The sequence below is a fragment of the Pongo pygmaeus genome, chromosome 1 (assembly GCF_028885625.2).
Source record: "Pongo pygmaeus isolate AG05252 chromosome 1, NHGRI_mPonPyg2-v2.0_pri, whole genome shotgun sequence".
NCBI classification, from domain to species: domain Eukaryota; kingdom Metazoa; phylum Chordata; class Mammalia; order Primates; family Hominidae; genus Pongo; species Pongo pygmaeus.
Genome location: NC_072373.2, coordinates 127,952,645 through 128,241,002, shown reverse-complemented (window position 1 = coordinate 128,241,002; position 288,358 = coordinate 127,952,645). Strand labels below are relative to the sequence as shown.

General features: G+C 34.9%; 1 protein-coding gene, 1 non-coding gene and 1 pseudogene across 4 annotated transcripts; 2 read left to right on the top strand and 1 right to left on the bottom strand.

The window, feature by feature from the left end:
* Positions 1 to 70,069: 70,069 nt before the first annotated feature.
* On the bottom strand, positions 70,070 to 266,700 carry OLFM3 (olfactomedin 3). Of its 3 annotated transcripts, none has more exons than XM_054449818.2 (6): positions 266,334 to 266,700; positions 104,294 to 104,440; positions 98,083 to 98,238; positions 92,457 to 92,676; positions 73,586 to 73,692; positions 70,070 to 72,416 (listed from the first exon to the last, which is right to left on the bottom strand). In XM_054449818.2, exons 1-6 carry the CDS (start codon positions 266,400 to 266,402, stop codon positions 71,739 to 71,741), a joined length of 1,377 nt encoding a protein of 458 aa, XP_054305793.1. In that variant the 5' UTR covers positions 266,403 to 266,700; the 3' UTR covers positions 70,070 to 71,738. The 3 variants fall into 3 exon arrangements, with proteins under 3 accessions (XP_054305793.1, XP_054305804.1, XP_054305787.1); XM_054449829.2 differs by lacking the exon at positions 266,334 to 266,700 and adding an exon at positions 114,992 to 115,099; XM_054449812.2 differs by lacking the exon at positions 266,334 to 266,700 and adding an exon at positions 114,219 to 114,483.
* LOC129023443 (U6 spliceosomal RNA) lies at positions 127,530 to 127,636 on the top strand. Its single transcript, XR_008496807.1, has one exon. It is a non-coding gene; the product is annotated as a U6 spliceosomal RNA (small nuclear RNA).
* Positions 161,370 to 162,304, top strand: LOC129013314 (dnaJ homolog subfamily A member 1-like; annotated as a pseudogene).
* Positions 266,701 to 288,358: the final 21,658 nt, after the last annotated feature.

Here is a 288,358-nt window from a genome sequence, read left to right as displayed (position 1 = left end):
TTCTCAGACTTCAAAGCAAAGGCTCCTTCTCCTTGATTTTAGGTATCTTTTCAGAAACCGCATGACCTTTTTCTGTTCCCTCCACTCACTCCTTAATAACAATTTTTCATTATCCAACAGGTGGATTGGTCATGACTGCAGTGTTCCTAGCCTTTTTTAATGTCCACTTGCATGCTGGCATCTAGCCCTGAAAGACACTTTTGTGTTCTTGGCCCTTAGCTCTATTTGTCAAGTACCATGGCCATTCGTATATAGAGGCCTGCTAGCGTGCTTCTCTCTGCTTCAGTTGTGGGTATCTTTGCCTTGTTAAGTGGATCATATGCATTAGCTGTTCTGCTTTCTAAGTGAGGAAAATGAAAGACTAAACACAGTAGTGATATCAGTGCTTCTATTGCTCCTTTTAATATTCTTTTGTATATAACTCAACAGTCCTGCATGTGGTGTGCACAGCCATACAGTTCCACTTCCTGTCACATTGTATACTGGGAGTTTCAGTCTCTGTCTGACTTTGTAAATAAAGGCTCTGACAGGGGAGCAGCTGAGAGGAGGACAAGATTCAGAGTTAAGTTGCTCATAATTCCAGTGCAGTTGAGGTAGGTCTTTTTTAAATGGTTGGTGTATCACTTGCATTCTGGGATTAGTAGTACATGGCTGGAGTTAGTCAAAATGTTATATCTAACAGTCTTAGGGTCTTCTGTATTCTGATGAGGTTTGTGGAATGTATCCAGACCTTTCACCCATGTCCACTAAATATGACCATTAGTAAAATTGTAGTTTAAGTAAGAGAATATGGCATTCCCAAAGCTTTGATTTATAATGCCATTAAAAGTTTTCATCTTTTGGCCAGGCACGGTGGCTCATGCATGTAATCCCAGCACTTTGGGAGGCCAAGGCAGGAGGATCACGAGGTCAGGAGATCGAGACCATCCTGGCTAACACAGTGAAACCCCGTCTCTATTAAAAACACAAAAAAATTAGCCAGGTGTGGTGGTGGGCACCTGTAGTCCCAGCTACTTGGGAGGCTGGGGCAGGAGAATGGCATGAACCCGGGAGGCGGAGCTTGCAGTGAGCCGAGATTGCGCCACTGCACTCCAGCCTGGGTGACAAAGCGAGACTCCGTCTCAAAAAAAAAAAAAAAAAAAAAAAAAAAAGTTTTCATCTTTTTATGTCTCTTTGTGGATTGTTAGTGTAGTGCTTTATTGCTATTCTAATAACCTGTTAACATGAGGACTTGTCATCTCATCTTTATTCTCAGTCTGATTCTCTATATATTTACACCACCTCCTCCTTGAAGGATATAGTACCCAAAGCATGAAAGAATGTATTTGGAGAACAATTGGATATATGGAGTTAACAAATCCTTGTTTGGTAAATTTATCTATCAGTTCATTTCTATATCAATTTATCTACCATCAGATATCAGAAGATTTAATGGTCTTTTAAGTTGAGAGAAAGAGCATGTGCAAAATTGGGAGACCAACCATCACATCACATTCCATCATGTAATAAGAATACCTAGATGTTTGGTGCTGCTTTAAATGTGAACAGAGTAATGGGAATTGAATTTACTAAGGCAGGATGAAACCAGACTTGCTAAGCTGGTGTTTGGACTTTACCCTGTTGGCAGTGTGGAAACAATGAAGGTAATTAAACACCAGAGTGACTTGGTTCAGATTTGTATCGCAGGGATTTGCAACTGAGGCATCCACTGATCAACTGGAAAGTGCAGGGACCACAGACAGGACTACCAGCTTGGAAACTTTTATAATAACTTAGGTGAGAGTTTCCAAGGGCCCACATTAAGACAGTGGTCGCATGAAGGTTGGAGAACAGGGGAGGTGAGAGATTTAAGAAATACTTAGCTGATAGACCAATTAGATTATGGATTTGATGTGATGGGGGAGAGAGAAAGAACAGTTAAGGATTATAGTTGAGTACATGTTATTTGGATTAATGGATGCACATTAATTTCTCACACATTAAGGAATATGGAAGGGGCAGCAAATATCTGGGGTTTGACCTTGTGTTATTTTAAATTCGAGGTATCTGAAAGACAACCAGGTGGAAAGAAATTAATGTTTATTAACCACCTACTAAGCACTTGTACAGTGTTGGAAATTACACATGTTGTTTCATTTTATTCTCCCAATAACAACATTAAATTTAATAATTTTATTTTACAGATAAGGTTCCTGCCTTCTGTACAACTTAAGTTGCAAATTCTTGTTGATAGTAACAAAACTTCATGATTAATGTAGTGTTGCCCAGAGTTGAACCCAGTTCTAGCTGTGTCTTATTCACACACTTCCAGTGATGAAAGGCTAAAGGGTATGGGGTGGGGTTGGAGAGCAGTCAGTACAAAGACCCTGGAAACAGAGTGCCTGGTTCATATCCCACCTCTGCAAGTTTTAAGTTTTGTGGCCTAAAGTAAGATCTTTAAGCACCCTGTGTCTTATCTTCATCTTTGATTAAATAAAGGACAAAACAATAGTGGTATCTGTTGCATAAGGTTGGTTTTTGAAGTTTAGATGATATGAGTGCATATATGTGTATGTGTATTATGTATATATCGTGTATATATATATACATGAATAAGTGCATATTATATACATACATAGATATCACTCAGAGACAGTTTCTGTTATGTGTTTGCCCTAGGTAAGTGTCTGATAATTATTATTACTATTATTAGTGTTATGACATTTGCATTTCATGTGAAATCATCTCTTAGAGAGTTGGAGATATAGGTACAGAGGCCAAGAAGAAAGGTTAAGGATCAAATACTTTGATGTAGGTCATAATTAGAGTCAGTGAACTGAAATGATTTTTCTTTTAGTTTTAAAAGTTGTTTTGAATATTTAAGAATCTGACTTTCTGGGAGAGAGCTTTCTTTTGTAAAAGGAGACTTATATTTATAATATAATAATAATAATTCAACCAAAGCACATACTTCAAAAATCTTCACCTGTGCTTTTCTTTTAATATGTTAAAATCCCTTTGGTGTCTTTGATAAATTAAATTTATCTAGGTTTTCTAGAAATGCTTTTGGGATTTTAGTACGGAGGAAAAAAAGCAGTTTTCATATGTAAGTGCAAATTACAAAGCAATTTTTTCAGAGTAATGTAATAAGAAATCCACAAAAGTCCTGATGGATTCAAACTCCAATTCTTGCACAGTATTTCAAAAGAAAATTATGATAAAGGGAAAGTGTTCCATAGATACATGAAGCTGAGATTTGCTTTCAAAGTAATCTTATTTTGGGTTTGAAACTGGTAACTTTCTTAATTGTTCTAAAAATTCTGAACCTCTGCCCAATCTGTTATTACAGCAGTTTGTAAATGCTTCATTTTGCTAATTTATTCATTGATATGTCAGATATCTTTTGATCTCATATAGGTTCTAAGGACTGTGTTAAGGGTTCAGATATATAGGGCTGACTAAGGAACAGTTCTCTATGACAAGGAATTCACAGTCACATGGGAGAGACAGGGAATGGGTTATTAAACACAGGTTATTATGGAACACGAAATAGACAACTAACATTGTTTGGGGGAAGAAAGTTTTTCTGGAGGAAATGACACTGAGCAGAACCTTTAAGGATATGTAGGGTGAACCAGGTAGAAAGGAGGAGAAGAAGGAAAAACGTTCTAGGTAGGGGGAAACAGCAAGAGTAAAGTCATCCAGGTGAGATATAGCCTGGTGAAGAAAGAAAACTCCTACTTAGCCCTGCAGTGTTGCTGGAGCATAAAGGGCAAGGCCTGGCTGCATTCTAGGTAAGTGAGTGACGACCTTAATTAGATCAATGGTGAAAAAGATGGAGGCAACAAACAAGGTCACATTTTACGACTATTTACTCTTTCAATGAAGAAAACTTTCTCAGCTAGATAGGAAATCCAGAAGACAATAAAAAAAACTTGGGAAACTTGACCACATGCAAGTGACAGATAAAGATGTAAACTTCTTGATAGGTGAATTATTAAGAAATCAATAAGACATATCCATATAGAAGACTGTATTCTTCCTGCAACTGGTAGGATGGAGTCTAGTCCTTTTGAAGATTCAGACTCTGAGAGAGGCTTCTCTGCTTGAGCTGACTCTAACATGTCAACAGCTACCGTATGTCAGCTGGTTAAGATCATAACTTTCACAACGATCCCCCAAGCCCATTAGAGACAGCAGCAAAGAAATAATGGGAGGTATCTATCTCTTAGCCTATCTGTTCCTCTAAGCTGGATGATATATGTAAGATGATGTGCAGAGTGACTACACATTTAAATATATCAACCATATAATGTATTAAGTAAAAGACTTGTAAGGTTTTTGAAAAGACTAACTATGCATTTAGTCATAGGAACTATTAACTATATCTGTAACCTACAAAGATCCCTTACACACCAATAACAACACTCCTCTCATGGGAGCAGAGTTTTTCTTCTTTAGAAAATATATTTATATTAAAATGACAGAGTGATGTCCTTTTGGGGGAAACTTCTCTTATAAACTGATATCAAATGACTTTTGAAATTTTCAAAATGAAATTTTAGTTTAGGAATTGCAGAGGTGTTTTCACTCTACCTCATCTGACACCTGCGCAAATTGACCCATTCATATGTATAACTCAGAAGAGAGTAAGTAGGCCCTGTTCTTAAATCTCATACATGGTTTAGCTTGCCCTTTTCTCCTCTAGAAGGAATGGGCAGCTCCCTCATTCTTCTTCATTCTCTAAATCCTGAGATTAATCTGTTAATCTGAGCTGTCTGTGAAGACAGATCCACAGATAAGGCTACTGCCTTACTGGATTTTCATGGCAGGGAGAATTTGTTGGAACTTTGTTTACATATATTTACTTGTTTTCCTTTTTATAAGCTATTAGGTGCACTTTAATAAAGGAGATAAATTAGAAAAGGGTATAGAAGAAAACAAAACACCACGTTCTGTTGCACATATTGTATAAATTCTCAATATCTTCTTGTTCCCACAAGGGTATTGAGTCCCTAAATCCTATTGGAGCATACAGATTGAGTTTGTAAACTGAAAGATCTCTGGAAGTAAGTTTGGTCATAGTTTATGAGTTTAACTCAGTTATATATTTCCTAAACTAAAATCAATTCCTTAACCACAGAAACAAACATACATATTTGAAGTCTTATGTTAAACATACTTGATTGAAGTGGTCAAATTCTTAAATTAAAAAAAAAAAGGCTTGTATTTGAAAAAGGAAAATAAAACAACAACCACAACAGCAAAAAGACAAGACAGAAATACTAAGCAACTTTATTTCATCCAGGTGTTGCTTGAAAATACAACAAACTGTCTTCAGAATACTTTCATGTGTTGTTGAAAGAAAGCACTGCAGCTAATATAGCTACAAAGGAGAAACAGTTATTCTTGAATGTCATCTATTTGCTGGACCTGAACAGGGTAAGGATTCAGACTTGATTCATTCAATTACTATTCCCAGCAGTGTTCTCACCAGCATATTGCTTTTTTGGCTGCTCAAGAAAGTTGAAATAAGATTGGGTTGTATGCAAGAAAAACCTTAAAGAAAGAAAGAGCAGGTTATTGGCTTTAAAAACTAAAGACAGTACATTTTATATTTTATGTTATTTAAGTGAATTGAAATATAATGCATTTTATTTTTTTAACCTCAAAAAACAAAGCTTTTGGAGTGATAAAATAAATATGAAATCCAAAACATGAGTCAAAATGTTGTCTTTTGTGAATTTCAAAACTTGGCACTCTAGTTTTATGATAAATGTATTCTATTCATTGCAGTGTACAAAAATGCGTAAGTTAAAAACTAGTGGAATTAGATAAACATATTTTTCGTCACTATTATGTCCATTTTCTCTTTACAAATCAAATGTTTGAAAAAGATGCCTTATGCCTCAAAGCTATTTCACTGTATTCAAAATATTTGCTGTTACTAGAAAATGATTTTCTAAAGGAATCCTGTTTATTGATTTTTGTCATAAGCCTAACCCAGTATAGTTCTTTTTTAAGTAAATTTTTAAAACTTAAAAATAAAAATTGTATATACTTATAGTTTACAACACAATATTTTGAAATATTCACACATTGTTCAATGGCTAAATCAAGCTAACATATCCATTTCTTCACATACTTATTTTCTTTTGTGGTAAGAACACTAAACATCTTTTAGCAATTTTTATGTATGTAATAAATTGTTATTAACTGTAGTCACCATGCTGTACCACAGATTTTTAAATTTCTTCTATCTAAAATCTTGTATCCTTTGACCATGTCTCCCCACTGACTGGTATAGTTCTACATATGTAATATGTTCTCATTTTGCACAAATCTGGACAAAATGAAATCTTTATGGCCTTAGACATCTAATCATATATTAAATTTAAAATTAGCACCATAGTAAAAATTTTTTGAACATTATTTGCAAATTTTAAAAAATTACCTATTAGGAAATTATTGCCTATGGAGTCACTGATACTTTAATGAATAATATGAATAATATTTTTTCATTCATTTAATGAATAATTATTTGGCATTTTTCCCTAATGAACTGAAATATTTATTTAAAACAGCTATTTACTTGTAATTTTAATAATAATTAGAATAAGTCTTTAAGTAGAGTTCACTGGTAGTGCAGTGTTACAGTTGATGGATTTAATAATGTTGAAGTTATTGTACTAGCATCTTATTTTCAAGACTATACCAACAGAAAAGCACATTTTGAAGGAATCTGAGCCATTTTGTAATAGGAAAATACCTCATATGAGTCATTTCTTATTATATTTTGCTGTAGTGAGTTTTAGAATTTCATAATTTTAATGAAGCAGTTTATAGAAGCATGTTTCCTCAGAGGGTTTTTAGTAATACATGAGAATTCTACAGCCTTTGACAAATGAGTTTAAAACATAAATATGAGTAAAATGTGGTATTATTTATAAAGGATTCTTTTCTACCTGGTGATTTTTTTTTGGAATGCCTCTTTTCTAACTCAGCAATACAGAATTTCTTAGTACCTAAAGCATATAGAGTTGAACCTGGTTTTTTTATTCATCTTCTGATGGATTGCAGATAGAATTACATCTATTAAAACAAAATGAGATTTAGTAAAAGCTGTTACAAGTCACAGTTAGACCATGAAATGAAATTAATCTTTCCTCCTCAACAGCCATCTTATCAAAGTATTCCTTAGGTGGGTGGCTAAGGTAGAGAAAGACTGATGTATGGCCTGTGATATTTGCCCCATCGTGCTCTCAGGAAGGACACCTGTTGAGCTTCAGGTAGTGCTCATTACCAGCCCTAGTGCATCCCGTTGCTGTCTGATACGCTGCTGCCTTTCCCTATGGCCCCAAATTAACCAGCCTATCGTAGATTACTTTGATGGGTAATTTCCCAACATTGCATTAACTCAGTTCAACAGAGTAGAAGAAGACGGGCTCTATTTATCTGAAACAGTTAATGAGGCTTCATAGTTAGCCACCATAGCCCTCAAAGTAAGCCAGCGTTAGCAGACTGGACAATTGCTCCAATTCCTTATGAGAACTGACCCAGCATTTGATGTAGTATGATGTCTTGATTCATTCTACAGCTTTCCAGGAACACCAACCAAGCTTACAGAAGGACGAAAGTTTATCAATAACCACAGCAAATCTATGTTTTAGATTTTATTTATCAATAACCACAGTGACTTTATGTCTATGATTTTATGTCACAAATGATTGCAATTAATTGATCCTTATTAATATTTTCTAAATGTATTCCATAGAAATAACATTAAAGCATGTTTCTGTAATCAAATAATTTTGTTTTTGGTGGTGGTTTTTTGAATATTTCATCAGGGATTTGAGAATTTTTATTATGCTCCTATACATTGTGATTCTCCAAGCTTTATTTGGCCATAAACATTTTTATTTTATTTTAATATTTTAAATTAAGATCATCCTTTTAGTTAAGAATCTTTTCTATAAACAATACTCTTTTCTACTCTTGATGTGGGTAATGGTGTAGTTGTACACATAGCACAATTGCAGATTTCTGAGGCATTGAAAATAAAGAATTCATGATCCCACATATTGACTGAAGTAAAGTTTGTGCATCTGTGGTTTAAGCATTACAAACCACAATGTTAACAATAGATTTTGCATATTAAAGAGCATTCTCGTAATGAACTGTGTGTTACAAAATATTGCCACAAAGCTGTCTTTGTAATTCTCTCTTAGAGATTTGGCTTCATTCTTTCTTTAAGGCCAAACTTCATCTTGAGACTTGGAAAGTGTCCTCATTATGCTAGGATGTAACTGTTCTTATAGTTATACAAAAAGGCAATAAACATCGCCAAGGATCAAGGTAACAATTTTATAGTATTATGCCATCCCAACAGAGGTCATCTGAAGTTGATAAAATAGCTCCTGTATGATCAGAGACCTTTGACTTAATGAAAACGGTTATAACAGCTCCAGAAAATTGACTCAGTCAGTAAAGCTGTCTTTTACATAAAACGACATATTTTTTCTGTTTGGAATGATCTTTTCTGCCGAATGCTACCTTGAAGTTTTAAATGAGCTTAGGCCAAAAACCTTATGAAACAAATGAATTTGTAATACTTTTGACTCACTGGCCTATAGTTCACCTTTGCAGAAACTGCTAGTGAAGCACATTTGCTGCATCTTCAACAAGGACAGGGCTGACTCTGCCAAATTGCAAATGAACGTTCTTCTATGCCACTTCCTGGAGTCCTTGCCTTCTCTTGTCCTGTCTTACTTGGAGCATCCTCTTTAAACCTCTACTAATGACAGCATTTCAGGCAGTGTAATAAAGTGGAGATGGAGATACTTGCAAGATGAAGGCCTGCCCAGAGCTTCAAATAGCACACTGCAGAAGCCAACACTGATTCAATCTGTCATGAGGGTTACCTGAACCGGGATGCTGGCTAGCTCACTTTATTTTATTATTTTTTAAATTATAAATAAACTTTATTGGTATAGTAGTTTGGAACATGATCTGTGTAGATTATTGACCTCCATCGTGGTAAAATAGGGATAGTAATAGTACCTCATAAGTTTGCAAGAGTAAAATGAGTTTAAAAATAGATAATGCTGGCCGGGCATGGTGGCTCACGCCTGTAATCCCAACACTTTGGGAGGCCGAGGCAGGTGGATCATGAGGTCAGGAGTTCGAGACCAGCCTGACCCACATGCTGAAACCCCATCTCTACTAAAAATACAAAAATTAGCCGGGTGTGGTGGCACATGCCTGTAATCCCAGCTACTCAGGAGGCTGAGGCAGGAGAATCACTTGAACCTAGGAGGTGGAGGTTGCAGTGAGCCAAGATCGCGCAACTACACTCCAGCCTGGGTGACAGAGCGAGACTCCATCTCAAAAAAAAAAAAAAAAAAAAAAAAGATAATGCTTAGAATAATATCTAGCACATAGAAAGTGCTCAATAAATATTCATTATTGATGTTATCATTGTTTCTACTTCTCACATCCCAGAGCTCTTTACACTTACCTCCCAAGTCATCACCATTTGGTTCTGTACAATACTGAAGCTCTTCCATTTACAAACTTTCAATTAACATAATTTCAGAGACAGACAAAGCAATCCTCCAGGAAAAAAGAATGCAGAAGCTGCATACGCTATAGATGGTGACAGTGGCCAATGACAGACTGTCATTTTGAACTAGTGACAGATTAACTCAGCAGCAGTCTTTCTGAGACTAACCTGTCCCAAGAAAGATTAGCTTTCTCTGTTTTCTTTTGTTTTTGTTTTTTCACTTGCCAGCACTAGATTTATTTTTAGGAGGCTAGCTCACTTTAAATAGAAGGGCAGTCTATTCTCTGCAAGCACCTTTTTAGCAGCAGCCTTAATATTCAAATTACTCTTGTGTTAATGATAGCTAATTCACCTTAGTAGAGTAAAGCACTAATGAAACTGTCTAAGGTGATGCAAATGTATTCTGTGAGTCATGTTAGTTGGTCGGCCAGCTGAAACAAAGGTGAACTGTGAAAGATGATAAGGAGAACCACAAAATGCAAAGATAATTTTTTGTCAGAAAATGGACCAACAGAAAAAGTGTTGTACTTCCCAGTAATACCCCTCTCATTCCTGTGGTACTCATTTATTCCACTTGTACTTACAGAGGCTCTGGGCCTCCCGTCCTGCGTATCTCTGCTCCGTATGAGTTTCAGTGGTGTGACTTTAGCACTTCAGAGTGTTAAGGTGACCTACAGTACCAGTTTGCTCCAAGTTGAGGGGTTTCCTGGGACACAGAAATTTTAGTGCTAAAACCAGGGCAGTCTGAGGCAAGCCAGGATGGCTTGTCACCTTAGTTAACAAGCAGATAATTGCTTTTCAGGCCCCCTTCTCTCTCCCTTCAATTTAGAGCTGCGGTAGTGCACAGGAATGAAAAAAGCGTGGTTTTAAAATGAAAAAGTCATCGCTTAACTTATTTGTGGCTAGGCAAGATAGTGAACATTTTTCACCCCATGTTTTCACATTTGTAAAACAGGATTGAAGGAATATGGTAAAACTTCTTACAAAGAGCAATAAATCAATGTCAGCCTCCTCTAATTTTCACGGGTGTTTTGGTCCTTGAAGACTGTAAGCCTATACTTTTTACAAAACACAGGTATTCTAAATTTTTGCTGTAAAACTGACCTCCTCGACACTTACGTGGAGCCTTGTATTTAAGAAATTTATTTTACAGTCCTTGAATATATCGGAGTATTCCAGGTGACTCACATGAATATTCAAGGCCTTTGAAGTGTTGTGTTACATTAGGTGAATATCTTCTCTAATAAAGTTGTCTACACAACATCAGGTAACTTTGATTTGGTCAGCTCAGTAGGAAAAATTCAACTACTACTTAAACTTATGTGTGGCTTTCCTGATTTAACTTGTAATTTTGGTCAAAGTGGTAGATCTGGTAACTTTAGGCTGACTCCTCTTGAACTATAAAGGAGCTCCGGGTTGGATATGGCACATTTCAGCAGAGGCATGTCATTTTACCTCACTTCATCCTTCCCTACTTTCTGGGACTGGTCTAGACTCACTAAGTCTAAAAATATAGCACTTTCTGGTACTGAAAAAAACAGAAATATATCTGCTTTGTGCTTTTAAATATTTGGTCATATATTTGCAGCTCAGAAACAGGCATTTTTCTCCCATACTTTGTTGATCATGGCCTTCAAGGCAACTTTGCACATAATTGAAAATCTTAAGCTAAGGAGAGAAGGTAGAGTGGAGCTTATTTCACTAAAAAGTAGTGGATTTGTCATTTTTTAAATATGTCTCTTTTTCTATTCAATATTTACTATTATTAACTCAACATAAATGTTACTATTCTATAAGGTCAGAGATAGGAAAATCTGTGTATTAAGTTGACACCATTACTCTTAATGGCATAAACCACAATTACTTTTGCACTAACCTAATAATATGGAGGGCCATTTGAGGACCCCTCATAAACTCTATTGACTCGATAGACGTATGTTCTGATCATAAAACTTTAAAAAACGCTATGCTTATCACTGCTTCTATACCTTTGCACATGGTGTTCTCCCTTACTAAAATGTCCACATTATACCCTCTTAAGTATAGTGTGGGATATAATGGCACACTTATACTCATTAGTTAATATCTAGTTCAAATGAACTTCAATGTATAGCTTTTTGGAAAAATTTATGCTGTAGCTTCCTGTTCACATACCTATCTCCTTAATAAACTGATCTCTATAGCTCACTTAATTCTTCTATCCCCAGCTCCTAGTGTAAGTTCTAGCAATGCATATTAAAATGAAATAAAATTTTGTTGAAAGAATGAACAAATCGATGAAAGATGAGTTTTTAGGTTAAGTTTGGCCATTAACTTACTGTGTACACTGGAGTAAGTCATTAGCCTGTCTTTGGGACTCAGAAAATGATACCCCCAAATGAAGGCCTTCAAAGCAGCCTCAGAAGCAACAGTTTTTCTGTGACCTTCTCCTGCCCTCCTGTCTCCCCATCCCATTCTCCCTTGATGTAAGCCATAGAAATGAGAATCTCTCTTCCCTGAGGTGGGTCGTAGAAAGCAGAACCCCTTTTCCCCAAAGTCAGCCACAAAAACCTAAAAATATTACTCTAACTTTCCTTCTGCCCTATCTGTGTAAAAGCAGGCCACAAAGAAATTATCTGACTTAACTTTCTTGATTATAGATCATAAGACCCTCATTCTGGAGAGGGTCCTGCCTCATACCCAGAAGGAAGGAATATACATGCTCTGAAAAGCCAAGAAGAATCTAGACAGACAGGCCTTACTTGGTTTCCTTACTCAGCCTATTAGCATTAGAACATGCTCTTTTTGTCCAATCATCTTTCTACATGGCAGACCGTACTTTGCTGAACCTAAATATAAAAATGGACAATTTCCCCTGTATCTTTGGGTCTTCATTTGGTAGGTTCCCGTGTATACACGTTAAATATATTTGTATGCCTTTTCTCTACTTAATCTGCCTTTTTTTGAGTCGATTTGTCAACTAACCTTGAGAGAGCAAATCCATTGGCCCCTTCACCATCGAAGTTTCTTTACCTATAAAATAAAAGTACTAGAATAGATTATTTTTATTGTATATCACATCATTGTACCCAGTCAATAATGCCCCTTCCCTGTCCCTCAAAGTGGACTATACAGCTCAGCTCAGTGCCAGGCAACTCCCAGTTCTTCCTGCAGGTAAAGTATAATTCCCACCCATGATCAGAATGCCAAGGGAAGTAACAGTGTTTCAGTTTTGAGCAGAAAGTGTTTCAGTTAAGAGCCTGAATTAGAGTTATGGCTGATGTGTAGCCTACATATATTATGAATGAGACTTAAACAATTGTTGTTGCAAACTATTTGAATAATTCACTCCTTAAGTTTTCTTTCCTGGTCTATTTTTCCATAATATTACTAGCATTTAATAAAAATCTCTCTCTACTACTAATTATTATCACTTGGGTTTTTGTTTTGTTTTGTTTTGGTTTTGTTTTTGTTTTTTTTTTTTTTTGGAGACGGAGTCTCACTCTGTCGCCCAGGCTGGAGTGCAGTGGCACAATCTCGGCTCGCTGCAAGCTCCACTTCCTGGGTTTACGCCATTCTCCTGCCTCAGCCTCCCGAGTAGCTGGGACTACAGGCGCCTGCCACCATGCTCGGCTAATTTTTTGTATTTTTTAGTAGAGACCGTGTTTTACCATGTTAGCCAGGATGGTCTCGATCTCCTGACCTCGTGATTCGCCCACCTCGGCCTCCCAAAGTTCTGGGATTACAGGCGTGAGCCACTGCACCTGGCCTCACTTGAGTATTTTAAATATATTTAGAAAAGATGAGCTTAAGAAGTGTGTGAGGCAAGCTTAAATTCATGAAATACATCTTCCAACTAGTTTGTCACCAATCTTTTAGGCTAGCTTGAGCCATCTTCTAATAAGCACTTGGAAACCAATAGAAGCTCATCATAGTTGTTCCAGCACAAGTTCTGGCACCCAACTGTTATAGGAGGCGAAGTCTAAGTTGGTCCCGCAATAATCCCTACATACTAGTAATCAAGGCCTCTCACTGAGTAACTTGCTTATAAGTAATATAATACCTCAGAGTTGAGGGGATATTGCTTCTGTCATTAGATCGCAAAAGATTCTGACTTTTGTGTTGGTAGCAGACTCTCTCCTTTGCTGGCTTTGATGAAGCAAGCTGAAATGTTGAGAGTTACATATGGCAAAGAACTGAGGTTGGTCTCTGTCCAGTAACCAAAAAAAGACTGAGGCTTTCAGTCCAAAAACCTGTGAAAAATGGAATCTTGCCAACAATCACACAGTCTTAGAAACAGATCTTTACCATTCTGGCTTACAAATGAGATGACAGCCCTGGGTGACACCTTGATAAGAGGCATGTGAGAGAGAGACTCTGAAGAAGAGGACCCAATGAAGCTGTGCAGGGACTCTTGACCATAGAAGCTATGAGATAATAAACGTGTGTCACTCTGATCCTCTGAGTTTATGGTAATGTTTTACACAGGAATAGATAACTAGAATAGATGGTGATTTATCAATTCAACCATCTGTTCATTCTACAAATGTTGATGAAGTATTTATTATGTACTAGAACAATGTTGGCACTGGGGATATAACAATGAACAAGCAGACATGGCTGTTGTCTTTTTGGAGCTTATTGTTTAGATGGGAAGACATGCCGTCAAATTTGCAATTTTAGTAAAGTGTGGTACGAGTACAGAATAGGGATCATGAGACACTGGGAGTCTAAATGGCAGAAAAACCTGACTAGTAACGTTGGTGTTGGGAGGGTTTATTTTAAAAAGTGTTATTTCTGAGTTCTGAAGAATAAGACATTTATTACACGAAAAATGAAGAGAATGCTCCAGGGAGAGAGAACTTATGTATGATGACCTAGAGATGAGAGAGAGTTTGAGAAAAGGGTAGAATTTCTCTATTTTTGAATCTGAGACAGAGAAGCCTATTTAGATGTGTTGAGATAACATGAAGGCCTGGTAAATCATTTTCAGATTTAAGACTTCATGCTGAAGAAAATAAGCTACAATTACTGGTACAGAAACAGACACATAGACCAATGGAACAGAATAGAGGATCCAGAAATAAAGCAGCACACCTTCAATCATCTTATCTTTGTCAAAACCATTAGAAAAAAACAAAAAATAAACAAACAAACAAACAAAAAACAAATGATGGGGAAAGGACTCCCTACTCAATAAATGATGCTGAGATAACTGGCTAGTCATATAGTCATATGCAGAAGAATGAATTTGGACCCCTACTTTTCACCATATATAAAAATTAACTCAAGATGGATTAAAGGTTTAAATGAAAGACTTCAAACAATAAAAATCTCAGAAGAGAACCTAGAAAATGGCCTCAACATCAGCTTTGGCAAACAATTTATGGCTAAATCCTCAAAAGCAATTACGACAGAAACAAAAATTGAGAAGTGCGACCTAATTAAATGAAAGAACTTCAGCACAGCAAAAGAAAGTATCAACAGAGTGAACAGACAATCTACAGAATGGGAGAGAATATTCAAAAACTATGCATCCAAAAAGTGTCTAACATCCACAATGTATAAGGAACGTAAACAACTCAAAAAGCCAAAAAAGAAAATACAAAAAAAACCCTATTAAAAAGTGAGCAGAGGACATGAAGAGATACTTCTCAAAAGAAGACATCCAAGTGGCCAATAAACATATGAGAAAAAAAGATCCACATTACTAATCACATGCAAATCAAATGCAAATGAAAACCACAATAAGATAACGTCTGATACCAGTCAGAGTGGCTGTTATTAAAAAGTCAAAAAATAACAGATGCTGATGAGGCTGCAGAGAAAAAAGAATATTTATAAACTGTTGGTGGGGATGTAAATTAGTTCAGCCACTGTGGAAAGAGGTTTGGAGGTTTCTCAAACAACTTAAAACAGAGTCATCATTCAACCCAGCAATTCTATTATTGTATATATACCCAAAGAAAAATAAATTATTCTTCAAAAAAGACACATGCACTTGTATGTTCATTGCAGCACTATTCACAACAGCAAAGACAGGGAATCACCCTAGATGTCCATCAACAGTGGACTGGATAAAGAAAATGCTGTACATGGATACCACAGAATACTATGCAGCCATAAAAAAAAAGAAATCGTGTCCTTTACAGCAGTGTGAATGCAGCTGGAAGCCATTATCCTAAGTGAATTAATGCAGGAACAGAAAACCAAATACTGCATGTTGTCACTAATAAGTGAGAGCTGAACATTGGGTATCCATGGACTTTAAGATGACAACAATGACACAGGGGTCTACTAGAGGTGGGAGGGAAGGAGGGGACAAGCACTGAAGAACTACCTATTGAATACTATGCTCACTACCTGAGTGATGAGATCATTCATACCTCAAACCCCAGCATCACACAATTAACCCATGTAGCAAACCTGCACATGTACCCACTGATTCTAAAATAGAAGTTGACATTAGAAAAAAAAATTTTTTAAGTAAACTACCACTGATGACTTTTAACAGATGAAGAACATGGTCACATTTTTGTCTTTGGAAAGAACATTCTGCTTGCATTGTGGAGAATGGTTTGTCTATTGGTTACATTCAGTTGAAGCAGAGCTATGGTGACTTTAATATTAGGGATTTACTATAGGAAATGAGCCTTATAAAATGTAGGAGAATGAGGGATGCAAATGTCTGGAAAAACAGCATGAAGATCTAAAAGGCCAAGCACATCCACCCTCTGGAGAAAACCTGAAGGAGTTGTTTGTGGAGAGGTCTATGACAAGTGGTTGCCTCTGTGTGGCTACTTCCTCTGGAGTCCTTAGATATGAATCTGATGGTGAGCCAGGGGTTGCTGTTGGCAGACCAGAAGCTGGGAAGATAAGCTGCACATGCTTCTACTATGCTCTACATTTCCTTTTTTCTGTAGTCTCATCACCTTCCAACTGACTATAAAATTCTTTCCTTTGTTATATTTACTGTCTGTCTCCTAATTAGAAATATAAACTCCATAAGTGTGGGAATATCTGAACATTATTTTTATTCCTATCCATTAATATTTATTTCTATTGCTAAGCAGCTTAGATCTAGCCCAAAACAATGCCTGGTTCATCAGACACAAATAAAAAATAGAAAATTTATGTAATTTCAGTTATAAAGGTATATATTGGCAGGTGTTTTGTGATAATTCTTCAAATTTATTAATTGGCTCTATTTTGCTTATATTAAAATAATAAACAGTTTATCTCAAATATAATTACAAATGTTTTAATGTTTCTACACCAGGATTGAGGTGTTTTATTTAATTCTTACTTTACTTCTTACTACAGAGATGGAAATCAACTTAAATGAATTCTAATGATGATGATTGAATACATTAAGATTGGAGGAAATTGTGTTCATAAATTAATAGTCACATGGGGACATAGATCAGTTGTCTTTTTCTGTAATATTTATCTTCAGTTCATATCTGATCAATTTATTTTGATGATTCACTTTCCAAATTATGGAGCTTTCCCTGTGGTTCTGCATTTTTATGTTATTGGACTGTTCTAAAAGTGGCAATTTTTCTAATTTCCAATCCTTGTAAAGTTCTTATGCTTGTTCTGCACATTGGGACTTAGATTAAGAAGCAGAAGATTTCTGTTTCCATTAGAGATGATGTCTTGTTAGATAGAATTGATTTCAGCAACTTGTTCTCCTGAGATAAAGTCACTTTCAAGTTTCTTGAATAACTTGCCATCAAATTTCTCATGATTAGTACTCAACAATTTCTCAGCTTGAAAGTCTTCTTGTATATTAATGTTGCAAAGCTCTGCCTGGTTTTGATTCACAGATTCAGGTGTGACAGTTCATCCCTTACCCCCTGGGAAACCCAGTGAAAAGGTCTTTTTGAATATAAGCTTGTTTTCATACATATACAGTGACTTCCTGGCGCTGTTTATGAAAGTTTGCTGGAAATGAATGCAGGCATCTTGGGGTGAGGGTGGGGTATTGTATAGATTGTGGATTCTACTTCTACTTTGTATCTTTCTTTTTGTTTGCTGTATCTTCTTTACTTCTACCGCTATCCGATTTCATTTAGTCCTGGACCGCAAATTAGAACGCTAGATGGACATTATAGGAAGTGGCTTTAAAATGTGACAGGGTTTGGATTAAATTATACTTGTGCTAGCCACGCCATTTACAAACTACATGGCCTTAGGCATTTAACTTAGTTTTGTCAACCCCTAATTTTCTCATCTGTAATATAGATAATTTCTTTATCTCAAAGTTGTATGAGAATTTAAATTGTGTGTGTGTGTGTGTGTGTGTGTGTGTGTGTGTGTGTGTCTGCAGTTTCTGGCACCCTATAGGTGCTCAAAAATGTTATTTACTGGTACTAAAATTGAATTAAAAACTTATATGTACATTCAACTAGGTTTTTTAGTAAATGTGGAAAACCAACCCACAAAGCATGGAAATTTAAAATGTAGGTTACATGATCTTAAATAATCAAGAATCACTTTTCTAAATTAATTTGCTTTAGTTTTTTCTTTTTCTTTTCTTCCTTTATGCCATTTTTTCCAGCTTTATTGAAGTATAACTGACAAATAAAAGCAGTTTATATTCAAGTTGTACATGTGATGATTTGATATACCTACACATTGTGAAATTATTTCCTCAAATTAATGAACACATCCATCACCACACCAAGTTACCATTGTGTGTGTGTGTGTGTGCATGTGCGTGTGTGTGTGTGTGTGTGTGTGTGGGGTGAAGACACTATAGCTCTTTCTAGGCACATTTCAAGTAAACATTACAGCATTACTAACTAGAGTCACCATGCTGTTCATTTGTCCCGTGACTGATTCATCGTATGTGTGCTTTTTGACCAGCAACTCCACATTCCTCGCCACTCCCCTCCCAAGCCCCCATCAAACACCATTCTACTTTCTGCTTCTATTAGTCCCACTTTTTTAGATTCCGTGTATAAGTGAGATCATACAGTATCTGTCTTCCTGTGCCTGGCTTATTTCACTTAGCATGTGTCCTCTAGGTTTACCTATGTTGTCGCAAACAGCAGAATTTTCTTTTTTAAGAAAGAAAAAAAAAATTTCTTTTTTAAGGCTGAATAGGTTTCAATTTTGTATCTATTTTCTTTATCTATTCATTGATGATGGAAATTTAGGTTGATTCCATAGCTTGACTATTGTGAACACTGCTGCAATGAAAATGAGAGTGCAGATAACTTTTGGACATAATGATTTCATGTCCTTTGGATATATACCCTGAAGTAGAATTGCTGATTCAGAAGGCAGCTCTATTTTTAATTTCTGAGGAACCTCCATACTGTTTTCCATAATGACTGTATCAGTTTACATTCCCATCAACAGTATAAAAAGTTTCCCTTTTCTCTACTCACTGACCTTTATCCTTACCAACATCAAAACCATAATATTTCATTATAGTTTTGATTTGCCTTTCTCTAATTAGTGATATTGGGCATTATTTCATATACTTTTTGGCCTTTTGTATGTTTTATTTGAAAAATGTCTATTTAGGTTCTTTGCCCATTTCTTAAATTGGGTTATTCATTTTTCTGCTATTGAGTTGCGTGAGTTTCTTATATATTCAGGATATTAATTTCTTATCAGATATATGTTTAACAAATACATTATTTAATTCTGTGGGTTGCATTTTCTTTTTCTTTTTTATTTTTTTAATGGAGTCTTGCTCTGTTGCCCAGGCTGGAGTGCAGTGGTGCGATCTCAGCTCACTGCAACCTCCACATTTCAGGTTCAAGTGATTCTCCTGTCTCAGCCTTCTAAGTAGCTGGGATTATAGGTGCATGCCACCATGCCAGGCTAATTTTTTTGTATTTTAGTTGAGACAGGGTTTCACCGTGTTGCCCATGCTGGTTTTGAACTCCTGAGCTCAGGCAATCCACCTGCCTTGGCCTCCCAAAGTGCTAGGATTACACGCGTGAGCCACTGCACCTGGCCTTCCTTTTCATTTTGATTGTTTCCATTGCTGTGTAGAAGCTTTTGTTTGATGTAGTTTCATTCGTTTATTTTTGCTTTTTTTGTCTATGTTTTTGGTATAAAAACCATTGCCAAAGCCAGTGTTAGGGAGTATTTTCCCTGTTTTCTTCTAGGAATTCTATGGTTTTAGGTCTTAAATGTGAGTCTAATCCATTTTCAGCTAATTTTTGAATATTTTGGACTAGCTCAAGTTTATTCTTTTGCATGTGGATATCCACTTTCTCAACCCCATTTATTGAAGAGATAATTTCTCCATGTGTACTGTGTGCTTTTGTCAAAGGTTAGTTGACCATATATATGTGGTTTTATTTCTGGGCTCTCTATTCTGTTCCATTGGTCTATGTGTCTCTTTATATGCCGGTACTATACTGTTTTGATAACCATCAATTTGCAATACACTTTGAAATCAGGAAGTATGAGACCTTCAGCTTTTTCCTTTTTATTCAAGATTGCTTTGGCTACTCAGGGTGTTTTGTGCCGTACCAATTTTGGGATGTGTCGTCTATGTCCATGCAAAATTTCATTGGAATTTTGATAGAGATTACATTGAATCTGTACATCACTTTGGCAGCATGGACGTTTTAACAATATTAATTCTTCCAATCCATGAACACGGGATAGATTTCCATTTATTGGTGTCTTCCTCAATTTCTTTCATCAATGCCTCATAGTTTTTGATGTATAAATATTCCACTTGCTTGGTTAAATTTATTCCTATGTATTTGTTTATTTATTTATTTATTTTGAGATGGAGTCTCCCTCTGTCACCCAGGCTGGAGTGCAGTGGTGCAATCTTGGCTTACTTCATCCTCCACCTCCCAGGTTCAAGCGATTCTCCTGCTTCAGCCTCCTGAGTAGCTGGGACTACAGGCATGTGTCACCCTGCCCAGCTAATTTTTGTATTTTTAGTAGAGATGGAGTTTCACTATATTGCTCAGGATGGTCTTGAACTCCTGACCTCATGCTCTGCCCGCCTCGGCCTCCCAAAGTGCTGGGATTACAGGTGTGAGCCACTGTGCCCAGGTGTATTTTATACCCTCTAATAATATTGGAAATGGGTTTGTTTTCTTAATTTATTTTTCAGATTTTTTTATTAGTGTATAGAATTTTTTGCATGCTGAATTCAATTTCTGCAACTTTGCTGAATTCACATATTACTTTTTATTTTTTAATAAATTTTTAGTGTTTTCTATATATAAGATTATGCCACTTGCAGACAAAAACAATCTAATTTATTTCCTTTTGACTTAGATGCTTTTTAGTTTTTTTTTTTTCTTGCCTAATTGCCCTGGCTAGAACTTCCAGTTATATGTTGAATAAAAATGATAAGAGTAGGCGTTTTTGTCTTGTTCCTAATCTTAGAGGAAAAGTTTTAAGCTTTTCATTTTTAAGTATGATGTTAGATGTGAGCTTGTCATATAGGGCCTTTATTATGTTAAGATATATTATTTCTATTTTAAGTTTGTTGAGAGTTTTTATTGTAAAAGGATGTTGAGTTTTGTCAAACACCTTTTCTGCATCTATTGAGATCATTATGTACGTTTTATTCTTCATTCTGTTATTGTGGCGATAATATCTATCAATTTACATATGTGGAGCCATCCTTATATATCAGAAATAAATCCCATTTGATCACAGTGCTTATTCCTTTTACTGTATTAACATTTTAAAGGAAGTATCTCTTGTTGGAGTCTATGTATACTTAAGTTAGTCAAACCTCAACTTGTTTTATTTTTAAAAATCTATTGTGGGGTGGTCTTAATTATTCTCATTTTTTCTGTTAAAAAATATAGTTTCCCTCTTCTCACCTGGCAATCACTTAGTTACTAAGGATTTAATCATTATCTGAAATGTGCTTAGAATTAATTAGCCAGAAAATGCTGCCACTGACTTCAAATCAGATAAACAACTTTATATGTTGGTTAGCACTGAACTAAGGAAGGACTAGGAGGACAGATGAACTCAAAGGTCTAATGGTGCCTACAATACACATTTGTTGTTAATGCACATTCATTTTTAAAAACATGCCTAGTATAATTCTCATATTCTCTAAATACTTGCTTGGTGGTTGCCTTCATAGCCAAATTTTCCAAAAGTGCTTCCTCTATAGTTCAGTTGAATTTTAAGTAAATTCAAAATTTGTAAATTTAAAATGGTATGGTGTAAGACACATTACGAACATACTTAAGTGCACAAAATTTGAAGTCATTCAAATCACTATAAATAAAATGTTAATCCAGACTCATACTAATACAAAGTTAGTGAGTAGAGTGAGATGTAAATTCTTATGCTATCATCATGTGGCAGTACTACTTTTTCTATGTACATAAATATCCACCTTATTTTGTCAGAATCTAGAAAGTTTTATTCTCATAATGATCAACCACTCTTTCCTCATTGTCTTCGTGTGTTCACCATCTCTCATCACCTTCTTTCCATATCATATCACTGAAACAGCTCTTTCTATGACTTCTGTATCATTAAAGCTAATGAACATTTTGCATTGTTAAATTTCCTCTCCTTGAAACAGCGTCTTTCCTGGTCATTGTGTACTTTCTTTCTTTCTTTTTCTTTTTAACTTTCCTTATTTTAAGTTCAGGGGTATTATGTGCAGGTTTGTTACATAGGTAAATGTGTGCCATGGGGGTTTGTTGTGCAGATTATTTTATCACCCATGTACGAAGCCTAGGACCCATTAGTTATTTTCCATTTCCCTAGCTATATTAGTCTCCTTTACAAGCTCATTCTTCTATAGCCACTTCTCTTTTCACATTAAATCTTGCCTTGGGCAATCTCATTCATGTGTAGACTTTAGTTATTATAGGTAGGAAGAATTACAAATATGTTCCTCTATTTCTCAGCTGATACGAAGTTTTGTCATCTTCACTCATGATTTTCTCACTTCTTTTCTATTCAACCTCAGGATACGTGTCCAAGTTACCATGAACTCTTAACGTGGATCATGTAGTAGTTTTCAGATTGGTTTTCCTATATTTATTCTTGCCTTTTTTCCAATTCAAAACACAGGAGCCACAGCGATGTTTTTGAAATGTAAATCTCATTCTCCCCATCTATGCCCCATTAAGTAACTTTTTTGGCTTTTCATGATTGTCAGAATGAACAAAAATACTTATTTTCTCTACAACCTTGTATGGCATGTCATGTAAACACCTCTCCAGGCCACTTCGGTATCACACTTTCACCCATTACTTTGGAAAACCTACACTAGCCTTTTAAAATATATATTTTTGTAGGTTTTCTTCTTCCATAGGCTATTCTTTCCGTCTGCTATACTTGTCCTGCCTTAATACAATGTAGCCTAGCTAACTTATTTTCTTCAATTCCCAACCCAATGTTCACTTATTCAAGAAGTAGTCCCTGATATCTTAAACCAGATCAGTTGTCCTTACTGAAAATTCTTATAGAACCGCTTACATCTCTGTTATAATGTTAATGGCCATTGTAAATTAACATGTATGCAATTTTTAAGTCCTCAACAAACGCTTTTGCTCTGTGAGTTGGCAAGGTTAACCTTGTTTGCTGTTCTTGCTGTTGTTCACCACTTAACTTTAGCACCTAGCACACTATCTCAAACAAAATAGCAAAAAATACTTTTTGCGTGAGTGCCCGAATGCATTAAGCAAACACATTTAGATTCTACTTCTCAATTTCTAGAATAGTAAGTATATACTCCAAATCTCCCTTTATGTTCAAAGCAAATGAAAAAATAGAAGTGTTGGAAGAAAGTGTTAAAAAGAAAATGATGACTGGGCTAGATGTCAAGTGATAGAAGTTTAGATGTTGAATCTTCAATTTCATACTTGTGCCCCTTTAAGCAAGACTCTGCCTCAATGTCATTTTTAAGATAGAAATAATAATAATAGGAATAACTAGGCTAAACTTTATGATGAATTTGCTATATGCATTAGATAGCTGGCTAAAAGATGTAAAGGCATGTCAGTTCATCCTTAGAATTTCTGTGAAATACATACTAATATAAAAATTAAAACAATAACATCTAACAATTATATAGTACCATGTTCCCGCACACTTTCAAGCCTTTTACATTCATTATTTCATTTACTCTTATGTAACAATGTTGTCAGGAGGATTAGACAAAATATCCATGAGAAACATTGTGTATAGTGCACATCAGAATATACAGGTGTTAATTATTATACCTATACAATCTAATGAAAAGTATACTTCTGTGTAACATGGGGATTAGTTATGCTATTTTATGGCCAGTACTATGCTTCTTTACTTTCTGCCAGGACTATTTTTCTTTCATGACTCCTTTTGCAGTAATCCATTGTTAGTAATCCATTGTTAGTCACCTGTGAGAATTTTGTCATATTTGACATTGCATATTTGGTATTCACAATTCTCCAACACTGCATGGCCAGAGGAAAATACTGTTTTGCATTCTTATAGTGTGAGATAACTGCAGAGAGTTGATAAATTATTTTTATATTCTTGAGGCCTATACAATCATATTTTAAATATGTTTACAGGCTTAAAAATCAGAACTATTACATATGATAAACAGGTTTTTCCATGTATTTTTGAGATATTTTATTAAATTAAAATAATTATTTATTTCACAAAACTGTTTGAGATAAATGAGACAAAATACCTAAGGGCATTTCTAACAATTGTAAAAAATAATATAAATACTGGCATCTAATCTTTGAGTATATAGCATATTACCTTTAAGTTGAATATGCTTTCCTATTATGAACTAAATAAAATTCTGTATAAAATCTTATGTGGAATAAGAATAATGGATAAAAAGTATTCAAATAATGGATATATTTACTTGCATTTACTTCATGCAAGTAAAATTATTTATTGCACGAAGCCTGCTTTTCTATTTTTTTTAACATTAGAGGTGTATAGATCTTTCTTCAAAACACAGGTTCTTTATTTACTGTAAGTGTGTTGGTCAGTCATAGCCCTTGAGGTGTTAACTTCAAGCATTTCTCAATCTTTTCTTGTTAAAATAGATTTTTCTAGCTCATTTTTCATACTCCCAAGTAGCCAATAGCAGTAATAACAGCATGTAAAGTTATACAAAGTTGACTTCCCAAATAAAGACAATCCGGAAGTGAGAAACCAGATCCTAGTTCAACTTACAATGGGGCTTCTGTTTCATTGCGTGTAATGCAAGAAATTAGGACTAGAATTCCATTCATTCATCATTCAAACACATATTTAATGTACCAGGCACTGCTCTAGATGCTAGAGACAGACAAAATTTATTATGAAGCTTATATTCTACTGGAAAGACAGCAAAAAAATGACTTCATGATTAAATAGCATTTTGTTATTAACATTCTTTTGCAGAAATATTTTTAACCTTCTCTATATAAATAGTACTTTGTTTATAGTTGTAATTTAACTTAATAAATTTTGTCATATTTACTGGCTTATGTAGAGAGTTCCATTGTGGGAATTCCTCAAAAATTGAAATAGTGTTTTAACTTTTTTTAATAGGTTGCAATACTTTCTACAACTCCTGGAACATAATGCCTGCTTAACGATGGTTTGCTAAGCAGATGAAGGATACATAAATAAATTAATTAAAGGAAGAAGAAGGGAATGAGTAAAATTCTTGGAGCCTAGATTGAAGCTAAGGCGTTCAATAATCTCATTTGGGCCAGAATCTGTGTGTGTGGAAGCCAAAGTTACATTCCCTCACTATACTCTCTTAGGAAAGTGGAATGGTACACTTCAAAGAACTTCTCATCCAAATATGTAACTATCATTCACAGAGAGGTTACAGTATTTAATTATTAAATTAAATTTAAATTTATAGTATTATAATTACAGTATAAGGTTACAGTATTATAATTATATATAATAAATACAAGTAAGGGACATTTGAAAGCATGTAAATTAGAAGTGGGTTTGAAGAATTTTCTTTGTGAACAATTAAAATCAATATTACAATAACCATTCTCTTTATTTGGAGCAATAGAAATTGAAATCTGGTGGTATGCATCAACCAGGCAACGGGGCAAAGTCATGCTGATGTTCCCAGGCCAGAAGAAAGAGCTGTAATAAGGAAACAACAGATGACATGCTAGAGGGCCTGGAAATCCTCTTTAATGAACAGTGAAATATTTCAAAAGAACATTATTAGACATTTCCATTCCCTTACATAGAGAGAAACTGTACCTCTCACTCTTCACATAGTAGTCAATGCTGTCTCAGATAAAACGGATTAATGTCTCAGTAGTGTTAAAAGTTGTAAGAAAAGAAAAAAACTTAGGCAGTAATTGCCACTAATTATATTGATCTTACGAATATATAATCCATCTATTTTATAAAAAATAACATTACTTATTTCTCATCTATTAAACTCAATTGGATTAGTAATTTTATGACTTTTATTTTGATATAAAAAATTTTACTCTATCTTTTCTATATGTGGATGAGTGTGTGTGACTTTTCATATGTATATAAAACATATTTATAATGCATATATTTACTTCAAAAATATTTAAAAAGATGTACAATAGATGATATGCAGAAATCTTTTTTTATCTGCGGTACAGCCTTCTCTGATTCAGTTACTTGAGATCAATCATGGTCCAAAAATATTAGATGAAAAATTCTAGAATATACAATTCATAAGTTTTAAATTGTGCACTCGTCTGAGTAGCCTAATGAAATCTCACATCGTCAGGCTCTGTCCTTCCTGAGTCGTGAATCATCCCTTTCTCCAGGGTATTCTCCTGTAGCAGGCTTGGTTATAGGATTGACTGTTGAGGTATTGTAGTGCTTGTGCTCAAGTAACCTTTGTTTTACTTAATAATTACCCCAGAGTATAAAAATAGTGATGCTGGCAATTTGTATATGACAAAGAGAAGCTGTAAAGTGCTTCCTTTAAGTGAAATGTGAAAGTTCTCAACTTAATAAGAAAAGAAAAGAAATCATATCCTGAGATTGCTAAAATCTGTGATAAGAATAAATCTTTTATCTCTAAAATTCTGACGAAAGAAAAAGAAATCTGCATATACTATACATAAGGTTCGGTACTACCCGCAGTTTCAGACATCCACTTGGGGTCTTGGAATGTATCCCCTGAGGATAAGGGAGGACCACTATATTCCTAAATATTCTGAGTTAAAGATTTTCTTAAGCAGAGAAATTTAAAATATATATTATATTAGCCTTTTCAGACTCTTATCATAAACATGTGATTAAAAGCAACTAGTAACATATTAAATTATTATTGAAAAATACAACTGTACACTTAAATATAAATTCCTCTTAGTAATATTTTAGCTTTTCCGTATTTACAAATCATCTTTTAAAAACAAATTTTCCTGTCTAGTATTTAAATTTTGGCCTGAATATATTTCCTGAAATCTAGACTTTGGTTATAATCTCAAAATGAAATCAGCAAATGATCTGGAATTGGCAGGATCATTTTTCCTAGAACTACGTTAAAATGTCAAATTTGAATGGTATTATTCATGAAGCACAATGGTACATTTGAGCTTTGCTGGTGCCCATGGAATGAGATTTTATCTGAGGGATATTGTCATTTAACAATTCCAAATGCCAATCAGCAAAATCCAAAGTCCTTTTGTAGTGACCTTGAGCTGGCTTCAGAATATGATGAACAACTTGAGAGATTAATCTAGTGAAGCAGAAGATTCCAGGCAAAGAGAATACTCACCTTATCCAATTTGTGGTTCTCATACTGTATAGATTAGGACTTTTGTGGGCAGTTAGGGTGGTAGATAATAACTAATTATTTCAGAAATGAGAGCTGTCAACACATGATATCCAGGGCTTCAATCAAGTAAACTCTCTTTTTTAAAAGTATTAATTTGTATTATCAATATTAACTTATATTTATTCACATACCCATTCTGTTACTCTTTATTTCTTACAATGTGTCTGGGTTTCCATCTTGGATTATGTTGTTACTGATAGTAAATTCTTAAATATATTCTGTGCTGGTTTACTGGTTCATTATTTGATTTCTTCTTGATTGATTTGTTTGTGAAAATGTATTTATTTCACCTACGTTTTTGAAGGCTATTTTGTATGAGCATAGGAATGTAAGTTGGCAGTTACTTCTCTTAGTACGTTAAAGATTTTCTTCCATTTTTGGTTGGATTCTGTTATTCTCTTGAGAAATCAGTTGTAAAATTAATTTTTGTTACTTTGAATAAAGTGCCCTTTAAAATTTTATTCCCTATTTCCAGATTCTCTTCTTTTGTTTGAGGTTTTCTTCTATAATGCAATTAGGTGTGTTTTTTTTTGTTGTTGTTATTGTTTTTATTGCATTTAAATTTTCCAGTGCCTCTTGAATATGTGGATTGTTGTCTTTCCTGAGTTCTGGGTTCTACCCTGTCTTCTCTTCAAATTTTGCTTCTGCTTCATTTCCTTTCTGATTTGTGTTTGGGGCTATATCTACATTTATGTCAGATATTTGACTGTGTTACACACAGCTCCTTTTTTTCAGGTTTCCACTTTTTTAGATGTGCTTTTGTTTACATATTTTGACTATCTGCTATTAAGTTGTTTAAATTCTCAACACTGCTTTTTTCATGATATTTTTCTTTTGGGATAATTTTTTCCCTGACAATAAAAATAAAAAGTTTCCTGAAACATTAAAAAATACATTTAGTGAGGGATTTTTTAAATGATTAAACACTTACAGTTTTTATTTCTACATACTTAAAATTTATCATCATCCTCAAATGATTATTGTGAAAGTTTGTAATTACAGGTTGGTGATTATATTCTCTCAGCACTTTAAAAATATTATTTTACTGTTTTCTGGCTTCTATTCTTGCCATTGCTGAATATAGTTTTAAGTTAATTGTTATTCTTTTAAGTACAATCTGTCTTTGTTTTCACCTTCAAGGCATTTTTTAAGATCTTCCTTTTTTTTTTTCTTCTTTGGTTTTCAAATGATGCTTTTAGTTAAATTTTTTTCTTTATCCTGTTTAAGATTTGTTGTATTTCCTGGACATGAGGATTTGTGTCTTCAATAATTCTAGAAAATCATAAAAATTTTAAGAACATTTTGTTGAAGTATAATATGCACTCAGAAAAGTGTTCACAAGTGTACAGTTCAATGAATTTTTACAAACCACACATATAGATCTAACCAGCCCACAAATCCAGAAAGACAATATTTGTAGAACTCCAGATGCCTCCTTCATGTTCCCTTTCAGTCATCTTCTACTGCCAAGTGTTACAACTGTCTGGAATTCTGTAACCAAAGATGAGTTTTGCCAGTTTTTGAACTTTCCATAAATGGAATTCCATAGTACATATGATTTTGTGTTGACTTATTTTGCCCAATGTTTATTTTAATCACTGAGTAGCATTTTATTTTTCAAATCCAGACATTATTTTTTAAATATCCCTTAAAAAATTGTCTTCTCAAAAACCAGTTACACATATGTTAGACTTTCTTATTTTCTTTCATATCTTGTATCTTCCAGCTCATTGTTTTACTGGCTTGTATTATCAGTAATTTCTTTCTTCTTTTTTGAGAAGTCTTGCTCTGTCTCCCAGGCTGGAGTGCAGTGGTGCGATCTCGGTTCACTGCAAGCTCTGCCTCCTGGGTTCCCACCATTCTCCTGCCCCAGCCTCCCAAGTAGCTGGGACTACAGGCACCCGCCACCACACCCGGCTAATTTCTTTTGTATTTTTAGTTGAGACGGGGTTTCACCATGTTAGCCAGGATGGTCTCGATCTCCTGACCTCATGATCCACCTGCCTCGGCCTCCCAAAGTGCTGGGATTACAGGTGTGAGCCACTGTGCCCAGCCCGTAATTTCTTAATACACATCTTTCAATTCATAAATTTTCTTTTGAGCTATTTTTAACCTGCTGTTTAATCCGAACGTTGATTTCAATCTATGTTTTTAATTTTAGTAGTAACTTTTATTTCTAGAAATACTATTCCCTTACTTAAAAATATGCCTTATCTTTTAAAAAATATCTTATTGATCTTTTATATTTTTATTCCATTTTAAATGTATTTAAATATTTAAAGATACTTCTGTCATATTCTAAATCTTATGGTTATATTATCTGATGTTATCAGATGCCTAATTATACTATTGGCTGTTTCTGCTCACTCTCCCTAATGGTATCTTATGTTCCTAAAGTGTTTTGTGATCTTAAGTAATTAGATCATTTGTAACATGAATATTTTTTAGAATCCCAGCAGTTATTGATTTTTTGTGCTACTTTTTTGAGAATACAGTATTTGCCTTTGATTCTTCAGGAGGCTACTATTAAGTTAATTTTCTCTTGGACCTTGCAGATAGTATAGATTAGAATTCTCAGTTTTGTGTGACTTGAAATTTCCAGGAGATTTTTTTCATCTATATTTCACATAAAAGCTAAAATTTCCTTGTTTTCCCCTTATGCCAACATTATTTTTTTTCTCATCTGTAATTTTACAAAGGTTATAGACCTCTGAGGCATACACTTTTATGTAGAGAGCTCCTTTCTAACACTCTACCTTATGTGACACTCAAGGTCTTGCCACTTATTCCATAACTGGCATGAAAGACAAAGTCTATTTTACTGAGATTAATTCATCACCTTAGATTAGCCATGCCTTTTGAGTAAGCTCACTATTTATGTTTTCAGTTCCTCCTTTATTTTGCCTTTGAGATTTTGTTTTTAGTTCTTATAAATTCAGCTATGTCTTTAAAATGATGTTTGCTATACATTATAGATCATTTTCAAACGCTTTGTTTTGGAAGTTTTAAAGGCATCTATTCTGCCATATATCTGAGTTGGAGGATTTCCTCTTTTCTTTAAAAAACACTCACTCTATTTTATTGGGTAGCTCCCTCAGTAGTTAACAATGACTTTGGGGAAGTTACTTTAGTTTTTGTGCCTTGGTTTTGTTTGTAAAATAAAGATGATAAAATTTTCTATTTCTTGTGATCTTTTTGGATCAAATAGTATAATACATGTAAAGTGCTTTCGATAGTGCCAAACACGTGCTAAGTTGTCAGTAATTGTTAGTTATTACTACTAGCACTATTGTAACTGTTGATGACCCCTTTGAAGATATCGATTTCCAAGCTTTCAATTATTATATTGACAATAATAATTGATAACTTAATATTTATAGATTTCCCATGTCACATCTTTTATGCAAGTTTCAATTTATGCTGCCAACTTTTCCTTGAATAATAGTTTCTTCAGAGTTTAAAGTAATCCAAGATGTTATCTATTCCAAATTTCAATCTATTTGAATAATGTCAAACAGATTACCATCCAGTCTGTCTTGACTCATATAAGGATGCGGAACTCAAGGAATGTATTTGATTTGTAATTTCCTCTTTCTTATAACTCATCATCAGCTTTCCTTCTTCCTTCTCTGGCTTATATAAATGATATGTACACCGATGTAGGCCATACATAGAGAAAAAGAACATGATTTCTAATGCTAACCATTTGACCCTGACACATCATTTCCTGGGAGAAGGGAGAAGAGAGTTCAGTAAAGAAAAAATAGTGACCTAGTTCAAGATTCTAAGTTATTTCTTTCATTTATGTTTGGACTTTTTCAGGCAGCAGTTCAGAATGGTTTCTAGATCCAGAGAGACTATATGCCTGAGGCTCTTGTACTTATAAAAGGTCAAAAAGAAAAAAAAAGAATGCTCATGAGTGTTTCTGTTGATTCATTTAAGATTCTTTTTGATTTAATACTGTGGAGACCAGGATTAAATATCCTTTGGGACTATGTTCATATAGATATGGCATGTATTATTGAATTATGCTTCCCAGGCTAACCTAGTGAAACACATGTAGTTTTAAGCCTGATAAGTTTAGGACAGTTTATAAAATCTAATATTTTTATTTCTTGTTATGTTATCCTTACAATGGCAGTTTCACTGCTTTGCTTTAAAATATGAGAATGAAAATGATAGATTCTATTTTATTTCTATCCTTCTGGCATAATTTAAAAACCATCATAAAATAATCAGGGAAATTGTCTCTATGAACAATTATGAAAAAACCTATTCAAGCTGAATGCCTCTAAGTGAAGCTTCAAGAATGATGTTAATTTGTTGTAAGATACATTTCTGATGAGAATTATTATAAAAGGAGGAAAAAAGGCATACCAGAATTCTAGAAGCCCTAAAAACTAGAGGCACACTCATACAACAACTTCTTTTTCCTCCTATCCCTCCTTTACAATTTTGAATGAAAAATACATAAAGTGCCTCATTTTCACTTATTATGTTTGCAATGGCATTCTCAGATGAAGGCTGGCTCTTTTAACATCAAATTCTCCCTTTAAATTACAGCAGAGATGAAGCATGTCACCTTTCTTTCAATTCTAGCACATAAAGAAAACCTAATTTTTTTATCTTAGTGCTTCAAAATGTCTATTTCCTGGCACAATATTATAAGATTTTTCAAGAACTAGCAACGTTATTGATGGTATCAAAAAAGAGGGAAAGTAATTTTTTTCTTACATAGAGCATATCTTTAGTAGTAGTTATTTTCTTCTTCTTAGGAAATCACATTGATTATCCCTTATTCACAAATGATTTAAAAATCTTTGATTTTGGAACTGCAGATCTATATGCACAATGAACTAATCAATCATCTGAAAATTGCACAACCTTTCTAAATTTGAACTCCTTATTTTTCCCCAAACCCTATGCCTCTTATGCTAAATGAATATTCTAAATCAGACACACTTCCCCAAGCCTCACCTACTAAGTGGTTCTCTCAGCTTCCTATCTCCAACATAGACTTAACCTTTTCTCCATAGTGACCTACTCAAAGTTTACTATATAGAACATGCGGCTCCAAATGTCACAACTTTCTCACACTCTGCTCCCTTTGCCTGGAGCACAAGTCTCCTGGGCTTCCTTTATGTCTCCGCCTCATCCTAACTCTCCTAGGAAGTAATGATAACTTAAGAAGCTCTCAGTTTAGAAGGAGAGATGGGAAGCCAAAAGAATACTTTAATATAAAGAAATGTGATAATAGAAACTTCATTACAATAATTTGTTTATATGTCTTTATGTTGTTAAATTATAATCTTTTTGAGGTCATGGGTTATATCTAATTTATCTTTGTATTGTTAGTGTTTAGCATAATAACCAATAAATATTATTGTATGTTTATTAATGAATAGATGCTTAATAAATTTTTACTAACTATATGTAGTTCTCATGACCTACAATTACAAACCATTATTATACAAGTATCAGTAACTTTTTTCATTCTCAAATAAGCTCTAGTCAACAGCTCACTGACAAGATTCAGATTTACATGAAATCATAAATTCTGAGACAAAATCCTAGGTGTCTTCCAAACTTGGCATAATATAGTTTACACATCATATTGCAGATTGTGCTTTTGAAATGCAAAGGTGCAGCATTAAACCGAGGGAAATATAAGGCCATTAGAAGAAATTTGTATGAGCAAATTATTTTCTCACCGCGCAAGGTGACTTCTTTCTTCAGCAGGATCTATATAGAATTCTAGTTTGCTATTGGTCTAAGGATCAGAAGACCTGGTTTATGAGGCCAGTTCTGGTTCCTCTGTGAGCTAGCTATATAATTTATACATTTTTTGAGGCTTAGTTTTCTTATTTACAAATGTGGGTGATAATACTTGCCATGATTACCTCACATAGATAAAACAAGGCCCAAATGAGCCAATGCACATGAAAGTACTTTGAAACATACAGGTTGCTGTGAAGGTGTAAAATATTATGATTAGATAAAATGTATTAGTTTGTTATGATTATATAAATAGAGATGAATGTTAGAGTGTAAAAAATAAATTTCTGGTCATGAAGTCTTTGCCCATGCCTATGTCCTGAATGGTTTTCTTCTAGGGTTTTATGGTTTTAGGGCTTACATTTAAGTCTTTAATCCATCTTGAATTAATTTTTGTATAAGGTGTAAGGAAGGGATCCAGTTTCGGTTTTCTGCATATGTCTAGCCAGTTTTCCTAACACCATTTATTAAACAGGGAATCCTTTCCCCATTGCTTGTTTTTGTCAGGTTTGTCAAAGATCAGATGGTTGTAGATGTGTGGTGTTACTTCTGAGGCCTCTGTTCTGTTCCATTGGTCTATATATCTGTTTTTGTACCAGTACCATGCTGTTTTGGTTACTGTAGCCTTGTAGTATAGTTTGAAGTCAGGTAGCATGATGCCTCCAGCTTTGTTATTTTTACTTAAGGTTGTCTCGGCTATATGGGCTCTTTTTGGTTCCATATGAAATTTAAAGTAGTTTTTTCTACTTCTGTGAAGAAAATCAGTAGTAGCTTGATGGGGATAGCATTGAATCTATAAATTACTTTGGGTAGTATGGCCATTTTCACAATATTGATTCTTTGTATCCACGGGCATGGAGTGTTTTTCCATTTGTTTGTGTCCTCTCTTATTTCCTTGAGCAGTGATTGGTAGCTCTCCTTGAAAAGGTCCTTCACATCCCTTGTAAGTTGTATTCCTGGGTATATTATTCTCTTTGTAGTAATTGTGAATGGGAGTTCACTCATGATTTGGCTCTCTGTTTATCTGTTATTGGTGTTTAGGGACGCATGTGATTTTTGCACATTGATTTTTTATCCTGAGACTTTGCTGAAGTTACTCATCAACTTAAGGAGATTTTGGGCTGAGACGATGGGGTTCTCTAAATATACAATCATGTCATCTTCAAATAGAGACAATTTGACTTCCTCTCTTCCTATTTAAATATCCTTTATTTTTTTTCTCTTGCCTGATTGCCCTGGCCAGAACTTCCAATACTATGTTTAATAGGAGTGGCGAGGGAGGGCATCCTTGTCTTGTGCTTGTTTTCAAAGGGAATGCTTCCAGTTTTTGCCCATTCAGTGTGATATTGGACAGCAAAAGCAATGTCAATAAAAGCCAAAATTGACAAATGAGATCTAATTAAACTAAAGAGCTTCTGCACAGGAAAAAAAAAAAAAAAAAAAACTATCATCAGAGTGAACAGGCAACCTACAGAATGGGAGAAAATTTTTGCAATCGATCACAAAGGGCTAATATCCAGAGTCTACAAAGAACTTAAACAAATTTACAAGAAATAAATCAAACAACCCCATCAAAGAGTGGGCAAAGGATATGAACAGACACTTCTCAAAAGAAGACAGTTATGCGGCCAACAAATATATGAATAAAAGCTCATCATTACTGGTCATTAGAGAAATGCATATCAAAACCACAATGAGATACTATCTTATGCCAGTTAGAATGGCAATCATTAAAAAATCAGGAAACAACAGATGCTGGAGAGGATGTGGAGAAATAGTAATGCTTTTACACTGTTGGTGGGAGTGTAAATTGGTTCAACCATTGTGGAAGACAGTGTGGTGATTCCTCAAGGATCTAGAACCAGAAATACTATTTGACTCAGCAATCCCATTACTGGGCATATACCCAAAGGATTATAAATCAATCTACCATACATAGATACATACATATGCATACATATGTTTATTGCAGCACTGTTCACAATAGAAAAGACTTGGAACCAACCCAAATGTCAATCAGTGATAGAGTGGATAAAGAAAATGTGGCACATATGCACCATGGAATACTGTGCAGCCATAAAAAGGATGAGTTCATGTCCTTTGCAGGGACATGGATGAAGCTGGAAACCATCATTCTCATCAAACTAACACAAGAACAGAAAACCAAACACCACATGTTCTCACTCGTAAGTGGGAGTTGAACAATGAGAACACATGGATACAGGGTGGGGAACATCACACGCCGGGGCCTGTCAGGGAGTGGGGGGCTAGAAGAAGGATAGCATTAGGAGAAATACCTAATGTAGATGATGGGTTGTTGGGTGCAGCAAACTACCATAGCACGTGTATACCTATGCAACAAACCTGCACATTCTGCACATGTATCCCAGAACATATAGTTAAAAAATAAATAAATAAAGTCCTGAATTTGATAAAAAATAAAATTTATCTTATCTGAATTTATTTGTTAAAATTTTTTCTTATCAATAATTATATTACTGTAATAACTGCTAACTTATTGAGTGTTTGCAATGCACTAGAACCCATGCAGATCATCTCATTTACTTCTAACTACAAATCCATAAAGTAGGATTGATTATGATCATTCTTACAGATAAGGAAGATGAGACTTACAGATACTAAGTGATAAGGCTTTTCTATACTATTGCAGAATTTCAGCATCCAAATTAATTTTACTCCAATTCCTAAAGTGGTCCTTGTAAAGAAAGGGAAAAAAAAGTTCTAAAACATGAATATACTCTTGCTAGTCAGTGAGTTATTTACTTTTCCCATAGTTTCCCAAGAATTATTCTAAGGTGACCAGCACATGAAATTACTCTTAGCATGTTTACCTAGGTCTGTTTTTTTTTAAAGTTTTTATAATGACATAAGAATAGCACATGGTATTATACCAGGAGGGTAAAAAGGAATCTGTATGAGATGCTAAACTTTTTCAGTAAACATGCGTTTTCCCCTGAGACATTTCCTTATCTAAGTTCCCTAAATCAGGAGATATCAGTTAATTATCTACCGTTTGCTCAAGCTAGAATCATTGGTATTACATATTTTTTAATTTTAACCTTTCTCCTTCATCCTTACTTCCCTATCCTTATTTCATTTAATCAATTATCATGTCCTGTCTCTTCTACCTTGTCTGTATTTCTTGATTCAGTTTTCTTCTCTTCATCTCCTTTCTACCACACTAGTCCAAGCCAAAATGCTTCTTTGCTTAGAATGCAGCAAACATCTTTCAACTGGTCCCAATGCATCTATTTTACATTCCTTTTAATTCATTCTCCAATGGCTAGATTGATCTTTTATAATGCCAATTCAATAATGCTATACCTTTGTCTGAAATAGTTTGTGAATTCCAGTTGTTCCTCAAGTAAAGTTGAAAAGCCCTGACATGGATTTTGAGTCTCTGTATGATCTGTTTTACCTAATCTCATATCATACTATTTTCCCCTCCTTTTATACCTAGTAGCCATATGGACCTTATTTCACTTCAGTCAATACCCATGCTTCTTCCAGCCTTGGAAGTCTGTACATATTAGTTCCTCTGCCTGCAAATCTCGGTCACCCTCACCTGCCACCTGGATACAAATAAGCCATTCTTCAGGCAGCACTTTACATGTCACTTTCTAAAGGAGGCATTACTCCATCGCCCATAGATTGGATCAGATTCCCTGTTAATTGCTCTTATGCATGCTGTTTTTCTTTTTTTAATAACCTGTATCACAGTAATTCTTAATTATGAGAGAAATTATCTTTGTAACTCAAACAAACACAGAGTTTTTGTTTTCCTTATACTTTTTTCCTTATAGCTGAGTAGTGTAAAAAATATTTGAGATCCTCAGAAAGTGAGATGGCAAAAGATCATAAATAGCAATGCTCTAAAATTTCCCCTGTCATACCTGTTTACTGCTTGAGGGCAGGATTTCTATTTTGTTTATTGCTGTACTGTGTGACTGTGGCACGGAGTGGGTGTGCAATGACTATTTGGTAAATGAGTCAACATATGAAGTTTCTCTATGGATCATCTAGAATAAAATAAAATATAATTCAGTTCTTACTACTCAGATAAATGGAAACTGCCCCCTTATGAATCTCTTCATGGAATCAAGAAACTTTAGCCTAGCTAAATTTTTATATATTTTTTTACTTTGTTATCCTTGATGCCTAATATATTTCTTGATTTTTATTACTTAATCTTAGAGACACCAATCTGAGCTGAATGCCATTATTCTTATTTTTATAAATAAAGAAACTAACTGTGGTAGTCTTCTAGCCACCCTACAAATCCTTTACCTCCTTCCATAGTAACAGGACTCTGGCTGGCACATAGTTTGACATTTCTCTGACTTTCTTGCATTAAGATATGTCCTTTTGGTGAATTCTCTCCCATCTTGTGAGAGAAACTATATGTGCCTCTAAGCCTGAGCTTTTCAGAGGATGGATGTGCCTTCTCTTCTTCAAATACTTTCTCTTTTCCTCTGATTAACCCTGGGCATGGCAACTCAGCTGCATCTCTGAATCTCTGTGAGGAGGAGAACATCCTTTGTGCTTGGAACATACATGTAAGCAGCAAACAAATGTCTATTATGTCTGACCTGTTGCAATTTGGGGTCCAGTTTTTAAGCAGTTTGCCTATATAATCAAGGTACACTCAGAAACGTATTATAATATTCTCTATGGCCACCAGGTGGCTTCCAATCTCAGGACTGCTTGACTCAAAGACCATCCATCTCCTTCAAGGACATCTCTGGGGAACAAATACAGAAATGTCTCTTTAATTTGTGTACTTATATAACCCTGCTTCATCTGTCCTAGTTCTTATGTGATTATTTCCTCCAATTTCTTTTTTAGGTATTAGTGTGTTTCAATCATTCATCCAGTAATTCTTTCAATTAACTTTTAATGAATGCCTACATTTTTGGAGTAGATTCAAAGAACAGTTTCAAAGTAAAGTTGAAAAGCCCTGACATGGATTTTGAGTCTCTGTATGATCTGTTTTACCTAATCTCGTATCATACTATTTTCCCCTCCTTTTATACCTAGTAGCCATATGGACCTTATTTCACTTCAGTCAATACCCATGCTTCTTCCAGCCTTGGAAGCCTGTACATATTAATTCCTCTGCCTGCAAATCTCGGTCACCCTCACCTGCCACCTGGTGGCAATATCCTGCTTAATTTATTTTCTTCCTTACAACCCAGTAAGGTCAGAGCACTTCTGACATCTCTATTTGAACTAGAGTAGACGAGAATGAAAGAGGAGGACTCTGATGAGATTCTAGCCCTTTATCTCCTTGTAACAGCCCTTATACATTGAGTTGCACAGTTTACTAATGAGCTCTAAATTATGTCATTCGGCAGGTAGTTTGGTTTCATTATCACCAATTCTTTCAAAGTGGCACAGCTAATCTTTCCAATTAGCCAAGGAAAATCACTGCCAACCAATCAGGTAACTGGACTGGTGAAAATAGGTTACCTGGAAATGGTTGGCTTCAAACATAATAAATAGTGTGTTCAGAAAATATTTTGGCAGAAATAGTAATTCCAAGGGGGCAGGGAACATACATGGACACAGACTGCTTGAAAATAGTTCTGAGTGTTGGGTTAATTTGTCTTTGAAAATTCACAAAATAGTCCCCGGTGTGTGATGTTCCCCTTCCTGTGTCCATGTGTTCTCACTGTTCAATTCCCACCTATGAGTGAGAACATGCGGTGTTGGTTTTTTGTCCTTGCGATAGTTTGCTGAGAATGATGGTTTCCAGCTTCCTCCATGCCCCTACTAGGGGGAGTGGGGAGGGATAGCATTGGGAGATATACCTAATGCTAAATGATGGGTTGATAGGTGCAGCACACCAACATGGCACATGTATACATATGTAACAAACCTGCACTTTGTGCACATGTACCCTAAAACTTAAAGTATAATAATAATAAAAAAATAAAATAAAGAAAATTCACAAAATAAAAAAAATTTTCAGAAGTTTAATAAGTTATCTTATTCTTCAAACATTTTAATCTTTTCTGATTACATAGGTATTCTGTACCATAGATTGTTACCCCCCACATGTTCACTTCACATGCTTACACATACACTTTCGTTTTATAATGTCATCTGTATTTCCAAGAGAGCATTGGTTCAGCAAGCCACATTTCAAACACATGTGTTTTCTTTTATCTACATATTTAAAATTAAAGTAAATTTTATTTTAATAAAAAAGTAGAGGCAAGAGTTTCATACCAATTGCCTATGGTGCAACTCACAATTTATCCTTTGCTTTTCGAAAGAGAACATATCAATTTTGAATCAATCAAAATCTTTATAGTGAATTCCAGTTAAAAATACGTGTATGGCCCTTGATGTGTCTGGTTTTAATCAGGCTGTAGAACCTTCTAAGTATAATAGTTCTAGGGACAGCTCTTATTTAATGGTCCTAATATCAATAAGACCAGTGGCTAATTGTTGCAAATAATAGAAGTACAGTTCTTATAATAGACTATGTTAGAGAATAAATTTCTCTTGCTATGAAAATAAATATGTTGAATTTCTTCAGCATTTATATATGGCAGGAGACCATTTGAATAGGTAAAATATTTTATAGCTTTGACATTAGTTTTTGATTTTACTGGATATTTTCCAAATACAAAATAGAATTTTAGATCTTGAGTTTATTGTACATGGAATTTGAAAGAAACAAGCTTTGTTGTGTGAAAATTAATCTTTTTTTTTGTTTGTTTGTTTTTTGAGACAGAGTCTTACTCTGTTGCCTAGGCTGGAGTGCAGTGGCATGACCTCGGCTCACTGTAACCTTCGCCTCCTCAGTTCAAGCGATCTTGTGCCTCAGCCTCCCAAGTAGCTGGGATTATAGGCGCACACCTCCATGACTGGTTCCTTCGTACTTTGTTTGTTATAAATTATGAAAAGTTAAAATGATGACAGATGCTATCACTCACCCCTTGTCATCCCTTTTCCACTTGATTTGGGTTACTTCCCTTAAATCTTATTATTCTGTTACTATTTTTTAAGTTGTCCCTTACCTAATCCTTGCTTTGTACTACGTGCCCTTCTATTGCAATAGAGGCTATTAGAGTTCATTCTAGTAATAGTAATAAGCTAAATTTCATATGCCTTAATATTGTTAAAATTATTTTATTTAGAAAGGGAAGCTTTAGAGTATGGTCTTCAACATCACCTTAGATTCATCTTGGATTAACTTTTTGAGAACCAACAAGTTACTTATTCTTTTGGAGCAGAACAAACTAGGGAGCACAGGTTACTTACATCTGTAAATATAATCTTTTCTGGTCTTAACTATCTGTTTATGCAAATATCCTATCTGTTCTATATGTTTATGCAGAGAGTTAGAGATGATTAAGAGATAATAGGATTTGATGATATTAAGTGACAACTTTAATGAGAATCCTGAATTCAGACCAAGAGATCCGATGGGAATTTCTTCCAAGAGATATATTTAGTTGGGGCTTGAACATGTTTTAGAAGCCTGGATGAATAATTCTATTAAGAAAAATGCATCTAACAAATAGAACTACTAATTGAACTGTAATGCTGACCTTTAAAAATAACAGACATGATTAAATGCATATCATCAGAGTGGCCTTTCTGTCTAGATATAAGGCTTTTAAGTGTTTCTTTCCTCTCTGCTTATTGACTTCGGTTAATATATTCTGTGAATTTACACTTGATGTATTCAAGAAAGTAGAAAATAATTAACCACCACTTAGGTTACTGTCAAGAATGATGAAGTAACAGAGATCCACTAGGCTTTCATGGACTGCTGGACTCACAATATTTTAAATCTTTGGGATCTCATTAGTAGTACTTCCAATACAGTATCTTTGAAAATGAGTTTTATTTCTAGTTTATGAAAGAGACACCTGATTATCTGGTAAATTTAACTCAATAGGAACAATCCTATTTTTTTGTCAAAAATAGGATTTGATCAAGAGGTTTCAGCTAAGCCCTTGAGAGACACAAATGACTGAATTCCATGAAATGAATGATTGGTGTCTTAGTCCTTTTTCATACTGCTATTAAGAAGTGCTAGAGACTGGGCAATTTATAAGGAAAAGAGATTTAATTGAATCATAGTTTAGGTGGCTTGGTAGGCCTCAGGAAACTTACAATCGTGGCAGAAATCAAAGAGGAAGCAAGGCACCTTCTTCACAAAGTGGAAGGAAAGAGAAATGCCGAGTGAAGGGGGAAGAAACCCTTAAAAAAACATCAGATCTCATGAGAACTCACTCACTATCATGAGAACAGCATGAGGAATATTGCCCCCATGATTCAGTTACCTCCACCTGTTCTCTCCCTGGACAGAGGCGGGTGTTATGGGGATTATGGAGATTATAATTCAAGATGAGATTTGAGTGGGGACAGAAAGCCTAACCACATCAATTGGTGAGATACTACAATTTTGGAAAACCAATGGATATGGGAGGGGAGAAAGAAAGTCTCATGACTCTTCTTTGGAAGATGAGTTGACTAATGACGTTTGTAAGAATAAGATAAACACTAGGGATAAGCATTTAGCAAATAGACTTCTCAAAACACACTATGAAGTAGTAGCTATTATTATCTAAATTTGACGTGAAAACCTTGGCTTGAATAACTTTCTTAAAGTCACAATGCTGGAAATCAGGTACAGTCTGTGTGGCTCCAAATGGACTTTAAATTTCATGATTGTTTGGAAAAACAAGGTGATAAATTTTAAGGAGTGAAAAAGAACAGGGTTGTCATTTGGTGAGCAAAAAGTTAGAAACTTAAAAAGAACATCCACAAGAATAACATAAAGCAGGAGACACTTTGCTACTTGAGATTTTTTGAGGCTCAAATGAAGTGAGAGTATTTTCTAAATAACCGAAAAACATACATTTCAGTTTTTCCAGCTATGCTCCATTTATAAAATGCAAAAATTCTGAATAGCTGCTTTTATTTTCAACTTAATGTTCTAAGAAGAGACACACTTATAGTCAAGTGTCAAGTCAGACATGAATCAGCCTATAATTATTTTATATATATTGCATAGCTAATGTTCCTGAAGTCCCTTCTCATTCATTGTATGATTTAACATTGCTGTTTTTTATATAATTAAATAGAATTCACTATGGAGCTCATACAACTACCACCTTCAGCTATTAATCAAGGAGTAATTCAACTGAGAAAGGGGAGATCGAGATGCTGAATCATTTCTCATTTTGTGAAGTCTACCAGAATAACCCATAAAGCAAATATCAACCTATTACAAGTGAGTTGTGCAAGAAAATTATTTAGAATAAAATGACAGTTTGTTTTTTCAATTCACACATGTCTTGAAAACTGGCTTGGTGTGACAGCAGCATTTCACATGACACTTTGTAAAGGTTAGAACATCAAAACAATTTGCCATAAATTTGTCATTTGTTGCTGTAATACTTATTGTTGAAGAGCAGAAGAAATAATTGTGCACACTGCCTCGGCCCAGACCTTACTCATGGCTTTTCAATTTACTCATATGTAAATTAGCGTAAGAAATAAATGAGAAAATGAAAATTTCTGTTGACTTTTGCTTAGATCAGGAAACAGTAAAGTTTTTCTCTTACAGGGCCATGTAGAAAATATTCTAGGCAATGATTGGTCTCTGTTACAGTCACTTGGCTCTGCCGTGGAAGGGAGGCAGTAACAGATAAAATGTAACAAACGGGTGTGCCTGTTTCAGTGAAACATTATGCATAAAAACAGGTGGTGGGAGGATCTGGCCTCTAGGCTGTAATTTGTTAATCCTTTACTTAATTCAACAACCTACCTCTGGGAAAAGTGTGGAAAATAAGAATCAGAGTTTTAGAAACATATGGAATTTTAGAGGTTCTGTGGCATTCCCCCATTCATTTTAAATGAGAAAACTGAGGCCAAAAATAAATAAGTGAATTGCCTGGAGCATCACAGGTACGCAGTCACAGAAAAAGAATCCTGGTCTCCCAGGTCATTGTTCTGGCAGGATTGTTGCCTTGGTTGCCCAGAGAATTGCAGAGGAAAAATGACCTACCTGGGAGTGTGGAAGGACACTTTTTTGGTAGTCTGGTGGTGCATCTTTCTGTATGTCAATATATGCAAATATATGCTAATTCAAATGGAATATTTGGCAAGCCTTAGGGATCCCCATTTAGCTGCTACTAAGGAAGTTATCCCCAAAGAATACAAACTAGAATAAAATTGTTCCAAAGCCTGATTAATTTTTTGTGGTCTGTGTAGAGCTGCCTGCTCATTTCTCCAATTCCCTGAGCTGGGTCTCCTCTGTGGTCATCTCTTCATTTTTTGCAAAGATCACCAGGCAAATATGCTCAGACTCCTCCTTTCCATATAAGCAGGAGCCCTGGCTCATTCTGGCTTTGTCGACCATGGTGCCAGACAGATGCTGGAGATCCTTTTAAACTGAAATTTTTCATGTTTGGTGATAGACTGGAGTTGAGTGATTTTAACTTGGAGTGAGTTCTGGAGATTAAAGCAGGTGGTTGACTTTGGAACCAGACTTCTTCCAGAGTAGGAGACTAAAACTGGGAGCAACTTTCCTGCAATTTGTTTTTGCAAAGAAAGTGCTTTGAAAATAGCAAAAGCAAACTCACAGTTTTGGGCATTAGAATATGAACATTAGGTAGAAATTCTTATAAGAGGATTAATAAACATTGCTCTGATAAAGATGATGATAATAATAAGCAATTATAGAGGGCTTACTACATGACATAAACAATTCTAAGTCTTTTCACACGTATTAAATAATTTATATTATATTATGTTCTGCATAAAACCCCTCCAGAGCTCTCCAGTATATAAAGAATAATTCCAGAATCCTTAGCATCTAGATCAATACTCTCCCACATACTTTTTAGTACTTTCAGTATTCTCCTGCATGTATCATATGCCGTAGACATTTGGTGCTACTTGCTATTTTTTAAAAGTTTTTGTTATCTTCTCTGGACTAGACACTGCTTAGGTGCTGGGAATACAAAAAACAGAATTCCCTTTTTACTTTTGAGAAGCTTACTCCCTAACTGGGGAAACGGTGTTCAGCTAGTTCTAGATTCTATAAACCTAACTGGAAAGAGGGGAAGTTAATAAGGCCTTTGTTGAACCCCCAACTAGTTAACTAGTTAATCACATAACTATGTTTATTGCATATTTTTATCCTCTCATTCAAATATTAGATTCCACTTATTACTTGAGTGCTTTCCAAGGTACTGTTGAATAGAAAAATATACAGTAGAAAAATATCAGTTTCTTTAAGCTTATCTACATTTAGAAAAAGGAGAAATAAGCTTCTCTAGAGAAGCTATTCTAAATGTAGGAAAAAAAAAGCCCAGAGTTGATTATTTGCATAAAGGAAAAGAGAACAATCAGAATAAAAATACAGTAAAAAAAGAAAAAGGTCAATATCTTGAAGGTCAAGATGTTGAAAAGGGTCAAAGAGAATGAGGACTGAGAAAAGGCCCGTTAATTTGTCAAGAAGGAGATAACCAAGAATGCATATTTAGTAAAGTGGTAGTAATAGAAGCCAAATTTCTAGTGGCTAAAAAGAAAACAAGTAACCAGGGTCTAAGAAGTAATCATGTAAACGCTTTGCATTGAATGGAATTACCTCAGTCGTAGCTTTAGAAGCAACAGAAGCTTAAGAAGTCTAGATTTTTAGAATATTTAGTTACCTGTGTTATCCATTGGAAGAGATCTATAGGCTTTATTTATATTAGTGTTTCTATATGAAGGATTTTTATGTTTAAAATTTCTTACATTGATAATGTGAAGATATGAGGGTCAACAGAAAGTGTATATTTAAGAAAATGAATCCTGCTAGACTCTTTCAAATCACCTTGAAACTTTGGCTGGTGATCTAAAACCAGCTGTCTTTAGGGATATGCAAGAACTGGAAGCAGTTTACAGAAAACATAGAAAAAACGATGGGATTATTTTGAAGGACCACTCTGCCTTCTTTTTTTTTAGCGTTAATATACCAATAATTCTTTGGATGAAATTTTGGTTACAAATATAATTTTGTTTTTAAAAAATTATGTTCTTGCTCTATTTTTAGAGTATCATAACCCTAACCCTTTTTTAGTTACCAAACACAGAGAATAGCAAATTTCAAACAGTACCAACTCTCGAATTAGAGCATTTTTGTCCTATGTAATCATAGTCTGACTTAGAAGGCAGTGCTGGAATGATGGTTGAATATTTCTTTCTCTTCTATTCTCCCAATTTTGGTAGAAGTAAATTAAAATATAGCTCACAAGCAACAATCTATTTGCTAGCAGGGCTACCCTTGTATTTCAAAACATTGGGAAGGGGAGTTTACTTGACAGGTTTGACTAATACTGAAAAATAGTTGGCCTTCAGATGTCTGAATAGTTGAGGAAAAAAGCAGCTATTTGGTATATTGTCTTTTTAGCTGCTTAGATGTCCAAAGAATCTTGTGTGACTAATTAATAGGTACCCTGAAAGTTTACTCATTGTTAGACCATGTAGTCTACCGCAGTGGTTTCTAGCCTTTCGGATCTGAAGAATTTATAACTTTTTTAAAAAAGTCAGCACAATTATATTGCATGGTCAATATACTATATTAGCAAGACTTGGGCACAGCTGATGTTTTTGCTTAACTCAAAATTATTCACTTTTTCTCTGGTAACAGCACTCTGATTTTTTTAGAGGATCCAGCTCTTCCTCCTTTTTACTCCGTGTTGTTCGTAAGGGTCTGACTCTATCTCTGGGCTTAGGTATGGACATTTAGACCATTAAACCCTCTGGCTACAATGGTTTGTTCAGGGTTGGTCATATTATCTACCCATATCCAGTAAGAGTTTTGTTGAACTATTAGGAAAAGTTTTCTTTCTACTACTAGGATTAGAAGTAAGGATGGTGTAAGCCTGATTCCTATGAGATCACTATGTCAAATTTGAGGATAAAGCCCTTTAAAAAGCAAAATAGAGCCAATAAATGGAGAGAGACCAAGTCCTGAAACGTCAATTGAATCATAGATGTAGACACATTTGCAGCTATGACAATGAGTTTTTTTCATTACATGAGTCAATAAATTCTTTTAGTTTAAGCCAGTTTGGGTTAGGTTTTAAACATGTGCAACTGAGACTAATATACCAAGAAAGACCATTTAGAAATGCAAATAACGGCCATCGTTTATCATAAGCATTTGTTTATTTTTATTTTTAAAAATTGTTAAAATTTTTGTGGGTACATAGTAGTTGTATATATTTATGGGGTACATAAGATGTTTCAATACAAACATGCAATGTGAAATAAATGCATCATGGGGAATGGGGTATCCCTTCACTCTAGCATTTATCCTTTGAGTCACAAACAATCCAATTACACACTTTAAGTTCTTTTTAAATGTACAATCAAGTTATTGTTGACTATAGTCACCCTGTTGTGCTATCAAATAGTAGGTCTTATCCATTATTTCTAACCATTTTTGTTTGTACCCATTAACCATCTCCAGCTGCCTCCCAGGCCCCTACTACGCTTCCTGGCCTCTGGTTATGGTCCTTCTACTCTCTGTGTCCCTGAGTTAAATTGTTTTGAATTTTAGATCCCACAAATAAGTGAGAACATGTGATGTTTGTCTCTCTATTCCTGGCTTATTTCACTTAGCATAATGGTCTCCAGTTCTATATTGTTACAAATAACTGGATCTCATTTTTTTATGGATGAATGATATTCCATTGTGTATATGTAACACATTTTCTTTATCCATTCACCTGTTGATGGACACTTAGGTTGCTTCCAAATCTTAGCTCTTGTAAATAGTGTACAAAAAGTATAGGAGTGCAGATATTTCTTTGATATACTGATTTCCTTTCTTTAGAGTATATACCCAGCAGTGGGATTACTGAATCATATGGTAGCTCTATTTTCAGGTTTTTGAGGAACCTCCAAAGAGATCCCCATAGTGGTTGTACCAATTTGTGTTCCCACCAACAGCACACAAGGATTCCCTTTTCTCCACATTCTCTCCAGCATTTGTTATTGCTGTCTTTTGGATATAAGCCATTTTAACTGGGGTGAGATGATATTTCATTGCAGTTTTGATTTGCATTTCTCTGATGATTAATGATATTGAGCACTTTTTCATATGCCTGTTTGCCATTTATATGTCTTCTTTTGAGAAATGTCTATTTAAACCATTTGCCCATTATTTGATCAGAGTCTAATCAGATTTTTCCTGTAAACTTGTTTGAGCTCCTTATATATTCTGGTTAACAATCCCTTGTCAGATGGGTAGTTTGCAAATATTTTCTCTTATTCCGTGGATTGTCTCTTCATTTTGTTGATTGTATTCTTTGCTTCACAGAAGCTTTTTAAGTTGCTATAATCTCATTTGTCCTTTTTTGATTTGGTTGCCTGCGCTTGTGGAGCATTACTCAAGAAATCTTTGCCCAGACCAATGTCCTGGAGATTTTCCTCAATGTTTTCTTGGAGTTGTTTCATATCTTGAGGTCTTAGATTTAAGTCTTTAATCCATTTTGATTTGATTTTTGTATATGGTGAGAGATAGGGCTCTAATATTATTCTTCTGTATATGGATATCCAATTTTCCCAGCACCATTTATTGAATATACTGTCATTTCTTCAGTGCATGTTCTTGGAACCTTTGTCAAAAATGAGTTCACTGTAGGTTTGTGGATTTGTTTATGGGATCTCTATTCCGTTTTATTGGTCCATGTGTCTGTTTTTATGCCAGTACCATGTTGTTTTGGTTTTTATAGCTCTGTAGCATAATTTGAAGTCAGGGAATGTGATACCTCCAGTTTTGTTCTTTTTGCTTAGGATAGCTTTGGATAAGGGTCTTTTGTGATCACATATAAATTTTAGGATTTTTTTTTTTATTTCTGTGAAGAATGTCATTGGTATTTTGTTAGGTAATACATTGAATCTGTAGATTGCTTTGGGTAATATGGACATTTTAACAATATTGATTCTTTTAATCCATGAACATGAAATACTTTCCCATTTTTTGGTGTTCTCTTCAATGTCTTTCATCAGGGTTTTATAGTTTTCATTACAGAAGTCTTTCATTTCTTTGGTTAATTTCTAGGTATTATCTAATTTTATGTGTGGCTACTATAAATGGGATTACTTTTTAATTTCTTTTTCACATTGTTCACTGTTGGCATATAGAAATGCTACTGATTTTTGTATGTTGATTTTGTATCCTGCAAATTTACTAAATTTCTTTATCAGGTCTAATGGTTTTCCTGTGGAGTCTAGGTTTTACCAAATATAAGATCATATCATCTGCAAATAAGGATAATTTGACCTTTTTGTTTCTAATTTGGGTGCTCTTTACAACTTTCTCTTGTCTGACATCATCATTTAATTTTAAAAAAGAACATCTTCATGAAAAAGAAAGAATAAAAGGCAATCCTATGAAAAAGAAAGAATAAAAGGCAATCCTTTGAAAAAGAAATAATTTAATTTTATAAAGTCATTGTATTTAACATTCTTATTTCTTTTTATTATTATTATTATTATTATTATTATTATACTTTAGGCTCTATGGTACATGTGCGCAACGTGCAGGTAAGTTACATATGTATACATGTGCCATGCTGGTGCGCTGCACCCACCAACTCGTCATCTAGCATTAGGTATATCTCCCAATGCTATCCCTCCCCCCTCCCCCCACCCCACAACAGTCCCCGAAGTGTGATGTTCCCCTTCCTGTGTCCATGTGTTCTCATTGTTCAATTCCCGCCTATGAGTGAGAATATGCGGTGTTTGGTTTTTTGTTCTTGCGATAGTTTACTGAGAATGATGATTTCCAATTTCATCCATGTCCCTACAAAGGACGTGAACTCATCATTTTTTATGGCTGCATAGTATTCCATGGTGTATATGTGCCACATTTTCTTAATCCAGTCTATCATTGTTGGACATTTGGGTTGGTTCCAAGTCTTTGCTATTGTGAATAATGCCGCAATAAACATACGTGTGCATGTGTCTTTATAGCAGCATGATTTATACTCCTTTGGGTATATACCCAGTAATGGGATGGCTGGGTCAAATGGAATTTCTAGTTCTAGATCCCTGAGGAATCGCCACACTGACTTCCACAATGGTTGAACTAGTTTACAGTCCCACCAACAGTGTACAGACAAGTGAAAACCTTATCAAAAGACACCAAGGAATGGCTGGTCCAATAGGACAGTGACTAAACTGAGGCTCAAAAGACAACAGTTTGAGTTTCACTTCTACCAGTTAGTATTATAGATTATTAGGCAGTTACTTGGATTCCTTGCATGAGTGACCCTTCAGTTTTTAACTGGAACAAATGATTCTTGCATAGCTATCCCATATGCTAGTTATGAGAAGAAAAGTACAAGCTAGTTTATATAAAAATGTTCAAAGGTTTAATTTCAATATAGTGCACAATTTATTAATTTCCTACCTGTGATTATGACTTGAGGGCTGGAGAAATTTTAGTTTAATCTCTGAATGACTTTGGTAAATTAAGCTGTATCTCTACATGTATGAGGAATCTTTCAAAGCTTAAAATATTTGTAACAGTCATTACAATATATGGTTTCAATTTTTTGCTAACATTTTGGGTACAATTTAACTTAAATATTATAAAATGCACACTCATTGAATATGTTAGAGTTAAATTAAATAAAGTGATATTTTTCAAAAATGCTCACATTATATGAAGAAATGAACATCTGTTTTATGGGCTAATTATGTGATGTGTAGCAAGCACTTTTTGTTCATAGTTCTGTTTTGAAGGATTGGTCAACGAGCCATATCATAAACACTGTTAAAATGGGACTCTTGTGCATGAATAAATCTGTGTTCTTTTCTGTACTCTCAGCAGATTTTCTTTTTTAAAAGACAGACTTGATTTTTAAATGAATTTTATGGCCAGAATGAAACAACTGACTTTAAATCATTTTAACAGGCAAAAAGTGTGATTTAGTGAAGTCCAGGACTTCTTTACCAGGAGACTGTTCTCCTTGGCTTTGTTATTTCTAAAGTTCTGGACATTAAGCTGAGCTTCTGTGAATTAGCAGCCAAAGGAGAGAAGTATGGTTGTTTTTCTATAAAAAGAACCTGCTTCATAGTCAAGGATTTGCATCATGTCTAATCACATTTGGCAGGAGAAAGAAGAAAAATGAGAACTCAGATAAAGCAATTGCTGACTGCTCTTGAGGCTACAAAACCCTGTCCTTCCCTAATCCTGCATGGGTTTGTGTCGATTTAGATGGTCTGTTCATTGGCAGCTTGCCATTCAGATAAGTGGTTCTTCTTCTCCTTTCAGTCTGCCTTTGAAGTTTGCTGTTGCAGGGACCAGAGGTAATAGGCCATTTTGCACAATTTATAGGAGCAAAGTGAAAGCAGCAATTTCTCCTTCAGAAAGCTACTGAAATGTCACCTGCAGTGAGCATATGTTTGGCAACAAGGTCATGTACTTGGCCATTTAAACAGTTTGACCAAAACCAAAAGGCTGCAGTGTTTTGAAGTGCTAAAATTTCACTGGGGGCATTATGACTTAGCCCAAATATGTCAGCACCTTTTCAGGTTGGCAACTCTCAGTGAGGTTTGCACTATTTCATTTCAATATTGTCCTAAACTGACCTGATTTATTAATTTTACCAGTGCTGTATGTCTTCCATAGCTGTGGCTTTGCTAGATAAAATGGGTTTTTCTGCTTCCAGGCTTCAATGATAGTGTGATAGATAAAGCACATGGACTCTGGAGCTAGACTATCTTGAGGTTCAAATCCCAATTCTGTTACTAATTAGCATATGACTTTGGGAAATTTACCTACACTCTTTGTGCCTCAGTTTCCTTCTATGTAAAGTTGGGGTAGCTACCTCAATTGTTTTTTGTGAGGATTAAGTAAACTAAGTAAAAAATGCCTAGCATATTTTAAGTACTTCATCAACATAAGTTATTATTATTATCATCATGGTTAAATTTTGATACTTTATTGAATCCTCTTATGTTTTGCTGATCCAGAAAAACTAATGATATCGCACAATTGAGTCTGGAATATTTACTGACTATATGTACTTTGTTCATATCACTATCATAAGTGCTGTCGATGAAAGAAAACCAGATGATTAGCTCTTAGATGACTATGTCAATATCTGACATAGAGATAATTATGACAGAGAATAAAAACTAGTAGTTTTAAAGGGAACTTTGCAATTTATTTTAATTGAATTAGTTAAGTAAGCAAGCAAATAATCCATAGCCCTTGGTGCTACAGTGAAGATACTGGGCAAAGCATTAGAGGGTCAAAGAAATAGATTGGGAGTTCTTTTCCACAAAAGGACTTGAAGCTTGTAGAGATTTTGTGTCTCATCCCTGAGTATTTAGGTTTAAAATGAATACAACACCTGGCTCCAAAGACAGTGCTTGACACACGTGAATATTTTTTCGAATAACTGTCCTTTCACTTTATGAAGCAATTTCACATACACCTTCTCATCCAGGGTTTCTCAGGCTCAGCACTATTGGCTATTTTGGGCTAGATGGTTCTTTGTTTTAGAAGACTGTTCTCTGCATGTAGAATGTGTAGCAGTATTCCTTGTCTCTACTAACTGGATCCACATTCTTCACTCCCCCCACCCCCAGTTATGGTAACCAAAAATGTCTCCAGACATTGTTAAATGTTATGAGGGTCAAAATTACCTCTATCTGAGATCTATGAATTCTCACTTGATCTTCAAACTTTTTTGTGTGGGGAATGATAGTATTAGGTTTCAAGTATACAGCTGAGAAAACAAAATTTCAAAGCATTTAAGTGACTTACGCAGTGTTCTCTGGCTAGTGACTGGCAGAGTCAGCACTTGAACTTGGCAGGTTTTCTTGAATCCTAAGCCCTTCTTCTGACTTACATGACTGTACATGGCATAAAAGCCAAGAATGAAGCAGGTGGAATTACAGGGTGAAATAGCGTGCAAAGGCAGCTGGCTGATTCAGTTGGGCTGGTTAGGGTAGTGAGCACTCAGCAACTCTTCAGTTATGTTTCTGTTCTCCCGGCCATCTTTGAAATAACAAAAAATGGCCACAGTGAGAGTTTCTGGGGTTGAGTAAAATTCTCAAAAGGAACATGCTGTTTACTTTATATTATAGAGCAACAAAGTGTCTATCTTATCTAAAGAAATGGAAAGAATAGCTTGGTCAAATTTTCCTAGCCATGGACACAGCTTATTGATATAGGATATAATGATTTTGTTTATATTTGTGAGGGTCTAATTTAATTTCCTTTTCTTTCTTTTAGAGAATAATATATTCAAATCTTTCTTGAGGGGAAATGTAAGGAAAAGAGCACCTGATGTCTAGAGTGTGCTTTAAATCATTCATGCAGACTGGCCTGTGAAATATAATTGCTGTTGCTTCCAGGCGGTTTTACAGACACAAGAGATCTAAATTTTACCTAACTGTGAAAATAAATTAGGGCCTTTTCCAGATGATGCTCCCTGAACTATAAATCTCCTTTGCAGTTTCAAATTCTATGTAAACAACTTGGCATTAAAATTCATTCAATAAGATAAGCTGGGCTAGCACAGGTGTAAGCAATGATCACTATTAATATGAAGAGGCCAGAGAGAAAGAGATAAAATAGAAGCAACAGAAAACGGAATGAGGGAGCTGGAAAGAGTTTAGAAGACAACATGAAAATCAACACATGATAATGATTTATATGAAGAATTTAGTGAAAAAAAGAGAGATGAGAACTTTCCATCATAAATCAGATCTCTTTATATGCATTGCAGTGAGCATAAGGACACCCAAGACAGATTTTAGTTAAGAAAGTAGATATTGACAGAAAAGAGTTTGATAGTTTATCATTTGTTTCTAAAGCTATTATTAATGTGATCAATAAAACATTTATTCCATGCAGGCCAAAATAAATGGATGTGAAGCAGATTGGACTCAAAGCATTGAAATCAAGACTTTGGCATTAACTAACTCTGTGTGTTTAGACAAAATTGAATCATCTTGAAGAACACAGATTATCAGGCCTTACCCTAGAGTTTCTTACCCAGTACCTCTGGTGTGAGGGCACAAAAACTGGCCTTTATAACAAGTTCTCATGTCATGCTGATGCTGTTAGAGTGGAAGCCACTCTTGTGAACCATGGGTTTAGACATCACTGGGACCCTCACGGAGCCCATTTTCTCAGGCATAGAATGTGAGTGAAGACTAATTACAACCAAAGTATTTATCTGTGAGAAGTCCTTTTTAAAAGCATATACATATTTTTTTTAATATATACACATTCTTAAAAGAATTATTTTCAGTTATAATCTAGGACCACTCCACTGATCTGACTACTTTTGAGAAACATAATCAGATTATTATAACATATGAAGACTATCAGTGGTACATTCTAGTGTCACCCTGGATATTATATTATTGAAAATAAATGCAATTATGGGATTTTTGGGGAGTGGGGAGTGACAGAATATTTGTTTTCATTACTTTTAGGATGCCCCATCTGTAGCTACTCTTTCCTCTTGCTTTCTGGTATTCTTTTGACAGTTAGAAAAATGAAAATTACTGATATAGCAGACAAATTCTGGAACTAACACTTCCACAAATCATTGATAATCCATTTTCCAACTTCTTCGAATTCCAGACCATCAACAAATAAGTACTATCTGTCTATATAGTGTCATGTTTTATATTCATATTCTAGTTTATAAATCCAAATCCTTTTCAAATGTCTAATGATGTCCTCTAATTTAAAGAATGGCTAAACTGAGTTATATGGAGTTCTAAAGAACAAAATATTATTTAAAAAGTAGTTGTCATTTGAATACTTTATTACCCACTCCATATTTCTGTATGTAGTTCTGTAAAAATGATGGGACACTTTAGACATTTAGGGAAATAAAATTATTATTTGTAATTTTGAAGGAATCTTTACATGTTTAAGCACTTTGAGTCATACCATGTCCTAGGCATTATACTAACTGTTGGAGAAACATTTAAATGAATAATCGATCTTAGTTTTTAAGAAGTTTACAATATATGAGGAAGACAACTTAAAAATAACTAAAATATAATACAATTGAAATCTGCTGCAATAGGGGTATATACAAAATAGTATGAGATCATATAAAAGAGAGTAGAAAATGCAGTACATTTCGAAAACTATTTTTAGAAAGAAACATCTCATGAATGACCCAAATTCTTAAAAATTATTTAGGCTATTCAAAACAATAAATGTTATTAGCTTTGGTGGAGTTAAGCAGCAGAAGTTAAAAGCATTGTGGAAGACAGTATAGTGATTCCTCAAGGATCTAGAAGCGGAAATACCATTTGACCCAGCAATCCCATTATTGGGTATGTACCCAAAGGATTATAAATCATTCTACTATAAAGACACATGCACACATATGCTTATTGCAGCACTATTTACAATAGCAAAGACTTGGAACTAACCCAAATGCCCATCAATAATAGACTTGATAAAGAAAATGTGGTACATATACACCATGCAATACCATGCAGCCATAAAAAGGAATGAGGTCATTCCCTTTGCAGCGACATGGATGAAGCTGAAAGACATCATCCTCAGCAAACTAACACCAGTACAGAAAACCAAACACCACATGTTCTCACTTATAAGTGGGAGTTGAACATTGAGAACACATGGACAAATGGAGGGGAACAATATATATCAAGGCCTGTTGGGAGGTGGGGGGTGAGGTGGGGGAACTTAGAGGACGGGTCAATAGTTGCCGCAAACCACCATGGCACATGTATACCTATGGAACAAACCTGCACTTTCTGCACATGTATTTCTGCACATGTATCCCATGTTCTTTTTTTTTTTTTTTAAATACAGAAAAAAAATTGCCAGTAACTTTTAAAGGCTTGTTTTGCATATTATTCAGGCCTAAATCAGGGTTCTCATAAACTGATTACCATGTCCCTTTTCATCTGTCCATTTATGCTTCTAAATGGTTCTTAATGGTTCACTATATTTGAAGGCCATAACCATTTGCTGATGAGTTACTAGTTTAATTTGTCACTATTTCTCCAATACATATATTTAAGTGCTTATCGTCTTTTAATCCTAGATATTCTTCTGGAAGTAATAATAAAAGTTGAAGCTGGAAGGAAAATAAGTTTAAATGGTGTTCTTGAGATTATACAGTGTCATTGAATGTCAGAGCTAGGACTAAATTTCAGATATTTTGATTTATAATATGATTTATAATATGAATAAAATTTTTGCCACATGACATTTCTTGCTTTTGAAAGTTGAAATGGAGCTACGTTTTGAACATACTCAAAGAGGAATAGGCTTCAAATGAAGAGTTTCTCAGGCCTGGAGTGGCAGTCGTGTTGATGAATGGGGGTGAGTGGCAGAGCAGATTGAAAAGTGGAACTTGAATTAGCAATTAGCAGAGAACCATGGAATTTGCCTTCTTTTAAAGTAATAAAGACTTTTAAAAATTTTTGAATACATGCCGCTTTTAGAGTGTTAAATTATGTCTTTTCTGATCAGCGTCATCCTTGCGTGTGAGAGTTCCTAAACATAGCAATGGGCCGTTTTCTTCTGCTTAATTGACTAAGACAAAAATTAGTTATTATAGACCAAATTTTTACTTCCCAAAATGTAAATATTGAAGTCTTACTCCCTATTGTGACTGTATTTGAAGATACAGATTGTAGGGAGGTAATTAAGGTTAAATAAAGTGAGATTCTAACCCAATGGGATTGGTGTCCTCTTAAGATAAGGAAGAGACAACAAACATCCCTCTCTCTCCGCAACGTAGAGGGAAGGTAGCGTGAGAACGCAGCAAGTCGGCAGCCATTTGCACGATAGGAAGAGAGGCCTCTCCAGAAAGCAACCTTGCTGGCACCTTGACCTTGGATTTCTAGCCTCCTGAACTGTGAGAAAATAAATTTCCATTCTTTAAGCCACAAAGTCTCTGGTATTCTGTTGCAGCCCAAGTTGACTAATACATTACTTAACGTTAAGAAATAGTATATCTTTATTTTATTCATTTGATCTCACTGGTCTCAACATTGCTAGAATATTATGTGATTAGTTGAGACTAGATGGACTTTTCTAAAATATTATGCTTTGAGAGGGATGCTAGGCTCCTTGGTTGAAAGGTAAGAAAGCAATGGTAAGAAACTGACTTATGACAAAAATAAGGCAATTCTATATGGTGATTTAATATAATGATAAACTTTTGCCCTTGACAATGTCTGCATATTCACCCCCTGGATAATGAATACTTCCTGCTATATTTTAACTTTATTTGCTCAATATATTCCTTAAATTCGCGTACAGCATGTACTGTGACTAATACAAACAGAGCAGCCATGAGATCCATTTCATTAAGAAAAGATTAGGTAGAGATTTTGAAAATTTCCCATGAAACTTTGAAGCACAATTCACTCCTTAATTAAAAGCAAACAGCTTTGCTTTTTGGGATTAGGTTACCTAATTATACAAAAAAGAGAGACTATGTTGATAGAAAATGTTTGATTGAAAAGGAAAGAAAATATTACCAGAATTTGCTGCAAATGAATACCATTCCAGAAAGTAGGATACAAAAATGAAAATCTAAAACATTTTTGTAAATTCTATGCTTCAGTTTTCCCCAACTAATGAAGAATTAAAATCCGCACTGCTCCAACCGCAGGCAGAAGTTAAGCCAATGGTGCTGAGAGATTGTCAGTCTATACTATAGAGAACAATATTTCTGAGATTGGAGCATTTATTTTGACCTCCCTACTAATTCACAGTGTAACCACAGGCAAGTTAGTTAATCTTTCTGTGACTTCACTTACACCTTTGTCAAATGGAAATAATAACACTTACTTCATGGGAGTATTTGGAGGTTTAATTAAATTAGTTCTTTGAGCTTCTTAGATGAAAGTGGCTATAGAAATGCAAAGTTCAATTATTAAAGTCATTTTTTCCTTTCCTATATGGAACAGGATGATTGAAACACATTTATTTCAATTAGAAAACTGACTAATTACCTAATAGAAACTCTTTCTTGTGGCATATGGTATAATAGGTCAAATCTCTTTATAATTAATTATATCATAATCTAATTCTTTAATAACAACAAAAATATAACTGCAGCAAAAGATTTTATGTTGAGAATCATGCAATATATAAAAATTCTAATACCTTAAGGTAATAGCAATGGAATTTGACTTATAGTCTTTTCGTGAAATGTGGTTTCTTCTACACCACCACCTATAGGGTTGATGCAATTCCCCAGCTTTTTTGTGTGATGAATTGATTACTTTTGCTTTTTGGTAAAAAACAAAACAAAACAAAACAAAAAAACAGTGTTATCTAAGTAAGGAGGATGCTAATTCTCTAAAAAGAAAAAGCTTCCACAAGAAAAGCAATCTGTGTATACATACTCTTATCTGGGGGTATGACCATGTGATCAGGTAGTTTAGGATTAGGCCACCAGTCGGTAGGTTAAGGAATTGAGAAGTGCCAGTGTTGGAAGATCATCTGCAGTAGTAGTGTTGGAGACAGCAATGATAAGCCAGGATGCAAAATATTAGAAAAAAGCGAGTGAGATCTGAAGGTCTGCAGATGATTCTACAAAGAAATTTAATGAATGCTGAAGCCTGACAACAAGAGACTCAAAACTGAGCAATGGTGCTGTTGGAATGAGTGGACAGTGAGTGGCAATGAAGAGCAGAGAGAACCCAAACTCACCTCTAGACCCAGGTGTATGAAGGCCAGTCAGAGAGGAAATAGCCTTCTTTGAAAGAGAAAGTTATGTCCCTTGGGGAGAGCTAGTTTTCCATTAGACTCCGTAGAGGTTCTCAGCATTGATAGCTTACTAGAAACGTTAACATCTCTTCAGAAACGCTAAAAGCAATACTGCTGCTGGGCCCCATCCAAGACCAAGTCAATCAGAATCCATGGGGGGTAGATTCCAGAGAACAGTATAAAAAGGCCAGTGAAACACGCAAAGAGAGTCAGCTGATCTTCGACAAGGAAGCAAGGTAATGCAATAGTGAAAATATAATCTTTTCAATGAATGATGCTGGAATAGTTGGGCATCCTTCACAAAAATTAACTCAAAATGGATCAGAGATCTAAATGTAAAACATAAAACTGTAAAATTCCTAGAAGATAACATAGGAGAAAATCTAGATGACCTTTGGTTTGGCGATGACTTCAGTTTCAATACCAAAGGCAGAATTTATGAAAAAAATTGGTAATAAAAATTTATTAAAATTAAAAATCACTGCTTTGTGAAACACACTGTCAAAAGAATGAAAAGACAATCCACAGGCTGGGAGAAAATATTTGTAAAAGACATATCAGATAAAGGACTATCATCCAAAATATACAAATAATTCTTAAAACTCAACAATAAGACCACAAACAATCCAATTAAAAATGCGCCAAATACCTTCACAGACACCTCACTAAAGAAGATATACAGATGGCAAACAATCATATGAAACAATGCTCCACATCATATGTCATCAGATAAATGTAAATTAAAGCAGCAATGAAGTACTACTACACTATTAGAATGGATAAAATCCAGAACACTAATAACATCAAATGCTGGTGAAGATGTGAAGCAACAGGAACATTTGTTTATTGCTGATAGGAATACAAAATGGTATAGTCACTTTATAATACAGTTTGGCAGTTCCTTATAAAACTAAACACACTCTTACTAAAGGACCTAGCAATTTTCCTCCTTGGATTGACCCAAAGAAATGGAAAAGTTTTGTACACCCAAAACTCTATACGCAGATGTTTGTATCAGCTTCATTTGTAATTGTTAAAACTTGGAAGCAACCACAATGCAATTCAGTAGATGAATGGATAAATAAACTGTGGTGCATCCAGAAAATGGTATAGTAGTCAGTGCTAAGAAGGAATGAACTACCAAGCTATGAAAAGACATGTAGAAAACGTAAATGCATATTAATAAGTGAAAGAAGCCAATGTAAAAAGGCAACATATGATATGATTCCAATTACACATTACAACATTCTGAAGAAGACTACACTGTGGAGATAGTAAAAAGATCAGTGGTTGCTAGGAGTTAGGAGGGAGGGAGGGATGAATAGGTGGAGAACCGGAGATTAATAAGGCGGTAAAATTACTCTGTATAATGCTACAATGGTGGATACATGCCATTATACATTTGTCCAATCCCATAGAATGTACAACACCAAGAGTGAACCCTGAAGTAAACTATGAACTCTAGGTGATAATGATGTGTCAGTGTAGGTTCCTCAGCTGTAACATATGAAGCACTCTGATGCAGGCTATTGACACTGAGGAAAATTTTGCCTGCATAGGGACAGGAGGCATGTGGGAAGTCTCTGTACCTTCTGTGCAGTTTTGCTTGGAACCTGAAACTGCTCTAAAAAAGTCTGTTTTTAAAAAACAAGCAAAAAGCCAACAGACATTTCTCCAGAAAATTGAGGTAAGCTTAAGAACTGTTACTGTAGGGAGGTTTCCATTAGATCAAGATGAAGGGAGCTTTCGGAGCAGAGGTTAGAAAGGTGGGGGATATTGTTTATGACAAATTTTGAGTTCCAGAGGACACATCGGTTGGGAGCCAAAAATCTGAAAGTGGATGTACATGTCATAGGAAAGTAGACTGAACTCTAGTTTTAGGTTTCTTGAACCAAGGGTGTTAGACTAGATGATCTCCGGCTGTGAACCTTGAGTAGCGGGATGGGGAAACAGAAGCTCTTGTCAAGAACCATCAGAGTTCTCTTGCTTCCCTTTTACTCTTTACTATGAGACACAGGGAAAAGGAGAAGGAAAATTCAATTCTTAACAAGTAAGGTCTTCCTTTGACCCTTGCCTTTAGGAGTAGTGATGAATATAAACCACTATCCAGATTACCTTTTTTTCCCTTCATTTTCCTTTTTTAGTAGCTACCCAAAATATCAGCCTTATTGGATGTCTTTGTTTTTAAAAATAGTTTTGATTAACATACCTTATAACGAATCATGCATTACTGTTTCATGGTCATTTCTCATGCTTAGAAAACTTGTATCTCATGCAGATAAGCACTTTAGGCTTTGACAAATGAAAGACTTAGTACTAGCCAGTTAATAGATGGCATTCAATAAAAATGAAATCATCTTAACGCAACCTGCCTGTTAATAACAAGAAAGGTAGAAGCAGCTTTCTCTGCTGGTGACTAAAACTCAGCATGATTCTTCTGAGGATTAAAGTCTGCAGTCTGGCCCCTTGACTATCCGAAAGTTGCTGGTAAATGAGACTTTACAACTCCTGTGGTTCTGGGGGTCTAAGTTATAGAAAATACAGTGTACAATATCAACATGATCTGAAGACTATATGGTTTGATTTAAGAATTTTGGAAGTCAGTAAAGTGAAAACGCAGTTTTTAGATGTAGGAGATGACCTGGTGGACTTAACTTTTCTTATTATCTTTTTATACTATGACACTTCTGTGGCATTTGGGGGAAATAGAAATGGGAACATGGGCAAATGGCCCAATACATCTAATTTAATAGGATTCCATTCCTATGTTATATGCAGCACTGCAGACTTTATGCTTTCTTTACTCAACTGTATTCTGTTTCCTTAGACCATTACATCAGTCTTGCAAAGCATTTATTTTATTTTTCTGGCTGAAGCAGTAAGTGTGGGCAAAGTTCTGTCTGCAGGATGTTCTGGGGAGCCTCGAAAGGCAAGATACTTATGACTGCAACAGATGTTGACGATTTTTAAGAAAGTGCTGACTTTATACTGTGGATCTCTACCTCTCTTAGGGAAAAATAAGGAGTTTCCAATTGCCTGCAAGCTATAAGAACAGAAGGGCTAAATGGCCTAGCTATAAAAGTGGAACACTAAAATTCTGATGAGGAAAAAAAAACAGAAAATTTATCTCAGTTATTATTAGAGGGGAAGAAAATTTCTCTTTCAATGGTTCATTCTTTGGTTATGGTTCCACAGATACGATTAAGAGGTAAAAAAAGTTAACCCTACATTCCGAAATACTCATCTCTGTTTCAATATGATTTAAAAAAAATTAAGCTGACCGTAGAAGTGCAAATATTCCCTACTGTTAGTTTAGTATTATTATTAGTACGAGTAGTGGTGGAGTAGTAGTAACAGTAGTTGTACAAAGTCTTAATCATATTGTTCCACTGTTACCACATTACGGGTAAAAATAACTGAGGCATTTGGTTGGTGTTATTGCAGACTCCAGATTTGAGGTTTCTTTTAACCTGCTACCTAATAACTGTGTTTAGGCAAACATGTATTTGATCCTATTATGTATATGAACACAAAAAATTCAAAGCAATTAAAAAATGAATAGAGAAATAAACAACTAAACAATATCAGATGTTGAGATATACACGTTGGAATTCTGACTTTGAGATAATGTTTTTTTTAAAACAATTGATTGCTTCATTCTTTCATTTGTTCATTCATTTTTTCAACATTCATTGGGAAACCTCTATATTCCAGGCACTAATCTAGGCACTGCAACTAAAAAACATGAGTAACACAGCGATAGTCTCTGTCATAATGGAATTTACTTGCTGTTTGGCAGTGTATGAAAATTAGAGAAAATAAGCAGGTTCAAAATTATGAAACTGAGTCTTGCAGCATTTAACAAAGTGATCAATAGAGAAAATAAGCCTACAGCGCGCACGGTGAGAAACAGAGATGTTCTCCTCGGTCATCAATGGCTCTTATGAAATTCCTCAAGCACTGTGGACTGCAAAGTTCATAAAAGAAGCCCATAAGTTTGCCTTTAATTAGTTTCTGTGTCCACAGTAACCAACATCTAGTTTATGTAGTAGTTACACTTGGTATTTTTTGAACACACCATAGATATTTACTGAATGAAGAAATGAATTGTTTCAACTCAATCAACTTGTATATAACTTAAACTTCTTTTTTTAATTCTTACTAAAAGCTTGACTTTATCTCCTTACATGGCCTTTATCTTTTCTTTATTATTCATTTATGATCTAAACTGATTTTGGGGATCTCCCTGGTTTTGGTGAAAGTCAAACATTAAGGTGTCAAGAAGTTTTCACTGGACCTAAGAAGCCTCAAAATCAGCATAAAGAAAGTCCCAGAGAGGATAAAGACTCAAGGAGGAATTTCAGTGTAGTACAAACATATTTATATAATAATAAATACTCCAATTCCCTTTGGAGATTCATTAGAGGAGGCTTTGCTTCTATTTCTTAGAACCACTAGAAATTGAATCATTCCTCCAGAGTAATGCACCTAATATGAGTTGCTGTGGTGAAATCCTGGTTCAAAAACAAGGTTTATTTGAGCAGATTTTATAGCACCATTAGTCAGCTTCTGACAGAAATTGGTCTGACAAACAGCTCACATATATTTGGGAAAGTAATTAATTGTGCTATAATGTCAAGGGCAAGGTTTTGTTTATTTGTATAATAGATATGGGAACTTGCTCTTTCCTGAAAATCATTTCACCAATATCACTGTATACTCCTGCAGAAACCAAAAACGCATACTTTCTTGTGAATTTGTGTGACTCTAGTTTTACCTTTCTTTTTAATGTTGATGCTATATACAGAATTACTCGGCCTGAGTAGGCGTTACATTGGTCTGGGAAGCATAAGTGACGATTTCAACAAGAGAGGAAAGTGACATTCAGAATGTGGTTACTAGATAAGCTTAGAGGAAAGAAGTCTGTATTGTGCATCTGTGGACAAGGATGGAGACTGAATGACTGGTTGAGTATTTTGGAGAATAATGAAAATTAAGTTCTAAATGTCCGGCGGATTCTGCCAATACAGCTTGAAATTGATGTAATGGGAAACAGAAAGCGGTTTGTTGATGAGCAAAGGTGTGTTATAAATGTTTTATGAATATGAACCTGATGGAATAATGCAGGTTACATTTTGTGTGGAGAGAGAGTAGAAGAAATATCTGCCAGCAGCATGTTGTAGTATATTTTCCAGATAGAAGATGGTGAGAGCTTGTGTCACTTGTAATGCTGGTGTGAGTCAGTAAGATTGAGGAGAAAGTCTTTTAGAAGAAGAAATAACAGATTTGTGTATGTTAGTAAGAATTTGGACATAGGGAATGAAGGTGATGGAAGAGTTAGATATGTCCAGAAGAATAGTGATATTATTGATCAAATATAATGGTTTAGCTGGTCAAGCTAGCAACATATAGAACCTACTTAGCAGAGATCACTATGTTAATATAAATGTTGTTTTTGACTCCAGGATATTCATAGTCTAGGATGGGAAGTGGACAAGTAAATAGATATTTATTTGTAGTACAATTGCTGTGATAGAGATAAGTACAAGGTAATATGACAGCACACAAAAAGGAGCAAATCACACACCTAAGAGAATAGTTAGGAAAGTTTCCTAAAAGAACAAAAATTTAAGATCATCTCTGAAACAGGGGCAAGAAGTAACCAATTAAGAAAGATAAGACAGACAGTGTTATAGTAGAAGTGGCAGCAGGGAGAAAATGATGAGCAGTGAAACCTAAATTCTTACTTGTTGAGGATGATGAAGGGTTGTGTATACTGTTTTAAGGAGATTAGACTTTGTATCACCTAAGAAGATGGTGTGGGAGAGATTAGTTCATTTATGGAGATATTACCTTGAAATTCATTGAATATTTTCATGCAGATATCATTTAGATAGCTAGAAATGCTAAAATTGCAGATGTGAGATGAATTTGGAAGTCATTAAGTAATAGTTGAAGAAAGTGAGGGGAGGAGTTCTTAAAAGTAGTGTAATGAGGAAAGAGCCATAGACTTTTGAACTGAGGTGTAGGAGAGAATATTCCTAGTTAGGTAGCAAGTTTAGTCAAATAATAGCAATATGAAATGTTTGTCTTAGTTTTAACATAATGTAGGTAACTCTCCAGAAACTACTTAAAAACTTTTGGAAACTGAATTAGTAAACTTTTATTTATCCTTTCCCTCTGGTATTTTCCCTTTCAATCTGAGCTACAGAACCACGAGTTCCAGTTCATGCACAGTCTTTATTGATCTTTTAGAATCACAGATTAGTAGAAAGTTAGAGCAGAAAGAAAGCTCAGAGACCATCTGGTTAAGTGGTTTTCATACTATTTTTTTTAAACCACAAAATGTTTTCTGACCAAAAAAAAAAAAAAAAAAAAAACCCAACCCAACATAGCAACATTTTTAAAAGTAGATAAAAGTAAGGTTGTCTTTATTGGAGCTGATGAAAGAGTTTGTGATTTATTATATCGTTTCAATTAAGTTCTTCTATCCTTTTATGGTAGACTCTGAAGAAAACCTCAAGCTCGAAAGAGCAGCTTTTGAAAACTATGCCCAATATTTTCATTTACAGAAAAAAATCCTTGCTCAGAGACATATCATTATATTTAACTTTAGAACAAATATTCTGCCTTCTGGAAGAGTTGCTTACATTATATAAAGAATTGTTCTTCACTGATGTTACTTAAAAGGCATTACCAGGTGCCTTTACTTAGAAACTGGACTGATTAATGAACATCAGGCTTCTTGTTGGTGTACCCTGTGAAAACATGGGCTAAGGAAGGAGGGGGTAACTCTTTCATCTTTCCCTGGCCTTGGTAGTACATGTCCCTTTGATAAAACTCTGTCTGTTCTGCCAAAGACAAATCATATTTCTATGAAAAGTTTTTACTTACAGGATAAAAGGGAAAGTTGGGAATCAAATGTTGAGTGGGTGAAAGTTAAAATGATTTTTTTTATTTTAAAAACAAATATTAATGAGAAAAATTACAAAAATAACTATGGGAGCCCTTTTAAGCTTCTTTTCCCTGGAATAAAATGTACTGTATCAGGAAGGGGCCCACTCACCCAAGAGAGCAAATTAAGCCTAGTTTTACCTTCTTGACACTTCTTATGTTTAGAATTTTACCTTAGTAAGATATAGAAATTTATTTCCAATAAAATAAATTTGGAAAAGTTAATTTATCATGATGTTCCCAGAATGAAACAAATATTTTAGTGTTTTTATGTATGGTAGAGAGGTTACTTGACCACTTATACTTCTTTGGTTACTAACACTTATTTTGGTATTACTCTGTGAGACATTATGCCAGGGGCAGGTATGTAAGGCAAAGATTCCATTGACCCCACTCTTGAGAAGTCCACACTAACATGAAGGAAACAAATCATTGCAATGTGGTGTGATAATTTGATAATACAAAATCAATACAAAGGGAACACAAAATGATGTTTCTATATGAAATAAGATGATGTCTTAAGTAAATTCTAAAAGATGAATCAAAATTTAATGAGAGTTCGAGGTTAACCTTGAAGTGAATTATGAGGGAGAGTATATACCTCACTCTTTCATCTGAGTTGGAAAATAATGGCTTACTTCGTCAGGGAACATTTCATAAAGCCATGGCGGATGGCAGTACTCCTTGGCCAAAGGAAAAAGTAAAACTGGTTATACAGGAAAAGTAACAGAGGTCAGTAAACAAAAGAATCATTTCGAAACAGGGCACCAAATTCTGGGCATAGAGACAGAGATGGGGAAATTGACTGAATGAGAGCTGAAATCACCGGGTGAACAGAAAAAATTGGAAGATACTTGTTGAGAACAAATACTTGGAACAGGCATTTCTTTACATGATTAGATTTTATCTTTTCATAAAAATCTGATAATGTAAGAAATTGTTCCACTTCTCTTTCGATGCATACTTCATATTCCAAGAATAGTTTCTAATGAAGTTTAATAAAGATACTAGAGAGAGAATGAAAATACTTATTTTTATTATTTTTGATTTACATTGAAATGGAAGCTAATGAGTAAGTCTTCTCAAGTCCTTTATAAGAAAAAGTCAAAGTAAACATCACTGATGGAAACAGCCTCAATTCTGTACTCAGCATGACTTTATCTGTGTGACTGCAGTTTTTTTAATAAAAACATTTTAAAAATCCTGAAGCTGTAGATTATGTGCCCATCAACTACCATAGTTTCTAAACCATGGCAAGTGTTAAAAGCTTTCTCTTTGCTGTTTATATGTTGCTGCAGTAGCTAATTTCAGAAGAGGAATTTGCAGTTAAATTTGATGGAGCACACTGCATCTGCTCAATTCCGGTCAGAGTCTAATGGTGCTGCCAAAAGGCTGCATTAGCATTATAAGACAGTGTTCTCCAGACTCAAATAGATGTAGGACAGGATTCATAATAGAGACTCTTGGGTCACTGAATCTAACAAGAACGTGCCTGTAAGGCTCTGTCACAGAAAAATAACTGGATTCAGTCATGTATCAATATAATCTCCTTAGAGGTTTTACAGGGAACAACTTCGTCTTGAGTTCTTATGAAAACAAAACACAAAAAATTACTGATAGTAGGATGTTGATTTCTTCTCTTTCTGAATCAAGCTGAAATTCTTGAGGATTGCAAGAAAGATGACAGCCATTCAGTGCTTATTATAAGGATATTTAATAAATCTGGGATTAAATTAGATTAAACTGACATAGTAGTGGTATTCTGGGATATGGATTTCTTTGGAAATCTGATGAAAACTGGAAATCCTCTACCAGAAGGAGTACACAACCACATCTATATAATAAATTTAGCATACATTTTCAGGGGGTTCAGCCATTCCCAGAAGAGTATTTTTGGATTTCAAGTTAAAACAAAAACAAAACAAAACAAAACAAAAAAAACTACTGTATCTGAGAAATGCTGGAAATATTTGGTCCATGGATTTCTAAGAACAGAAATAAAGAGGACAAATTATTTTACATGGAACAAGTGATGACGTTTCATTCTTTGAATGAATTTACCATGGCAGGCTTCTTCTAAGGGAGACCTCCCTTGACTATCTCCTCCAAACATTGTCTCTTATCCCACCTTACCCCTAGCAAAGGCAGTCACTCTTTATCATATATATTTTTTATTTTTTCACAGCAATTAATACAACCAGAACTTACTTTTTATTAATTTTTTGTTGCAGCCTGTTCCCATTAGAATGTAAGCACATGAACACCTTATTTGTCTGTTGACGGCTATAACCCTAGCATCTAGAATGTCATCTGGGAATACATAATGCAGTAGTATCTGGTTGTAAAGTTGGCTAACTACCCACTGGTAATATATATGGATTCATGTTAAGTCAAGAATGATATGGACAAACAGCCAGCTGGAAATATATTACTGTAGCATGATAAGCTTCCGTAACATACTTAAATGGTCAGTGTTTCTTTTATTCAGCTCATTTCATGCTCCATTTAAACATTTTTTGTCACAAAATATTAATTTTCTTAAAATGCCTATTTATATGCAATGTTTTCAAGTCTAAATTGTGGTAGGGAATATATATTATGGTACTAATAATATAAATGACACTGAACTGCATAGATGTGTATGGTTTACTAGCAGACTTCTCAGGGCACTAAAATATTCCCAAGAACTTTTCCATGTTCACCATATCGCTTCGTATCTTTAACTAGGAATAATTATATTTATATTATTTTTTAAGATTGTCCTAGATATAAGATCCTCTTAGCAACGTACAACTTTATTCCTTTCTTTTATGTCACTTTTAAGTCATGTTTAATAATAATTTATATCTGTAAAACCTATTTGACACTTGATAAACCGAACTTCAAAGGGAGTAAGTTTTATGCCAACCAGTTTGACATTTTGGAGACAAGGCAGGCTCTAAACAGGATTAAAATTCCACTATGCCTGATGGAATAGATCAACCCAAAGAGAAAAACTGCATAACATAATTTTAAGATGTAAGTCAGATAAATCAGCTTGGTAAAATCAGTTGGGGGAAACATTTTTTTTTTCTGATTGGCTAACTGCTAGAGCAAATAGTTTTCTATTCTTTATTCAAGAGATTTTCAAGATTTGCATTCATCGTTTCTTAGAAAAATAATGAAAAAATTTTCATGAAGTTGTTTTTTCTTCCATAAGTTAACGCTGTCATTATTTTATTTTCTAGTATAAGGCCAACAATGCAAAAGAACAGATTTTATTAAGTCCCAGACTTTCTCTGAAGCCACTAGTGATGACAAATTGTTAGCTAATAGTTTGGGGCTGAGTTTAGTTAACTTTTAGAATGAGAAATGGTTCTATAATCTTGATTTCAGTATGGATACTGCTTGCTGAGTTGAATATTTATGACTCTGGGCTTTTCTATAAATAACTGTTTAAAGCTATAAACATTAAGTAATGAAGGCTTTGTTTCATCCTATAGAGTCCGCATATAATTCATGCTCCTTTCCTAGAACACTAGGTAGCCTATTTCATAGTAGCTCATCCCATGTTCTACTTATCATCTGATGATGGAGAAAGTGAAGTACACTTTGTTTCTAGATGTCCATGTTTTAAAGCTTATAAACAACAGAAATGTATTTCACACAGTTCTGGAGGTTGGGAAGTCCCAGCTCAAGGTGCCAGTAAATTCTGTGTCTGGCGAGGGCCCTTTTTCTACTTCATAGATGATTCCTTCTTGCTGCATCTTTACATGAGCATCCATCCTCTGATCATGTCATGGGAACTTTATCACACAGAGTACAACAAAGAATATAATCATAACTACTCTATCAAGTCAACAAGATGACATTTTGGATTCTGTTTTCCAAAGTATTATATTTCTATAAAGCTTGACTTTTAAATACTCTGCAGTGGCTAAAGTGATCAGATAAGTTTTTAAATTTTTTTGTAAATTATTCTTTAAGGAGAATAACACTAAAGAACTATTACATGTAAAACTTACCTTAATAGGGAAATAATTGGTTTTATTTTGAAATGAACATAAGCATAATTTTATATAGTTACATTTTTAAAATAATTTTGCTGGTTGAAAAATTCATACACCTAAATTTGGTAATTATTTTAAGATATAAAAGCTTGTTGTTTCTTATTAAAAAGAAGAAACAATAAGAAATTAACATTATTTTCTGAAGATAAGATCTCATCAGAGAGAATAATACTGACTACAAAGGTGAAATGACTCCATGAGTATGGAGACACGAATCAGAGATTCTGAGTTTGTAATGAATCTTAACTAATCATAATTCTATTTATATAACACATCTGCTGTTCTTTTTTCTTTTATCTCTACATATTGGAAACATACTGAAATACTGTCATTATCTGAACTCATAGATATAAGTTTAGGTGCAAATTATAAGCATTGTGATTCAAGCGCCACAAATAACACACAAACACAATCAGACCATGAACATATTATTATTTGAGTGATATGAAAGCTTGTTAATGATCTGGCTAATTCATAAAATATCAGTTACATAGTTCAGTTAGGATTAAGACTTTCTGAGCTTGGATTTCTCCAATGCTTTGATTATGTGCGTGATTTAAAAATACTCATTATTTCCCTCGTAAGATTTATTTTATTTGTTGGAGATTAAAAAAACAGTGAATAGAGTAGTTTTTATTTATTTCAGGCATAAAACTGATAATAATTTATTAAGAAAAATGCTTTTAAACTGTAAATGTTTAATGATTATCACATTTTAAAATTTATGTTTCCCCACTTCTAGTGACAATAATAATATCTGTGCTTGCTCTAGCAGCACATACAGTATAAATTGGAAATGGTGATAAAATCTTACTTAGAAAACAATAAAGTGGTTTGCAAATTTCATACCTCATGAATAAGCTGTGATCAGCCAAATTTTGAATGTATGTGGTTCCATATAACATCATTTTAAACAAACAAGTAATGATGATCCAGATATCTATTTAGAGGCTATCTACTTAAAAATTCATTCATTTTTAAAATTAAAGTGACTTTCTTTCCTATAGAAACTCAATGTATGGAACACAGACTGGTTATCTTTGTGGTGTGTGTACAATGACAAGTGAATCTCTTAAATTTTCCAACTCCCAGTAGCAAACCAGAGCTTATGTAAACTCGTCAAATAAAGAATAAAATATTGCAAAAGGACCCAGAGTAGTCATTAAATCGTGTTAACTTTTTGTAGGCAAAAAAAGAAATCATTGTTAAACTTTGACAGTTTCAAGATTGGGTTATTTAATTCCACAATTTTGACAGTGAGATATTTGAGGATGATGCTTTACTTGTGACATTTGAAATGAATTACACTTAAATATTAGGATTTCTTTACATGATGCTTTATCTAAATCGTTACATCCTTATCTTTCAAAGAAAATCGTGGTACTATATATGTGTGAAACTAAACATTTAAAACAATTTGTTTTATTATTTATTATAGAATATACTTTTTAAATTGTAAAACCAACCCATATTAGTTTCCATAAAGCTGCCTTAGGGAACTATTTTTTTAATATGTGGAAAATACATTCAAACTCAATGAAATGTTTGATATATAGTTAGATTATAGCTTTGTAGAGTTATTAACATAAGTATTATTAAAGCTCTTCCCTTTTGGTTACATTATTTTTCCACATACAGTGAATCAAGGTAACAAGGGGTTGTTTTTCCATTTTGTTTTCTGAATTGGTTATTTACACTTTTGAAACCAAAAAGACAACTCCCAAGTCTCTCCATATTTTATTTTACACAAATCTTGCCAATAACTCCTCAGGGCTCATAATCTAAATCTAGAGGACATTACAGAAATTTTTCTTTCTAAGAGTTTTCAAATGTGCTTATTTTCAGGGTCCTGACATAAGGAATTTCATTATTGCAAGTTGTATGTGAAATATAAATTAAATGCTAGTACATTTAACTATGAAGAACAAAATTTCTTTAGTGTATAATAAATGAGTAGAGTCAACTCAAATCCAATATTTGGAATCATGATGCACCTTGTGCAAGAAACTATATGGGTTGCATCAGTGGAGTGAACAGAGTAACTCAATTGTACGAAATCAGTTGTTGCATTCAATGTCAGTGGCCCAATAAACTTGGGGTAAAATAAAGACTCTATGTAAGGTGTCTGGTTTGGTTTTCATTTTAGTTTATAATGCTTATGTAAAGGGGTAAGCCAAGAAGATTATTCTTGACCACACTTGAAAATGGACTCGATTACTGAGATTAAATTTCAGTGTATTTTATAAAAAATATTACTTTCACGGAAGTGAAGAGATACAATAGCACAATGGTGGTTACAATGGTAGAAATACATACTGCCAATAAAATGTTAGCAAGAGATTTAAAAATGACTGTACAGCACCGCATCAGAGAGTTGTGTTAACAGCAAAATGATTAATATTATTTTTCAATAAAATGAAATCCTTACATTTTTTAAAGAAATAAATGGGATAAAAGTGCTTTTTGTTCTTCTAATTCCTACCAAAATATTTCCTGATATGGAGCAAAAGACAGTAAAAAATGACAGTTTTAAAAAAAAAAAGACATTCATGCATTTAAGCCACCATTAGTCTCTGACTCTAACATAAGGCAGATCATTAATCTCTTGCAAAACTATGACTTTAGCCACTTAAACTCTTTTTTTTTTAGTGCTTTTCACAACAAGGACATGATAGGCCTTGTAAATTTAGAAGTTAAGATGTGTTTCCAACATGGTAAGTTAGACAAGCTCAGCTATTTTTTTGAAACACCAACTTTACAATAAAAATGCTTTGCTTTGGAGAAATGATGAAAACAATAGTGAAGAAAAAAACAGAAGGGGTCCTATAGAGTTTATCACAAATTACACTGTTTAGATCAATGAAAACATATCACATTTGCCTATGTGTCATCCTCTGTCTTGATGATATGGAAAAGGGTGACATTGAACAGGACCTGGTGGCCATTGTTCCAGGCATAGAGAGCTCGATCTCTTGCATTGTAGTCAAGCATGGATATGTGAAAGTATTGGTTATGGAAGGGAATGTCTGTGTACTCATATGTGGAGGTTTTGGTGGAATAGGAATAATACACCTTGGCTCCAGTTAAGTGGGAGTTGGTGACATACAGTGTCCCACAGATCATGAAAGATTCCCCTGCACTTCTCTTGGGGTAGCCAGTGCTCCAGCTCTTCATCACCTCCAAGGTATCTTGGTTAAGTTGGCTGATGACAATATTGCCTGCATTCTGGTTAGTTGCATACACAGCCCACAGCCCGATTTCATCAGCCATTAGGTCGATGTCAGAGAATCCACCCCATGTGTAGGGGTAAACATTATGAAAACCAGCATACTCCAGACTTCGTTGGGCAAGCACTCTCCCCATATCAAAGCTGTATTTGATGATGATATTACTCTGATACTTGTTAAAATAGAGTGAGCCATTGTAGACAACATGGTTAGTTCCTGCCCACTTGAAAGGAAGGTTGTATGTCCTTGATTCAGCCCCACTGACAAAGTCTGCAATTGATTTGTATTCACGAACAATTTTATTGTTAGTATAACTGTCCATGTACCAGACCTGAGAAGAAGGAAAAAAATAAATGGAGTGACTAAATTCTGTACTTTTCTGATAATTCCAAAAGAAAGACAGTGAAAGTCAGCACTTATTATTATTATAACTCTCAGGCTCTGGAAGCCACACTGTCTTACTGCTGACCTGCTGCAATGTATTTCAGGCTTTTGTAAAAATATTGCTATGGTCTGTTTGTGTGGAAAAGAAATAACTGAATTTACTACCTTGACATTAATTTGCTTTTTTGCTTTTTCTTTCTTTGTTTTTTAAATTCCTGACCATTTGGTGCATATCACTGAGTGAACCAAACATATGTAAATGCAAATTACAACACCTGATAAATAATGCCATCAGTGAAAACTACAACAAATATAACCTTCGGCAAATTACATTTATTCTATCTCTTGCCCTGAAAAAAATGTATAGTCTAGTTTTTCATATTTGATTGAAATAAGTACCATAGAATCTTCTAGAAACACTTGTTTATTGGGCTAGCCTGTAAGTACAACTACATTTTAAAGAAACCATTTTACTAACTGAATAACTAACCTCATTTAGAAGTAACCCTAGAGAATCTTAATTTTTACTGAGTTCTGTAATAGGACATAAATAGAGCTATGGCAAATTTCTAGTATATTGATTTATATAGCACAGGCATTGTCAACTTATGAAAATATCCCCCAGAAGTTTCAGCACTATTTCTTTTAAAATTACTTCTAGACTCCAGGGATATTTAGGCTTATTTAGTAAATTGGTTTTGCCCTTGAGTTTTTCACTTATTTAGTCCTATTTTTTCATACTAAAGAACATATTTTAGAAAGAGTACGCAGGGAAGTTTGCCCTTGAGTTTTTCACTTATTTAGTGCTATGTTTTCATACTAAACATATTTTAGAAAGAGTATACAGGAAGTTAGAGCTTTTCAAGCATAAAACATGACTAAAATAAATAAAAATTAGATTTGTGAAACTGATGAATTAGAAGACGGAACATTTTACCAAAACAGATTTGTCATTCTTTCTTAGATATGTTAATATTATCAAACAGAAAATATTTGCAAATTATGTAACAGTTTTCAAGTACAAACAAATATCCCTGAAGAAAATGAATAGTCCAGAAAAGAAAAAGTGTAAGCAGAACTTAATTCTAAGCAAAGGTGTTTGTGGGAGAAACATACTCTGTTGTTTTTTTCAGATGCTAAAGGGTCTGTCATCCAAGCACCAAATCGGGTTCCAGATGTCTTGACTGTAACTGGGCCTGTGATTTTCATCAATTTGCCACATGCTGAAATTAGAGAAACACAAACAGGTTAGGTGAACACAGCCAATGATTCCAATACACATACTCACACTAAGAGCAAAGAAGGGGATCAAAAACTAAGCCAATCCATGGGATTAATATCACATTTCTGAATAAATGATTATTCACAGTGGGTGCTGGGCCTTTAACCAAACATTGAACCATGAGGAGTTGCTTTTTCAATGCTCCAAATTTTAAACATAAAATTTTAAATTGGGAAATGATTTGTACAATCTGGAAAGAAATAAATAAGGAACATCATTATCATTATACCAATTCAGTGGCTGCTTCTTTTAAGTAAAAAGTTAGACAAATGAAGCAAATTGCCCATAGACCTGTTTAGTTGATGGCCAGAAACTCCTTCCTTTCCCCTGTCCCCACGCTTTGTGACTATGGATAACTTATACCAGCCAGAAAAACACTACCAATTGATTTTCATTCTGTTTGGCAAAGAAGCAGCCCCCAAGAAAGATAACTTTACAGTCTATAAGAATAAAACATTCAATCACAGTCTATAAGAAAGAGGTAGAGATTTTAAAGGTAAATGCCTTATACAGACAACAGGTCTGATAGGGCAGATATGAACACACAAAGAACAAAACCCCCAAAACTCAAACCCTCAGACCCTGAAGTCACATGTAGATGAAAAATGAAGAGATGTAATACGTGACAAAAAGACTTTAATGAAAAAAGTTGTAATATCTTTATCAGCCCAGCCCACCTGTGAATAAGATGTTAGAAATAGCTTGGACTTCATAAATTCCAAAGCCAAAACCAAACAGAAAGCTAGACATTTTTGTGAGATTTAGAAAATAGATTACTATAAAGTTTTAACCGTATTTTAAAATAATGTTTTTGTCCCTTTACCTGGATTATATTAGTTTGGGCCACTTATTATGCTTATCTTTCTTTTTATTTATTTTAAGTTCAACTTTTAGGGGTAATGTGCAGGTTTCTTACATGGGTATATTGCACCCAGGTAGTAAGCATAGCACCCAATATATAGTTTAATGAGATTTTTGAACAGCAAAATTTAGAAGTGATTTATTAATTATACACATTGTGAAAGGCAATATGACTGCCTATAAAATGCTGGGTTTTGGTCTAAACAAAAGTCTTCTTTCTTGTCCATTTATATCATGTTATTTTCTTCTATTTCTTTCTTTTTCTTAAAACTCTGTTGGGTCCTACTTGTTCTACATATCTTCTTTCCTCCTCTGACTATTTAGAATTGATCAATTTCTATTAGTTCCTGTTGGTTGTTGTTTGTTTGGAAAGAAAAGAACACATACCCAAAGCAAATCAAAGACAAACTAATTATAACTTGAAGCTTATTTTGGCTCAGTTTTTTCTATATTTGCTTCTTATAAGAATAATTTATAATTGGCAGAATACTAAGCTTTGCAGCTAGGAAGATGATGAATGGTAACATTATATTTTGCACTATTAGTTCAGTGATAACTACAAATTTAATAATCTCTAGCATTTCATAAAACCTGAATTGAATATATTTTTCCCTTTTTGTAAAAGAAATCAAATGTGATGGCATCGTTATATCCATAGTGTGGGTTACTTTATGATTTCCTCAAATCAGTAAAACTGGACCAATAATTCAGAAGACTTTATGACATTATCTATAGAATTGAAAGACCTTGCATTAAGCCTATTTAGAATATATAAGCTCTACTTGGTACAAACACATAAACAATATATGAGTAAAGTAGTATCAGTTTGAACTAGAAAATGTTAACCATATTCTGAATGGATCTAGTTGAGTATATTTTCTGAATGCAGAATAAGTGGAAGTAATATTATTTTTAATAATTTCCTATATACATTTTTTAATCAACAGATGATATGAGCATAACAATTTCAAGTGTAAGTAGAGTGTAACAAATAGAAGGGTCTCTCTTTCCCCTAAAAACATCATAAAACATGTGATTTTTTTTTCTAAGCATGGAAAAGTAATTCTGACTTAAGATGATGGAGTGATACATGATTTTATCTGCTTTCATTTTCTGTGATCTCATTAAAATGATAGTAAAGGAGTAAACCATGAGGGGAAAAAAAAGAGAAAAAAAGCAAAGCAAAGGTACAAGAGCCATTAGTGAAGAAGTTTTAACCAATTTCCAGAAGGCAGGGTTGATGAAAAGTGATCATTAAAGATGAAGATGGAATAAGATGCATTTGTGTCTATGCAGAGCAAGTGAGATCCAAGGAGGAAGATGATCTGCCTTGAAGAGAAAAAAGAAAGGACTCAGAAACATAAGTAGAAAGAATTGTAGGAGTGAGATGGGACTCTGAAAACAGGCACACCGCTTAAACCATGCCTTAAGAGCAATTGATTCCATCTTCATCTGTAGATGCAGGACTCCAGAAGGCAAAGGAAAAAAAAAAATGAAACTGGGTTGGTGATCTGAGTATACCTAGGGTGATTAATACAGACATTGGAGGGCCAGAAGAAAGCCTCCTACACAATGACATTGGTGGTTTCCCTGCCTACTCACCATAGAAAGAATTGCCAAGCTCTATCTTAATAACAAGAGTTTCCAAGCATATTTATTGTTCAAAACTTTAAAAATGTATGTATAACCAAGGATGGCCAGATATTTTCAAAAAGTTTGTAAGAATGACTGATGTAAATGTTCAGAAAAACCGGGGCTCCCCACAGAAGAGATAACTCAGAGAATAGACAAGATCCTAGTAGCTTCTAAGAGATTTGTATAATATATACTGTGTATTGTAAAAGGAAAACACAAAAGAACTATTAGAAAACAAAAATATAATTATATTAAAAAATAGATTGCAAGATAAAAAGAGTTATCTCCAAAATAAAGCAAAAGAGATAAAAATGAAAATAAGAGAAAAAATATGGAGGCATCTAGGATCAATCTAGAAGCGCCAACATCCAGAGAGCAAGGTTTCTAGAATGAGAGGAGAGAGAAAAAGAGGGGAGAAAATTATCAAAGAAATTATACAGGAAAACTCTCTAGTAACAAAACCTAAATATTCAGATTAAAAGAACACATGATAATGAATGAAAAAAAGATCTACTTCCAAAAAACTACTGTGAAATGTTAGAAGATTAAGTTGAAATGGAAACTTTTTAGAGAAAATATGAGCTTGTCACATGCAAACAGGTAGAATTAGACCAGAATTGGGCTTCTCATCACCAATACTGGATGCTAGAAGACAATGATGAGGGCCTTTATATTTAGGGAGAAAATCAGAGGAAAACAGAATAAAGATATTTTTTGACATGTGCACTTTCCAAAAATTTACCTACAATGAACTCTTTCTTCAGAAATTACTTGGGGATATATTGCAGTGAGTACACCAAGACAGGGGAAGACATCAGACAAGAAAATAGTGACTTCCTGTCCCAGAATGACAACTATGCAGTGGGCTTTGAGAATAATCGGCCCAGAATGGAAACAAAGTTCCAAGAGGGAGGTCTCAGAAATAAGTGGAATTGATACATAGATAAACTGTATGAGATCCTCTAGAAAAACTGGGTAATGCAAAGGCAATTGTTGATGTATACAAAATAATTCACTTGAATTTAACTCTAGTAATAGCCTCCATTGAATGGAACAAATACGACATTGGGCTTAAAGAGGAAGGAAATGTGTCTGAGTCCACCACTTAGCTCCCAAAGAACAGTATAAACTTTGCTATAATAATGTAAACACTCATGTCTAACTTGTAGAATCAGCCCATAAACTAATTATGTAAAACTTGTTAGACATCTCATCTGCTCTGTGATTACAGGAAAGCCAAAATGTTTCCAACCATGACAACATGGAAGAATAGGTAAAGTCCACATTGCTAGGGAATTAAACACTGGGAGAGGAAATGGAAAGAAAGATGGGGGTGTAACTGTCTTCATATTTTTAAAATATGGAGGTAAGAGATTTTTCCTGTTGTTGAAAAATAATGAAGATTCAAATCTAAGACTTGAAATTACAAAATTGATAGGGTTGAACTCTGAATAGTCATGAAATCATATTAGGAGGAAACATGAAAGAAAGCAGAGTTGGCAAAGTTATCTAAATCCTCATCTTTCAGAGCAAGAAGTCAATAAACAATGTCTAAAACTGTAAACCAAAATAATTGAAGAAAAAAAGCATGTTAATAGAAATACAGACATAATCACTAATAGCCCTAAAATTAAACTAAATGTGGCTGAAACTGGGGAGCAGAGCTAAAGAAGGAGACTGTTGCTTTTTATTCTAAGCATACACTTTTCCAGCTATGTGCATACAATATTTAGGTTATAATGTAAAAAGTTAAAATAGCTGCAAAAATTTAGTAGCCTTTAATTTTATAAAGCAAAAATCACATTTATATATTGCCTTTTGAAAAATCATTTCCAGGTTTTACATGCTATGCTTCCTTGTGACCAGGAGGTAGATGAAAATGGAAGATGTAAATAGTTTGCAGAAATGGAAACTGTGAATATTCTGCATTTTAATTTGGCCTTTATCCTGTAAGGAATAGATTGAAACTCTGTTCTTTAAACTTTTAACTCTTACAATTGACATGGCAATCTCTTGCTCTTTAATTCTTTCAACCTTAAAAAATTAGAATTTATATTATGAATTATAATATCACTTAATATATCAAAGCTAATAAATTTACAGTGGTTAGTAAATGTGCAGGAGCTGTAATAAAAGATACTGTCCATATGATTCAAGTATGAATGATATGCATTTTCAAAGTAGTTAAATGATTACAATCTTGGAAAAATATACTCCTGTTGAAGATCCACTAGTTAAAGGAGAAAATGTTAGTCTAAAACTTAAAAATATTTTAAAAATGTGAATGATTTTTATGATTATTTGAAAAAATATACATACACAGGATCTCAGAAGTCAGTTGAGTACAATTTTGTTCTGAACACAGATTAATACAATGTCTCGAATATGAAACAAACATAATGTAATGTGCATTCCCACAAAACTTTATACTCAGAGGAAATTACCAAGCGGAAACACAATCTGTAAAAATTTACGGCAACTTCAAGTTCTTTCTATTGTCCAAGTGAATATAGATTTTGTAGTTATGGAGTTTGACTTAACATTTTAGATGGCCAAACTAATGACAAATTGGATCTAATTAAACTAAAGAGCTTCTGCACAGCAAAAGAAACCACCACCAGAGTTAACAGACAACCTACAGAAAGAGAGAAAATTTTTGCAATCTACTCATCTGACAAAGGGCTAATATCCAGAGTCTACAAGGAACTCAAACAAATTTACAAGAAAAAAACAAATAACCCCATCAAAAAGTGGGTGAAGGATGTGAACAGACAATTCTCAAAAGAAGACATTTACGTAGCCAGCAGACACATGAAAAAACGCTCATCATCACTGGCCGTCAGAGAAATGCAAATCAAAACCACAGTGAGATACCATCTCACACCAGTTAGAATGGCAATCATTAAAAAGTCAGGAACAACAGCTGCTGGAGGGGATGTGGAGAAATACAAAAATTTTACACTGTTGGTGGGACTGTAAACTAGTTCAACCATTGTGGAAGACAGTGTGGTGATTCCTCAAGGATCTAGAACTAGAAATACCATTTGACCCAGCCATCTCATTACTGGGTATATACCCAAAGGATTATAAATCATGCTGCTATAAAGACACATGCACACGTATGTTTATTGCGGCATTATTCACAATAGCAAAGACTTGGAACCAACCCAAATGTCCATCAATGGTAGACTGGATTAAGAAAATGTGGCACATATACACCATGGAATACTATGCAGCCATAAAAAAGGAGGAGTTCGTGTCCTTTGTAGGGACATGGATGAAGCTGGAAACCATCATTCTCAGCAAACTATCGCAAGGACAGAAAACCAAACACCACATGTTCTCACTCATAGGTGGGAATTGAACAATAAGAACACTTGGACACAGGAAGGGGAACATCACACACCGGGGCCTTTCATGGGGTGGGGGGAGGGGGGAGGGATAGTATTAGGAGATATACCTAATGTAAATGACGAGTTAATGGGTGCAGCACACCAACATGGCACAGGTATACATATGTAACAAACCTGCACATTGTGCACATGTACCTTAGAACTTAAAGTATAATTTTAAAAATATATAAAATTAAACTTCAAAGTGAAGTTTGATTTACCAGCAAAACTGCCTCCTATGGTATAGGTACCTTATTGCCAGACTGAAGCATGATTTATACAAAGCAGGAGGACACAATTCTGGTATTTGTCTCAAATGTCTGCATATTTCAGATGTTGAGGTGTGCATAATCAGATGTTGATTAGTTGAAACCTGAACAAGAACTGTCCTTGGAGCTCTGAATCATACCATGAGCCTTATCTAATCAACATTTCCAAACAACCCACAGCACATCACTGGCTTGGGGTGTCTTTGGCTTCCATGGTGCTTGAATCTAATCCAGCCTTGCATCTCTATGGCAAAGGGATACTGCTGAGTCTTAGGTTGTTTCGGCCAAAACTTAGGACACAATTTGTACCGGAGGTTAAAAGCTTCTGGCTCTTAAACTAAACATTGGGTGACCATGGTAAAGTGGTCTTTTGGCTAGTTGACTCTTTTATTTTGTACCTGGTTTTGTAAGGAAAATTGATTCTTACTCCAGTCAATCATACCTTACAAAGCAAACTTTACTTTCTTGTAGCACTAAGAATTTCTCTGAAATATGTTAGAGGGTAAAAACAATAGTTACTATTTAAAGATTTAATAATTAATTTATTCATTTGACAACCATTTACTGTGAACTTATTTTGTACCAGAACTATTCTAGGTGCTGAGAATACAAAGGTGAACAGGGAGGCAAGTCGCGTGTCATAGCTTCCCAAAATACTATTGCTTATGCTTCTCCTTTCTGTTGCCTTTTTTCTTCTTTTCTGTTTTTTAAATCAACTGGAAAGGAAATTTAAAGAAAGAAGTTATATCGGACCAAATCTGTATTGAGAAGAAAAGGACACAGCAATGAGTGCACTAAATATTTGTCAATATTAAATAAAAATTATTGAAATTCAGTCATGAGTACTGTACCATAACAGCATTCCATTAAGACAGTCTTCTTAGATAACCTGAAATATATCTTATGTTTAGCCATATTTGCCTCTACTCTTCTTCCACAAAACATACTCATAAGCTGTCAACATAGAAACAAGCAAATTGAACTATACTGTTCCATGTTTAGTGTTTATAAAAAATGAATATGTGTGTCTAGTAAAAAAATCAAATATAGTTATATTTCACCATATCTCACTGATTTGTTCCTTCACACGTATCTTAAAGATACAGACACGTTCTGTCTGTATGATGGAAACTTATCCCTATAATCAGGAAATCAATATATATCTAGTGTTGGCCAGGGAAGGTCTTATGAACACTTATGAATTTAGTGTTTTGCATTATTTGATTCTCCTCTGTGTAATCTTCCTTCTGTCATGTTGCTTCATGTCTATCATCCATTAGCTATCTTCTCTCTGCCCAGTGACTCAAAATGCCCAATTGCAGGCTTTGTCTTCCTGGTATTACTCTTTATTTGACCTCAGTCCATCACAACTTTTATTCCTGGAGTCAAATTCTTTGGGTAAACTAATATTTGTAGTGTTAATCTAAGAAACATACTTTAAATGAAGAGTTAATGTGCCAAGGCATTAGCAATTTAAAAATAATAACTGCATCTTCGGTTTCTTATTCTGAAATAGTGAATACATTAAAAATGTTATACTCCAAAGCGATATACTTGCTTAAAACCCAAAGTAGGTATACGATAATTATGTATGAAAATGTCCTTTACTTTTCACTGAGTAGGGGACAAAGTGCTTTGCATAAAGTTTCTCCATATTTGGTGACCATGTAAAGTGGTCTTTTGGCTAGTTGACTCTTATTTTTACCTGGTTTTGTGGGGAAAATTGATTCTTACTCTAGTCAATCTTACCGTAGAAAGCAAACTTTTAGGTGGTTAAAAGAATAGCTTTTGTATGTGACCTATGTGCTTCATTCATTTATTTATTCATTCATCCAGCTAAGGTTTTTTTTTTTTTTAGCAGAAAGCACTGTTCCAGATACTAGAGTTAACAATAATGAGAAAGCATGACACTTCTGTTCTGGTGAAGCTTACATTTTGGTGAGAAGAGAGAAAGAATAAATTAAAAAACAAATAAACAAACTAAACATATCATACAGAAATAAATTTAATGCCAAGATTTAAGTAGGGCAATTTTATAAAGAGTGACTGGGGAGCTACTTGATATTGGGAGGATAAGGAAGACCTCTCAGTGTGTGACATTTAATTTGACATTTTATTGACAAGAGAAGGACATTTAGGCATTTAGTTTATTTACTGGAGCAGCTGTTTAGTGGATTTAGCCATTTAGAGAATAGCTAGGGGAAGGCAGCATCTTAAAGTGGTTGGGGACATGGGTTAAAGAGTCGGCCTGGATTTGAATCCTGATTTTATCCCTTATTCGCTGGAGACCTTGAACAATTTTCTAACCTCTCAGTGTTTCATGGGTAACAATAGAAATAATATCTATATCAAAGTGTTATTAAGAAGATTAAATAAAAAATACGGGCTACGTGTTTAAAATAGTGCTTGGTACATAGTTAAGTACTTAAGAAATAATAGCTATTATTATTGTTATTGCAAAGGCCTTAATATGCTTGGTGAATTAAGAGGAACAAACAGAAAGAAGATCAATGTGTTTAGAATACACTTGGAACAGAAGAAGATGAGATTGGAGAGATGAGTAGTCCAGTAGTCCATATTAAGTTTGTAAACTTTGTGAAGACAAGATTTGGATTTTATTCTATGAATGATCGAAAGTCATTGGATTATTTTAAAGGGGTAGGGGAGTGACAGAATGTAAGCTGCACCTTAGAAAGATCTCTCTAGCTACTGTATAGAATATTAATTGTAGAGTGGATAGGGTGTAAACAGATAGTCTCATTAAAAGGTTATCAGTTTCGGGAGGCCGAGGTGGGCGGATCACAAGGTCAGGAGATTGAGACCATCCTAGCTAACACAGTGAAACTCTGTTTCTATTAAAAATACAAAAAAATTAGCCGGGCGTAGTGGCGGGCACCTGTAGTCCCAGCTACTCGGGAAGCTGAGGCAGGACAATGGCATGAACCCGGGGGTGGAACTTGCAGTGAGCCGAGATTGTACCACTGCACTCCAGCCTGGGTGACAAAGCAAGACTCTGTCTCAAAAAAAAAAAAAAAAAAAAGGTTATCAGGCTGATTTAGGTGAAAGATGATGGAAGCAGTTGTGGGGATGGAGAAAAGTAGATGGACTTGGGATATGTTTTTAGAATAAAGTGGATAGGACTAGGCTTTGGATTAGATGTGAGGAAAGGGAATTTAAAAACTCAAAAAAATAATCAAGGATAACATCTAGACTTTTGGCTTGTCCAGCTAGGCAGATTGTAGTGTCATTTACTCAGATGAAATGACTGAGGGAGGAATGGGTTTGGGAGCAAAAATAAAGAATCCAACAGGGACAATTCTAAGTTGTTCGTGACTATTACACATATCAGTGGAAACAGCATATAAATCTAGGGAACAGATACTCCTTTGAGTTTTGACCAAACAGTTTTGATGGTTTTTAGCATAATGATGACAGTGAAAGCCAGGGGCTACATATTGTCTCAGAGGGAAGGCACACACAGAAAAGAGAAAGGTATCTAGCACAGAACTCTGTAAATCACAATATTTATAAGACTCATCAAAGAAGCCCAAGAATAAGCTATAAGTGGAATAGAAAAAATAACGTGATATTAAGAAATCCAAAAGAAGAAAGTTTTTTAAGAAGGATGCAGTACTGACCTGTGACAAACACCACTAAGATGTCTAGCAACATAAGATCAAAGAAATAACCATAAAATTTGGCAGCAAGAGTCACTGCTGATTATAAAACTCAGATAAAGTGTGGTGATCCCAGAAAATGAATCGAAGTTGGTTTGAAAAGAACGTAAACCAAAGCAGCAGCTATAAAAGATTCTTTCAAGGGAAAAGAAGCAGGGAGATAGGGGTAGGAAAATTGGAGATTACAGGAAATTTTTATTGTTGTGCTGATGATGGTTAAGAAAGGTTTGTTTATAAAAATAATCTAGTAGAGAGCAATACGCTGATGTTGTGAAAGACAATAATTAAATAAATGAAGCCCATGAGCAGATGGTAGTTTAATCTGTTTAGTAACCATGAGTAATCATGTGCCTATCTTTCCTTTTATAATTTTTGTGTGTGAGTGTCTGTCTGTTTTTACTCCCAACAATTTCACAGGAAATGTTCTTAGAGTGGTATATTCCATCCAGGTTTGAACACTGAGGCATGAGTTAGGAAGCCTGGTTTCAAATCTAGGCCACAGCATTCAATCATCGTATGAAGTTGGACAATGCCTTATTCTCTGGAGTGGAATTTCCTCATCTATAAAATGAAAATTCTGAAGCTTGACATTTTTTCATTTTAACTAAGGAAACATTGAATAGATAGTGGATCAACAGCATGTATATGCTGATGGAGAGAAGGTGGTATTTGTGGTTGTGGTCAAATAGACACCACCAGCGTTATGTTTATGATCACCATCATCTACCCTTATTCTCAGGAAGCAAAAAGCTGACAGAGCTCTCGATGTTGATTTCTTCTCAGTAGATGCTTCCCTTACAAATGGTTATTGATTTCCTAAGCTAGGATTCATCTTGCCAAATGAAATTAGCAAAATTAAAGTTACAGGAATGTATAAAACTGGCAGCGTCTTTGTTTATAATTTTGTGTACCTTAGTGTTAAGTAACATAGGTATCTCCAGATTCTAATGGAGCACAGATACTGTAAAATGTGGTAAAATAAAATAAACAATAAGAGTCATTTTTTACTTCTCAGCTTCCTCACACTAGCTTTTGGTCAAATAAATCATTATCTTTCTCACTTTACTCTCACTTTTTATGAGGACAAAGGGAGCCAGACAGAGAGGATAATTTTCCCAAATGCCTGGAAGACAAATGTTCCTGCAAAGGTGGATGGCAAAGAAGGAAGTTAGGAGTCTTGCTTCATTGATTTTCTCCTGCTGTGCTCTTCTGTCTGCAGTAAGATATGAAAACATTAGCATTTATAAAATATTGTATGTGCACATTGCGTATATTCAGAAAATGTACTGAAATATACATCTTACCAAATGTAATAATTGAAGAAACTGACCATTTTATTTCTATCACGACTTTTGGACTTTAAATTTCTTATAATCAGTTACAATCCATATTTATCAATCAGTAGCTCAGGAAAAGATATCATTTGGGATTCAGCAGGAAGATCAGTTGTTTGGACTAACGAAGTGTCAAAACCATCTGTCCTCTCTCTTGTTTATTTGTTTATATATATAATTATTTCTTATATAATTGTACTCTGTAATATCCTGCACTAATAGCTTCTGGATTTGAATCCTAAGGTCATGCCCTTATAAACAAATTAAATGGATTACTGAATATGTTTATGGACAGAATGTTATTTCTTTTTACTTAAGGCCATTAGAGAACTCATTCATTAAGAAATACTTCTGATTTGATCTTTAAAGTCTACCTATTTAGGTACTTAAAATAAGTTTGTCTGTACCATACATTTGGTAGTAAAATAAATTTATATTAAACTTTTATTTGCATGTCTAGCCTTATGAGTTATATTTGTGAGGGAAAGGTAGGGATAACAATGGATATCTAAAATGTTGTATTGGATAGAGCACCGGAAAGAGTTTCTAATGGTTATCTGGCTAATGGGATCAAGAATAATATGAACATTTTAAATAACCAACATTTTTCAAAGTTAACACAGTTTCACCTTTTTAATTATTTTTGAAACTCCCTTGACTCTTCCTTTTACCTTTTCTGGGATTAAGCCTAATTATGAACATATCTTTAAGGAGAAGCCTGTTCGGCATTCAAACTGAATGACAACTTGTGTTATGAAATCCCAACTAATTTTGCAATTCCTACTTGACTTTGGAAATACAGGTTTTATATTATTAAGAGGCTCATAACCTAGTTGTAATCTAGAAAAATGTAGGAGATAAGAGGACGATTAATGATAAATAAATATATGATAAAATTTACCAATTACCAAAAATATGGCTAAAATATAACTAAGGTTCCAGAGTTCCAGAAGAAAGAATAAAATGCATAGACAATGGAGACATTGCCATTCTATTTTACAACCTAGAATTTTGGGAAGAGCAAGACTGTTTTTGGTAAATGACTTATTTGAAGATTCAATTTAATTTAAAGGAATATTCTTATAAATTTCCTCTATTGCATTTCTGAGTCAAACCTCACTCATCTCTACCTCAGGCACACAGCTTGACTTTTTTGTTAATTCCTGCTTTCACTGAGATCTTTAGTGTCTCTTGCTTTAAATGCTAATAAAGCAAAGTATCAGATGTTTTGGAATGAAATACTGCATTGCCATTGAAGACAGAACAGTTGGCAATGACAACAAACATGAAAAAAGGCTGTGCTTTTATTTTCCTTTCCCCCCAAAAGCTTTTTGGCTTTGTAAAAGATATTGATGTGTTTTATATTTGACACACATTGATTCATTTCTTGAAAGCAACTTAAAGCTTTTGATTTTACAAATCAAATTTGCTCTTGAACATTCTGCAGACACTAATTTTTGTCCACTGCGTTTCAGGTATATTGCGATGGTCTCCAGAAATTCAACTAGAACAAGACATTGATTCTGATCTCTCAGTGCAGGGAGAATTTATCTATAAGGGTGTAAAGATTTAAAACAGAAAAACAAATGGGCATTTTCTGTAAAATATGTTACTGTACTAAGTGTCATGGGAGAGTACGGGAGGTGGTTGTGGGAGACCATGCCAGGGGAATCCAACCACATTAAGGAAAAATCATGGAATAGTTAAGGTGGGAAGGAAGAGTGTCCCATGACAAGGGAGAGCAAGTTCAATGTCAAGAAGGTAAAGAAAGCATGCACAATTGAGAAACTGGAAGATTAGAATGGTTAAAGCTTAGAGTGAGTGCATCATGAGAACCTGAGAACTCAAGGCCTGGAGAATCGGGCAGAGCCCATTTCATGAAGACAAAGCATGCAAAGGTGTTTGGATTCCATTTTAAAGGTAAACCACTTGAATACAGGTGCAATATAACAAGATTTGTATTGGGGAAAGATCACACTAAATATTTTTTAGTGATGGAGAGCCAAAACAAATGATCAGGAGGCCATTTGAGTAATTCAGTTGAAAAATCACAAATGACACTCTGAATTAGGCTGGTGGAAGTGAGGATGCAGAAGAGGTGGTTTTGAGAAATTGGTGAGGGGGAGATAAAAGATGTGGCGATTGCATGGTGGTGTGAAGTTCAGAGAAGAATTAAGAATGAATCTAGCCTCTTTTTTTTCCTACAACAATTGGGTGGATGGTGGTTCTATTCATTAAATTAAAGTTATTGAGGTATCTGGGGGGGTCCTTATTATTTTGTACCCCACAAAAGACATTATGTATGGGGAAAGAAATCTCAGTCTTTGAACTCAGAAGGACTTCCATGTAAAGTGATTGCCTCTAACATGAATCTTTGGCAGTTAATTTAAACTTTCTGAGTATCTGTTTTAGTGAAGTTGTTGATACTAATGCCTAACCCAGAGTTCTTGCATAGATTGGAAATAGCACATGCAAAGCAGCTGGCCTAGTGCTTGTCAAGCAGTAGGCATCCAATATTGCCGTAGTTATTGACTTATGTGTCAGTTGTCCCCACTAAAATATAACCTTGACAGGAAGAGGGAGATGGTCTCCTTCCCATCCTTGCATCCACAAATACCTAGCAAAGTGCGAGCACACATTAGAGAGTCAATAAATAATTGTTAAAGTATTAGCCCATAGATACTTTGGTTCTCGTTTAAAAACTAATTTGGCATAAGTGGTAAAGACAGTAACTCAAGTCTCTACTTGTGACCTTAAGTTTCTAATCTTCCTTCTGTTAAACATGAAGTCCCAAAGCTGTGTAATAGAATCTAATGCTTCACTAGATGGCACCAAACCATTGCCCTAAAACAGCACTAACATGAGGGAGTCGGGGCAGAGGACTGGAAAGCTGGAAAGCCTTATTATAGTCCACATTAAATATCTATTTGTTGTTCGTAGGGGTGTGTACAAACTTCAATCATGTTTTTTCAGTCGAATTCTCACATACATACAATTACATTCTGCATATCTAGAAATGTGACATGATTCAATTAAGAACAGGGGACTTTATCCTATTCCGTCTTTCATTGGAGTACATTAAGAACTTAGAAAAGGACATTACTGTACCTCATTCAGGCCAGAGGTCCATTGCTGTTGCGAGATTTTCCTGATTTCTCCAAACCTTTAATTCTCTAGTAGAAATAAGCAAAATGGTGCCCATGGTGCCCCAGTGGTCCTGATGACTTATGATTCCTTCGGGATCTTATTTACTATTTTGGGGTAACTTAGATTTTGCAGGCAATAAGACTAGCTTGTTTTTTAGCATCTTAAAATTCATGTGATGTACGCTGTGACATTTATTTAAAAGCAAATCCACTGAAAAAGTGAGGGAAAACACATTCATCATTGTTGTAATTTTATTGTTTCTCTCTAATCCATTTCTACCCTCTACTAATTGGCCATGTGGGTTGAGAAGCATTTGTGTAGAGTGAAGATGTCTTTGATGAATAAGCCTTCTTGCTCTTGTTACTATATTGCTGATTCTGTAATTATCCAATGTCCCACTCTAGATGTGAGCAGCATAGCAACTGGATTATAGGCCCTTTAGGAACAATTGAACCCCTGAATGCTTTTCTTTCTCTACCCTTTCTGTTAATGGTCCTGATGTTAACATCAGTTTTCTTCCCCAAGCCTATGCATTCTGATATATGGATAATTGGGTATTTGTTTATGTGATAATATTAGCCTTGGAGTTCAAGGGTTCTCAGAGATGAATTGATCCAAACTGTACTAATTGCCAGGAAATGCAAATACTAAATTGAGTGTTAATCAAATTATAACCTACTGCTATACTAAAAGTTATATGTTTGATTTCTTCTGCAATTGTGTATCTACATACATATATTTATGCACTATATATAATATAACAACATATATAATATATACTATCACACATCTTCTTTCAAATAGAGTGGCTCTTTTAAAAATAAAAATATGAAGTTTCATTTATTTATTTTTTCAGTAACCATGTGGCTTTATACTTCACTGTATAACGACTGTATGGCTCTGCCTGGACGTTTTCTACATTGTAATTAAGGGTTGTGGTCCAGCTGATAAAATATCCTCTTTCTCAGGAGATGCTCAATAAGTGGTTAATTGACCTAAACATGGTGGGATAGTAAAAACTACCCAGTTATTGAGATAAAAAGCATGAAAGAGTTACATTCATTGTTTATGGCAATGGCCCCTCTACTAAGTAAATAAGAAACTGAAGGCTGCTAATAATCTACGAAAGCATTTATGAAATGTGGAAACTATTTTCAGTATTTTATAAAGTCATCTCAATTAACTTATATAGCAACCATCTCATTAAATAAGAAGGTTGAATACCGATTTTATTGCTATTTGATATTTGTATTATATTAGTTGCCAAGTTTTGTTTTAGATTAGCTAAAATAAAAATAAATATTGATTAACTAATGCAGTTTAGTTAACAATCAAATTCTTTCTAACATTGTGGTCCACTGGATAAAATTAATTAAAAAGATCCGTGATGTTACAGATATTAAGGATCAAGTCCTAAGCATAAGGACGCTATAGAAATATTATGCAAAGTTCAATAGGAAGAATAAAAAGGATGAATGCGTGCCTACTTAGATTAACCCTCTTTGTCCAAAATATCGGAAGAGGCTATATTTGGGGGGTTACATGTGGGTTAGAAAAACAAACAAATGGGGTTAAAATAGAGCTGAGGAGAACATAGAACTATCCAACTGCAGTACAAATTATTTCCATCTAGGTAAACCAGACAGAATACCTGTAGAAGGAAAGCTCATTTATAAAATTGAGCAAATCCCAGAAGTTGTTTTTTGTGTTGTTCATTCAAAAACATAACTGACATATGTTAGGTTTCAGGGGGGTTACTAACTAGAATCATCCTATTTCCTGTCCTTGCTTCAGTAGAGTGCATTTGTACTTAGCAGATTTCGGCTCACTACATGCAATGCCTATGTGCTTGGGTTTATTGTGACATGCTAGGAAGAGTGAATTGATTCTCAGGGTCTGGAATGGTTTCTCTATAACAAATGGACCTCCTTCTCAAAAGCAAGTCAAAGCCCTACACAGACAAATCCTACAGATTGTCACTTGCAGAAAATCTTTAACCAGATATTTTATGAGCTAATAGAAAATGCATCTGGATATTTCTTTGTAAACTTCATATTATTGAGGACACTGGGTAATTCTCCATTTGAGATTTACTTCAAATCTTATTTTGTGGAGACACCATCTGGCAAGCCCTGTCACTAATATTGGCATTAAACTAAAGATATTTCTTAATATAAAAAGAATCAAATATAACAGCAGAATTTCCTTATGTAAGTAATGTTTACCTATTGTATATTAACCATAAACTCCACAACTCGAATTATAAAAGCAGAGCATGTAAAAGAATTATTTAAGTGCTATGTTAAATAAATAACTTTTCCCTTGCTTAGTTTTATCATGCCCTGCCATTTTGACTCAAATAGGATGTGGCTAAAAAGATGCATTTCTTGTTATGAGTAAAACAGATCATTCTCTGCTACTTGAAATAGGTAATATGGTTGAAAAGTGTAGAAATTGTTCCTATGACTCCTTATAGAGTGCATTTATTCACCAGATATTTATTGAGTGACTTTTCTTTGCCAGGTAGTTTTCTAGGCATTGGAAGATACAACATGTAGAGTGAACGTGATAGACATTGTTCTTGTCCTTGGAAAAAAAAGTCTAGCAAGACACGTTGTGCTACACATGCAATGATAATGAAACAAGGGAAGTCCAGTCATTAGTGAAATATCAGGGTTTGGAAGTGCCTAGCGAGGACACCAGCCTAGTCTGGGAGGGCAATGAATGATTCTAGCAAGACACAATATTTAAACTGAGACCTGACAAATGAATAGTTTATCACATGTGGCAGGTGAAAGTGTGTTGATGGAGGCAGGGTACATAGGGGAAGGAGTGTTTCAGGAGCAGGAACAAACAGCATCTTATAACAACTCCATGGTAAGACAGTGTAAGGCACACATGACTGGGACTTAGTGTGTGAGGAGAGAAGTGGCAAAAGCTAAGCCTGGAGAAGCAGAAGGGGCCACACATGAAGGGTCACATAAGCCATGGACTGTATCCTAGACATAAAGAATCCATAGGAGATTTTAAGCAGAGCAAAATAATATCAGATTTATACTTCAGAGAATCCCTTTGGCAATAATGTGTACAATGAGTTAGAGAGGAATGAAAACTGGAGTCACAGAATCTATTATACATAGTTGATTGTTAGAAGACCAACTGTAAATGAAAAAATGTAGACTGTGTTTGAGGAGGAATAAAGAGCTGAGGATTCTTGAACATGTGTTTAGGCCTTCAGGTTTACCTTATTTCCTCCTGATTCATTTTGTTGGATTCTCTTAGAAATTCTGGTATGATGACAGTGGAGCCTCCGATGTAGCAATTTCCCACACTATTCTGAGGCTGTGATAACTGAATGCAACATTTTGCATTTTGGATTTCTTTTTATCACTTGAAGCATATTTGTAAAAGAGTCTTTACAATGTTCTTGTAAGCCACTGAAATTTTATTTTAAATGTTTACGTTTATTCACTGAAGTTTTCTTTACTAGAAATTAATCTTTTTTTTTTTTTGCGTGTGTGTGCTTTACTTCTCTTCCCAATTTTCCTGATCCACAAAAGGATTTATTTGTCTTGAGAGAACACTTTCTATGGGTATTGACTTGCCCTCCCTGTCATGTCACATCATGTCAACAACTAAAATACTGATCCTAAATTAACTTGTAACTCCTCCTTATTCAATTCATGGCCACTTATTTATTTTACATTCAAGTTGCAGACTAGTCCCGTGCTGACTTCAGTTAAATAATTAGCTCGTGGATATCATGAAAGAGTTTGTAACTCAGACCAGATTGGACCACACATTTTAGGAGGTAAGAACTAGAGTCCATGACCCATGCATGTCACATGCTTGACTCTTTACACAGTGGTGAGTACCTATTCAAGTAGTTGCCACCTTTTCATTTCTTGAGTAGATCAGAGCAGTTGATGGCAATTCTGTAAATTGGAGGAATTATTTCCATTTGCTTTAATAATTGCTGTTTGACATTTGGTCCCAGGGTAACTTCCCTTTCCCTAGTCTCTAAATTTCCCCACTAACCAAAAGAAAAAAAAAATGTTTCTTTTACCTCTAGCCAAGCAATGACTGATATCACGTATTAGAAAATAAAATGTGTATCCACTAGTGTAGTCCATAGAGTTCACTGTATTTGCCAGACTACTTATTTGAAGCCACCAAATGGTAACACAGTGCTCTAAAAATCAAGAAAACATTAGTCTAGCACAGAGTACCCAGACACGCTTAAGTCATTAGGGGACACTTTACACTTAGAAAATGGGCTCTGATTTCTTTACAATTAGATATTTTATGACTCTTTATAAAACGTAAGAATACAATTTTCTTTGAAACTATATAAAAATGTAACTTAGACAAATTAAATTGTCATACTCACTTAGCTTTTTCATGCAGTCACGAAGTCTTGTTTCCAAGCTCAGCACTCTTTGGTGTAGTTCCTCGTAGTCATAGGCACCAATTTCCTCCTGAATTCCAGTGAGGACAGCCGACAGATTCCGTATTTCCTCCTTGAACTGGGTGATTAACTTAGCATCTGTTTTGTACTGTTCCAGCACGGGGATCAAAGGCAGGAGCTCATCCATTTTCTCTTTCAGCTCCTGTGAAAAGCAGACTATTGTTCCTGAGAGTCATTTAAAACAGATCATGCTGCTCTGTTCTTTTTATTATGATACTTAATGGAAATTATTAAAACAGCTTCAACATTTCTTACTGATTTTTGGTTGAAATTAGGTATTTTGTGAAAATTTAAGTGGTCATGTGATTATTACTAGTAAGTCCATTTATTTCAGCTTTTCCATACGAGAACCTTTCTTTATGCTTACTTTTCTATAACAAATGTATCCTTATCATAATTAGGAAAACTTCCTATGATAGAAACTAGGGCTATATACTATTCCATTTTCTGGTAACATTTTATATAGTGAACAATGTATTATCTAGTTAGGAAACATAAGCAGAATCCATCTTCTAATTATGAATTAAGTTTGAATAAAGTGATTGAAAATAGGTCAAATACCCTATGATTATTCAGTTGAGTCTAATCATCCACCTACTAAGTGTCCATGTTATGGGGCACATACAGAAAATTGTGGACTCTGGATCAGCTTTTCTCTGACACTTAGAATTTTTCCATCATGGCCATCTACCAACTATGTTTTTCCTTTGTGCTCAGGTATTACTTGATCTTTTAAATATCAATTTTAGCACAACTTCATTATGAGGGTAAGTTCAGTAAGTGTTATAAATCAGGTGAAGCTTCCCAAGGCTCAAAGAAATGTATGTTACTGTTTACTATTTTGAATTATTACCTGTACTTCGACTCCATTTATCTTACCATAGATAATTTAAAGGTCATTATGTATGGCAGAATTGCTTGCCCATGTGGTGAATTAACTCTTTAAGAAACCAAGGTGTGTAGTTTATGTAACAGATGAGCAAGTTACACAGAGTTGTTTGAAACTGAAGCATTGACTTTCATCAAACACACACACAAACACACACACACACACACACACACACACACACAGTGTATGTTGTAAAGCAGTATCCCTCACCCCTAGCCGTAACAGGACGGAAGCATGCCTACAGTTTCACCTTGGGTTTCTAGACATGTCACCTTTACTTCTTTCTCTCTAACTTCATAGTGGTGAAAATAGTAGTGAAAATAAATAAATATTTATTTATTTCAGGAGTTTGATTCAATTGTGAATTTATTGGAAATAATCTCATTTGTGGAAAGAGCTGTCCCTCTGATGATTTGAGAATAATACATAGATACTGTCAGAAATCATACTGTACACTAACTGATTTAAGGAGCTGAAAATTGCATTTTTAAATTACATTCAGGAGATGTTATTACTATAAATGCATTAAAATAGCAGGAGCTCCCATTGCTGCCCTGATTTATGGGCTAGAGTTTCTTGTGGGGAAATTTCCACTTGCTCTGTAAGTTTAGAATCTTTGAGTTTGTTCACATGTACATATTGAGTGGGAGGCTAAGGAGAGACTTAATAATGAGAAAGACTCATAAATATCACAGTCAAAGGCAGAATTGCAGTGCTTTGCTCATTTTGTCAGCTCATTTGGAAATAGACTTATTAAAGTATCTTGTGGTATCCCTAAAGGAAGACACAATTGTTTAATTAGGATTTTAATGAAAATATTTCTGTGGGTATCATTTTCTGCATTATAACAACTGCTACAATCAAAGGTTTTACATTCTACTATGGGCATATTTAAAAGAGAGCAAGTCAATGTTAAAATGTTGGTAGCTTTTCTTCTCCCTCAATTCAAAACTAGGTATTTATATTTTTTTAATCTTTTCAACAATTCACAATCTGATTATTGGCAATCAATTGTGAAACTCTGAAAACTTATATGAGAGCATTGGAAAGTCCACCCAATGCTCATATCAAATACTTAAAAGATTACAGTAGAATAGTATAGACCTGTGTTTGCTAATCTCTTCTAGAATCTCACTTTCTACTATGTTGCTTTTACATCCAAGTTCTTAGCTAGAGTAGAGCCAACATCAATCTCTTCATATAAGAATGACAATCTCAAGTACAGTAGTTGGCATAAGCTTTCTATCTGAAAAAGTGTAGAAGACAAAACCTACTTAACATTCTTGATAAGATGGAAATTGTGTAACAGAGGAAGATTTTTTTTTTTTTTTTTTTTGAGATGGTGTCTCGCTCTGTCGCCCAGGCTGGAGTGCAGTCAGTGGCGCGATCTTGGCTCACTGCAAGCTCCACCTCCTGGGTTCATGCCATTCTTCTGCCTCAGCCTCTTGAGTGGCTGGGACTACAAGTGCCTGCCACCACACGCAGCTAATTTTTTGTATTTTTAGTAGAAACAGGGTAGGAAGATTTTTTTAAAAGTATTCTTCAATATTGAATTTACTTTGGAACGTTCCATTTCCTCTTTTCAAGTATAGTACTAGCACCTAGAACAAAATCCAACTCGTGGTAGGACTCAAGAAATAAATAAACTCCACAAATATATGTTGAGCACCTAATTATTATTATTTGTAATTCAGAGACCTAAAGTCTACTTGGAGAAGCAATGCAGCATTAGTATTAGAAGGTATAAGTCTGGAATTGGACTTTGTGAATTTGAATCTTGGTTCTCATGCGTATTAGATATATGACTCTGGATAAATTACTCAACCTCTTTGATATGGTTTGGTTCTGTGTCCCCACCTAAATCTTATTCCAAATTGTAATTCCCATATTTCTGGGAGGGACCAGGTGAAAGGTGATTGTATCATGGGGGTGATTTCCCCCATGCTGTTCTGATACTGAGTGAGTTCTCATGAGAGCTGATGGTTTTAAAGTGTGGTACTTCTGCATTCATGCTCTCTCTCTCTCTCTTTCTCTCTCTCTCTATCTTTCCTCCTGCCTTGTGAAGAAGGTGACTACTTCCCCTTCCACCATGATTGTAAGTTTCCTGAGGCCTCCCTAGCCATGCAGAACTGTAAGTCAATTAAACCTCTTTCTTTCACACATTACACAGTCTCAGCACAGATCTTTATAGCAGTGTGAGAATAGACCAATACACTCTTTGTGCACCAGTTTCCTTATCTTTAAAATGGAAATGAGAATAGTGCCTCAGTTACAAGATTGTTGCGAGGATTATACAGTTAATATACTGAAAGTGCTCAGAACTATACCTTGAATATGTATAATATTCTGAAAAATCATTATTTTTATTATCATTACTGTTATTTGGATTTTGACATATAACTTCAGCGTATACTTGGAACACATGAACTAGGAAAATCCAAGCCATTATGTCACATGGTGCTGCTGCCTGAAAATTGTTTTCTTATTAGTAGCCTGGATGATTTGCTGCTAGGCAATTTATAGGACTAGCCACATTATTTCTCTGGGGTTTATCTCAATTTTGTATCCTTTTTCTTTCTTAATTTCCTGTCTTCTGTCAAAAGTTCCCAAAGATGCACATGCTTCATCGTGCATTCCCCAGCCCTGTCAACCCTGACACTCTCAAGCTTTCCTTTGGCTTTGCAGAATTCTCACTGCATTGTCCATCTGTGCCAAACAGTCTGAGCTCCTCTCCTCCTGACTAGTTCCTTCTGGGAATGCTCTTCCCACACCTAAGGTGCCAGCTTACTATTTTCTACTTTGCCAATGACCTCAGCATTGGGTTCACATTATTATTTTACCATCTACACTCTAACCCTGAGAATTGAAAATTGACATAGTAAATCTTTTGGTTTTCTTCATACCCCTATAATTTAGTAGTGGAGGGGTAGGGTCACTAGTATGAAACTGCTTTCTCATAACTCTTCTCCTGGTCTTTTTAAAACAAAATTAATTGCTCCTCCCTTTGTGCTCATAAGTAATGTTTAAGCCTCTATTCACCATTAATTCACCTGCCTGTTAGTTGTCTTTCATAGAAGACGGGTTACGTATAATACATCCAGCAGAGGGACCAGCTGCACCTTGTATATGGTATGTACTCAATAAATACTGGCTAAAGTTAATTCTTTCGCTCTTCATCCTCATATTCTTCTCTGTTTACCATTTACCCGTAAGTTTCCTATTTATCCAGTTCACTCATATTCTCATTTTCAATAATCTTTAAATTTAAGTATATTCTAAATCTTGCTCTAATTTGTCCTAATTACTTAACTGCTGGCTTTGCTTACTTCTCTCTTCAATTTAAACCTCATGATTAATCACTTCAGTCCCCTCTTTTTTCAATACCCTCAACTTTCTTGCCCTCTTTTTCTTCCTTTGTGACCTTCTGGGTAAAACTCCAAAACCAGTTCAGAGTGTAACTCTCTTCTATACCTCTCTACTCAGTCTCTTGAGTACCACTGAAGAAAATTACTAAACCATGAAACTTTCTGCCACATTCAAATGTGTTATACAAAGACTCAGTTACATGTTCTTCACTAGCTCCCCACCAGCCACCATTATGTGTAGGAAGCACTCCTTTCCTTGCCCAAGGACTTTAATTCAGATCCACTCCCTCAACATCAGCAGTGAATCTCACTTCCTAATTGACAAGAAAACCAGAGGCTATTAAGTGGGCAACCACAGTGTTTCATGAACTATGTGCTGTGCCTAGGTAAGGGAAATGGTTTACTTTTAATAGGAGCTCAAATTGCATTAGCAGACCAAGAGTTTTTTCTTTTTTCTTGTCTTTTTTTTTTTTTTTTTTTTTTTTTTTTTGAGACGGAGTCTCTCTCTGTTACCCAGGCTGGATGGAGTGCAGTGGCGTGATCTCGGCTCACTGCAAGCTCCGCCTATCGGGTTCACGCCATTCTCCTGCCCCAGCCTCCCAAATAGCTGGGACTACAGGCGCTCGCCACCGCGCCCAGCTAATTTTTTGTATTTTTAGTAGAGACGGGGTTTCACCATGTTCGCCAGGATGGTCTCGATCTGACCTTGTGATCTGCCTGCCTCGGCCTCCCAAAGTGCTGGGATTACAGGCGTGAGCCACCGCACCCAGCTGAGTTTTTTCTTAAAATTTATAACTCTTTCATATATAGTTAACAAAAGTCCACATAGCATGATTTTTTTTCTCCATTTTCAGTATTTGTAAATAATTGCCAATAAAACACTTAAAATCTAGAAAAATATTTGGATAAATTTATGAAACAACTCTCTCCACATGCTCATATTAATGGCATAGTTAACTCTTTAAATAATTTATATCATCTGCATCTTTCTTCATAGCATAAAATCATTAGAGAAACATTTATAATTTAATTATTAATTTTCCTTGGGGAAATTTCCCTTGTTTCAGAAACTCCACCAAACTCTACAAGAATGAAGCTTTTTCTATAGCAAGGCTTCCATGTCTTCCTACCAGCTAATGGCCGGTTTCAGTGGAGAGATGACTGAAATCCCCCATGAGTCTTTTACCTTGCACATATGGGGCAATGCACAGTCATTTCTAGCTGAGTGCCCCACTGCTGTCCATCCCACTCCGTGTCTGATTTGGATTGACAAGGTTGCAGAAGTCAAATCTACCTGAAAATGCTTGGTCATAAGTGTCTTTCGATCATCTTCAATCTGCCGAAACTTTGCCTTCAGCCCTTTCATTTGGGTTTCCATTTTTAAAACATATTGGAAATCTCTCTGAGTTCTCAAGTTTAAGACTTCAATAGACTGGGACATGTTCTGAACCTGTTAAACAAGAATATTGTCTGTACATTATTATCTGTTTGCAGGTTTTGTGCAATTACTAAGAAACAGCAAAAATGCCGTTAACATAAAAACTAGAAGTGCCAAATTCATAATCGCATTCCCATATGATACATTTTCAGAAGAACAATTTTTCATTATAAACATTTAAGGAATTCAGCAAGAGAAAATTATACCTAGACAGGAAATTTAAAAACGGGCATTCTAGCATTAGAACTGACTGAATATAAATGAGCTTAATACATTAGAAAAATAAGCTTTAAAAATAGGATTTTCATTTTAAGGCTTTGTAAGCTAATAACACCCCAACCTGTTAAATGTCAAAATAAGTTGTTTCTGTAAGTACTAATTCTGACTTCTTAAATATCTAGGACATTTAGCAATTGTGGATGGTAGTGAAGTGTCGAAGAGACCTAGAATGCATTCATTCTAGCTCAGTAAGTTCTTAATGGGTCTAAAGTACTCCCAGAGGTGAAACTGAATTGACTAAGACAAGTGGAAGCAGTACTAGAACACTCCCTAAATCGGACAACATAGTGTTTGAGGGACCTAGAGAATGGTAACTATATCAAGTGCTTGGTAGACAGGTCTTAAACACATTTTAAGCCAATGGCACCATCCCAGGTTCACTGAACCCTGGGCTATTTGGAAGTAAAAAAGAGGTAACCTATAAAGCATGCAGAAATGACAGGAAAAAATGACTGGTCTAATTTTTGTGGCAACAAAAATCTGAAAACAAAGAGAAAGCATCTAATAACAGGGGATGTGTTAAATAGAGAAATAGAATATGAATGACCCATTATAAAGAATAAGATAGGTCTCCATGCTGTTAGTACTCAAAGCAACAATTTTGATTCACCTAGGAGTTTGTCAGAAATGCAAAATCTCAGAAATGCTCATCCAGAACTACTGAATCAAAATATACGTTTATCAAGATTCCCAAGTGATTCCTATGTCTATTAAAGTTTGAGAAGTACTGCTCAACATAGAAAGATTTCAGTGAGAAAAGCAAATGTAAAGACCTTCATAAAATTTGATCTTTTTTGTTGCTTTTGTTGTTGTCGCTGTTTTTTATGAGACGGAGTCTTGCTCTGTCACCCAGGCTGGAGTGCAGTGGCATGATCTCAGCTCACCACAACCCACACCTCCTGGGTTCAAACAATTCTCCTGTCTCAGTCTCCTGAGTAGCTGGGATTACAGGTGCACGCCACTATGCCCAGCTAATTTTTGTATTTTTAGTAGAGTCGGGGTTTCACCATATTGATGACTATCACCTCAAGTAATCCACCCACCTTGACCTCCCAAAGTGCTGGGATTACAGGTGTGAGCCACTGCTTCCAGCCAATCTGTTTATTCTAAATCAAATACAAATCCATGCACACACATATAATCAGTAAAAAGTTATTTTCATTGAAAAAATGTGACTTACAAAGGGATGACTTGTTCAGACACAAATTTTTGTCATCAGATAAAGTGGCAATGCTAAATGGATCAGCCAGCTGTAAAGTTCCCATAGTTGATACCTTCCTTAGAACTATAATATTGAAAAAAGGCAATGAATACTGCCTTGGGCTGCCTCAGTTCTTTGCCTTTTTTTCACCCTTTTCTGTTCCCTCTGCTGTCTTGACCCATCATCTTGCCCTATTTGGATCCTGTCCTTTTAGGACATATTACAGTCTGGCTTATCTTAAAACTAGTTGTGTTATGTGGGTGTGGGGTAGGGGCAGGGAAGTGGCCTTCCCTCTGTGAGCTCCATGAGGTTAGAAGCTGTGTCTGACTCATATCTTCCATTTCCAAGACCTTACATGGAACCAGGCACAGAGTAAGTGTTCAATGAATATTTATTGAGTAAAATTATCTTGGGTTTTTAATAGTAATAATAAGTACTTAGAATTTTAAGGACAGTCTTCTTCTTCCTGTCTCTGGTTAGGCAACAGCATTATAGGAATGTAAGTATTTCTTAATTTACTAAAAGTTTAACATTCAGAAAGCTTTATTTTTAATTTTTAAAATATTTAATCTAGCACAAAATTACTAAGACAACGTTGGAAGCATGGTAACGCCATTGTGGGTAAATGCAATGCTTTCAACATAATTTTCCAACTTCATTTGTGGTTAAACATGTATAAGGAAAAGCCATTTGCATTAAAAAAACTGTCTATGTATTTAAATACGGCATTTGTCTGTGAGGACACCTATCATTTAGCATGGCTGATATCCTGGTAATAATTCTATGTACCTGGGCCAAGTCTATACAATTAGAAAATGATGGGCAAGATAAGGTATTCTGGATAAAGTTAAAATAGCCTGTCTTTATTTCTGCCTTTGATTCACCCTGTAAAGTTAATTTTCAACTTCATTTGTGTTACAGGAAAATGCACTGAGATAATTTTTGCTAAGGCTTGATGGTGACCTATATTGCAGAATCATGTGTAATTAGAGGAGCTACGTTTGGGGCAATGGCTAGAGCTAGAGCTGTCTAATTGGGCAGGATTTGGCTTCAGGTTGTCTTAAGCATCTCTTGCTGGTTGTACCTAGGATTGTTTAGTTTCCCACTGGCTATAGAGGCCTACAGAGCATCCGTTTCCTGATGACACAGGAGACTGGATACCCATGACGACCTGAGTAGGGAAGGAGAACTGTCTGCTATGTTCCCTCTTTTTGTCAGCTTATCTCTGCGGTTGTTCTGTGATTCAGCTTTCCAGAGGTGTTTCTGTGATTAGGATCTCTCAGCATAGCCTGGCAAGCTCATTGTTACCCTTCCCGGATAATTCTTTTGGAATTTTTATTTATTCTGGTTCTTTGTTTAAATAAAATATCTGGGGCTTTTCTGGACTTAAACACAAATTAACTTAGATTTTCACTCTCACTCATAATTAGTGAGGTGGCTACTTGAAAAAAAAAGTTCTATTAATTAAATGTGTTTGGATAGCCTTGAGTTTAACACATATAAACCGATTTCTTGACTGTAGGACTTAACAAACACTTTAGTAGTAAACTGTGTATTAGAAATCTTCAACAGTGAAGTATCATGTACAATGTTTCTTAAACTTATGTCATTGGTGAGGATGATGGCAGTGTCCTATTCAAAAAAATCACACTTTAGGAAATATTGACTTAGATAATACAAGACATCTTTAACTGTACAGGGAAGCTACATAGTTAACAAACAAATAATTTTTTAGGTGAGCAATTTTAGTTTTGGCATACTAAGGCCTGAAATACTGTGAAACCAATTGTATTTTTTCTAATATTCATTAATATAAATATCTGTTAAAATGGTAAATAGAGCATCACTTAAATAAGTATGGATATACCAGTGGGATTTTGTATGACACTAGTATAGCATTGAGAAAATGCAAACGGATCTGTTACAGCCACAACTTACTGATTGAGTGACAATGGAAGGTTTTCAACCTAAAAACCACCAGTTTTCTTTTATATAAACTTAGAAAGATAACTATCCCTTCTATAAGGATTTAATGAAGTAGATACAAAATATAATACAAAAATTTACTAATAATGGGAACTATTGTTGTAAATATTGTCTTTATTAACAATATTCCCTTATATATGACTAAATCAATCTTTTTGGTTAAAAGTGAAGGAGGTGCTTAAAGGTCATGCTCTTGTTTGCCCTTTGGTGCCTTGGATATATGTGAAACTATAGAGAGATAAGCAAGGGACTGGCTCAGTCTGAAATACTGTGATATCCCAGACATCTTTTCTTTGGATCAGTGCAGCAAACCAGTGCTACTTAACCTCCTTCAGACCACTGTAAAAGAGTGCACACAATTTACGATTCCTCTGTTGCTCTGAAACTACCGTATGGTAAGTTTAATACATCTACCTTGTGGTGACTCCAATTTTGTTAATAAATTTTGTTTTTTGTCATTTATGTATTAATAAATTTTTAAAGGTATGATGTTCTAGAATTTCTTGAAAACATTCAGACAAATTACATGTTGGATGGATGGAGTGGTCATATTAATTTCTATTATTATTTTCAACCAACCAATATAATGCTTTCATACATTTTTGCTTTATTCATCTTTCACTAATTCCCAGTTTTATCATAGCTATGAAATACATTTTACTTTGAAGCTGTAAAGGGAATTATCCACTTTCTGACATTTATACTTTATTTTAATTTTTTCAACTGATTTTTGAAGAAATGTTTGAGTGTATGTGTAGGTGTGAGTATGTAATGCTATACTGAAAAATAGCAACACAGAAGATAAAGTATGGTGTCTAAGAAATCTCTCACCTTAGTTTATGTAGAAAAAAAGATATTTCTGGGTAGAAAAGAAGATTGGTGAAGAAGGTTGATTATCTGAAGGGAAATACAATTTAACAGGAAAGCAAAATTGGATGTAAAAGATTAGATCTTTTTACTAATGTAAATAATTTCCCTGGTAAACAAACAAAATATATATTTGAATTTTTATATAAATAAAAAAATCAACTTTGGAAAATAAACTCAAGAATAATCATAATTCTTGCTCTGTCACCCAGGCTGGAGTGCAGTGGTGAGTTCTCGGCTTATTGCAACCTCCGCCTCCCAGGTTCAAGAGATTCTCCTGCCTCAGCGTCCTGAGTAGCTGGTATTACAGGTGCACACCACAATGCCCAGTTAATTTTTGTATTTTTAGTAGAGATGGTGTTTTGCCATGTTGGCCAGGCTGTGTTGCCAACTCCTGATCTCAGGTGATCCACCTGCCTTAGCCTCCCAAAGTGTTGGGATTACAGGCGTGAGCCAGCACACCTGGCCTTGTCATGGTTTCTAATAGTCAGATGCATGTTAGCTGAAGTCATTATTCTGAATGAAAATGACATATGCTCTTGTTGGATGACAGATATTGAGGGATCCGAAAGGATGGGATCTTACCATAAAAGGAGGCTTAAGAAGAAAGAGCCAATAGGTGATGATAACTTCAAGCAGAGGGGAAGGAGAAACAGATTAAGCTTTGTATAAGCACATGAAAAAAATCCTAAAATCTTAGAGCATCAATATACTTGCAAATAATATATACAGAGGAAACTTATTTTCACTATGTAGCAGTGGAAGAAAGTCACCATGGCAGCCTGAAATTGTGTAAATAATGAGTGTCTCTGTTAAAAATCTTGATGATTTCATTTTTCTAGCTTCTCTTCATTTTTTGTTAAAAAAGTTTCTATTCAATGCCATAAATGTGTGGGTGATCATGAAAATGACATCACACAGAGTCAGTTGTTAAGCATGATGTCCTCTAAAATACATACTACCTAATTTATCTTATTATTCCTAATGACATTTAGAATCCAAACACGTCATCTTTCCATAATCTGGCCACCCCAGCTGTCTTACTACATTTAGAGCCCAGCACAGTGAAAGTCTGAATGAGAATATTTCACAGAACCATTAATTGGTTTTCCTCCCTCCCAACTAAACATAAATAACCTTTCATGAGCTCACATTTATGTGTAAAAGAGAATAAATCAAAGACATTCTGCATTTGATTGTTATGAATCCATATTAAGTAAATTATGGAGAGAATGGTATTGAATGAAATTGAAGAGCTTAACGTTAAAAGAAATCACTTAGAGAATGATGATAAACACTTGGAATTATTCATTATCTGTCCAGATAGCTTGCATATCACATGCAATTATTTTAACTTTCTTGCAAGGTTGTTATGAGATTCAAAAGTTTGAGCTCCAAGAGTCTAGTGTGATCCTGAGAGTCGAGCTGAATTTTTGGCATTAGAATAAGATGCTTTTTTTTTCCTTAATGAGATATCAACTAGAGATTAAGATATATGGTAGAGAGCCAGTCTTAAGGTGGCAAGGTTAGAAAAAGTAAAAAGTCATAGAAATAGGACAAAGACAATAACAGGAAGCTTGAGGTAACCCTTTCAAGGATCAGAAAAAAAGCTTATTTGAGAAGGGGGACAAAAATCAAAAGAATCCTCTTCATTATTATCGGCTCTACCATATTTCCTTTTGAAAGAATGGTCGATTTTACTAAAAATATGCATAGGGGACACAGGACACCTACCTTTTCCAGTAGTTGGCGAAGTTGCCTGCTTTTGGCATCCCGAGAACACAGGTTTTGTTCTGGAGCAACAACTGTGCAAATGCACCGCCCATCAGGATCCTGAGCTGAGCTGTACACCTGCCACCCTTCTTTAGGACTAATCTGAGTCTGAGGAAACCAATGGGAAACATAAAACACAGACTCCTGTTATAGGATAAAAAGAGTGTTGGTTTGTAGCATTTCAAGTAAAACACTTTTTTGATAATTTAACTTTGTGCTTTCATTCTTTAAAGTTAGCAGGGAGATATTAAACAATTTATATAGGCAGTATAGCTTCATTCAGTATACCCTCCTTATCAATGTCCAAAACAAGATCCTTTCTTGTCTTCAGGTGCCATATTAGTAACTGATTTTGATCTCATACTATTTCCCAATGCTTTTTCTGTTTTGTGACATTTTAATGCAACTTTAGAAGCATCTAGTAACTACTTAATCACATATGACTCATCTTTCTACATAAGATCTTCTTAACAGTAAATGGCAATTACTAATATTAATATATTATTTTCTAATTATAATTCATGTGTGATATTCTGAAACAAAGTCCTGTTTCAAGGAGGTTTCCCATATATTGAAGGCTTAATTATTAATAAAGTGGAAAAGAGATCATTGACGACATAGGGTAAAAATAATTAGACCAGCACTATTTTGCAAGAAATGCAGACTCTTAGAGGACTTAGAGTTTTTGGCAGAGTCTGCCAAATTGATTTTCCCAAAAACTTCTGTACACTTATCACTCTACCTTCTTAGAACTCAAGTGTGAAGGGGTGGTATTCCAGTTCTACTGTAGTTTTTCTATGATTTATGCTTCTAGATTTATCTTCTGTACCATCCAACAGAAACCTTTAACCAAATCGGTTTGTGTGCATCGTGCAAGCATGCCATATTGATTCATGTCTTTTTATGTCGCTCATTTCATTTTTCCTGCTTGGAATGCCTCCTTTATAAACCATGAATTTATTCAGTCCTTGTGATTTCTACCTGTTCTGAAGAAACTGTCTGTACTATTCATTAGGTATTTAATGTATATTGTCTAGAATTGTCATTTGCCTTTCACATATCTCACATATCTCATTTCAACAATTAGCTTATATCCAGCTATTTTTTTGGTGTTTTTTTTTTTTTTTTGTAGACAAAACCTCACTCTGTCACCCAGGCTGGAGTGCAGGGGTGAGATCACAGCCACTGCAGCCTCCTGGGCTCAAGAAATCCTCCCACCTCAGCCGATATCTCAGCTCACTGCAACCTCTGCTTCTCACGTTCAAGCGATTCACCTGCCTCAGCCTCTTGAGTAGCTGGGATTACAGGCATGTGTCACCATGTCTGGCTAATTTTTGTATTTTCAGTAGAGATGCGGTTTCACTATGTTGGCCAGCCTGGTCTTGAATTCCTAGGCTGACGTGATCCAACCGCCTTGGCCTCCCAAAGTGCCGGGATAACAGGCATGAACCACTGCAACCAGCCCACCTATTAGAAATGTAAATATTTCCTATTTGACCTATCAAGTACACTCTATCAAGTACAAAGATGAGCATTATTATTTTTTATGAAATCATTTTTCAGCAAGAACATCAATAGACTTCCAAATAATGTATACCAAACAAATTTATTTTCATAAATAAATTTCAGTGGAAGAAAGTTACCACATGTAGACTTGAAATTCTGTAAACTAGAAGTGTCTATATTAATAAACTTGATGGTTTTATTTTTCTAGCTTCTCCTGATATTCCATTAAAAAGTTATTTTCATTATACAGATAGAAGCTATTTTAGTAGAGTTGGATTTCACCATGTTGGCCAGGATGGTCTCGGACTCCTGATCTTAGGTAATCCGCCTGCCTCGGCCTCCCAAAGTGCTGCGATTACAGCTGTGAACCACCGCGCTGGGCCAGGAGCAAATTCTTAAAGTAACTAAAGCATGAACCAGGCTGACTTCTTTCTCCACAGATTTACCATAGTGTGTGGAATCTTCTGTCTCTAGAATTCACAGCAGAAGAGACACAATCTCCTGTATACTTTGTCCTAGGTTCCAGCTCATCACATACCATAAACCACCACAAAGGTCTTTTTCTTCTGAAAGCTTTAATGATAACTACTTCTAGGTGCTGATAGGCCTTCCAACAACAATCATGAGCAAATATTGGGGATGTTAAAAATTATAAACTCAAGAAACTCACGATGATACCACAGTCATCATCCTTGATCTATTACGTAAAGGAAATGGTACCAGACATATCTTTTGAATGTCTTATCTTCTAACTCCTTTAAAAAAAATTAATTCATAGATGTTTCCAATTCTGCCTTTTATTTTTGGGGGTCAGACTTGCTAACATTCTCCCCATCCCTTCTTTCTAGCTCTTATGCTTGAATATCCAGTTAGGGTGGAAAGATGTACTTAGAATTATACATTATTCAAATTAGATAAGATCTTAGAGATTACTGGGTTAGTATTATTTTTGAAAATGCAGACTACCCACAGAATGGAAATAGAAACAGCTTAGCAGAGTAATTTCAATGATATAATTAAAGGTTCAAGTTGAGTAACAGTATGCGATTGATATATCTGGACATAAGCCCTGCAGTTTTAGCTGGGCTTCTCCTAACATTGGATGCAAATCTAAAATATGCCAGAAAATTGAGGCTTGTCACTAGGATAAATTAATCTATTGGACAAAGGATGAGAGGCCACCCAATTATAATATTAAAATATTTTAACAGCAGTCCAAACACTGATTATTAAACCTGGCAGCATTACTATTGATGTGCACTTGCCAAGTGTTTGGCTAACTAGTGTGGAGCTCATCATGACAGAACTCCATGTCAGTTGCTCTGTGGAACCAGGGAAGTGGGAAAGGTGAAGAGGGTTTAATGTTCATTTAGCATTTCCCCTGAAGTGCCAGTTCAATAAAACTAAAGACTCCAGACTTGTTTGTACTTCCAATTGTCTTATTGTAAGAATCAGTGAAAAGAGCCATGACCTTCTCTACTACGGAGTTACTTTGAATGATCTAAACTATAAAAAGCCACCCTTTTTACAGAAAAAGGTAACTCAAAAGAGGAAAAAACCTAATAGAAAAGATGAGTGCTTGACAGTCCTGTGGGTTTTGATAGAGACCTCTGTGTTGGAGTCAGTGATAAATAGAAGCTTTATGAGTGTTTCTAGTGTTCTCTTTTAGAGAACCCATGCTGGCATTGAAAAGAGAATCAAAATAAAACCAACTAAGATCTCGGATGGAAGGACGTATTCAGAAGTTTTTTGGATACCCACAGGAAAAGACTTGCTCCAATTTTAACATATAAGAACAATTATTTAGGTGTCAATAAAACATGCAATAGGAATAGCAATCATTAATGGAGTTCTATTCATTACCTGGCAGTTCATATGTGCTATTGCTTTTGAATATTATAATACCCCTATGGACTAGGTGGTGGTATTCTGCCTATTATACAGATGAGGAAACAGACTCAGAGACAGGAAGGAACTTGTTCAAAGTCATGCAGGGAGTATCAGCCAGCGAGTAGGGAGATTTGTGTAAATCTGCATTTTAGGCAGACCTGGGATTTGTACTGAGATAGTCTTATTTCAGAGATTTTTTTTTTTTTTTTTTTGAGACAGGGTCTCGCTCTGTTGTCCAAGCTGAAGTGTAGTGGGGTGATCTCAACTCACTGCAACCACTGCCTCCTGAGTTCAAGTGATTCTCCCACCGCAGTCTCCTGAGTAGCTGAGACTGTAGGCACACACCATCACACCCAGTTAATTTTTGTATCTTTTTGGTGATGGGGTTTTACCATGTTGCACTCCTCAGCTTCCCAACAGAGAGTGAAATTTAACCACCACACTACACCATCAATTATTTTAATACCCTTTCATACATAATGATTATAACCTTGGTAGCATTTTCTGAACTGCTGTGAAGCTCAGTGCTTAGACCTGGAGGGTACATATAGTTTATTGGGACCCAAAGCATTAATAATCACAGTGATTACTGATGCAGTTCTCTTTGAACCTTTCGTGTTAATTGGAAGAACTAAATGAAGTATTGAGCAGTTTTTAATATTGTAAAACTCATAAAATATTTAAGAATGCTCTAAATAGGAGAATTAAAATTATAGTTTTAACAATTGTATTGCAAATCTGGATTATTTGCTTATAACTTAATTACAAAGCTGTGCTTTATAAATATAAAGCTACTGTATGACAGTTCTAAAGCTTCAGGGGCTTTGTAATAGGAAAGAAGGATCTTGAGGCTTGACAGGTAAAAGTAAAAAATAATCAAACTACCTTGCATTTCAATAGATTGTTTGCTTATAAAATCCCTTCTATTGTTTTAGTCTCACTTTTCTTGAACGAACTATCCTTAGAAATAAACAGTATTTAAATTTACTTATGAGGAAACTGGAAACTAATACTCAAAGAACTTAAACATGTTTTACAAGTCATCCATTTAGTTAATGCCATATATAGGACTTATACCCGCTTTCCCCAGTTTTTAGCCCGGAGCTTTTTATGCCCATCCTCTTTGGATAAATGTAGATAGATCATCTATGTCCATTCACCAGTAACCCTAAACACTGCTATAGAGAAGACAGGCCCCACTGTAGTTGATGAGAAGAGATGTGCCCAGGCAGTTAGAGGGCATTATCCAAACAGCATGGAAACAAGTAGCCATTAGTGCCTCAGAGGAACAGATAGCAGTAAAGACTCTGCAATATATAGTCAGATATTCCTGTGGAAGGCACGGCAATCATTTATCAGGGTCTCGATGGAGGGCAAAGTAAGAGAATTCTGATCCTTTGAACAGAAGAAAATCAACTGATTGAATATTGCTAGATTTTTTGTTTTATCCTGATTTTCTGGGTATTTCATAAAAAGGACAAAAAGGGATATAGCTACTGAAAGTGTTGTACAAATGGAGGAAATAAAGCCTAAATAAATCTGCTGATTAAAACTTACTTGATTTAGAGTGGAGATACCTGAGTGATGAAAAATCCCTGATAAATTTTCTGTCTGAAGATAGGCTTCGTCCCAGAGAGTGACATGTGGTTTAGCATGATAATGACTTCAGTTGTGGAGACAAGAAAATGTGAGGACAGGAATTAGAGAGATGTCGACAGACCATGCCAAAAGAAGCTGTGTTCTGGAGGACGTGTTAATAAAGATGTCACTGCATAGCTGTTTTCTTGCTATTACTTATAAGAATACTTAGGACTGAATAAGAAACGCGTATTCTTCACTGAAGGAAACCTCCAGGCTTTAAGAAAAAACAACTATAAAAGAAATAATAATAATAATAATAACGAATAAAAACCAAAGACATTATCAAATTTAGGTTAGGGTGCAGTGGCTCAGGCCTATAATCCCAACACTTTGGGAGGCTGGGGCAGGTGGATGGCTTGAGCCAAGGAGTTTGAGACCAGCCTGGGCAACATAATGAGACCCCCTCATCTCTAGGAAAAATACAAAAATTAGCTGGGCGTGGTAGCCTATAGTCCCAGCTACTCAGTGGGGTGAGATACGGGGGCCGCTGAAGTGGGAAGATGGCTTGAGCCTGGGAAGTCGAGGCTACAGTGAGCCAAGATAGTGCCATGGCACTACAGCCTAGGTGACAGAGTGAGACTCTGTCTCAAAATAATAATAATAATAAATTTAGGTTGGTCACCTCTGCTTATGCCCTTTGGAAATCACAACGACTTAGACTTAGGGAGGTCCTTAGAAGTCATATTTAGTCCCATGTCTTTCCACACAATGGAACATCTACAAATTCTCCTTGTGTTTCTATTCGACCTCTGCATGAAAGGGATTTCACTGCTTTACAGGCAGCCCCCTCCACTGAAGAAAAGCAGGGGGCATGAGCCGAACTTCTCTCTCTGCAGTTTTCCTTCTTTGGCCCTACTTTTGCTTCAGCACTTAAGCTAAAATAAATCTACTCTCTTATTCATGTGATGATTCTTCTATAAGAAAGCAATGATCATATTCTCTGTCACCATCAAGATTTGCCATTCTGTTCTCTCACCTGGCTTCCCTCCTTAATTTGTTCAGTTGCCCTATCACGAAATGAGCATTACCTAAGAGTTTAGGGAAGAAAAACAGAACTTGGGGAGAAAAAAGTCATATAAAAATCAGTTAAATCAAATATCTTCATCCAGGACTAAAACACATTGGTTAATTGAGGTTAAGAAGCTTAGAAGATATTGACAGTTCATTTCAGGGTATTCTACTCATTTTATAGAACTTTAAATTGACTAACTCATCAAAGTAGTTATTCATGAGGAAAAGCCAGCTAGACCTTTGAAAATGTACCAAAACAAATGACAAGCCCACAGGTTCCTTCGAGGCCTCTTCCCACCACAGCAGTAGGGCTGACTGTTTGAGAACAGCGGGTGTCTGCTGAATGTCCTCAACTTTTTTAATTGCTCTTTCCCAGGGTCTTCCTGGTGTGAAGCCCACAGTGTGAGGGATTTCTCAGAAGCTCAGCCTCTAGGGGAAGTTACTCTGCATTCAAGAGACGCGCCAGAGGGAGCCTGAGCCTTCTGAGAGCTGAGGCTTCCTCTGCTCAGAAACCAATGCTTCCAAAGGCTGATGGGCCCAGTGCCTATATTGGAAGGGGAATAAAAAAGAAAGAAAACAGGGCCAACAAGAAGGATGAAGGAATGTTTCAAGATTCTGAGAAAAACAAGAGGGAGCTTATTCCCCTAATAAGGTGCTGTATTTAACTACTTACTAATAAAAACATCCTGGAAATTTTAAAACCCCTTTCGGCTTTTGAGATAATCAAATGTGCCCTGTTTCAGAGGCACCTCCCATAAATTGATTTAATTGCCATTTAATGATTTAAACCCTATTTTTCCTGGTTTTCTTTTTCCAGGTCATCTGAAACTATCATTTTAAAAAAGGACTATGATCATATTTGTGTAAATCTCCTTTTCTTAAACCATCGTATTTATGTTAATTTTTTTAACCTCTGCATATTCCATGAACATTCAGATTTCAAGACCTACGCGTGCATGTGCGTGTGCGTGTACATGTGGTATATTGCAAACTCATCCCATTCATACTGTTTAAAGTGAGAACATGGAGTGAGAAAATTGATGAGAAGAGCTGGTTTACTACCTTACAACAATACCTTGAGCCAGGGAGCTGTCAACCCTTCCTTCTAAGGGAGGAGTTTTGCTGGCCCTCCATGTGGAAGCAGCAGTAAGGGTCCCTTGGAATTATTTGAGAGGCAGCAGGAAGAATCCCCTAAGCAAATGAACCACTTTCACTGCTTTGCCACATGCCTAAAATGCCAAGAATGGATGATTTTTTTCTTCTTTATAAATGCAAAAACTTTGGGAATCGTTATGACATAGTTGAGAGTATAGCTTTTCTCCAATTCTGTGAGGCCAGGGAGATGAGAAAATATACTTTAAAGGATGAAGGTGTTGGTGTGTATGAGGGAAAGAAGAAGAATCTAGGGACATGGAAACAATCTGAGCAGGGTAGTGAGAACCTAGTGGGGCACCAGGGACCAAGAGGACCAATGACTGGCAAAAGCAATGGTGAAATAGCTTTGTTGAGTAGGGAGGTAGTCATCTAAATTGGTTCTACACTTGCCTCTGCCATTAACCACATGGGGGAAATCTGATTGGTGGCTTAAATATTTCCAGTTAGTCTCCCCATTTGTAGAATAATGAGGCTGAATTAGATCAGTCATATTTCCAGCTAAACTCTTGAGAGCCCTAAGATTTCTAAGGAGATATCTTGACTGAGGCAAGGAGTTGATTGTGTGGGGAGATAACACATGGTGGAGGCCCAGTAAATGCCTCTCCCAATCATTTATTATCTGACCTATGAGTTCTTTTATATTTTGAATTTTCATTTTGTTTTATTCGAAAATATTTATTTAGCACATATAAGATTTAATTTGAAAAAAAAAATCTGCTGCTAAAAATAGTATGAACATAACTGGCTTGATGGTTTCTAAGATCCTTTCCACCTTTCTAGCATTAACATTTTATGTTCCTAGTCTAAGAGATACTGATGCATTCATTCTTCACCACGGGAATCTTAAAGTATGAGCACTCATTTGGATAATTAGGGAAATGTCATAGACATTGCTCTTCTGTAAAGCATACCTAAAAAAAAAAAAGAAACATCTAAAAAAGGTTTTCTCCATTCCAGTGAATACCATTTACTGATTTATTTTCAGTAGCCATAGTGAAACCTTTTCTACATTTTCTGTTTTTGTTCTTCTTTTTTTTTTTTTTTTTTTTTTGCAAAGGAGGGGAATCAAAAGTAAGAATTGTCTGTGTCAAAACGTACACATACATACAACAATGCTTTATATTTTTCAATCAGTAAGTAAAGATATTTAATTTACTTGCAAGATAACTAGAAATCCTAAGAGAATCATGTATAATTTTGGAAATTTAATTCTCATCAGTCAACAATAAAAAAAATCACTAAGCCAATGTCTATATACATAAAAAAAAATATGTCAGAATCAAGGTGCCAAGTTTGAAATATAACTCATTCATTAGTACCTCAGTTTACATTCACTATCCTGCAAGAGTTAATTCAACAATGATGTTGTTGAAATCTGGTACTTCGACATTGAAAAAAAAAGTTGGCTCAGTAAATATTAGATAACATAAGTTTATGTTTTGTAATTGTTTATTGATATCTATCTTGCTTTCTTTATAACTCCAAATCTCTTTTACATCCTTCCTGCCAGGCCACTTCATTCAGGTAGGGAAGAGGATCTCAGCAATGGAGGCTCTGGGGTTCCATAAGTAACCTAAGGGAAATGAAAGTGTAAAAGCAGGTCAAAGTGTGGCTTGTATGTGCTCTGCTGGTGCCTTAAGCACTGGGAGAATCTGGAAAATTATTTAATTATTTGGTCAGACTATACTCAGTTAAGTAACATTGGTTGATAGATTATTATTAGTAACTGCAAATAACACTTGGAAATGGAGGGCTACTTTTCTTTCCATGTCTGACTTTTTCTGATCCACTGAAGTAACCCACATGAAAGTGAAAGCCCCTGGTTTTGCTTCGGTACCTTTTATTTCAGGGCAGAGGAATTATTTTCTAAGAAATTCCTTTAATTTGAATTTGTAAATTTCTATTTCAAAAAACAATAGTTTTCATTTTTCTTTGAAATATCGAACATGTTGCTCACTGAGCCTTGCTTCAAACTATCAGGAAATACTTTGTTAGAAAGTAGGGAGGATTAAAAAACCATTAATTTTAGATGAATGAAGATTATACAAGATAGTCTTGTGATAGGAAGTCTTCATAAAATATTAAAAATACAGGAAGATGTTTTTATCAAGTAAGTTTTCTATTGCTCATGTTTCTTAGCTTTCTTAAAGGAATTTTGGGCAGGCTTTAAATTGGCGAGTTTTTTAATTCATTTATGCTTAAAAGATGTTAGTTTCTTTGAGTGAATTCATTGCAAATAGTCACAGGCGTTGCATTCCAAGGAAGAATCTGCTGTAGTAAAACTAGATTTGACAGAATATACTTTGTAGCTTACTTTGTGGGAAAAATTATGAAGATTTTTACAGATATTAAAATAAGTAAAAGAATAAGAAACAAAACATATATACATATTTTTAAGAATTGCCCAAGCTTCGAAGTAATATAGTTAAAGCTTTTCACCCTTAAGAATTTAATGACTCTAGTATTCTCTTTCATAGCTCATTTCTCAAGCAGTCCATTTTTGGGGTATAACTATAAAGTGTTTGTAAATAAATAAATATGATGAAAGTTACCACATAGACACTACATTTTTGAAGCTGACCTGTAAAGCGAGACGCAAAATCTTAGCCTTTGCAATTTACAAAACAAAGCCCACTAAATGCACTCACTTCTCAAGATGGCCAAACCCACCGCAGTAACTTACTAAGGTATCCGGAGTCGACAGCCTCGTGGTGTTCAGTCCCACCAAGGATGGGAGAGTTTGGGACATCCAGTTTGAGATCATTGCCATGGTACTAAGCACAGCGCCAAGCTTCAGCAGTGGAGGACTCATTGCTGTGGAGCTAATGAGTTTTCATAGTGACTGATTAAGATCCCGGTGCTGGGCTGGCAGCGGGAGGCGTGACTGCAGCGCGCCACATCTACAGCATGAAAAGAGATCAACTTCCCCAGCTCTAATCACCCAGGAAAGCTTACGGAACCTCCTTCCCCTATCCTCGTGGGAAGTGCCCTGCCCTTCTTTTTCCTCCCTTACCAGACATTTTGCTGGATCATCAAACAAAATATTCTTGATAGGCTTGGTTGGTAATTATCAGAGAGCAGAGGTTGGAGGCAGGCGGAAACTTGAGCTTTCCCAGCTCCACTTTAGTTAGTTACCGTCAACAGAATCCATTTCCTCTGGGGTTTGTGTAAGAATAATCAGCTACTCTTTATCTTTCATTAAAAAAAAAATACACCTTTAAATGGAGGTCTGCCAAAGTGCACATTTCAAACACCAAACTTAATATCTACAGATTTCTCTGGGCAAGGACAGAGTGCTTTCAGGAAGAACATGAAAATAAAATCTGCAAATAATTTTCCAGATGATCATATTGAGAGTAGGAGATAATTTTTTTTTTAGAAAGTAACCTAAAATTAGCATCATTGCTTTAAAAATATAGTCAAAGATTAATAGCTACTGCTTGTGGCAAACATTACCTTTAGGCATCTTACACCTGAACAGACAGAAAAGAGAAAAGGCAGCCTTGCAGAAAAACTTCTGTTACAGAAATTTTATACGTGTTTCCAGTTTTGCTTTTGAGAATGAAGGCTTTGCTTCGTAGGTGTTCAGTCACACAGGAAACTCAGTTAACTCTATTTTCAGTTTGTGAGGAATGACGGACTGATATGGAAAGTCTGTATCTTGAGAGAACATGTGATTTAGTATAAAGGTCACAGGACTTGGACTCAGGAAGTCTGAGGATCTAGTATTTGTTCTCCTCTAGTTAGCCATGTGACTGGCCAGTGACAAGACTCCTTGGCTTCAGTTTTTTCTACAATATAAGGATGTTGGAAAATATGCTCTCCAAGGTCCCTTCCAGCTCTCAAATTCAATGATCTGTTTATTAGATTCCATTAGCAAGTGTGGTATATAGAATCCAGGGTTTATTGGTAACTTTATTATATTGTTTTCATAAATACTATAAATTTCCCACATCCAAATCTCAGTTTCCAAATGAAAGAAATCAGAGGTCTTTGTCTTATCCAATATATGTGTTTTAAAATAAAAATATAAAGAGAGGACACAAAACAATATATGGATGAATGAAAATTAAATGAAAAGAAATTGATTACAAAAAGGAAAAATATTGTTTCGATTTCTTAGGAGAATTCTGGACTTGTTTGTATTTGGAATCTTCAGCCAAAGATACATATTTTTATTAAATAGTTTTGGCAGGAGAAATAAATAAAATGTCCTTAATAAAATTGAAAGAGATACATATTTATAGTGTGTGTATATTTTACTTTCAAAAACAGCTTTAAAATGGGGTGGATGCTAAAAGACTCCTCAAATCTTCCTTGCAACTATTAGCTTAGAATCCAGGCCATTTTATTTTTTCAAAATATATCCAAATGACTTTAATCAACTCTTATTTTTTAACCACAGTGCCCACAAAACCAAATATTATTACTTTTCTATTCTTTCAAAAATCATGCCATATGAAAAACCAATAAAGACACAATATTTTATGTATTAAACTTAGCAGCAAGCCCTGTGAAATTTTACATTAGTATTACAATGTGTTAATGACAAAAAGCAAAGTGGATTTACAAATCTAATGTTGAAAAATACACCTGGAACTCTATCTTACTTTAATAAAGAAGGGGGGGTGTCTTTTCAAGAGCTTAATTTCCAAAATTGAAAGACAATATACATATAATTACTAGATAATTTAAGAAATGAGGTAGCAGATGGTAATTATACTTATTAATGAACTATCAGCCTACAAAATAGTAGCATTTTTAGAAGAATATAAGATTGAATATCAGGGGAAAACAGTGCTCTGATTCGCAAATTATAAAGAAAGGAAGAAATAGAGAAAAACAATACAAATGGAATGCTTCTTGTAATTTTCCAGAGATGCAAATTACTACACTAAAGAATTGAAGTAGAACAATGGTAAAAGTTTATGATTCGGCGATGTTTATGAACAACATAGAAGCTAAACTATGTTGTTTTTAGAACAGGTTTAAATGATACACATTGAAGTAGAAAAACTCAAATTACAATAATTATTAGTTGTGGGAAATTAAAACAACTGCAATTTGCAAAGAGCTAAGTAGTTTGCAGTACTCTCATAGTCTACGTAAGTGACATCCATTTGAAAAGTTGAGTCCTAGTTTGCAAATGGGAGAAGGGATTAGTCTATTTAGAAGTAGCGGACTGTGTTTAGGGCAAGCAACCCAGTAATTGCAGAAGTTCCACAAGCATAGTGTGAATGGTAATGATATTACCACTGGCAATAAGATGAGGCTGGAAATGCTGGCTGTGACCAGCTGAGGGCTTCAGGGTCACCCAAAAGCGTTTGGACTTTATCTTGTATGTAATTCAAGAGTTTAAAGCAAAGCAGTAAGATCATTAGTTTTATGTTGTGAACCATTGCTTTGTCATTTTTATGACGCAGGATAGGCAGGCAGGGGCTGCAGAGACTGGAAAGCATATCAGGGACAGGAAGGTCACTTAGAGGTATAGTCTTACAGTTTGGGCAAGAGATGATGAGGTCCTGAAATAATAAACTGTCAGTGAGGTTCAAAAGGATGAATTCCATAAAGGTTTGCACAACAATTGGCAGTCCTTAGTGACTGAATAAATGTGAGGCAGTGGAAATTACCTGGGAAAACTTTTAGTTTTGGGGTTTGGATGATGAGTGTCAATCATCAGAATAAGATACACAGGTAGAAGCATAACTTTATGAAGAAGATAGAATTTATTGTCAGCTGATATGCATTACCTGTATTACAGAGGGTCACTGGATGATAATGTGCCCCACACCTAGAGTTCAGAAAAGAATTAATTTCCCTAGGCCGCAACAACTTAATGGACTAGTGAGAATAATGTGTCCTACATGTATGAAAAAAATGGTCAACTTAAAAATGCAGTTTTAAAACTACCACGATTTTCATTTATTCAATTCATGGTAAACTATAAACTTAATTACTTATACAGTCCTTAAAAATAACAAACCAAACTCTCTCTATCACTAGTAAATAGTGAAATATTACTAAATCTAGTAATCTCACAAAAAATGTGACCTGACTACACACTTATTTTCTTTGTAGAATTTCATAGTGGATCAATAACTATATAACCTACAAGTGTGCATTATTGCTCATGGAATGCTGAAAGCTATTGATTAATATATTTATTCATTAGATTTTTTATAGTAGCCTGTCCTTTTTATTACCCAGAGAGTATATTTCATGATAGACTTACATAGTAAATAATAAATAAGCAAATAAATATTGAGTGAGAATGACTCATAGGTAATTTACATAATATTGGCATGTTCTGTCATTAGAATTTTATTTTTTTCTTTTATTTGTAGAACAAAAGTTAAATGTTGTTTTAATGACCCTACACAGACATATAATAATATATATTTCCTAGTTTGGGACTGTATGTATAGTACATGTGGGAAGGTTTCTAGAAGATACACCCTAGGTAGATATGAAAAATCAGTCCTTTGTAAGGACATGGATGAAGCTGGAAACCATCATTCTGAGCAAACTATCGCAAGGACAGAAAACCAAACACCGTGTGTTCTCACTCATAAGTGGGAATTGAACAATGAGAACACTTGGACACAGGAAGGGGAACATCACACATCGGGGCTTGTCGTGGGGTGGGGGGAGGGGGGAGGGATAGCACTAGGAGATATACGTAATGTAAATGACGAGTTAACGGGTGCAGCACACCAACATGGCACATGTATACACAAACCTGCACATTGTGCACGTGTACCCTAGAACTTAAAGTATAATAAAAAAAAAGAAAAAAAAGAAAAATCAAATATATGAAAAAAACCTGATGACCACATAAAATATGGTAGAAAATAAACAGTTAATGAGGTAATTGTGACCTAAAAGTTTGACTTTAGGTAAAATGAGAAGAGACTTAGGTTGCTTGCTAAACAGTAAAAGCTTTAAGAAGAAATAGTGTACTCATACTTTATTTTTATTATTTAAAACAAAATTTAAATTTGTAAATGGCTTCAGGCAGAGGGGAAAGTGGCTTATTAGATATAGTTGTAAAGGTATAAATATGGGGCTGAAGAAATTATTGAAGAAGGAAGAGGAGAAGAAAAAAAGAGATAAGAAGGAGGACAGCAATTGGGTAGAACATCGAAAAATGAACTGTATTGACTGATTAAACCAGAGTGACCTCTAGAAAAAAACAGTGGGCTCTCATTAGCAAATTAAGTAGGAAAAATAGGAAGAATAACATAAAATAGAAGAAGGTGGAAGACAGAGTTCTTGTGTTGAAATCACTTGGGGAATGCTGGATACCCTGGATGGGGTGTGGTTTGAGAGTGACCAGGTACATAAACAGCTCTCCACCCCCTTTGGCACCATAAAAGCAGTTTAGTGGATAGTGTTCCAGATTCTTCCACTTACTAGAAAGATACCGTTGACTAAGTCAGTCTCTCAGTCTCCATTTTATTATCTGTAAAATGAAGATAGAAGTACCAATGTGAAATGGTTATTTGAGAGACTGAATGAGATGACATATTTTGAAAGTGTCTATAGTATGTCAAATGCAAAATAAATGGCAACCCTATTTTTGACAAGAAATACCATGATTTGAGCCAGCCAAAAGGAACAGACCAGCTGAAGGAACAATCAGGCCTAGAGAAGGTGGAAAGTTTTGCAGCTTTGCAAAGGGGTAGCTGAGTGGAGCTTGGAGTATATGCTGTCTTGCAATTCAGTCACCTTGGGTGAAGAGAATAATACAACTTTGCTGCATGACACCATCAGTCTGTGGCTCTGGGGCTAATAGTCCAATTCAAAGTAGAGGAAAGGGACTGATTGCTATTTTTGCTTCCCTCTTCATTGAAAAGTCGAGGTAACTACTAGAAAACTTCCATAAGGTCCCACTACCGTATCTGCTTACTTCCTCACCTGTGCCCACATAGTGTACCTTCCTTTTCGTTGCCATGGATACATTGACTGTGTTCCTAGATAAGGCAGACCTCTCCTCTGTGCAATAAATCAGTTGTTTTGGACAATCATGCATAAGAATTACTTGCAAGCCTGTTAAGACCCAAATTTCCAGGTCTCACCTGAGTCTGATTTAGCTTTAGGACAGGACAAAATAGTTTGCTTTTCTAACAAGCTCCCAGATGATGCTGATGCTGCAATTCTTGGCCCACCCTTTGAGTAGACAGCCCTAGGTTATATCTCTCTCACCTACTCAAAGACAACTCTTATTTCCTCTTTTTCCAACGTCAATAAATTTTCCCTCTTTAGCAGATCATTCCCAGCATCACTAATACCACCACACTTTTCCTACTTTAAATGCAAACAAACAAACAAACTTTCTTGATCTTATTTTCTCTCCAGGAATTCCACCATTTCTCACTCTCCCTTTACAGCATACCCTCTTGAAAGAATTGTTTATACTCACCATCTTCAATTTCTGTCTTCCTAATTGCATTTTTGTTTACACTTCTCCACTCCGCCGACACTGCTTTCATCAGGCTACCTGTGACCCCTAGATTGCTAATCTAGCAGTCAATTCTCAGTCCCCAACTTTGTTAACCTATGGGCAGCATTCATGAGAATTTACTTTCTCCTTTTTGAAATAATTTTTTCACTTGGCTTCCAGGATGCCACACTCACTAGTCTTCCTCCAATTTTATGACCTCTCTTTCTTAGTGTCCTTTGCTGATTCTTCCTCATCTATATGCTAATGATTCCCAAATTCATTTTTTCCCAGCAGATCTCTCCTATCAATTCAGAACTGCATATCCAATTCTCTACTTGACATCTCCACTTCAATGTTTAATAGACATCTTAAATTTAGCACATTGAAAAAGTGAGATCCTGTTATGGCTCCCCCAACCCCAGAAAAGAAAGCAAAACAAAAATACACCAAACAAATAAACAACAACAAAAATACACATGCAGCCATTCCTGCAATCTTCCCATTTCAGTTAATTGGCAACACTATGGTTAAGTTGCTCAGGCCAAAAAGTTGTTTCAATCTTCATGTCTTTTCCTCCACATCTCTGATCAATTCAGCCAGCTAGTGTCTACTCTCAACATATATCCAACATTCAAGTATTTTGCACCACCCCCGCTGCCACTGTGCTGCTTCAAGCCTCCATTGTCTTTTTTCTGGATTGTTACAAAAGTCATGAGTTATTGACTTTGTATCACTTCAGCCCATTTGTTACTGCTGCACATCAACATTATCTTGTTAAAATATAAATCAAATTATGTTATTCCAATGCCTAGATTCCCGTCTTTCTCATGGTGAAGGTCAAAATATTTGGCTTGCACTATAAAGTTCTACATGATCTGGCCTCCTCTTATCGCTCTGATTTCATTTCTTTTAGCTCTCCCCTTTGTTAACTCCACTGGAGCCACTCTGGCCCCCTGGCTGTTTCTCAGAGATGCAAGGCAATCTTACACTTTAGGGCCTTTGCACTTGCCCTTCTCTTGTGGAATTACAATCTCTCAAATATCTTCTCACTTCTTTTTCTCCTTCCTCCCAAGATCATCTCTCATAAGATCTTTTCTGGCCACACTATCTAAAATGTCTACTCTTGTCACCTGGTTGCTTTATATTGTCTTTTGCTGCTTTACTTTTTTTCTCCTTAGAACTAGGTAGCATGCTATATATTTATACATCTTGCTTATTATGTTTTCTCCACTAGAAATCAAGCTCCATGAGGGAGAAATGATTCTTGGTTTCTTTACTGGGGTATTCTTAGCCTAGAAGAGTGTTTAGCACACAGTAGTTTCACAATAAATATTTATGAGAGAAATGGATAAATGAATATGTTACTATTTAATTTCTGGCCTGCTCTCAGATTAAAAAGGAAACTATTTGTAGTGTGAATACACAGTAGAGCCTATTCTTGCAAAACAAACCAGTATAATATATTCCAGTATTGTGTTTTGCATGTATGTTTTTACGTGTGCATGATGGACCTATATGTGGGTAATGGATAGTGAAAAGTACTGAAACATTATGCTTATAGTTACATGTATTTTTTCCTTCCATTTTTTACATGTAGAATGCAAGCACTTTTGGTCTAAGCCAAGAAGTACTAACTCCAACTTTGATTCTGTCTTCTGTTGATAAGCTTCACAGGTCACTGGAACCCTACATAAATATGGAAGCAATCTTTTCTTCTTCTTGCTTTTGGCTAGCCAAATTTTTCTCTAATAGCTTAGGGGTGGTAGAAGGGACTGTATGGTATGTAGAGAATATTTTTAAAAAACCATTTCACTATCTATATTTATATCAAGTATCATGTTGTACACCCTCAATAAATATGATAAAATTTAAAAAGAAAAGACAGATTTAAAAAAAAATGGTTTAGAGAAGATAGAGATCTGAGTCTCCTTTCACCCAAATCTCCTTCAATTTGGCCCTTGGCAACCAATTAGGGACCACTTGCAGGTCCTAGAATCAGTGCTTTGTCATTTTTGCCTTGAGGGTTCAATATTGTCTTAAAAGGACTCACTAATGAAAGAATGAATTTAGAATGAAAAACATTTGCAAAGTTCTTTAAAGCAAGGATTTCTGTCTTCTCGTCTTTGCCTTCATCTGTGAAGCTGACTGATGCTCTATAAGCCTGGGGGATCCTCCGTTGGCAGCTGTTGTTGCTACTTCAAAGGAGAAAAAATGGATGTGTGGGAGAGAAATATATTCAGGGCAAACATGTTTTTTTTTTTCTCTTTCTACTCAAAATTGAAGAAGTGGGAAAATATAAATCCAGGATTAGTCCAGAAATAAAAATGAAGAATGCAGAGTGGTGTGACAGAAACCTTCAGCTTAGTCACTACCTTGTTTTGGGGCTTAGGTTCTTCAAATAGGAAATAAAGATATTAAACAGAATTTCCTACGTAGCCCCTTTCATGATATAGCGCCACTCACAAGAGCTCAGTCTTTATCCCTGCAGTCTCACATGTACCCTTTCACTCCCTGTTCTGGCACTAGTAGATGACTAGCCATGTGACCTCCCAGAGCTGTGGTGTTCTTGTGTGTAAGTTGGGGATAATAAGAGATACTCGTTGGTATTTTTGAGGATAAAATAAACTGCTACATAGAAAGCCCTGTTACAGGGCCTGGAACATGATCAGTGCTCAATCAATGTTTGCCATCACTATGCAAAAGAAATATATGCATCTTCTACCTATCTTCATGGAAGAAAGCATAAGCACAAATGTTAGTGACAAAGAAGCAAAGTTCATCAAACTTTGGAGTAAATTAACAATATAAAAGTTTATCTTTAGAGTTTAAATATTCATCTTTCTAATATGGTTTGTTCATATGGATTGACTTCAAACATTCTAGAAAGTATATAAAATGTGCCTGTCTTATGTTTTATTGAGAAGCTTTCTTATTTAAGCCTGTCATCCAGGCACTATTCTAAGAACTTTACGTGTATGAAGTTGTTTAATCCTCAGACAAACCTGATGAGGTAGTATTGTTATTGTAACCAGTTTATAGTTAAGGAACTGAGACACTGAGAGGTGAAATATGTTAGCTGAGGTCACACAGCTAATAAATGACAGGGCCAGTATATGAACACCCATAGTCAGATCCTAGATAGTGTATCGTTAGTTATGCTATCTCACTGTGTCTCATACACACACTCACCTCATAGTTATGCAAAAAAATAGCCAACATTGATTTCAAATTTTGTCTTTTTAAAATAATTAGAATTATGTGGGTGAAGCATTATAGGTTAGTTATTTGCATGCTCTATCAGAGTGCTAAAAGCCAAGCACAAAAACTAAAAGCAACATGTCTTCACTTATTGAGTTTATCTTTGAATGTGATGGAGCAAAGCTCTCATCAGGGAGTCATTGACACTCAGGTAAGGGCTTGGTCCCCCTGCTTTATTTTCACTGCAATCTATTTTCAGACTTTTCTAATTCACCCAACTCACTAGGGCAGACTGAAGTGTTAAATTATTGCCAAAAGCTTTTCTGGAAGAAATTGTTTAGAAAGAGAAATTTTAAAGAGATTGGGAAATTGCCTGGTGATCAGAAAGGAGACTGTTTCAGTGGTTGTGTGAAAGAACAAAATTGGATCTTCAAATGTGCAATTTTCTGAAAAGTTGTTATGAGTTGTTTCATAAAGCTTATCTCCCTCATGGCATATAAAATGTATGTTTAGCAGGTACCAAAAATCTGGTGGTAGTAAACAACCCCAAACATCAAAGTATGAAAGAAGATTACATCTGTAGCCTGCTTTTTAACAAATTCATGCAAATAGGAGATCTGCAGAGTAGGGTTTTATGTAACAGCATAGTTACACTGTTTGTCATCATTGTCCTCTCATCAATATGTGTAGTAAAGGTTATTTTGTGTTTTGAAAGCTCTGGGCAGACAAATACAGTTAAATATAAACCTCTAAAGATCTGGTGTTGAAATAAGTCAGGCACTATTTATCACCGAAAGCATCCTAAGAGTTATACAGTTTTATGAGAGGTTGACGGAAACAGTTAAGGCTGGTTCATTAAAATAACCACCACATAGATGAAGCGGTATAAAGCCTTTACTTCATTAAATTGCCCTTTATGGCTTCAATGCAATTAAACACTTTTAACCTTATAAAAACTGTTTCAGGAGGACATAAGTAACTCAATTTAAAAACAACTCCCTTTGCAAATACTCATCTGAAAAGAGACCAGTGACTTATGTCTGAACTTAGCAATAGATAAGTAAAGGAAAAAAATGTTGATAAAGGTTGTCTCTTATTATTGAAATTAAATAGCTGATTTTTTTCTGCTACTTAATATTTTTTTGTTCTCTCCACATTTTCCAGCTTAATTATGTATTATTTTCTGTTGTCAGAAAAACATAAACAGAAGTATGTTATGTCTCTCTCACTGACCTTTAAAGGCACTGGTCTATTATTTACTATTCTGAAAATTTAAGATTAATATGATATAGCCTTCTCTTTTGAGTATTTCATCAAACTGGGATTGTAACAGAATACAAGTGATTATGTATATTGGATTCAAATAGTTCCACACTTGTAAGTACCTATAGGGATATAATGGAGGAGAAAAAGAAGAGGGAATTAGTACCACATAGTGTAATGGTCAGGAAAGATCACAGTGGAAAAGATAATGCTTGAGTTAGTTTTATAAATTCAGATCTAAATTTCTAGTTCACTCAGAGAAACTGACAGTAAAATTTACTATGGGCCCTGAACACAAAATAAAATGTAAGTCATAGGGATCTTGGTCCTATACTCCAAAAGACATTTATATATGTTAGCTCTTTCTTTGTCAATGTACATCTGTTGCCCTAGTACTTTACATTTTCATCTCTCTTTTCATTAATAAAATAAAACAGTGATATTTACCTAGAACATAATATACGGCTACTGAATGTAAAGAGACTGTGAAAAGGAAGTAACCGTTGTCAGGAAAACAGTATTTTCCTTGAGAAGTACAACAGACATGTAGAAATATCTGAGTTCTTGGAGAACCTTGCATTATCAAGAAAATAGATTCAAAATTACAAACAAACATTATCCAACAAGCAATTTGGATTATACATTTACACATAATGAGTCATAATGCACAGAGCTAAAACTGTAAATCTAGTATAGAGGCTTCTTGTCAGGTCTCTGCAAAGAGGAATATAAACATTATATAAACATTATAATGTGAGGAGTGTTAATATATTTACCTTATTGAAAATGGACCAGCTTTGCAAAGCATTCCACCCCCTCCCTATGCTCTCCTTTCCCCTTCTCTCTTCCTGCCTTCCTTCTCTTACATTCTTACTTTCATCTGTCTTTCCTTCTTTTCTACCTCTTTGTCTCCCTTTCTTCCTTCCGTATTTTCTCCTTTCTTCTCTTTCACTTTCACCAAACTTTATTGAGTCCTTTCTAGGTGTTCTGCACTGAAGTAGGCTTTAAGCATGGTTTCCAAGAATTCCCCAGGTAATTTTGATGTGTTCTCATTTTTAACCATTACCTAGGCCGCATGGCTGCAATTTAAGCACAGATCATTGTAATATTTTGCACTTCATATTTGGAACTTTTGATTTACCTCTCCACTCATTTAACACTGTTTTAAAACAAAACAAAACAACTTTTTTCTTATCTGAACATTGAAAATGCATGTGTAGGTCACAATTTACATTTTATTGTAATCCATAAGGTTTTCAAGAAGTTATTGATCTTAAAACTGGAAACTCCTCATAACTGGTGTTTAATAATCATAGTATATTATTCATGTGAACCTCATTAATAGCTTTTTCTTACAGGAATGGTTAATAAATATGTCAATGATAAAAAAAATTTTCTCTCATATATTTTCCCTTTCAATAATATGTGTATTAATATCTATTAAAATATCCATATAAGTTAGTTAATATTTTTCTACCAAAAATATATGTAGAATTATTTGAGGAGCAAGGTCTGTTTCCAGTGAAACATGAAACCTGCATTTATGCATTCAGGAAGGATTTATTGATCATCCTCTATATGCTAGACACTAAATGCTAGAGATCAGGAACTAATGCAATTCACTCTGACTCAAGATCTCCCATTCTAGTGGGATACTGACAGGAACAAGAAAGAAATATAGCTGTAAGTACAATTTCAGTATAATGGGACCCATAATGTGTACAATGTGCAATGGGTCATTGATATGGTTTGGATTTGTGTCCCTGCCCAAATCTCATATCAAATTGTAATTCCCAATGTTGGAGGAGGGGCCTGGTGGGAGGTGATTGAATCGGGAGGTGATTGAATCATGAGGTGAATTTCCCCCTTGCTGTTCTTGTGACTGTGAGTGAGTTCTCACGAGATATGGTTGTTTAAAAGCATGTAGCACCTCCCTCTTCACTCTCTTCCTCCTGTGCCAGCCATGTAAGATGCGCCTGCTTTCCCTCTGCCTTCTACTGTAATTGTAAGTTCTCTGAGGCCTCCCCAGCCATGCTTCCTGTACAGCCTGAAGAACTGTGAGTTAATTAAACCTCTTTTCTTTATAAATTACCCAGTCTCAGGTAGTTCTTTATAGCAATGCGGAACAGACTAATACAGTCATAAACTGTTAGTGATTAATTCCATTTGGGTGGGATAGAGGAGGCTTCAGAGGGATGGTGGATTCCATGGCTTCAATAAATTTCCCAAGAAAATCAGGAAGGAAAGGCCATTTCAACACTGGTGACAGCATGTGAAAACTCATTTTTGAAGTGTGAAAAATCCCATGTTATTTAAGAGATCTGAGTAGCTTGCAGTGGGGGCAGTGAAAAATGCATGATAGGGCGAAGGAAGAGAGGAAATAGAGTTGGAAAGGTAGCAGGAAAAAAAAGGTAGCAGAAACATGTAGCTCTCCAAAGAGAAGATTAAACATTGCTACCACTATGTCTTTACAGAGTCTCAGGAAGAAACTGATGATACCAAACCAGTTTGTTAGTTAGAGGAATATCATTCAGAAAAGATGCAATAAATATTAGGGAGTGGGAAAGGAGTGAGAATGCCAGCTGAGAGAGTACTTAGGCGGCCATTTCAATGTAAGCATAAGAAATAACAGAAAGACTGGGGAAGAATAAGACATTGGCTAGGCACATCACACAGGATTTTGTGAATAATTAGATGCAAAGACAAGAGAGAAAAACAAGACAAAAGCGACCTCTATATTTCACAAAATACAATACAAGTTAAATGTCCCTTATTTGAAATGCTTGGGGACAGAAGTGCTTTGGATTTCACAATATTTGCATTATACTTACTGATTGAGCATTTCTAATCCAAAAATCCAAAATCCAAAATGCTCCAATGATCATTTCCTTTGAGCGTCATGTTGGTATTCAAAATGTTTTGGATTTTGGAGCATTTCAGATGTAGATTTTCAAATTAGGAAAACTCAACCTATATTACAGAAAGTGTTTAAGAATTGTCTAGGCCAGTGCTTCTTAAACATTAAGGTGCAAATGAATCACTTGAGAATCTTGTGAAAATGTAGATTTTGCTTCAGAAGTTGGGAATAGAGTGCTCGCTTGAACAGCACATATACTAAAATGGAAATGATACAGGGAAGGTTAGTGTGGCCCCTGCCCAAGAAATTGGGAATACAGTCTGAGATTCTGCATTTTTAACAAGCTCCCAGATGATGCAGAAGGAGCTGGTAAACAAAACACTCTTTGAGTAGAAGGAGCCATGGAAGCCAGCTCAGAGACCGTGGAATTAAGTGAAGTGCTGATGTGTGTAGACAATAAGGAGGCACAACCAAAGTGGGGTTGGGGGAAAGGACAGCTATGTAAGAGAAGTGAGAGTGAGGAGTGCCCAGAGGCACACACATGCTTCTTATCAAGAAAGGGGGTCCAGAGTTCTTGTCATCCAGAGCTAGTTGTTAACAGAAAACATTTAAAAGTAATCCACTTTAAATAGGTACCAACATTTCTTAGAAGTAAATAAAAGCTGTAGTTAAAAATTTATCTTGAACTAAAAAAATAAAAATAATCTTATCCTTATCGTGAGGATATATTTGCAACTGCATGTTAACTCAGCATGAATAACAAAGTCTTAATTCATATATGTGTGTGTTTATGCAATTATTTTAACAATCTCATTATTTAGTTTCATTCCACAATCATAAAGAAATTTGTTTTTGCAAAACTCTTCAAGGAATTCCATAATTTTTTCAGAGCCTCTCTTATTCTTTTGATATCCATATCATTGTCTTTTGAAGAGTCCGTCCCATAAATTTTCTCTTCAATCATTAAAGGATGTGTATCTTCCAGCTACTCTTTAGTAATCCCTTTGTATTTGGTCAGACCAGTTCTCTCATAACACTTCCATCAACTTCATGAACTCATGTATGTGTCTTTTACATGATATTAACTTCCATCATATTTATAATAAATAGCATTAGGTAGTCATAATATCCAAAAATCAGTGGCTCAAGAAGGATTCCACTGTTAGAAAATAAGGGATACTTTAGTGGGATTGAGAGGTAATTCATTAAATAAGTGGCCGTATAATTAGTGAATATTTCTGATGGCTTGGATAACACATACTTTGATAACTTTAACTCAGGGTTGTCTAGAGGCTTAAACATAATAGCCAGTCACCCATATGCTCTGACTTTTTGATATAGGTAGAAAAGAAAAAGAAGGATCATGCTTTCACATAATTCACTCATTTTAGGGAAGGATTCTACTAACTACATGCAGAAGAGTTAATGCATTGTGTTCTCAGCAGCTACAGAAATCTGAAATGAAATAGTTTGATTTGATTGTACTTCCTTTTTTTTTGAGACACATTCTTGCTCTGTTGCCCAGGTTGGTGTGCAGTGGTGCGATCTCGGCTCACTGCAACCTCTGCTTCCCGGGTTCAAGCGATTCTCCTGCCTTGGCCACCTGAGTAGCTGGGACTACAGGCGCCCACCACCGCACCTGGACAATTTTTGTATTTTTAGTAGAGACAGGGTTTCACAATATTAGCAAGGCTGGTATGGAACTCCTGACCTCAAGTGATTTGGCCACCCTGGCCTCCCAAAGTGCTGGGATTACAGGCGTGAGCCACTGTGCCCAGAGATTTGATTATACTTTTGTCTGTCAGAAAGATGATCAGAAGATAACTGCATTACTGGCTGCTGCCTAGACATTACCAGTGTTTGTAGTATCTATGTTACTACTGTCTCAGTGAGGCCTGAGTATTCAGGAAACACCATAGAAGGTTCAGGGAAAAGGGAAAAGCCTGAATAGTTGCTGATTGGCAGCTGAACAAAGATAAAGCTATTCCCATATGACAGTGGATAGGAAGGTCATGATAACGGAATTCTAGTCTTACTGTCCATGTGAAGTTAGCAGCATGGCATGTCTTAGTTTCTTTTGAAGCTTCAACATTCTCTGACTCTATGCATAGTGTTAAGAGCATGGGCTTTGAAGTCATGTAGACCTGGGTTGGAATGCCAGGTTTGTCACTTACTGTGTGATCCTGTGTAAATTAATTATTTTTCTGAACTTCATTTTACTAATTTTCAAATTAGAGATTATAATATCTACTGATGAAGCCCACCTGACAAGGTACACCAAAGACATACTTATAGTTCAACGAAGTTAGGTTTATTAATTTGTTGTATGAAGGGAGATTGCACAGCAGAAGCATGGAGCCTCCTATCAGAAAAAGGAAGAAACAGGGTTAAAAATAGGATTGGGGGAAAATGGTGTTTAGGCATACTTAAATAAAGAAGAATCTTGATAGTGCTAAAAATAAGCAAGGCTCAAAGTAAAGAGGTTAACATCAGGCCAGAGTTAAGAAGTGGACTCTGGATTCTGTTTCCTTGGAAACTCCAAAGTTAAGATACATGTTGAATATTGTATCTGAAAAACCCTTATCTGAAGTTTTGCACCTGGGTTGAAAATTGAGGCTGTTTCTTGGTGTCAGTGACTCAAATCTTCCAGACAAGTGTAGGTTGTTCCATTTTTACTGATCTGATTTCAAACGGCAAAGTTTCTAATAGTCTATGATTTTAGAGAACAAAGTGTCTCAGTGTTACATCCTTTGGTAAAGTAGCAAAAGCAGTATTGAGAGGCTGACCTCATAGGCTTGTACAAATAAAATGAAGCAATGTACATGAAGTACTGAGCACAGTGCTTATCTTATAAGCAATTGTTACTCTTACTATTGTTGTTTAGCTGTACTTTCACAAATAAATGTCCCATAATAAGACAGGATGCTGACTTAAAATAACTAAACTTTAGTTACTGAAAAGCACAATTCTGAAAACTTAACTAGCCAATAAAGGGAGAAATTCATTCTCATGACCTTAGATACCCAATTCTTTCAAGAGGAGTCTAGATGCAGCACAATCACCTGTTGCCTTTGATAATACTGATTTCCTGATCCCACCTCACCAAAAATGTGATTCAATAAACAGGCTTACAAGGAAATATGTATTTGCACTCTTCAAAAGCTCCTGATTTTGATATGCAACCAAATTTCAGAAACACTCATATAACCAAATGACCATGAGGAAGCATTGCAATACATATACTATTCCCAAATGATCAGAAGTAAAAGTTTAGAACATTAAAAATATGGCATGAATATGATCTTGTACAGATTTCACTCAGTGTTGTAATGCCCTTTGAAAATCCCTGATACATTGATTTTTCAAGTTGACTACCTTCAGTATTGGTAAAAATAAATCCTATGTAATTAGTTGCTTTGTTTGTTTGTTTGTTTTTTGTTTTTTATTTTTTTTGAGACAGAGTGTTGCTCTGTCAGCTCATTGTAACCTCCGCCTCCCAGGGTGAAGCAATTCTCATGCCTCAGCCTCCCAAGTAGCTGGGATTACAGGCATGAGCCATCACACTTGGTTACTTTTTGTATTTTTTAGTAGATACGGGGTTTCACCATGTTGGCCATGCTGGTCTCAAACTCCTGGACTCAAGTGATCCACCTGCCTTGGATCCGCCTGCCTTCTCCTCCCAAAGTGCTGGGATTATAGGCATAAGCCAGTGTGCCTGGCCAGTAGCTGCTTTTGATATTGGATATTTCCAATCATGAATAAGTCCTTGCTATACTCATACTCCATTCATTGTCTGAGTTCTGCTTTCTGCTGCACCAGCCAAGATTTACTTCTTTCTGCTACATAACAGCCCTTCAAATATCAAGCTACTTCAACTTGTATGTTTTAACGAAGAATATGGCCCAGAGTTTTGACCATTTCTCTTATGATATGCTTTCAGAGCTTCCCCCTTCCTGGTTATTCTCATCTGGACACATTCTTGCTGGTTAATCTTACTAGACTCAGTACAGAATGATATACTCTGAAACATTCTAGGTTTGTGTGATGAGCCTAGATCAGGAAAGTAAGGAGGTTTATTTGTAAAAATGTCAATATATTTTTCCTTATAGTATTAGGAAAATTATCACAATTTAAATATATTATTTTTTTCATGAAGAATTGTGGTTATATAACTGACACAAAGAAAACATTTTTATTCTAAGCCAACAAACGCTGTCTGCTAAAGTGAGGTTCCATTGCAGAGGACATGGTTATTTTTCAATTATGATAATATATATCTCAGTGATAAATCGAATTAAAATTTCCTCATCACTGCACATAATGATTTAAGATATATTCTTAAATCTCATTAAAGATTTACTATCCCTAATTGCTATTGGCTCCCAGACAATTGTCTCATAGGATGGATCTCTGAGCAACTTGATGCTTCAGAAATGGGCTGAGACGCCTTGGGGAAAACAGCTTAGGGGGCGCCAGTGCCTCTTCTCTTCTGCTTCAGGGCTGTGAACTTTAGTTTCAAATTTAGCCCACTCTCCCTTCTCCTAACCCTCCTAACAACTTCAGGTGTTACTGAATTAGCTCATATGCAATTGGTTAATTGGGGAGTGATGTCAGTATAATGTGAATTTGTTCTGGTTCATATGCTTTTTTTTTCCAAAATCTTTAATATTTTATACGAAAAATAACAAGCAAAGTGTATTGTCATAGCTGAAAGCAGCAAGCTGCAGTTACGTGGTCCTTTACACAATGATAATTTGCCTACGGTTATTTTCTTGACTTGATTTGGACATGTGTTGCCTGTGTTACTCCCTAATTGTGCCTTTTCTCTTGTCTCTGTAGCTCAGCTACCTCAATCTGTCCTTACATCCATTTTTGTCAAGTAATCTTCAACTTGAAAGTTAAGACCCTAAACAGTATTTACTGAAGTATTTTTATTTATTAGCAATATAAAATGTTTTTTTTTTTAGCTGTGTTAGTATGTAACACAGTTACTGTTTTTTTTTAATTCTCTAACAAAATTGTATAGGTTTGAGGGGTATGCCATAACCCTTCTTGTTTATAATGCATGATTTTGGAAAGCATGAGGTTTTCTTGAGGAATGTGTACTTTGCATTTTATTAGCACCATGATCAGGAGTCTCCCAACCAGAACAGACCAAGAGAAAGTGTGGTTGAGGGGGTTTTGTGAGGCTGGGGTCCTCTGAACTTCACTCATCTCAATGGCTGTAAATCCTTTACCTCAAACATTTGTGGTCAACTTCAATACCAGTGCCAATATGTCTCACTGAATGTGAAAAGTTAATGGCCGAAAAGATATTTTTATCTCCCTGTTCAAGGCTTTTAAGACAGGCCACACTACCACAAACAGGCCCATAAAAACAGTTTCTCAGGATTCTCCCATTTCTGCCCTCATCTTAATGACTTCTTAGCCCATTCCATTTGGTTTTATCTGTTAGGCTGGTGCAAAAGTAATTTGCTTTAGCTTAACTCCTTGGCTTCAATTTCTTGGCTCAGACCTTCAAAGCTGATTAGTATTTCTGTCTCCTCCTTATGTAGAATTCACTTTGGTTTCCCTCAGCCATTTGTACCATGGACTTTCTGTGTGGTTTCTTGCTTATTCTGTCTTCCCTGCTCCAGTTTTAAGCATTATGGAGCCCCCTGCACCAGGCTGATTTATCAGCAGTGCTCCTAATTGGAACAGACCTGGCCAATCCTTAAAATGAAGTTGATTTAGTAAGATTGTCATGAGAGAATATAATGGCATTTTTGATCCTTCAGGCTTACTTTCAAAGTCAGTCTACCTTCCAATAAGGCTATGCCTTTTCGATCTTTATACCTGCAAAAGCAATCTAGCTATTAGCACAAGCCCAGAGTAGAATTCAATCTACACTGCAGACCCCTAAGCATTTACTTCTTCTTTTATAATGTTTTTAAATGCTGTTTCATATTCTGGTAGCTTCTCCAAGTATGTGATATTACTCCACATGTGGGAGGATATTGGAATAGAAAGTAAAGACACATTGATTCCTTCAAATCAGCAGCAGGTCATTCAGCAGTGCTTTGTGCCAATGTACCAAATAACCACTTCTTACGCTACAATCATTAGTATCTATCCTAGCATATCCAATAGCCCCAGAAAGTCACAGCCTGGACAAGTCCTGGGAGACACTGGCTGTAGTGCTATCATTCAAAGTCTGGTAATGCCCACATTGGCTCAGAGTTAGCAAATTCAAGGACTATGAGGTCAAAATTATGTAACCATAAAATTATATAACATTTAACTCTACTAGATTTGCTTTAAAAAGGAAAATAAAGAATTTGTATTAACATCTTAATGAATTTACACAGCATAGCTATTTGGTTGAGTGTTTATTTGGTCAGAATCCTTCTTAAAGAGAAAGTTAGGCCAGTGATTTTCATTATATGCAACAAAGCTGTTTGCCTTTCCAAATGCATACAGAAGAGAAAACAGCAATCATATTTCATCAGCTGAAGGAATATATCAGTATGTAGAGCACTAATGACCATTCATTTGTATATTTAAAATACAGCCAGCTGAAATAAAATGTCTCGAATTTCCAGAAAGTTGTTTTCTTCAGCCAAATGTTTTTAAGGAAACACTATGTTTGGTAATATAAATAAATATGATATAATTATTTCTACATTAAAATGTAATTGCTCTATTGGAATTAAAAGAACACTACTTTTTTATTTTAGTTGAATCATTTTGAATAAAATGTATTTTTGAGTTGGTATTAAATCAAATAAAACTGCTTTAAATATATCCATTCTATTTTAATTTTACCAAAATAAAATATCTTTAATACTATTGTTCAAACACTGCAATTTATGTGTTGAATCAATAGATGATAAAATTCTAAAAATACATAATGCCACGTCTTTTTTAGCTTCGGTGATTAGTACCTTAATTTAAATGCTTGCTTCATAAAAGCATAAGTAATTTGTTAAATGTCAAGGTATATTAGGAATGTAATGTGCATTTTAAAATCCGGTTAATGTTAATTTAAAAAATAGCTATGAAAGAACATAGAAAATTAAAGAACATTTAATAGTACTTAATATAAATGCAGTAAATTACTTAAATAAGCATTCATCTGCTCATATTACTGTTTTTACATATGCATTCTACATAAAAATGTTTGCAATTTGGGTAATAATTTAAATGCAATATGTAACATCACTTATCCTTTATTCAAATATTTGCAGGTTTTAAAAATATAAATAGTAAGTATGACTTGGTAATGGAATGTAACATCTCTAACTTCAAGTTTTATGTGTGTATGATTTAAAATATTTATTGGTTTTACTACATGTTGTGCCTGAGAGAAGAGCAGAAATATTATATTTTAATGGAGTCAGAGGATACAGCCATTATTTAAACCCCAAACACTTGGCTCATTGCTGACATGGACAATAGTGACTTACTGGTCTGCACCTTTATGGTGCAGTCAATGGGGACAGCATTATGATACTACATTTAAACAGCACATGACTTTACAACCTCTTACGATCAGTTATATTGCCTATACATTAAACAGGCTTTGGTGGTCAATTTGCATTGCTATACTTATTTTAATGATGAGTAATTGGTGTGGCCAAGGAAGGCTAAAAACATGACCACTGTTGCACAGCAATGTAACAGGAAAAGTTGAACCTCTGATTTACTTATCAAATCTGGAGATAATCTTTACTAGTAATTCTATCCTTTGTGATCTTCTAAGACTAAAGCATTTTGCTATAAGAACCTCATCACTAACGTAAATATTATAGACTGCGTTTTCAATATTACAATGGTGTCATGTTCTTAGTATCTTAATTGTTCTTAATGTTCTTAATATGGAGAACTCAAGGATTGTTACGTTCCTTGTCCACCACACAATGTTTATAAAGTCAATCTAGACTAGAATACTATTCCAAAGTCAATCTAGACTGGAATACTACACCCAAACCAGTTGTTTCCATATTAGACAGTTTTCTCTACTATTCCAAAGTCAATCTAGACTAGAATACTATACCCCAAACCAGTTGTTTCCATATTAGACAGTTTTCTGTTTTCTGAGGCAGGGTGAATTTCACGATTATTTATCCCATTAGGTCAGAATAACTCAGTGATGAAGACCTTGTACTCCACGATTAGCCATACCTAGATGTGAATTCTGCCTCTACTACCCAACAACTGTTTGACTTAAAGAAAGTTATTTAATTTACAAATATTTCATTTACCTATGTCTATAACAGGAACAAATAATAGTTTTTGCCTCAAAAAGTCAGCATGAGGGTTATGCTATGGTTTGGCTATGTCCCCATCCAAATCTCATCTTGAATTGTAATTCCCATAATCCCTGTGTGTCGTGGGAGGGACCTGGTGTGAGGAAATTGAATCATGGGGCAGTTCCCCTATGATATTCTCCTAAAAGGAAGTTCTCACAAGATCTGATGATTTTATAAGGGGCTCCCAATTTGCCCAGCTCTCATTCTTCTCTCTCCTGACACCTTGTGAAGAAGAATGTGTTTGCTTCCCCTCGCACCATGACTGTAAGTTTCCTGAGGCCTCCCCAGCCCTGCAGAACTGTGAGTCAGTTAAATCTCTTTCCTTTATAAATAATCCAGTCTTGGGTATGTCTTATAGCAGTGTGAGAATGGGCTAATACAATAAATTGGTACCAATGAGAGTGGGGTGTTGCTGTAAAGATACTGAAAATGTGGAAGCAACTTTGGAATTGGGTAACAGCCAGAAGTTGGAACAGTTGGAGGACTCAGAAGAAGATATGAACACGTAGAGAAGTTAGGAACCTTCCAGAGACTTGTTGAATGGCTTTGACCCAAATGCAGATAGTGATGTGAACAATGAAGTCCAGGCTGAGGTGGTCTCAGATGGAAATAAGGAACTTGTTAGATACTGGAGTAAAAGTCACTCTTGCTATGCAAAGAGACTGGTGGCATTTTGCCCCAGCCCTAGAGATCTGTGGAATTTTGAACTTGAGGAAGATAATTTATGGTAGAAAAAATTTCTAAGCAGCAAAGCATTGAAGAGGAAGCACAGCATACAAATTTGGAAAATTTGCAGACTGTCAATGTGATAAAAAAGAAAATCCCATTTTCTAGACAGAAATTCAAGCCAGCTGCAGAAATTTACATAAGTAATGAGGAGCCAGATGTTAATCACCAAGACAATGGGGAAAATGTCTCCAAGGCATGTTATGGTGGCTCTTCCCATCACAAGTCTGGAGGCCTAAGAGGGAATGGTTTCATGGGCTGGGCCCAGGCTCCCCCTTCTTTAGAGGGACATGGTTCCCTCTATCCCAGCTGCTTCAGCTCCAGCCGTGGCTAAAAGGGGCCAATGTGCAGCTCAGGCTGTTGCTTCAGAGGGTGCAAGCCCCAAGCCTTGGTGGTTTACATGTGGTATTGGGCCTGTGTGTGCACAGAAGTCAAGAACCGAGGTTTGGGAACCCCCACCTGGATTTCAGAGGATGTATGGAAACATCTGGATATCCAGGCAGAAGTTTGCTGCAGGGGCAGAACCCTCATGGGGAAACACTGCTAGGACAGTGTGGAAGGAAAATGTGGGGTCAGAGCCCCACACAGAGTTCCCACTGGAGCACTACCTGTTGGACCTGTGAGAAGATGGTCACCATCCTCCAGACCCCAGAATGGTAGATCCACCAATAGCTTTTACCGTGCACCTGGAAAAACTGCAGACACTCAATGTCAGCCCATGAAAACAGCCTGAAGTGGGGCTGTACCCTGCAAAGCCACAAGAGCAGAGCTATCCAAGGCTCTGGGAGCCCACCTCTTACATTAGTGTCCCCTGGATGTGAAACATGCAGTCAAAGGTGATCATTTTGGAACTTTCAGGTTTAATGACTGCCTTTTTGGCCAATTTCTCCCTTTTGGAATGGGAGTATTTATCCAATGCCTGTACCCCCATTTTATCTAGGAAGTAACTAATATGCTTTTGATTTTACAGGCTCATAGGTGGAAAGGACTTGCCTTGTCTCAGATGAGACTTTAGACTTGGACTTTTGGGTTAATGTTGGAATGCGTTAAGATTTGGGGGAACCGTTGGGAAGGCATGATTGTGTTATGAAATGTGAGCACATGAGATTTGGGAGGGAGCAGGGGCAGAATGATATGTTTTGGCTGTGTCGCCACCCAAATCTCACCTTGAATTGTAATTTTCATAATCTCCACATGTCATGGGCGGGACCCAGTGGGAGGTAATTGAATCATGGGGGCAGTTTTCCCCATGCTATTCTCATTATAGTGAGTGAGTTCTCACGATATCTGATGGCTTTGTAATCATCTGGTGTTTTCTCTCTCTTGCTGCCATGCGAAGAAGGACATGTTTGCTTCCCCTTGTGCCATGACTGTAAGTTTCCTGAGGCCTCCCCAGCCTTGCAGAAGTGTGAGTCAATTAAACTTCTTTTCTTTCTAAATTACCCAGTCTCGAACAGTTCTTTATGGCAGCATGAGAACAGACTAATACAGGTAATTATGAAATAATTGACCAGCTAAAATGCTTAGTGTAATGCCAGAAATATATTAATGCACTATTCAAAAATATTAGCTGTTAACAATATTAACATTCCCATCATATTTATTTGTTAAATAGTCCCAATAGATAGCATGTAGTTGATGGAAAATTGTGAACATTTACTCGGTAATTACAAAATAATTGCTTCACCTTCCCCCTATAATGTGGATGTATCTCTTTGTAGCTGAAAAAAAAATCTCTGAGACATCAGTAGCTCAAGGGATGTTGTTCATTACCTTAAAATTTTTCCATAATTCATCAACAACATCATGCTCACCTTTCTCCTTCACAATGTTCCCAGACAGTTTTAGCTACAGTACATGGCAATGACTTCTTGGTGTCATATTTTTCCCCACAGCTATCACTGGGACTAGTGGATATAAAAGTATCCACCTTGAATTAGCTAAAGACAACACAGTTGCCTTGCAGTACCAGTATTTGAGATTCCTAACTTTTCATAACACCTTTGCAATCTTTGTCTAGCTTTCCAACTGCTTGTTCTACTTCTTCCTCACACATCCCAATTGCTACGTTTCTAATGCCTCTGTCCCCTTAGATATTACAGACTGTTAACGGCCTACTAACACATCAAAATTAAACTCAAAATTCATTTCCTCTCAGAAGGTTTCTCCAACTCCTGGCCTCAAGCAAACTTAGGAGATAATGGGGGACTTTTTTTTCTCACAGTGGCTTCCTGTGGGGGTGTAGGCAGAAAGGTCAGAATTATAATACCTAGAGAGCTTTTTTTAAATAACCATATGCTGAGGGCTTTTCTTCCCTACATGCTATGGGAATGAGTGCAAGAATGTATAATATAAAAATTTTCCAAGGTACCTTTAATAAAGCATGCAGTACTTCCTTTTCCTATGACACTATACAGAAACATTGATTCTTGACTTCATAACTTTTTTTAAAAAAAAAGAAAAAATAAAAGATCCTGTATTTCTAATTCTAGTAAGAAATTTAGACAGAACAGAGTAATATGTTGACTTTATAACTCTTATACATACTCAGTCACTGTGCAGTTACCTTATTTTTTAGTAGTTTCATTTTATATTTATCACCCTTACCAAACTCCTTGACAGCAGGAATTTTATTTTTTTAATCCCAAGAAAATATAATGCTAAATACTTGATAAAAATCAGTAAGTGTACTTTTGTGCTGACACATGAATGAATATATTTTAAGACCATTTTACTTACTGTCACTTAACTATAAATCTCAAGTAGAATAAGAAAATGTGTGTCGAAAACAAGTTTTTTTAGATCCCAACAGAGAAAACACAGTCTAAACATTAAAGTTCGAATATTTTGTTTTATAAGAAAACCCCCAGGTCATCATTCACTTTTACTGTAAACAAAATTATAATAAGGTTAGTTTTACTTTACTAGTTAATTTACCGTGTAAAAATATTGAGTGGTTTGGCTGACATCTTCTGCAGAAAGATGCATCATCAGCAGTAAGAATTGATAGCTTGACAGGCTATCAATAGACACAAACCCTAAAATAGACAGAAATCCTAAAACAGTTGAGAACTTTCATGTGTTTTAACAATAAACATCTCCATAGATAAGTCACTCAGGCACAACAAAACCAAAGCCAAACCAAACCAAACAAATCATATTTATAATCTAAATCATATCAAAAAAGTTAATTTTTTTGATATTTGACACAAGTAATATAAATATGATTTATAATACTATTAAATACTTCGAAAATAGAATGCACATAAATATGCATTGATATACTTTGAATATACACTGAAACTAGAATTTACATTAAAATTATTTAAAACATATGTATTTTAGCTACTTATGTGCTAGAACTTAAGTACCACAGAGAGAAGTGGTCACATTATGAGTGCATAATATGATGAATGTTGTCATAGAAAAATGAATTCTTACTGTGTGATCACAAAGTCAGCTACTCACTTTGAGTTAAAGATTTATGAAATACGTTAGAGAGATGATAATTGAGTTGAGCATTAAAGAATGGGTGGCAGTTTTGCAGGAGTGAAAGCAGAAGCTCAGAGAAACTGGTGTGTTTGAGAGGAAGGTAAGAAGGTTCATGTCCTTGAAGCATAGGAAGGTGAAGATTATAGATAAGTTCAGAGATGTTGAAAAGAGATGGAAAGCCTCATAGGCTATATGTGCATCAACATATTGGCAACAGGGAGTTAGCAAAGGTGTTTATCAAGGCAGTGGCATGAGCAAATCTATTTGTTTCTTTGATTTAGTCAGAAAACCCAAGTGGTTGAGTGGAGAATAGATCTGGTAGAGTTAGGTGGCTATGGCGAGAGTTCAGAAAATTTATTTTTAAAGGTCTGAAAAAGGCTAAAGATTAATGATATATTAAAAAGGTATTTGGGATTGATTGGATAGGAGAAAATTAAGAGATGAGTGGAAGCTTTAATACATATATGTCTGATTGAAATAAGTGCTATACTTTTCCTTAGAGGGGATTTGTTTTTAAAATAAAAATTATAGCTTACTTTTCAATTTTTAAAAACAGTGTCTGTAAAAACTGTTTATCTAGCTTCCCTGGAAAGATCTCAATTGTTCTGGTTCAATCTCATTTCCTCAGAAGTCAGACTTTCCAAGTTAAATGATGATGAATGATAATTATTCTGTAATGAAACCTCAACTTGGCATCAACGAACAAGACAACATGAAATGGGGACTAAAATTTTGCATCTAATTACTATATTTTAGTAATGAAGATGAACATTTTAGTACTTTTTAGATTTCAGAAGGCTTGTTCTATCATTTTTGCTTCTGTAGAAACTCTATTGAAGATTGTCTAACACTCTATATCTTAATGGGTACAATGCAAAAAATAAGTTAGTTTTAGGAAAAAAGGTATTAAATTTTAAAATCTTTAAAAACAAATCAACCTAATTTTAATTACATGATTGTAGGACATTTAAAAGCTGACATCAGCTGAAAATTTATGTTTCAGTGAATACTTAAAATTTTGAGAATATACAACTTACATTTTCACAAACTAAGTGAATTGCTAAAATAAGATGAAGTCTATCAAAATGTCACCATAAAACACAGCTACCTTAATATGAATAAACATGAAGAAGAGTTGAATGGCTTCATAGAATGTGATAATAAAAATATGAGCATGAGAAGAGTGCCGTGTCCCTTTACATTGCCTCCAAGCTTCCCTTTTGTTGCTCTTCCTTCTGCATATGTATATTCATTTATAAGAGCATAAGCAGAAAAGAACAGCCTCAAGAAAATCCCAAAAATGATTTAACATTGTATTCTTGCTGTTTTATATATCACAATTTATTTTGTATGGGGGAAATTGTCTTCAATATATGAAATTCAGGCTCATAAAATGATAGGCTAATAAAATGCAAGCTTTTATATTAAAAATAGAAAAACATATACATTATAATACTATCATGTTAGTCATTTGTGGAAGTTGTACAAAATATAGCAACCCTGTAAGGCCTATAGGACCTTAATTTAAGGAAAATGTAACTGGCTGGGGCCCAGGTGGGGGGTGCAAGTATTGCAACTTTTTCATGATTATGAGTACTATGTGGTAGATCTGGGTTTAATTATTTTTTTATTTACAATGTATTTGTTCTTCCGTAGTATAACAGAATAGTTGAGTTACAGAGGAGTGTTAACCATATGGCCTGTGTTCAAATTCTATTCACACCATTTTCTAGCTTAGTCAAGTTACTAGATCTTTTTTCAGTTTTCTCTAGTGTAGAATGAAGAAAATAATGGTACTCGGAGAACTGTTTGGTTTAAATGATGCAATACTTCCTCATCATTTAAATTTTGCCAGACCAATTAAACACTAATAAATACTGACTTTTATTGTTATTCTCAAAAAATTTACATTTTATTTATTAAAATAATTAATCTCCAACTTCAAGATCTAGCAGAGAAAACATTTTGACTATTAAAATGTAATATGACTTCAACATTTATTCATTTCTTCCTCTTACCTACATTGCTTATTAGGAGCAGACTGGCCTGAGAGCAGGAATAATCATCATAGCTTTGTAGTCCTCTAGTTCTATAAGTTGGAAAAATACATAGGGAACTTTTTAAAATATATAATACTTTTACTATTAATAGTGGTTTTTGAAAAAACCTTTCCTGCCTCTTGACCATGTAGTTTTCAAAGACTGACTATATTTTGGATGATTTCACATTAGATAGTAAATAGACACATGTCAAACTAACCCAGAGGGAAGCTGGGAGAAATTCCAATGAGTTTTACTTGAATTGAACATTGTCCCCGTCACTAAAATGCTAATTTACTTTGGCTGTACAGCTAAAGCTATCCATGTCTGGAATGGAAGATCTAATATGTATCTTGATCATTTTTTGCCTGAACTGCAGTCAGCTGTTGCTATGGTCAATTTCTTTTCTGTATCTTCACAGTATGATAAGAATTCTAATAATATAATAATGATAATAATAATAGTAACAGCAGTGACAAATATTTATTGAGCATCTGTCAAATGTCTGGTACTATGTATATAACCATAGAGCCTAAAGTATAATAATAATAATAATAATAATAATAATAATAATAATAATAAAAAGAAAAAAAATTAAAAAAAAAAAGAAAAAAAAAATTTGATATATACTAAAAAATTTGATCATTACAGATATTGAGGCAAGTGTCAAGTTGTTACTCACATTCAGTATTTTTAAGTAAGGAGTTTGAGGCTCAACAACACTAAATTTCTTGCCCAGGGTCACACAGAATAACTGGTATTATTTTATCTCAAGTGTTAGATCTGTTGTTCTGCGTTGTGATACTGTTTGAGGTATTGAATGGAAGGAGAAGGCAGATTATCTGCAAATCTAACTTTAAGAAATAGGGGCATGGAGGATCTAGTCTCATCTTCCCCAACTGGCTAAGTAGTTTCCAACTGGCCAGCTGGAATTTTCCCATCCTGATTTAAGTAATGAGCAGACATTACACTAAAAGTCATTGCAGAATTCTAAATCCCAGCTTCTCTTATTTGTGGATTAGACTCTCTGAGTCACAATGACTATGAATCCCCTCATGACTAACAATTTCATTAAGTAGAATTATTTCTGACCTCATAGTCCTGGCTAAAATCCATTTAAAGACATTAGTTTATGAAAAAAGTAATTAAATTCACTGTTAATGAAGAAAAATTAAATGATTCTGTATAAACTGAATTTTAAACTAGATAATCTCCTCCAGATTGGGTGGAAAAATACTGAGATGGCAGTAAGCAATCTGAAAAAGCAATTAAAATACATTTCTATTAGAGCAGTGAAACTATTTTATACGATACTGTGATGGTGGATATATGTCATTATATATTTGCCAAAATCCATAGAATGTACAACACAAACTCTACGGTGAACTGTGGAGTTTAGTTAGTGTTAATGGGTTAGTATAATGTTAATTAGTATTGGCTAATCAATTTTAATAAAGGTACCATCTTAATGAAAGATGTAAATAACAGGAGAAACTATGTGCATATCTGTGGAATAGAAGGAAGATATAGGAACACTACTTTCCGCTCATTTTTTTTTTTGTAAACCTAAAACTTCTCTAAAAAATAAAGTCTGTTAATTAAAAAAATAAAATGTATATTCTAGGATGTAAGATGAGTAAAATAGAAAATAAAATGTGTATACAAGAAGTGGTTATCTACAATCCCTATGCTGAACTTTATAAAAGAGTGTCATTTCCAATATTCCATTTTGTCTGTCATCAGACCACTTGTCTCCATTTCAAAGCCATATCAAGAGCTCAAAATATGTATGCATGGAATTGAGTTGGAGAATGTCATCAATTCTTTATTATTATTATTATTATTATACTTTAGGTTTTATGGTACATGTGCGCAATGTGCAGGTAAGTTACATATGTATACATGTGCCATGCTGGTGCGCTGCACCCACTAACTCGTCATCTAGCATTAGGTATATCTCCCAATGCTATCCCTCCCCCCTCTCCCCACCCCACAACAGTCCCCGAAGTGTGATGTTCCCCTTCCTGTGTCCATGTGTTCTCATTGTTCAATTCCCACCTATGAGTGAGAATATGCGGTGTTTGGTTTTTTGTTCTTGTGATAGTTTACTGAGACTGATGATTTCCAATTTCATCCATGTCCCTACAAAGGACATGAACTCATCATTTTTTATGGCTGCATAGTATTCCATGGTGTATATGTGCCACATTTTCTTAATCCAGTCTATCATCAATTCTTATACCTAACTTCCAGTAATCTTGCTGGAATGGCCCTGACAGTTTTAAAACAGCTACAAGGAAAGACTTCAACACTGTCATTTAAGTGGATGTCACAAAGTAGACTTCAGTTAAATAACAAAATGATTCAACTTTCCTTGAAGAACAATTTGCACAAGAAATGAGGAAATTATTTACATAAATGACTGACTTGCTCATGCTAAAAGAGAATTTATCAGAATTCTCTGGCAGATTCAGTTTTGCACTCTTAATTTATTTACAGTACTTCAGATTAAAGAATTTCACAACATAAGAATGTTGTAAATATTTAAGAGATGATGCCTTAGATCAGCAATTCCTAAGGACCTCTCTGTTTAAAATTTATTTTTCCCTTATACTTAAAATGAAGATTGGGATTGTTTATAAATATTCATTTCATGGATACCTTCCCACAACTCTCTTCTTACAGCAGGAGCCACCTGCTCCGAATAGCCTTAGAGTGCAAACCATACTAAAGGGAATTGGCGAATGCCAGAAGACAGTATGTTAAGTGTTGGCTGGCTTCTTAAGCTCCCTCCTCCATACGGCAAGTCCAAAAGTGCCCAGGCAATGAGCACTCAGAGAAATGGTGGCTATTGGGCCACTACATACCTTACTCTGTAAAGTGCTTTCACAAAATTACTGTTACTAAAGTATTTCTATATATCTGGGATGAAGAGTGTCTAAAAAAATTACTCTTACATTCAGAAATTTAGGGCAGCCAATTTAACAGCTCTAGCTCTGTTTGTATTTGTTTGCTTTAGAATAAAAACAAATTAAAGCCTGGCCAAAATAAGAGATAAACAATAGATTTGTAAACAATAAAGTAGTATGCAATTAAGAGATAATTTTAGCATTAAAATTCCAAATTAAATATAGTAATTTATCTAGCTTATTAAGCTTTTTTATATTTCTTTTTTTATCTTTTAATAATAATCATCCTACCTGAATTCTATATGTTAAAATAATTTAGAAGACTGCATGTTTTTTCCAGGGTTTTAGTATAGGTTGTAACAAATCACTGTGTCATGTAATTGTGTTCATATTGTCTTGTAAATGTCAGTGTCCTAAAGTGGGATGGACACAATATTTGCAATCATCATATTTCAATTCCTTATCTAGCTCTGTCATCCTCTTAGGTGCATGACTTGGGTTATAATTTCAGTTTGTCAACTAGAAGAAGAGTCCAACCTACTCACACAATATCTGAAACATACTTGTTGGTGAACTGATCCTTCACTGAGCCATATTGAAGAACAAATGAGCTTACATATGAAAGTTTCTTTGTAAACAATAAAGTAGTATGCAAATATGTTGTAAAATATTCAGATAGTTGCAATATTTGACTAGTAATAAATGATACAAACCATGGTTATTTCTAATTTGCTGATCATTTGAAGAAGTCTGGATTCGAAAGTTGAAACTTTTAACCCAGCTGTTCATTTAAGATAAAACTTTAAGAGTGACACCATCAGTATTTATCAGGATAACCAGATTCCTCTCTTTCCATTATTTCCTCCTCATTCCTGAAGGACTTCTTGATACCAACAAGTTATGGTACCTTGACTACTATTTTAAAAGCTGGAGATCAGGAGATCAAAATACAGAACATGTATTTCATTTTGATTAAATATGTTCCAATTTTGTTGACACTGATATCACATATTAGAAACCAGTTTTTCAATGAGCTATATTTCCAAAACAACACTATTACATAAAATAAACAGCATCATCAGAAGTTACTTTTGTATATTTTAATTTTTGTGAGACAATGTTGCATAAGAATTTTGGAATAGGAGAAGAAAGAGGGAATGATAAATAGGTAAAACCTATTTTGGGCTTTTAGTGTTTCATGTTACTTTCATTATCAACCTGTTTTTTTTTTTTATAAATGAAAAAAATTATTTTAGTATGTACGATCTTATTAAAAATGATCTTAGTCTAAGTATTTAAAGTCACTTAGTTGTTAACATTGTGTTTAAATATTTGGTCTTTAATGAAGCATTTTTTTCAAATTTTATTTATACAACATATTTTTTATTAAATCTTAGTTGTAACTTTAATATCATTTTAATAAAGCCTTAGTACTATTCAGATTCCCTTAGAGTTTGCTAGATAAGTTTTTTTTCTATTTAATACTTACAAAACTGGCTTAGGATATGTATGGCTGGTGGCATCACCTTAGATACAGCTCACAGTGAAAGGACTTCAGGAGCATACTCTTGAGGCACAATGGGGATTTAAGTGCCTTCTCACCCGCATGTCCCAGAGAAGCTACAACTGGGCACTAAGACTTTCATTTCAATGCAAGACCTTGAGACTCTGAAAACTGAAAAATCTTTGGAGAGACCCAAAGCTGGATTTATGTCTTAGAGACATTTATCAGAGAAGTGTGGGTACTATTTTTTAATTAAAGGGATGGTGGTTAGATTGTTTTATCTCCATTGTTGTGTTAATGGTCATATGCTTCATGTCTGGATATTGAGTAGTAGGCAATGATGGTGCAGCACACCTGAATTAACTTCCCCAAACTGCTCTGTGTGGACCCCATCAGTGCCAGAGGAAGCAGATGTAAGCTTACTAGGTAGAGTCCACAAAACACATAGGCATTCACGTATGTTAGGTCACCCATTAAACTGGTCACATCAGAGGGAAGGTGACTTTCATAAGCTGATATATTTGTACTCCACATCAGCTACAGTGATGAATACTGATGCCATCTGTAGCACTGAGGCTGTAACACTGGCTTGAGATTAGTGGTTATAGGAAGCAGTAGGGGGAGAAATAATGGAGACAAGATTCCAGTATTGACCTGGGCTCATGTCGGAAGCCATTACCTGTGAGCTGGTAGCAACCTTAGTTGCCATGCATCTTCTGGGTCCATCTTTTGAGCAATGGCAACAGAGTTCTAGGAAGCAACTCATGATGGTGGCAGAAAATCTTACTAGACAGCTTTAGAAAACAGAAGCAACCATAGTCCTTGAAAACTAATGAAGAATTAGCCTTGGTACAAATTTGCGCAGTTCAGATCAGCTATAGTTCAGTTGGCAGAGAGCAGTTATAGAAACAGCTTTTAGGTGTATCTCATCACGGACTACAACCAGTAATCATTGCCCCTTAGTGAAATCATATGAGCTGCAAAATATATGTAACTGAACCACATTTGGTAACATATTGACCACCAATGCTTGTGAAAGTTCTGAGGAATATCACCAAGGGAGGGAAGCAGAGAAGGGATAATTTGGAATGAGCTGAATTATCACCTCAGCTTTAAGATTCTAACAAAGCTAAAGAAAAACTATGAAACTTCTTCAGAGGATGCCACAGAGTCTCAGTGGACTGCGGCATCACCCTTTTGTCAAGAGCTAATGAGAATCCATTTTTTTGCTTAAAACACAGGAAACATGGATTGATTTTATTAAACACTACACTTTTTTCTTTCGATGTCCGTATGGCATTATTTATATGTGCTACTGACTACACAGTATAGTTTGAATGTTGAACTTCCAAATGTATTTATAGTTCTTCCTATTCTTGATCATACCACTGTCTTATATAAATGAGAAATTATTCCTTACAATAATAATTTTCTCTCAATTCAATGTTTCAGCTGCTTTGCTATATCTTAAATTATTTGATGCTGGGCTCTACATCATTTCACCTTCTGTTTGTAAAAGATTTTGATTGATATTGGTTTGATATTTTATATGTCTTACCGTTAATGAGCTGTTTTACTTTTTTGATGCAATACATTGGGTCTGGGTCTAAAATCATGTATTCCTATCTTTTATCATGGCTGGAATATTACTCATTCACTTAATATAAGTGGATTTATATAGAAGCCTAGATTTAGCTATGGATTGATTGAATGCCATTTTGGTAAATGTAATTCTGAATAGCAAATAACCAAATATATTTTATTCTATATTCAGTAAATTTTAATTTGAAGAAGAGTGATGCAAGGTTTGCTTGGTAAATGCATTTTCTGAATTTCATAAATATTCTGAATCAGTAGTCACTCCTTTATGAATTTGTAAGAGGCCAAATAACACCCTAAAATAAAGTTTCTCTTAAATTACATTCTTATTGTAAAGAAAAATAGCATATAATTGATGAAAAAGCTCACAACATTCTTTCCTCCATCTCCTAAAATCTGGGATTATAAAAAGAGCAGCTGTACAACAAGCATTCAGGCTTTTTACTATTAGAAAGCCCATCTGTTTTTCTGTACTTTTGCCTAAATTTTTAATAATTATGTCTAGACATGTGACAAAAACACATAGAGATTAACTGTTTCTTCACTGATTACAACTTTAGAAATGAACCTCATGAAAATTCACACTACATAATTTAATTACTCTTATTTTAAATACAGAGAATGAAAACTCATTCATGAACGGGGTTTTACCACGTTGGCCAGTCTGGTCTCAAATGACCCTCCTATTTTTAACTTGGATACCTGCTATTCTGCCGAAAGACAATTTCTAGAGTGGTTTTAAATGGATTGATTTCCCCCAGTTCCACAGACTCTGAAGCCAGCGTCTAGCTTACTAAAAAAAGAGTTGTACATAATATTTAAGATGCTGAGTATTTCATAGGAAAGCTGAATGCTGCTGTAAAGTGCTTTTTAAGTCTTTTTTTTAAACCCCTTTCTAATGAATGAAACTAGGGGAATTTTAGGGGACAGAGATGGGATTTGTTGTATGATAAACTGTATGTAGTTTTTAGTCTTTCAGTATTGAGAAGCAGTGGTTGGGGCATTTTTAATACGGCTGGCTACTCTTGTTTTCCCTCATGATAATAAATTTGTCATAACTCAGTAACATGAACTTGCCCCTAGAGGCAGTTGTTAATAATTTTGAAATATTAAGGTCTTGCCAAGCTTCTGATGATTCAAACCTGTACTACTGATTATTAAGCAGGACAGACTGAGCTTTCTGTTGCAAATACTTTGGAGGGGAAAGTAATTTCTAAATATACAGAGAGGTAACTTGACTATATATGTTGCATCCTGTGCCTCCCTTCATATTAATATTTGACAAAGATTTTAATTCATGTAAAACTTCTAAAGCTGAATCAAAGCTCTTCTTGGGGAAATGGCAAGTCTTTAGGACAGGCGAGACCCTGTATGAGTAGTACCAAAGTATTACCGCATGGTAGAGAACACACTCGATTAAAAATGTTAAGCTATCTGAAAATTAAAATGTGCAAGTCTTCAGGATGGCATAAAACAAAGGTTAATACTTCTTGGGACACATTTCTTAGAGGGCTTGCTGAGTGTGTAAATATAATCGACTTTTGTTTGTGTTACATGACTTTGATGACTTCATTGAAAATCTGAACAATTCAGTTTCAGCTCTGGATTACTTCAGTTGACCTTTGTGAAGGTTTTTATCTGTGTAGAATGGGTGTTTGACTTGTTTTAGCCTATTAAGTTTTTATTTTCTTTCACTCTGTATTAAAAGTAAAATTTACTAAAAGAAAAGAGGTTTGTGTTCACATTAAATGGTTTTGGTTTGGCTTCTTTTAGTCAGGCTTTCTGAACATTGAGATATCCTGAACTTAGAGCTCTTCAATCCTAAGATCTTCATGAAAAGCCTCTCACTTGAACCCAAACCAGAGTACTCTTACTGCCTCTTTTCCAAATGTTCAGGAAAAGCATTGCCAGTTCAGTCTTTTCAGAATGAGGGAGAAACATTTGCCTGCCGTGTAATAACAAGACTCAGTGCTTATTTTTTAAACTGCATTTTAAAAATTGGATAGTATGACAATGAGTAAGCCACCTTTTATAGGCACCCTGTAGTTTTATGGTTCTTAATCTAAACATTTTATATTTCCTTCTTTTGGAAAAAACCTACATGCTACAAGCCACCATATGCACAGACTATACAGTGAGTTGAGTTGGCTCTCCCACAGTCTTTGAGGCGAATTACAAAAGTCCAGCCATTATCATCCTCCTGAGTTATTTTGAAGTGATTTTTTTTGTACATTTTGGCTGCAGTATTGGTGGTAGAATATACTATAATATGGATCATCTCTACTTCTGTATTTATTTATTTATTACTAGACCTCAACCACGGTCTTCTTTTTCCCCTTCCACCTCTCTTTGCCTGTAGGATGTACTGTATGTAGTCATGCACTTTGGATTAATATATTAGAAATCTACAGATCAGTTTTGTACTTTTTATACTGTTGGATACTTATAATCAAAACTTTTACTAGGGTATTGAATAAATCTAGTCTTATTAGAAAAGAAAAAAAGAAAATTTAGTCATGAAATACACACACACACACACACACACACACACACACGACATTCATTTGATTTTAAGATACCATTGAGTATAAGATGCAACATTAAAATGAAGATTAATGGTGTTTTGGAAAACTACATAAGTATTGATTATATAACAATAAAATTTTCAGAAATGTCATATCCAAAAATTTATGTATGTCAAAATCAACAAAACAACACTACATTATTTCTACCCTTAATATAAGTGCATATATATACATAAAGATTAAAAGAATTCTGCCAGTTCTGATATTGTTATATAATCATATATAGAATATCCACATATATTGGATTAGGGTGACTAAAAATTACCAAGCAAATCTTTAACTAAGCCACCTTTCATGTCTATGTAAACCCAAGTCAGTATAGGTTGCCAATCCTGCAGCCAGGGCTGCCTATAAGATAGTATTGATCTGGATCCCTGAGAACTCCTGGAACCTGAAGAACTGCTTTTTCTGCCAGGACAACACTGATGTAAGCATGACAGGGCATGAGAAGGTAAAGTGAGAGATGGTTGCTATAAGTTTGACATCTGCTTTATTTTGGTGCAGAAGACCGCAATCTAGATAGACTCTTGGGCAGTACCAGATGACACTGCCCCAGATGTAATTGCCAGTAGTGAGCAAACCTATGAAGATTCGACCAACCTCAACAAGGCAGGGACAGCTGCCAAGGATGGTTAAGTCCAGGAAATCATCTGATGTTTTATGAAGTCCGGTCTCCTGAGAAGGAGCCTGATCACCTGTTTTACAGTAACAACAGTAAGGTTAAAGTAGACATGAAAAATAAAATTGTCTCCCATTTGACAATTTTATCTTTCATATCTACTTACCCCAAAGAATCTAGTCAGAATTCCTCTGGGCATAGTTCCTTAGTTTAAGGCTTTGGGTAGTGGTCTCTTTACCAAAGACCTTCTTGAGTGAAGATAGGAAGGAACTAAGACATGACCAATGAAGATCAAGTGAGCCTAAGGTTACTTCTATCAGCCAATCTTACTCTGCAAAACTGTCCCAGGTGGCTGTCATCTTTCCAGTGGAATAGAAGATGAAGGTAACCAGTATTACAGTTTTAAAAAAATCAATGTTTTTAGCTTGACTCCTGGAGGATCCTGGTTAAGATCAAACCTGAATATTTGTCTGCTTATATTTATGGTTATATATATATTATATATAATATATATACACACATATATACAATTTATATACTATATATACACACACACATATATATACACATATACAATTCAAAAATGTAGAAATTCAGATTTCTACTTCCAATTAAAATAATGTAGTCATAAAATATTTCAAGCCATTTCTTATTCCACTGTGGTATAAGCGCCCCAAGTGGTAGGAGGAGTACCTCCTATTGTATATTTCAGAATCCCTTCCTTCCTTACCAATGTGTGTCTGTGACGTACCCTTAATGTCCTTGATAATATCCAATTATGTCTTTCACTGCATCACCTTCCTAAAGCATGTTCTAGTTACTTGGCTTTTCCACCTGGGAACAATATCAATTTTATAATTATCTGCCTCTCCCTTTTTTTTTTGCCAGAATAACATGAAAAAGAAATGATGTGCAATTAGCAATAATTATTATATCTACTTACATACATATAATTGCATTTTTGTATTCTCAAGAATGTATACTTTTAGAGTTACAGGTTACATGTGTAAAAGACAAACAGCTTCAGAGTTAAATACATCCATGACATTCATAATATTTAGATAAGAAACGTTAAGAGTAAAGGACAAGACAGCGGGTTCCATCTGGCCTTCCGAACGGAAATAAAAAACTTGCTATCTTTTTTTTTTTAATCCTGGTCTGTATTGATTCTCATCATCTTTTAAGCCACTATCACCAAGAGTCTTAAAAATAAGAAAGAAAGTTTAGGCTTATTTATCAACATTCGTTCACAGCACCATCAATGATCTAGAAGAATCTGCACTTTCCCTGACTTCTTAGATCATCTGTTTTCTAGCCCCTTTTATGGACTTTCTGGAGGCCTAGACCTCTCCCAATATCCTCTCTATTTTCCTGGTCCCCTTGGCATATCCCTCTTTACTTTTTTCTTTACTTAAATATAAGAATTTAAAGTAATACGAAAGTGAGGAACCTAAAACTGGATAATTTCGTGCCAGCAAAGGATGGTTTAATGTTTTCCCAAAGATATTGACTTTAAAAATGTCAAGATAACAGGAGAAGCAGCCTCTGTTAACCAAGAGGCAGCAGATAAGTTCCCAGGCACCCTTAAGAAAATTGTTGAGAATAAAGGACATCTTTCTGAACCAGTTTTTAATACAGAGATAAGTGCCCTATTCTGAAAAAAAAAAAAAAAAAAAAAAAAAACAGACAAAAAATGCCACAAGGGACATTTATTAGTAAGGAAGAGAGGTGAGCACCAGGATTTAAGACAGAAAGTAATAGGCTAACTGTAATATTTTGTGCAAATGCAGTCAGTTTATAATCAGGACTGCCCTATTAAAGCCTTGAAAGGAAAAGATAAATACCAGCTGCCAGTCTTTTGGTTGTACAACAAGAAGGCCTGGACAATGAGAATCCATTTTCTGGAATAGTTCCATTGATGCTTTGTCCCTGAAGTCAGGAAGTACTTTGTTAGTAAGGGGTTGCCTTTTAAAGTTCTTTTGATATTGCACAATGCCCCTGGCCACCCAGAACCCCATGAGTTCAATACCAAAGACCTCGAAGTGTTCTACTTGCCCTGAAAAACACGTTTCTAATTCAGCCTGTAGATGAGCAGGTCATAAGAACCTATAAGGCTCATTACACATGTTACTCTATGGGAAGTATTTTCAATGCTATGAAAGAGAACCCCAATAGACAGAACACCAGGAAAGCCCATTGAAGATGTCATTGTTCTTATAGAAAAATCCATGAAAGCCACGAAAGCCATAAGATTTCTGTTGCACATGTCTTCACAGGATTTACAACAGAGCCAGCCAAGAAAATTATGCAAGAGATTGTGGATATGACAAAAAAAGGTGGTGAATAAAGGGTTTTCAGATATAGATTTTGTACAAATTCAAGAGCTAATAGACACCACACCACAGGAATTAACAGAAGATGACTTTATGGAGATGGGAGCTTCTAAACCAGTGCCAGAAAACAGAAAGTTTCTGATCATTCAAGACTTTCTTTGCTTTTTATGACATAGGCCCTTCTATGATACAAGCACTGAAATAAAGCAAATGATGGAAAAAGGATTGGTACCATATGGAAATATTTTTAGATAAATGAAAAAGCAAAAGTCAGAAAGAAACTATGATGTATTTCCATAAAGGTACATGGAGAGTGCCTGACTCTCCTTTGTCTCCTTCCATCTCCTTCACCTCTTCTGCCTCTGTCATGGAGACAGCAAGAACAGCCCTTCTCTTCCTTCTCCTTCTCAGCCTAATCAATGTGAAGATAATGAGGATGAAGACTTTTATAATGATTCACTTTCACCTAATGGATAGTAAATACATTTTCTCTTTTCTATGATTTTCTTAATAACATTTTCTTTTCTCTAGCTTACTTTGTCATAAAAATACAGTATATGATACACATACCCACAAAATATGTGTCAATCAACTCTTTATGCTATTGGTACATCTTCCAGTCAACAACAGGCTAATGTGTCAATCAATGCTTTATGCTATTGGTACGTCTTCCAGTCAACAGCAGGCTATTAGTAGTTAAGTTTGGGGGAATCAAAAGTTATACATGGATTTTTGACTGCACAGGGCGTCAGCACCCCTAAGCCTCTCATTGTTCAAGGGTCCAGTGTACATCTATAGATATTAGTGACAAAGGAAGAAGTGTGTAAACACTCAATATCTTATAATAAGTGATCTAAAAGCTTCAGTTGAATTTTTGAATATTCAAGCTTGAGCTTAATTTGGAATATGGGCAAGAGGGAGTACATACAAAAACAAAGGTGTTTGTCCTTTAAAAAATTTTTGATTTTTTCCTTTTGAGTTCATGCAAAAATGAGAAGGTTGCACCCTCTCCCCGCAAGCACCCGAGATTTGAAATGTGTAAGAAAAGAGAGGCGAAGGAGGAGAAAACATACATGGTATGGAAAAAAAAAAACATAATAGAAAAGTGGAAAGACTTAAGTTAACTAATACTAATTTTAAGTTGTTCATTTTGTAGAAGTGTAGCACAACTTTTGCTCAGATATTATGCAATGATACATAAAAGTCTCGGGAAGGGAGGAGGCCGGCTGGTAGGTAGGTGGAGGGTGATAATTTTGTATGTACATAAAATAAAGTGGTGATGTTTCTCATATAGTTCAGTCACAAGGCAAAGGAAAAAAGTGAAATGAGACTGGAGGGGGAAGAATCAGCATCCAAGGCATAGCATGTTAGCTTGGGGGAACCAGCCCCTGGCTACTGCAGCCATTCCAGCTAGAACATCAGACATGTGAGTGGGGACACTAGTTAAGATGGCTCCAGGTGTTATCTGACTGCCGTTGCATGAAAGACCTCCAAATGAAACCACGTAGCTGAGGCCCACCAACCCACAGAGCTTTGAGACAGACAATTAGAACATCACCATATGAAGACACTAAATTTTGGGTTTGTTGCACAGCAATAGATTATTGGAACACACTCCTTTACCAGATTACTAATGAGATCATATTTTCTCCTTGTTGATTCTTTCCAATTCATTCATTAAACATTTATTAAAAGTCATCTCCTATGACAGGGTCTGGGTATAATAAGGTAAATAAAATACCATACTTTCTTCCAATGGACTACCCTCAGTTATAAAATTTCTTCTCTTGAAAAATCTTAAGAGGGGAATTAATGGATATTTTAGTATTTGCTATTAGCACAATTAGCTAATACTCTGTAATAAGTTAATTTAGACCCTTTTTTCAAATTATCTGGAGAAAATTTTGTTTTTTTAAATAAATTACAATGCATAAAATATAGATACAGGTGAAATATTTGTATAACCTCCTGGTGAGTAAGGTTATACAAATATCAAGAAACAAAAAGCCATGAATCAAAAAATTTAAAGAGTTGACTCCATGAATGGAAAAAAAAACTTTATTGTGGCAGAAAACATAATAAACAGAATAAAAGAACAAATATTTGAGAGAAAATAATTGTATACCTATGACAGAAAAAATGTTAAGAATGCTTAATATTGAAGAGCTCCTAGATATTTACAATAAAATGGCAAACCAATAAAATATAGGCAAGAAATATGGAAATGCAATTTATGGCATAAGAAATGAAAATTAGAAATGAACATATAATAACATATTTAAAATCATTAATAGGAAGAGTAAAATTTGAAAGAAATTCTCCTTAAGAGAATTTTTTCCAGTAAGACCTTAAGGTCAATAATGTCTAGGACATCTCTTAATTCAGTTTGATACAGGGAACAGACAGTCTTTTATGCAACTTGATTGCTAAAATTTTTTCTAAATTCAGTATTATTGTACTTTGTGTCCAAGTAGTAATATAATCATCTTGGAAAATACTTATTTTCCAAAATAAAATCATCTTGGTAAATACGTATTTTCCAAAATAGTTACAATGTAGTATAAAGTGAAAAGAGGATAATCTTTGTGTATAAGTAATATAAACAACCTTAAAATTGTCTGTTAAAATTCTACAAATCCCACAGCTGAGCACATTATACAGAAAAAAAAGCATCAGTATATGTGGATATATATCTCATGCTTACAGTTGCATTGTTTGAAACAACATAAATGCCAATCAATAAGAATTGTTAAATAAAAAAGCATATATCCAAATTGTGTAGTATTATAGTATGCAGCTATTAACATGAGTATGTTTCATTTATAATTATTGACTTGGAAAAATACTTATATTGTTAAATGGGAAAAATTAAATGTGAAGTAATTATGGCATGATTCATTTTTACTGCCCAAGGTAATTTACAGATTCAATGCCAACCCTGTCAAGCTTCCAATGATTTTCTTCACAGAATTGGAAAAAACTACTTTAAAGTTCATATAGAACCAAAAAAGAGCCTGCATTGCCAAGACAATCCTAAGCCAAAAGAACAAAGCTGGAGGCATCACACTACCTGACTTCAAACTATGCTACAAGGCTACAGTAACCAAAACAGCGTGGTACTGGTAGCAAAACAGAGATATAGACCAATGGAACAGAACAGAGCCCTCAGAAATAATACTACACATCTACAACCATCTGATCTTTGACGAACTTGACAAAAACAAGGAATAGGGAAAGGATTCCCTATTTAATAAATGGTGCTGGGAAAACTGGCTAGCCATATGTAGAAAGCTGAAAGTGGATCCCTTCCTCACACCTTATACAAAAATTAATTCAAGATGGATTCCAGACTTAAATGTTAGATCTAAAACCATAAAAACCCTAGAAGAAAACCTAGGCCATTCCATTCAGGACATAGGCATGGGCAAGGACTTCATGTCTAAAACACCAAAAGCAATGGCAACAAAAGCCAAAATTGACAAATGGGATCTAATTAAACTCAAGAGCTTCTGCACAGCAAAAGAAACTACCATCAGAGTGAAGAGGCAACCTACAGAATGGGACAAAATTTTTACAATCTACCCATCTGACAAAGGGCTAATATCCAGAATCTACAAAGGACTTAAACAAATTTGCAAGAAAAAAATCAAACAACCCCATGAAAATGTGGGCAAAGGATATGAACAGACACTTCTCAAAAGAAGACATTTATGCAGCCAAAAGACACATGAAAAAATGCTCACCATCACTGGCCATCAGAGAAATGCAAATCAAAACTACAATGAGATACCATCTCACACCAGTTAGAATGGTGATCATTAAAAAGTCAGGAAACAACAGGTGCTGGAGAGGATGTGGAGAAATAGGAACACTTTTACACTGTTGCTGGGACTGTAAACTAGTTCAACCATGTGGAAGTCAGTGTGGCAATTCCTCAGGGATCTAGAACTAGAAATACCATTTGACCCAGCCATCCCATTACTGGGTATATAGCAAAGGATTATAAATCATGCTGCTATAAAGACACATGCACATGTATGTTTATTGCAGCACTATTCACAATAGCAAAGACTTGGAACCAACTCAAATGTCCATCAATGACAGACTGGATTAAGAAAATGTGGCACATATATACCATGGAATACTATGCAGCCATAAAAAAGGATGAGTTCATATCCTTTGTAGGGACATGAATGAAGCTGGAAGTCATCATTCTGTGCAAACTATCACAAGGACAGAAAACCAAACACCGCATGTTCTCACTCACAGGTGGGAATTGAACAATGAGAACACTTGGACACAGGGTGGGTAACATCACACACCAGGGCCTGTCATGGGGTGGGGGGTGGGGGGAGGGATAGCCTTAGGAGATATATCTAATGTAAATGACGAGTCAATGGGTGCAGCACACCAACATTGCACATGTATACATATGTAACAAACCTGCACATTGTGCACATGTACCCTAGAACTTAAAGTATAATAATAAAAATCATAAAATAAAAAAGTGCATGTAATAAATTTGTATATTTGGATATACTGATCTAGCATAGATAACATATATAAAAATGTACATAAAACTTAGCAGTATTTGACTAAGAGGTCAAAGATTAAAAGGAGTTAAAGATAGTTATGTTTATTCTACGTATATTTGCCATATTTAAATATATTATTTTTCTACTGTTAAATATCTTATTTTTCACATCATTTGAACCTATAATTCTACTTCTCAGAAGTCATCTTAAGGAAATGATAAAAAAGCCAGAAAAGAGTGGAGAACAAATATTGTAATCCATATTATATACAATGACTAAGTTGAAAATACCCAAAAAATTCAGCCATAGGGAACTGATTAAGTAAATCAGGTTGAAGTCTTAAATATGATACTTGTTCATATTAAAATTATGTCTTTCAAAGACCTTTTAATGATCTTGGAAAATAATAGCTTTTAATGGTCTTGGAACATAATGATCTTGGAAAATGATATTGGAAAATAGTTTTAATGATCTTGGAAAATATGATAATTGTTCATGTTAAAAGTATGTCTTTCAAAGAGCTTTTAATGATCTTGGAAAATAGCTAATAATCTTGGAAAATACTTGGATGTAGTATAAAATGAAAAAAGGAAGATAATCTTTGTGTACAAGTAATAATATAAACAACCTTAAAACACAATTATGCCTATAGACATACACACACACACACACACACACACACAGAAAGAAGAAAACAATCTAGAAGAAAACTATTGTGATGAAATCTTGCCAGGATTAGGAGTGATATTAGTTTCATTTTAGTTTTTAGACTTTTCTATAATTTCTGAAATTTTTATAATAAGTATCATTGGTTTTCTAATTCTCCCAAATAATATATCACAGCCAACACGAAAATATCACAATGAGTCAGGAATTTTTTGAATTCTTTAAAAAGGGATTAGTTGATTATCCTTCTAATCAAGTTAAAACTTTGTTTCTGATATCTGTATAAAAGACTTAATTATTTCACATGCTTATTCACCAAGTTCATTATGCATAAAACAAAATTAAACAAACAAAAACGACTCCATGAAGTAGTACTGAATATAATGAATATCCTGAATTCTAAAACTCAATGAAAAAAGAATTACTTGATTCATTGCTTAAATAATTATAAAAATGAAATTCAAGAAATAATTTGGGAAGATTTAAGCACTAATAAAAAGAGGTAATAGTTCAGCAAATTGAAGACAACAGAATGAATTAACACTGTTGGAAAAAAATTTGCCTTCAAACAGCAAATATTTCCACTTTTCCACAGATACCATGGTCTTTCATGCCTTAAGCAATATAGCCTAACCAAATATTTAGATAATCTGGGAATTCAATTTAACGAAACAGCCTCTTTTCCAGTACATTATTAGTAATACATTAGTTTTCACAGTGATTTAGCAAATTTATCTTTCTAATTATTTTGGTTGAACTAATGTCAGCACCCTGTAGACTGTTCTTGGTGCAAGAGAATATTTCTTCCACTCAGTCCTCAGAGTTTGGAAGGATTTAGCTAGAGATTTTAAATTTGCACTAGTTAATCCATCCCATGAATCATTAACTTAGTATAAAAAATAAACAGTGGCTTGGGTTAAGCACAGCAATTTAAATATTTTGCAGAGATTCAGGAGGAAATTTAAAATGGTCAGTAGTTTTGAAAGAAATAATAGTATACTTTGTCAAGTATTCCAGATAAGGGAGGTAGATGCTATATGAATAACATGCTAGTTATTACTATATGAATATTAAAATAAAAGCAATAAAAATAAAATGTAAGCACTAGAGGAATAATAAAAAATATTGATGAGCTGCTGATCACTATTACTCATAGGAAGCATGGTTTCGTTTGTTTTCTTAAAATTTGGACCACTTTCTTGTATAGTATCTCATTTTTGATGGATTTTTTTTTCACTTAGGTTCAAAAGCCCACTGAATGTTTCATAATGTAATAAACATTAAAGACTAGTAATTATATGCATTAGATTATCTACAGTAATGTCAATTCATTTTTTGTAGACAAGCATGGTGCTTAGCTATTAAAGAAAATAAATGTTAGTGGCCAAATCTCCAATGTGTACATGCAAAGCTATCTACATTTAATATTCATTACTGATGTTTAAAATTTCAGGTTTAACATGGACATTATTTACCATGAAAATCACAAAAGGTAGTTATATTTCACTATGTGTTTGTTAGAACCATATGGAATTGCCATTTTTAAAAGATATAAATGTTGAACATGGCCAATTTGATATGCATTTACCTAATACTTAGTTCTCCCCAAATCTTATATTCGTCTTTAGGTACACTATGGATTGCAGAATTAGGCATACTGAAGACAACATTTTAAATTTTTTAATGTGTAAACTTAATTGTATAAAGCTTGAAGTTCTTTATTAATTCAAGCTTCATATTTTCTATGGCCCTGCTGGACAAGAACGAGATGAAACTCTGCCCTGTGTGAGACTCTATTAATTTTGATAATAAATGATTCTGCAATTTATTTTTCTTGTTTACACTATACAGGTGTGCCAAGCAAGAGATGTATTGTACCGGTTCTAGTCTCAGTTCGGTATCAGAATGACTAGAGCAGGCTGGGGAGATAATAAAGCTTTTGTATTCTCCATAAACCCTTCTAACAACAAGTTGGTGAATATAAGAGACCCCAGCAGATAGCCAGTCAAATTTAAGCTTCTATACAAAGACTTCATCTATAGAAGCTTATGAGCAGCAACAACTGAAGGGCAGTCTTTGAGATTTGCGCATGTATCTAACAAACACACTTTTCCTAATTCCTTTTATAAAAATTAAATCTTAGTAGAAAAATATGGTCACTCTTCAACAAATTTTTAAAAATTACTTTAAACAATTTGATTTACAATATGTTTGCTTCTCTTTTCTCCTCCTTCCTCCTCTCCCATTGCCACCCTTTCCCTCCCTTTTCTTTGTTCTTTTCATTTTAATGTCCAAGGCTATTAAAGAAACTACATGATTTTCCCTACTCCTACTTTAAAAATGGTGAAAAATTTGCATTGAATTCAAAGTTTAGCCACCATTGTGGCTGATGCCCAACTCTTCTTTTCTTCTTTACTGCAAGCATTATCGTAGCCTCAGCCAAGAAATCCACAGGGGCTGGCAAACAGGCTCTTTCCAAAAGAGAATGTGTTTATAAACAAGTGTTCGTCCTCGCTATTCAACCTTTACCTATTCAAGGAACAAAAGCTAACTCTATACATACTTTGCTATAATTTTTACTCTTAGTATTTTTGGTGAAGGGTAACAGGAAAAGTAAGATTTGAATTTTTTCAAGTAGATTGTATGGTAACATTTACATTCATTCATTTATTGATTCTAATCAACCTCAGTTCCTGAATCTTTGATGTCTCTTACAGGTGAAAGGATTTTTCATGTACCTGTGAGCCAATTTTTGGTTTCTGAAGAGTAGGAAGGATGCAGAGTAAAAGGAAATGTAAAAGTGTTGTACACCAGCTCTCAGTAACCTTAGAAGATTTATATGATGCTGCAACAAGAAAACAGGCTCTGCAAAATAATGTGATTTGTGACAGGTGTGAAGTCAGAGGTGGGTAAAAAAAAAGGGGAACAGTACAGTGCTGTCATAATTGCCAAGGTATTGGAATGCAAATAAGAATTCATCAGATAGAACCCAGAATGGCTCAGCAAATTCAAGCTGTGTGCATGGAGACCCAGGGCCAAGGGGAACAGATCAGTCCTCAAGATAGATGTAAAAGCTGCAATAGAAAGAAGATAGTTTTGGGAGAAGATGGTTCTAGGAATTCATATTGACAAAAGCATGAAAGATGGCCAGAAAATAACATCTCATGATGAAGGAGACCAAAAACCAGGACTGGAGCCGGGAGATATTATCATTGCATTAGATCAGAAGGACCATGCTGTTTTTACCTGACAAAGAGGAGACCTTTTCATATGTATGGATATACAGCTGGCTGTAGTATTGCATGGCTTCTGAAAACCAATGTCTACTCTTGACAACTGAACCATAGTCATCCTCTCTCATCCAGGTCAAATTGTCAAGCATGGAGCCATCAAGTGTGTGTTAAATGAAGGCAGGCCAATTCATTGTAGACCACATGAAGAGTCACTTAATCATTGAATTTAAGGTAAACTTTCTTCATAATGGCTTTCCCTTTTTTGACAAACTCCTTGCTGGAAAAACTCCTACAAAAGAGTAAAGAAGTAGAAGAGACTGATGAGATGAATCAAGTAGAATTTGTGGCCTTTGATTCAAATCGGGAAAGATGATGCTGATGCCACTACAATGGAGAAGCAAATGTGGGACCATTACAATGGAAAAGCATGAGGATGATAAACATCATTTCGGAGGTGTTCAGTGTCAAACCTCTTAATGGGACCAGTGATGATACTCGCTGCTGGCATTTTATGTGCAGTAGTGAATGAGCAAAGGACTGGAATCCTAATATGCTCACTACTTGCTATTGTTTTTGTTTTACTATTCAACTAGAGTCGTGTTTTAAAAATTAAAGGAAGAATAAATACAAATTTTTTAAAAGTTGACAAGGATGAGCATGGCCAACAAATCTCTCTCCACTTTGGCAACAAATAGTTTTAAATTTGGTTTCCAGAGTAAGTTAATAGAAGGTATAACACAGAGAACCAGAAATACAAAGTGCTCTATTAGTGAGATGTCCGAAGTGATTATTCCAAATTATTATTTGATATTTTATAAAACAATCTCTTTTGAGATATTGAATATATACTGAGATTCATAAAATGGTAGATACATAAATTATCTCATTTAGTAAATCAGTGAGGCTATTTAATCCAGATAATTTAAACCCTAAGAATAATTTTGTTTTCCAGTAGATTGACTTTTACTTATTTTATTTATTTTCTTTTACATAAACTCAGAGGGAATTACACTTTTTCAGACCACGTCATTTAATATTTCCAGTTTGAAAGAGAAATAGAGTATTTGGCATAATGAATGCCTATTTTACTATTTGTCTTTATGTCATATGTAATTTTTCCTTTTAAAGTTTATTTTAAACGTGTTTCAAAGTCCAATAAAGGGAACACTAATATAGACTGTAATTGTATTTCAGTAATTTAAACTATTCATTCTATAACTGTGTAACTTTAAGCATCTTTAACACAAATTATATATATTGAAAGGACAGGTTCCTTCTTTAAGCTTTCCACTAGTATGTTTGGAAATATTTTCCCTACATGGAGCTTAAACATGTTATTTGTGGCATGGAAGCACCTGAGAGATTTCTTTGGTTCACAACATTCAAGATACAGGGGACATGATCCCAGTAATGAGCTATTTACTTTGTATAAAGAGAATAAATATAATACTAATAAATGTAAACACCCTGCCTACTTTCAGGCCAGCTGGAATTGGAGTGACTGAATAAGACAAATGGGCTTAGGTTTAACATCTTTATTTTTAAACCCTTTCTAAGAGTAATTATGCCCTTGTACACACTGTATAACCTTTATTTCTAACCACAATGGGACTTATTTATCCATCAGTTTTACCACAGTTTTGGACTAAATTCCTCTATTTGCTTATTTATTTGCAATTCATTGTCTTTTTTCTGTTCCACTCTACTAGAATCCCAAACCTCCACTTATCTCTGTTGCTAGAGATAAGTTATGCATATCAGCGCACTCTGACAAAATTACTCTTAAGCTAGCATTTTTACCTTAGACTTAGGTGCTACTCTACCCTTCGTGAAGCTCAAGAATACACACACACACACATACACACACACACACACATTTGATTACATTAAAATATACCTAAATTCCATGCTTTATTAATCATTTTCCATGAATTTTATATTAATCCTGTACATTAATGAGAGCTTTTAACAATTTCCTTTCTACCGTTGAAACTTCAGTCTTCTATTTAACCCATTTTTGGACCTTTGATCCGTGTCAAGATAGCCTGTGAAGACTGTTGAACTGTTTGGCAAGATCTCCAAAGCAGTGGTTTACAAATTGTGTGGCTTCACTACTATTAGGCTGTTCAATTAATTTAATGGGCTATGAACAGATTTATAATTGAAATGGAATAGAATAAAATATATCAGATTGAATTTTATAATTTTTATATTACACTGCAAATGAAAAACTTGCAAAATTTTCAGTGTTTGTATGAATGTGTATGTATATGCTTGTGGTAAATATATTACTTTTATTACTTACTCTGGTTTTTATTTGAAAAGTTTTAAAGCCTAGAGCAGGATTTCTCATGCGAGAGTTACCAAATAATCCATTTAAAACATAGGTAATAATAATAATAATAATAATAATAATAAAAGTATGCATATTATTTGCTTATATCAATTTATGTAATAAAATATACATGTACAAAGATATGCAACAATAATTTATAAAGATTAGGAATAAATTTATTATTCATTTTACTTTACGTAACAAAAATGCCAGAAAGTTCCAGTTAAATAATACAATTTAAATAACATTAGCATGGCAAATGCACCTGCTTTCCTGAATTTAAACTGACCAGGTTGTGTTTAATAATATGAAGATGTATTAGCACCTTTTAATTTTCAGTTGCTATTGATTTTATCTTTTAATTTTAAGAATGTTGTGTCGTCCTTGAATCACTGTGAAAGTCATTGTAGTTATTATGCACATTTGCCATGGCACTTGTTACTAAAAACTGCAGTAAGCTGATACGTTCTAAGAGTGGACACAGTTCGTGCACTCACAATTTGCACATGATATTTACTGCAATTGTGCAGGACGTTTTTATTTTTCAATTTAGCATGCCTACACACTTTTTTTTTTTTTTTTTTTGGAGACAGAGTCTCGCTCTGTCACCCAGGCTGGAGTGCAGTGGCGCGATCTCGGCTCACTGCAAACTCCGCCTCTCGGGTTCACGCCATTCTCCTGCCTCAGCCTCCCGAGTAGCTGGGACTACAGGCGCCGGCCACCACGCCTGGCTAATTTTTTGTATTTTTTTTTTTTTTTTTTTTTTTTTTTTTTAGTAGAGACGGGGTTTCACCGTGGTTTCGATCTCCTGACCTTGTGATCCGCCCGCCTCGGCCTCCCGCTTACACACTCTTAACCCATACAATATTTCCATTCTCTGATCTCTTTTTTTCCATCTGAACTGATGCATAACTTTTGTTTTATATCAGTCCTTGACTTCATTTGACTCTCACTCAGAACAAATGCGGTAGAAAACAACAAGTAATTGAAAACAACAAAATTCTTAGGAGAAAAGATGCTCACAAAATGATCCAGAACACGATTGGATTAATTCCTTTTTCACTTATCTTTGAAATACAGAACACGAAACTTAAAATCTGTCATAGAACCTTCCAGAATGTATTCATGGAGCTTAGGATGTCCATAAGTGCCAATGTGGAAATCCTGATCTAGATAATTTCTCCAAATTTTGTAACAGCAGGTGTGTGTGTGTTTCATATGTACCAACTCCCTGTAGAAAAATAATCTGTGATAACAAAAATATTGAAAGAAATCAAATGTTTATGCAGGAATTATACATATTCAAAATTAACACTATCTCTATGCTAAAAATAAATAAATGCCTATAAAATATTTTAAAATAGATACCATTACTAACACAACACAGCAATTAGAATGTACTTATAACAAAATATTATTTCTAAAACTTACTAGAATTCCAACAATTTGTATTTGTGTATGTATACAATGAGCTTTGTAAAATGGTTAAGTTTTACATGGCAGGAGAACACTAAATTGCAATGCTAAGTGAACTCTACTCCCTAATTTTAGGTTGTGAATTCCAAATTATAATGATCTCTATTTACTCTCTTGAGAAGTTACTAGTATAGCCCTCAAGTGAGCATAAGAGTGAAAAACAGTGTAAATTAATGGTACTAGAGTGCATATTTTTTAAAAATCAGTTTGCAATAACAAGAATTCATGTGGGTAATGAACCATACATTATGAAACATGACACTAAATGTTTAAATATAATATTAGCAACAGCTATGATTTACTGACTTTTAGAAAAGTAAATAAGATTGCTCTACATTAAAATATGAAATAAATCTAGGTTTGATTTAATCTGGAATATATTGCTGAGGATATTGATTAACTTAATCCAAGTAACTCATGTGATGCAAAGTGGAAAATCATGATTTCTAGAGTAAATAGAACTTTCAAGATTATTATTAGAAGTACAGTTTGTAAGATCACAAACAAAAAAACTTCCTTTTTTTAAGGCAACTTTCCAAAATTTCTTATAAATCATATAAACAATTAATATGTTTTGACTGAGGATTGACTCTTAGCTTGAGGTACCATGTGTCTGAAGGCAATTTTTATCTTATTTTCCTTCTAGACATTTATTTTATTTATTTGAATTGGGATAAGAAAAATTTTTAAAAGAAATAATTCATCCTTCCTTAATATTTACCTACAATAGAAATATCCATAGCTTACTGAAAAAAAGCGGTTTGGAGAAGTTATCTCATATTTTCAGTTTTAGAAGGATGAGTTTAAAAAACTGAACATTTTTGAGCGATCATTATATAGAATATAATATTGAGTGGAATATCTGAGTTGGGTAATATAATCTCCTTTTGACTGATCAGGAAACTGTGGTTATGTAGTAAGGTTGAGCAACTCACCCAACATCATATAACTAGTAAGTGGCAGATTCAGGATTTGGTTTCTGATGGATTCCAAATGCATACAGCTTTACCGTGAAGTGTATTAAAACTTTGAAAGTATAGTGGGTGGTTAAACATCATTCTAAATGGTGTTCAGACCTGACTTCTCCATGTTTAAGGGGTTCTATTTAATATTGAGCAGTTTGGGGAACTAATTTATATCAGCAAGTATGCATTTCCCATAAAATAAAAAACAGAATTGAGGCTGGGCATGGTGGCTCATGCCTGTAATTCCAGCACTTTGAGAGGCCAAGGTGGGTGGATTACTTGAGGCCAAGAGTTTGAGACCAGCCTGGCCAACATGGTGAAACTCTGTCTCTACTAAAAATACAAAAATTAGTCAGGCGTCGTGACATGTGCCTGTAGTCCCAGCTACTCAGGAGGCTGAGGCATGAGAATCACTTGAGTCTGGGAGGCGGAGGCTGCAGTGAGCCAAGATCATGCTACTGCACTCCAGCCTGAGTGACAGAACAAGACTGTGTCTCAAAAACAAACAAACAAAACAGAATTGTATGACAGCAGTACAAAATCTTGAACATGTATTTAATTCACTTATTCAGCAATTCATTCATTCATTATACAGGTGGCATGCAGTACCCAGAAAAAAAGCAATTATATGAAGTATTTATTGCTGTGTAACAAAGTACGCCAAAACTTATTTTCTTTAAACAACAAACATTGATTATCTCACAGTTTCTGTGCCAGGAATCTGGGTACAGCAAAGTTGAGTGGCTCTACCTCAAGGTCTCTCACAAGTCTGCAATCAAGACTGGGGTTGTGATCATATCTGAAGGTTCAAATAGGGGATGATCTGCTTTTAAACTCAATCACGTGGTTATTGCTAGAATTCAGTTCCCCACTGATTGTTGGACTGAGGTGTCATTTTTTTCACTGGCTATTGGCCAGAGGCTGCCTTTAGTTTCTTGCTATGTAGGCCTCTCCCGAGGGAAGCTCGCAACATGATAGCTTGTTTCCCTCCTGGCAAACAAAAGGGAGAATAAGAGCAGATGAAAGAGGGAGAGGAGGGGCAAGACTGTAGCAAAAGTGTCTTCGAAACTAATATTTAAGGCATAATTTTATCACTTTTGCATAAGGGAGTTACTAGGTGGACCCCCATACTCAAGCAGGTAGGATTCCACAAGGACATAAATACAAGGAGGAAGGAATTTGGGAGATAGTGTAGAAATTGCCTACCATAGCAATTAACATGCGTTAGTTGCTGGTAAACATTTGATATTTGAATTGCATACCTTTTATCTCATAAATTCAATCTATAGGAATTTCTTCCCAAAAATAACTAGAAAGACAAAAAATTCTAAACATACTTATGCAAGAATAATTCGAACTGTAAAAAAATACAAAACGGTTTGAATTTTCAGTAAAAATGGAATGAATAAATACATTTATAAGTTTAATATGTAAATAAATAATTTAAACTGGAAAATTTATTTATATTTTTCAATTTAACATTTAACACGTAAGTTACTTATTTAGCTTCATTCTTTGTTTTCATGTCAGCTCTTTGTTCTAATGTTAGCTTCTTGTAATGTTATGTCTTTGTTCTAATTTTAACTTCTTAAGGAATCCTGCTCTGTCATATCATGACCCTAGAATTTTAGGTAAGGTAGTGAAAGTTGAATTGTCACAAGAAATTACAAGAGCTTCACTTGAAATATTATAGGATATTCCCTTATTCTGCCTGATTACTTTTCCTATCACTTATTATAGCCTGACATTATATTAATAGTACTTATAAGTTTATTTATATGTTTGATGTCTCTCACTAGAATGAATGCAAATTCTAGAATGGCAGGAAGTTTGTTTGCTTTGTTCATTTCTGTGGTTAATCATCCAGACAAGTCCATGAACACAGACTTGAAAAATATTCTGAAATTTTTCTGAAGAAATGAATGAAATGTATGGATAGACTCATATGAGAACATAGAAGAAAGGTAGTTAATGAGCCTGCAAGCCCTTGGCATGTTTGATTAACAAAGTTTTCCCAGAGGAAGTAATATTTGAGCTAAAATGAGATGGAATTAGAGAAAGGGAAGGCTTCCCTGAAGCAATAGAGATATCGATCTGTAAATATATTTGATCTCATACGACAGCTCATGATCTGGCATGGAGAAGGCATTCAGTGGTTTGAAAATTGGCTATTGGAGATAAAGAGAGACAAGCTAATTTAGTGTAAAGGCAAGAAAGTGTTTGGCCTGGACAAATCATGGAGTCAGAGCTAAATAGTGAAAGAAGTGAATCTAGGAAGGAGCTGATAAAGTAGAAAAAATGGTAGAGTTAGCGGATTGGAAAGCTAAATAAAGTAAAAAAAATAGATGAAAGAGTTGAATTTGGGATATGATATTATGATTGAGATGTAAAGGATATTTGAGGTGGCAAGGCCAGAATAAGACATGAAAATGGGTGGCTAAAGCGGATTGGGGATTAAGGTTAATGGCATCTATTTTGAGAACATCCTAAAATATTAACTTTACAGATTTACTGCAAATTTAGAAATTCCTTTCAGAAGCGGGTACCTATATTTAAATAAATTGTTAAACCTGTTCAAAAGTAAAGTGAAATGCAATAATTGGTTACGATATTTTTGGATTCTCTATGACCTTTCTATTTATCTTTAATCATATTCCTAGTAATAGGTCAATTTCAATAATATAATTTATTATTGTTCCTCAGAGCCTACTATATAGTATGAGAGTTACAAAGAAAAATGAGATTTCCTCACTTAACAAACTGGTTAAGACTACTACTGGCTAAGACCGGCAGGGGATATTCTAAGAAGTTTACATTGTTTGGGACATGCAAAATAAACAGCTGTCATACTGTTGGAAGAACCAGGGAAGACTTCAGAAAAATTGTATTTGAGTGGGTCTTGAAAAATACATAGAATTTTATCAATCAAATAGGACAAAGTAGAATTTCACATGGAGACAAAAACCTGAGAGAAAACAGTGGAGACAATCAAATGACACAAGCATTTGAGAAACAATGAGTACTGTACATGGAACATGGAATGTCCTTACATATGGGTATAGAGATTTAGAGCTGGAACGGTGATATAGAGAATAAGGCTACAGGAATAAGATTTGGGACTTAAATGAGTCTGACAGTTTTCAAGATGGCTGGGGACACTGTCAGCAAAACGTAAAATGGAAAAGGAAGTAGATTAGAAGCAGAAATACCAACTAGGAGGCTATTGAAAAAGTCCAGCAAGGACTAATAAGAGCCTGAACTACAAAAAAGGAAATATGAGTGGAGAAGAATGTGGACATGAGAAATATATGGTGATTTATAGACCTGACAGATAATTGACTATGGGGGCAATTGCAAAGGATGGTGTTAAAGATGACTACTAAATTTCAACTGGGAGAACAGTGGTACTTCAACAGAAACAGGAGAGTCAGTGGAAAAGTAATAGGTATAATAAATTGATATTTTCTGATTTGATTTAAATGCTATAGGTAAATCAAAGTGGAGAGGTAAAACATTCAATTTAAATTTTGAGCTACAAATTCAGAAGTGAGGTCATAATTAGAATTTCATATTCAAGAATCATCTGTGTAGAGATGAGATAAAAAAACTTCAGAATGAATGAAATTATTAGAGAGCAACAGGGTTAAAAATAGAACTTGTCTCTGATGAGAGATATTACTATTGAAAGGTGAAAGGAGGAAGGGGAATAGAATTAGAAATAGAAAAGGAATAAATTTCCAAATAGCTATGAAAAAAAGAGAAGTAAATGATGACTGTATGACATGGAAGCCAAATGGGGAGGGAGTGCAAGAAAGAGGGCATGGTTGGTGAAGGCCAACCATAGTTAAGAGAGAATAATTTCAAAATGAAATTCAAAAGATCTACTCGATAGAATAAGTCCACACTGAATCCTGATTATAATGGTTAAATTTGAGAAGTAAGTACTTCTGAGAAAGTGGTGACATCAAGATATGATCTATTTCCATAAGTTTGGCAGCAAAACAGGGGGACAGATGGTGTGGAAGCTTGGAATAGTAGCATCACAGAGAGGAAATGAAGAAATTGAGCATGTTTGCCACCCAAAAGGGAAGGAACTAAGTAGTAGAGAGGGAGACATTAAAGATGGAAATGAAACTAAGAGGAACTAGGAAATTTAGAATAGTCAAGGGACCAAAAGTACACATTAAAAGAGAAATGTTTGTAAGAAAGATGGTCTCAGTCAGGTATACAAAGAAAAGAAGTGGAAGTTCTAGAAATAATTGATATGTTAAACAAACACCACTTGGTTGGTTCTAACTGCAGTAATCAATTTAAAAACAGCTACTGTTTGTTTAGGGGTTACTATTTTCCAGGAACTGTGCTTAACAGCGTACGTGTACTATCTCATTTAATCTTTCCAACAGCTCCATGGAGTATGTACTATAAATACCTCCATTTTAAATGCAGGAAATTGTATCATTAGAGAATATAACTTGTCCAAGGCTGTCTGTGAGAGTTATATCTGTGAATCAAACTAAGACTGGCTCCCAAGCCCATACTCTTGACCACCTTGCTGGGTGAGTGGATTGAAATATGAAGAATCACCACTGCATGAAGGATAAAAGGGATTTTCCAGCAGCAGTGGAAATCCACTTGACAGCTTGGCTTTCTAATGTGTTGTATTTAGTGTGGTTTTGTGAGTACTTCCAGAATTTGACAACAAAGATAGTAGATAATTTCATGACTTGGAAACAAGCATTATAGAAGGGCAGGGAAAAGAAAATTTCAAGGTGAGAGTTGTCATATGTTTTAAATGACTGACACTGGAGTCCAGTCTGAATGGAACAGAAGGGGAGCCCAAAGAGAGTGGCTAATTGAAAGCACAGGGCATAAGCAAGGGCCTGGGCAACACAAAAACAAAAGACAATTGTTAGGTAGAAGAGAATGAAGAACTGTGTTAAGAGAGGAGTTTAATTCTTTCAAAAGTATTTATATGTCAAACTGATGCCACTAGGATAAGCTCAGGATATTCAAAGGTTAATTAGACATAGTTCTGCCTGACAGAAAGATTTAATACCAAGGAAAATGAGTGGAAATTGGGGTTGCTGCAATCATGGAGCTAAGGAACCGAAGCCACAGATGGGCAGAAATTTTAGTCCGTGCATGATGTTAACTGTTGAGTTTGTAAGGCTTATAATATTGACTTTAGTAAGGTTGTATGCTATATAGTTTTTATTGCTTTTGCTATTTTATACTTTATGATTAGTGACACTTAAGAACTGCTTGTTTACAGATTCTGCTAAAATCTATGCTTCTTGCATGTCCTATCAAAGAAAAACAATCCTTGAAACCATTTTGTAAAAATACAGTTTTATATATTTCAATGCACGTCCTTCTTAAGGAAATTTGATATCTGAAAAACTGAAACAAAACATTGTGATATTTTAAGCAGATAAAAAGATTTTTTTACCATTATAATACTTATACATGGCAATACATTATTTTTAGTTATTATTTTTAAATGACTGATTACAATAAGGAAATATGATTGTGTTTGATTTATTAATATGATACTGGACACCTCTACATTTATTAACAAAGTAATTTTTATTACTTTTTTATTCAGAGGGCTTTGGATACAGGAACAAAGTATCCCTTTATTTCAACAAAACCAAACTTTTTCAAACCTTGCCTTTTCTATAACAACTATTATTTACTAGAGAATATGGGCAATTGTGGGGAATTTTTTGTTGACTCAGTCATCATTATAGTTTGCCAAGTTATAGTTCTTTATATTGAATAGCCCACAATAACGCACTTTCTTGAAGAAACTGTTTAAGATCATCAAAAAATAAATGCAAGAAGTTAAAAGAAAATGTTCTTGAATGATTGAAGATGGGAGAGGATATGGTCAGGGTAAATTGGAACAGAACTCCAAAACTAATCATGTCAGGCAGGAGGAAAAAATATCTTGACTTTATTTTAGGAACGAGTCAGAAGTTATTTGTAACATTTAGTAGGGTGGAGGAAGAGAGAGAAGTTCCATTTTTCATTTCTGAAGATGCAGCTGCTAGTGCTAGCCTGACACATGGTCCATAATTCTACGGAAAGAGTGGATGAGAATGAGTTTGTCAATATCTAACTTTTAAGTAACTTGGAATATATTGTTTATCCTTTAATATGTGGAGGGAAGCTAAATCTGTTTGAACACTTGAATAAGTGGTTGATAAATACATGAAAACTGCAATACACAAAGCTGTGAACAGAATTGCAAAAAGCTGGTGGCCAGCAATACAATTCAATGATGACAAATGACTGTTTTCCAAAGAGATTTTCTTCCTGGAAGGTGAAAACTGATGACAAACAAATCAAGGCAAGTAACTTTCTCCCTATCACTGAGAATAGCTCTTACAATTATGAAAATCAGCCATCCAGAAAACATAAAATGCTGAGATGAATTCTCCTCCCACCTGTTTACCTCTACTCCCCACAATCACAACAAAACCAATGCCCAGCTAATGTCTCAGATAACTCCCTTTCAGCATGTGGTAGACAGACAAAACTTGTAACCTTTGGGTGCAATAGAAGGTAGAAAGTGGTAAGGCCTGAGGAGTTATTTGTCAAAAATTATTGCTCTAGGGTAAGATAAAATGAACCTTTCCAAAATTTCTGAAAGAAGGTTTTGGTAGTGAGGTTGTGGCAACAAAGGATTTGATAGATATGTACTCATCAGAACATATATTTTGTATATTTTTGAGTTTTTGTTTTTCATTAGTAAGCCTTCAATCAGCTACTCTTACTTCTGTGTACATTCTTGGACAGTCAATACCATGCCTCTTTCCATATTGCAAAACTCTAATGTAACTGTGCAAGAAAACACCTCCCCCAGTTTTGAAACAGTGAGAGTAATGTGAAGACAAGGAAACATTCATTGGATTGCAATTGACTCAATGAAACTTCCTGAAACATCAAAATCTCATTAAAAGTAGCTATTGAATAAAAATATCACTTAAGATACACTCAATGATGGAGTCAGGCCAAATGTAATTTAATACTCTGTATCCAGACTGGGTGTGAGAAACTGTTAACTCATCCTGGTGCTATATTGCCAAAAGAGTTGTTCTACTTTAGATCTATTTACTTCTTGGAGAAAGCCTACAATTTGCTCTGTAAGGGTTCCACTGTAAATTTAAGGAAGTTGTAAAGTAAATTTCTCAGTGGGGAGTGCTCATCAAGCTAACAGCCTGTTTCCAGGGAATAAATAAAGCTTCCGAAATTGAGATGACATCACAAGGGGAAGGCGCTTTAAACACTGTGAACACTGGCTTTCAGAACTGTGATTGGTCATTAATGCCCGAAATCACAGCTACAGTCAGTGTTTTCAAGGCAGAGCTACTGGCAGCAGCAAGGATCTATGAAAACACACACCGATTGGCCCAAATTTACCTTTAAAGTTGAAAGAATAACTCAAAACCCAAAAGAATCTGCCTCTGACTTGAAGCAGAGAACCACAATTCTGAGCAATGCAACCAGGAAATGATCTACTCTTATTGTATTAACTTTGTATGGGCTTCTTTTCTGTTTACTATCTGGTTAAATCACTAGTAACCAGTGAAGATGAGGGAAAACTCATTTTCTCACATCTCTTCCCTTTTTTAAGAAAAGCTGTAATAGGGCTGAATTTTGAATGATTTCTTTTTGAGGAACCAGGAGAGAAATAGCTATCTTTTTCTCCACAAATTGAAGATGTTTCCTTGACTAATAAATCAATTCCATAGAAACCAGAGTCTAGAGTCTTGGAGAAATGCCTTTTATAACTCCAGTTTTTTTTAATGTTTGATGATATTTTACTCTGATTTCTTATATCATTGCTAAATTATTGAATTAGAACAAACATCTATTTACAACTGACACAGACCTGTTTAATTTTATGCCTACACATGGTGAGAAAATTCAAATATCTGAATAAAAATGGTATGTCTCAATATTTTCAACTGTGCATTGCCTCTTAAGTATTCTCATATTCTATTTCATATCTTTTATGTTACCAAAGAGATTATCTTAGAAATAATTTATTTTAATGCCCTCATTGTACATGTAAGAAAACTATGGCCCAATGAAGTTAAACTGATTTCCATGGTTAGAAAGATAAATGGTCAAGGACTTAAGTTCCTTTGATTTTAGCTTAATAATCTTTTCATAATTATAAGTAAGTTCTGTCATATTTGAAAACAAAACAATAAAACCATGGAAGAACCCAAGATTTTCCAGTGCCCACAAATGTAGAGCAAGTATCACTCTTTTATCCTAAGCAATGGCAGTCTGTAGATGAAGATTACACAGTCTTGACAAAAACTAAAATGAAATGGAAAACTACTACAATCTTCTGGAAATCTGACAGCTAGACTCATTCAGTTGACTATCACCATCAGTGACCAGATTTTATACATACATGTATGAATCATTCACATATAAGCATTTCAAATATGATACATATGAATACATATATGCACACATACACAAACATGCATGCATACATATGTATATGTTACTCTCAAACTAAGCTAGGAGAAGTCTTTGATTAGGATAATCAACCATTATTTGTGGTATTTACATTTCGTATTTTTCAAAAGCACTTAATTTTGAAATTAAAATGTTTAATTTTCTAACTGTTCTCTGTGACAATAAAAAAGGATTAAAACTGAGCTACAAGACAAATGTGACTATATGACATGTGCTCTTAGACCAGGTTTCCATTACAACAGAAATGAAAGATTTTAGCTTTTTTTTTGCTGTGGGATTCAAATAAAATCATAACCTGAATGAGATATTTGGATAATCATTTATGTGCAGTAAAAGGAATTTTAAGATTTCCTCTCTGTAGAGAATATGTTTAAAATACACAACCCACGTATACAAACATCAATTACTCATCAATTATTGGGACTACTTATATACAAAACCATTTTGATGACAATGCCATTCTCTGCCCTGGAAGAGCCAGGTGGTATTAAATGCAGACAATGGGATACTGGTTTCAAAACTCTGCCTCACTCCTGCTGACTGCTTGACCTTACTTGATCTTATCTGTGCAGACTATAGAGGAAAATAACCAGGACACTCTGACTTTGATAGCTGTTTCTGTGATGCTAATTAGCAGAATTGCAGAAGTGACCCAGGACACCAGGTAGGGATAGCAAAGAGGGGAAGGAGATGATGTCAGGGTATGTTCCAAATTGCACATTTGTAAACATTCATTTTAAAGTTTTCAACATCACATGTCATCGGCATTACTGCAATGCCAAAGCTCTTTTGAACACTGTCTGCTCTAAGGTTAACTTCTAATGAAGGGACAAAAGTTGCTAATCAATCTGGGATATTTCGTGGTTACCTACTTTGAGTTCAGAAGATTCTTTTTTGCAAAAGGAGAAAGGTACTTGGATTCTTTAGAAAGCTCTATTTCTCTTAAAATAATCACTCAGACACTTGGAAGTGATAGTAAAAAATTTTTTCCAGTTCAGATTAAATTGTCTACATACCTATTAGCCTGTACTCACATATTATCATCTATATGCATCCCCAAAATATGTTAATTGTGAAAAATGTTAAATGGAGATATAATAGTTAATATTTGCAAAAGTAATCTATTTAGCATTTTTTCCTCACTAAATATGTAGATACAATTCAAACTGTAACAAATACACTTTATTTTTACATTGTGTTTTATGTGTTACAAATGGATCTGCCTCCATAATTTCATTTAATGACAGCACATGCCTGAAGAAAAACTTTTATCCTTATTTTACAGATGTGAGAAATGAGTCATAGGCAATTTAAGTGATTTGACCAGTAAAATGGGATAACATCTTAGTAAGAGGAATTAAATCCTTCCTCAACAGCCATATTGTTCTTGATTATGCCATATGTCAATAGCAGAAAAAATGTCTATAACTGAAAGAACAAAGGCAAAGCATTATGAGGAACAGTCCAAACCAAATTAGTAAACAGTGAGGGAGAGTAAATTATATGTGCTAGAAGCTCTTGAAACTTCACACCTTTTATTGGAAGGAAGGGTGTAGACAGAAAAACTAGGCAGACCAGGTGGTTCTCAGTGGAGCAATTCTGCACACATAGATGCATTTTGAATATTTGTAGGAGTATTTTTGGTTGTCACAATGAGGCATAACAAAACCACAGCTTGGAATAGAAGTGGGTTAAGTGGTCACCCCCTAAAAGATATGTACATGTCCTAGACCCTGGAACCTTATTTGGAAAAAGGATCTGTGGAGATGTAATTAAGTTAAAGATCTTGAGATGAAATTATCCTGGATTATCCAGATGGGCCCTAAATCCAGTGACAAGTGTTCTTATAAGAGATTATATAGAAGGAGGCAGCCACACAGAGAAGAGGAGGAGCCAATGTGACCCAAAGCAGAGATTAGAGTGATTCTGCCACAAGCCAAGGAATGCCTGGAGCCACCAGAAAGCTGGAAGAGCCAAAAAATAAAGTTTCCCCTACAGGGTTTAGAGGCCATACTGTCCCCTGGATTGCAAACTTTTGGTTCCAGAACTATAAGAGAATAAATTTCTATTATTTTAACCCACTAAGCTTGTGATAATTTGTTACAGTAGTCACAGGAAGTGAACATACAGGTATATCCCAACTTTATATTTTTGTGTCCCCCGTTCACTTTGCTTACCTTCTTTCTTTAGCTGTTGCTATGAATTTCCTGTCTCCACTCAGTTATACAATACATTTCTCACTCTGCCCTGGGGCTTCTCTGCTGCCACTTGGACATCTCTGAGAAACCACTCAGCTCAGTCATTGTGACGGCCTTGAGTGGCTAACACACACAGAGGCCACAGGTATTGCAGATCTAAGGACAACCTCAGATAGAATAAACAAAAATCTCCTGAATCCCTCAAGACATTCAAATACTTTAGGAGACATTCATATAGACAAAAATTCTATTTGTAATTATTTGATTCTATAAATAACATTTTTTTGAACAAATGAAAAGTGTTTGGGCAGGTTTATAATATACAGACTTTTCCATGTATATATTCATCATGTAAATTGAGGGAAGATAGATTGTATTCTGTTTGGGTTGGAACTTAACTAAGACCAGTTCACTATTTTAAAAACTGTCTATGAACACATTTAGTGTGTTTTGTTAGCAACAATATGCAAATTACACATACCGCAGACTTGATTAATCTTTATTTGAAACTCTCACATTTACGGTCATTCTGCATCTAAGTTTGAGCATCTAATTACTTAATTATATCTTTTAAATATTGAAGTGTGTATTATTCCATTATAATTACTTGTCTTATATGTCTCAATTATATTACAGTTAGATAGTTATACTGAATTTTTAAATTTTGATGCTGGTAAGTTATGTTATTTTGCGTGTAGGCTGGCAGGTTTATTTATTTATTTTTTGTAATAATTGCTTTTGGGGACATTAAAAATGTTTGTAATTAAAAGGGTGTATACTGGTTTGAAGAATATTAAGATTTTCTGAGCTAAAACGCTATCTTTCAAGGCAGACTTGGTGTCCGGATAAACTATAGACTCATCCAATAATCTTCAAAGTACCGTATAAGCATAGCCAGACCACATCTCATCTTGCTTTAGAATATTAAGGTTATTTTTCCTCCTCCTCACCTTTCCCCTCCATTCTCCTCGTCCTGCTTTCCTCCTTCCCCTTCTTCATATCCCTTGTCTCAGAGAAGCTTCAGCTTTACAGTTAAATAATCCTCTTCATCATTACAAGATGTTTATCAAGTATCTATCATGTTAAAAAGCACATTCTCGACCGGGCGCAGTGGCTCACGCCTGTAATCCCAGCACTTTGGGAGGCCGAGGCGGGCGGATCACGAGGTCAGGAGATCGAGACCATTCTGGCTAACACACTGAAACCCCGTCTCCACTAAAAATACAAAAAATTAGCCGGGAGTGGTGGCGGGCGCCTATAATCCCAGCCAACAGGGAAGCTGAGGCAGGAGAATGGTGTGAACCCGGCAGGCGGAGCTTGCAGTGAGCCGAGATCGCGCCACTGCACTCCAGCCTGGGCGACAGAGCGAGACGCCGTCTCAACTGAAAAAAAAAAAGAAAGAAAGAAAAAGAAAGTATACTCTAAATAGACTGTAAAGAGTATAAATTCAGGCTTCTGTCCTCAAAAGCTTATCAACATGAACTGAAAAATATATGCTGTATACATAAAATATACTTAAAATCGTGATTAGCTGTGTCAATTTCCTGGCTTTCTTCTCCAGTTAATATTTTGCATGTCTTTTTATGTTTTTCTTTGGCAGTACTTGCTTAGATTATAAAGTCCTGAGGGGTTGGGATCCTATTTAAATAATTCTCTTTGTACGGATCCTAAAATAGCACAATGAAGAATTAGTACTTTAAAAATTCTTTTTGATGAGGGAGTGAAGCTATGCCTAAATCCCTGATAGAAATCACTACTATTTCCAGACTACATAACAGCTATATTTAAAGCTTCTGAAATAGAGCCATTGGTAAGAACTAAGATTCAGTAATTCTTTTGGGAAACTGCATTTTTTTTCAGTCACAATCCAGAGAGGATATTCACTCAATAGAGTTATTGGAGTTATGTAGCATTGTAATGTTAAAATATTTGAAAGGAAAATGGCACAATGGCATAGTGACTCAATGGTAATATTTTATGAATCTCGTTATTATTTCATGCATAGCTACCCTGTGAGTAAATATCTGGTCAATGATTTACTAAGGAGCTCAGTGGTATCCTTTGAACAAAATGGAAGCAAATATCTGATAGGGCAAAGGCATAATCTTCCATAACTTAAGATAAATATGGTTATATTTGGAAAAGGACAATAGAAAATAGGAAGGAAGGGTAGCAGAATATTAAAATGAGATTTTTAACTTACACAGAAAAAGTAATGAGAATTTAAAATGGAGAGTCAATACCAGAAAAGCAACATTCAAATTTAGACTCTGAGTTGAGGCCCCATGGCAAAATCAGTGGTGAGGTAAAATAGATAAATGACTGAAACCGCATGGGACCCTTACTTGATTTTAGGAAGTAAGAAAGGGACTCACTTTAAGGATTGTGATGACATGGCTACCTATTATAATAATAATACTCTAATACAGTGGAGAAAAATAAGTGAAATTAACATACTCTGGGTCTCTACTTTCACAAGTTACCCAAGTTTAACCTCGCAAGAGTCCCCAAGATTGTCAGAAAGACAACAAATACCAATTGAGACAGCAATGAGCTTTACACATACAGTTAATGTTTTAAGGGGCTAATACATGCACAACAAAAATGTAATTTCCCAATTCTCAGAGAGGAGGAAATCCAGGCTAAACCAGACTAAGAAGCTACCACCAAACCACCAGTTTGTAAATTGAAGAAGGAAGATTATTAATTTGAATACAGGCGTTTATATGAGTCTTCACACTACCTTAAACTTATAAGATTTCAAATTACTTCTTTGAACTTTCTCCCATATCTTGAATCTCCAACCTTATTTAAGTAGGTAATTGTGAAAGGAGTTTATTTAATAGTTAAAGTTGCTTTGTTATTTTCATATGGAGTACATGAGTTATTAATATTAAAAATATCACAAGTAGTGAAGCTTTGGCAGTGAGGCATGACAGGTCCTCAGCCAGGAGAAGAAGGGGGTTTATCGAGCACCTCTGAGCTCTGTCTGACATGCCCTTGGCCCACATACTTATTATCGGCAACGAGCTGTGCTGGTATAACCTGACAGCACTTTTTCTTGGCTCTATCAATCACGTGCCTTTTCGTGTTTCTGTTCTTAGGCCTTCTCTACTGCTATCTTTTGGAATACCTATGGGAACCCATGCAGACATTTGAACTCACGTATGTGCAAAGCTGAAAGTGCAAGAAGTTTAACACTTTAAATCTCAACTAATTGGAGACCTGGGCCAGAGGATAAATACTCCCCTTTTAATCATTTTATGTAAGCAGTCTGAGGTGCATTCAACATGGCTTCTCTGAAGGTCATCAGCAATAACTCCATTTGCCATCCATGGAATCTTTACAACAACTCTATGACATAAATTCCATATCTCTATTTTTAAAATGACAAAACTGAAGTTTAGAGATGTAGAGCAAAATTCCGAAAGTCACACAATTTCTTAATGAAGAGCATGAGGTTTGAACTACACTTATTCACTGCAGAATTGCTAAGGGGATATAAGACAAAGGTTGAGAAAGCTACAGAGATGCCTACAGGGAGAGAAAGAGAATCATACAGTTGAGGTACTTCAAATACGACGTCTTCCGATTTGGAATGATTTGGAGAATATCTAGATGATGCCTTCTACCCACAATCTCTTATGATATTATCTAAATTTCCTCCATTAGATATTTGTTAGGTCTTCAAGATCTGTTCAAATGAAAATAACTTTTGGAAAAATTGCTATAAATTTAATGGTAAAAGGGGCTAGTTGTTAGCTATTTGAGAGCAATAGCTTTGAAAGAGTATAATCCAGTCCTAGGATATAAAAAACACAGGGAAGGAAGTGAAATTAAAAGAGGTAAAGGAGATACAAAGTCAAATTTCACTTTTATTTATTTTCTTTAAGGTTTGTCCTACTAGTAACTATAAGGAATATGAAATTTCAAAGCAAAAAAAGATTAATTAGTAGGAAAGCCTTTTTATTTAAAAAGTCTTGAAAGTGTGTAAGGAACAAAGCAATTTCTAAAGCAGTGCTCCAAGTTTAGCTTTCTAACTTTAGTTAGGATATAAAGAAATAATTATACATCTGACTTAGTCATAATTGCACCATCTTCCCTCTCATGAAAGGCTACAGATTATGTAACTGCAGCTATTGATTTTCGGCATCAGACATTTTAATTGAAAGGTTAAGATGAAGCTGGATCAGCAAGTTTGAGGTTACTAATTCTGCATTAAATAATTTGGGACTTGAACTCCCTCAACAGACAAGAGGCTAAGAATGTTGTAAGAAACATTGCACTTCTTGGAAAAGGAGTATTACTATTACCAATTAACAGAAAATATTTAAAGCTTGGACTGAAATAAAAGACATGAACTTCAAATAACCTTAGCTTATGAGTGGGAACGTTCTGCCATTATTGGTTTTGCTGATTGTGATATAGACTACTACTCAAAGCCTACTTCCAGTTTAGAACTGACATCATTTTTATTGACATTGATGTTAACATTTGAGGTATTTAAGTAAAGAAGATAATGTCAGAAAGATCATTTAGTAACAATTGCCATCCAGAGGCTGAGTTCAAACCTTAATCCTAAAAGCCCTACAGAAAAAAAAAAAAAAAATCAACACTCACTATTCAACTGTCAAAAAGACTGATATCCCCGAGGCCATTAAGTGGCAATAGTAAGCAATAACCCCCATCATCATTAGGAGTGGAAATCATCTAAAAATTTATCAACAGAAATACAATGATTTAAATGCTTCAGGAGAAGAAATAGATTAGGTAAATTAATATGAAATAAAAGGGACTAGGGAATATCAATATGTTACTAAATCTAGACCTTGCTCAGAGAACCCATTGTAAAGCTCCAAATATATGCCCCATATATTGAGCTAATTAATGCTACATTCGAGGCACAAAACTACAAATTAGACATGTAAAACTAAATATTTACGATGAGACTTTCATAAAGAATTTTAATTATTTTTGTTAATATTTTCTAAGCATATCCTTCCCTTTTCAGGTATGGGAACATGCATAATTAATTACATAAACCTTAAAATGTTTATTATATGTTGTAGTGAACTAATATCTAACAGTTCTTAGTCATCCTGCAAGTCTGCCCTGATGACCCGTCATCATAAAGGCATTCTGGATCCTTCTGGATAAACTGAATTGGGTTCCCATCTCTTTGCTCCTACTGTGTACTTCCCACACCCAATTTCTTAGGGTTTACCACATTGGTTTTGAAATTGTCTACTTAAATATCAGTCTCCACCAGTAACTGGGAGCATAACTGAGGGTGGTGACCATGTTTTCTACAACTTGGTAACACTCTGCTGCCTCAGCATTGCTTTTTAGATGGTTGTATACAACAGTAGTTCTTAAACAAGTCTGAGTCCCAAATTCAGAGCTTAGCCTGACTTATTTCCCACCTAAATTTCTCAGTTTTTAGAATACTATTTCAATATTATTAAATTAGCTCACTGCTTTGGAGTGATATTGCTGTGACCTGTGCCAACATAGATGTTACTTCTAATAGTGCTATAATGCTGGAAATTGTTCAAGGGTGAGAACATGATGAAGTGGGGATAAGTGCCAGACATTAATGCTGTGTAGGTATAGCCAAAGTGGGGAAAGCCTGCATGGGGCTCTTTCCAGCCTTTAATCTGCTGTAATCGTCAAAACAATAAAAGAGTTTTCAGTGGTCTGAAGGAAAATCTTGAAGTTAAATACATGCATGCTCATGGAGTCCAGCTATAAAAACATATTTGACAGAAAGAAGAGGTTGGGAAATTTCTTTATAGAATGGTAATTTAAATGCTTGACAGTTTGGCTAATGTTTGCATTATTCATCACTTGGTACTTGATGAAGATACTTCACTTTTTATCTTGATTTCATTCCTCACTTGACCTACTAAAGTATGTATATTTCAAGTAAAGTCAGCAAACATTAACAATTTCAAGAGCTCCAAAAATTATATTGGTACCAACACCACATAAAGTAGGTTCATACTACATGCTACATTGTACACATTCAGTGTACGCAATACAACATTGCAGAAAAAGAAAGTCTATTTGATTTTTAAGCTGCAGGATATTATGCTAATATCAAATTTCATGTATAATTGGGCCATTATGCTCTTAAGATACAGAAAATACCTGAAATTTTTTGGTGTGCTTTATTTAACCAGTTGGAATTATTATTTAAATAATATACACTTCTGCTTTTTAAAAACTTGCTATAAATAATTGTACACTATAATCCTCTTAGGATTTAATCTGTTAAAAAAAAAGCATCTTTAAAACAAGTAAAGGGCACCAATAAATAAAGTTGCGTTATTTTAAACTAAATGAAGTATCATGCTATTGAAACAATGAAGCACTTTATCTTAAAATTCCTTATTTTTAATAGCTGGATTCTCTGCTCTCGATGAACTTAAACATAATGATAATCATTTGATGCAGTTAAAATACAATATCTCTCCTCTCTTAGTAGAAATAGTTCAAAATTTCTAGAAAATAAGTCGTCAAATATTCAAAACACGAAGAAATTGATGAATGTTAAAATAAAGTAATAATCATCTTTGCAAGATAGAATGGTTTCACATCCTATCGCTGGAAACCACACACAGCTGAGGATATTCCAACCTTGGCATCCTTTCAGAAGTTATTTCCATATACTTGCCAAATCATTAGGAAGTTTCTATTCTGAAAATAGATCATTGTAATATCCTCAGTAAGAAGGCCCATTGTTGAATTAATGCCAGATTTATCTGTGTTGTTAAAATTATTACCAGTATTAGCACAGCTATTAATAATACTACCCTGTGGTTTTCAAAGAGCTTTCATTTGTATTGCCTCATTTAGTTATTTCAGCAACTCTGTGAGGTAAAAAGGACTAGTATTATTATCCCCATTGTATATATGGGAAATTGACACAAAAAGACCGAATTGACGCCACAAGTTACACAATGGGAAACTGTGACTTACAGATCAGGAATCTTTGTAATTTAAGAAGTAGTGGAAATATTTATTAAACATTTGTTATGGGCAGTCACTTTCATCTCCTAATAATAGTTATTGTGAATTGTGTGTTTTCTTTGTACCCGATAATTTAACAAACCCTATCTTTAAAAGTTCAAACAAACTTTCAAAGACAGATATTATCATTTCCCTCTTTCAGGTGAGAATGTAGTAGCCCAGTGGTGGCATAATAAATTTTAAAATCAGGTCTGTCTGACTTCCAAGTTCAAGGTCTTCCCTCTGAGATATTACTTCATTTAAATCTTACATTATCACTTTGAAGTAGGTATAATGTCCCTCCTTTTTTTTATTTTTATTTTTTAAACAGACCTGGAAATGATCTAAGACAGTTAATATTACAAGAAAAGACTGGTTGAAGAATCAGCATTCTGGCTGGCTGAATTTTCAATTTTTGTGATTGTTGACAATTTTTAAAAATATATAATTACATTTCCTGCCTTACTAGGAAGAATACAATTAAAGCAACTGTAGTTTTTGTTGAAGATGGTAGCCTTTCAACTGCTAAGGACAGTATTTTAATCTTACTTTATAAAACATTTATGTAAATATTGAAAGTAGCAGATGGGCTTGAATCTGTACTGATCGTCATATATGACTGAATATTCTTTTTAAACACAAATCATTAATGTCAAAGAGTTTTTGTGATTGTGAGATCTGAGTAATTGGTTTATTATTATACCCCTACTGTGAGCCAGATACTAAGCTATAGCAAAGGGGATAGACGTATGAGCGAACTAAGCACATGAATTAGATTTTACAATACTGAGAGCATCAGAGTTCTGAACAAGATAAAATTAGATTTAATATATTTTAGGCTTAGTGTGAGGAAAAATGCTGCACTAAGCTATAAGCAATTTAATATTTAATCATAGCATAAAGAAACCACAAACAGGAAAGCAATACAACAGATTTACATTATTTGGTAAATACAAAATAATCATCTGGATATTTTTATTTGAGGCTATTTATGTTGTTTATGATTTAAGAGTACAATATTCTGTTATGTGTGTCAAGAGGTAGGTCAGAATATTTTAGAGTTAAGTCAAGAATTAAGATCACAATGATTATTAATACTGTCCCTAAATTGCAATATCATCTGTTGTAGTAACAATATTGCAATGAAAGTTTGAAATAAAATACTGCAGAGTTTATGTAAATAAGCACAGATTTTGTTTTGTGTAATAAGCAAACTATTTTCAGAAAACACTATTTTAAATAGATATATTGTTGTTAGTCTTTCTTTTTGTAAACACTGCACCAAAAATAAAAACAAAAGCCATAAATATATGACTATATATATATATTTTGAGGCCGAGTCTTTCTCTGTTGCCCAGGTGGGAGTGCAGTGGTGGGATCTCTGCTCACTGCAACCTCTGCCTCTCGGGTTCAAGTCATTCTTCTCCCTCAGCCTCCTGAGTAGCTGAGACAACAGGCATGCACCACCACACCCGACTAATCTTTATATTTTTAGTAGAGACAGGGTTTTATCATGTTGGCCAGGCTGGTCTCGAACTCCTGACCTCAAGTGATCCACGCATCTCAGCCTCCCAAAATGCTGGGATTATGGGCATGAGCCACAACGTCCAGTCCATAAACACTATATTTTATAAATCACAATCACTATTGTTGAAGTTTTTTAAAATATTGAATTATCTTACTACTTTTCCCATAATTAAAAATATACAAATCCTAGAATGCAATCATAGTACAAACTTGGATAAATCAAATAATGTATTTTTCTTCTAATGTTCTGCCATTACAGTGGTATTCTCCTGAGCAGAAAAGAGCACATAATTTATAATTATTGAGGTTTTCTTTTATTTATGTTGATAAATGTATTTATTCTGGAAAGAATATTGATTTTAAAAAATACCACATTTTATCGTTCTTCCCTTTGGGACTTTCTTTCCACAGACATTTTTATAATTACTGTTCTGGTTTTGACATAATACTTCAATACTAATAATTAAGTTGTCCAAAGAAATTCAACGATCATTTATTGAACAACCACTATAGGCAAGGTGCTGTGGAGATCTGTAAAAAATAAAGAGATGAAGGACATCATAACTTGTCTTCAAGGAGTTAAATTTCCTGAGGGATCTAGAACAAATTCAGCAATTGCCCTAATACATAGTGTGTTGGTTCTCTAGCGCTCCTGTAACAAATTACCACAAATTTAGTTACTAAAAACAACACAAATAAATATCTTAATTTTTTTGGTCAGAAGGCTGAAATAGGTATGGTGGGGCTGAAATCAAGCTATTGATGCACTGAGCTCCTTCTGGAAGCTCCAGGAAAGAATTCACTTCCTTGTCTTTTCAGCTTCTAGAGGCTGCCTTCATTCCTTGGTTTGTGGCTCCCTTCCACCTTCAAAACCAGCAATTGCATCACTCCAATCTCTGTTTCCACCATATGTCTCTCACTCTGACTCTCCTTCCTCCTTTTTTTTTTTTTTTTTTTAACATATACGGTGCTTTTCCATTACATTAGTCCCACTCAAATGATGCAGGATAACCTCTCCATCTCAAAATCCTTAACTTAATTACATCTGCAAAGTTTTTTTGTCCATGTAAAATAACATATTCACAGGTTCTGGGGATTTGAATGTGTAAATATATTTTATTAGAGGTGGCATTCTTCTGCCTATCACACTTGACTAAACTATGGTGAAGCCATAAATACCTTACATTTTAGATGTAAACACTGACATACTCAAAAATTCAACATTTAAGTTGTTTTAACCTATTCATATTAAAACATTTAAATATTAACAGGGAAGACTATAAGGCCAAAAGTTTGTCATATGCAATTAAGTAAGCAAGAAAAATTTCCCATTTCAGGTTTCAAAAGAAATAAGCAAATTTATTGATAATGCATAGATTAAGTCTTAGTAAATAAATTTACATTTGTATTTTTAGTTCACTGATACATATCAACCACCTAACTGTACTTTAATTTTATTTGAAAAATCTTACTATCAGAAAGCAAAAACAACTGGACAGTAGAACTTAACTTGGTTCTACAGAAATTTCTTGCACTGACTTGTAAAACAATGAAATACTAGTTTTGAAAAAAATAATTATTAAATTATTTCATAAAAATCTTTAAATACTTTATAAAATCTTTTTATTTCACATATCCCTCTATTATTCCATTTCTCTGTTCCTTCTTAAAACAAAATGACTTGAAAATTTTTTTTGAACTTTCTATTTCCAATTTTTTTTCTCATTCTATGTTTAGCCATAGTCATATTTTGCTCCCATTATACGGAAACGTAATTTTAGTGAAAGTCACCAGTGATCACCACACTGCTAAATCAAAGATCAAATCCCAGTCCTTATTTTACTGGATCTCTCAGTAGCATTCAAAGCAGATGATTATTCTGTTTTTGAACTTCTTTCTTAATTTGACATTCAGAACCTCAACTCTCTTGATTTTCATACTATTTCACCATTCAGTCCTCAGCCACATTTACCTCTCTTCTTTAACCCCTTAACCCCCGATGATGGAGTGCCCCAGGGATCAGCCTTTGGATTTTTACTTTTTTGTGTTTCTTCTACTCATCCTAAGTGAGATTATCTAGTCTTGGGGATTTTACCATTATTTGCATGGTATTTATTCCTAAAATTTTATTTTCAGTCTGTATCTCTTCCTGGAGCTCCACAATCATTTACCTAAACTCCCTATTTAATGTGTCCAGTTGGATCTCCAGGAGACTCATAAACTCAGCATATCCTAAACTGAATTTATTATTTCTGCCCCCTTCTCTTACAGGAACAAAACAAAATTGCACAAGTAATGTTCTCTATGTCAGTACATGGCAACTCTATTCTTGCAGATGTTCAGGCCTAAAGCATTGTAATTTACCTTGACTCTTTTCTGTCTTGTATTTCATAACCAACCTGTCAGCAAATCCTGCTGATTGTAAACTTAGTTCCAGAATATGAACTCTCTCACCACATTCATTACCACCATTTATCTCTCACTTAGATTATTTCCCTGATTTCCTAATTGGTCTCCCTGTTTGTGTTGCTTCCCTACATTACATTTTCAAATACAACAGGCAGAGTGATTCTTTAAAAATCTAAGTCAAATAATTTACCTGTGCACAACCTTATACAATATTCCTGACTCAGTCTGAGTAAAATCCAAAGTCAGGATAGTGGCATATAAACTCCTGCATTCTCTGGTTTTCTGTTACCTACCTGAGATCAACTCACAGGTTTTCACATGCTCTATCTCCTTCTGGAATGTTCTTCTCTCCCATGAAGGCAGGGTATTTGTCTCCTCTATATTTTCAGTTTCAGAAATAGACGCTGGCACAATGAAGGCACTCAGTGAATGTTTGTTAAATAGGTGAACATATTTTGTCTAAAACTCAATGTGAAGTAAAATATGTTCACTACTTTTCCTCTTAGAAAATCTAATGACAGCAAAAATGTAGAAAGTTTAGTTTTCCTGTTTGTGTTTAGTACCTGATTCCAAAGGAATTTTTAGGCTGAACAATGGTATGTAACCAGTGACTTGCCTGTATTTTTCAAATTGAGGATTGACAAGTGATAGAGGTATTGGGGTTAAATAAATTTCTGCTTCTGCCAGAGCTCTTGTATCAGCTGTCCTCAGAGTTGTCTCTGGTGCTTTAGTAAACAATAGAGACCCATTCCCACTGCTTTCTTCACTGTCAGTCTGGCTGCTGCTAACAGCAACCAGGCAGGTCCTGTTTTTCATTTGTTTGTTTTATATGTGTATTGACTTTCTTAAACATCTGAAAGCTATTACAATTTCTCTTTGAGTTTTTCTCAAAAGTTTTTTCTTTGAGTTTTTATTACTTCTACTGTTATAAGTACAATATTCTATTAGGTTGTTTGCATCATTCACCTTCTCCTGCCTACCTTCTCCATAAGCCCAAATATAAATGTCTTGACTACTTTTCTTACTTCACTCAGTATTTTAGAGATGCTCAGTGGTGAGTGGAAAATGTAATAGTTAATAATAATTACAATAAAATGTCTGGTAATCTCTTAATTAGATATATAACAATTAAATTATTAGATAGTTGACAATCTATTTAAGTTTATACACACACACACACACACACAAGTATTCCTTTCTTTCCAACCTCTTATAAGGCTGGTGATTATAACGATCCCTTGATTCAAGCAAGGTTCTTACAGCAGAACAAGAGTAGAAGAGTCAAATGCTTGTCTCTGAGATATAAAATCTAAAGTTCAGCCGCAAAAGAAACATATTTTGAAGAACAGAGGCTGCTGCAAGTATTTTCACCTCCTCCCAACATTAAGCTCTTCTGGGCTAGAAAGAGAGGAACTTCAGTCGGGAGGTATAGTTAAAGCTGGTGTAGGCTCCTTGAGAGGAGGAGTGGTGCTAGAATCCTCGGAGAAGCTTGGCTTGAGTAGAAGGCACTTGGGCTCATTTCCATTTGGGACCAGTGAGTCAGTAAGTCTTAGAGTTCTATCCTCAACTACAGAGGGGTAAATCTTTTACCTAAGAAATTTTTTTTTTGTTTGTTTACAACAAAATTTGTTGAGCATAATAAATGCATTAAAGGTGCTATCTGATTTATCTCTACAACTCTGTATGAACTGATGAGAAAACTGAAATTCAGAAAGTTTAAGAAACCTGCCAGGCTGGGTGCGGTGGCTCACGCCTATAATCCCAGCACTTTGGGAGGCCAAGGTGGGCAGATAACTTAGTCAGGAGTTCAAGACCAGCCTGGCCAACATGATGAAACCCCATCTCTACCAAAAATACAAAAAATTAGCCAGGCATGGTGGCAGGCGCCTGTAGTCCCAGCTACTCGGGAGGCTGAGGCAGAAGAATGGCTTGAACCCAGGAGGTGGAGGTTGCAGTGAGCGGACATAGTGCCACTGCACTCCAGCCTGGGTGACAGAGCGAGACTCCATCTCAAAAAAAAAGGAACCTGCCTAAAATTGTACCACAAGACACAAGAGAGGGTGTGGTCTCCACAGACAGATTGCCTTGTGTGAAATCAGCTCCATTTCCTGTGAGTTGTGTGCCTTGGGAAAGTTACTTAGTGCTTTTGTGCTTTCTTTCTTCATCTTTAATACTAACAATTATAGCTATTTATATGGTTCTTATTATTACTAAATTAGTTAATACATGTAAAGCGCTTTAGTTTTAGTAAGTGCTTAATAAATATTGGCTCTTAATTTATTATGCAGCAGAGTTAGGAGTATAACCAAGACTCATCTGACTCCAACCTGTGCTTTGAACACCATACATACAGGCCCATACATACAGCTGATCTCATTATTGTAAGGACTGGAGAGGAATGGGATGCAGTTGACCTTCAAAAATAGCATCTCCCTGATTCTAGCTAAGCAGGGCTAACTGAGGCCCAAGCTGACAGGTCAGACGTTTCTTTCATAAGGATGTTCCTCTCTTTGACTTTACCTCCTCCTTTCTTCATCCTTCCTATGGATTAAGCCATTTAGAACCAATTATTCCTATGAATACCTGTCAGAGAGCTCTTGTATTTGTCTTCTCTGAAGTAAGAATGATTAAAATTATAATAAAAACTCTCCCACTGTACCCTAAAATGTGTTGTAACCTGGAACACCTAAAAATGTGTCGTTACCCAGAATATTTTCCCTTAGAGGTATCGCAATGTGCCTGTGAATATGTAAACTTGCCTTTTAAATCAATACCTGTGAAAATGTGAAGAATACCATGTGAAATTAAATGGAAGTAATTGCTAACATATTTAGAGTTTATGATGAGGGGAGTACTGTACTAAGCAGCTGACATCCAACAATTCATTTAATTCTTAGGGAAGCTCTATAAAGCAGTTGCTATAATTTTTCCCAATACAGTGATAAAAGAGTGACTCAGTTTTAGCTCAAACAAGCAAAGTCATAGCGTCTGAGTGTTATCCAGGCAGTCTGACTACAAGGCCCTATGGCTTAACCATGAACCTCAGAAAATTCTGTTCAGACATTTTCTGAATGCCAGGTGGTCTTATCCAGCAGACAATGCCCTTTATTTCATAGGCAGATCTCTGTAGAGTGACTGATTTTAACCTGATTGCCCCAATGTATGTAAATTTTAAAATTTACACAAGGATATATTCCTTCCGGTGTGACTATTCCTTTGCTTTTGAATATTTGCTCCCCGAACATAATATAAGATATGATAGAATTTATAAATATTTTAAGCTTCTCCTGTGGCCTTGTCCTTTTAAATCTGTGTGTTTATAATTTCAATCCAATTACTTGTTTTTAACTTACATTTTTGCACTAAATTCTACAGGGGAATCTAAAACACTTTAGCATTTCTGAATTCTGAGCAACCTGAAAATAGGGATATCTCAAGTTATATTCTTAGCTTCATCTTGCTAGTGGAGTAATTAAAGCATGGGTAAAATCTGTTTAAAGTTTAATGTAATTAGCAAAGCTTTGGGGTAAAGTCTTACTAAATTCTAACAAATAAAATGTATATGGTTTTTTTTTTACTTATTCTTAAAAAGTGAAAAGAAAAATTGAGTTAATTATCAGAAAATCTAAGTCTCTAAAACTTCTTTACTTATTTTTATCTTCTCAACTTATAATTCTCTTGACAGTTTCTTCCATTTTCTAATTCAGTTTATGTACATATGTGCAGAACTTAGACAGTTACAGTTACAGTGGTTTCCCTTCAATAGGTTGGGACTGTGTTGTCTTCTAAAATATTCTATATCATTTCTTCCATACATATTTTTTAAAATTCTCTAATTTACTTTTTTATTTTCTCCACTTAGAAATATAACTGTGATAACAGAAACTTTGAAAAAAATAATAATTGAGGTTAATGTATTGAGGATTAAAATTTCTGATCCACGTTTGAGGCCTGAATATTGTTTTAAGTGCAGTAAACCATTGTTGAGAACTGAAAATTATTTCCATTAGCTAAGAAAAAACAGAGGTAAACCACATTAACTTTCTATCCACAGTCTTCAATGAAAATGCTTTCATTGTGCATATTTTGCTTAGAAAATGAACCAGCTTCATTAAATTTAAACATCAATTGACACGATTCTATCAATTTTGCACTGATTATGAACACTTTTATAGTGAATTATTTGCACAATAGTGGATACAGAGTGCCACTGTGGCCTTTTCAGTATGTTTGCATGGAAGCAAATAAGCTTACTATCAAAACCAGCGTGAAATTCACAGTTCTTATGGATTTTATTTTTATTCTTGATTCTAAGAATTCAAGTATATTACTTTTGTTTCAACATTGAATCTGAACTAACAAAGGATGAAATGAAGCAAGAGTGAAATGGAGTTGAAAATAAATCTAAGCTGAGTAATGTGTGTTCAACCTATCACTACTAAAGTTTGAATTCTGGAAAATTAACCACATTGTATTAGATCCCATTTGCATGATATAATATTGTATATTTTTACAAAGGATGTTTGCTTTCTTCATTAATTCTCATTTGTCTTTCTGACAATTCTATGTAACATTGTCATTCCCAATAAGTCTAGTGAAACATTTCCAGTTGCATCCTCCAAGTCACACCTAACTGGCTACTTCTTGGGTCTCTCAATTTAATTCCCATAATGGTTAATTTTAAATTCTTTTATTTATTTACTTAAACACTACAGTTCTGGAAATGCAGTATCTCCAATCAGATCAAAGCTCTTCAGTAACAGGAGAAAATTATTCAAAATTCAATGAATATTTATTTAGTTCTTGAGATAGGTCAAACAATGTAGTAAGAAGCTGAAAATCATAGATGAATAAGCTACTCAAGAATGTGGAAGGCAATTTGTAAGAAGCACTATAGTGTGGATGTGCACAGAGTGTTGTGGATCACAGAGGAATGAATAAAATCTAGGGCTGGGAAGAGGTTAAGAGACATGAAATAAAATACAAAACATTCAATTTGTGTTTAAATTAATGAGTAGATGCATTTCTCATGAATAAGGAGGAGGAAGAGACAGAGAATAAGACCAGGTTATGGGTTTTCATAAAACATGGCCTGCTTGGGAAAGAGAATAGAATAGTTGTATATGGTCACAGGGTGCCAGAGAGGGAATAGTGGGAGATAATGTTAGATAGATGGAAGGCAGTCAGACTGGGAAGGGCCTAAATGTTTGTCTTTTTTTTCTATAATATTTGTATTTTCCTTGTAGGACATGGAAAGACATTGATTTATATTACATTAGAGTTTTTTTAATGAAATATCACTTTCTTTAAGAAGCAGTATCATACTCTGCACCTCTAAATTAGATGCCTTCTTATGTATTCCCAGATTTCATAGTATGCTGTACTTAGTTCTACCATAGTACTCATCATAGTTTTGTAATTGTGTATGTGAGTATGTGTGTGAGTGTGTCTGTAGTCTATTTTAATTTTTTATTTAATTAATTTACTTTTACAGACAGGATCTTGCTCTGTCACCCAGGCTGGAGGGCAGTGGCATCATCACAGCTCACTGTAACTTTGAGATCCTGGGCTCAAGAAATTCTCCTGCTTCAGCCTCTTGAGTAGCTAGGACTACAGGAATGTGTCACCACTCCTGGCTAATTAATTAATTCTTTTTTTTTTTTTTTTTGGTAGAGAAGGGGTTTCTGTATGAGTGCCCAGGCTGGTCTCAAACTCCTCGGTTCAAGCCATCCTCCTGTCTCAGCCCCACAAACTGCTAGGATTACAGGCATGAGTCACTGTGCCTGGCCTATATCTGTAGTCTATACTAAACTGCAGGCTTCTGTAGGACTTTGACATACCTAATTCTCGGTTATATGCTCATTACCTAGCACTTGGCTTAGCTATGGTGGATTATTAGTAAATATTTGGTGAATATATTAATCACATTTTTAAGATGAGAACTCTGACATGAGTGTCAAGGATGCAGAGAAGTGAGATGGGATAATCAAGGAAAGTGGCAAAGTATGAATTTAACCCTGAGAGATTATTTTAAAGTATATGTAGTGAATATGCTATGCTTTGTTCATTATAAATAGTCCAGTGTTTGAAGCCTTAGGTTAATTTAACTAGATCATTAAAATATTAGAATTTTCTAACTATAGGCTTAAGCCAAGTAAGCCGTATTCAACCACATTAAACTATTTTGTCATATGGTTTATCTTCTTTCTTTCTATGGCAACAGAGATGGTACTATGGGGATGATGATATTGAATCTGTATCTAATAGTGTAGTCTATATCACAGGCAAAATCATATTTACAGTATCTTGTCTTAGCTTTGACAGTATGATTCAGTACCCAAGCCATTTCTACTTATCTAGGCTACTTATCATGCAAGCCTTTGATAGATCAATGGAACAGGGCAGCCTGGTGTAGCAAGAAGAACCCTGTTTTAAGACAGAAGTCTTTAGGAAAAGTCTCCGTCTTGCAATTAAACTGTCTTGTGACTTTGGACAAGTTATCAGAGCCTGGAGCTATTGCTACTGGTTTCAAATTTTAGCAGATATAAATGAGGTAAAGTATACAAAGTCTCTAGTACAATAACTGGCATATTGGAATTTTTAGGCTCCTCCCTGGTCACCTTCCTGAGTTTCTTCACTTACTAAAGTAGGAGGTTTAGTGGCAGTCATTTCTGATGTCATCATGAGTGTATGATTCTATTATGATGAATTATAAAACTAGTTGTTTACACTTCACGTAGGGTAGACAATTGTCTCTCAAATATGGCAGAACATTTAAAAGGGGAAACTGAACAAAGTTTTCTAACATTGGGTTTTTAAAAGGCTTACTATTTTTAATGCATTTCTAAAAAAGAAGTCCCTTAATACAAGCATCACCTTCTGGAAAACAACAGCAATAAAAAAAGAATTGGAAGAATAATACAATCGCTTTTTCCTATCCATAAATGAATGAATGATGCAGCACTTCTAGAATTGAAAAGCATTTGAGAGCCATGCTTAGCTTGAAATCTTTTTAGAATTATTTAGCCTTATTTCTAAGGAAGAGTTGCTTTTATTTTTTACATATGACTACTTCCGTCTTTTATAAAAATAGAAGAGACTGAAAATGACTGTCTTCTATAACCCTGTGCTGTAAAGGCCTAGAGGGGAATTTTGAGAAAAGAAGTAAAAACTGCCTGAAATGGTTTGATATAAAATGTCATTTTTTTCTAAAATGATTCTGACTTGTCTTTCTAATATTTTGAATGAAACAGAAAAGAACTAGCTTCCTATTAATCTAGAATATAGATTTTTTATCATTCTTCAAAAAACAGTCCATTCAAACATTTCTTGGCAATATGGAGGAAGACTTGTCACATCACTCGAAATTTTCTTTAAGAAGCCTTGTCTCACAAAGTCAGTCAATCTTTTAAGATTTGAAGAATAATGAGTATCTGTTAAGCAGATAATCAGGTTAAAGCTAGCAGCACTGGAAAATTTTCTTCCTTGAGTCTACAAGGACTGTTTGGCTTTTCTAAAGCCTAAGGTCTTGTTCCTAAACATCCTTACTTTAAAGCCAAGTTAATGAAATATATTAACTACTATCACTTAGTCATTATGCTAAGTATTAACATTTTAATAATATACTGTTTTTGCAAAAGCAAGTATATGTATAATATGTACAATTATACAATTTTTCACTTTTATTATATTTATTTTAAATATCAAAAGTTTTAATATAATATACTAAAAATATTATAAATATCTTTTCTATATATAACAAAAGTGGAAAAACACATGTCAGACTATTGGTGGTGGTAGATTTACAGAGAATATATGGTACAGGAAGTTTTCTTTCTATGCTGTATCTCTTGAATTTTTGATAAGAACATAAGTATCTTTGGTAATTAGAAAATATTTCCTAACAAAATTAGTAGATGAACATACGAAGAGAGTGATATGTGCAGGAGAAGGTATAAACTCCATTAAGATAGGCTCTGTTTCTGTCTTGCTCAGGATTGTGTTTCACAGTGCCTGCCTCACAGAGGGCACTTAATAAATATTTATTGAATAAATGAATCAAAACATTAAAGAAGCTGCCACAACTAATTTACAAGCTGTCTTTAGAGACCACATGAAATCTTCCTTCATATGGGAACATTTGCATTGTTAAACTAAGATAATACATCTTTGACCATTGCCGTGGGAATACATGCCTTGGAAATACTTTCAGGTGCAAGTCTTTGGAAATACAGTCATTCAGCGAGAAACAAACAAACAAAAAGTGTGTTCATTATGTTTGCTAGAATGGCTCTTTTTGTAGGATTATAGAGGTTTATTGTGCATGACTTAACACATTTTGAATTTGGCAAGATCTACAAAATGAGAGGAATAGATCCTGGCTCCTTCTTATCTACTTGTGTCTTCTTTTACTGAGAGAGTGTTTTACTGGCAGTCTACCCAGTAACACTAGCATGGGATTCATATTTCCTTTTACTTTCATTCATAAGCACTTTTTCACTTTCTAACAAAGAGAACTTGAGAAAACTCATTGAGTCTTAGAATTTCACTCATTCCTGGTGAACAAAATAAAGTTTCTTCCTTCACAGAGATTCCAAGGGTGAGATAAGGGGTAATACTTTCCTTAGATATGTCTACAACAACTATAGATGCAGCAGCAACTACTATGTCCTGAAGACCTACTATGTGTTTGGCACTACATACACTTTTGAATGTAGTTTTTCTAAAAACCTTATAAGGTAGGCATTTTTATATTCATTTTTAGAGGGTGAAACTGAGGCTCAGAGATATTAAATGTACTCAAAAGAGGCTTGTATTAAAATGACTTACCTGAGACTCAATTCTGGTAGGTCTAGATCTAAGGATGTTTGCTGCTGTGACTGTTTTGTTTTGCAACTTTCCTATAATCCATTGTTCTTATGGCTTCACTTGACGGCTGCCCCTTCTATGTAAACAGCATGCATAGCCTGGGAAATTCTGATAAAAATTAGAGTACAACCCTGAAATACCAGAACTTGGATTGCACTCAAACTGTCGCATGCTTTCTAGCTATGATAAATGGGCCTGAACTCATTAGTGATGGATTTCTAGCAGCAGCAATTGCACAGGTAAAACTTCTTAACTAAGCAGATATTCAATCATTCTGGCACCGTAAAATGTCATAAGTGCTCTCAGTGTAATCATCTCTTTGTTTCTTTGCTACATTTGGATGAGTAAAATCAGGAAGCATTAGAATAATGCCAAGTCCTTCCAAAAGTATAGGCCAAATGCAGAGGTATTTTGGGAAACCCACTTCTTGTGTTACACTAAGCTTTCTTAGATCTTGATTATTTAATGCCAAAAGTGCTAGTTGAATTACAGTCTTGTACACTTGAATGCAGAAGAGTAAGTGGACTCAGCTCTTGGTGGAAGTATACCTTTATTTCCTTTCTCCCCACTCTGGCAGATCCTCATCTATCTCTATCTCTCGGGCTCCAAGAGTCTGGCACTTTGCCACCCAGTCAGCTCCTGAGACAGCATAATGAAAGTTAATGGACCTCCAATTCAGGTAATTCACACGAATTAAAAATAACTTAGGAAAGCATTTAGGGCCCTATAAAATCAAATTTAGAATATTACATTCAGAGGTCATAATAGTCCAGTTCAAACTTTCTGCCACCCAAAATAAATTAAATTTATTTGAAATATCTAAAAATTATTAAAGTCAGAGAGAATAGAATTTTTCCAAGTCTTTTGCAAAAGAAATAATCCCAGTAATGTTTTCTTGGTTGATTAGTTCTAAATGTTTTAAGATCTGATTTAAAAATTGCTTACACATTTTAAAGTACATGTAGAAAAGACTTGTAGCATATAATAAACTTACATAAGTATTTTATAATTTCTAAAACTCTATAAAAATTATGGTCCAATATAGAATATAGACTATAGAGGAAAAGGGTAGTATTTGCGCAGAAGCCACATAAATTATATGATGGATGAAAAAGAATGAAAAGGGACCTTGAATTTGCTTTAGAAGAGGCAAAATAAACTTACTGCTGAAAACCGTTTAATCCTTTCCTTTGTTACAGATTGAGCTTCACTTAAACCAACCCAGAGGGACTGCTGAAATCTCTTCAGGAGCTAAATTTCTCAATTCCACAAATATTTATTAAACTAGGCATTATGAATTCAAATATAAAGGTCAGTAATGTGCTGTCCTATCCTTAAGTAATCTACAATTTAGTGATTAGATAACACAAGTACTGGCATCTTACAGTGCAAGGAAGAATATAATAGTGGCCACAGGCAAAGCACAAAATACTCTGTGAGTTTTTTGAAAGGAAACTAAATCATGTTGAAGTCTGCATGGTAGAGTGAGAAAATATAAAACTGAGGTTTATATATGGTTTTTCCACCTTCTAATTTTGGGTCCTGGAAAATTATTTAAACTTTTGGAGCTTTAGCTTCTTTTGATATAAAATGCACTTCATAAGTGTTTTTTACAAGATTTTCTCATTATCTGTTTATTAATTCATGAAGAAGTATGTACTGATTGTTAACTGTTTGCCTGGTTCTATAGCTGTACAGTGTATAGTACAGTTGGGTAGCAAAAGTATGGTAGGTGCTATGATAAAATGGATATGCAGATTATAGCGGGGCTTTAAAGAAAAGTGTAGTCACTACTACTCAAGGGAGATGCAGAATCTCTTGTAGAGGAGCTGCCATTATGATCTTTACTTTGCGGATGAGAAAATGAAAGCTAAGAACATTTGAATAATTGTCCCCAGGGTGGACAGTTACTAAGTAGCTGAGCCAGGAGCCAGGGCTCCAGCATTTTTACATAAGGCAATCAATTCTGTGTTAGCTTTGAAAAGGATTATCAAAATAATTGGACCTAAAGGAATCATTTACATCAATGGGAATGTGCATACCTCAATATCTCAGAGCATTTTAAAGAAATTGATATTTTGTTTAGCAATTATTTTTGTAATTAATGGTGACATATACTCACTCATATAACTGTTATGCAAAGCAGGCTTTTGAATAGTATGTGGAAATATTTAAGAAGTCTTCTAGTTTCAGGTTACTATCAAAGAGTTTTTGTTTCCAAGCCATCTCAATGGAGATAAAATAAACTGTCTCTGTAGTTCAATAATAGGCTCTCATGACCTCACCAAACTCATATTTTTATCCTATGTCAAGGCACTATTCTTTTGTACAAATGCATAAGGCCAAAAAATTGTTTTTATCTCATTGCTTAGGACAGTCATATAAATTAATCCTCTCAAAGGGAAGAAATCTATCCTGTACTTTCTCATTCCTCCCTGCTTTCCCATTGCTCTTGTAGAGGGTGGGAAATGCTGGTGACACTTTCCCCTGCTATTTGAAGGCAGCTGCTATCCCATGGTATAGCTGCTGAGGAATTGCTAGAATTGATCTTACAGTAAGTGACTCTCAGTAAGTGCCTTTGTCATTGTCTTCCTTCCTTTGCCTCCACTGTGGATGCAATAATGGTTCATGTATTACTGCATGAGCAATCACAAAGAGAACATACAGCAGAGTCCAAGTTAGTGTTTACACAGAAAATGAGAATAGGGTGCCCATAGCTATACTGAGCAGATGCCTGGTTTTTAATGGGAAGTGGGAGAAGATAGAAGGCTGCTCATGCTTTCCAGAATCCACAGGTGTTTTGACTTGTGTCACCAATATAGCTGTGGGGAGCTCATCAATATCATCTCCTAATAATAACTGGCAATCCACTGGGGTAACCTGAATTTTCCATCTTACAGGCACAAGAATCTTTCTGTAGCTTTGTGGGTAGCCAGATAAATGGAATCAAAATACTTCTGGAAATTTATCTTTGACAAAAAGCAATAGGGCAGCATATCACCTGGGACACTCATCTTGTTCTCACATGATCAACTAAAGGTGACCTACAATAATGAAATAATTGTTTATTATAGGGCATGAATGTATTAAATAAGTTGGAGAATCTCATGGCAAAATATGCATGGCTCTGTATTATTTTACTTAAGATGAAGAAAAAAGTGTAGAGTGTGATTTTTTTCCCCTGCTATACTGTAAGGCTTTAATTTTTCTTTTGTGGAAATACTATATTCTCTGTATTGACTAATTGACTAGTTGCAGTGGTTTTTAAACTTTAGTGTGCCCAAGAACTTTCTGGAATCATGTTTAAATTGAAATTGGTGGGATCATCTTCAGATATTCTAATTCATTAAGATTGTGGTGAGACCCAGGAGTATGCATTTTAAAATTGGATTTTGACAGAGAAAAGTATTACATAAAATGAATGACTGGATGCACCCAGGAGAAATAGCTCCTACCAATAGACCAGGACATTGGGAAGACAGGAACACTATGAGCAGATCTTCAGAGGAAAGGCATTGAGGGTGGATGGAGGGAGGACACAGACACTGGGCTGAAGGGGGAGGAAGCTGGGAACCCTGCACAGGGCTATTGAACACTGGGACTCATTCCTAAACTCTGGTGACACTGTGGGAAAAGAAACAAACCCAGTCAATTGAATCCACCTTATACCACAATGAAACCCCTAATGGCATGACAGAAGATAAAAGCAAAGCAAAGCAAAACAAAACAAAACAAAAAACATGGAAAGAATAGCAACTCCACAGACTGAAAGAACATCAACCCACACAGATGACAAAGAACCAGCACAATAACTCTGGTAACTCAAAAATCCAGCATGTCTTGTTACCTCCAAATGACCACACTAGCTCGCCAGCAACCATTCTTAATATGGCTGAAATGACAGGAATAGAACTCATAATATGGATAGAAACAAAGGTCATCAACATTCAAGGGAAAGTCAAAACCCAATCCAAGGAATCTAAGGAATACAATAAAACAATACAAAAGGCCAGGCGTGGTGGCTCACATCTGTAATCCCAGCACTCTGGGAGGCTGAGGTGGGCAGATCATGAGGTCAGGAGATTGAGACCATCCTGGCTAACACGGTGAAACCCATCTCTACTAAAAATACAAAAAATTAGCCAGGCATTGTGGCGGGTGCCTGTAGTCCCAGCTACTTGGGAGGCTGAGGCAGGAGAATGGTGTGAATCCGGGAGGCGGAGCTTGCAGTGAGCTGAGATCACCCCACTGCACTGTAGCCTGGGTGACAGAGCAAGACTCCATTTCAAAAAAAAAAAAAAGAGAGAAAAAAGATGAAATGGGAATTTAGAGAAAGAAACAAACTAGTCTGATAGAGCTGAAAAACTCAATCAATAATTTCAGAATACAATCACAAGTATTAACAGCAGAATCAACCAAACTGACGAAAGAATCTCAGAGCTCAAAAACTGGTTCTCTAAAATAACTCAATTAGGCAAAAATAAAGAAAAATCAAATGAAGAAGAATGAACCAAAACTCCAAGAAATATGGAACTACGTAATGAGACAAAATCAATGATTCATTGGCATCCCTGAAAAAAAGGGAAAGAAAGCAAGCAACTTAGAAAGCATATGATAATATTGTCCATGAAAATGCCCTCAACCTCAATAGAGTAGCTAACATTCAAATTTAGAAAATGCAGAGAACCCCTGTGAGGTGTTATAGAAGACAACCATCTCTGAGGCACATAATCATCAGATTCTCCAAGATCCAAATGGAAGAAAAAATGTTAAAGGCAGCTAGATAGAAGGGGCAGGTCACCTACAAAGGGAACCCCATCAGGCTAACAGTAGAACTTTCAACAGAAACACTAAAAGCAAGAAGAGACTGGGGGCCTATATACAGCATTCTTAAAGAAAAAAAAATCCAAAGAAGAATTTCGTATCAGGCCAAACTAAGCTTTATAAACAAAGAAGAAATAAAATCCTTTTCAGACAAGCAAATGCTAAGGGGCTTCATTACCACCTGACCTGCCTTGCAGGAGGTCCTTAAGGGAGTATTTAATATGGAAAGGAAAGACCATTACTGACTGCCACAAAAATCACATGTAAATAGATTAACTATTGATACTATAAAGCAATCATACAATCATATCTGCATAATAACCAGTTAAAAACATAATGTCAGGATCAAATCTGCACATATGAATATTAACCTTGAATGCAAACAGGCTAAATATTCCAGTTGAAAGACATAGAAAGACTAGTTGTAAAAAGAAGCAAGACCCAATGGTCTGCTGTCTTCAAGAGACACATCTCTCATGTGATGATACTCACAGCCTCAAATAAAGGGTGGAGAAAAATCTACAAAGCTAATAAAAAAAATTAAACAAAACAAAGAACATGGGTTGCTATTCTAACCTCAGAATAGTCTTTAAACCAACAATAATCAGAAAAGGCAAAGAAGGGCATTACATAATCGTAAGGGGTTCAATTCAACAAGAAGAGCTGACTATCCTAAATATAGGTGAACATATATACACAGAGCACCCAGATTCATAAAACAAGTTCTTAGAGATCTATGAAGTGACTCAGATAACTATAGCATAATAGTGGGAAACTTCAACATCTTACTGACAATATTAGACAGATCGTCAAGTTAAAAAACTAACAAAGATATTCAGAACCTGAACTTGACACTTGACCAAATAGGCTTAACAGACATCTACAGACTCTACCTAAAAACAACAAAATATACATTCTTCTCATCTGCACATAGCATATATTCTAAAATCAACCACGCATTCAGCCATAAAACAGTCCTCAGTAAATTAAAAAAAAAAAAAAACAAAATCACACCAAAACACTTTTTGACCTCAGCACAATAAAAACAGAAATCAATACTAAGAAAACCACTCAAACTCATGGAATTACAGGGAAATTAAACAACATATACCTGAATGACTTTGGGGTAAGGAATAAAATTAAGGCAGAAATCAAGAAATTATTTGAAACTAATGAGAACAAAGATAGAACATACCAGAATCTCTGAGACACTGCTAAAGTGGTATTAAGAGGGGAGTTCATGGCATTAAATGCCCACATAAAAAAGTTAGAAAGACTTCAAATTAACGACCTAACATCACACCTAGAGGAACTAGAGAAACAAGAGCAAACGAAACCCAAAGGTAGCAGAAGACAAGAAATAACCAAAATCAGAGCTGAACTGAAGGAAGTTGATCTTTCGTATAAAAGAAATACAAAACATCAATGAATCTAGGAGTTTGTTTTTTGAAAGAATAAATGAGATTGATAGACCACTAACTAGACTAATGAAGAAAAAAAAAGAAGATCCAAATAAACGCAAGGAGAAATTACAAAGGGAACATTACTACTGAACCTAGAGAAATACAAAAAAAAAAAATCATCAGAGACTACTGCGAACACCTCTATGCACACAACTAGAAAACCTAGAAGTAACAGATAAATTTCTGGAAACATACAATCTCCCAAGATTGAATCAGGAAGAAATTGAATCCATGAACTGACCAATAATGAGTTCCAAAATTGAATCAGTAATAAAAAGCCTACCAATCAGAAAAACATGAGAATTAGATGGATTCATAGCTGAATTCCACCAGATGTATGAAGAAGAGCTGCTACCATCCTACTAAAACTATTCCAAGAAATTGAGGTATAGGGATTCCTCCCTAACTTATTTTACAAGGCCAGCATCATCCTGATACCAAAACCTGGCAGAGATGCAACACAAAAAGAAAACTACAGGGAAATATTTTTTATGAACATAGATGCAAAATTTCTCAACAAAAATACCAGCAAACTGAATCAAACAACACATCTAAAAGCAAATCTACCATGTTCAGGTAGACTTTAACCCTAGGATACAAGATTAACCATACACAAATCCATAAATGTGATTCATCTCATAAATAGAATTAAAAACAAAAACCACATGATCACCTTAATAGATGGATAAAAGGCTTTCAATAAAATTCAACATCCCTTTATGTTAAGAACCCTCAACAAATTAGGCATTAAAGGAACATGCCTCAAAATAATAAGAACCATCTATGACAAACCCATAGCCAACAGCATTCTGAATGGGCAAAATCTGGAACATTCTCCTTAGGAAATGAAACAAGATAAGGAGGCCCACTCCAACCACTCCTATACAGCATAGTACTGGAAGTCCTAGCCAGAGCAATCAGGCAAAAGAAAAATGTAAAAGGCATCAGAGAAATACAGAAGCTCAAACTCTCTCGGTTTGCAGATGATATGATTCTCTACTTAGTAAACCCTATAGTCTTTGCCAACAAGCTCCTACGTCTGACAAACAACTTCAGCAGTTTCAGGATACAAAATCAATGTACAGAAATCAGTAGCATTTCTATACACCAACAATGTCCAAGCTGAGATCCAAATGAAAAATGCAACCCTCTTACAATAGCCACAAAAAGAATAAAACACCTAGGACTACAGCTAACCAGGGAAGTGTAAGATCTCTACAATGAGAATTACAAAGCACTGCCCAAAGAAATCAGAGATAACACAAACAAATGGAAAAACATTTCATACTCATAGAACCAATATTGATAGGAAGACCATACTGCCGAAACCTGTTTACAGATTCAATGCTATTCCTATCAAGCTACCAACAACATTCTTCACAGAATTAGAAACAATGATTTTAAAGTTTATATGAAACCCAAAAAAGACCTTGAATACCCATGGCAATCTTAAGCAAAAGGAACAAATCTGGAGGCATCACGTTACCCAACTTCAAACAATACTGTAATGCTAGAGTAATCAAAACAGCATGGTACTAGCACAAAAACAGACACATAGGCCAATGCAACAGAATAGAGACCCCAGAAATAAAGCTGCGCACCTACAACCATCTGATCTTTGACAAAGTTGACAAAAACAAGCAATGGAGAAATGGCTTCATATTCAATAAATGGTGCTGCTGGTGGTATAAGTGTTAAGCCACATGCAGAAGAGTGAAACTGGACCCCTTCCTTACATCATATATGAAAATCAACTCAAGATGTATTAAAGACATAAATGTAAAAGTTAAAACTATAAAAATTCTGGAAGTTAACCTGGGAAATACCATTTGGGACATAGGCCCTGACAAAGATTTCATGATGAAGGCACCAAAAGCAATTGCAACAAAAACAAAAATTGACAAATGGGACCTAATTAAACTAAAGAGCTTCTGCACAACAAAAGTGTTTACTCTTCCCAATCAGAGTAATCCCCAAAATCCTTAAAGGGCTTGCAAGGCTACATGCTTTTTACCGCACCCACTCATACATCACTGACTGCATTTCTTACTGGTCTGCTCGTGCATCCGTCTATTCCAGCTGAAGTGGCATTTTTGCTGTTCATAAAAAAATACAAACATGCTCCAGTGTGAGTCTTTGGCTTTTTCTGTTCTTTCTTCCTGAAATGCTCCAACCCAGATGACGTGGTTTGGCTGTGTCCCCACTTAAATCTCATCTTGAATTCCCACATGTTGTGGGGGGGCCTCAATGGGAGGTAATTGAATCATGGTGGCCGGTCTTTCTCGTGCTGTACTTATGACAGTGAATAAGTTCCACGAAACCTGATGGTTTTATAAGAAGGAGTTTCTCTGCACAAGCTCTCTATTTGTCTGCTGCCATGCATGTAAGACTTGACTTGCTCCCCCTTGCCTTCTGCCATACTTTTGAGGCCACCCCAGCCACATGGAACGGTACGTCCATTAAACCTCTTTTTCTTCCCAGTCTCAGATATGTTTTTAAAAGCAGCATGAAAATAAACTAATACATCAGATATACCAAAGTTCACTTTTACATTTTCTTCATATCTCAAATACTTTCTTATCAAAGGTATCTCCTGACCACCCTATACATATATAATATCTGGTTCTCCTTAATTGCATTATCATTATTCTAATCACTTATTCATCCCTTACATATTATAGATTTTTCTTGTTTACTTCCATACTGGTTGTTTCTCCCCACTAGAATGTAAACTCCTCAAGGGCAGGATTTTATGAGCTCTATTTATTGCTGTCCCTTGAGCTTCCTGAACACTTTGGCATTTAACAATGGCTCAATAAATACTTATTGCATGATGTTCTTCTTGCTTTCTGTTGTGAGATACAGCAAATTTAATGTAGAAATTGAATATTTTTCATTGTAACTTATTAATGAATTACTTCAATAATCTTCAGAACCATGCTTTCTTTCTTCAGTATTTGTTTAACATCCTTTATCAGAGATATAATTCCTAAACAAATAGGGCCCACTATTGTGCTTTCTATTTCACTGAACTCTCTCTATATAATCTATCGCTACTTGTGCAATCTTTTATACATAGGCAACCCTAGCACAATCCATGAACTGAAACACCAGTGTAAACTAGAACAGGCCTTTACCTCTGAGTTTCTATCCTGGTGAATCATTGGGGGATCCTCCAAGTTTTCTAGTCCCCTGAAATGCATGCATGAGTCCTTAGGAGACCATAAACACATCCTCCACTTTCGCCTTCTCTAGCTTATCTTTGCTGCCTTCTGATGGTCTAGCTTGTGCCCCATTATTTACCTGGCCACCAGATGGTGACATAATTATTGCTATTCCCACCAAGATCATTAGCACAAATGTCCCTTAAAGTTATGCACATCATAGCATAGGCTGCTTTTGCAAGGAAAGGAGAGAAGCTTTGGCTCACTTGTGTTAAAAGTTATTGGGATTCCTGCTGAGTTTTCCCATTTGCTCAGTTTTGTGTATTGCTCCCTGGCACATACTAGAGGGATCTATTAGGCCCACTCCCTCAGTTTCTTACAGATGCCTCTCTCAAGGTATTTGTAACAAGTCGCCCTGAGGCTTGGGAAAATTGGAGTGTCTCTATCAACTATTCACCCAAATCATCTTCCCATGCTGAGAATCAACATGTTTGCCAGGATAAATCCCAGAAGGTTTGTGTGTCTCTATCTAGGGTAAATTTCCCACCCACCTGGAGTCCTTGTTGAGAGACTGGGACTGAAGAGAGGCAGTGACTCTTTCTTTCTCTTTTTTGTTTCATAGTCTTAATTTCAGTATCTTTGATAAATTCTCATGCTAATGTGTAATGTAGGTCTCACTTGGTAAAATTCCTGCAATGCTTAAAAAAATCCATAAAAAACCTTCATTAGAAAATAAGCCATTTCACAACTAGCACAAATATCATCCAGTGCTACAGACAGGTAAAGAGAAAGATTGCAACTCATATACTAAACTTCATAAGTTTTATTCCCAAGAAACTAACTTCACTTGCATTTCTACTTGCTGTTTGCTTAAGCACTTCTTTGGTAACTAAACTTGGATGGCAAAATGTTAATATGCAGGAAAGTAAATGGCTAAACATAATTTATATCAGAATGATATTTTGAAAGTGGCTTTTTTTTTAATTCATGTGTTCATCTAACAAACATGTTCATTGCTCATTAGTGGTCAGACATGTTGAGCCCACAGAGATGAATATACACAGTGTGTGCCCTCAAGGACTAAAAATAGTAGATATAAAAATCTAAATCCCTCTCTGTAAGAGGCTTATTGACAAACTTAAGCACGTCTTCATAAATGTGATGATACTGTTGAGGCTCTTTGGAACACCTGAGAGAGAAGATAACATTCTGGAGGCCCAGGATACTTGTCTTCAAGGAATTGAAAGTCTATCATATGGACAAAGGAGTAGACTCAATGTGTGTGACTTCAGAAGGAAAAATTAAAGAGATGCAGGATTGAAAACATTGAGGAAAAACATGTACAAAGTGGACTGTTTAGAAAATATGGGCTACCTTCAGAGAAGCAAAGTGGTGGAAGTTTTAAACAATTGTAAGGGAAGTCTTTTGTTTTTGCTTGCTTTTTGTTGGTAAGAGGTTATACTTACATTGTTTTTAGGGTATTTTGGGTGATCAAACTTTATGATATTATCATAGCCTCTACCCACACAGTGCTTATCCTTCCATTATATTATTTTCATCTAGTTCATAAATCAGTAATTAAAACAGAGCATTAATTCAGAACCTATAAAATTATGGTGAAAAAATATAACAACTTCACGTTTTCATCTCAATTTGATTTAAAGTTCATAATTATTTACTAATGAATGTGGGAATTCATGTGGGCCAATAGGAGTGTAATAGACACAGTCTGAGTGTGTTTGTGATAGGCAAGTGCATGCATTCTCCCTCATATTCTGAAGGGAGAAGTTATAGAGAGATGTTTCCAGCCAGTAATATAGAACAGTGATACTGGGTTAGTAAAAAACTGATGAAAAAAGTGGGACTTTAGAATATTTTCTTGTTTCTTGAGTTTGACTAATTTTTCAGAACCACAATAGAGCTGTGCTATTCTCAGGATCCATGGGCTATGGAAATGTTTTGGAACATTTTTTATTTTTTGGCTCTGCATTCAGGTTCTTCTCACATCCCTCTCTTTTTGAGCTTTGAAAAAAAATCTAGGCCTTGATTTTTAAAAATTTTTATCTATCTATCTATCTATCTATCTATCTATCTATCATCTATCTATCTATCTATCTTTCTAATCTATTATCTATCTTTCAATCATCTATCTCTGTCTATCTACTCTATCATCTATCTATCTATGTATCTATCTATCTATCATCTATCTACATTTGTGCTACAGCAAGTCCCAGCTATGTTGGAGGCAAATATGGGTATGTGTGGTGGATGGAGTCAGGTGTCACACATTCCTTGATATTCCCCAAACTGTAACTACCCAGCTATATATATATATGTGTGTGTATATATATAGATATATATATATATATCCAGTTATATATATACATCTTTGTATATATAGCTTTGTATATATATGTATGTATGTATATGTATATTCATTTGTGTGTATATGTATACAAACACACGTATATATAAACACACATATACAAACACATATATATACATACAAACACACAAATGTATATGTATAGCTATAACTATGTAGCTATATCCAAATACATATTTATGTCTATACCTAATTTATTTAAATCTAACTGAATCCAACTATCTCACTATCCAAGCCTAAGAAACTGGCACTGAAAAGTGGTATTTGAGGTTACAACACAGTGTCTTGTTTCCTGAATCTTATTGGTGGATACATTTGTACCCTGGGGAACAATAGGCTGTAGGTAAAATGCAAGGAGTTGCTTCATTAAATTTTGCAGCATTGTGAGGCTAAAGGAACCCTTCTGTTGGACCATCATAAGAGGAGGAAGTGTGTTGTTTCCCATTTTACTTCACAGAAAAGTGTGAAGTGTGATGGCACCAGCAGATTGGAAGCACAGGTCCCCAAGGTTTGACGGAGGTCCATCCAAGAACAGAGCAAATAAAGATCAACCATGGCAGTGGCAGAGTTACTGGCACCTAGGGCCTGTGGATGGTCCAGGCAAGGCCCAAATTGCAGCGTTACAGCAGGGAGACTGAAAGGCAGCAGCATAATAATGGCAATCGTGGCTCAGGGTGTGGCTCAGCAGGGAAGGGTAGAACAGTTGGGTTTCCTGGATGGAATTTCTGAATGTGGGAATCTCCCTGGGGTCTCCTGGCAATCTGCCAGCAGAGAGGTCATTTTTAAAGGTAGAACTGAGAGATTATAGTTATATTCTTTGCAGAAAATAAGTTTATGAATGTGACCTCATTCATGTCCATGAATGAAGCTGGTGAGACAGTACAATTTTCAGTTATTTCTGTTACCCTACTTAATTATGATATTGACTAATGATGAGGTAATAAAAGGAAGGAAAATCTAGAGACATCACAAAATTAAAATTGTAGAAACATTTTAAAAACTTTTAAAAAGCATATGACATTTCAGAAGTTATAATCAGAGTTTGCTTACATTTTAACTCAGGTATTTCTTTATCCTTGCTAAGGGAAGATGTAAGTAGCCTCTGTTAAAACTGAAGCACAGCCTAGGTTCAAACAAGTGGGGCATTGATATTAGCCGCTTCTCAAGGCAGCTGTGTAGTATTTCCAGGCTGTCAGAAAGAGTTATCAGATAGAAGACCATGCTCTTAAAAAGATACCAGTAAAACTAACTTATGTAAAACACTTTGTAATCTGCAAACCTCATTTATTCATCATGTCATTTATTATTCATAATAAAGTCTTTTCAAGAAAAGGTTTTTATCCCAATTTTGTAAATGAGGAAGCAAGGTTCAGAGATATGAAAACACACCCTAGGACAAAGGGACTTTGAACTTAAGTATTTGGATTCTAATTACAACTGTCTAGCTATCAGTATAAAAGCCCAGAGTGCATCTTAATCATTTTGGGGTACTGGAATATTTGAGAATCAAAAGAAAGTGGTAAACCCTCGCCCCAGAACAGCTACATAGATATGCATATATACAAAATTAAAATATTCTTTCAGAAACACTTCTGAAACATATTCAGGGATATGCTACATGTCTAAAGACCACAGGATGAAAAATCTAGGCTGAAAGTGGTATATTGGGGTGCTGTAACAATCAAGTTTAATAAGTGAAGAGTTTATATGAAAAAGCAAACAAACTCAAGAAATTTAATTTTGTAATTGCAGTCTTATGTTTTGGGTCCCATGGTGATATTACTAAATGTTTTCTCCTAATATAATTCATATATTAATACTGGGGGAAAAGGTTTCTGTAAATGTAGTTCTTATTTCCCTTCCGTATGTTTCTAAGATACCTCTTTGTATTTCTCTATTCCGGTAGCAGTAATCCACATCATTGCTATATAGAACGGTACTTTACAGTTCTATTATTTTATGTACCTGCTAATGTTTTTTCAATTTCTACTAGACAATTGCCTGTCCTAGTTGGTAGCCATGAGGTGAACTGATCTTTGATGCATGTGGTATACAATATGAGGGCTGTTAACTTATTTTTCTCCCACAGTTAATGAATAAGTTACTGGAGAGTGACATTTGAATAATAGCATTGCATTAAGAGAAGCCAAATTTCCATTCTTGCTTTGTTCTTACAAAAACAGAGGGAAAATAAATCAAGAATGACCTTTAGCCTTTTAGCAATTAGATCATAATTTTTTCTTTGGTTACTAACAGTGACTCCTGAGAGTCACTATTTACAATTCTATTTATTTCATTTTACCTTAGAGTTGAATGATTTATGAATGTCTGAGCTCAGATGCATACAGGACTAACAAAACTCAGCTTTCTGGTCTCCTGTCTGCTAACAGGATAATGGAGCATCGTGATGGTCTTTTAGATGTGTGAACTTGGCTAGGGTATAGCCTCTATTAGTCTTTCTAGCATAAATCTAGGTATTGCTGTGAAAGTTATTTTATAAATTGTATTAATGTTCATAAAATTTGACATTTAGTAAGGGAGACTGTCTTAAATAATCTGGATGAGCCTGAATCAATTGGCTGATGAACCTTAAAATTAGAGATGAGGCTTTCTTGAAGAAGAAGAAATGCCACCTGTGGACAGCGGCTTCAGCCTGGGTTATGAGTTTCAGCATGCCCTTTTTGATAGCTTGTCCTACAGATTTCAAATTTGTCTAGCCAGCCCCACAATTTTGTAAGACAGTTACTTGCAACAAATATCTTACATACCTCCTATCAGTTCTGCTTTTTTGATTGTCCATTTACTGGCACAAACATATATGCAAATATCAATTGAGTTAAAGCAATAACTTCAGGTACCTCCTTATTTCTCAAAAAATATACAAGTTCAACACAAGGAGTTACCCTGAATTCGAGAGAAATGTGATGATTCTCTTGAAGATTCCAAAACATTGAACTAGTCTAGATCAGAATGTTGCTATTCTAGATGTACTGTTATCTATTATTTTAACTTAATTTGCAAATATATTAATTATCAGCTTTAGCTGGAATGTTTTCTTAAATAAAAATGTATAGATGTATGTATCTATATATTTATAGTTCACCTATTATCTATCCACATCTCTATCTAGTACCATTTAGTGTGTATTTGCACAGGTATATCTAAAGGAGGATTACTGCTGTTATTGTATGTTGGTATATTTAATAACATCATATCTGAGTAAATTCATAAAACTCTAGAAATGAAATCCAATAGCCTCTTATTAATATTCTGTTTCTGATTGAAATAAAAATGTTTTCTTCTTGCAACATTGCCTAATAACTTATGATAAATTAACCCCAACAGAATATTCCATTGAAAGTTGTATTCCCACTATGTATATATCCATATCTAGGTTGTATATATTATATATATATGCATATAGTGTATATATATGTATATATTATATATATAGTGGGAATACATATATATACATATATAATATATACACATACATAGCATTAACTAGATTACTGATGTATCAATGATGTCAAATAATCTATGCCTACTTCTATTTTATATTTTATTATTGCATATAAATTATGTTTAATTATTGCCAATGCCTAGGAAAGTAAGCTCTGAAAATTAAGAGCTTACTTTACATTAAGGTCAAGTTACCACAGACCAGAACATACACTAAAATTTACACCTAAAGGCTCTAATCCTGCAAGAATTGCCTATAACTTCATTGTAATAATAATCCAGAGGAGGGATGCAGAAAATGAAAAGTGGCAGTTGGTCAGGAAAGATAAAGGAAAGAGCCAGAGACAAATTTCAATAGTGCCTATTCAAGCAGTGCTTAAAGGAGGGGCTTAACTCCTGGAGAAAACCATTCCTAACCTAGATATGGATAAATCTAACTCTCCTTATTTTGATTCCACATGTGCACCTGCCCATCTTCTCTCATTCATCAATCTGAGACATTCAACCTGCCATTAATAGTACCTGGACGCCAGGTGCAGTGGCTCATGCCTGTAATCCCAGCACTTTGGGAGGCCGAGGTATGCAGATCACCTGAGGGTAAGGAGTTTGAAACCAGCCTGGTCAACATGGCAAAACCCCATCGCTACTAAAAGTACAAAAATTAGCCGGGCATGGTGGTGGGAGCCTGTAATCCCAGCTACTCAGGAGGCTGAGGCAGGAGAATTGCTTGAACCCAGAAGCCAGTGGTTACAGTGAGCCAAGATAGCCCCACTGCACTCCAGCCTGGGTGACAGAGTGAGACTCCGTCTCAAAAAAAAAAAAGTTCCTGGGCATGCGCCATTGTGAGGAAATTACCAGATGCCAGAGAAGTTGCTCAGTATTATTTGTCATTGGGAAACAGAAATTAAAACTACAATGATATACCACTATACACATGTAGAATACATAAAATTATAAAGATTGACCATATCAAGTTTTGGCAAGAATGTAGAAAAACTGGAACTCTCATACACTGCTTGTGAAAATATATATGTTGGAACCACTTTGGAAACAGTTTGGGAGTTTCTTAAAAAAATAAATGTACATATACCATATTAGATAGCCATTTCACTTCTAGGTATTTATCCAAGAGAAATGAAAGTATGTGTCTAATACAAAAGACATGTACATAAATGTTTACATCAGCTTTATTTGTAATGACCAATGACGAAAACAACTCAAATGTCTATCAAAAGGTGAATGAATAAACGAATGTGATACGTTCATACAATGATATACTATTCAGTAATAAGAAGGGATGAACTATTGATATACACAACAATATGAGTGAATCTGAAAATAATGCTGAGTGAAAAAGCCAAACATAAAGAGTATATATGGTATGATTCCATTTATCTAAGATTCTAGAAAATATAAACTAATTATAGTTGCAGGAAGCAGGTCAGTGGTTTCTGTGGGAGGAGGATTAGGAAGAAATGGGAGGAAGAGATTACAAAGGGAAAATTGGAGTGGTGATAGATTTTTTTTGATATCAGTGATAGTTTTATGAGTTAATACATATGTTGAAATTTATAAAACATAAAACTGTACACTTATCTTTATTTTTTTTGAAATAAAAATAAAAATCTGCTGGGCACAGTGGCTCACGCCTATAATCATAGCACTTTGAAAGGCCAAGGTAGGAGGATCGCTTGAGACCAAGAGTTTGAGATCAGCCTAGGCAGCACAGTGAGACACCTTTTATAGTAAAAGAAATGTGTTATCCCAATAAAGTTATTGGGATATAATTGACAAAACAAAAACAACAAACGCAGCAGCAACAATTAAAATTTTTTTGAAAAGAGCATAAATAAATATTGTTATTATAATGATTATAATGAGGTGAATGTATTTCCTGTTGATAATGTTGAGGCAGGGACATGGCAAGAGTCTGAATGTTTTAACAATGGAATCATGTGCCAAAAATGTTGTCTCGTGAGAATGCTGTTACTGAGACTATCATTTCAGAAAATGCCTGAGGTTAGTGTGTTCCTAGCACTAGTATCAAACCTCCACTTGGTACCTTGGTCAGCAGCATTCTTAAGTTTGCAGATCACTGAGAAATACTGCAGAAGGTAAAAGAGAAAAGCAGTGTAAAAACGACTGCTTAGGCATTTCTCTAAGTAATCAGAATCCAATTTGATTCAATATCTGTCAAATGATAAATAATGAATTAATTTTCTCTGCAAATGTGAGTATGTTAATGACACAAATAACACTTACGTGTTAGACATAATTTATTTGATTCTCACGAGAATCCTTTGAAAATCTAGAGACAAAGATATGTGACTTGAACAACAGAAGTGGCTTTCAAAGTTGTTAAGAAAGTCAGAATGTGTTAAGACTTTATCTGGTTCCAACACTTTAAATAAACAGACAAGCAAGTAAGTACCTAAATTATTTAAAACGTCCTATCAGAATTGCTTGGTAGAGTCATTCAACATATATTTTTAGAGTACCTATAATTTGAAATGAAAAGTTACAAAGATGATAAGTGGCAATCTTTTACTCAATTAATGAATTATGTTCTTAGTCATTCAGTTATTTAGGCATTAATGTAACAATGTTTATACTGAATATTTATATTAAATAGTGTATCAGGCACTGTCGTTAATAATGAAGAATGCGAAGATTAAGGATAGAGTTCCCATGGCCCAGGAGGTTCTACTGAACTCTATAAACTATTTTTAGTAAATAAAATGGAAACTTTAGTAGATAAACCACCCAATAAAATCTACAATATCATGTTGTAGGATCGTATACTTTAAATAAGTGTATACTTACAATGATTGAACAAGTGAAGCATAAATACATAGTACACAGTGAAATTAAAAATGCAATTATTCTGTTTTATTGCACATAGTGAAGTAAAAAACAAAATGCCTTTTGGAAGATAAAATTAAGTGCTTTTGTTAATGTGAAAGAAAATGAGAAAATTTTAAGTGAGAAAATCTGGCTGATTGTCTATTTAGCAATCAGACAATTGCATGGTTTCATTTTTCCTTGAGATGCTTTGATAATTATTTGCTATACTTTCCCAAGAGAATCTCTATTTCAGTTTTAAGCATATTCTCAAAGTTTGAAAATTATAATTCTTATGAATTACTTTTTAAAATGTTTAGGTCATTCATTTTAATACACACAATGCTTTGTTTGTTGCAAAAATATAATTTTAAAGTTTCACTGTATGATTTGAATTTTACCAGGAGAAAATCAACTGGAATATCAAAATAATTTCATTTCCTTTTTGCAGTTGGTGTTAACTCTTCATTATAAACACAGTATTCATGTAATTATAGTTGAAGAGTATATACAAGCAAAGTTCAAGTTGTGGCATCTAATTTGTAGAAGTTCATAGTTTGTTTAGGGAGGTAAGGCAAAAAAAAATAGCCATTTACAAATAAAATTGTTTCTAGTTTACCAGGTGTGTTGGCTCACACCTGTAATTCCAGCTACTTGGGAGACTGAGGAGGAAGGCTTGTTTGGGGCCAGGATTTCAAGTCCAGCCTGGACAACATATTGAGACATAGTAATTTTCTTAAAAATTATTTTTCTAAAAATAAAGATAAAGTGTAGTATAGAATTAAGTTTCAATATGAGTGTTACAGGTATAGAAATGCTTATGAACTTTTAGTCATTGATAAAAGTGAGATAATGTTCCACAATGGTTCAAGTCCCAATGCCATCACTTAATAGGCATGTGGTTTTCGGTGAGTTATTTAACTGCTCCATGGCTCTTTATATGGCATATAGATAATAATAGCTGCTAACTTATATGAGCTTTATCAACAAGACTAAATCAATTTCTGTATTAAGTTATTTAGAATGATACCTGGTACAATAAGAGCTCCATGTTGTCAATTAGTGTTATTTAGTGAAAGGGAAGGTGGTTGACCAAGCCAACTTTTGCCACCAGCGTGTTTGGGAAATCTTAGAGGCCTGGAAATTATCACAGTGGATCTGAAAATTCAAACGAAAACCAAAAGATAACTGGTCTAAAGATTATAAGCAAATTATTAAAATAGGGAGATGCAAGCCTTTTTAACATTGAAACAAGGTTCTCATACTTGAAAAAAATACAATTACTGATAAAACAAAAACTAAGTATTTGAAATTAAGTTGATCTAGATTTTAATGTCAGTTCTGTCCCTTATTGTCTGTGATACTGATAATAAATGGTTCAAATCCTGTCAGCCTTTTTTTTAACCTATGAAATTATATTACATTGATTAATTGGAGATAATGAATGAGCAACTTTTCAGAAAGTAAGTTTTCTTCCCATTCTTCCTTCATTCCTTTTCTTGCCAAATCAATTATCAGAGAAGATTTAAGGAAGTAGATGAGACTTTCTTTTTATCCTGAAGATTTGTGTTAAGACTTGTATGAGAGAGAGAGAGAGAGTGTGTGTGTGTTTTCGCTTAAGACTTGAGTCAGATTTGTTCAGGTAATTTTTTTTGCAAATTATTTTTTAGTTTACTGCTAAATAAATGTTATTTGGTTCCTCACATTATTGGTGATTTCTCTTAACTTTCAATGTTCATATTTCACTTTCATTTTCTAAATTTTTGTCTAAATAAGTCTCACTGAAACACATTTGTGAACACATACCTCCATTCCCTGTTGCATCAAATTGGGTACTAAAAGAACTGGATGTCAAAACACTCAGGGTTTTCTCTTTTTATTCTCCTCTGCATAAATACTGATTTCATACCTCCAGTTATCTTTAGTAAAATAGAAATGAGCCTTTTCTCTTAGCAATGCTGTGACTATATATAATATTATGTATTTTTATATATTATATATTTATATATCTTTATTGTTATAGATATTATATATTTTATGCATATATATAATAAAATAAAAAACAACAACAAAAAACAAATAAAAGCAAGCCTGCCATTTTAACACAAACTATGCAGGAAGTTAGGATTGTAAAAAAGTGATTGCTAATTATATCTTTTAATGTCACATATAAAAAAAGTTCTTCCTATGTATTTGGAATAAAATTATATATCTTATATTTTGCCTGTTTTTAATTGTATAATATATAATAACACTATTCCAATCACATCTGAGTTTTACAATAAATATCCAGAACTTATTTCTTCTCAAATACTTTTTTTGCTTGGTTTCCAAAACACCACTGTTTGTGTTCCCTCACTACCTCACTGCAAGCTCCTCCTCAACCTTCTTTGCTGGCTCTTTTTATCTTCTTGACCCCTGAATGCTGGAGTGCTTAGTTTTTAGGCCAAGAAAGACAGAAAGGTATTTTTACTTTCCTGAATGAGTTCATGCAATCGTATCATTTAAAATACCACGTACATGCTGAGGTTTCTCAAAATTGTCTCATACACCTTATCTTATGGTAGGTCAGCAAATGATATTGGTGCTACTCTCAAAATCAGAGCCACTCTCACACTTTGACTTCTATTCCTTCTGTACAAATATACATTAGTATATATTCCAATTTTTTGGACCCCTACATCTCTATCTTCCTATTGTCTCCAGAGTAGCAAGAGTGACCTTTTTATAACAAAAGATTTGATCAAGCCATTCCTCTGTTAAAAAGCCTCTGATGCGGAGTTTGCAATGAGTCGAGATCGTGCCACTGCACTGCAGCCTGGGCGACAGAGCGAGACTCCGTCTTAAAAAAAAAAAAAAGAAAAAGCCTCTGATGGCTGCAGTTTTTACTGAGGATTCAATCTAAAATCTACTTACCATATTTAAGGCCATTTGGGATCTGGTCTCAGCTACTTTCTTAATATCATCTCTGATCACTCTCTAATCGCCTAGAAGTAAGTTGGCCTCTTTGGTGTTTCTTGAACTCACCAACATGGTTCACCACTAAAACCTTTTACTATCTCCATCCTGGAACACCCATCCTCTTGCTTTCTTCACATTTCTGCTCAAATGTCATTTTAACAGAGGCCAACCATGACTTTAGTGTATAAAATTCGCAGACCAGCTGAACCCTTTACCCTTTATCTCTTGATGTAGGTGGATTTCTCACCTTACCACACCCATATTACTAGTAATAGATTTATCTGCTTTTTTTTTTTTTTTTTGAGACGGAGTCTCGCTCTGTCGCCGAGGCTGGAGTACAGTGGCGTGATCTCGGCTCACTGCAAGCTCCGTCCTCGGGTTCACACCATTCTCCTGCCTCAGCCTTCCGAGTAGCTGGGACTACAAGCGCCGCCACCACGCCCGGCTAATTTTTTTTTTTTTTTTTTTTTTTTTTTTTGTATTTTTAGTAGAGACGGGGTTTCACCGTGTTAGCCAGGATGGTCTTGATCTCCTGACCTCGTGATCCACCCGCCTCGGCCTCCCAAAGTGCTGGGATTACAGACGTGAGCCATTGCGCCCGGCCTTGTCTGTATTTTTAAAAATTTACTATCTCTGTCTACTAGTATCCTCTATAAGAACAAGGGCTTTGTCTGCTTTATTCATTGCTATATTCCTTACAAAAGCGCCAAGCTCGGAAAAGGAACTCAATAAATACTTATTGATTGAACAAATAAATGAATTCCACATCTGCCACTTACTGCAAACATGGGCAAGTAATGTAAACTCTCGATGTCCCAGTTTCTCTATTTGTCTAGCAAAAAAAGAAAGAAAATCTAACTTACACGGTCTATTTAAGGTTAAATGTCACTATATGCTATGGGGATACCTGAGCATGTAGTAAATCTTAACGAATGATTTATATTGCTTTGACAGTCTAGCCAGGAACTATTTGGATTAGCACAGATTTTTAGCACTTGAATTTTCCTATTCTAATTTATTTATGAGTCCGTTTCACCTGACAAAAATCAATGACCATCACAAACATATATTTTGGAAGATCAAATGAGATAAAATACACAATATTTGAATTAGTAATTGTGAATGCTGTATGATAATTTATAACATTTTTCACTGAAGTTTGTTTGTTTATGTTGTATTATAGAAAGGAAAATCAAAGTATTAACCTACATTTTTGGCAAAATATGTTAAATGAAACACAATGGTCTCATTCCTATCTCAATATTCCTGGTGTATGTAGCTTAGACCTCATAATAAACTGAAGACTGACTTAATGAATCATTCATGATTAGTTTGAACTAATCATCAGAATGATCAGATGTTGGCAGGGGTTCCTGTAATAAAAGGAAATGATCTACTATCTGTAAGTGCCTCAGAATTCTGAAGGTTCTTAGGTTCTATTTTTTCCCTAATACTTAGTCATTTTCTGTAGCCATTTATCTTGAATAAGCCAAAAAAAGGAAAGGTCAGCCAGATTCAAGATTTCAAAGGTGTCATTTCTTTAGCAAACATGCACTATTCTTGATAGACTTTGAAATATTTTGCATCTATAAAGGTTTCATTCAGAATCGTAAATTACAAGATAGTCCAGTCTTTAAGATAAGGGAGTGTTTTGAGCTTGAGTCAGCAAAATCATTCAAACTCAACTTTCTTTGTTCCAAATAATGAAAGGATTGCCACTGCTGAAACAAATACTGATTTTTTTCAATTTTTCTATCTTTATAAAGAAGGTGGATTGTAAATGGAGAGGTGTTGATTGGGATAATTTTTCTTTTAAATAAAACTAAAATATGTAAATATTTAAAGTTTTTCAGATGATCTGAAAAAACATTACCAAATATTTAGCTAGTTAAAAGTTACCTATCTGATTAACTTTCTCACTGGTACTTTTGATCAAAAGTCACTACTTATTAACTGTACCCTGGCTTTGCTGTTTACCACCATAAACAACTGATTTGTCTTGGAAACACATACCCAGCCTTCAGGACTTAGTTCAAGAAAGCCTGCCTCTATGAAGAAAGTATAATTTCTTATTTTCTCCTTTATTGGACTGACTTGTTTACATATAGGTCTTCTTGGCTAATTTATAGAATCCTTGAGTTATTTAATCTTCTTTTGTTTTAGTTTCCCAGTACTGAATACAATTATATTTTAAAGCTCAGAGTTATTTAATCTTTTGTGTTAGTTACCTAGTACTGAATTCAATTTTATTTTAAAGCTCAATTATTTATTTGAAAGCGACAGAAACATTTTTTGTGAGTAGATAGTAAATATAATGACTAATAGAATCAATGCTAGTAAATAGATTTTTTTGCATCTCTCTGGAATGAAATAAGAAAAAGAGATGTAGTATTATAAATATATGTAAGACATGCATATGTGTATATGTCTTGCATATGTTTATAAAGGAGATATAGAGTTATAAACATATCCAAGACAAAATCTTTTTTCTAAAAAAATTATCTAAAAATAATGAAACTACTAAGATAAATAAAATATATGTAGCAGGAGATGATACAACCATTACCAATGAGCATTCATTCCATTGTTCATTCATTCATTTATTTATTCACACAAAGGCTTTTGGAGCTACAGTAACAAGATCTTCCTGAGCTATCTTTTTTTTAAAAAAATGCTGCAATTAAAAATCAAAAGGACTCTGGACATCACAGGAGACTGACTATTCTCATGATCTCATTCATGGTCTGGAGCTGCATATTTCATGCATATTTCATTATGATAGCCACTAGTCTTCGGTGGCTATTCAGCACTTGAAATGTGTCTAGTCTTAACTGTGGGGTGCTGTAAGTTTTATTCTACCTATAAGTTTTATTTCAGAAATAACATGAGTAAATGTACAAAAATGCATGCTAGTTTCCAAGACTTATTAATTTAAAAATGTAAAACTTCTCAATATTTTTTACTAATAACACATTGAAATGATAGCATGTCGGACATACTGGGTTAAATGAAATTTATTAATAAACTTAATTTCACCTGATTCTCAACTTTTTATTATGACTACTAGAATATATCAAATTACATATGTGGCTCACATTATATTTCTACTGGACAGCAGTACTCTAGGACCGAGATGGCTAACTTTGGCTTGTGGGCATTCGTCCCTCCACCTGTTTTTGTAAATAAAATTTTATTGGTATACAGCCCCACTCATTTGTTTACATATTGTTCATGCCTGCTTTTGTGCTACACTGGCAGAGTTGAGTAGTTGCAATAGATACTGTATAGCCCACAAAGTCTAAAATATTTATGATCTGGCACTTTACAGAACAATTTTAAAGACTCCTACACTAGATGTTGGTTTCTCTTGATATCTCTGCTTCTCTTTATCTGCCTTTCTGACCCTTCTTGCTATGAATCAGGCAAACCCCTTTGTAACAACCATGTTCTAGAAGAAAACAGACTTTTTGGTTTATGCAATTACCATTAATCCTATTTGTTCAGAGTATTTTTGACCAGGCTGTATTATCCAACCTATAGATCAAATGTTTAGTTCAATCCAGTAAGTGACTAGCTTTGGGCAAAAAATAAACCTAATATTTTTACCCTTCACATACTTCTGTGAGCAGGTAGAACAGGATGCTGGGCCCAGCAGGTACTGTGACCCATGTGTCCAACATATTTAGCACTGTATTAGTCCCTGGGTAAAAAAGATAAGAGAGTGACAAATATAGATTCAAATTAACAAGAGACAACCAGCTCAGATTCTGGGTTATGAGGGAGAGTCTTTAATAGAAAGCTTTGAGGCGAAAGGAAGCATTGGTTGACAGCTAAGAAAGTAAGGAAAAGTATTCACCTTTCTGATTTATTTCCTTGATCTTTATGAATCACAGTGCTAATACTTTATTTTAAATGGAGTTTACTTGTAGTATAGATTCATATCTGAGTATAAGTATTGAAATATGTATTCTAACATAAATTTAAAATGACCTTTGTATTATCCATTTAAAATTATTTTAATGATACTACCATTTCTTTTATAATTAAGAACTGACCAAATTGCCCAACCATTTGAATAGAATTATAACCCAAAAGCAAATTGCTTTTCCATCTTATATCACAGAATGAAATAAATTAACTTGTTAACTTTCATTGTAAAAGGATTTACTTCAAATTTACATGTAGGAATGTATAATTTCTTCTACCTATAAGTTTTATTTCAGAAATAACATGAGTAAATGTGCAAAGTTGGCTAGAACAGATGGATATATATGACTATTGTGAAATCAAAGTGGATTTCATTCTATTTCTAGAAACATGACACACTGTTTCTTGCTTGTAATGAACATGTACCCTAAAATGTTTTAATTTAGCTTTAATTTTAGCTTTTGATAATTTCATAGCTCTTCTAAGATGTGTACTTACCTTGAGTATCAATAATTAACTTTTGGCTAAAAGTAATAACTCTACTTTCAACATTTCAAACTAGATGTGTCACCTAAACCTGAAGATAAAGTGAATTAAAAGGCAAATAACAGTGTTTCTAATGTTTTATCAATAAATTCCTTTCCTCAAGAATGAAGTCCATCTTCTTTTATTCTATCTTAAAGGAGGAGGAGTGGTTATTGGGGTTCGTCCAAATTTAAAACATTTTATTGGCTACTGTGCTAATAAGTGACATTTTCAAGTGATGTTAGATAGCTAAGTATGACTATTTTCAATGTTGTTCCTATGAGAATTGTCTTTCTCCCAATCATGCTTTGGGTCAAAATACACTAAATTTTAAGTGTATGGATATGTGTAACCTTTCTGCACACCAAACTCAGTTTCAACAGTTTTACTGCTGGGGAGGGAAAGGCTGAGCCAATCACACCACCTGGTTCATTATGAGGCTATTTCAGTAGACGAAGTATTATGTAAAGTAAATTCTCCATATGGTTCATTTTGGCATGCTAGAATTCTACATTAAAAGTTTGCAAGATAAAATGTTAAATTGTTTTTCTACTATGGTACCTATATCTTCATTGGAGATCCAAAGAGGAAAAAGAAGTAACTGGATTTAAGGAAGGATTTAGGTCCCCCTAGGTTTGCTGAACATTATCAAGATGCCACCCCAGCTGGAATTGGGAGACAGACTTTAATCACATTTTAACAAAATAATCATTCTTATCCAAGGCACTATCACTCTGGGCTATTCTTACTCAAATTATGACATACCTTATTCTTTGTAAAAGTAAGAATTTAATGAATTGTCACACCTACTTGACATCTTTAACCTTTCTTGCTTTTTTGTGGACAAAACTTCAGCATTTTAAACACTCATAAACACCACATTTGATAACCTATTTTCAGCACTACTTGACTTCTATGTGCAATTTCTACTACTAATGCCCATCCATCTTCTACTTCTTAAAGGTTTTTTTGCCCCATGATTTCTAAGACAATTCTCACTTCTATTTTTTCTCATCTCTCTGGCATTAGTGTTCAGTTCCCATTGCTGAAGTCCTCTTCTAACTTGTTGAAGTTCAACATGTTTTGGTTCTTGATTTTCACTTCTAACTATATATATTTTGAAATAATCTCATTTACCCAATGGTTTCAACTATCTGAAATGTGTTGATATCTCTCAGATCAATATCTTCAGTCTTGAATGCTATACATAGTTACATCTAATTGCTTATTGCACATACCACAGGTTCCTCAAATACTATGGGTACCAAGGAGTACTTTCATGCTTTCCCTTTACCACCACCTCCAAAGTCTATTCCTATTCTTGTATTCTTTATCTCAGTTAATGACATCACCATCCACCATCAAGCTACAAGTCACAGAGTTATTACTTTATTCTATTTCTCAGTTTATACATTACTGGTCACCAAATTCTGTCAATTTTGCTTTATGATTTTTTCTTGCATCTGTCATGTCTCAATTCAACACAATAACAGGGTTTTTTTTTAAAAAACAAACAAACAAACAAACAAAAATAACAAACAAAAACCTTTACAGAATTTTCTTGGAATTTTCTCCCTTCTCTGTTACCAACCTTTTTCTATACCCGTCTAAACTTTACAGTTCTACCATAGCAATCTTACTAAAAACAAAATCTGCTAAAAATCCTCTTCTAGATATTTGATTATAAAATAAAATAAAAAGCCTCTAATGTGCCACATAAAGGCCTTTATAATATGTCCTGATCTACTGAGTTAGTCCAGTCTCATCTCTTATTATTCATTCCCACCCCTCATCATTTGTCTTTGATTCCAGGTATACCACACTTTCCACTGGACCCACAAACATCAGCTAGTATTTTTAAAAATCCATACCTTTTTCAATTCTGTTTTCTTGCTGGTAATACTCCATCTACCCTCACCTTCTCTTCTTAGGAAATATCTATTTCCCTTCCAATATTCAAATATCCTTTTTGTTCTTTGACACTTTGCCAGAGTTCTACCTTCACTGGGCTAGTGAATACCTTCAACATTAAATATAAATTTGGCTTCAAAAATTTTGAGTCTGTAAGTATAAGCTTATTATAAGCTTATTCATCTTATCTAGACTTACTATAATGTCAATGAAAAGCTTGATATTTTGAATAGCACTTAGTAGTTCTTCAAATGTCTGTTTTGAACATTTAGTAAAAAATAAAAACATGTAACTACAACTGAACAGATTTCCCCAAACATAATCTATAGGGAATGAAAGAAAGAGAGACAGTATCTTTTACATCTATTTGGTTTTTTACTGTCTTAACTCTGTGTCCATATATTATGACGTGATATAATAACTAATGCTTTATTATTCCTTTATCTTCCTAATCAGATCACGAACTCCTCCAAGATAGAGAATGTCCATCCTAGGATCTCTAATAGCAGAAACAATAAAAAAAAAAGTGGCTGTAGATCCAACTTTGGATAAGATAACTTGATAATATCAAAGGAGAATCATTAGAGAAAAACTCAGGAATGCTAAAGTCTCAACCTTTCTTTTAGTTCCACAAGACCTCTCTTGGTGTTCAATGTTCATTGAGAGGCCAAATAAAACCAATTACATAGCTATGATTTTAAAGATATCATTTGGGAAGGGCTATGGTGAGAGATATACTTTTTAGACTTTTGGAGTCAGTCTCCTATCTATATGGCTTAATCCCAATGTGTGGGAATTCTGTGATTGTTTGACATTTTGTCCTTTTTTTCCCTTCTTTCATTATCAAAAAACTCTACAAGTCAATTTATATTTTACTTACTTTTTAATTATCCACCTTTAGCTCACCATCCCTAAACCAACTTGTGGTGCTGGTGTTTTGGATTAGGATGGGATGGCAAAAATGGGAAAAAACTGGAAAGACAAAAGATATTTGGAAGGCAAAATCAAGAGAAATGGAAAGTGAGAAGGTAAAGGAGAAAGTGTCAAAAGTGACTTCAAAATTTCTGATTTGTGCAAATGGGTAGGTGGTAAAATTCACTAAAGCAGAAATAATTAGACCAAATATATGTTAACACTAAGGACTGGAAGTCCATGAATTAATTTTTGGACATATTAAATATGAGGTACTTTTGAGACATCTACAAGATGTCAAGTAGCTGTTGCAATGTTGGCTTAGGGTTCACAGTAATATCAGTAAATATAAGTAATTAATTACCTTACTAACTAATTAAAAATAGAATTTTGACATTTGAAAAATTTATTGATAAGAGGTTGACATTGGTATTTTATGAGACTTTATCAGTGTCGAGTTGTACAAAGATAGCTAAAACAATCCTAGCCTAAGAGCTTATTACCTATTCAGAGAGATAGGCATACATATGTAAAAACCACAAGTATTTTCTAGCCATGCCCTAAGTACCATACTAGAGGTATAAACCAAATGCTATGAAGCCATATAGAAGGAAGCAAATAATTCTGTTGAGTGAGTGAGTCTGGAGTATAAAGATGAGAAAATGTAACAGGATATACGAAAGTTTAGCTGGGTTTTGTAAGAATATTGAGCACTGTCATTCATAATTGAAAGGAATGAGTTAATTCTCAGAGGCATTAAACTTCATAGCATACTGGAGACTAGCAAATGGTACTTTGTGAGAGGAATATAGTCAGGTAAGTGATGCTTTTCCTACAGCTCTAATTTCTGGGAAGAATTTTTGAAAACACTACTCATCAATTTCTCTCTTTCTGATAATCTTACATTTTGTAATTCAACCAATTTTCTTATAACAAAATTAGGTTGACAAGCTTCTAGACTTAGTTATGTCCTTTCACGCCTGTACTATGTCTTTGCAAATATTCTGCGGTTTTAGGCAAGTTGATTACATCCAAAACGAAATGCTCAGGTGGTGTTTTGTGAGGCTTGTTATCATGGTGTGTGTTTTCCAATAGGGAATCCATGTACTCCCAAAAATATAAACTATGTAGGTGTACATTCAAAGGCTGCTTCCAGAACTGTTGCTTGAAAAGGACAAGGTAATTTTATAGCTATTTTGCCAGACCTGTGGATTATCTCTGAGTTTCCACTCAACTCATAGTGAGCAAAACCTTTTTCTTGGTGTTTTGATTGCTAAAAAATGAAAGATGTTTGAAGAACACTTAGGCTGAATGTCCATGTAATGTACTTCATCACAGTGTCAGAGACAATGAAGATCAAAAGGCAAGTAGATCAAGAAACACCAAAGGGACAGTATGAAAACTACATAGCAAACTCTGAATACAAATGAAAAACAATTTCACCTTCACAGTAAATCACCCAGAGGAATTCAGATTAAAAATAAAGCACCCAACACAATGTTCAGTTAAAACATCACCTAAAAATCTAAATGTTGCTAATTTCATAGCCAAATGTGACTGAAATAATAATGTGCATGATTGGTTATTGCACAGGAATTAAATAACTGCTGAGTTACATGTGCTTTCTTTTTCTTCCTTGAAATTTAAGAAAATTATAAAGACTAGATGTTACATAAGTGAGGTCTCTCTGGGAAGAGGCTGAATAATTAGGAAGTAAGAGAATAGCAGTGTGGCTTCTTAAAAGGTTAGAGACTATTAAAATTGACAAATAACCAATTCCAAGCATCAGATATCTAGCAATAATAAGGAAGTGAGAATGGAAATTAGAGAAACTGTAGACAATACTTTCTTCCTAAGTGGATTTAATTCTGAAAATATCCCAAGGGATAGGGAGGGTGATAACATAATGCCTGCATTTAACTGACAACCAGAGCAAAATGTGAGTGCACAGCAGAAAGAGGTGCAGCAACTGTGGATTGTGCTATGATTTATGTGGCTAAATGAATGAGCTGTAGAGTTGCTACTGCATTCTGAAGACATTGGCAAGTGAATGGCTTATATCACCTATTCTGCCTCTAATTACTGAGCCTGTAATAGCTAACCCAATTTCCCTGAAACATTGAAACTTTTAAAGGCATAGCGGGAAAGAAGCCACACTATATGCTTTACTCAGTACTGAGTTTTGAATTACATATTAATTGTGTCCACTGTTTTTATTAGCTTGAAAGTTTTTATTAAATTTCACATTTAAAAATCTTTGCAATATTAGAATGTTACAGATTGTTCATTATTTAGCCCACCATACCTTTTCAACTAAGTCATTTCCGTGGTTCTTTTCTACACTGTGAGGTAGTAGGTATGACTGATGTTATCGATCCTGTTCTACTAGGAGAAAATAGGCTCAGAAATGTCTAATGCTTTTCCCAATTCATATAATTTATTAGTGTTGAAGTCAACATTATTCCACTATTTGAGAGTTCTGTCTACAATGCTACATTGTAGATTTGGGGACTAGCAGAGCATACAGATTAGCTGCATCGTAAGTTTTCTTCAGAATATGTATGCTTTTTATCATCTTAATTTTAGAACGTAGCGGTGTTTGTGATCTCCAATCAGGCGATGAAAAGGAGATTTGGAGAAGACAAAAGAATAATTTCCTGTATAAAATGTATGAACATGAGAGTAGATTCTTGAGTTAAAGTGATTTTTTCCTCTCAAATACAGTGGGTATAGTCTTTTAAATGACTTTATTTTAAAAAGTTTATTTATTTTCAGTTGACAAATGAAACTTGTATGTTCTTGTGGTATACAAAGTGATGTTTTTTATATATATATATATATATATATGATTAAATTAATGTAATTGGCATATCCATTACCTCGCATACTTATATTTTGTGGTAAAAACATTTAAAATCTAGTTTCTTAGCAATTTTCAAGTATACATTATTAACTATAGTCACCATGCTGTACAATAGATTTGCAAAACTTATTCCTCCTAACTAAAACTTTGTACCCTTTGACCAACATCTCCCCTTTCCCCCGTTGCCACCCCAGTCTTAGCCCTTGGTGTTAGAAAACAATTTTAGATAAAATAGTTACAAAACTTTTGACCAGGATGTGCTCTGGACTACCTATAAACTGCATCTGAGGCTGCAATGCATGCAGGCGTATCATTTATACTGCATCCTAGTTTTCAATATTACAGAATAATGTTTTATTGTTGAATATGTTAAAGGTGATAAAAATATAAAGCCAAACAAGATGGGTCCTAGACTTTGGAAAAATACATATTTCTAAAATGTCAACAGATTCTTCTTTCCGCTCCTCCTTTTTTTTTTTTTTAACTTTTTTACTTTCACTTTCTAAAGCTCTGTTGAATTTGGAGGCATAAGGATGAGAAAAGAGTGGCCCGCAACTTGAGGGCATTGTTCACTGAGAATCTTGATAATAATAGGTATCCCTCATCAAGCACTTCTACATGACATGCACTGTGCTCGACTTATAAAACATCTACAACAACCTTATGCAATAGGTATTTGGATATTATCAGTTCTTAATGCAGAAAATTAGTCTTAGAGAGATCTTTAAATTTGAATTTAGATCTGTCTCCATTGGGTTGCAACACTGAAATTAGACTTTTAAAAAGGCTGCACGGCAAGACAGAAAGGTGACTCAATCTCCAATGAGGCTAGATAGCTGCTAAGTCAAGACCCTATAAGGCAGCGTTAATCTATGTAAGTTCCTTCAAGTTCAGAATCTGTTAGTGATTGGACATGACTTAACTGCAGGTTGCTGATATGTCAACCAAACTCACAAGAAAGTGACATACATAATAAAAATGCAAATTTATAATTTCCCACGAGAAATATGACAAATGGATTAAATATTTTCTTTATACTGACCCCTAATTATCAGAAAACAATCTGTGTAAGAATGCCTCATCATATAACACGAATAATACCAGTGTCTGTATCCTTAAGTCTCTGTATAGAGGATAAAAGTGCTTCTGTTGCAACACGACACTTGCGTTCTTGAAAAACCCTGTATTCTGCAAAACTATGTACTAAAAATAAAATTACAAGGCTTATGGAGGAAACGGGGGTGGGGCAAAACCTATGTAATTGTGTACCTAAAGCACTAACAAAAACAGTGATTGGTACCTAGAGAGATTACTTGAATAACTTGGAAAGAGAGGTCAAGATAGCTGGGGTTTGCACCATGAAATATTATAAAGGCTGAAAGCAATTGAATGGAAATGCTGACTTTTAAGCACTGGGACAATGCAGAAGACAGCAGAACTCAGACTCATTGTGACTGCTCTTTAGATGCACTCCGCAGTAACTGCAACATGCCAGGAGCTTAGAGCAAGGCAGGGAGTGAGGAGATCTGGAGAGGGTAATCTAGGTCAAGGGCTTATTATAATTTCACTCTCACTATTCCAGCTCCACTTGCCTAGAAGAAATTATCTATAAAACCATACAACATTTCTGTTTTACTAGCATTATTGCTGTATTTGCCAACCATATGAGCTACCTAGTGTTACAGAAGATATATTGTAACAGAGCAGTCTGGCTGTGTTGTCCTAACAGAGTACTCTTAGCCCTGTGTAGTTCTTGGGTGAGTATTGCCAAATAGCCTTATTAATTCTCATTTTATATTTATATATGACTGACCACTCTCCCTTTTGATTGGCACATTCTTAGGCTTTATAATATCTTCAGTCAGGTATCTCAACCCCCTCTACAGACAGAAGGGATTAGAGTTAACTAGAACTCTAGAGTTCTGCTAGTCCAACTGAGAAAACCTCACAATAGCATCCATCGTTAACCACTCTGCTTCAATTCATACAGAGATAGAAAGTTCACTGACTTCTAAGATGGTCCATTTATTCATCTACTTATAAAAAACACATATGATCACAATAGTTCTAACATTTTGAGTGTTTAGTACTTAAATAAGTCTTAAGCTTAAGAATAAGTTGAACAGAAAGAAAATTCTGATTTAGAGACTATGATGAGACTATTTGGATAACATATGTAAATGTTCAATGGCTCTAAGAGACGTCTTTTTAGATATGGCAATTTACCATAGGAATGCTTATCTATAGAATTGGTAAGAGAAGATGATGGGGAAAATAAAAATTTATCAGAAGTATATTTTTAGAGGATTAATGACTTTTGTAAATTTCTCAAGAAGTTAATGATAGATTGTTGCACATAAAAGCTGAAAGATAAACTAATTTGTAATTATATATAATGTTACATTTAATTTGTAAATGGAAAATTTAAGTTCAGTAAACAGATGATCAAAGTCATTTGTAAATTATAGTAACATATTTAAGGTAGATACTGTATTTAGTAATCTATCAAATTTTGCATTTTATATTTCATTCCTAGAACTTATTATATGCCACATTTAAAGCCTTTTTTGTTAGTGAAAGAGTACAGACATTTTTTACAAAAAACTTTTTAAAAATATTTAAGTCTAGTAAATAAAATTAAGTTAGAAAACACCTACAGAAATCCCTTTCCTAATGATACAGATCCTTGACAGACTAAAGGACTTATATAATAAAAAGTCATCAATATTGTTCTGATTTCTAATCTTGTAGTATTTCAAAACAGAGGAGATAGCGATTTACTGCAGACAGCGAGGAGAGACTACACATTAGAAATAAGCAAATTCTCGGAATAGGTCACACGGTAACCAATATGTTTTCATGACTGAAAGATATAACTTATGAAGTTATTCAGGACACTGGACATGAAGTTTTCACAAGAGGTAAGTTACATAGAGCTAGTATGTTTAAAAAAAATCGAAAGAAAGAAAACCATATAGCAATGTGTACTTTGAAGGGTACAGAGAATTCTGAGAAGATCTCAGGGTTCAGCTACTTAGCTTCCTTTCCTCTCTTCTAGCTATCTTTTCTACCACCCACAACAGTTTCCTTTTCATCTGTTAACACTTCTGTCAACATTTTTCATTTTATTCACCAAAATCTTCAAATTACTCAATTTTTTTAAGAGCAATTTCTGCTTGCCGTGTAATAGGTGTAGAGGTGTTTATTGAAGCTAAATTAAAAGTTTACTGTTAGTCACTGCTCATTAGTTATCAGCACCTTTTTCTTTTGGGGAGTTCAGTGTTGTAAAAAGAAGGGGTGATGGATAGAACTGTAGGGATTATAAACTTCGTGGAGGTCTGCAATTCAATGCAATAAACCTGTATGGAGTTTTGACTGAATATTATACATCCCACCCCCTTCAATCTGGAGTACCTAGCAAAACTCCTTCCTTCTAGTGGGGATGTTGATGTGATTAATTAATGTAAGTTATAGCAAAGTGGGCTTTTGTTTCTTTTCCTTTATAAAATACAGAAACACCAAATAAAAGAAACAAAAATCACCCACGATATTTTTTAGAGAATTGAGCTTTATTCTCCAACTGGATTGTTGAGTACAAATGATGCATGGATTATGGCCAAATGCAACTTTCTTTTTGATTTTTATTGATCCTTGATAGTGTATCCAATGGAGTGAGTTTCTCTGGCTCCCAGTGAAAATTCTAGGAGGTTCCATGGCTTTTTACATTTTGATCAAACTAACAGCTTTAAAGTTACTTCAAAAAACAAACATAGTCTTGATTAAGAAATTATCTTGTCCCTTATAATAATCAAAGAACAGAAAATATTCTGTGTTAAATATTCTTCCTCTTTCATCTCAGTCTGGCTTCAAACTGAAAAACCTGGAGCATTACTTGTAGTTTTCTTTATCATTTCAACCTGTTTGTCTCTGCTTTTCCTTAATAGTTAACTCACTGCCAAAGTTGACGGTCCAGGGTGGTGTATAGAGAGGAGCAGAGGTGGAAAAGCCAGTTCTTACTTGCTTGAATATTATTATGTTCATTGGGCTGCTAGTTAAATTTAGCAGCCCTATGTGGTGTTCAGTTAATTGAAGCTAACCATTTCATTGTGTAACTTTTTGGGATTTTCACGAATTCCCCGGTGAGCTCTCTTTCCTACAGTTCAGTTGATACTAGTAGATGCACCATGTGCAGAATGGAGCTCCTTTCTCGCACTGGACACCTGGCAGTACACCTTCAGATTCATTCTGCTGGGGTCTCTTCAATGCTTCTGGGTCGCCCTATTGGGCAGGACTCAGAGCCCTCATTATGCATTATTCCCCCATTGCCACCCATAGTGTGTGGGAAATTCTCACGTATTTCTTTTCCTGACAAACTGGAGGAGTACAGGCACCTCCATGATCACTCTCCTTGTTCTGCTTCCAAAGCAGAAAATCAGCTTTTCCCTTGACCTCTAAATTCTTTTCAGGTGGGAGGGTAACCCCTGACCACAGTAAACTTCGACTGGGTCCAGTATAAGTTTCATGTGTCTAATTGCAGAAAATCCACTTCAAAGTTCTGCAAATGGTTCTTTTGAAGCCCTCTTCACTAAGATTTGTATTAGAAGGTAGCACCACAGGCACCTGGGGTGAGGAGGCTGAGACTTACAGAGACTTACAGCCTGGCTTGACTCTCTTAGGAGAAATGTCTCCATCATTTTTTTTTTTTTGTCTTTCTCTTTTAAAAAAAAATCTCTCAGACCACTTTGTCTTTGAGTTTAATGAGAGATCCAAGAGATGCAAACAAGTTTCATTTCACCTCTTTGTGAATTCCTTTCTATCCTTTTCATATCATTGGTTTTGATAAGGAGACCAAAAGAGCTGGGGGGACATTTACATTCAACCCTTTAATAAATGCCTCATGTGGGATTGGAAATCTACCCCGTTATCTGTTCAAAGTGAGGAAAAGAAGAGTTTCATTTTAGGTTTTTTTTTTTATTTTTTTATTTTACACTGTCAACATAACAGTTATTAAATGTATTGTAAATACTCATTTATAAATGAGTCTTTTCCACCAAAGATAACCATGTGCTAGAAGGCATGGACTCTCCTTATTTATGTTAATATCACAGTAACTAGTGCAGTGCCTGGGGCATATGGATATTCAATAAATAGTAGTGAAAATAAACTTTATGCTTATATTGCACAGCTTTCACTTTCATTGATATGTCTGATCATTGATTTTCTTCTCAGTTCAGTTAACACTGAGCAAAGCTTTATAAAAGAGATTCCTAAATTAGTCTTGAAGCAGATTGTAGGTGGTGATGGTGGTTGTATATGTATGTGGAAGAAAGTTTAAGGGAAGCATGGCCAAGAGAACAGCAAGTACTAAAACATGGGGGTGTGAGGAAAAGCATGTTGGGAAACGTTGAATTTTGCTGGAGGGTATGGTAGAATGAAAAAGGCAAGAAATGAGATTAGAAAACAGCATACAGGTTTTATATAACATGATAAAGGGTTTGCAGTTTATCTTTTGGATAATGGGGGGATTTCGAAGAATTTTAAGTGGAAAATACATTAATTGAGAATAGAATATGTTTTTGCAAATTTATAAAAGACAGACTGAGAGTAAAAAATTTAATTGAAAGTGCAGTGTGTTTTAAAATATTCAGCAATAAAGCCTCGTGTTTCTGTTGATTAGCTATGTAGGACTTTAAATGGACCTTCACCATTATCAAGCAGGTTTTACTTTCTAAACTTCATTTTTAGGGAAAAAAAAGAAATTATTGTTTAAACTGTGAAAGTTATTGCTATTTTCACCTCACAATCATGAAGAAAGGGACCTGGGAATTTTGTTCTCCACTCCTTGCAAGTAGATTCTTTCCACAAGTGTTCATTTAATTCTGAGTTAAAGAAAGTAAAACTCAATACAAGAATATCAGCATGAAAGTATACTGGAGAAATCCATTTTTATTTTAAACAAGTTGGTACAAACCAAGGGAAGAAAGTAGAAACCGGGTTAGATGAAAGGTTTCAAGGGAACTGGCATTTTGCCATAACCTCTCTCATTTATTTGAGGGTATGTCCTGTTATGTGGGTAAAGTATAAAGAAGCATTTCTGTGACAGCAAATTAGTCAGTATAAGAAACTCAAGTCTATGTTCTGGCTTAAAGAGCGAAGATCATTCAAACCTCTTTAAACTGATGAAGTTTAAAAGCAAAGAAAATAGCACCGACAGCAACTCTTTTAGGAGAGAGCAACAATTGTTTAAAGGGTACTAAAGGACCCCACGAAAATACAGAAGGAGCCACTGGAATTTCCTCAGTAGTTAGGAAAGAGTGCTTTTGTTATTTTTGGCAAAAATTATCTTCAAATAACCTGAATAAATGCACAATAGTATATAAACCCCCAGGCTAATGGGAACTAACCTTCAGGGCAGAAAATAATCAAAAGAAGAATAAAATGTTGTAGAATTAAAATGCGGGCTGCAGAATAGGACAAAGATTTCGCAGGAAGGAAAAAATGTGATATTTCTGGAGAATTAGCTATTAAGTGATACACATTTATTGTAGCCAGACTTGGCAGTACAACTGCTGGTAAAAGAATGTCAGAGGTTTCAATATAAAACTCCTATTAGAAGCAGTTATTGTGTAAAATTAGCTATCCAGATCTTTGAGCATCCCACACCATCTGGCAGAAACGTACAAGCCCAGATGTCCTATGTCTTTATGTAGAGTTTAGAGTCACTGGGTATCAAACCAAGAACCATAAATATCTCATTCCAGGGAAAAGCTAAGATATTGTTCATAGGTTCAATTTACTCTACTTTGTCATTAGTTCAAATAACACAACACATTTATTTATAGTACCCATTCTACTGTAACCAAATTGAAGAGGTTATATATTTTCTGAATATATTCTGAAGAGGCATATATTTTACGTACTGAAGAGTCATATATTTTCAATCTGCACCTCCAGATCCATTCTTTACCCTTCACCTCCTGCAATGTGTTTGCAGGGAAAGGGGCTGATCATTGCCTTTTGGTTATATTTGGTAAATGGGAGATATTGGTAGAGCATCAAAGACAGGAGGAAAATGAAGTCCATATATTTATTCCCTTCATTCTCTGCCTTTGCCCAAAGTCCTAGTTTATTTTGCATGAGCTTTTCCAAAAGGTGTATGCCTCTCCAGTCTAGATAGCTAACTCCTCTTCTTTCATTAGGCTTGGGATAGCAGTTGTTCTCTTCTGCTATTAGCCCCATGGTACTGTAACATTTCTTGTTGATTTTCTTTAACCTTCTCATATGTTTTTTTATTTTTCATTTTTATTTTTATTTATTACTTTATTCATCTTTGAGCCAGGGTCTTGCTCTGCTGAAGTGAAGTGGTACAATCATAGCTCACTGCAGCTTTGATCTCCCAGGCTCAAGGTTTCCTTGTGCCTCAGACTCCTGAGTAGCTGGCACCACACCTGGCTAATTTTTTTTTTGTGTGTGTGTGTGTGTGTGTGTGTGTGTGTGCTACAGATAAGGTCTTTCTATGTTGCTCAGGCTGGTCTCAAATTCCTGCACTCAAGAGAGCCACTTGCCTTGGCCTCCCAAAGAGCTGGGATTACAGGCATGAGCCACTGTGTCGGGTCCTTCTCATACTTTGGTAAATGAATCCTTTATTAAAGTTCTTTGTTTGAATTTGCCATTTGTTCCCTTCCAGGGAACCGATTGATAAGTATCCACTTACTAAAATATAAATGGCTTAGCTTGTGGGGAAATGTTTTCATGTTATGTGCTGATCTGGTGTTAGGAAAATGTACAAGATGACAGAAAACCAATTAGTTAGAGCTAGGGAAGAGAAAGTAAGCCCTGACATTCTATTTGACACTTACCAAAGCATCTGGAGGTCTTTACTGAGATCCTGGCTTGGCGTTCTCCTTTTTCTAGTTAATACACTGATATGGTCTTTCTGAATTTTGAAGGGTCTATGTGTATTTAAAATACTTTTCCTTTTTTATTGTTAGCAGTTTGGGTTTGATATATTTCTTATATCTGATAGTTGGATAAAATTCAGATATAAAAAAATAAGTACAATGTAAGCTTCCCGAAGGGAAATATTCTGAATGTCTACTATAGAAATTAGGACTAGTGTGGTTGTTGCATTAGCATTTTATTTCTCTGCTTCTCTGATTCTTTCTTTTGTCATGTTTGCTCATTAACCTCCACCAGTTGCTATTCATATTAAAACTCCTCCAGGCTGTATATTGACCTTCACCTTTTTATCTTTTATACTACCTATCTCTTTTAGGATCTAATACACACCAGGATTTCAATATACTATATCTATATTTAAATCACTCAGTAACTTGGGTTTCTTGTTTATATTTCTGAGTTGTAGTCCAACTGCGTGCTCATGTCTAGCCTTAAATGTCTTCCCTATTCAAAACTCTGACAATTTCTCATTTCATTTTGGCCAAAAAACAAAAAAACAAATACCATGACCCCTGTGGCTATAAGTGATTTGCCTTCAACTTTACCGTGTTGGAATGCAGTCTAAGCTGCTGTAGCAAAAAGAGAAAAAAAGTAATATAAAAAAACAATGGCTTAAAAAAGGCAGAAGTTGATTTTTCCCTTATGTAACAGTCAAAAGATCAATTGTTCAGGGCTGGTCACAAAGGGTCCTGCTAACCACTTACATAACACTTTCATTTTGGGATCCAAGATGACTGCTGGAGGTCCTGCCTTTTTACTTCCATCCTAGTCAGTGAAAAAAAAAAAAAGAAAAATAACTGGAAGACGAAAGGAATGAACATCAATCATTTTAAGGACGTGGTCTGAAAGTGGGAAAACTTATCAGCAGAAAAAGAAATTGGTTTTGGAATTGTGTTATACAGTCATACCATGGAGGTACAAACCACCTCCCCACCCTGGACTGTGTTTCTTTACCCTGACGTATCCTGAGAAACAGGAATGGTACGAACTACATTTTTTCCTTTAGAGGAGTTGGGGGAGGTGGTATGCGCAGGCATCTTCAGAGTATTCTTCCGCCCCCAGCATCCACTCTCATTATTTTCCCTTTTACCACGACTCTTCTCCTGAAAGGTTGGTTGCTTGTTATTTTTGGATCAAACATACGAAGAAAGCCCTTAACTTCTCCTTTTGCAAGTTTCAAGTTTCAGGAAGCCACCTAGCCAGCTGGTTTATTTTCTTGACCTAACAGTAGTTCCATGATGCATTGGTTTTAAAAAGGCAGCTGAGGCAACAAAACGAGTGGCTTGCCATTCTGCCTCGTCACTGTAAGCCTGAGTACTAGAATGAACGGCATGTAACTTTGTGTGAGTCCACATATTTTTAAAATCTCCTAATCCTATGAGTTCATAGCTTCTCTACCTACATGATGCATTTGGCACTAGTTTGAATGGTCCCATCACATCCTTTTTACAATTGCTTTCCTCATCCAGAAGAAAACTTCACACCATAAAGAATTATGTTGCAAGAGATTTCCAAGTCAGAGAAGATAGCTTTCACAGAAATAATTTTCCAAAGTGAGCTTAGGTTTTCCAATTAACCCACAGAATCATGTTTAGTCCATAGTGTAGATGATGTGTAGCACTATTTTCAATTCTGGATCTTAGGAATGGGTTATCACCTAGTAAAGGAAACTTAAATGAAAAAGAACTTCCTCTCTTTTTGTTCTGAAAAAAAAGGCATTAGTACCCCTTCCTCATATATCCCACAAGTATTCCATTATACCCTTGCCTTTTCAAGGCCACTTATATGGAAAAGGCAAAAGAAAACCAACTTCTATTCCACTACTATGTTTTCTCATTACCTTCAAATTAGCTACTCCCACTATATAAAATTGTCCCTGTTTCTCAATGACTTCAGTCTGAGAGGAAGAATGTTATGTGATTTAACAAATTCCACTAATATGTGAACAAAAAGCAACAGCTCCTTAACATTCTCAGAAATCACTGCAGTTTTTAAAGAATGATGATTTTGTTGTGAATTTTTTGATTCATAGAATTTTAGGAAAGAAAACAAGAAGTCAAGTGAAATCAGGAAGCACAGAGATTAAAAATGGGAACATTCCTGCTTGAGATAGCTCCATAGAGCCTTTCCTGCCTTTTTCTTCCTTTTCCTGTCTCTACTTCAAAGTTTACAGATTCTGTGAGGTTTTCAATTGCTTTCCTGGTGATGACATTAGTGACCCAGAGTGAACAGCCTTTGCATGGCAGGACTATTTGTCTTACTATTTTACTTAGCTGGATTACAAACTAACTAAACCATGTCTTACACGTATTTTTACTTCCATTTTTGAGACAAGGTCTCCCTCTATCACCCAGGCTGGAATGCAACGGCGCGATCAGAGCTCACTGCAGCCTTGACCCCCTCCAGGCTCAAGCGATCCTCCTGCCTTAGCCCCTAAGTAGCTGGGGCTACAGGCATGCAACACCACGCCTGGCTAATTTTTTTTTTTTTTTTGTATTCTTGTATTTTTAGTAGAGGCAAGGTTTTGCCATGTTGCTCAGGCTGGTCTTGAACTCGTGGACTCAAGCAATCTGCCCACCTCAGCCTCCCAAGAGTGCTGGAATTACAGGTGTAAGCCACCATGCCTGGATACTTGTCTTTTTATTATCGTAAAGAGCCAAAGCATTAGGTACTCAATAAAGATTTATAGAATGATGGTGTCAAAGTACATAGACTTTTTCCTCCATTTAAATAATAAATTTTCTTCCTGTGTTATTCAGACTTTAATAATATGTAGCCAACTCCAACACATTAGATGAAATTTTCTATTTCTATGTCCAGCAATTCTTAATATTGTCCATGAGCACAAATCTTTTCTAGATTTGCCTTCTTATTGATTTTTTTTCCCCTCTTTGGGCTTTTTTTTTCTCCTCCATACCATCGCTAAAATGTGTCTGTGTCTATGTCAGGGAAAGGATGTCAGTCAGAATGGTGGTGAGGATAAGTGAGTCGGCACTATGAGAAGGTACTGGAACTAGGGTAAAGGAAGAGGTATTTCTAAGTGGAGACTTGATTAAAAAGGGGAGCATCTTATGCCAACCAGCAAGTCAGTGGGGGAGGTCTGGAGTGATTAACTGACACAGGAGTTTCCTCTAGGTCCCCTCATGCCCTTCAGGCTACAGGTTGCCATTTTGTAATGACAGACTTTTTTTTTTTTTTTTTTTTTTGAGATGGAATCTTGCTGTGTTGCCCAGGCTGGAGTGCAGTGGCTTGATCTCAGCTCACTGCAACCTCCACCTCCTGGGCTCAAGCAATTCTCTTGCCTCAGCCTCCCTAGTAACTGGGACTACAGGTGTGCACTACCATACCCGGCTAATTTTTTGTATTTTTAGTAGAGATGGGGTTTCACCATGTTGGCCAGGCTAGTCTCGAACTCCTGACCTCAGGTGATCCACCCGCCTTGGCCTCCCAAAGTGCTGGGATTACAGGCATGAGCCACTGTGCCCGGCCTTTTTCTTTTCACTTTAAGATTATTCTTGGCATTTATTTACTTCAGATATAGCTATAAAAATATTTCAAGTAGAGAATGGGGAAAAGTGAGGAGAAGATGAAGACAAAGTAATTTGCCTAAACACTACTCTCTCCTAATGAATTCTTTTCTTTCTCCCTTTCATCTACCCCTCCTTTCTCTAATCTTTTCCCCCTTCTTTCCTGCTTTTCTTTCGTACTCCTTTTATAAATATTTACTGGTACCTACTTCCTGTCAGGCATTCTGCCAGGCTCTGGGGATGTAGATAATGAAGACAGGGCTCTGATTCTTGTCTTTTAGATCCTCACCTTCTACTGGGGAGACAAACACAAACATAGTTAGGAAAATCATAATAAAATTAGCTTTTGTAATGATTTCCCCAAATACAAAAGGAGAAAAGGACCACCCTCCCCCGACCCGATTTTCTGCTGGAGTACACTTCATACAAGAGGAACAATTTGAGTTGAAGCATAGGTGGGAGTTTGCAAGGCAGAATAACGTGGAGAGGAGGATATTCTCATCCTGAGGGATAGCACATACATAATAGATTGCGGCATGACAAAAATCATGTTTTGAATGTTAAAGCACCTTACCGCTGTGTATAAAATGAACGTAGCTGAGTGATGGCAGATGAGCAATGTACAGCCAGCTTTTGAAAGCCTCTATATGCCATATAAAGGAGTTTAGGTTTTGTTCTGAGATAATGAAACTGTTCTGATGACTTTTGAGTGGGATTCTGAAATAATTACATTTTTAGCCATTGTTGCAAAGATTATGCTCACAGCAGTGCTGATGGCCAGGTATTATTGAAAATACAGTATAGGAGAGAAGTGGGCATCAATTGTTCTGGTCTGGTGAGAGATGAGGATCTAAGCCAGAGCAGTAAGGAAAGAATTGGAGTAGAAGGGCTGATTTAAATTTGATTATTGGTGCAGACACAGGGATTGGTGATTGCTTGAATGTGGAATGTGGAAGATATTTGGAATAGTTTTTGCATTGGAATTTGGGGTGGCCCTACGCTTTTCTTTTCAGCTGGTTTCTGCCAAATGTGAAATTGTAATTTACATAGAAAATTTTGTGAAGACTTCAGAATGAAGAAGTCTGCATTTTCAAGCCTTCTGGTAAACTCATGTTCTTGTTGCAAATCAGAGAACAGCCCCACCTGTTGACAGATCTTTGCTGGCAAGGCTACATTTTTGATGGTTTCCAAAGATGCAAAAATTGCAGAATAAAGTTCAGAAAACATGGTGAGTTTAAATGAATAAGTTATATTTAATTGGGTATATGTTATTGTTTTCAATATTAAAGATATTTTGAGGCCCAACTAGACAAGACTTTACTGACCTGAAGATGTCTGAAATTATATTATAGTTCAAGAACCAGAGATGATAGAAATTTGGTCAGATCATTTCTTAATTTCTCATTGTCCACTTATTATTAATCATGTTGTTAGGAGTATGGGGACTATTCCTATGAGAACTAAAGGAATCTTTTTTTGTTTGTAGTTCATGTCCCAGTAGGTGGATAATACAATTAGTTTTGCTTTAAGGATTTTAGGATGCATATGTGTTTGTTTTTATATATTTTATATATAGTATATATACACATACTTATGTATTATATATAACTGTAATATATAAATATAAACTTGACTTTAAGATAATTTTTTAAAGTAAACTTTTAGTTCAAAATTGATTTCTTTTTAAATCAGATCTTTTTACCTTTGTACATCTATATCTGTGGCATAACTAATATTTTTTAAAGTTTATGTTCAATTTCTTTCAAGTCTTTGATGTTTGATTTTACTGCTTTCATCTTCCTTTGTGAAAGTAATGATAATGTGGCACCTACTGCTCCTTGAGCAGATTGAATGTTTCTGTCCCATTAGGGGATAGTCTTGTAATATTTCCAGAAGGATGTTAAAAATCTCTTTATAGTAGAAATTATCCCTTTTTGAATACTGAATGTCTTTATCATAATGCTGTCAGTTCTGCTATTTTTCATACATTTCAGTGGCAAAAACTGAAAATTAGTGCATTTATCGTAATATTAAAAATGCATCCCTTTCTACTACTTGATCAATAGTACTTTCCAGTGGATTATCTTGTCTGGCTGAAATGTCTGTTATTTTTCATTGGCTAATTCTTGAGAGTAGACTTTAGGATGTTGGTTTGGAAAACATTTTAAAGATGATTATATCTAACTCCTTCAATTTTCAGATAAGAACATTGGGTCCAGAGAACTCAATGATGACAAATATCTTAGACAACATTATAGACCCAGGGCTAGAACTTACAGTGCTTTGAAGCACAATCTAGTAGTTTTTCAGGTGAAGTCTTGATATAAAAGATTCACAACTACAAGAAACAAGACTTTATTTATTCTCAACAGGTCTCCATTTTGCTTTTTAAATGTAATTATTTTCTAAAACCATCCCTATGCTCAAAAGCTTAGACCCTCCTCTCACTTGTGGAGTAAGCTGCACGGTATATTGAATATAGACTGTATGTACCACAGAAAGTGGGTTTATAGATCTATCAGTCTCAATTCCTTCCACAACCACTTATTGACTAGCTACAGTGTGCCTCCTCTGCAGCAATGGCAAAAATAAAGTGGATTGAATTTCTGGCCTTGAGGCGTTCATGAGAGAATTGGATACCTACATAAATGACTCTTAAAAAAATAGGCTGTTTAAATGTTATAGAAGAAATAAAAATATAGTGCTATGGGGCTGTATTAGGTTCTTCAGAAAAACAGAACCAATAGGTATATATAGATATATGAGAAGTGATTGTTTATGGGAACTGGCTTATATAATTATAGAAGCCCAAAGCCCTAAGGCATGCCATCTGCAGTGGAGAAATAGGAAACCCAGTGCTGTAGTTTAGTCTGAGACTGATGGCCTGTGAACCAGGTGGGGTGCTGGTGTAACCACGGAGGCCAAAGGCCTGAGAACCAGGAGATTCCATGTCCAATGTCTGAGGCAGGAGAGCATAGATGTTCCAACTGAAGAGAGAGTAAATGCACCCTCCCTCTTTTTTATTCTTCTGGAGCCTCAAGGGATTGGACGAGGCTCACTCGCGTTGTCCAGGGTAGGTTTTGTCTACTGAGTTTACTGATTGAAATATTAAACTTTTCTGGAAAAATATTCACAAACATACTGAGAAATAATGTTTTTCCAGCTATCTAAGTATCTGTCTGTCCAGTCAAAGTGGCACTTAAAATAACCTTCATAGAGGCCATGAAAAGAAAAGCCAATTCTGCCTGGGGGAAGAAGAAATAGTTGAGTGAAACCATAAAAATTAGTAGGCTTTGAGAGTTAAAGAGTAGAACAATTGGTCTTCCAGGCAAAATAAATATTGTAAAGCAAACGAATGAAGACTCCAAAGGCACAGATGTGGGAATGGTAGTTTTAATAGGCCTATAGTAGAAAGTATCAAGAAGGACTAGAAAGAGAGATGAGGTCACAGACTGAAGGATTTTATGTGGAATTTTTCATTTTTTTCTAAAGTCAATTTCTGACTATTGGCAGTTTTGATAAAAGGAGCAGATGGAAAATAAACTTGCTTTCTTCTACTGTTTTCCCAAGGATTTTGAAATAATATAGCTTAGACCATCCACCCTTAAAAAAGATTATTACAGTCTGAGGACTTTGGTTCATTTGTCTTTTTTATTTTTTTTTTAATTTGCTTAGCTTCAAGACTCCATTTACAATGCATATATACAAGGTTGTTATTGACTCTTCAGTAGTCAGCTTTTCTCATTTCCCTAACTCGTAGATAACACTAACAAAAAATTCAGTGGCTGAATCATGGCAGATGCTAAAAAAAAAAAAAAAAAATGACAAATTTAACAATTATTTTCACCCACTATTGGGTCTATGTTTAATGCTTTGTTTTTTGCCAATGACTAGCACTTTACACATTCGTGTTTGTGGAAGAAATTAGAGCATGAGAGGGTAAATGGATTTTCTAGGGTTTTGAGTATTTCCACACAAAGTATATTGTTTGACATCAACCTGCTGATTGCTAATTATTTTTAGTAGGCTAACTAGGCTGTAAATATCTTTATATCATTCCTCAGATCAATAATTTCATAGTTACTAAAGGAGTGCCTTAAAGAGCCTGATACCTTAACTGGACCAGTTTTACCCTCACTTTTTAGTTTTAGACATTGTAACGGTGGCTCTTCTTTCATAATTTTATGTCACTGCGGAGATGCTATAAACTTCCTCTTATCCAGGTTATAAGGACCCATAGTGTCCTCTCAATGTATTGTTGTGCTCCTGCTGGGTTTCTTGAAAAAAGCACTGCTTTAACCTAGTTCTGACAGGGTCTACTAATGCTACATAACCCTACAACCAACTGATGCCTGTGCTCTGAACCGGGCTTGTGGCAGACAACTTGCAAATACTAGATAGTTTTGACATTTGCTTATCTACTTTTTTATTTGGTCCTGGGTTCACAACTACAGTATAAGCCCCATGTAGTAGGGACTGTTCTTGATACATTTCTGAGCCATGTTCTCTAGAAAAAGGTGCAGGTTAAATTGGGAATGCGAAACATTATTTTTGTTGTTCTTCTTCAGGGTTCCTTATTCCATCTTTCATAAAAGAGATGTCAGAAAAGCTCTTTCTCAGTCACCTTTACCATGGCTCTTGTCTTCTGAGTTGATTACGACTTTAATTCAACAATGAGAAGCCAATATAAACTCATCAGTTCATGGTCTGTGGAGGCATGTGCTTTACAGACGAAAGTAAATCATGTAATTATCCCTGCTCCACAGGAAGCAAATTATTTCAATTATCTGAAATTAACTCTATATCTAGATTTCTCCCAGGTAAACAATTGCTATTTGGGTACAGTGGTGTGGATATTGTCAGAAAACATTTATATTAACACTTAAAGTGACACAGTAACACACCTACATAGTCTCATGGATAGGAAGTAAATATCTGGCTAAATCACACACATGCATTTAGTTTTAGAAATGAAATTAAGCTTATTATCTATATGCTGATGCTTTTACTTCTATGGAAATATAAGCAACATCCTGTGGACATTAGATAATTAATAGTAAAACATTAAAACAAAGGTTTTCAGTTTTTAAAATATGTCCTTTTTTGCGGTGGGTAGAGAAATCTTTAAAACATATGAAATAGTTGGCGTGTTTTTTTAAGGGAACAGGTTTTTTTGGCAGCTGACTTACAGCCAGTCTTTTCTGCCAAAATATCAATGTTTTCTTGAGGGTAAAAATAGTCTCACTGCAGCCAGCAAAATGTCATTTGAAACTACAAGTGACCACTGTCACAGAAAAGGCAAACCACTTATTATTAATGCTTGTAACAGAAGGAGTACAATGATTTCAGCAGAGATTGCTATTTCCACATAGCTCAGAGTTATCAAAAGAGATAGCAGGAGTAAGGGGAAGGTAGCAGAATGTAGCCCATTGCACAGAGGCTACTATCTTGAGGAAAGAATATTCAGGAGACACAGGGAGCAACGCAGCATAATACCCACACACAGAGAGTTGAAAAGGTCAGGGAAACAAAGAATATGCAAAAATCAAAGAAAGAGCATGAAAGAAAAGCAAAGTAAGAAAGAAACGATGGAAGAAAAAAACAGCAAACTTTTAAGGATTTTCTACAAGTTAACAAAAGCCTAGCTATACTTAAGTGGACATTATTAAATTCTAATGGGAGATTTTAAGCTCTTTGAATAATTAATAAGGACAGAATAGAAAAGAACATAAGATTAAGACATGAAAGTCTCCAAAACACTCCAAAACAATACAGTCAATTTGCAATTGGTGATGTGTGGGTATTTTTGTTACTATTTTAAAATAAATTTACCAAATACATGATTAAATAATTTTTTTCTGAGACTGAGTTTCGCTCTGTCTGATTAAATAATTTTAAATTACTCCATTTTGTGTATAAATCCCATGTAAGGAAATCTGACCTGGTATTATCAGTAGCTGAACTGCATTGTATCCAGGTAGACTGTAGTGACCATCTGGTCCCTGGACAGCTACCCAAGACCAGACAGACGATTGCTGATTTTTAGCTTCACCCATGCCTTTTTCACCAAATGGAGAGGACTTACATAATTGGTAACCTAAAAAGAGACAATTACACACAGATACAAATACTAATACAGAAATAGAATTAGCTATCAGGCTATCAGGCTATAATTGGTATTAGTGTTTTTGGTTGTTTCTGTCTTGCTGTGTTTTAGATACTGACAGAAACTATTATCTCATGTATTTCCCATAATAATCTTATAAGTCCGGCTACATCTTTTCCCTAAATTTGTATATAAGTAAACTGAGGCTTGTAGAAGTTTATAATTTCTCAAGATTCTACTGCTAATAAGTAGACGCTCAAAATAATTCATCTCCGTATCATGCATTTTTAACCACTTATGGTATATTCTGTAAATTAGAAAAATAATTTGAAGTCTTTACCATATGCTGGACTCCAAGAAGATAACTTTTCCTTTCTTCCCTTCTAAGAATCTAAATTATTCTAAGAATCTCAAAATTCTTAACACATACATTAATAGATTTACTTGGTTTGATAGTAAGATATATTTTATTAGAAGCAATACAAAGTGGAAAGGTGAGTTATAGGAGTATATATCCCCCTAGCTCATGGACAACTTCAATATTTAAAACCTTTCCTGAATAATTTGCCCTAAACAATGCTTTCAATAAAAATTAGGTGATAGTAAACTAGAAATTTTACCCTCTAGAAATCTCAGTAGTAGTTATACAAACTATGTATTTTAACAATTTTTCAAAGGTAGAATTAACATCTTTTATTAAAATGGAAGCATATAAAAGCATTTGTAATTAAATAAAATGAATTTGGAGATTATAATCAACGCTTTTCCCATTAGAAACATTTTCCCCATAGCAGTCGGAGAAACTTTTCACATGATTATTAAAATGGTCATTTTAAATTAATTTTTGAGTTTTTGGAGATATTCTACCTTGTTTAAGAGTTAGAACAAAAAGTCAAATTTAGATCTGTTTATATTTCTCTTTTCCTTCAATACTAACTGTGATTATGAATAAATACCAAATGGCTCGTGGGTACAAAAAGAGCGTAGAGAATTGGAACAAACTAAAATTACAGCATCTGGGAGACCTGAACTGAACATGTGCTCAGCAAAGATTTGTTGGATTAAAATACATTTCAGAATTGGGAGGGACATTAAGGATCACTAGTTAGTTCAATTCTACCCTACTTTATGCAAAAGAATTTTTAATACCAGAAGTGATGTTGAAAAGAACAGAGATGATCTGTGAGTAAAGACAGAATATTTAAAATGGCTTCCTTTCACCTCTCTTTAGTCAACTCTCATGGCAAATCAATGGTTGCTATATTTTTTTTAATAATTGTGCCCATGATTTATTCCATCAAATATAGCCTTTTATGTTTAGAAAGGTCTTTGTGGTTTCTTTTTTCTCTTTTTGTCCCATGAACATAAACACTTTAACACCATTGCTTCATAAATTAACCTGAAAACATTAAACTTTATGAAGAGGGGTTAGCAACAGGTAGAGAGTTTATGAAAAATAATATGTTTATACTTTGTTTCTTTCTCATAACATACACTGGAATCATGTAAAGCTGAATAAGATGAACTGAATAAGTAACATCAGGTTATAGATTAGTACATTAGTTACAAGGTAGAACATATAGCATGAGCAATATTTTTTGAAGACTAATTTACTGAAAAATAAGTTACTGTTTATCTTGCATTTACTAAATGCCAGGCAGTGGATTCTGTTCAAAATGTTATGTGATTTAATGTTTTTGTAGTCCCTTGAGGGAAGTATTATTTTCCCAATTGTATTATGGAGAAATGTGTGATTTGGAGAGAAGTAACATGCTTCAAGTGAGACAAGTTTTTTATTGCAATTTCAAACAAGAAAAGTTATTTATTATAATTTTGCATCATTTGAACCATATAATAATTCCCACAAAGATTAAAGATAAGATATGGAAAAGAAAAGGTATGAGCATTCTTAGAGTAAATGAAATTTTCCGTAGGACTTTAAACTATATGAAAAAATAATTTTAAATTGTTATGTTTATTTAATTGATAGGATAATTTGAAACTCATCTTATTTAGTTTTTCAATTAGTTTTAAGAATCTGTTTAAGACAACAGCTCAAATAAAATTTGTAGAGTTATCTTAGCTTATTATCTAATTCAGAAATAATAAAGTGCATTTAAAAAATTATGTAATTTATGCCATTCACTTACTTTTTCTAGAATTAATGTAATTAGTTTTGGTCATTGAGGTTTCACTCTTTAGTAGTAACCAGATCAAACTCTTGCTCTTTTACACCAAACATATATATGCTCACACAGACAGGCACTTTAATTTTTTCATTTTCAGATTTATAGCTCAACAACATTGCAGTGCTTTATGCGCTCCTTTCATTCTATTATATCATCCCATAGCAAGGGAAATGGGAAGAATGTCACATAGGTCTTTTTTTTTCTTGCTTTAGTCACATAATACTAAAGTTACCATTTTTCTTCTTTTATGTTTGTTGGATAATTAGACATTGTATAATAGATTAAGAGCCATATGTGATCCCTGTCTCCTTAGGCGTATGCTAGAGCAGAAATAAATTGCTAAATATAACAAATGACAAGTTTATCTCCATTAACGTAGTATATTGAAATTAAATTTTATTTTTGGTCTTAGAATTTTTGGAAGGAACAAAAGTGAACCCTATTCTTCTGTATGTCTTGTGGGGGGGCATGCAGAACTAATACATTCTCTTAGACATGGGTTAATTTTTACATTGCTTTAAAGATGTTCCAAGGGAATTTTCGGTGTGGAGTTTTGACTAAATGTTGTTAAAACATACAGTCCCACCTGCTGTCTACTCTGCCCTTCTTTCATAGTTATATCATATCCACCTCTAACACTCAATGGATGAGTCTTCCCTTGAGTAAAATATGACCATTGATATTGTTTGGCTCCGTGTCCCCACCTAAATCTCACCTCGAATTGTAATTCCCACAATCCCCACGTTTCAAGGGTGGGACAATGTGGAGATAATTGGATCATGAGGGCGGTTTCTCCCATGCTGTTCTTGTGATAGTGGGTGAGTTCTCATGAGATCTGAGGGTTTTATAAGCATCTGGTATTTCCCCTGCTTTCACTAACTTCATCCTGCTGCCTTGTGAAAAAGGTGCCTGCTTCTCCTTTGCCTTCCACCATGACTGTAAGTTTCCTGAGGCTTCCCCAGCAATGTGGAATGATTTCAGAGAATGTATGGAAATGTCTGGATGTCCAGGCAGAAGTTTGCTGCAGGAGTGGAACCCTCATGGAAAACCTCTGCTAGGGCAGTACAGAAGGGAAATGTGGGGTTGCAGCCCCACACAGAGTCTCTACTGGGGCACTACCTTGTGGAGCTATGAGAAGAGGGCCACCATCCTCCAGCCTCCAGAATGGTAGATCCCCCAATGGCTTGTACTGTGCACCTGGAAAAGCTGCAGGCACTCAATGCGAGCCCATGAAAGCAGCTGGGAGTGAGGCTGTACCCTGCAAAGCCACAGGGGTGGGGCTTCCCAAGGCCATGGGAGCCCATCTTTTGCATCAGCATGACCTGGATGTGAGACAGGGAGTCAAAGGAGATTATTTTGGAAGCTTAAGGTTTAATGACTGCCCTTTGGATTTCAGAGTTGGATAGGGCCTGTAGCCCCATTGTTTTGGCCAATTTTTCCCATTTGGAATGGGAGAATTTATCCAATGCCTGTACTCTCATTTTATCTAGTAACTAACTTGCTTTTGATTTTTATTCTCATAGGCAGAAGGGACTTGCCTTGTCTCAGATGAGACATTGGACTGTGGACTTTTGAGTTAATGCCTGAATGAGTTAAGACTTTGGGGGACTGTCGGGAAGACATGATTGGTTTTGAAATATGAAAAGACATGAGATTTGGGAGGGGCCGGGGTGGAATGATGTGGTTTGGCTGTGTCCGCACCCAAATCTCACCTCAAATTGTAACCCCCATAATCTCCATGTGTCAAGGGTGGGACCAAGTGGAGGTGACTGGATCATGGAGGTGGTGTCCTCCATGGTGTTTTCATGATAGTGAGTGAGTTCTCATGAGATTTGATGGTTTTATAAGCATCTGGCATTTCCCCTGCTTGCAGTCACTCTGTCCTGCCACCCTGTGAAAAAGGTGCCTGCCTCTCCTTTGCCTTCTGCCATGATTGTAAGTTTTCTGAGGCCTCCCCAGCAATGCGGCACTGTGAGTCAATTAAACCTGTTTCCTTTATAAATTATTCAGTCTTGGGTATTTCTTCATCACAGTGTGAGAATGGACTAACACAACCACCTAGGGTAAATCTAACCCAGAGTGAGAGGGAAGGGAGTGAGACATCCTCCCACTTTCTATTATAATTTGTGTCGAATGCCCTACAACTAGTTTATGGCTTTGTGCATTTTCCACATCAGAAGAGAATTGGGCTAACCAAACCTTTTCGTAGGGTCAGTGAAAAAAAATAACTAGTTCCTGGGGAAAACTCAGGCTTGTCTTTCAATGAATATGAAAGATTCATTATTGATTTAGCCCAGACTGCAACAAGTGAGGAACTCACAATCAATCATTAGTGACATTTCCTCATGTCTGCTCATTTCTCTGAAAATGTTTTTCACCTTTTAACTTTTACTGAAATCTGATTCTTCTCTGAACACTCAGCTGCCCCGAAAGAACTCTCAAGCCCTTTGCCACACTTCTCTGTCACTGAGCCTGGCAGTGTGAAAAGCTGTCCTCCTTGCTCCTAATTGCAGTTTTCAGGACATTATTCTTTTCTTCTCCCTACACATAACTCATCCTCCCTCTCAGCTGCTGACCATGCTTCCTATTTCACCGAGAAAATGAAAGCAATTACAATGGAGCTTCCATGCACTCACACACTCTCTTAGCTTAACTTCCAACAGCATTTGTATCATATACTTTGTCTTCCCACCTGTTCTAAAGGAAGTCTCTGCATTCCCATTTTAAAACAAATCTCTCATGTATCATTCCAATCAGCATCATAGTAGAGTGTTATTTCTTCCATTTTAGGCATTAACAAAAACAAACATGTCTGATGCCATATTCTCCTCTAGGTATATTTTATTTCTCATTTCTTTTACAGCAAAACTCCTCAGAATTCTCCAGTTTCATGGGCTTAAATGCTGTCTGCACACTAGCGATTCTCAAAATGATATATTCAGTTCAGACATCTCCCCTCAACTTCAAATAACAGCTGCCTACTCTACAATTCCACTTGGATGTCTCATAAATATTTCAAACTTACTTACATGTTCAAAATCAAACTCCTGATCTTCTCTCTCATCTACCAAAATTTCCCATCTTAAGAAACATATTCCCTTGCAGTTGGGAAAATTTTGGGAATTATTTGGCTCAAGCCAAAAAATCTGGAGTCATCCATGACTCTTCCCTGTTAGCTAATGTCAACATACCAATCCATTACACATGATTTGAACTTTTGCCTCAATTTTAGCATTATGATGGAGTTTTATTGTATTTGTAGAATGAATAAAATAATGAAAGAAAGAATATGAAGAAGGAATAAAGGAAAGAAGCAGGAAAGGGAAGAAGGAAGGAAAGAAATTGAAAAATAAGAAAGATATGGGTAAAAGAATTACTCTTAGCCCAAGATGAATAAACATTGAAAAAACATTGGTCATTAGAATCTGAAATCAAAATGACTAAAATGTTTTAGGTTATGCTAAATTGAAGGCCAGTTTAATCAAGCCAGAGTCATCTATAGTAGAAGATTCTTTATTTGGGGGAAACCTCCCCAACAACAGACTTATTATAAAAAAATTTATAAAAATTTAAATAATTGATTAATATGCATGTGTGGCGATGGTAATGCAATCTACAGTGCAAAGAATCTCCACTTATGATTATCATAGGGTCCAATCAGCATAATTTCAACAAGCAGAGACAATCACAATGAAATCATGGAGATCTTGAGGTAAGATATGAATTGGGATTCTTCTTACTAATTTTTGTTTAGATGATTAAAATAAATAGATGTCCATAGCTAGCTAGGTAGGTAAACACAGACAGAGACAGGAAGATAAAGTTAGAGAATATAGAGACACTTAGATTTTTTTTAATGTGTTACTACTGTGATGGTTAATTTTATGTGTTAACTTGACCAGGCTGTGGAGTTCCCAGATATTTGAACAACGAATATTTTTCATGCATATGTGAAGTTGCTTCCAAAGGAGATTAAAATTTGAATTGGTAGGCTGAGTAAAGTAAATTAACTTCTCTAATGTGTGTAGGCCTCTTCCAATCTGGTGCAGGCCTGCATAGAACAATAAGCCTGAGCAGAAGAGAACTGCTCCTTCCTGACTGCTTTTGAGCTTGGCTATTCATTTTTTCCTGCATTCGTACTTGAGCTGGCTCTTCCTGGCTCAAGTATACATACATTGGCTCTTCCTGGTTCTTCATCCTCCAGAACATCTGACTAGAACTATACCCTCTCCTTGGTATCCAGCTTGCTAAATGAAGACCTGGGACTTATCCGCCTACAAAATCATGTGAGCCAATTTCTTATAATGAGTCTCACTCTCTGTCTCTGTCTTTCTTTGTTTCTACACACACACACACACACACACACACAATTTATATATCGGTTGCTTCTCAGGAGAACCCCGAATAGTACAGCTAAATTGTATGTTTTTTAAATTCGATCTTTCACCTTGTTTGGAGTTAAGATAACTAAATTCCACAAATATTTTTAATCTGGTACAGGTTAAGTCCTGAAATATTTGGATAATTATATTTTTTATCATTTTAACGCCACCAGTGGCTCTCTTTCTTTTACATCTTCATCAGCCTCTTTTGCATCTCACATAATTAAGGATAAGAAAAACTCAAGTCATGTAAAAAAGCTCTTCAGTGCTTCACAGGCTTGTACATCTCTTTGACTTCATACATGCTGTTGCCATTTACTGGAATATCTTTTCATTCTTCATTGTCTAGTTAACCTTTCTTTAAGGATTCCTGTCCCCAGGGAACTCTCTCCTATCCTCCATTCTGCTATAGGTCCCGCACTCTCAACCCTGCCACATTCTCTCCTTGTGTCTTATATAGGTTTCTGCCACGGGACATGTCATCCAGTACTATAATTATTAATAAATATCTTTGGGTCCTCCAGTAAAAAATGTTAAGCACTTTAGAAGGGTAGAAACTGTATCTTTATAAACATGTTTTATGTCCAACTCCTAAACTAGTGCCAGTTGTAAGTATTTATTGAAAAAGTAGTTACCACGTAAATGCCAATAGTCCAGTCTATCCCATGTGATAATTTAGAACACTGAGAATCTTTAATATCTGAACTAATTATATTCTTCTTTAATAATTTTCTTTATAAATTTTCTTAAACCTAAAAGCAATTCTCAATTATTTGCAATTAAATAAACAAACTATACAACACATTTTTTTCTCAATTGCACATGAAAGAAGAAATCCTGTGTCACTAAGCAATCATCATTTATTTCTCTGTTCGTTATGAAATATGCATTGGTTTTCTAAACAAAATTGCTTTCATTGGAAGACTTGCCAACTGCCTTTGGTAGCTCACATTTTGACTGATGACAGCGATGGAGAAGGAAAAAATTGAATCACAGTCATCATTGTATTGAATCACAGGTAGCCTGCGGCTCACACCTGTAATCCCAGCACCATGGGAGGCCAAAGTGGGCAGATCACTTGAGGTCAGGATTTGGGGCCAGCCTGGGCAACATGGCAAAACCACGGCACTACAAAAATTAGCTGAGCGTGGTGCCGCACGCTTGTAATGCCAGCTACTTGGGAGGCTGACGCCCAGAATCGTCTGAGACTGGGAGGCAGAGGTTGCAGTGAGCCGAGATGACACCAGTGCACTCTAGCCTGGGCAACAGAAGGACAAACGCGAGACTCTGTCTAAAAAAAAAAAAAAAAAAAAAAAAAAGTTTTTAAATTGCAGGTGAGATTCTATGGGCAGATTTTTACCTAACAACAAAATGATTTATTTTTTATATTATAAATGTCAACCAGGGAAAACCTAAACTTATCATGTAATTCAATTAGGGCTATGTGTAATCCAATGAAAGCCTTCTTCAATAAGCAGTGCTCTGTCGCCCAGACTAGAGTGCAGAGGCGCCATCTTGACTCACTGCACCTCCGCATCCCAGGGTTCTAACAATTCTCCTGCCTCAGCATCCTAAGTAGCTGGAACTACAGGCGTCTGCCGCCATGCCCAGCTAATTTTTTTGTATTTTTAGTAGAGACGGGGTTTCACCATGTTGGCTAGGCTGGTCTCAAACTCCTGACCTCAGGTGATCCACCCACCTAGGTCTCCCAAAGTGCTGGGATTACAGGCTTGAGTCACTGTGGCCGGCTGCAATTTTTCATTTCTATATTATCTATGTTCTTTTATAATATTTAGACCACACTGTAATTTATGTCTATGGTCTTTCTAATTTTCATATTCACAAGCATAGACTTTAGCATTATTTGGCTGATTATGTTTGTTTGTACACATTAATAAGGTAATTACCAATTATTACTAACATATATAAGCCAATGTATTAGTTTCTATTGTTGCTGTAACAAATTACCACAGACCTAATGGTTTAGAACAACACAAATTTATTACAGTTCTGGCAGACAAAAACCTGAAGGGTCTTAGGAGCTTAAAATCAAACTGTCAGCAGGGCTGCATTCCTTTCTAAAGGGTCTCTGGAAGCATCCATTTCTTTTGGCTTTCCAGCTTCTAGAGGCAGCCTGCATGTGTTGGCTTGAGCATCCTTTCCCCATTTTAAAAGTGCAACTCCCCAATCTCTGCTTTTGTCATCCTTGATTCTTTTTCTGATTCTGGGCCTCCAGTCTTCCTCTTAAAAGGACATTTTGATTATATTGAGCCTATCCAGAAAATCCAGGATCATATTCTTATCTCAAGATCCTTACTTTAGTCACATCTACAAATTCCATTTGGTCATGTAAGTTAACATATGCACAGGTTTTGCGAATTAGAATGCAGACATCTTTGGAAGGATATTATTTTGTCTACCACAGTCAATATACAATTTTTATTATATTTTGCCAAAAAACCGTAACACAGTAGCAGTAAATATCATTAGAAGGTGTAACTCAATGTAAAAAGAAACTTTCTCATAATTATTTCTGATTAAAAATAACCCAATTTCTTGAATACTGCTCTACTCCCCACTATTAGAAACATATAGACAGAAGCGAGATAGCCATCCATAAGTTGTGTTATAAATTTGAAATAGAGGTTCTCTCTATTTTCTTATAATTTTAGCCATCTATTTTGCTTTAACTTTCATAAGATAAAGACAGTAGAAACACAAGGTCATTTACTCATTTATCTTTCAATTAAATTTGCAAAAACTAATGGAAGGGAAGATACAGAATAAAAAATAAGCCATACTGCTTGGGATGTGAAATAAGCGTAAATATTTTTGTACTTAATTTTATGTGTGTGTCACTATACGTATACAATGAATTGCAGTGATTTTTCTCCAAGACTTTAATTCTGATTTTCAGCAAAATGAAAGCAATATACATTTTTACCTTTAACTTAACCAATTTGAGAGGCTATGAGCAGAAGTAAAAAGAACGAAAAAATGATGAACTACATTCTTTTTTTTTTTTTTTTTTTGAGACGGAGTCTCGCTCTGTCCCCCAGGCCGGAGTGCAGTGGCGCGATCTCGGCTCACTGCAAGCTCCGCCTCCTGGGTTCGCGCCATTCTCCTGCCTCAGCCTCCCGAGTAGCTGGGACTACAGGCGCATCTGCCACGCCCTGCTAATTTTTTGTATTTTTAGTAGAGACGGGGTTTCACCGTGTTAGCCAGGATGGTCTCGATCTCCTGACCTCGTGATCCACCCGCCTCGGCCTCCCAAAGTGCTGGGATTACAGATGTGAGCCACTGCGCCCGGCCTGAACTACATTTTTGAGAGATTGATGTGCCCCATTTCAGGATGACCTACCAAAAGTATAAGAGCATTTGGTGGTTCAACATACTCATCTTGTAGATGAGGAAATGGAAATCACAAAACTTTAGTGACTTTCCCAGAGCCATACCACTAGATAATTACAGAGAGCTGTTATAAGGTCCCTGCTTTTCTAACTCCTAATTTGGTACTCTGTCCACAATACTATAAACTTTTCAATATCCTATTTAGTATATGATTTTCTCTGATTTGGTATGATTTCTCTTTTCCTTAATCTCCATTTTGTATGCAAAATTAATATTATTTAGGTTGAGTCTCTTGAGAGGGAAATAAGATCTTTTCCAATATCATTATGTACAAATAGTCAAAATGCAGTCAAACTTGTTTCCTCTTTCTCTGCAAAGTTAGGATGTAAGCAGGGAAAGAAAAAGGAGCTTAATGATGTTTTCTTGGCTTTTCCTTTCTTCTATTTATTCTTTCTAAGAAACATTAAGATTAGTTGAACTAAGAAGATCTTGTTCCAAAGTTGAATGCCAGCAGTAATAGAAGGGTAACTAGGTCTCGTATTAATTAATATAATCATTCTGTGCGTGGGGGTTGGGGGGTGTAGGAAGCAATAAAGTTAACTGAAATATTTAAATACATATTGACAAATGAATCATCATCTGTAACAACTTAAACCATCCCTGATATGTAAACAAATAGCTTTTCTTTTTACTGTATTTGAATGTGCTCACCTCCATGCTACATATAAACTCATTTGTAATTTTATCACTTAAAGTCTTATTTTATTTTTGTTTTAGAACAAATATTTAGATACGGAGTCTGACCTTGATTTCACCGACAAGGAGGTCTTGAAGCTTTGGCATCAATGAGGGGTGCAATGAATAAATAATGAACTAATTCCATTCACTTGATTCCTTACCCTCAAATGTCTTCTGCTCAGTTTGGGGTCATTATATTACAATAGCTATCTCTTCAGCATAAGTTTCGCATTACTCTTTTTACATTTCCTTCTGATAGTCCTTGAGTACTTTAAGATCAATCAAATGAAAGTCATTTTATTCTCTGTTTCTAGTACCCAACTTATAAAGAGTAGAATATATCTGTAGCATCTATAAATAATAAGTATAATAAGAGGTCTTTAGAGAGTCTTGAGCCAAATAATATTTCAGTTTGTTTTTACTACAATGATAGGTATGAAGATTTCATTATGACAAAAAACTTATGTACATGTAAAAATAATGACTGTTAGTCCTGATTCCAGATAAATAATTCCCGATGCAGCCATAAATGCAGATCACTCCCAGAAGAGATGGCATCTTTTGTAAGTCGTATTTTACTGGTGACATTTTGGTGCTAGTTAATCAACATTTCCAGTACTGATTCTCTATTTGAAGAAATCCTGCCATCTGGAATTGGTCCCTCTAGCAATATTATTTAAATCATCAAGGGGCAATGCTTCTTAATCACCTTCAACTTAGTTGGAAAAATTGATAGGCTTGTCTATTCAATTTATGTCCTCCATTTGGGGTTATATAGATATCTGTTTATTTGTAATATTTAAGCAACTTTATTACTGACATTTTTTCCAGAGCATTTTAACCTACAAAGTTAATCATACAAAATATTTAATTTCTGATACTATTTAGAAGTTAAAATCCAATGAATCTGACTCCACTATACTTATATTTGTTTTTAATTATTAAAAATTATTCTTAATGGTGGTGCTATGTTCTTAGAATAATGTAGTAGAAAAATGGAGGCAATATGGCTTTTCTTTATATGGCACAGTACTATTATAAGTGTATATACTAAGATAACAATTTAAACAGAACCTTTAGATACTTAAAAAAAAAGTCAGCCTTTAAAAAGAGTTGGAAAAATATAGGTAATATAGGAATTTATCAAATAAAGCTAAGACATTACATACAATAAAAGTAGTCAAAACAACATGTACACATTAATGAAATGTTTGGACTTATAAGTCCATGCAAATGAAATGGACACTAAGAGGATATACTAACTTTGCCACCAAGCATCATGAAACACAGGTAATTCACAGGAGTATTAAGGTTGTAGCAATCTAGAGAGCTACTACAAGTCAAAAATAGCACTGAGGATAGTGGGGTGTGCAGGAAATTAATAAGAAATTTAAGGAAACCTAATTTTTGGCGTAAGTCAAGATAAGTAACCTGGCATAAGTGTTCTAAGTCTTTAAAGGTTCTTAAACTCAGTCTTACTTCCCTGCCTCAGTATCTTGTCTGATGGAAAAATGGATCAAAAACATAGATTATATTCATGCATCATTTAACCCAGGATTTCAAGTTTATTAGGTGTTCCTTGACTTATTTATTCTTCATATATTCATTTTTTCATGCAAAAAATACTTATTAAATATCTTATATCAATAAGACACCGTGCTAGCTGCTAGATAGGAAAGAATAGGATCATGCCCAAAACACTGAACCTGCATTTGTAATTTATTAGAAGGGATAAAATACAATAAATGAATACATTACAATTTAGTAAGAGAGATACAATAAAATAACTACTAATAAAGTAAGAAAAGTATGTGTACACTAAATACTATTTCAAAAAAAAAAGAGTGATTAGAAATTGTTTTGCAAATTTGGGGTAGGGAGGAAATCCAATTCAACTTTTGTTCATGAACAACTATTCTGCGTCAGACACAGTACCTGTAGCTAAAGATACAAATATAAATAAAACATCATTATTTTCTTCTAGGGGTTCTTAGTTTATCAGGATTATCCACTCTTGGGGTGCAAGGAATGTCAGGGAAGAATTTATGGAAAAAGTGGTACTTGAGTTGCATCCTAAAATATAGGTAAAATTTTGACATATGGAGAAAAGGGAAAAAAGCTTTCCAGGGAGAGGCAAACCATGAATACAACAGCATCTGCAATCTTCTCTCTAAACTTATTTTTATACTTCTGAAGGCTTGGTATGAAAATAACAGAAGGCATAGCTCTGTGATACATGCTTTACACCTTGTTTTTAAAGCAAAAAAGAATCAATGTTCTTGGAAAAATCAATTTTTTATTATTTCAGCAACATTTTTGAATGTTGCCATTGAAATTACCTGGCACGGTAGATAGAGATGGTCTTATGCTATTTCTGTATTTTAGATTCCCCCAAATAATCTGCAACCTCTTATAGAATGTAACAGAGATAAATTAAACCTCATTATGGTATGGTGTGCAAGTATTTTTAAACATTTTTAAAATAATAGTTGTTCATGAGTGGGGTCTATTCTAGATATTACATATTTGCTTTTGTATTTTTTTTTACCCTTCATATTATTTACATGTGTTGAGTATAGAAAAGAAAAAAATTAACTCATGAGCTACTGAGGTGGATTTGCTACTGGATGAGTAACATCAGCAGAAATATTACAATAGCTAATTGAGGGTCAAGGTCTTTTGAAAAACTCTTTAGAAGTCTCTACTGAGAAGAGCAAGAAGATCAATATAAGCAGAGGGACAGAGAGCAATCCAAGAGAAAGAGTAGAGAAATTATATTCCTAAATGTGGTCTTTTCTCCATGACCCTCTGCCTTGATTGAGTAACTTGAGAAAATCCCTTTTCTGACCTTCCCTCTTTCATATTATTTTTGAATCTTCAAGAGAATTTAAACTACTTTCTCATTATCTTAGTTTGCGAAGACGTAAGAAGTCCATATTTTAAAGGCACACTGGCCATAAAAACAGTTTTATCTGTTGGTAGATTCTTTGTTTAAATATACCTTTCCTCTCTGTGATCTCTTCTCCATGATTAGTTTAAAAGTTCTTTTCTTGATGCAGTTGGGCTTTGATATTATGAAGCCACTCTTTGTGTTTTACATTTTTTCCTAAGAAACTTGTAAAATGTGCCTTTTTGGATATAATTATGATGTAAACTTGTAAGGTGACAAGTTTAAATTGGAGCTTTGACCAAAATGATGGGCTGGTTCTGAGAAGCTATGCTGATAACTTTATACAATATTCACTTTTCACAAAGCTGAGAAGAGGAAACAGCAAGAGTAAAGGAACATGATAAGCCCTTTTTATTATTAGGAGTCCTTAATATATGGTCCACAATAGACTTCAGATTTGGTTATACGTTGATTGATGTAAGTGGAATATTTGCACTAACTTTTATGGTTTAAAATATGTTTTCACATGTATTAATATCATAAATAATTGTATAAGCTGCATTGCTGTTATATTATTTCATTGTTATGAAAACTAAGCTTCAGACATGTTAACTCACTATTGAAAAGTTGTACTATTAGAGCTGAAAGCCACTTCTAATTTCATGTCCAGCTTCTGTTTTTACACTGATTTGGAAGTACAAAATTTAAAAGTGTATTTAAAATATTGTCATAATAGCATTAGTTTCATTAAAAATATACTTCATGGTGGCCGGGCGCGGTGCCTCACGCCTGTAATCCCAGCACTTTGGGAGGCTGAGGTGGGCGGATCACGAGGTCAGGAGATCGAGACCATCCTGGCTAACACGGTGAGACCCCGTCTCTAGTAAAAATACAAAAAATAGCCAGGCGCGGTGGCGGACGCCTGTGGTCCCAAGCTGCTCAGGATGCTGAGGCAGGAGAATGGCGTGAACCCAGGAGGCGGAGGTTGCAGTGAGCTGAGATTGTGCCACTGCACTCCGCCTGGGCGACAGAGTGAGACTCCGTCAAAAAATAAAAATTAAAAAAATAAAATTTTATATATATATATACTTTGTTATACTTCGTGGTTTTTGATTGGTAAGTGGGCATAGACTGAGTAGATTAATGATCAGTGTTAGGTGAACTAAAATGTTCAAGGACCACCATTTCAACATCATATTGTAGATTTAAACCAGGGTAATGAGTGTTTACATAGCTTTGATGTTGTCCTAATACTTGAATGCTATCGGGAAGTAATTTCACTGAGATATATGGAAATGTACAGATAATCCCAGTGATTCACTGTAATTAATTTCACATAACCTACCAAGACAACAGTCTGGTTTTGTATCTTTCCCTAGTTTCACTACTACCAATTAAGTTGTGTTTTGTGCTTTTAAGTAAATTGATGTTTAATTAATACTTAATTAAATCAGATGCAAAGTCTTAGTTTCTAAGCTGAAGGTTTATCCAGTCTCACTTTTTTCTTTATACATTTTCTTAGCACAAAAAATTGAAGCTTTAAAAATAATTGCCAGTCTAAAATCCTTAAGGATGTGTCTGCCTAGAAGAGTCAGCAACAGAATATGTGCTACGTTTTATATGTAGCCTTCCCAAATAATCTTTCACATCTCTTTAATACATCCAGTAATTCTTTTCATATGGAAAACAAGTTTTTACTTTACATTTCCCTAGATGACTTTCAGTTAAATAAAATACTTATGGCTGAAGTAGGAAACATGTTGGTTTTCAGACATACTAGATTAATGAATGATCTCTTCAGGGGAGCAATGTTTGATAGGTGAATGGATTGAAGCCTGAGTATATGGATTGTGTATATGAATACAGGAGGGAAGCAGAGTGGTGAGGTGGAAAGTAGAAAACTGAAGGCTTTAAATGTGAAACTGAGAAGATGAAAACTGCATGATATTATCCAGGGAGGCTCATCCTCAGGTCTCACAAAGTTTATGATATTACTAACTAGACCCTACAAAAGAATTGGTTGATTTTTGAGAAATGGTCAAATATTATTAAAAATTCATTCTATAGTTTAACAAAGTTTTCAGAACATCTAGGCTCCTCATTCTATAGGTATGGGCATGAAAATCACAGCTTCCCCAAAGTCACATCTATGTATATCATCAGTAGAAGAGGTAGGGTCTAGAAATGAAGGACCTTGAATCCTCTGTGTTTCTCCCACTCGTGCTGCTTTCCCTCCCAACAGAGCATCGATCATCACAATTGCCACTTTGTAAAGAGAATAGTTGCAAAGCTATAAGCAGTAAGAATTTTAAAAGAAAAATGAAGAAAGGTGATACCATTTAACTGTTTCCAGTTGCCAAGAGAAAGAGTGAGAAAGAATATTTACTTCTTCCACAATCAAAGTTTAATTAGGTTAAGGAAGATGAGAAAAGATGAGACCAGGAAGTTATTTGCTCCTTCAAAACATAGACAGGCTGCCTTGAACTCTTCAGTTTTTGCCACATCAGGATTTACTGGTGCATAATTACAGGTCCTTGCCAAATGTCATCAATCCACATTTTCTGTTCTAATTTGAGTTGATCCTGTTATGAAGAGGATGTCTCTAGCACACAGGAGAAACAGGAAAAGACAGATTTTTAAGGCAAATTTTAAAGCAAGTAGTAATCTCAGTTTATTTCTCTTGCTTTTTTTTTTTTTTTTTTGCTTTTTCTCAGTTTCATTTAAAAATAGTAAGAACAAGAACTTTAATTAGATTTATGTATGAAAGCTAACCTTAGGCAATTTAAGTCTTATTATTTTCTTTAGCAATATCAAAATGTGAAGGTTCTTATGGTATATTACATTATGAAACATTCAACAATATAATTATTAAAATATTCCTACTTCTCATCATGCTTATAGGGCTTTAAAGCATTTATGTTATTTAGGGCAAGAGATCTAATTGCCTGGGTTGCCTTGAACAGAAACCACAGTTTGGTGATGGAGATTATTGCTGAATCATTGTTATATTTTGTGTCTGTAGTGTGAGAAAGTATCATGAAGATAAGTTTAACATATTTCTACATAAGAAGACAGTAAATGTTTCCTCAAACTCAGCACAGTTCCCCTGATAGGGCATTTTCTGATATATTTATGAGACAAGTATGACTCATCTAAAGTTTAGCAGTCACAATGGTGTGAAGATATGGCCATGTCACCTCTTTTTAACTGTTCCCCAAGTATGTAGCTGGCTCCAGTGTCAATGTTGTGTTTGAAACCTGCACAGTCATATTTATATCCTCCTATCTTTATAGTTCAGAGCAGAGAAATTCATAGTTCTGATTCACAGGGATTACTGTTTTGTTACAATGTTCAAATAGTGGTCTGCTAAAAATCTTCCTGCAACAGAAAGAAGTCCACTCTTCTACTATCAAGGTCATTACTGAAATCAATGCCTTCAGTTTAAAAGCACAGAGATGCCATCTAGCAGCCGCCCTCAGAAATTCCCTACACAGAAATAGTTCTTTCCCTATAAAATTGAGCAATAATTGAATTCCTACAAGCTTTCGGTGTTTGAAATTTTGCTTATAGAATGATGATTTGGCATGTTGTCTATAATTCAAACACTCCATTACAAATAAAATTAATTGACATCTCTTAAAATAGGCAGTGATATACATCTGAGTTTTTCTAGAAAGAACTGGAAACTTACTAATTATACTTTAATTAATAGAAAGTATTTCAAACAAATTTCCTAAAAGAAAAATTGACATCTGTCCCTATAAAAATACAAATAATTAATTAGTGTGAATTGCCTTCCTTTGTTGGAAGAGAATACCAATCTTGCCAATTTTTTGATACAGTAAATGAGAGAAAAGCAACTAAGTACATGCTGAAACTAAGCTCAGTCTATGAACAATGAATCTTGGCCATTTTTAAAAATCTAAAAACAATATTGACTTTCAAGTAACTTATCTTACCATAAGATGGCGATACTTAAGCACTTTATAAAATGCCATATAAAACCTGTAAGCTTCAGCGACAGAATAAAAAAAAAAAAAAAGACACACACAGCATTATAAATGTAAACATTATATAGTCTTCCATGAAATAGAATTGGCACTGTTGTTAGAAAACCCAGTTGTCTTCAGGTAAATTAATATATAAGAAGTGCTTTCTAAGATGTAGATTTCCAGTATTTGATATATGTGAAATCCTATACCTAAAAAAAATCTATTCAATTTTAAGAGCTCTCCCATTTTGCCAGTTTCTGTTTATCCATGTGAGATATATATATATATATATATATATATATATATAAAATAAACAGAAAGTATAACAATATAGAATAATACTTAAAATTATTTGAAAATTTGATTATGACATATATCACTCCTAATGTATTAGTACGTAAAAAAGCAGTTGGTTAGCATTTCTGTTCATTTAAGTGTTATCACAAATTATTTCTTATTTGTCCAAAAACTGTATTTTTTGTAGTACTATATTATTGGATTTTAAATTTTAATTTCACCATATATAAATTTGCTTTATGAATCCTGACTTTTAAAATCTAAGCCCTTAAGTAACTAGTAGAATAAAAAATAAAATTCTACAAAATTCTTAGTTTATAACCTAATTGACAATTCTTCTGAGGACACAATGGTGCCATCTGTAATTTTTTGGGGGAAGCAATATAAATATATATTATATAAATATAAATATATAATATTAATACAAAATTAGCTTCTCTTCATTTTTTAAATCAATGTTTTGTCTAAAAGTCCTAAAACTTTTTACAACATTAAAATTACTTGCTTTGAAAGTTTTAATATTCTCTGTAATGCCTATGATATAGAGCAAATATCGTCTTTTGAAAAAAATCATCTTTTGTTCTTTGCACACTGTATTGCAGTATGTGGAAGCTGAGAAGGACAGTTTGAAAAGTTAATATATGCCTTCCCTGGATTTTTCAGCTCATTTGTAGCAAATATCCACAGCTCATTCTGAAGAAAGTAAAAAGTTTTATAGCATTGAATACACACAAATAAACTCACCAAAACTAGAAAAGATTATATTGACCAAAGATGCATTGCTTATTTTAAGAATGTCCTCATATTGAACAGAAAATTATCTATATATTTAACTTTGGAAAGAAAGGGGTGGAAGCAGTGAAGATATTTATGCATCAAAGATAACAGACAAATCAAATCACGCACAAAATTGTTAATGAAGCTCTACATTTCTGAATTTATTTTAAAGAAAAACAAATAAAACTCACTTTAAGTCAAGTGACTTTTTCTGCAGTAACTTAGTGATTAACTTTGCTTTTAAAAAATGTTTTACCAAGAATATTCCCAAATCATATGGAATGTATTCAAAAGTTTTAAACAATATCATATAAAAAGAGTGGCAGTGGATAGAATGTGTCACTACAGGGTGCAGAGTCAAGAAGAAAAAAAATTAAATATAAAAACAAAATCAACACTTTTTCCTAAGTGTAAAATGCTTTAAAGCTACACCTTAGTATATAAAATATGCCTTTAAGATTATTAAGATGACATTCACACAGTGTGAAGCGTTTACATCTATAATACCAGTACAATCAAAGCTTTAAAATAAAATGAGTTTATTCTCATCAGGTCCTTCTAAATATGAAAGAGTACAGAAATAATTACAAATATATACGACATGATTCTAAGTTTTAACTGTATACTATATTAGGCCTACAAATATCACAACCACAGTATTAACTTATGGTTGGTTACATCTTAGTTCTATTCAATAATGAAAGGAAACTTAATTTGTCTACACTACACACATGATGTAAAGCTTTAAAAATAACTTTATAATATTCCAAAATATAGCTTGTATTAGTTTTATAGCATGGAATCATTCTTCCTATATTGTCAAATTGCTGTTGGCCAGTTAAATAAGTAAAATAATAAATTGTATCTCTTACTCTTTTTCACCAGGTGGCTTATCTCTTATTCCCTGTCATTACTATTTTCTTAGAAGGCTGAAGCTTTCAAATTATCTCACTTTGTCATCAAGACTTTTCTCAGACATCGTTGAAAATATTTGTCCATATTTTCCTGTCTTTTTATCAAAGGAGTTTAGCGTTCACTTTCATTGCCAGTACTAGATAATTTTCAGAGTTCAACGTCTATGAGCTAACTCATCCTTCCTATTGCCCTCCTTAGTTTGTTAAGGTTCTCACTTCCTGTTTCTTAACACTGATAATCAGAACTTCCTCAGTGCCCCCTCATTTTCTTAATGAAAAGGAAGAAACAAACACAAGCTCCTTTCACCAACGCCTCTCAGCAATGGCAGAGAGTATAGCTCTGCTGCTCTGCCATGTGTTTTACAAGCAGCATCCCAAATGTTTTGGACACAAACCGCAGCACGTCTGCGATGGGAGTATTATTGACCAGGATCAGCTGGAAAACGCTTCGCTGCTTTCAACAAAGAAACAGTTCACCATGTCCTAATACATGTTTATAAATTGCATTGTTTCTACTGCAAACTCCTTTGCATTACCCGTCCTACTTCAAAAGAGAGCATTAAGCAGTTGGACACGGAATAAGCTAAATTCCCCGGAGAGCCGCATTGCCCGCTGCCCATGCACATTGTATTTTCTCCTAGTCCCTCCCCCCGCGCAGTAGGACTCTACCTTGGGGAGCTATTCCTCCGGTAGTTCACCTTGTTATCTTCCAAGCAGTGGGGATACGCCAGGCACCATAAGGTAGCTGAAAGAGCTGTCTCTCGTCCCGTTTTTGACATGTTTATTTGCATTTCTGTTAGGTTTGTTATATATTGCACATTTATTTCAAACAAGACTCAAAATATTTTTCATACCTTGGAAGGATCTAATCCGGCAAGCAAAGACAGCAGCAGGAGGTTGAGAAGGTTGGACGTCGCCTGCATTCTGATCTGGGTTTTTGCACCTCTTTACTCTCTTTTATGTAGGCACTCCACTCACTGCAGAGACCTTTCCCTCGTCAGTTGCACTTTCTGCGTGCCAGTCAGAGCAGAGTGGAAGCAGAGGCGGCGGCAGCAGCAGTAGCAATAACAGCAGCAGCGGCAGCGGCGGCAGCCGCCCTGGGGGGCGATCATTCCGCAGGCATTCTCAGAGCTAGGAGTCCGGGAGCTCAAGAGAGTGGGTTGGGCTGCAGTGGGCGCTGGCCGCGGTGCTGAAGCGCCTCCAACCCGCGCGCCCCAGTTTACCCTCTCCCCCGCTGCTGTATAGCCAGCCCACCTCAAAAGTTTTGACCCAAGGAATAGATAAAGGGAGTAACTGCTGAGAGAGGTGTGGAAACCTGGACAACGGATATGACATCACTACAGCTCCTGGGGGGTTTGGGGGGATATTTTGCGGGGAATTTGTTAACCAAACAAGGATTGACTCTCGTGCTCCAGTTCAGCATTTGCCGGCAACTTGAGCTGCAGAGAAGTAAAGAGTCAGCTAAATACAGGATTATGAAACAAATAGTGCACTAGAACCTTCTGCTGTCATTGACAGAGGACTTGATATTGTATTTAGTGCTTTAAACAAAGTTTGCAGTGCAGACTATCAGTGTATGTTTGTCATCCAAGGCACACGATTTTCAGCTGTTATTGATAGTAGAATGTGGTAATTTATAGATATGTACAGTCATTTATGAATAGCTTATTAAAATTATATGTTTTGGTTAGGTATTAATGTGTATCTATCTATCTAGGGATTTTGGTCATCTAAAAACACTATGCATAAATAAATAAAAAGGCTTCTATTCTTCTTTTAGTTATAAATGGTATATTCCATTAGTGATCCCCCAACTGAAATATCCCCCCCCCCCATATGCACAGCCATACCTGGAAATATAGTTTTTCTATCAGTCTGACTTGCGTTTTTACTTGAGGAAGAATTCACTGATAGATGGATAGCAGGATGGGAAGAGTGTTTATTTCTAAGCTTTCAAACACTTCTGTAATCTAGGGCTCAAGAAAAGGCAGAATAGCTGCTTCTCAAGAGCAAAGAAAGGGTAAATGGCAAACTCTTTTACCCTGCATCATTCAACCTTACTGGAGCAATTTCATTTCTTTGAATATGGAAAAAGTGTTCTCAATAATACAAAAAGGAAGAAGTTGGTAGCCACCCTGAAACATCCCTCTCGTACAATTATGTCTTTAATATTTCCATCTTCTGTTGATTTTTCTAGAAATTATACTTCCTAAGGGTTAAAATATCTAAACTGGGGCTGTGGACATTGCTTCCTTTTACTTCGACGATTAAAAGACAATGAATTGAGATATCAGCCACATACCGAGCATGAAATCTCCATCAACCTTTCACTGAAAATATATCCTATTTTTAAATATAAGAAATCTCAATTAGGACTCAAATACATTTGAAAGTTATTGTCCCCGAGAATTTACATCATATTGCATCTGTTCTAATCCTAATATTATAAATGTGTGTATAGTTACTCGAGGTCTTTATTTTCTATAAACATAAATGGCATGAAGTTCACTACATCTGATAATTCTTTTTGAAGGAAAAGATCATACAAAATAGAGATTGCAAAACCATAGAAAGAAAGTGAAATTACTTATAATGGTGTTAATTTAATAACCTTAACAGCCATAACCATATTTAGAAGTTTCCATTATTTTGAGGTAATAGATAAAACTACAGAGTTGTACCACTCTCTGGGGTAACTTCCTAGAACATATTTGTCAGAGTTTTTTTCTTTTTACATTTGTTTATTAACCTAAACTTTTCTACCTATCAACATCTACATACTTATCTTTCTATGTAGGATAAAATCAGCATAATTTTTTTAATAAATCACACATAGAAATTGTTGAAAATTCTGCATCCTTTTTTAAATCTTTCACATGACTGTGCAGATTGAAAATGAATTTGCAGAGGTGTGTTGGCTGAATGATTATAATAATACATTTTTATTATCCATTCTCTAAATATATTTTTTTGTTATTTGTATTTACACATGCTTTTCCCACTTCCCAAGAAGTCTTCTACCATTTTTTTTACATCTCTACCTCTCAATTAGCAGACAGTAGTACATTATACTTGTTTGAGTAGAGGAAGCTGTATTTAACAGACACACAGAGTAATATGAAAATATAATCATATCAATTTTATCACTTCAAGATAAACAGATATTCTTATAATGAAAATAATGGGTTTTTTTCTGGAAATAGAATTATTCTGATCTCATACATGGTTTACAATATCAGTGACTGGACCAAAACTTATATGTGGGCACAGTTTTTTTTTCTCTTTAACTCTCCTTTTTTATGGCACTGGAATGTCAGTTGAAACAAGAAGTTAATAAGAAGGCAAATTCTAATTCTATGAAACCTTGTCAGAAAAAATGTGATGGAAGAAGATGATAATATTTAGAGATCCAAAATAAGTAATATATGGTAATTATGTTACAGATGAAAACAGATGATCTTAGCAAACTTACAACATATTTTCCATAAGACAAGCTTAGTCATTTGTAGAGAATAATCAAGTTCAGTAATGAATCAAAGCTGTATTAAACATGCCACTGAAAAACACAAGCTGTAATCTAAACAGTATAAATTCACCAATACTCTACTACTTCCTCTATCTCTCTTTTAAAATAAAACAATACAGTTGCATAGCTTCCCTTAAAGATAACTATTGGTTTTAGTCATTTGTTTAGTAACAAAACCCTCTTATAATATATTTCCATACAATCAATTTAACAACATTGTAGGTAACATCATATCTTATTCATACATTGCAATCCATGGAGCATTTCTCATTGCAAGAAAGAAATTCCAAGTAGTTCCTTGTATCTTGTGTCTTGCATTAGCTAGTCAAAAGAGTTCTACTAAAAGTAATAAATGGTGCATCTTTTTACTTTTGTTTTTACTGTCACTTCAGATTTGTAACTGTAGTTAACTGAAGACAAAATTATACATAATTATATATAACATAACAAAATTATACATAACAGATTTAGAAATCTTGCATTTCTGAATGCATGCAGAACAAAGTATTTGATATTTATGTGTCCAGTCAAAGTTGGCCTTCTTAAGCTTATATGAAATTGTGGTACAATACAACACCTAGAACAAATGATACAAATTTTTAAAACATTTGTGCCTTATATTACAAAAGTTCTTAATTCTATATTTGATTATAGTGTTAGCTAAATGTTTTATGCATTTAATTTTCTTTTGATAAGAGACTATATGATGTACAGTTGACCTTTGAATAATGTAGGTATTAGCAGTGTTGACCCTCTGCATAGTTGAAAATTTAAAAATAATTTTGACTCCCCCAAATTTAACTACTAATATCCTACTCTTGACCCAAAACCTTACAATAAAATAAATAGTTAATGCATATTTTTTGTGTTATATGTGTTATATACTGCATTCTTACGATAAAACTAACTAGAGAAAAAAATGTGATTAAGAAAATAATGAGAAAATATATTTACCATTGATTAAGTGAAATTGAATAGTCATAACCATCCTCATCCTTGTCATCATGATGTTGAGTAGACTGAGGAAGAGGAAGAAGAGGATGGGTTGATCTTTCTGTCTCAGGGGTGGCAGAGGCAGAAAAGATGTGAGAGATGGGAAGGGAGACAGGAGATGCAGGCACTGTTAGTGTAAGTTTACAGAAATACATTGTAATTTCTGTTGACTTTTTACTTTATTTTCTCTAAACATGTTTATTTTTAATATGTTGACGATGTAGTACCGATCTTTCTTTCATCATTTGCTTTAATTTCAGTGCCAATATCATAGAAGTGTCCATGTCACAAAAGAAGTCAAAAGTAGTCTGGAATAATTGGAACCTTCCCACCAGATTGTCTAATGTCAATTTGTTTTCTGGCACTGTGTCTTCTATGTCTTCCTCTTCATTGCTTTGGCATTGGTTTGGAGGTACTCATCTCCATCAAGTCACCTTCTTTTAATTCCTCTGATGCGGTACCTATTTGCTCTTGAATTTCTTTAAGATTCACACCTTGAAACCTTTTACCCCTTACCTTCTTTTGCTGCACCTACAGTATCTTTCACGGTTTCCTTAATTGTCTCTGTCGTAAATCCTGTGAAGTCATGAACAACATCTGGACACAGTTTTCTCCAGCAGGAATTTCTTGTGTGCTTGATGGCCTTCAAAGCTTTTTCTATAACAACAATGGCATCTTTAATGGTATAAGCCTTCTAAACTTTGATCAAGTTCTCTCTATGGAAGTTCTCTTCAATAATGTTGAAAATCCTTTCTATAGAGTACACGTGTAATGGAGACTTAAAGGTCCTTATGATCCCCTAATCTAATGGCTGAAAAAGAGACATGTTTGGGAGCAAGTGGACCACTTGGATGTTTTCAGTGTTAAACTTTTGGGGTTCTGGGTGACCAGAGACATTGTTTGATATCAAGAGAACTTTTTAAAAAGCAGTCCTTACTGACAAGGTACTTCCTGTCTTCAGGGGCAAGCCATCGATGGAACCAGTCCATAAAAGGGGTTCTCATTGCCCAGGTCCTCTTGGTGCACAACCAAAAGACTGGCAGGTGGTGTTTATGTTTTCCTTTCAAGGCTATGTGGTTATCAGCTTTATAGATAAAGGCAGACCTGATCATAAACCCGACTGCATTTGCACACAACGGTAGAGTTAGCTTATCTTTTCGTGCCTTAAATCCCAGTGTTCCCTTCCCTTCCTTATTAATAAATGTCCTTTGTGGCATTTTTTTCCCTCAGAGCAGGGCATTTTTGTCTGTGTTAAAAACTGGTTCAGGAAGATACCCTTTTCTCTCAATAATTTTCTTAAGGGTGTCTGGAAAGTTGTCTGTTGCTTCTTGGTCAACAGAAGCTGCTTCTCTCGTTATCCTGACTTTTTTTTTAAGCCACACCTCCTTCCAACATTATCAAACCATATTTTGCTGGCATTATATTGTTTAGTTTTATATCCTTCACCTTTCTTTTGCTTCAAGCTGTTATATAATAACTTTGCTTTTTCTGGAATCACATTAAAGTCTATAGGTATGCCTTTCTTACAGGAAACCTTATATGTACACAAAAGTTCTTTGGCAAAATATGTGCTTGCTGACATAGCTGCAATGATGGCTTCAAACATTTCCTTTTCTTGTTTTTATAATCATCCTTACATTGAATTCATTTATGTTAAAATAATGGGCAGCCACTGCTTCAGACCTCAAGCTATGGTACAATGTTTTCTTGTAATGTGATGAATTTTCTCGTCTTCTTGGAAGGACTTCCAGCATTGCTAGTGGCACTTCATATGAATGCCATAATGTTATTCAAGGGTATTGTATAGAGTGTTTTACTAAACATTATGAAAAGTACATGAGAACCACAAGAGTCACTTTTCACTGTGACATGCAATTTACTAGGTAGACAAAAGGCTCACTGGAGATTAGTGTCAAGTGGATACTGGAAACTCTTGAGCTCACTGCAACAGCAATAGGAGGTGGCTACAACATTATTACAGTAGTACAATATGTAATACAGTTAAATTAATGCAGTTATGATTTAATACTGCATCTTTATATTGTTTATGTTTCTTGCTATTACAAATGGCACCACTTACAGTCTGTTTGTGTGTGTAAGTTTTGATAAATTTTAACTTTTTAATAATTTATTTGTGTATATTTCATCATAGTAAATGATAAAATAGGCTAGTATCTACATATATTTAATGCACTCATGACATAGCTCATTTTTTCTTAACTCTTTCAATTTTTCTAGGCTATGCAGTTGGTCTGAATTTTTTAAATTGTTGCAAATTTACAAAAATGTTTCCAATATATTTATTGAAAAACATCTGTGTATAAATGGACCTGTACAGTACCAACTTGTGTTGCCCAAGGGCCAACTGTATTTTTTCTCATATATTTTATACTTCCTTAGCTTTTCAGAGATATTCCATTATGTTAAAAAATGCTGTTCCTTATTTTGGCTTCATCTATAATTTATCATTGAGAGACCTAGTTATTTTAGAATAAAAATAAGAATAACTAAGCATGTAATATAAACTCCTTGAGCAACTCTTCATCTTTCATTATGTAGATGAAAATTGCCTTTGATTCATTTCCTAATGTCTGTGACCTGTCAGAGGACTGCCAGGATTTCATTTCCTGCCTGCTGCTCTTCTACTGTCTTTCATGGTGACTTTTCTTCCTGCCTGCTTTTAAGCCATTTTCATCTAGATCCCCTACCTCTCCTAAATACCCTATCAAAAATAATACCCCAATTATTCTCTATTTATCATATGTTTATGTCATTTATTTACTGTCTGTTTCTCTTATTAAAAGGTATTATATGAAGGGTCTTTGTCTGTATGGTGTTCTACTTTAATTCAAGCATCTAGAACAGTGTCCAGCACCAAGCAGTCACTTAATAATGATTTCATCAATAAATGAATGAATGATTGAATTTTTCAACCTTAATTTCTTCATGCATATTTTTATACCCAAGATTTACTAGATGTCACTATGTAATGTCCTCCATCGCAAACTCAGTATTTCAAATGAATATCTTTCCTAACTCATATTAGTTTGTGACATAATTTTATCCCCATTGCAAAGCACGAAGCATGGAAATCACACTTAACCTCTCCCTCACTTTTATCTCTTCATTCAATGGATCAAAAATACTGTTAATTTTATCTCTAGAATATCTCTAAATCTATCCTAATGCTCCACATACACCTAGGTCAGGATCTTATTAATGTCATTTGAAGCATTAAAATGGTTTATTTCCTTGCCTTGCCACCAGTTTTTGGTTTTTTGTTTGTTTGTTTTTACTTCTATTTTCAACTTGTAATTTGTTTGCCTCAAAGGACTTAATTGATTTAAAGACTAATTTTATCATATTGGTCTCAGATTAAAGGCCTTCAATGGCTTCCTAACTTATGCGTGATCAAGTGTGGAGTCCTTAAAATGGTTCATGCAGGCTTTTGCATGATATGGCCCCTGTCTTCCAATCCAGTCTCATTTCTAACCATTGTCAACTAATAATTGGAATCCAGCAAATGTTTGGTAATTGTACGTCTTTTAACGCTGTTCTACTGTGAGATTAATAGTTCTTCTTTTGCCTAAAACATTCTTATTCTACATTTAAATTTCACTTTGAATGCCATCTCTTCTCTTTATTTGACCCTTGGTACCCTCCCTCAAGGTGTCTCTTCTCATCATGTTTTATAATGTCTTGTGTATGCTTTCATCATTGTATTTACTATGCTTGATTATTAAAATCTACTTTTGTGTCTTTCTTCACTTGATTGTAAAGCTTTTGAGGATATTTAGGTTATCAATTGCTCTATAACTAACCATTCCAAAATTTAATAGTTTAAAATATAAAATATGTTATTAATGGTCATAATTTTGTTACAATTTCTTACTTAGGATTTCTTGTACAGTTACAGTCAGATAGAAGGCAATACTTGACTAGATATTCAAGATGGTTCACTCCCATGGCTACGGTTGATACCGTTGTAAGCTAGGAGCCCAGGTGGCATTATTGAGTGGATCACCTCTGTGTCATCTTTCTGTGTCGCTTGAATGTCTTACAATATGGCAGCTAGGTTTTCAGAGAGCATCTTAAGAGCCAGTATTCTAAAAGACCTAGGCAGAAACTGCGAGAATTCTTATGACTTATACTGAAAAATCACATTATGATCTATATTCAGAATTCATGGCCGGGCATGGTGGCTCACACCTGCAATCACAGCACTTTAGGAGGCTGAGGTGGGCAGATCACTTGAGCCCAGGAGTTCAAGACCAGCTTAATAACAGTGAAACCCCATCTCTACAAAAAATGCAAAAATAAAAAAATTAGCCAGGCATGTTGGCACACGGCTGTAGTCCTAGCTACTCGGGAGGTTCAGGTGGGAGGATCACCTGAGCCCAGGAGGTCCAGGCTGCAGTGAGCTGTGGTCTCACCACTGAACTCTGGCCTAGGCAACAGAGCAACAGGGTGAGACCCTGTCTCAAAAAAAATAAAAATAAAAAATAAGAAGGCAAGTATTTATATCTGCTTTTTTTTTCTTAAGCAAATAACTAAAACGAGCAGATGTAAGAGAAAAATAATTGGACTTTATCTCTCAATGTAAAGCACAGCCACGTGCATACAGGGAGGGAAGAAACTGAGGGCAGCCATATTTGAAATTATATAACAAAAGGGATTATTTCGCACACTCATTTAAAAATACCCATGTTTACCTTACCAATCACTAACCTAGCTGAGTTGTATTTTAAAGGTGGATTTTGATTTGCATATACTTTGGCAGTATATGCAGCTTTTTTTTAACTAAAACAATTTAGTAAAAATTAGTAAAAAATTAAGTTAAATATATATATTTAAATATGTATATTTACAAATATATATTTAAATATGTATGTTTACAAATATATATATTTAAATACATATATATATATTTACAAATAAACACCAATATTACAAAGGACTTGTGCTTCTAGTAATGCAAGGCTAAATAATTTGGACCAAGTCTCTTACTGAGAATGACTTTAAGAACCAAAAAAAATATGTAAATACAACTGCTTGAAGGCATTGGATAACAGCAATGTCAGTGATGAAATATGGGATCAAGGTCTGAGAGAGCAGAGAAATAAGAAGACAGCCTGGCTTTTAGGACCTCTTTTCCATTAAGAGTGGCTATCATCTTCAGAAGAAGCTACCTAAAGACTCAGAAACTTATTGGAGCCTCTGACCTCACAGGGCTAGGGGAACACAAATTAGAATTCCAGGTTTTGCTGCCTAAGTAAGAGCCCTGTCCCCACCTCCCCCTCTTCTTACTTTGAGTAGATATGTTTAAGTGCTAAACACCTGTAAGTGAGGGTGAAATCAAAATAGAACAGTCTTCACAGGGGCTTTTATGACCAGCTTCTGATCATCTCCTTCCCTGACACTATAGTAAGATGATCTGGAATTCCTAGTAACTCTAGACCTCTGAAAAAGGTGATCTGACAGAGGTTAAGGGAGATATTATTGCCTGGAAGAGAGCAAAAGTTGGTTTTGGAGGGAAGAAAAAATTTATACTCTATAATATTTTGTGGCCCTTCCGAAGCTTCACATTATACAACAAAATCTTATTTCTTAGTGCTTAATTATAGTTGTTAAGAGGAATTTAAACTTAATTTATTTTTCTCCTGGGCAGAGCAAAAATGAAGTTGAAAACCACTGGTTTATAGTCAGCCCTAACGGGTCCTGCAGGCTTTTCAGGGATGGAGATGGAAGAAGAGCAAAGTGAATATTAAAAAGACTAAACTGTATTAAGAAAAAGCGAGCCAAGGAGGCATCCTGAGTTCTACTTCATATAAACTTGATGAAAATAATTAAGATGTGCTTGTATTATTTTTTGAACCCTGGATAATTCTGTAATTATTTAACAGATTTTGTTTCTGGATATGAATTGTACTTGGATGGATTTTTAGACATTGTGGGCATTAATTAAATAAGCAAATCAAATCACTACTTATTTAAACATCTGTTCTGTACAGAGCATTATGTTGTGGACGATACAAAGACCTCAACTTTTTTTTATTTTTACCTTTTGTGGGTACATAATAGGTGTACATATTTATGGGGTACATAAGATATTTTGGTATATGCAAGCAATGTATAATAATCATATCATGAAAAATTTGTTATTCATCTCTTCAGGCATTTATACTTTGTGTTATGAACAATCCAATTATACTCTTTTAGCTATTTTTAAATGTGCAATTAAATTATTATTGGCCACAATCTCCTTGTGCCATCAAATACTAGGTTTTATACATTCTTTTTATTTTTCTTGGTACCCACTAATCAACCCCTCCTCTCCCCTACCCCTCACACTACGCTTCCCAGCCTCTCATAGCCATTCTTTTGTCTGTATTTCCATGAGTTCTATTGTCTTGACTTTTAGATTCCACAAATAAGTGAGAAAGTGATATGTTTGTCTTTCTGTGCCTGGCTTATTTCACTTAACATAATGACCTCCAGTTCCATCCGTATAGTTGCAAATGACAAAATCTCATTATTTTTTATGGCTGAATAGTACTCCATGGTATATATGTACCACATTATCTTTATCCATTTGTCCGTTGATGGACACTTAGGTTGATTCCAAATCTTGACAATAACAAATGCTGGTGAGGTTGTAGAAAAAAGGGAATCCTCCTACACTGTTGGTAGGGATGTAAATTGGCACAGCTACTATGGAGAGTAGTTTGGAGGTTACTCACAAAACTAAAAGTAGAGCTACAATGCAATCCAACACTTAAGAATTATAGACTCATATTAAAAAAACAGGCATTAATACATGAAAAATTAAATATCATATAAAGAGATATATATTCAGTGCTATACAAGATTAATTATTGAATATGTTATTGACTCATAAAACTCTGAGTTTAGAGGAATAAAAAAATTTTAACTTGACTTTAAAAAGGCTTAATTTGGCTTTTAAAAGATGTATAGGATATAGATAATAATTTTAAAATGCCATAAAGAAGATATTAAATTAAACTTCTAAAATATATTTACTTCTCTAAAAATATCTTGACTATTTTAAAGAACTATTTTAATGGGGTATTGGCCATTAAATATTATTTTTAATGTTCAAAATTACAGCTCTCATAGAAAATAAATATTTGTCAAAGATTTTATTTAACTCTTTAGTTAGTGAGAGAATCAGAAAAAAAAATGTTATAACTCTTAAGAAGAAGAATCCACAGAGCAGACACATGTAGAGGCCATTAGAAATCCTAAAATGAATTTGCTTAATAGATTCAAAACTGGCCTCTTCTATTAGGGAAACAAAATAAATTGAACCTCCACCCGACAGACTGCATTTCTATGAACAGAAATTGCTTGCATAGATATCTATTTTCTACAAATTAATTTCTATCTCTCTAGGGTTGGAAAATAGGCTAGTCAAAACAATGAAAGGCTAAGATAACCTATAAGGTTGACTGGATCTATTCCCTAATACTTCTTTACAAGATAATTGAGAAGTTGCCTTTTAAATTTATAAAGCTTATTATAAATACTAAGTGCCTTGCAGCTTATAAACTGATTACTAATTTTTTTGAATTAGATGTTGAGATATAGTTTAGAATACATACTCCTAGATATGTATGGGAAAATGTCCAGGGGAAGGCAGGACCAAACAAGTCATAGAGAGAACATCTAGCCATCTATTGGATTACTTAGACATGCAATCCCAAACCTAAGAATAACTGAACAATTAAAAACTTCAAAAAACATATTTACATCTTTTAAGTATACAAGAATTTCAATAAGCTGAACTTTTCCTCCTCTTTTGGCAGTATGTGGTTGTACAAAGCTAATATGTAATTCCCTCTCAGCAAAACTATTTGGAGTTCAATTATTTTAATTTTCCAAAAGCACAGGCTAAAGCAAAAAATAGATACATTGAACTTCATCAAAATTTTAAATATTTGTCTTTAAAAATACAATATCAAGAGACTGAAAAGGCAATATTTTCGATCATATGTGTGACAAGAGATTAATATTCAGAATATATAAAAACTACAATTCAACAGTAACAAACAGCTTGATTTTTAAAATGGGCAAAATACTAGAATAACATTTTTCCAAATAAAATATACGAACAGCCAATACGCATATGAAAAGATACTAAACATCACTAATTATTAGAGACATGAAAGTAAAAGCTATGATGAAATACCACTTTACATCCATTACAATGGGTATTATCAAACAAAGCAAAAGAGAAAATAAGTGTTTTGAGGATGTGGAGAAATTGGAACCTTGGTGCCTTGCTGATGGAAATGTAAAATGGTGCAGCCACTATAGAAACAGTGTGGCAGCTCCTAAAAATGTTAAACACAGAATTACCATATGATCCAGCAATTCTAGGTATATACCTAAAAGAATTGAAATCAGAGACTGAAACAGACATTTGCACACAAATGTTTATAGCAACATTATTTACAATAACCAAAAAGAGAAAACAACCCAAATGTTGATAAACAGATGAATGGATAAACACAATGTGGTATATACCTGTAATGGAATATTATTCAGACTTAAAATGGAATAAAATTCTGATACATACTATAACATCTATGAAACTTGAAAACATGCTAAGTGAAATAAGCCAGAAACAAAAGGACAAAGATTATATGAATCCACTTATATAAGGTACCTAGAATAGACAAATTAATAGAAACAGAAATTACGATAAATGTTACTAGGGTTAAGAGAAAGAGGACTTAATGAGTACATGGCTTCTGCTTGGCATGATGAAAAAGTTCTGGAAATAAATAGTGACGATGGTTGAACGACATATTGAATGTATTTTATATCAATACATTGTATACTTAAAAATGATTAAAATGATAAATTTTATGTCATGCATATTTTTTGACAATTTAACAAATAAATAATAATTTGGAGAAAACTAACAGCCTGATGAACATTCTTTTATTTGAACATAACATTTCTGAATATTGACTTGCCATCAACTATAAATGTTTCCTCAAGAGAGGGTGTATTGACCATTCTTAATGAGGAAAAAAAAAAGGCTATATCATTATACTTAGTTAAATAGAGAAATTAATGTTTTTGTTTTCAATGTTCTGTGATCTTTTGTAAGTACTGCCTTTAGATTTTGAGAGCAAATCAAATGGACTTTCATATCTGATGCCACAAACTTATATTTGGGGACCTCAAAAAAGTAAAGCTGATCTATTCCATCAATAGTGAGAAAAATATTTCTATAGAGAAGGTAGAATTTGTCTTTTCCTTTTATGGAATCTACTTGCTGCTTTAGCAGTATTGGCAAATTGGGTTCAATATTTGGGGTTTATAATCTCTTAAGTGAGTTTGAGCTTGGAAAGGAAACAGTAGGGAGGCTGGTCACTGTGCAATGTAGCTTAATGCATTAATTTTAATACAAGTAAACAAAATGAAAAAAATTAAAAGAAGGTAGTTTTTGTATTTTAACCAAATTCTGCTATGTAATGCAAGAAAAAGTTTGAAATACATTTGTTATGGTTATACTTAGCAGGTTTCTAGTACTTTCTAATAGCCTTGGCATTTTGATTTGAGACTATTTTCCATGTTTGACTGTTATAAAATGTGACTTAAGCTTTAGATATGTTATTTAACCTGGAAACTTTCTTAGGAAAAGGAACTTTCAGCAACCAAACAGCTTAAACAAAAATAAATGTACAAAGAAACAAGAGGAGCAAACATTTATTTTTATAAACTTTCTTTTAAAAAGTCCTTTAAATAAATCAAGAATAAGATAATTTAAGATGTGGGGTGATGGTTGAGGAGAAAACTGATATCAAAGATACTCAGCTATTAATGTTTTATTTATAAATGTTAATCTGAGCAAATAAATTTCAATTGTAATCAAGCAACCAAATCTGAGCTAGTCTGTGATTAGAGGCATTCCTTTTTAGGGGTGGAAAGAAAACCATCCCTTTCTTCCCCATTATAAAGGTCATGGCTGACACCCCTATTAAAAAAAAGCAGCTTAACAAAAGTGAAGCATTGTAGTTTTAAGTGACTTGAGAATCTTCAGAATGAAGACCCAAAGATACAGGGGTAACTGTTCATTTTTATACTGAGGTTCAATTAAATATGGACAGCCATGTTGAAATATGATTGGATAAGAAAGATCTGATCTAACGATAACAGACTGAGTGGGGGAACTCAGCCAGGTCTGTTCCAATTTTTCTTGGACTTTCTGTGAAGCATTCCTTCCTCCTGGGTGTGGTGTAGGACCTTCTGGAAAGAGAGTCTTAATTTCTTTATGGCCAGCTGTTGCACAGAGAAGTGGTGCGGGGGATGTTATTATAATGTTTTTAGGCTTTATGGCTGGCTTTGGGAAAAAGATGTTATGGTTTTTATGACCTACCTTGGGGAAGAGGAAATCTAGTTTCTATGGCTTGCCTAGGGGGAGAATGAAAGGCAAGAGACAGGAGGTAGAATAAGGTCAGAGAAAGACTTTGCTTCTGGGGTTGCTTCTTAGGCTTTTATTTTGGGGTATCACTCTCTGAGCCCCAACACATTCTTAACAGATAAATTTCTCCTCTAAAATAACCTAAATCCTTTCATTTATAGGAACGTTAATGTCATGCCCTTCAGTCTTTAAATTCCTTTGCTATTACCTTTGAGAATTGAAGATTATTACAATACTCCCCCACCCTCTAATAAGTAAGGGACAAAACTAATGCATGTTTTTCCCCTTTTGTAATTGAGCTTCTTAAAACTTTTGAAGTTACAGAACTTACTTCCATTTTTAACTTGATGACTGGAAAAATATGAGAACAAATCATCAATCAACTTTGAAAAGACCTTGATGACTTCAGGTACCAGATAATAATAAACATTGTGTAAAGAACAAATCTTGTAAAACCAATATAATTTTATCTTGAGAGAGGATACTGGACCTATTAAAGCAAGTAAGAAAAAAATGTTGATTTTGCAAATGTTTTGATTAGGACTCAGATGACAAAGTCATCAACTTAGAAAACATAGTCTAGGTTAAGCATATTGCAGAAACATAAATCCATAGACCCACCATAAAACTTCCTTTTTATCTACCGGCTTTGGTTTAGCCAACATTTATGTCCTCCTCCACCCTAAGATAGTCCCATAATGTCGATTTTTGTGAAGGGACTCACAGCTTGATGTTTTAGAAGTACTGAAAGAAGATAAAATATGCAGAAGTTTGGTGTAGATCATGTAGCTTACCATAGGAATGGTATGGAAATTCACTGATTTTTAATAGTTCATGGAGCTTAATGTCCAGTCCTTTAGCATTTAGTCAAACATGACAGAAATGTGACTGGTAAATTTTTAGGCTAATGAGACTATTCCATGGGTCCTTTCTCTAATTAACTTTAATCTTTGGCAAATCCATGAATTTAGGTTCAGCAAAGAGATTATCATTTATATAATCACAACTGAGCGTTTAACAAGAATGTGAAGATCCCTCTAAAATGCAAATCTGATCCTTCTGAAAATCCTTCTGTGGCTTCCCATTGACTTGATGACAAAAGTATAAATCCCTTACCATGGCACGCAAGGGTTTTAGCATTTGGACCCAACCCCCTCTAGAATCAACTCTCTAATTTTAGGAGAAAATCATCTAGTTATATTGATTTAATTGTAAGCCTTCCAAAATGCCATGTGCTTTTATACAACATGGCCTCTACACAAACAGCACCTTCTACCTTCAATTTATTCTCCCAACTTTTGTGTTTGATTTCACATCTCAATTTTCTCTGCTATCTCCTTCTGGCTGTTTTAGACAGCCCTTTTCTAGATTTCTATTACATTTTAAGCCTGCTTCTGCTATGGCATTAATCACATTGAGTTGTAATCATGTGTCTGCGTCTCCATGTCTCTCACTATACACTGAACACCTTCAGACCTGGAACTGTATCTTTTTTTTTTTTTGAGACGGAGTCTTGCTCTGTCACCCAGGCTGGAGTGCAGTGGCACAATCTCGGCTCACTGCACGCTCCACCTCCCAGGTTCACGGCATTCTCCTGCCTCAGCCTCCCGAGTAGCTGGGACTACAGGCACCCGCCAGCAGGCCTGGCTAATTTTTTGTATTTTTAGTAGAGACGGGGTTTCACCGTGTTAACCAGGATGGTCTCGATCTCCTGAACTTGTGACCTGCCTGTCTTGGCCTCCCAAAGTGCTGGGATTACAGGCATAAGCCACCGCGCCCAGCCAAGAGTTGGTAATTTTAATTCTTATTTTACATTTGAGGAGAGAGTCAAAAAGAAGGAGTATTCTTTTTATTACTTAAGGTGACATAGCCAATGAATGGCAGATTTAGGATGCAACACACACCCTCAGATTTTAAATAATGCTACCACCCAAATAATCCCTTCCAATATGTGCCCAAGTAAAACTGATCTGTGTAAATTCCTCATTACCCAGTTTTTGCCATCTAAAAAGCATTGACTATTGAAAGAAAATCAATGCCATTGTTTGAATTTGGTAAGTAAAAAACAGTATCTGAAAGCAAAGATGGTTTATCTTTTCTAAATATCAGCAACATTAACCATATCTGAGGCAGAGACCCCATGATTATATATTAATTGGTTTTCTCTGCACTAGTATACAAGTATCTCAAAAAACACTATTTTAAGTACTGGCTTCCATTTGAAAAATTGTTCAAGGAAAATAGGGGAACAAACTATTACTTTCTTTGGAATATTATTACGTCTTTTGATTAAGAAAGGTAGAGGACAAGTTGGATTTTTAAGAGAGAGGTGAAGAGTTATATATTCTACATAAAATAAAAAGAGAAATTTTCTAGTGTCTCAGAGGAAGATACTAATCAAAGATGGGAGTGAGGAAGAGGCAAATTTCAAGATGAGAGAAGATTTTAAAAAGTATTTCTTTAGAAAGAGTAAAGGGGATTATAGCAACATGCCATAAGGACAAGTCCCTCCCACCTGTTGTGAGAGGGACCCAATGGGAGGTAATTGAATCATGGGGATGGGTCTTTCTTATGCTGTTCTCATGACAGTGAATAAGTCTCATGAGATCTGATGGTTTTATAAAGGGGAGTTTCCCTACACAAATTCATTCTATCTTGCCTGTCACCATGTAATACGTGACTTTCACCTTCTGCCATGATTGTGAGGCTGCTGCAGGCATGTGAAACTATGAGTCCATTAAACCTCTTTTTCTTTATAAATTACCCAGTCTTGGGTATGTCTTTATCAGCAGTGTGAAAAGAGACTAATACATCCTTCAGCTTCTTCCCACATTACATCTCACACCTAGTGATCTGTAGAAATATTGAGAAGTACACTGTACCTACTGGAATTTTGTTGGGGTGGAGTGGAGTTTGAGTGACTCTTTTTTCATATTAAGAAACAGTTTCGACTGTACACAGTAGCTCATGCCAGTAATCCCAGCACTTTGGGAGGCCACTGGAGTCCAGGTGTTCAAGACCAGCCTGAGCAACATAGTGAGACCTTGTCTCTACAAAAAGCTAATAATAATAAATAGCCAGATGTGGAGGTGCATGCCTGTACTCTCTGTTACTTTGCAGGCTGTGGTGGGAGGATCACTTGAACCTGGGAAGTTGAGGCTGCAATGAGTCATTATTGTGCCACTGTACTCCAGCCTGTGTGACAGAGTGAGAGCTTGTCTCAAACAAAACAAAACAAAAAATGAAACTGTTTTTCAGTAGGATGAAGTTATTTGTAGTAGACAAAAATACCCCCACACACTTAGAAAACTTAGAATGGTTTGATAAACTACAAAAGTCAACTGTTCAAATATAGCTGAGAGTTGCTTTTAAACACTAGTTAATAACCTACAGCTCTTTTTCTCTTAGGGTTATTTGTCAATTGTGAGAGCTAAGAATTTGGGCTTGGACAGATGTGGTACCAGAATGGAGAAGCCAGCAGAGCTTTTGGCAGTCACATGAATTTGAAGTGACAAAATGGATTTGACTGGAATCAACAAACAACTGTTTTCCCCTGCCAGACATTTGCCCAATTCAAAAGCTCTGGATAGTCAGATAAACTGAAGATTTCTGAAAAGAATAACAAAATTCATTGTAGTCTGATGGTGCTCAAAAGACCAGGAATCTACTGAAAATACCAGTTGAAAGCAAGAGGAGTGCCATCTAAGAACAGCAGAAAATTAGGAGTACTCTTGGTTTTAGCGTATTTGCAAACTGGATTCAACTTATCTCAGTCTTTATTTAGACTAAAATGCACCCAGTCCATCAATGCATTTGCTTAGCAGAAGAAAGGGAGAACCCACTTTGATGGATAATATTATATGGAACCTCTAGAATTCGTATATACTATGCCTAGCATTCAGTCAAAACTTATTAGGCATACCAAGAGAAAAATAGATAATAGAAACAGATTCATATGGTTAAAATATTAGAAATAGTAGATAAATACTTTATAATAACTTTTATAAATATTAAAAATAGAGAAAAATAAGATAAAATAGAATTAAAAGACACAGAGTTTCAACAAAAAATTGAATCTGTAATAAAATTAAATGGACATTCTCAAACTCCAAGATTACTATGTCCAAAAATGGAGAACCCACTTTGATGGATAATATTATATGGAACTTCTAGAATTTGTATATACTATGCCTAGCATTCAGTCAAAACTTATTAGGCATACCAAGAGAAAAATAGGTAATAGAAACAGATTCATATGGTTAAAATATTGCAAATAGTAGATAAATACTTTAAAACAACTTCTATAAATATTAAAATAGAGGAAAAATAAAATAAAAAAGAATTAAAAGATACAGAATTTCAACAAAAAGTGGAATCCTTAAAAAAATTAAGTGGGCATTCTCAAACTCCAAAATTACTATGTCCAAAATAATGATCTCATTATGTGAGATTAACAGCAGACTGGAAACAGCAGAAATCATGTTAGTAAATTTAAGGCAGTTTAATGGAAATGTGTATTCTGGGGTAGAAAAACAAAAATGAAAAGATAAAAAAACAGATGAGATCGCAAGATACATGTGGGACACGGTCAACTATACAAGTATTTGAAGATCCTAGCATATATGTTACTGGAGTCCCAGAAGGATAGGAAATAAAAAAAACGTGGCAAATGTAATGTTTAAAATAATAACAAAAAATTATATCCAACTGAAAGATGATATCAACCAATAGACTCAAGAAGCTCAGTGAATCTAAAGCGCATCACAGTTGAAATTGCTGACAAAGACAAAGACAAGAATCTTAAAACTAACCAAAGGGAGAAAAAATTACTTTCAAAGGAGCTACAGTATTTATCAACACTAAAGATAAAAGCCATATGACAATAAAATGACAACTTTAAAATGATGAAACTATAGCATTCAGGTTAAACTATAATTTTAAATGCCCCAAAAAAGACTCATAAAGTTTGGCCAGGTGCAGTGGCTCACACCTGTAATCCCAACACTTTGGGACTATACTGAAAGTCGGGTGTGGTGGCGCATGCCTGTAATCCCAGCTACAGCTACTTGGGAGGCTGAGGCACAAGAATCACTTGAACCCTGGGAGGTGGAGGTTGCAGTGAGCCATGATCATGCCACTGCACTCCAGCCTGGGTGACAGACCAGACCTGTTTCAAAAAACAAATGCAAACAAAGAAACAAAAAACAGACTCAGAAATTTTGAAAGTAAAATGATTTAAAAAAAATTGCCAAACAAACTCTAATCACGAAAAGGCTCATGTAGAAGTACTGCTATAAGGCAAAGCAAAATTTAAGTTAGGTCATACCACTACAAATTTCCAGAACTTTAAAAATTTATTAAACAGTCATTTTGCCAGTAAGATAAAACAATTAAAATCTATATCACCCAGTAACATAGTTAAATAGATAAAACAGCATCTGACAATTAAAAACAGAAATAGATAAGGCCATAATCAGAATGGGAGAATTTAACATATAATTGCTGACAGGATAAAATGGTGAAATCAGTGACTTTTTGAAAATTTGAAAAACACAATTTATAAACTGACCTGACTGATATATTTAGAAACTGAATCCCACAATGACAAAAGTCATATTACTCTCAAATCCTTGTGTAGCTTTTACCAAAATTGATCCTACTCTGAATTATTAAGGGCATCTCAAGAGTTCAGAGTATATTTTCTGACCTTAATGAAATGAGTTAAAAATCAATAATGAAGTTCTCAACTTCTTGGAAATTAAGGGTTACACTTCTAAATAACCTATGGGTCAAAGGAATAGAACAATGGAGATTAGAAAATAGTTTGAACCTAATTGGACTGAAGACATTATCAAACTTAGGCACAGAGATAAAACATTTTCAAAAATGAAATGATGCTCAAGTGATGGGTGCACAAAAATTTCAGAAATCACCACTAAAGATCTTATTCATGTAACCAAACACCACCTGTTCCCCAAAAAACTGTTGAAATACAAAATAACTGTTGGTGGGACTGTAAACTAGTTCAACCATTGTGGAAGTCAGTGTGGTGATTCCTCAGGGATCTAGAACTAGAAATACCATTTGACCCAGCCATCCCATTACTGGGTATATACCCAAAGGATTATAAATCATGCTTCTATAAAGACACATGCACACGTATGTTTATTGTGACACTATTCACAATAGCAAAGACTTGGAACCAACCCAAATGTCCATCAATGATAGACTGGATTAAGAAAATGTGGCACATATACACCATGGAATACTATGCAGCCATAAAAAGGATGAGTTCATGTCCTTTGTAGGGACATGGATGAAGCTGGAAGCCATCATTCTGAGCAAACTATCGCAAGGACAAAAACCAAACACTGCATGTTCTCACTCATAGGTGGGAACTGAACAATGAGAACACATGGACACAGGAAGGGGAACATCACACACCAGGGCCTGTTGTGGGGTGGGGGGAGGGGGGAAGGATAGCATTAGGAGATATACCTAATGTTAAATGACGAGTTAATGGGTGCAGCACACCAACATTGCACATGTATACATATGTAACAAACCTGCACGTTGTACACATGTACCCTAAAACTTAAAGTATAATTAAAAAAATAAAAAATAAAAAAAGTGAAATGAACATATTATTAAAAAGTTAAAACCAATTATTTCAATTTTTATCTCCAGAAGTTAGAAAAAGCTGGTAGATAAAGTGCAAAGGCCGTACAATAAAAGTATAATAAGGCATAAAAATGAATATCTAATAGAGAATATCTCCAAGCCCAAATTATATTCCTTCAAACAATTAATAAATTTGTGAATTCCTGCAGGACTAATTTTTAAAAATTAGAAATAAAAAGAAAATATGTGAATCTAAAACACATCATAGTAAAATTGCTGACAAAGACAATACAGTGTCTACAATTGTTCAAGTGATAATTAAGAGGTAAAATAAACAACTTTACATCAGTAAATTTTACAATTTAAACACATTTAAAAATTCTTTACAATTCAAAGTTTTCCAAAACCAATACAAGAAATAAGAAATATGATTAGTGTCTGATATATTAAAGAAATGGAAAGTCTTATTAAAAACTTTCACACAAAAAGTTCCAGTAAATATTTAAGGGAGAAATAATATCAATCTTACACAAACTCTTTCTTAAAATATAAAATACAAGAGAAAATTTCTAACTCATTATAAAATCCAACATATACAGAAAGCATAATACTTAATGAACAAGAGGACTTTATTTCAATAATGCAGGGGTGGCTTTCCATTAAAAGACAGTCAATTCAGAACAATAGTAAATAAAGAGTGCTTTCGAAGACTGGGCGTGGTTGCTCACATTTGTAATCTCAACACTTTGGGAGGCCAATGGGGGGAGGATTGCTTGAGCCCAGGAGTTTGAGACCAGCCTGGGCAACACAGTGAGACCCTATCTTTACAAAAAATTAAACAATTAGCTAGGCACAATGGCATGGGCATGTAGTCCTAGCTACTTGGTAGGTTGAAGTGGGAGGATCACTTGAGCCTGGAAGGCAGAGGATGCAGTGAGCTATTGTCACCTCAGTGCACTCCAGCATGGTTGACAGAGTGAGACCCTATCTCAAAAAATAAAATAAAAAAACGGTGATTTCAGAAGATTCATAAATTTGAAGATATTTATTCACATTATAGAAAATGTACAAAACTTACTCTCAAGTTAGTCATAGTTATTATTTAAGCAGATATGTTATCATCAATATGATGATAAGTGCTGTAAGGAAGTGACACCAACAAAGAGCTATAGCACCCATTTTTTTTTCTGGAAGAAATTAGAGAAGACTTTATCAGAGGACAGCATTTATGTCATGATTTCATTTCTTTATTCAGCCAATAATTTTTTTTTTTTGTCACTGCT

Bases quoted from the DNA above. Each gene is read 5' to 3' on its own strand.
- OLFM3 (XM_054449812.2), bottom strand. From the start codon at position 114,347: ATGAGTCCTCCACTGCTGAAGCTTGGCGCTGTGCTTAGTACCATGGCA. The intron at 98,239-104,293 runs GTAGGTGTCCTG...CTTGTTTAACAG, and splicing joins TTCGCCAACTACTGGAAAAG to GTTCAGAACATGTCCCAGTC. The intron at 92,677-98,082 runs GTAGATTTGACT...TGCTTTTCACAG, and splicing joins TTATGACCAAGCATTTTCAG to GAGCTGAAAGAGAAAATGGA.